The sequence below is a fragment of the Neofelis nebulosa genome, chromosome 4 (assembly GCF_028018385.1).
Source record: "Neofelis nebulosa isolate mNeoNeb1 chromosome 4, mNeoNeb1.pri, whole genome shotgun sequence".
NCBI lineage: Eukaryota > Metazoa > Chordata > Mammalia > Carnivora > Felidae > Neofelis > Neofelis nebulosa.
Window position 1 is genome coordinate 89,202,114 of NC_080785.1, and position 284,001 is coordinate 89,486,114.

The 284,001-nt window shown below is 38.3% G+C and overlaps 2 protein-coding genes across 7 annotated transcripts in view; both read right to left on the reverse strand.

Annotated features, from left to right (window-relative positions):
• The window catches only part of RELN (reelin), a 537,501-nt gene extending 499,369 nt beyond the window's left edge, over nucleotides 1-38,132 (reverse strand). For all 3 annotated transcript variants that reach the window (XM_058725343.1, XM_058725345.1, XM_058725342.1), the window contains exon 1: nucleotides 37,621-38,132. In XM_058725343.1, the coding sequence (XP_058581326.1) occupies nucleotides 37,621-37,846 (226 nt within the window). In that variant the 5' untranslated portion in view covers nucleotides 37,847-38,132. The remainder of the gene's footprint in view (nucleotides 1-37,620) is intronic.
• Nucleotides 38,133-76,328: 38,196 nt separating this feature from the next.
• ORC5 (origin recognition complex subunit 5) lies at nucleotides 76,329-243,534 on the reverse strand. 4 transcript variants are annotated; one of them, XR_009260548.1, is made up of 15 exons: nucleotides 243,353-243,534; nucleotides 239,828-239,920; nucleotides 238,509-238,709; nucleotides 229,258-229,332; nucleotides 225,760-225,871; nucleotides 220,359-220,489; nucleotides 212,718-212,766; nucleotides 212,539-212,629; nucleotides 203,647-203,699; nucleotides 202,177-202,289; nucleotides 201,010-201,057; nucleotides 194,168-194,278; nucleotides 170,204-170,316; nucleotides 94,271-94,405; nucleotides 76,329-76,483 (listed from the first exon to the last, which is right to left on the reverse strand). XR_009260548.1 is itself a non-coding variant. In XM_058725347.1 (14 exons), exons 1-14 carry the CDS (start codon nucleotides 243,422-243,424, stop codon nucleotides 161,096-161,098), a joined length of 1,308 nt encoding a protein of 435 aa, XP_058581330.1. In that variant the 5' UTR covers nucleotides 243,425-243,534; the 3' UTR covers nucleotides 160,353-161,095. The 4 variants fall into 4 exon arrangements, 3 of the variants coding, with proteins under 3 accessions (XP_058581330.1, XP_058581331.1, XP_058581329.1); XM_058725347.1 differs by lacking the exons at nucleotides 76,329-76,483; nucleotides 94,271-94,405 and adding an exon at nucleotides 160,353-161,141; XM_058725346.1 differs by lacking the exons at nucleotides 76,329-76,483; nucleotides 94,271-94,405 and adding an exon at nucleotides 168,289-168,397.
• Nucleotides 243,535-284,001: the final 40,467 nt, after the last annotated feature.

The window sequence follows — 284,001 nt, forward strand, 5'->3', positions numbered from 1 at the left end:
ACTGGTTGAGGGAAATACACACACAAAACACAGAATTTTATACAAAGAATATTAAATGTACCATCTAAATACCAAATGGGAATGTAATCTTAACTAGCAGCTATAGTGGATTTGTTTTGGTAAAAATAAATATTGAAAACCTGCAGGCCTTATTTAATTCAAATCTTACTTTCACCTCTTTCAGTTGTTAAGTTTGCCAAATATGCAATGGTGATAGGCACCTAATTAAACAAACACTTTGGAAGGGAATGATGTGAGTGTGTGTTTGTGTGTGTGTGATTACTTCTATTTTTCTTTATTAAGAAAAAAGAATATTGTTTATATATCCTTTCTGGCAACCCAGTGACCATCATTTCCCAACTGTATATGATCTGAATTAAGGTCTCAACTGGTACAGAACAAAATATCCATGAAATACTAGAATTCCCAAATACTCTTGAGAACAAGGTCTGACATGGAATATAAAAATGAGTAATTAGATATAAAATTAACATATCACAAACAGACTTTATAATTAGATTATCAAAGTGCTTAAATCTAGGTAAGCAAGAATCAATTTTTGTGGTGTTCTGGTAAAATAAAACAGAAATAATGAGTTATAAATCTGGATATAAGCTAAATCTTCAGTATTTCAAAAGCACACAGACAGAAGTAAATTTTTCCATGTACATGTTATGCTGATTTTTTTAAGGATAGTAATTTCAAGAGCCTCAGAAAACAATTAGCAAGACTGAGAATAATTTTTTTAAAGCTTTTTTAGCTGAAGAAAAAGCCAAGGGCTATCCTTTATAAAAGAGATTTCTGCTAATAGCAGACCAGTCTGCTCATCAAACACAGAAAAGGATACCAGCCAGCAGCTGTGGCCTGGCGTTCAGCCTTTAAAGGTATCCAGTACTTATATTTTTCAATTAATTCAATATTAATCAGGTTTCAGTCCTATCTTTCCATAGCCATGAGACCTTGAGTAATCCAAAAAATTTTTCTAGACATAAGTTTAATAATCTGTATAACATTAAGTAGATCCAAAAGCAAACAAAATGTTTTCCAGTCCCAAATCTCTTATGACCCTACAGTGTTCTTATGAGGTGTTTTCAAATATTACCACAAACAGTTATCGAATTCCTTTCTCTAGAAATTAAAAGTGAGTAAAAATAATAAAATGTCTGCTAGGACTTATGGTTATTTTCACCATCAACAGTAGAATGGATACACCTGGGTAATTCCTTGTGATTCTACACCATCCAAATTAATACGACTCAGTTATATTCAGTGTGCATTTTTAACCTAAGGACCCAAAACTTTCTCCAATTCTAGGAAATTCCCTGTCATTATCCCCTTGAATATTGCACCTGCCTTATTTGCTGCATTGTCTCCTTCTCAAACCCCTATCAGATAGGATAGTGTTGTTGCTACATTCTTGCTTAGGTTTCTGACTATGCTCAGTACAAATTCACACCTCTGCCTATGTGTACAGCAGGCTTTAGCTACTATTTCTCTCAAGTAATCTTTTTTTCACCCAAGAACCAGGACAAGAAGCTTACTTTCACGTCACATGTCAACTCTGATGGGCAGAGATTTTCAGACACTCATGTAGGAACAAGAAAACTCCATCCTAGCTTTGGACTTTATGCTGTGAGCTCAGATCTGTCTCTCTTTTGTGTTTAGAGATCTGATTCCTTGATTCAGACTTAAAAATCTCAGTTACTAGGGCATAGATTAGGGCCAGATAGCTCTGTGGGTCACTGTAGCTTCTATTCTTTCTAACCACTATGTCTTTGGGTCTTTTTCTTGTTGCTGAAGATTTCCCCTAGTTTGCTTTTGAGCTCAACTATATACTTTAGAATTTTTTTTTCTGTCACATTTTATCCGGCATTTAATACATCTGGAATGGCATTAGGGTTTTTCCAAGTTACTTCACCCTCTACCTATTGCTCTATCTACATTCCATATATACAATAAAATGCTACCATCCCTTAGGCACATCTGATGGATCCTCAGGCACATTAGAAAATTCAGTTGCAATGTCACTGCAGTTTATGCTGTTAGTCACCAGAGTCACCCATTTATCTAGAAGAGCAACTACCTGAAATGAACAGATTCCCTGAAAGACCTAAGACCATGGTAAAACTGATTTTAATATCAGAACTAAGTGTTCAATAGGGAAGACAAGTAACAATATTGCTGAATCAATCTACTACAAAGAAAAGAAAAGGCCAGGATAAAGCCAAACAGAATTTAAGAAACATGACAAACAAATGTGAGTTTTAATCAGCACAACGTAAAAAGTATCCCCTTACAGAACGATTTCTGGGTATAACAAAAAATAATCTTATGAGAAAATCTCTGCTTTGGGCTAGTTTTGAAAACTTTTTAATTAGGAATCATACTGATATTCCTTAATCTTTGGATAGAAGCTTGGTTAACGAGAGAAAGATATAAAAGTGTGTTAGACTAAAACCATGTTTATATCTTCTCCCAAAAGGGATTATTAGCAATGATTTAAGAAGGCTTAGAAGTATTAAACTTGAACCTAAACTTGCAAACGAGGTAGACACTAAGGATAAAGCCGTAGATGGCATGTGCTCTTGTCCTGGGCCAGAGTAAAGAAGAATAAAATCACTGGAGTGTTAACAGAGAACTGTCCTGGCAACTTTACAACTTGTTCTTAGAAATGACAGTCAAAGAGGAACATGAAAAGAAAAACAGGGAGGAGGGGGATGAATGGGATGTTTCTGGTGTCTTGGGATTCTCTTAGAGAGAAGATTAATACTTCAAATTGGAACAGGAAGTATAAACACAGGTAACAGGATACTAAGAAATTTGCCATAAAGCAGGAAAGAAAACTGGCAGTGTGCAGAAAAGGATAAATGACTCATGTTGCAGAGGTATAATTGGAGGGGCACTGGGTTGTTTGCCTTGGCTTCATCGAGCCATTCTCATTGGAAATATCTCTGGAATTCAGTTCCCCTGTGTAAAAAAAAAAAAGTGCTATGCTGAAATCTGTCTCAAGTGAAAAAATATTTTTTCAAACTTTTCTCAGCACTCCAGAAGAGAATTAATATATGAAGAAAAACAAAGTATTCTTTTTATATTTAGTTTGCCGAACAAAAATAAGAGGAGTTACTATAATTAGCTCAGGGATTGAAACCAGAACAATGAGTCTGCTGGTTTTTAACTATAATAAAAAGGTACCTAATCCTAGGAGGGTTGATTCCACCATAACAGTAGTTCTTTACATGTGTGTAACATGTCATAAAACACTACCACGTCTAATCTAAACCTTGGATTAATCTTGTAATATAGAGAAACTGGAACTTGCCTGATCTCTTTTGTCTGTTTGTGAATCAAGGCCCAGAAAAGTTAAATTACTTACCCTGGTTGCACGTGTACACACACACAAACACACACACACACACACACACACACACCCCACGTGCTCACCAGCAGGGCCTTCCTGTGATGCCTGCTCATCTCACCTTTATCTCAGGCCCTCTGCATCCCCTACAGCCCCTCCCACCCCCAAATGCATTTGTAGGAGTTTATAAGTGTTTAAATATTTCCAGATGCGGCTTTTAAGATGTCACAGTTGCTCCTGGATTGTTGGCCAAGTAATGCTCACATATTTGCATGACAGAGAGGAAATACATTAAAGCTGCAGAAAATCCTCATAAAGGCAAATATATACATTAAAGTTGATTTGAAAAAGCATTAGTAATCGTCTGGAGGATAATAACATATAGCCAGTTGTCCCCTGAGCACAGGAAAACACTAGAACAGCACATACTGGTAAACTGCCAGCAAAGACTTGGACCATTCCAGACTCCCCTAGGCAGACCCCACCTCTCCTAATCTGGCTCTCCTGACCTGTATGCCCTACAAATTACAATGTGTGTCATGGGATAAACGAGTTCTGAGGCCCCTGAGCACTAATTCCTAAATTTACCAGCCCTGCTGGCATGACCCAGGGCAAGGAATTTAAACTATTTGTGCCTCAGGTCTTCATCTACGCAATGGACAACATAGTATCTACCTCACCATGTTTGTATAAGGATTAACTAAATGAAGACAATGTGTCTGAAGCACCAAGCAGTGCCTACATGGATTAAGCACCAATGATTATTCCCCTCCCCAAAAAGTCAGTCACTTTTCACTGGCAATTTAGGGAGTGCACTTGTCCTCCTCTGTCATGAACAGGACCCCGTGCCAGTCACTGCTCCTGAAACTTTAAAAATTTAGCTTCCATTAATTCAAGGAAAGATAGTAAGATTCACGGGCCGAGATTCCTGAAATAAGAGTTAAAGTCTGATTTGTGACTACTTTCTTGCAAATTTAAAGAAAATGCACATGTACAGCAGAATGCTTCTGTCCAACGTGAATGAAACAGCCTGACAGGTAGTTTTCGACCATTCACTGTTTTCTCAGCCACCCAACCATCTTCTCCCAGCAGCAAAGAGTAGGAAAATCTTCACTATTGTGAAGGTCTCAAACATGTTTCTGATTATAGTGACTATGTGTTTCTGATTATAGTGACTATGACTATAGTGTGTGTGTGTGTGTGTGTGTGTGTGTGTGTGTGTGAGAGAGAGAGAGAGAGAGAGAGAGAGAGAGAGAGAGAGAGAGAAAGAGGGCACAAAAAAGTTGAACTGATAAAAAGGGATTATTATCAGAATGTGTGTCTGTGTGCATGAGCATGTGTGTGTACTTTTGATTTGATCTTATGTTTGGACAAAGTAAAGACCAGTGTCAGAAACAGTATCTGTGGTAGCCATACACAAATGACTCATTATACAATAGCTCTCAGAAATAGTATTACTGAAGGGTGCCTTGGGTGGCTCAGTCGGTTGAGCATCTGACTTCAGCACAGGTCATGATCTCGCAGTTTGTGGGTTCGAGCCCCACATCGGGCTCTGTGCTAACAGCTTAGAGCCTGGAGCCTGCTTCAGATTCTGTGTCTCCCTCTCTCTCTGCACTTCCCCCACTCATACTCTGTGTCTCTCTCTCAAAAATAAACATAAACTCCAAAAAGAAACTCCATGAACTTCTAACCATACTCCCTCCTTATGATACCGTTTACATACAGATATCCATATTTATATTCCCAGCCCAGACCTCTTCCCCAAATTCCAGACTTTTACATCCAACTATCTACTAGAAATCTCTACACGTGTCCAACAGTTCCCCTGAAATTTTAACATTAAACTGAGCTCCTTTACTCTGCCCAAACCTCCTCTTCCTGCAGTCTTCCCCATCTCAATAAATGACAACTTCATTCCCCAAGTCGTTCAAAACAGAACTCTTAAAATCATCCTGACTTCTCCCTGCCCCCCACCCCACATTATCTTCAAAACATTAAAATCTGATACCACCCTGGTCCAATTCGTCATCATTTGCCAACCATATTGTTACAACGGCCTCCCATCTCCTCTTTGGTTCCGTTCCTCCTCTCCTACAGTTCATTTTCAATTCAGCAATCCAGAATGATTCCTTTTTTTTAAACGTTTATTTATTTTGAGAGAGAGAAAGCACGGGAGTGGGGGAGGGGCAGAAGGAGAGGAAGAAAGAATCCCAAGCAGGCTCCGCGAGGTCAGCATAGACCCCCCAATGTGGGGCTCCATCCCACAACCATGAGATCATGACCTGAGCTGAAATCAAGAGTTGGAGCCTTAACCGACTAAGCCACCTAGGTGCCCCCCAGAATGATCCTTTTTAAAGGAATAAATTCAGTGGAGTTGCTCCTTTGCTCAAAACCCTGCAAAAGGTTCCCTTTTCACTCAAGTCCTTACAAAGGCCCTTGAAACTCTGTCTTTCCTCCATTTTCCTTACCTCCCTCTGCTGTCCCACATAGACACACTCTTCACACCTATGTGACTCAAATACCGAGGTAGGCTCCTATGCACTTACTTTTGTTTGTGCCTGGAAAGTTCTTCCTCCAGATAAGCTACAGAGCTCACTCCTTCATCTCCTTCAAGTCTTTACTCAAAAGTCATCTTCTCAGGGTGAAGCCTTCTTCCTCACGCCCCACCTTCCAACATGCCCTATCATTCTTCCCTGCCTTTTTCTCTCCTTAGCTTTATTTTTCCCATCTAACATTCTATACTTTTAATTTACTTATTATTTTCTGACTCCCCCATCTTGGCTATAACCTCCATTAGGGTAGAAAGTTCCTGACATATTTGATGAGTGAATGATTAAATCAATGAATAAAATAGCAGAATCTCTGCCAAATAAAACTGGTTCCCAAAGCAGAATTAGAGTGATGAAATGTTTAGAAAAAAATAAAGCTTATACTAAATGTGCCTACATATATTTTTTTTCTCAATTTTTTAAAAATGTTTTATTTACCTGAGAGAGAGACAGACAGAGTGTGAGTGGGGGAGGGACAGAGAGAGAGGGAGATTCAGAATCCGAAGCAGGTTCCAGCTCTGAGCTGTCAGCGCAGAGCCCGAGGCAGGGCTTGAACCGACTAACCGTGAGATCATGACCTGAGCCAAAGCCAGACACTCAACCGACTGAGCCACCCAGGTGCCCCTACATATCTTTATTTCTATCTGTGCATGCCTGCATAGGTACATGTATATATTTGCTGTAAAGAGTACTGTGAGTAAGCAAAGTTAACACTCTGCTCTGGTCCCCCAAATCCTTCTTTATATATAGAAAAAAAGTGTTGTAAACTCTTTCCCAAAGAATTAGAAATGGCAGAGTCAATGTAACTAATAAAAAACACTGCTTTAAGGTGCTTTATTTGTATACAAGCTAATTTTACACTTTAGAAATCACTAACAAGCTTGTCTGAACTCTTATGGATAGCTGGTGTTTTGGAGGTGAAGTGTGCACAAGAGGGATATGTAAATTGTTAGGGCAGATGAGTTTCTTTAAACACAAATGTGGACTACGTGTTTGATCAGCAAAGTGCTAATGAACAGGGGAATTTAAAATGTTGTTTGTGCAAGAAACACAAGAATAGAAAACATGTCTGTTATGGACCCCTGTGTTCCTGGCTAAGGTAAATGGATGACGATTTTGAGAGAAGGCAGAATTAAGATGATACTCTACAACTGTCCCAGGTCCTGATGGAGAATTAATCCATTTTTTTTCAAACTGTATGATTTGAGTACACTTCAGATTTTAAGAAATCCAAAAATCATCTTCAAAATTTATAGCTGGCAATAGCTATCTGAGAAATATTTTTATCTATTCTTTGCTTTACCCATGGAGCAACTAAACTGGGGCTTAGAAATCACAAACTAATGAATTTAGGTCCCTGCCCACCCTGTTTGCAATCATTTATATTCCTATGGCAGCTCATAAACAATGAAATGGGCAAGACCAAAAAAAGAAATAGATGCTAAATGACTGAGTAATGCCCTCACCAGGAGCTAGGTAATTCCCTCATGCATAATGGAAAATGGTGTAGTAGTATAAGCTCAAGAGCAAGGCAAATATAAGCATTATGTACTGCTGAACTGAGTTGTTTTTTGTGGTTTGGGGTGGGGGGTGTTTTGGTTTTGGTTTTTGGGTTTTTTGTTTTTTTGGTTTTTTTTTTTGCATTGTTTTTTCTGTGAGACAAATACATCAAATATAATTCTGGAGTGTGAGTCCCAAGCTCTAGAATCATTTCCCTGGACCTGAATTCTGCTCAGCCATTTATTAACTCTATGACCTTAGAAAGTCACTTAATTCTCTTCATGCCTCAGTCTCTCCATGTGTAAGATGTGCATAAATATCACTTCAAAGAGCTGATGTGAAAATTAAATGAGAAAATGTATATTAAATTCTTAGCAAAGTATCTCTAAGAAGCATGAAGTAAATATAAGCTACTTTTTAGTAATGGTAGTATTTAAATTCTCAGTCCCCCAAACACCATTGGAAGATGTCTGTCCCTCTCCTCACCACCACAGAATAAAAGTTAGTTATTTTAAAACATTTAGGTGGGGAGACTTTCCCAAAGTTGTCTTTCTTCTTTCTGAAAAACTATCTTCCTTCTTTTATTTTAAAATTTTTTTTATTTTAAAATTTATTTAAAATAAATAAAGTGTATTTATTTATTTTGAGAGGGAGAGCACTAGCTTGAGTATGGGGGAGCGTAGAGAGAAGGAGAAAGAATCCCAAGCAGGCTCCATGCTGTCAGCCCAGAGCCTGATGTGGGGCTTGAACTCACGAACCATGAGATCATGACCTGAGACAAAACCAAGAGTTGGACGTTACCCAAATGAGTCACCTAGGCACTCCCTCCTTCTTTTCTTTTTCATTTCTGAATTATTTTATTTAATCCCTAATACATTCAACTACCTACAGTTGGTTATGGAAAGCAACATCCTTTAACAAACAAACATCTGCAATCAAACATACTTCCCACTTCCCTTACTGTACCTTCACCCTCCTCCCTGCTCACTGCCATCCTTCACCTGAACTCAACTACACACTGGCTCCTTCCACTCCTCATATCAGTCTCATCCTCTGAAGCCCCTCCCACATACTACTCTTAACACACACACACACACACACACACACACACACACACACACACACACACATACCCCTTTACAACTCGCCACTCTTCCCTTTCTCTTGTCACATTGCCTTTCCCATCCCCCCCCCCCCCCACCACCTTCCCTGTCTTGGTTCCTTATGCTCCTTTTTCTTTTCTTTCTCTTTCTTTCTTTTCTTTCCTTCTTTAAATTCAAGTTAGTTAACATACAGGGTAGTACTGGTTTCAGGAGCAGAACCCAGTGATTCATCACTTACATGTAACACCTGGTGCTCATCGCAACAAGTGCCCTTCTTAATGCCCAACACCCATTTAGCCCACCCCCGCCTCCCCTCCCCTCCAGCAACCCTCAATTTGTTCTCTGTATTTAAAAGTCTCTTATGCTTTGTCTCCTCTTTTTTTTTTTATTTTTTTTAATGTTTATTTATTTTTGAGAGAGAGACACATACAGTGTGGGCAAGAGAGGCACAGAGAGAGGGAGACAGAGAATCTGAAGCAGGCTCCAGGCTCTGAACTGTCAGCACAGAGCCCAATGCAGGGCTCGAACTCACAAACTGTGAGATCATGACCTTAGCTGAAGTCAGATGCTTAATCAATTGGATTGAGCCACCCAGGCGCCCCATCTCCTCTCTGTTTTTATCTTATTTTTCCTTCACCCTATGTTCATCTATTGTGTTTCTTTTCTTAAATTCCACATAGGTGAAATAATATGCTATTTGTCTTTCTCTGCCTGACTTATTTCACTTAGCATAATACCCTCTAGTTCCATCCACGTTGTTGCAAATGACAAGATTTCATTCTTTCTCATTGCTGCGTAGTGCTCCTTATTCTCCTTTCTTGCCCTTCCATCACCAGCAAGTGTGATGTGCCTCTACTGACACAAAGTCACAGACCTGAGGTACCTCACCAACAGGAGATGTCAGCTCTAAGAACACAGATGCTCATAAACACAAAGGAGAACAGAGGGCACTTCCCGAAAGACATTTCAAAGTAGATTTCTTTAGGTATTCTATTTGGAAATCATTATAAGTGTGTGTGTGTCTGTGTGTGTGTGTGTGTGCATATGTGTATGTATGTATATGTGAATATAATATATATATATATTTAATATATTAGGTAGGTATACTAGTGAATTCATGAGTTTGTCATTACCAAAACAGAGCAGGACAACTAAAAATTATTCAGAAAGCCACAGAATACCTTTTGAAATGATAACCTAACTAGAAAGGATAAAGTATAAAAATAACCTTGTGGGCACAACCTCACTTCAGCACATTGCTATCCTCAGGCAGGTCACATGGACTGTGGTGGGAGTAGCAGTGGGTTGGGGATAAAAGGAGTTCTTGTATCTTCATTGTTTCATTTCTTTTAAGAATCTGAGCAAATGTGGCAAATATTACATCTGTTACACATATCTGGGTGACAGTGCACAGGTATTAAATCATTCTTTTTATTTTCTCTCTGTGTGAAATATTTCACAATAAATACAAAGGAAAGAAAAGGGAACCTTGTCAAGTGTGTGTTGATCTCTCTCTCCTTTCAGATGAGGAAATGGAAGTACAGACCAGTTAAGAGACTTGCCATTCATTCAAAGTTGCACTAATACGGTAAGTTGTAGATACAGGACTCACACTCTTCATCTATTAATAACTAAAAAAGATCTGGATACTAAGACCTGAGTCCTGGATACTGTGATAGAAACAAATGAGAATGGAGTACACCTTTACCTCTGTGATCAGCAGCAATCTAAAAAGTATAAACAATTAATCTCCCAAATAGTGGGATGAAGAGGACTAGACAATATGAGTTACGTCCAATTTGGGGATCAAGCTATGTCTCTCTTCTAGATCAGAGCTTGCAGGCAGAGGCTCTTAGGAGGCCCTCCTACACCTAGCACCAACCACCACCACGTGATGTCACCTAAAGCAATAATATCTCATCTACCCAGATGACTTAAGGAGAAATCTACATAATAGTCACTCCTAAGTCTACTAAATAATTTTAATCAGTGACACCTAAAGTGGGGTCTGTGTATAGGTTTAGAAACTTTCAATTTGCTCTTTTTATAATCCAAAATTTAATAGTAAAAAGTAGGGTTGCCTGGGTCGCTCAGGCAGTTAAGCGCCAACTTTAGTTCAGGTCATGATCTCACGATTTGTGGGCTTGATTCCCACGTCGGTCTCTGTGCTGACAGCTCAGAGCCTGGAGCCTGCTTCAGATTCTGTGTCTCCCTTTTTCTCTGCCCCTCCCCTGCTCACACTCTGTCTTTCTCAAAATAAACATTAAAAAAGAAAATAAACATTAAGAAAAAATTTTTAAATAAAACCATGGACAAAGACATTTATCTTCTGCCATTACTGTTTTACAGTCTCCAAGACATTCTCAAATACTTTAATTCATTTAGTCCTATGTAGAATAGGACAATGGGAAGAATAATGCTGAGCAAGACCACTCTGAGAGGGGACACAGCCAAGGACTTGAAGCCAGAGACCTGGGCACGCACGCCAGCTCCACCAGCTACATATACGTCGTGAGACTTTAGAGAAGTTACCCACTCTGTACTGCAGTTCTGTCATCTCTAAAAGAAGGATAATACTGCTACCTCACAGATTCATTGCAAGGAACAAATAATTTGTATGAAGCCACAATAAAAACTCCAAAGTGTTATAAAAAAAAGTAAAGTATTATTATATATATAGAAATGTTATTAAAAATACATTTTCATGCAAATGCACTGTACTTTTGAAAACTAATGGCCAGAGAACCCTTATTTCTTTTATGGACTTCAGGGCCAAAATTTTCAAATTGTCTTATGACATCTGTTTTTCAATCAAAATTATAGGAACTTTTTAAATGGTGCTTATAGGGGGTACCTGGGTGGCTCAGTCAGTTAAGTGTCCAACTTTTGGTTTTTGGCTCAGGACACAATCCTGCAGTTTCGTGAGTTTGAGTCCCACATCAGGCTCTGCACTGACAGTGAGGTCCCTGGTTGGGATTCTCCTTCTCCCTCTCTCTCTGCCCCTTCCCCACTTGCGCTGTCTCTGTCTCTAAATAAATAAATAAATAAATAAATAAATAAGTAAGTAAATAAATAAGTAAACTTAAAAGAAAAGAAAATGGTGCTTATAGATATATTCACAGGCTACTGAACACAAAGTGCATTAATGTAAAAAATTAATACATCCAAAGAAACACTGAAAAGAACCCAGAATTTAAAATCAATGAATTGCCCTGATCCACGTGAATAAAATTGTTGCCCTGAGCACTTTCATCTATACTTGGTAGAAAATACATTATAGCCTTTTTTAATGACAAAGTAAATAAATAAAACTGAATATTATAGTGTTATGCTCATAAAATCATGCCTTTGTAGAAACAATATAATGAAACCATCATTTTTATGTAATTTAAGGGCTCTGTCCCATATTTTGATTCTTGGTCTCTTGGTATCTTAGAGGCCAGAGCTCCATTCTAAATAATCCATTTGGGCATAGAAAACTAATCTTGACATTAATGGCAACAATAACACATTTTATTCACATATTTCTCTACTCACCTGGCTGGATCAATCCAATTCCCAGACCTTTTTTCTTTCTTGCCAGTACAGCAGAGGCCTTTGTTTCACACAAAGCTATAGAGCCTAGAGTACTTTTGTGAACAATATTCAATTATATAAAATATATATATATATATATAAATATATATATATATAAAATAAAATCTATTTTATATGAAAAACTAAAATTTTAAATTATTTAAGCAATTATTTAATTTCATGAACTAACCTAAGAACTTATTTGATCTAAATCAATTATTTTTTGCTCTTTTTCTATTCCCAACATTGGAATTAATCCTGTGTCTATGTTTAACCACATCAAAATCACAGACTTAGAATTTATTAAGAAAAAGTAAATCATTTATCTTGCTCATAGCATATGACAATAAGGCCATAAAATTTTTTAAACATCCATTGTGATTCTTTTTATAATGTATAGATGAATGCCTTAGATTAGAGATAAACATACCAGAAGTCAGGCTATAGAACTTCCTTTATTTTCCTAACATAGGTATTGAATAAATAACAAGCTGCCCATTTTGGAAAATCTGGTTGTCCTAGAGTAACTCACACAGTACTCTAGGTTGTCCTAAAGTAACACACACACAAAAATAATATGCAAAATGAATCTGCAACCTAAGAATTTGCACATTTCTCCTTCCAAATGCCACTCCTTCCACCATTTCTTCATCAACTCAGATGTTGGGGTAACTGCTGATTTGATCTTCTGTTTTGTCTCTACATCCAATTAATCAAGCTTCCTTATCCTTCCTTTGTAATTCCCTGTAACCTTTCCTGACCCCCTCACTGCCAACACCCTGGTAATAACTAACGTATATTAAGTGCTTACTATATGCCAGATAATGGGCTAGGCCCTTTACACGCACTTACTAAAAGATGAGTGCTGTTGTTTTGCAGACGAAGATACTGAAGCTTCATAGTGGGAGATAGAGTATTCTAACACACCCAGACCAACAACTAAGCTCATGCTCTCATTCACTCTTCTAGATGCCTCCCCTGTTATTACTGCTAGTCGCCTAGCATCTGGTCTCCCTTCCTCAGGCTGCCACCACTCAAGTCACTTTACACAGCCCCACGAGAAACTAAAACCCTTGCCATGGATGTGAAGGGCCTCTGTTACCCTCTGCCTCACCAATAACCAGCTGTTTGCACTTCCCTGGGCAACCCCAAAGCTGCACACCCACCAGCTGCCCTCAGATGAAACAGGCCTTTTTTTTCACTCAAGGTCCAGGAGACTCCCAGAAAACCAAACAGTTTTTCAACGTACATCTACCCAGGTAATAAACTTTCAGTGGCTACTGGCTGCCCACAGGCAAAAGGAGTGCCTCAGTCTGATGTGTACGGCTCAAGTTTCAAGCCAAACTTGCCAAAATCAGCCCTACATCTTGCCTTTCTTTTACGTAACTCCTCACCTCCAGCAGCACTGCTTATTGTTCACTAAACCTTTCCTACAGGAATAGTCAGCAGCACTATTTTGCTTGTGTCCCTCCTCAGGACTAAAGTACGATTCACCCCTCCTTCCCTTCCACCAGAATTCTAAGCTTCAAGGTCTATTCTGAACCATGTCTGATTACTCTGAATCAGAAGGGCTTCTCTTATGTCTAAAGTTTGATAGCTCATGTGGCTGGTGCCACTTTCTGGTCATAGCATTTACTGTTTCATATTGGCACTTGCCATTTGGTTTTTTTTTTTTCAACGTTTTTTTTTTTTTTTTTTTTTTTTTTATTTTTGGGACAGAGAGAGACAGAGCATGAATGGGGGAGGGGCAGAGAGAGAGGGAGACACAGAATCGGAAACAGGCTCCAGGCTCCGAGCCATCAGCCCAGAGCCTGATGCGGGGCTCGAACTCACGGACCGTGAGATCGTGACCTGGCTGAAGTCGGACGCCCAACCGACTGCGCCACCCAGGCGCCCCATTGCCATTTGGTTTTATCTTCAAGTATACATATATTGAAGTAGTTTACAAATTCCAAACTCCTGACAAACACTTTTATTTCATTGGCCAAACAGAATACTTTTTACAAAGCAGGCTGCCGACAAATGGTTATTGATTTTATTCTTATCTTCCCTCAAATAAGAAAAAAAGGGATGTTAAATATCACTTTATGATGCTTTCTACATAATCTTCCAGCAAATACGTCATTATACACGGCTGAAGGCCAGGGGAACATCCTAACACTCTACTTACTGTAAATTCAGAATGAAAAAAGTACAGAAGTACATTGGATTACAGATTGGTGCCTGGAACAGTAAGTGCTCTTTTATCAACTCGTTTGACATCCTGGTCTGCAGGCACCAGAGGTCACTACTGAGGACTGGCTGGTGCCCCACGAGAAACAACTGAGGAGGAACAAAGGAACCTGCCGTGTGACAGCAGTGACTGGCTAGCCATACTCTCAGATGTCCTAGTTGAAAACTAGTGTGGCCAAAGTCACCAAAAACCTTTTCCCTGCATACTTCATCCTATTCCCCCATGATCAGATGGGATTATTACCCCCAAGACAAGGTGGATAAAGTGTCTGCAGCCATAGTGTTTTCATTCCCAATGTGGTCAATTCCAAACTGCAGATTCTAATAAGGCAGAAAACAAGGAAAAGTTGGGGAATTGTTTTAAAAATTAAATATTTAGGGGCACCTGGGTGGCTCAGTCGGTTGGGCATCCGACTTCAGCTCAGGTCATGATCTCACAGTCCATGAGTTCAAGCTCCATGTCGGACTCTGTGCTGACAGCTCAGAGCCTGGAGCCTGCTTCAGATTCTGTCTCCTTCTCTCTCTGCCCCTCCCCTGCTAGCACTTTCTCTCTCTCTCTCTCTCTCTCAAAAAAATAATAATAATAAACATTTATATATAAAAATTAGATATATAATGAAGAGAAGAAAGAGGGAAAAAAGGAAATTAAAACGTGAAATAAATTTACAAAGGTAAGTAAAGGTAAAGAAGATGAAATTAAATCAGATCCAACAAGGCAAAGGATATTATTGCTTCCTTGTTCAAATTTAATCATCTAGTAATTCTTTTCACTAAACTATCTCTGTAATTCATTTGCAAATAGAGATAAGAGGCACTAGACTACTAAGAGCCGGTTAGAAAAGATGGGGGGAAAAACAGATGGAAATGATCAACCAAAAATGCTAAATGATGTTGAATTTTTACATTCTGCCTAAAAACAAAATAAAACAGCCTGCACCCTGCTGCCGCCAAGTGTGGACGGTGGGACCTGCTCCCCAACGGTGGGGCAAAGAATTAAGTGCAAAATCTCATAACACTTAAAAGAATTTGATATGAATTGTCATGGTTTTATTAAAATATAAAAAGCCAGCCATACCAAATTCAATTGAAATTTCAGAAAAATGGGAAAGAAGATAACTGATTTAGTTTGACATTTTGTAGGTTTCAATATCTCTTCTGTACCTCCATTACCCCAACTGTAAAATGGGAATACCAGTACCTACTCCATGAAGTTCTCATAAGAATAAATAAGTTAATTCCACAAAGAGTTCATAGTAATACACATAGTCATGAGAGCTCAGTTAATGCTGGCATTTTTGCTGTTTTACCTGTTGTGAGTATTCCTACCATCCTGGATTTTCCACCCGTAAAATGGAAGCATTTGCACTCACAAAAGAGAAGCCTATAAGAATAATAAGCTAGGTGGTATCTCAGTGTAGTTTTGATTTATTTCCTGATGAGGAATGGCGTTGGGCATCTTTTCATGTGTCTGTTGGCCATCTGGATGTCTTCTTTAGAAAAGTGTCTATTCATGTCTTCTGCTCATTTCTTCACTGGCTTATTTGTTTTTCAGGTGTGGAGTTTGGTGAGTTCTTTATAGATTTTGGATACTAGCCTTTTATCCAATATGCCATTTGCAAATATCTTTTCCCATTCCATTGGTTGCCTTTTAGTTTTGTTGATTGTCACGCCAGTCAGAGTGGCTAAAATGAACAAATCAGGAGACTATAGATGCTGGAGAGGATGCGGAGAAATAGGTACCCTCTTGCACTGTTGGCAGGAATGCAAACTGGTGCAGCCGCTCTGGAAAACAGTGTGGCGGTTCCTCAAAAAATTAAAAATAGACCTACCCTATGATCCAGCAATAGCACTGCTAGGAATTTACCCAAGATATACAGAAGTGCTGATGCACAGGGGCACTTGTACCCCAATGTTTACAGCAGCACTCTCAACAATAACCAAATTGTGGAAAGAGCCTAAATGTCCATCAACTGACAAATGGATAAAGAAGATGTGGTTTATATATACAATGGAATACTACTTGGCAATGAGAAAGAATGAAATCTGGCCATTTGTAGCAACTGGCCATTTGATGGAACTGGAGGGTGTTATGCTAAGTGAAATAAGTCAGGCAAAGACAGAGAAATAAGTCAGAGAAAGACACATACCATATGTTTTCACTCATATGTGGATCCTGAGAAACTTAACAGAAGACCATGGGGGAGGGGGTGCGGGGAAAAAAGTTACAGAGAGGGAGGGAGGCAAATCATAAGAGACTCTTAAATACTGAGACCAAACTGAGGGTTGATGGGGGGTGGGGGAGATGGGAAAGTGCGTGATGGTCACTGAGGCCAAAGATGATGATCATCTGTTGGGATGAGCACTGAGTGTTGTATGGAAACCAATGTGACAATAAATTACATTTAATATAAAAATAAATAAATAAGTAAACATTAAAAAAAAAGAAGCAGCAGCTAGGGCTTTGAACCCCCACCCCTGTTCAAGTATTCTAAAATTTCAGTGTACTATTTTTGCCATACTGACCTATTGGAAATAAATTTATTCAGCAAGATGTAAAATTAAGTCGTTTTGACCCCTTTCTGGTTTGTATACAATGTGCCTTCTTCCTCCATTCTGCCCTATTCATTTCAAATGCCTTAAATGGGGCGGCTGAGTGGCTCAGTGGGTTAAGCATCTGACTTCACCTCAGGTCATGATCTCAGAGCTCAAAACTGCTCAGCTCAAGTGCCAGACCCATGCTGGGCTCTGTGCTGACAGCTCAGAGCCTGGAGCCTGCTTCAGATTCTATGTCTCCCTCTCTCTCTGTCCCTCCCCTGCTCATGCTCTGTCTCTCTCTCTCCCAAAATTTAAATCAATCAATTAAATGCCTTAAAAATGCTTCCTAAAAATAGGAGAAAAATCAAACCCCCCCCAAATATTTGTAAAAATATTCAGATTTCAATAAGATGCTTATATATAAAATATGCAAAAATCAGTATCATTCTTATGTACTAAAAATGGCCAATTAGAAGATGTAATTTAAAAGATCACTCACACTAGAGAATACTTAAGAATCAGTGGGAGAAAAATGTTCTATTCAATAAATGGTATTGGGAAAACTGGTAGAACATACAGGAAAAAATCAGATCAGTACCATTCTTCTTAGACATGAATGAATTCCAAATGAATTTGAGAGTTAAATGCAAAAACTAAACATTTTTCAAGCTCTAGGAGAAATGATGTAAGATTTTTTTTTAATTTTTTTTTTCATTTTATTTGAGAGAGAGAGAGAGAGAGAGCATGCATGAGCAGGGGGGGAGGAGCAGAGAGAGAAGGAGAGGGAGAATCCCAAGCAGGCTCCAAGCTGAGTGTGAAGCCCAATGTGGGGCTTGATCCCATGATCCTGGGACCTGAGCCAAAATGAAGAGTCAGACATTCAACCAACTACGCCACCCAGGTGCCCCTATATAAGGATGTTTTTATAATCGAAGGGTTAATGAAAATTTTTATATGCATAATACTGAAGGCAGAAACCATATAGCAATAGCAGCTGACATTAACCAGCTTGCTATATACCAAACATACACTGTCTTATTTATTTGTCATATCATTTTAATGTCAGTTTTCCTTTTACACAGAAAAAAAGGGGCCTTAGAGAGATTAAGTAACTGTCACAGCAGTGTTTACAGTCAATCCTTATTCACAACTCCTCATGTGTTAATTCACCTACTTGCCAAAATGTATCTGTAACCCTCAAACCCAAATCAAGACTCAAGGTACCTTCACAGTCATTCATGGACATGTACAAAATGACAATTTTGATTCACCCAACACACACATTCCCAGCTGAGGTCAACACTCTGCCTTCCTATTTCAGCTCTTATATTTTAAACAAGTATCCTTTTCAAGATCTATTTGCTGCCCCATTTTTCACATTTTTCTGCTTTTTGCTGGTGATTTCACAGTTTAAAATGGCCCCAAACCACAGTACTGAAGTACTACCTAGTGTTCCTAAGTGTAAGAATGCTATGATGTGCATTTTGAAGACAATACATTCATGCCTAAGTTATAGTGCTGTAGGCCATGAGCTTAATGTTAATGAATCAACAATATATATTAAATAAGTATCTTTAAATAAAAACACACAAAAACAAGGTTGTGTATGAATCAGTTGGTGAAAATGTGACCAGAGGCTCATAGAAATCTAACTCTATATTTCCTCTAGGAACAAAGGTTTGGTGTTTGATCAGTGTTTGCAAAGACTTTGTAGAATATCACAAATAACTAGAATCAGCTGTTAAAAAAAATTACAGTGCCAGGATTAAAATCCAGGCACGTCTGATCCCAGAGACCACACTACCAAACACTGTGTCATCCTCATTCTGTACAAAGGAAAACTGATAGGTTTGACTACATAAGTCGAAAGATAAAGGACAAACTGGGTAAAAAAATATGGGTAAAATATATTACAAAGGATTTACTGACTTTAATAAAGATTTCTTCAAATCAAATGAAGAAGAGGAACTCTAAAATAGATAAAACTGAGCAAAGGATAGGACAGATAATTCATACACATACCCACACACATACACACACAAATTAGTAATGAGATATAAGAAAAGTATTTGATCTCCCTAGTAATCAAAGAAATAAAAATAATTATAAAATGCTGTTTTTCAAACCTATCTATACATTTGGCAAAGATTAAAAAGAATTATATCACCCAGCATTAGTATGAATGTGCACAGAGGCTGATGATGTAATATTTTTTATGAAAATCTGGTGGTATGTATCAATATGTTAATGCTATTAATAAATTCTGAACCTGAAATTTCAGCTCTGGTTATTTACACTGTGAAAGTATTTAGGCATCAGTGAATGGGTAATGAACATAAATGAAAAAAATTCTTGCGATGTTGTATATATAGTATCCCAAATCTGAATAGTAGGGGAAGTAAGTATATTTATATGTATCGATACAATGAAATAGTGTGCAGCCACTAAACAAAGATGAAGTTCTGCATTTACTGGTGTGGAAAGATACCGAACACATATACTGTGGCGGATATAGTTTGATCCTATTTGTGTGTGCTTGTATACATATGGATAAAAACAGCCTGCTTATCAGAGATCAGATTTAGAGATTAGTTGAAGGGCTCAGTTCTGAGCACAATATTAAAGAAGATTTCATTGGGGCTCATAACTCAACTTTAAAATTTTTCCCACTGAGTATTTCTTGCAATTATAGGACAAAGATGTACAGTGCTGTCCCACCGAGAAGCAGTGATGAAGCTGAAAGGCGGGTGAGGCCTGGGCAGGGGCTGTGTCACAAGTACTGGCATCAGTCACCTGACTATCTGTTTCAAATAGAGGGTGCGGTCATCTGTTCAGAATTCCTGAAGTTTGATATCACTAGATTTGGGAAAAGAGGCCATGATGAGATACAGCATCACTGTCAGAGACTTACAAGAAACGAGAAGATGAGAGTTGAGAACAAACAGGGGTGGTTTGAGGCTAAACAGGAAAGAACGAGAAACCTGCACAGTTTGCATTTCTTTTATGTTCACTTTCTGGCTTTTCTTTGATAAAGAGGTAGATGCTTCACACACTGCTAATGTCTGTAAGCATAAGATAACATACATATGCTACAAGATTAGACAGAAATGCTTGGAGATTGGCACCCGAGAAAAGGTACCATCAGCAAGAGAGTACATTCATGATATCAGCAGTTTCTCTGATCCCCTGGTATTTCACATTTGAGAATATCAGAATCCCAAAAAGAATTCTGTGCAGGACAGTGAAATAGGCTCTGCCGAAAGAAGCAAAGGTCCCCCGAAGGCTTTAGTAAAGGCACCAGGCATTTGCACTTAAACACTGTAATCGGCAGCAGTAATTCAATCCATATGGCACACAGGATAGGTTTCTCAACAGCATTTCTGACAGAAGCTAAGACAAAACAGGTAATGGCAGAAAGTTATTGTAGTAACAGAGAATGCCTCTGTGGATCAAGGGGAGTCATTTGTTCCACATGAAAAGAAACATAAACAAATGAGATGAACACACTTAATAATGCATGCAACTTATTATAATCCACTACTTAAAATATAATAAAATAGGGAAAATTATGTCAATATTTACCTTGTCTCTAAGTAGGAAAAGACTCCTTAAACACAAAAGTAGTATGAGAAAACAAAATTAAAATGTATCTATTTTATTAATTTATTAATATAATCTGCATACAAAAATTCATGAAACAAATAAAAATAAAACCACAACTTGGGGGAAATCATTTTGCAAAAATTTGAAATATGTGCAAGATACTCATCATAGTGTTTATATCACTGAAAACAAAATGACTATGACAAAAATGTCAAACCTACAAATTTATAAATTTTGCTACAAGCATACAACAGAGTATTATGCAGCTATTAAAATTATGTTTTGGAAAAATGCCAATATAATGATCACATAATGTTAAGAGAATAAGAGAAAAAAAATTATAAATCCTATTATTATAAATATAGATTTACTCACAGGAAAAAAAAATCTGAAAGTATATCACAATAATAGTAATACTACTGTCTGTGCCAGACATTGTGTTGCTCTGTATTTTTTTTTAATGTTTAATTATTTTGAGAGAGAGAGAGAGCTGGGGAGGCACAGAGGAAGAGAGAGGGAATCCCAAACAGATTCTGCGCTGTCAGCCTGACATGGGGCTCAATCTCACAAACCATAAGAGCATGACCTGAGCCGAAATCAAGAGCCGGACACTCAACCTACTGAGCCACCCAGGTGCCCCTGTGTTGCTCTTTAAATGTACTATGTCACCGAAGTTTCGTAACAAACCCATGAGACAGGTTCCATCATCACTGCTATTTTTCAAAAGAGAAAACAGACACAGAGAGGTGAGGTCATATGCTCAGGGCCATATAGTTTGAAAATGCAAAGTCCATCAAAGAACCCAGCCAGTCTCCTGAGCTTATATGCTATCTATCACCGCAACTCCCTAAGATGTAAGTCTCCTCTGATTTTAAAGGCTCATAAATTAAGGTATCCAAATATGTGAGAAATAGAGTGGGAATTTTTTTTTTAATCTTTCCCATAATACTTGAGCAATTCTCACTGTCAAACCTGAGAACATTCACTTGATATCTACAAGCTGGAACCTCTGATCCGCTCAACTTACAGGATATCAATAAGTGAAAATGAATGAAGATCCAGAATTCTTAGCTGCTGTTCCCTTCATATATTCATCATTGCCCAAATAGATTTCTCTTAAAAGAGTAAATCTTTTGAGAAGTTTGAGGGTTTTTGTATGTTTTTTCTATAAGGCTATTGCATATCTTTTGAGTATGGATCCAAGCTATTTTGGTCTCTGTTCTTCCCATTATTTATTCTCATTCAAATGAAAATTTAAATACAAACTAGCTACCCATTCATCAAAATTGCTTCAAATTTATTTATGGTTCAGCAAAGAAGAGCTTCTGGGAATAAGAGCTTAAAGTCTATTATAGTTTCTATTAATAATTGTAGTCACTAATTGCTATGAGAACTTTTTTGGATATGCTAACATATAGTTAAAGCAAAGCCAGTCCAACAGACTCCTATAAATAGCATTGTGTGGTCTCACAAAAGTCATGAGAATTTTGTAAGTTTGGAGGGTGGGAAAGTAGAGACACGGTTTTCAGATTTTTTAAATGCTGTTATCATGGACTCAAAAGGCCAAAATTTAGAAACTGTACTCACAAATTCTTTATAACTAATCCTCCCGATTGCCTTAATTATTTTAGAATTACCACTTTTCTAAGGCAGTTTTAACTATAACTGAGATTAGACAGGGTTCCCAAGTGCTATTTTTGCTCACTGATTCATTAAATCAAAATGTTTAAAGTGCCCGCTATGTGCCAGGCACCATTCTAGGCACTGGAAATAAAGCAGCAAACTAAGCCAGCAAAAATCCCTGTCTTGCTGGAGCTTAAAGGCAATATGCTGATGGTACACAGAAAGCAAACAAGGTAAAAAACAAAATGTTAAATGATTATCGCAGCTATGAAGAAAAACGAAGGAGTTCAGGGGATATGGAGTACCAGGGAGAGGAGGGGCCACAGTGGTAAAAAGCGTGGTGGGGAAGTCCTTACTGAGAAGGGAACATTTGAACAGGGACCTGAATCAGGAAGGGAGGAAGCATGGAGGTAGCTGGGGAACAGCATGCTAGACAGGGGAACAGCAAGTACAAAGGTTCTGAGAGGAGACTGAGTCCATATGTGTTTGAAGAACAGAAAAGAGGCTTTAATGGTTTCAGTGGAAAAGAAAGATACGAAGCCAGAGAAGTAACAGAGGAGCCAGGTGCTCTAGGGCCTTACAGGCCAGGCCAGGGACTTTCTTTCTCTTGGAGAGGCATAAGGAGCAACAAAACAGATGGATAGAATTATGATAGGATTTATCATTCAAATGTAGGTATCTTTGCTGGTGAAAATGCTAAGCTGATGGGACACTGGGACAACACAGGCAGACCACAGCTGTTCAGGCAACCTGGTGGAATGAACCAGTTGCCGTGGTTATGGAGCAGAGGACCGACATGATCTTGGTTTGAGCTGGATCACTCTGGCTGCTGTTTTAAGATGAGCATGAGGATTAGGAGCTGCCGTAACCCAGGTGAGAGGTGATGGCCATGGCAGCTTCTGGGTGTGTTCTAATGTAAAGCCAGCAGGACCCAGGGATGGATCAGAGGTGGGATGTAGAGAAAGAAGGTTTGGGGACTGAATGACTGTAAGACCTCAGCTGGCAATAATGAAGTTGAGGAGACTCAAGGAGGAGCTATCCTGTGGGTGGCAGCATGAGGAGCACATGAAGTTGGAGATGCCAACAGACATCCAAGTGGAGATGGTGAATGGGGAGTAAGACACAGTTCAAAGAGTCGTGTGGGAGTCACCAGCATGTAGATGGCCCTTAAAGCATCAGAATGGATGGCATCCTTAGGGAGACAGGGCAGATGAAAAAGAGAAAACGGTAAAGGACAGAGCCCTGAAGCCTAGTAAAACAGAGTCTCAGGGAGGAGAGGAAGACACAACAAAGGATGAAAAGGGGCAGCCAGGGAGGTAAGGAGAAACTAGGAGAGGGTGAAATCCCCGTGGCCAAATGACAAAAGTGTGTCAAGGAGAAGGGGTGATCAACTGTGATAAATGATGCTTTGGTCCTAGCAAGCTGAGAACTGAGAGATGCATTTTGACATGTTCCCAGTAAATACAGGGATGGTGTGTCTATACTGATGCATGAAAGGAGAGGTATGCACTCATTAATTTACCTCTAATACTCCTTTGCAGGCCACTGAATTTAAGACCCCGAGGGGTATGAAGTGAAGAGGGGAATACACATCCAAGAGAAGCCAGGCTTCTCGTACAAAAGTAGGTAGTCTGTACCATACTGTGTAGCTTCTGGAAGAGAACTAGACATGTCCACAAAGCTACAAAAGCATGATAAGTCACTTTTAGACTAGATCTGCCCCTCCTCCCCCCTCCAAAAAAATCACTACACTCTTCACATCTGATGAAAGAGATGAACTTCTTCAGATGAAGGAGAAGAACACTGCTTCTCCACATGGCCTGTGTTATAAACATCACATTCACTAACCCAGAGGTCATTTCACATCTTTTATTCTTAAATGTATACACTGAATACTGTGGCAGCTATCTGTTATTTTGCCTGTCCTATTGCCCTCTCCCTCTTCTTTGGGGTAATAGCACCTCAATTTTCCTCTGGAAATTTATCCCTCCCACCCAACAGCCATCCAAGTGTGATGGCCAGACCCCAGGGAAGCCAATGAGACTTGTGGTCCCAGAACTAGAATTCAGTGATACAAGAAACGAGAGGAGCTGAAGAGGATTCATCCTAATTGTGGGAGCAAAAGAGCCTCGAAATCAGAAAAAAAAAAAAAAAAAGAAAAAAGCCAGAAAATCATGGTCCCTTTACCACCTTCCTTTAGCAACTGACCACTTGACATACTATCATCATGTCTAACATCTGGATTTTCCTTCCGTTATGCAACTTAACCCACCTTCCATTAATAAATTCCTTTAGCCCAGGTCAGCCAGAGCCAGTTTCTACATCTGGCAACCAGAATACGCTGGTATACCCACCACTTTCCAAATTCTGTGGTAGCCAATAAAACTCATAAATTTTCAAGTCAGGTCCATTTTCCAACATAAGTAAAAATGAAGGTCTTTCTTTTTTATTTGCATCCAAGTTAGTTAACATATAGTGTAATAATGATTTCAGGAATAGAATTTAGTGATTCATCACTTACATGTAACACCAGTGCTCATCCCAACAAGTGTCCTCCTTAATGTGCATCATCTGTTTAGATTTCCCCCACCCAATACCCACCAGCAACCCTCAATTTGTTCTCTGAATTCAAGAGTCTCTCATGGTTTGTTTCCCTCTGTTTTTATTTGATTGTTTCCCTTCCCCTATGTTTATGTTTTGTTTCTTAAATTCCACATATGATTGAAATCATATATTTGTCTTTCTCTATTTCACTTAGCATAATAGACTCTAGTTCCATCCGCATTGTTGCAAATGGCAAGATTTCATTCTTTTTGATCACCAAGTAATATTCCATTGTATATACATACCACATCTTCTTTTTTTTTTTTAATTTTTTTTTTTCAACGTTTTTTATTTATTTTTGGATAGAGAGAGACAGAGCATGAACGGGGGAGGAGCAGAGAGAGAGGGAGACACAGAATCGGAAACAGGCTCCAGGCTCCGAGCCATCAGCCCAGAGCCCGACGCGGGGCTCGAACTCACGGACCGCGAGATCGTGACCTGGCTGAAGTCGGACGCCTAACCGACTGCGCCACCCAGGCGCCCCATCCCCCCCACATCTTCTTTATCCATTCATCAGTTGATGGACATTTGGGCTCATAAAAATGAAGGTTTAGAGGCCATTATTATATTGGCATAATATTCTAATAACCATTCTGATATTCTGATTGTAAATGTTTCTTTCACTGACGTTTCTAAGGAGCTCCATTCTTTTTATTCATTGGAAACAGTTGTCTTTAATCAAAGTAGTGGATTTTTTTAATGGCTGTTTCATCAGGACAGCAACCAAGCATGTGCCTCATTCAAGATTTCCTATTCTTTTTCTATTCTGCGGGGCTTCCATGGCTTTCGTTATTTTGTAGAAATGCTTGGGAACAACTGGTATAGAAGGGACAGGACAAACTTGTTTAGACAAGTCGTCATTCAGCCATTCAGGTCACATTAGTGAGTATTATTTTAATAATTGTGAAGAGCTTGATCTCTAGAGCATTTACATTTTACTTCAGCGAATATAGATAGGTGTCCCTTGGGTACTCATTAGTGATACCAATTTTGAATTTTCATTGACTGTAGTTTTCTGTATGTTTAAAATATTTCACAATTTATTTGGAATTGAAGTGTCTGCCTCACAGTTTCTGTTAAAAAGCTGACATAAACCATTTGTTTGAGAGAAATATTCTCAAAGGCTTAATACCCACATCAGGGCAGATCACCAGGGGAAGCAGTCTTATGGCTTCCTACCCTACACTTTAGGCTCACAGATTCCCCCGTTAGACCTACAACTTGACACAGCTCACCAGGGAAGACTAATGGGAGAAACGGTCTGGTCTGTCCTACCTGAGAAAAGGAAATGTTTATATGTGGACCTTCTCATTTCTGATAATATTTTTATAAAGGCTACCGTCCTTTTGTTCAAGTCCGATGAGGCAAATGTTTCTCTCTTAGTGAAAGCATGGGCCTCCCTTCAGGCCCTCTGAGAATCTCAATGGGCTCCCTCTGATTTAGTTTCCATGAGGCGTCAGTGGATCTCAGTTTAGATCTGAGGGCAAACTTCGGGATAAACTATGATGATGGTAACAAATGAAGACATATTTGTATTACTAATGTAAGTACGAAGCAAGGGCAGCTTCTAGGCATTAGACACTGATGGTCTTGCAATCCCTCATGTGTCACACTCGCCTGGTTGCCACAAAGCCTAAGGCTGACCTCTGCCCTCTGTGAAAGAAGGTGAATTATTTGAGGGCAAGCGCAGAGATGACCCTTGGCGGTTGCCCTTTTTTTCTTGTTCGAACAGCACAACAGAAAGTGGTTTTTACAGACTGGATCACGAATAAAAAACAATCCTCCAAAGCCAAGTGCAAAATAAACATTATGCCATTGGTGTCATTATCACCATGTATGCAGACCTGTGACTAGTGAGCAGGTTAGACACTGAAAGGAGCTCTGGGTTGTCACAAGGACTCAATATGTGCCACATCACTCAATTTTCCAGGCGGTCCCTGTAGACTAATAACACATAAAGGAATTTCCTGAAGAAAGAAATATATTACAAATACATGAACTTCAATCAAAATTTTTTGAAATGGCTCTCTTCCCAAGAACTCTCCTCTTGTATTCCAGTTCTACTTAGGTTTTATTAGTGAGTCAGAGAATGAACTTCCTATTTACTTAAAAAACTTAATAAAAATTACACTCATCAAAATGTTAAAAATAAATTTGAACAAAATTCACAAATCATATTTATATATTTTTGTCATCATACTTTGAAGGCATGTTAACTCTTTCATGTCAACAGTATACTAAGTGATTATCTTTCTGCTTTATCTGGAAGATAATGTCTTAGACAATGAATATTTAGGACTTAAATTCTGACCTTGTTTGGCATAGATATCATCTTTCTGCTTCAGGTTTTCAGTCTTTTTTAAAGTTTATTTATTTATTTTTGAGAGACAGAGAGAGAGAAAGTGCAAGCAGGGGAGGGGCAGAAAGACAGAGGGAAAGAGAATCCCAAACAGGCTCCACACTGTCAGCAGAGAGCTTGACTCGAGGCTTGATCTCACAAACCATGAGATCATGACCTGAGCCAAAATCAAGAGCCAACCTGAGCTTAACTGACTGAGCCACCCAGTTGCCCATCAATCTTTATTTTAAATAACAAAATTGGCTTTTACTTTTCTTCGTTTTTTCTTTCTTAAAATGTCTCTTATTATTTCATATTATCATCCCTTTCCTAAAATAAGTATCATTTCTATAAATAAATGCATACCGGTTAGAAGCATGGATTCTGGAATAAGACTTTGCCTAATAGCTTTCAAATCCTGAGCAAAACACTTACCTCTCTGTGACTCAGTTTCTATGTCCAGAAAAAGAGGATAACCATACCTAACTCATAAAGTTGAAGTGAAAATTACATATTACATGCCTAGCATACACTAAGTGCTACTTTAGGGTTTGCTATTAGTATTGTTGCTATTAATTTATTTCTAAGCCCTTGAGAGTTACCTTTTCTTATTTTTTGATAGTATCAGTGCTTGGAATGGAAATGTGAACCTACTTTTTCTAAAAGAGACCCATTAATTTCTGTATATTCTTCCATCACAAACACTGGACATATAATATTTTTTTGCAGTATGAGAATGCAGGAAGTGTTTACCTGAGAAAAGGAAATATGAAAAGAACTGGAACTATGATCATAGGATATTTCAACATTCATAACAAAGGTGGCCTAAACAAAAAGATTACATGTTCCCGAAGGTAAGACTGAGATGCCTGTTTCCTCTGTCAATATGTAGCAAGCAAGAGAAATGACAATGTTGGATTTGGTCCTAGAGGCTGAGCCAGACATAACAAACAAGGTTAAGGCTGGGGCAGAGCTCACATTCACGACCATGTCACACATCTAAGTATATGAAACATCAACAGGATTTACATATGGTGATGCTGCATTTTAGACAGAAAGGATCATCAGGAAACAAAGTTTGGTGAAGGAAACTAGCATAAACTGTCAGTTATAAGAAACTTCAGAAATTGGAGGTCAGGGACAGATGACTTTCTCAAAGCATTACTAAAAAGTCAACATGAAATGCACTATTTTTGCTACTTGCCAAAGTAGCACACCTTAAGGGATATTTTTTAAATGTATTATCAGAAGTGTCTTAGGAAACACCCTACTTCCATCACAGTGGCCAAAAACAATTCTACAGGAGGATGAGAGCAATTCAGAGCTTGATATAAGAATTGTGACTGACCTTAAAGAGATTGTAAGCTGGGTCATCTGGGCATTCAGAAGAAATAATTAGGACTACATTCACCTGCACATAACAGGAAAGTGATTAAGTTTTCTTAAGGTACAAGAAATTTAGAAGAGGTATTCCAGGGCTGGGACAGCTGCTCAAAGGTACAAATAAAGACCAAGGCTCCCTCTAAACTCCCATCCTCAAGGTCACAAGATGGCTGTACCACACCCTGGCTAGAAGAAATGGGTAAGAGTAGAGCAAAAAGCAACTATTTGCTGAATCTTTTAAAAAATCATCTTTATCAATTTTATCAATAATCTTTCTAAAGATACCACCCAGTAGACGTCCACTTCATCTCTCTAAACTTTACAGCAAGGGAGCCTTGAAGGTATTTTTAACTGGACACATAGTTGTTCTCAACAAAATCAGTTAGTAAGAAAGGGAGTTTCAGTAATGAATAGGTAGACAACAGGCAGTGTATGTAACACAATGATACATTATGCAATCTAGGGGCAGGACAATCTTCCTTCAATACTGTCTAGGGAAGAAGATGTCAACCTGCCCAGCTGACATGAGTTGGTTTAGAGAAGCTTTCCTAGAGGCTGGAATCTGCCATTGTGATCATCTAACTCTAAGCTCCCCAACAACCTGCTAATAGTCATTTGCCAACCATAAAAACCTTGTTCCTGTGGACAGACAGAATGCACTGGACAGGCAAAGCCTTTATCCTGACAAGTATATTTTGTATTATAAATGAACTGACCTTCCACTTTACCACCTAACCACTTGTGGATCTCAGTTTCCTCAATCAGTCCCTGAGGACCTGGTGAACTCTGGATTCACTATCAAAACCAATCTCTCTCAGTTCTAGTTTGGCTGAAATAGTTTTGTATTTCAAAACAGGGGGTTGTAGACATATATATCATAGGATTTGACAAAATATATTAAACTGATGTCAATATTTACTTATCTTGGCATCTTTCCCAGACTACACTTAAATATACAAAATTTGGTTGTTATGATCCTCAAGTAAGGAAAATAATCAACTTAGGAACAGGAAGGTTTGAATTAGGAATTGGATAAATTAATAAAAGTTTTGGGTGGACTAGAACCACACTAATTAACCTTTAATTCTATGCAAGTCATATATTTATTCTGGCTGGGAAGCACTTTCTGATCATACATATTTGGTGATGAGTTGATTTTTTTTTTTTTTTTACTTTTGTGACTCTCCTTAATAACTCAATTTAAAACTTCTCTTGAAATGTACCACATATTGACACAGCACAAAATGAACATGCATGGGTAAATGGCTATCTATATATACAATGCTTCAAATACTCTTATCTAATGTTGGGTGATTATACCAGATGATAATAGCTACTATATGATAAGCACCTACTGTGTGGCAGGTTCTTTATATGCATAACCTTATTTGATGACAGCAACCCTGAAAATGAATGTTATTATTTCATACATCAGAATGAGGAAACTGAGGCTTGGGGATGATAGAGAATTGCCGAAGGCACATGACAAATAAGTGGCAGAGAAAGGATATACACCCGGCTCTCTCTGCTGCCAAAGCTTGAACTCTTTCTCATACATACATGACTGTGCTCCCTGGAGTGCTGTTTTTAGTGTGAATAACACTGAACTGAGCCAAGAAATCTTTGAAGTTTTGAGCTGAAATAGACAATAGCACAAAACAATAAGATAGATCTTGTTCAAGAAAGATTATGGTACTTACCCCAGAGCAACATATCTCCCTTCTTAATTCCCAGTCTAGTGTTTGCCTTAAACCAAGGCCCCCATCCCCTTTTTGACCTGTTTTTTGAGAGCCAGAAACCAGTTAAGATGGCATCATTATTTCATATCCACACAACTGCAGTTAAGAGCCTTGGCAAAGAGACCAGCAAGTAAATGAGATGACTGGAGGTGACCGAGGTGATGATAAAGTCCTTCATCAGTTTACTAGAAGAAATTCTATGCACTCAAGCATTCAGACGTCTCCAAATTGAGCTACCTTTTAGATTCAAGCTAATTCAGTATGCCATTTTCTAATTTCTATAACTACCCCTTGTGTGTACATATATGTTTCTGTGCACAAACTTTCGAATCTGCAGTTTGACCAAGTAAGTCACGGTGAAGAAAGCAGCCAACTCAGAATTAAACAGCTACAGGCCTGGGGGTGCCTGGGTGGCTCAGTCAGTTAAGCATCCAGCTCTTAATCTCAGCCTGGGTCTTGACCTCAAGGTTTTGAGTTCAAGCTCTGCGCTGGGTTCAAAGCTGGCTGGGAAGACTACTTTAAAATAATTTTAAAATAATAAAATGAGGGGCGCCTCGGTGGCTCGGTCGGTTGGGCGTCCAACTTCGGCTCAGGTCATGATCTCACGGTCCGTGAGTTCGAGCCCCGCGTCGGGCTCTGGGCTGACAGCTCAGAGCCTGGAGCCTGTTTCGGATTCTGTGTCTCCCTCTCTCTCTGACCCTCCCCAGTTCATGCTCTGTCTCTCTCTGTCTCAAAAATAAATAAATGTTAAAAAATTTTTAAAAAAATGTTTTTTAAAATAGTAATAAAATGAAAACAATAAAAAATAAATAGCTACAGGTTTGAAAGTTCTTCTGAGAGATCTTACAGTGTAGGAGGAAGGGTCCACTTTTCTTTTAGGAATAATTAACCCGTAACTTTTTAAAAGGGCAAGTGCATTTCACAGAAAAAATAACATTAAATTTTTAAAAGAATAATATAAAAAGCCTACTCGTCCACTTCTATGCTTGCAAATATCCAATGAGAAAAATAATGGATATAAATGTACTGATGTTTTTCATGTTACAGTCAAAGGAGAGAAAAAATAGAGATGGTGACAAAAAATCTGAAGGGGAGAAGGAAAAAGAGAAAAAATAGAAAGAACAGAAGAGAAATGTAACACAGAAAAAGGGAAAGAAGAGGGGAGAGAAGGCAAGTACCTGTGATGTGGTAGAAGGAAGAATGAGAGGAAAGACAATGAGAAACTATAGGAGGAGGAACAAAGGGACCAAGGAAGAGAGCAGGTGAGATATAGATGGAAGGAGAGTGGACAGAGCAGGAAGGGCAGAGAAAGTGGATTCTGAGATGTACACTCATCACTGATTGGTTAACTATGATCACACCTCCATGTCACTTAGTATGTGGGCACCAGCATACATCAGTGGCAAACAATCTCGGGTTTTATAGTTGCAAAGAATCCTTTAATCAATAACGTTTAATTTATTCTGTTTTCCAAATAAAGTTTTCTTTTTCTCAGGAAAGATAATTTAGTGTCAAAAGATAACCATGGTTTTCAGTGTTTACTCTGAAACATTAGAGTTCCTATAAGTCTCTTCATGGCATTCAAAACTATCTAATTACCTTCGCTTTGGTTTTTTGAGTGATTAGAGCTGCCTTAAGCCACAAAGCAACACCTGTACATTTGTACTGATCCTTCGGCACACACCCACATTTCGTTGCTATATTGGTTCCTACACGGGGTTGAATAAAGAAGGAAAAAAACATGCATAGTTTTAGCAAAGCATACACTTTAGAAATAATTGGTTAACCCATAGGTACAGCATTCAACCCTTTAGAAGCTCTGCCTTCAGTGAGATGGGGCATAGCAGGTACCATGGCGAAAATTACTCTCTGAGCTACACAATTAAAACCAAAGAGAGATCACCTCAGGAATTACCTGACAGCCAAGAACATATATACTTTTAAATATACCATTCCTGTGTTTGGACAGTCATTATGAAATCTTCATATTTGAGATTTCAACGCCAATTTCTGAAAATGTGTTTTTAATACTTTTTTTGCTTAAACTTGATAAGAATGATATTACACAGTTTGGTTATTTAATAAATGATTCTAAAGTTGATGAGGTGGGTTAATCATCCAAATGTTTCCTGAAACCAAAATATTTAGATAAATGAATTTCTCTTTTTATATGTGCTGTGTCTTTACTCAGACGAAGCCTAAGCCATTTCTCTTTGTTCATAGTGAACCTGCCATTCTAACAAAATGCATTCCACCTTCCTTCTCTTCCTGACAGAGGGTAGGGCCATCCATTTTTGCTATTTCTATATTACATAAAGAACTTAAAATTTCTTTAAGAACTTTATATTTTGTGTGAAAATACGTACAATTTTTTTAAATGCCAATGTTCAAAAAGTACTGATTACTCAATGTATATATGCTTTTCAAATGTAAAGCCTATTTGAAATACTAAGGGTTCAATGCATCAGCAACTATTTGTGAACATTAAAGCCATAGTAAGTGCCATTTGAAATAATCAGAAGAACAATTCTGATTATTGCAACACATTCTAAATAAATTGATCATATAAGGTTCCCAGGTTGTTCTATAAAGTTGATCAATTCCAGAGAGGGAAAAAATAAATCAAAAATGGCTCTTAAATGTATCCTTTTGAATGAAACTAATTCATGAAAAAATTTGAAAGTCAATAGTATGGAATTTAAAGTCTTGCTACAATCACATATCATCTACTTTTTAAAGGTGAAAAGAAAAAATTATGGGAATAAGACAGTTCTATAAAAAACATATGATTATAATGATACAACTTTATTTTATTCTTTAGTGTTTTTAATGAAAATAAAATAATAGTTTAAAGAAGCACAAAAATTGGAGGGAAGTACTCTAAATAATTTCTGGTAATGAAGAAAGAATATCTGCCTAAATGAGATGTTTTCAATTATGAGCCTATAACTTGATTTAAGTCTTGATTTTTTAACCTCTCATGGGGGAACACACTAAAGCAAGATTTATGTGATTTATGAAACAATCTGAACCACCTCACTAAAAAATGTTTGAAATGAATTGTACAGAGTGAGATGAAATATATAACAAGTAAAGCAAAATGCTTTAAAATGGTCAATTTTCACAGTCACATACAAATAGGACACAGCTGCAGTTCACTTTTAAATTGCACTTAACAAATGATCCTAAGTTTAAGTATGCTGATTCTGAAATCTGAGACAAGTAAAGGACAAATAACCACAAACCTGATCGACAACACAGTTACCTTACCAATATCACATTACTTTAATTCAAATGATAAAATCATTCCCTTGAAAGGAATTTAATCTGGAGTGTATTACCAAAAACTACGTCTGACATATATCATTCCTATATCTGAAAGGTCATTATACTGCAATGCCATTGAACAGTGATTTTTAAATAGCAACCAGTTGATTCCAGAACACATATATTTATAATAGTAATACTGGCTATTGTAATGACAAAGTGGTCTTTCTCCAATTATATCTTTTCTTAGGTAAATGCTCAGTTTTAGCAGGAAATGACTTTCCCAATCACCCCACAATATGATTAAATAAATAATGGAATGGAAATGTAGCATGAAAGAACCACCAACAGTGATACTGGATTTACAAAATACAATAAAATCCCCCTTCTAAAGCATTATACCACACTGTTAATTCAGTTCTGCTTAAGACAATTTTTTTCCCCTCAATCAATAATTTAGAACATTTTTTCACTGTTGAGGGAAGATTTGCCCCACCTTACGCATCCTTAAAGAACAGGGATTCTAGTCTATTTCAGGATTCAGATAAAATGTCTTACTCAAGCTCAGGCACCTTCCACAGACTCATTTACTTATGTTTGGCTTTCATAGTTGCTTTTTCTAATATCTCACATCTCTTCTCTGAGGGTAACTGAGTAAGCCAATCTTATGAGTAGGTAGGTTCTTATTTACACGACTTCAATGATTTCTAAAAGTCTTTCTATCCCAAAATATAGTAACTGCCTGGTTAGTGATGCTAAAATTCTTCAAAACAAAATAAAACAAAAAAGGAAAACATCTTTCTACCATTATAATTAAGACTGTGGGAGGATTCAATATTGATGAGTCATCCTTACTACAAATCAGTTGGGGGAGGAGTTATAAACAAAAAAGGATAGGTAGATACCTGAGGGTGAGAAGGAAGAGGGATTATTATAGTAGGAAAGGGAAGGTGCAGACATCAACTCAACCTTTGCATGTTTCACAATACTGCCCTGGTCCACAGGAGGGGAGCAGGGAATCGCCAGGTGTGGCTGGGAAAGAGAAATGGCTTCTGACTAGACCATCTAGGTTTCCATTTCCTAGCTTCCCATTATTCACAACTTTCTACAAAAAAAAAAAAAAAATCAGGTTTGATCCTGGAAACTGTGTTGTAGAAACTGACCATACTTTGGGACTTACGCAAAAACAGCAAACTCTAGGGGAAATAAAGTTTCTGATCCTGAGACCTTTCTAATTCAACATGATGGATGTGAGACCTCTTTTTGCTGAGCTTCTGGAGTGTGGTATACTCATGCAAGGACACCATAGTTCATTGTGACTAACGATGCCATCTCAAGAGAGTCGTAGACAACAGAATTTAAAAGATACAAGAAGATGAAAACAGAAGTACCAAGTGACACCCTTTAATAAAGAGATGAAAACTAGTAGAAATAACCAAGCACTCTTTACAGAGTTGTCAAAACTGCAAATACATGGATAAACTATTTAATGTTGGAAATAGATGACAACTGTTAGACATGCCAGTTTCAAATTCTTTAGCATTATATTTTTGTTTTTCAAAAGATTTTCAAAAAATCTTTAAAGAACGATGACACATACACAGACTCGTAATTTTGAACCACTTTTACACTAGACTGACATTTGCCTTTCCACTTCACATTCTGAGCTCTGTCACACAGCACAAGTCTCAGAGGGCAGCTGACATCATAGTCTGATCTACAGTAATGTTCTGTGTTAGGTGCCCTTGTACATATGACTTCTATCGCAATGCATTCTTTTAGGTAAAAAGTGACAACCATCATCTGTATGCAAACACCATTCCTCCAAATGAAGAGTCCAATGTAAATCATACAGAAGGCTGATTTTTCCAGACATAATTGCTACCTTTAAAGACTGAGAAATCTCAAGCTAAGGTTTTACAGATTTCTGAGCTTTAAAAAATGTTGGCTGAATGACCTTCTATTTTGGTCTCCTATAAAATGAGCCAACTGGAAATGTACAATAGGTTAAGTTTTCCTATGATCAGTTCAGTTCTTAAAGACACCATATAATTAACTTTAACATTTTTTTTAAGTCCACAAGAAAAAGAGACACATGTAAGCCTCATTTCATTTTTAAACCATTCTTCTACCTGTAGAACATTTTACAGGGAAAAACTCTTACTGAAGGCCTGTAAGTACAACCTACAAGCTTCAAAATCTAAATATTTGATAAAACAGGTAACAAGAATTTAAAATATGACATGAACAATTCTCAAAGTTTATAATAATTTGATATTCTTGAAGTTACTCAAGAATAAAATTTCTCTATCTTTACTGACGGTGCGGAAAAGAGGTAGAAATTGAGGCTTCCCCCACGATGTCCAACTTGAAGAATTACACTTTATTCTTACTCTATCTTTTCAGACTTAGGGATGTGATTATGGTCAGTCTTTGGCTGACTTATATTTGCCAGCTATCTAGCAAAAGCAAATGCTATGTCATATTTTAATATTTTTAAGTTTTCTACGATGGCACCTTACAAAGGATGAAGAAAACGGAAAAATAACCAAAACAAAACAGTAACAAGGCTTTGTTATCACATGGCCTTCCATTGCAACCTGGCAATTATACCTTTTAGCCCAGCTCTGGCTCACTTACCTACCACTCTCACTTAGAACTAATAACAGACAAGCCCCTTTGCTAAGGGTCACACCAAGTGACAGGCTCAATCAATCAGTCTGCAGGTTAGGTCTGGGTTGCCATCATACTGGCTGGTCTTTCCACTTAAGATTCTCACCACCTCAGAAAAAAACACCAGAACGTTATTGGGAAGAGAATGAGCTAAACACTTTATTAAAGAAGGGACTAGTTACAGAAAATTAATTTTACAAAGTCTAAAATTCCAACGAATTAGACTCCTGGCTTTACAGACAAGGCTGCCACCATGCCACAAGAAAGTTGTAAAAAGCACTATTTTAAATCTCCAGAAAGCATTTATTTACGCAAAACATTTTAAAGCAGATATGAAGGTGTTTTTAAAAAAAGAGAAAACTTAAGGACTCTCATCATTCTTACACGCATGTTTATCTGAAATGCCAGCTGCTGGGTGGATTATCTCCCGCTATGTCAATAACTGTTAGCCTACAAGACATGGAAACTATAATATGAGATTACTAGGCAATAGTTTCTATTTGATTGAGTATAAGTATTTTTGCCTTGAAATTCTAATCAAATAAATGCCTGTCGTGGCTTAGAAGTTCCATGGAAGTGAAATGCTCAGAAGTGCCAGAGGAAATAACAGAAAATGGACAGTGTCTTTTTTCCCCACATACACGACTAACTAGCTTAAAACAGTCAAAATACATGCACCATACAAAATTATATTTCTTGTAGCTAAATTTTACTTCCTCAGGAATGTTTAATTTTGATGAAGGACTCCATAATAATGATCCTCTTTTAAAAGGTATCTTTAAATTATAAGGGGCTTCCACAGCCCTTACCTGGAAATTAAAGCTGTGCAGATAAAAGACAAAGTCATCAATACACAACACAGAGACCACTTGAAAAAAAAGCAGCACGTTAAAAAGTAAAAGGAAATTTTTTTTTAAAAACCCATCTTACGGACATTTTAAAGGACACCTTATGAAGAATAAAGAGCTGGAAGAAAGCCGCTCCATTTCAGGAGGGCTGTCTGACACTGGATGAAATGAGGGACCCCTGGCTGGCGAGCAGCGGGAACTTTGCAGCGGGCAGGCGACGGCGCGGGGCAGCCGGGGACCGGGGCGCGTCAATCTGTCACCAGCCCGTCCGCCAAGCCCCGCGCCAGCCCCAACGCCACCCTTCAGGGGGAACCGGGAGCAGGACAAAGGTCTGGAATCCAAGCACGGGGTTAGGGAAACAAGACGCGCGCATCCACTAAACGTGCCGGCTGCAAGGACAAGGAGTGAGGGGGAACGACGCCAGCCCCCAATTCTCAGGCGTTTCCCACAAGAACCGGCTCATTACGAGCAGATGCGTGAAGGGAGTGTGTGGTGTGTGGCGAATAAATCCCAACTCACTGCTCGATCCTCACTAACTTTGTTCTCTGGGTCCCTTCACAGAGCTCTAGGTTGAGGGAAGGGTTCTCTTGGCTCTCGTTTAAATGGCCCCTTGGAAGAAGGAAAGAGATAAAAAGCTGCGCTCGCGGGCGCACCGGGCCAGGCGGCGAGCGCGGAGCCGCTGTGGTACCTACCATGGTATTCTTGTCCCGGTACGTAGTAGGTGGGGTTGCCCGCAATGTGCAGAGAAATGAGCACCTCGCCCTGCTCCCCATCCCCTTCCAGCTCCCCGTGGTGGGTGCACAGGAAAAAGAAGGGCGAAAAGCGGGGGTAATAGCCCACCGCCGCACGCGCCCTCAGCGTCGCCCCCAGCAACAGCGCCAGGAGGAAAGTCCGCGGGGCCCAGCAACTGCGCTCCATGCCGCCGCCGCCGCCGCCGCGCGCCGCGAGCGCCGCTCGCTCATTCAGTTTGGGAGGCGCCGGGACGGAGGAACCACGCGCAGGGAAGGCGAGAAGGCGGCGGACGGGAGCAGAGAGGACTCGAGAGCGGAGCTCCGCCGGGAAGTTCGGCGGGAGACCACGGCTCGCAAAGTTTCTTTGGGCCGGCGGAGAGCGGGCCCCGGGCTGCGGGCGCCGAGAGCGCGTCGGCCGCCGCCTCCGTGCGCTGCCGCCGCCGCCTCTGCGCGACGCCCCTCGGCCAGGCCTGGGAAAGCGCCCGCCCCCCTCCACACCTTCTTAAAGCCCCGGGCGCCGAGTCCCCCCCGCCGCCGCCACACGTGTCCCGGCCGCTCCCCCGCCCCCGCGCGCCGCGCCGCGCGCGCCCGCCCGGCCCCCGCCCTCTCGGCCTCGCTCGCCGGCACCTCGCGCGGTGCCGGGCGTACGCCTGCCGGGGCCCCCGCGCCTCAGCCCGGTTCCCACCCGGAAGGGCGGCGGGGGGGCGCGGGCCGGAGGAGGGGGTTGGCTAGGGGGGGTGCTGTCGGGGGCCTCGGGGCCCGCCAGTCTGCGGTAAGGGACGGAGAAACCTCGGAGAGAGAGAACCTCCCGCCAGCTGTCTGGAGGAGCACAAGAAGACGACCATCCCCTTTGGCCCTCAGATTTCCCTCTTTTTCCTGAGAGGAGGCGCGGGGTAAAGAGAGAGGTGGTGGGGCCGGCGCTAGCGCCGGCTTCTTTGTCTGAGCCGCCTGCGCCCCGCGCCCCTCGGGGCTCGCCCGCCTCGGAGCCCGGGCGGCCTGCACTTGTTCTGGGGATCCGCCCGCGGCCCCGAACCGAGAGGGGCCCCTGCGCTCCCTTCCCAGGCAGGCCTCGCGTCCCTCCCGCTGTCCCCCGCCCGGCTCCTCGTCGCAGCGACTGAGCCTCATCTGTAGCCGGATTTTAAATGAGATTAAGGGAAAGTGGAATTGGCAGCCTCGAGTGGTGCCTGGAAATGGTGATTTGTGCTACTCGGGTGTGGGGAATTGTGTGGCAGGAAGGGCTGGCGGAGCTGAGCCCCGGCAGGCGCTCTTCGCTGGACTGTTCAGTTATTCATTGCTGCTGGGTTCTTCAGGCGGAGAAGGTTGTAATTTTTTAAATCAGTGTTTATTTCCTTTAAATGTCAGCTAAGACCAATGTCCCTGAAATAGGGGAAGGGGAAAACGTTCTGGGGAGATGCTGGCAGTGGTGATTGAAGCGGGTGGTAATGAGCTGCTGCACATGAGACTGTGGGGAAGTGAAATAAAAAGCACGGTTTTTAACCGAGGACGGCTGGCAGGAGCCCTGCGGCATCCAGAGATGGGGGAGCTGGGTTGCCAGGTTTTAATGCCTCTCCCCACCCACCCTTGGCTTACCACCAAGCCCAGATAAACCCGCACGTACAGAAATGAGTAGATTATAAAATTGGAAAGAATGGTGTCTTTGCCTATTGGGAAGGGGGCGGCGTGAAAGGCAGGGTCCAAAGGGGAGACTTCAATAGTCCTTTGGTTGCAAAAGGAGGAGATTGTTTTTCTTCCTTGTATCCAAACCGAGTTCAGACTGGCAGAAAAAAGCCCACTTCTGGCTACCTTCTCGTTTTCCTTCTTTTGATCCCCGAGGGCCTGACTGCTCTATATATTTGATGTAATCATCCTTAGCACTGCAGCTCTGTGCTGGGTGGAGACTATATGGGCTGTAGGTAAATTACTGCATTTAATACTCACACCACCCCCAGAGGCAAAAAATTATCTCCATTTCACAAGGGAAAAAACAGTCAGAAATGTTAATTTGACCAATATCAGTAACAAAAGCTGGATGTGGGACAACCTGGCTGCTGGCTCTAAAGGCTCTCACCCAGAGCTGTCCTGCAACCATCTACAACCTTAGCTAGAAGGAAGACTACCACCACCACCTGATCACAGCAGGCAATGTTGCCCTAAATAGAATTACAAGAAATTCACCCCACAGCCGGCATGACTGTTACCATGTTTTCCTGTCCAGTTAGGTGAATATAACCTACCACAAAATGAATCACTTCTAGAACGAATCCAAAACTATTGCACATTTTTAGCTAACTTTAAACATGTTTACCATGTGCCCAAGTGCTGTCCTAAATACTTCAAAGACTAAACTCTTAATCCTCATAACAACTTTATGTGTAAAGCACTATTGATAGCCTCATTTTACATACTATGAAAATGGAGCACAGAGAGGTCAAGTAGCTTGTCCAAGGTCACACAGCTGATAAGTGAGAGAGCTATGACTTGAACAGTCTGATTCTAGAGTCCCACCACTTAACCACAGTAAACCACTTCTAAGGAATGCATGTTGGTGTTGTTAGAGGGATGAGAAAAAGAACTATTCTTTACTAATGTCAGATTACCTCATTTAATCCTTACATTAGCGTGTGAAGTAGGTACAATTATTCTCACTTTTTAGAAAAGAAAGTTGAGATTCATAGAAGGTTAGTGATTTTTCAGGGGCACTCAGAAAAGGAGCCTGGGATGAAATCTGGCCATGCTTGTTCCCAAGGCCGCCGCTTTAAATAAATTGTCTTTAGTAAAAGCACTGATAATTGGTCTGGGACATAACCGGCACTTCATTCCCAGAAGGTCACCAATTCCCAGAGGTCCCCCTTTTTCTATTCTATAGGAAGTACTCTCTTGTGCATCTTTTACCATAACTTTCTTAACATTCAATTTATATAACTAAGTTTATTTTCCAATCTTTCCCTTTGTTTGTGCTTTCTTAACTTTTTACAACATTACCTTGCTATGTGCATTTTGGTGACTTTCATACTCTTAACTACTCAGGCTCAAATCTCTGACTTCAGGCCCATGGTTGTTCATTAACAGGCATAGAGACTGTTTAAATAATGAGTGGTGTTGAGTTGCTTAAGAGAAAGGTAGATGCTGGTACACCCCACTTAGCAGTCCTTTGCACAAGCATGAGTACTTGTGCCCTTAAAGTAATAGAGGTCCAAGTTCACACATCTCTGATATTTTCATGGTCAAACCCAGTTCAACTAGCTATTATTAATACATTTTAATAATCTTATAAATAAATCAGGAAAATGCACAGGGCCTATATAGAATCACCATGAACATTAGGAATTAGCATCTTTGGGGACACCTGGGTGGCTCAGTCAGTTGAGTGTCAGACTCTTGATTTTGGCTCAGGTCATGATCCCAGGGTAGTGGGATGGAGCCCTGCATCAGGCTCTGTGCAGAGCATGAGCCTGCTTAAGATTCTCTCTCTCACTCTGCCCCTCTTGCCCCCTCATGCATTCTCACTTTCTCTAAAATATATATATATATATATTTTTTCTAAATATATATAAAAAATATATATTTTCTAAAATATATATATATTTTATATATTTATATATATATTTTTTATATATACATATATATAAAATATATATATATAGGGGCGCCTGGGTGGCGCAGTCGGTTGGGCGTCCGACTTCAGCCAGGTCACGATCTCGCGGTCCGTGAGTTCGAGCCCCGCGTCAGGCTCTGGGCTGATGGCTCGGAGCCTGGAGCCTGTTTCCGATTCTGTGTCTCCCTCTCTCTGCCCCTCCCCCGTTCATGCTCTGTCTCTCTCTGTCCCAAAAATAAATAAAAAACGTTGAGAAAAAAAAAAAAATTAAAAAATATATATATATAATTAAAAAGAAATTAGCATCTTCCTAGTTGAGCAGTTTAAGTCTCACAATCTATTGGAGGAAAAGTAGATTACAATTCGAAACTTCCAGTTTCCAAGATCCTGTGCTAAGTCTTAGATCTTATTTCTATTTACTGAGTCATAATAAACATCTTCAAGAATATTTGGTCCACAAAATCTACAACCCTTCAATTTTCTTGAAATGCTTTTCAAGAAAAATTGGCTTACATCAAAAAAATCTGCAAAAAATAAGTGTCAGGGGTGAAAATGAGTAAATTTGTGGATAAGGGACTTTAAAATGGGGTAAGATTCCTTTTTAATTAAAACTGCTCTGAAGTGGCAATTACTCTACCAAAAAAATTACACTTAAGCATTCTTAGCCTATAAATCCTTTCTTGCTAATAAGTAGAAATTATTGCCCAGTACTGAATTTGAATAATCAGAACACAATGGGAAATACATAGATTCTATATTTATGTACATATAATAAATCAGATCCACAACTTTCAAATCATTGGGAGAAGATGAATCCAGATAAAATACAAAACAGACATTGAATTACATTTAAAAGTTGCAAGAGTTCACTCACTGTCTGCCTTTCACTGATCTTTTGAGTCCAAGTAGCAAACATTTTGATATGTATGAGAATGTAAATCTCTACTCTTATTTACTATGTAAAAATCAAGCAGACAATATACAAAATTATACAAATATATATATATATATATATATATATATATATATATATATACACATATACATATATATAGATAGAGAGAGAGAGGGAGGGGGAGAAGGAAAAGGAGGGGGAAAGGGAGGGAGAAAGAGAACAAACAGGAATCAGCCAACTGTTTAGGCTCCAAATTAGTAATAAAGGACCAAATAAAAGGAAACCCTTCCCTACATAGAAGTAAACTTATAAAAACCTATTACTTGTAAGACATGATAAATCTGAAGAAGTTGAAACTCTTAAGCCAAAAAAAAAAAAAGGGTTAGCTGAGTCTTTAGGGAATGAAACTTTGGTTTATGAGTTCGAGACCCACATTGGGCCCTCTGCTCTCAGCACAGAGCCAGCTTTGGATCCTCTATCTCCCTCTGTCTCTGCCCCACACCTGCTCACACACACACACACACACACACACACTCTCTCTCTCTCTCTCTCTCTCTCTCTCTCTCTCTCAAAAATAAGTAAATATTTTTTTAAGTGCTGAGAGAAGGAGAAAAAAAATATTTGGGGCCAAAACACCTACGTGTAAGAAGTAGCCTATTAGGAAGCAAAGTGGTAAATAGAACTACCCTATGATCCAGAAATTGCACTACTAGGAATTTATCCAAAGGATACAAAAATGCTTATTTGAAGGAGCATATGCACCCCATGTTTGCAGCAGTGCTATCAACAATAGCCAAATTATGGAAAAGAGCCCAAATGTCCAATGACCTATGAATGGATACACACACACACACACACACACACACAATGGAATACGACTTGGCAATCAAAAAGAATGAAATCTTGCCATTTGCAACAATGTGGATGGAACTGGAGGGTATTATGCTAAGAGAAATAAGTCAATCAGAGAAAGACAGATATCACATGATTTCATTCATATGTGGAATTTAAGAAACCAAACAGATGAACATAAGGGAAGGGAAGCAAAAATGAGAGAAAAACAGAGAAAGAGGCAAACCATAAGAGACTCTTGAATACAGAGAACAAACTGAGGGTTGCTGGAGGGGAGGGGGGTGGGGCATATGGGCTAAATGGGTGATGGGCATTAAGGAGGGCACTTGTTGGGATGAGCCCAGGGTGTTATATGGAAGTGAGGAATCACTGGATTCTACTCCTGAAGCCAAGACTACACTGTATGTTAACTAATTTGAATTTAAACAAACAAACAAACAAACAAAAGTGGTAGATTGAAGGCCTGAAAGAATGTCAGTGCTGGTGGAGTAAAGAACATCAAGGGAGACTGGCCCTGATGAGCTGTGAGCACAGCAGTGGACAGACCGGGCAGGGCCTTGTCAGCTACAGCAAAGACTGTGGTCTCCTTCCTGAATGTAATGGTGAGGCATGGGAGGGATTATAAGCAGGGACCTATACTGAGGTCATGGTCATAGATTTGGAGGGTCATGTTGGTTACAGTAGATTGGAGAGCAGGAAGGTAGATGCAGGAAGAGGATTCAGATGTGGTACAAGTAGTTCAGGTGAAAGATGATGGTCTGGGAGGAGAAGGCAGAAGTGGGGTGGAACTGAGAATATTTAAAAGACCCACAGCCCTGGGTGATAAACTGAATCACTGGACCCAGAGCTAAGGGAAGAGAGAAGGTGATGCCCAGTTTTCAGGCTTTTGAAGCTTGGTGACTGTTGTGGTTCGATAAACTATTTTTAAAATACCTTTTATTGGGATGCCTGGGTGGCTCAGTCGGTCGGGCGTCTGACTTCGGCTCAGGCCATGATCTCCCAGCTTGTGAGTTCGAGCCCCACAGTTCGAGCTGTGCTGACAGCTCAGAGCCTGGAGCCTGCTTCTGGTTCTGTCTCCCTATCTCTCTGCTCCTCCCCTGTTCACACTCTGTCTCACCCTCTCTCTCAAAACATAAATAAACATTAAAAAAAATTTTTTAATAAATAAAATAAAATACCTTCTATTAAATAAACTTTTTAATGAAGTATAAATATGCATAAAACAGTGAAAAAATCATGCTCAATGCATTTTCACAAACAGAAGACCCCTCTGTGAGCAGCATTCAGAGAACATTAGGCAGAAGTGCCTGTGACCCCTGGGAACCATCACTCTTCCCCAAGACATGGAAGAGATTTTAAACAGGAACATAATGTGTCTTCAAGATGGTTAATTTTGCCTGCTTTTAAAGTTCATGTAAACATAGCTCTGCAACATACGTGATTTTATATCTGGCTTCTTTGGCCCAACATCATGTTTGTAAGAATCATCCATGTCGTTGCATGTAGCAATAGTTTGTTCATTCTTACTACTATATAGTATATCCTTGGGATCACAATTTATTTATCTATTAGTGTTAATGGAAACTTTGGCTATTTTCATTTTGGGACAACTGCGAAAATGTGGTTAAAATTACTCTTGTGCATGTGTTTTGATGAACATACACATACATTCAGTGAGGAGAGGGAGCACTGGATCACGGAGGAACCTCTTTTAATACATTGCCAAACTAGTGAGATATAAACACAAGTCTATAGGTGTACAAAATGAAGTCAAAGCAGGAATAGAAAGTTAAGCCACTAAGTGCCCAACCCACCGAGGACGCTGACATCTCCCATTTCAACAGACCTTAAACTTCCATTTTGATGGCTCTTTGGGATGTTGAAATAAGAGATAAAGCTTAAGCTCTGCCCAAGGTGGGAAAGATGATAGGATAGTACTACTCGAAGTGGAGTTTGCAGATGGGTCCACAAATTACCTGTTGCCAATCCATGTTGAGATACGTACAGAAATTAAGAGTATTTAGAAACTTTTATAGTAAATTTATAGTGCAATAACATCTAAGCAGCATTCCATTTTTCTAGTAACTAATTTTTATCGTATTTTATAAAAAATATCTGTGATGTATCAGAGATAGTTTCTAAAGCACTGTGAAAGGAAACTCATGCATAAAGCTATGACTGATCCTCAAATAGCTAGACCCTCAACAGAAAGGTGAACTAGAAAAAAATTATTTTCTCATTTGTTTCAATCTTAGCCTAGAGTAATGACGGCAGGGGAATTCTCTCACCAAAATTTGGAACCATAGTCTGGCTCTCAAGAATATGTGGTCCAAATTCATACTTCCGTTTGATTTGAAAAACTTCAAGCCAACAAGTGGTCCTGCATTAAAAGTGCTCCCAGGCACCTAGAAGAAACAAATTCAAATAAATGTTCTCCTGAAGGAAAAAATAAACCTCCTTTAAGTCAGTCTTCAAAGAATTACAACAGATAAAGGCACATTTAACATATGTTTATAATCATAAGTCACTAATACTGTGAGAAAGCAGAACCTAGTGAGTCAACAGAAACAGTAGATAACCAGAATCAGACTCATAGAGACTTCAGATATTGGAATTATCAGCTATAGAATACAAGATGTATATATTTAATAAATGTAGAAAAATAAAATGTTTCAAAAATATAGCTAAGGATAAGGGACCATCAAGATTGACCAGGCATTGTCAAAGTGAAAAACCTGATACCTAAATTTAAAACCCCAAGGACAGACACATATGCTTCTGACTATATGGAATATTAGACATTCTGGGAGGCCCTTTTCCTGTAAAACAGCCAGATCCAGCATAAAACATAATTTTCTTGTGTTATTGGACTTATAGGAAATAAAAGAAATCACTAAGAGACCATGAAATTTAAAAAAAGGAACTAACCCTGAGGGGAAACAGGAACCATATGCAGTGAGCACAAATGAATATGGGTTCCTGATTATATGAAACTCAATATACAGCAGTTGGCACCACAGATCAAAAGAGGGAAAAAAAATGGACTTTTCAATAAATGTGCTGAGACCATTGGTTATCTGTGTGAAAATAATAACATTGAAACTCCACTCCTCACCTAGGGCCACAGCCACAAGTATAGGACCTTTCACTTGTATAAGCCTCTTCCAAGGCCCTGTGGGGGAACTAGAAATGGGTTCACCTGGTCACATGTTTTTGTAAAGTTTGAAAAGATACTGTGACCAGATGGTTACGATCTCCATTCCTTTTTATTCTGACTACCTCTCCATATTTCTCGTGTAGATTGTCATTGCAGTGGCTGTGAGCATTTTGGGGGATTTGGCTAAAGGGAAGTCAATTTGGAGACGCAATGCAGTTAAGTTTAGTTGGGTATTTTCATGTAATCTGCAGTCACTCTGTGTTCACTTAAGTTATTGCTAGCTGCTGTCCCAGCAAAGAATGACTTCTAGAAATACTTTTTACTATCTACCATGTGGACCTAATTGGAGTCATGACATGTAGGTACAGTTTAGAAGTTATATTATAGACTGTCCTACGGCCCCTGGCACAAGAAATATGTGAATAGTGGAAGGGTAACATGGTGTGAAATGTGTAAGTTAGTATCTGGAAAATTCTTTCGAATCACAAGATGTTTCAAAATGTCAGAAATGCATGAGTTAATGCAGTATTTACAATTAGAACTATTTCTTTGATAGGAACACTTGAAATGTAATTTAACTTAACCAAAATACCTATATTTGAAGGGCACAAATCTATGGTACCACTACAATAAACAAATACATCTATAGTGAAGTCTCGTGTCTCATGATTCCCCATCTATCAAATCACATATTTAGTGTGTCTGATGTAGCTTGTTCTGGCAGTCTGGTGGTTCCAAACAAAAAGCACACACAATTGTCACTGGTACAGCGAAGCGACCTGAAGGAACAAGTGTTCCAGTGACAAATCTCTTAAACATATTCTTCAGTAGAACTAGGTATGTAGTATTAGTATGAGTGAATGTGGTGATACACTTGTTTGCTTTTGGTGTGCCTTAAATTCAGATTAATTTTATGTTTTATGTATTCATAATCGTTGACTATACCAAAATTCAATTATGATGAGAAGAAAGTATTTTAAGGAATGTCGAAAACATAAAACTAAATAAAGAAAATGGGTTAAGTTTTGAAATGTCAAAAACTATGGAACCCAACATAGCAATGGGAACTCCAAATTCTGACATCAGTGTCATGAAGACAAAAGAATTGAGATTGCCAAGAAAATACAGGTGATAAAAATGACAACAAAAGAGATGAGGAAAACTGGGAGAATCTGTACCCGCCTGAACAGGAAATGAAGATGAGAAGGAAGATGAATATATTAATTACAAAAATACAATTTGTATGAATACGTGAAGGTCTGAGGCAGCTTCAATTTGATAAATTTGGTAGTTCTATTTTTAATTTTTTTAGGACACTCTACACTGTTTTCCATAGTTGCTGCACCAGCTTACACTCTCGTCAATAGTGTGTAAGTGTTCCTTTTTGTCCACATCCTCGCCAACACTTGATATTTCTTGTCTTTTTGATAACAGCCATTCTGACAGGTGTGAAGTGGTATCTCATTGTGGTTTTGATTTGCATCCCCCTGATGATCAGTGATAGTTGAGCCTCTTTTCATGTACCTGTTGACCTCCTGTTGGTCCTGTTTGGGAAAATGTCTGTTCAGATCCTTGGTCCATTTTTAAATAGATTTTTTTTTTTTTTTTTTGCTATTGAGTTGTAGGATATATTTTGGATATTCACTCTTTATCAGATAAATGATTTGCAACAATTTCTCCCATTTGGTAGGTTGGCCTTTTCATTTTGTTGAAGTTTTTACACATTTTGAAAATTAAGCCCTATTACACACTACAGACAAATTAATTACTAAAATGAAGTGTTAAATGTGGAAAGCCAAACTTCAAACGCTTTGGAAGAAAATACCATGCTGGATTTGTTTCATTTGCCCCTCACCAGATCTATTGCCCACTTTTTGTCCACTGTGAACTAGCTCAAGATGCTGACCTATGCAGATGGTGTCCACAAGGTGCCTGTGACCTCTGTTTCTGGGTAAGTTTGGCTAATAGACTGGGAAGCAGATCAAAGGCAAGAGAAAATGAGGTAAGAGTCTTTACAAGGCTGGGATTAAGGTGAGGTTAGTGAGGCATTATTCTTTGAAATTTGCCTCTCTACATTCTCTCTGGTCTTGCCTTCTAGAACTCAGTTCAGATATAAACTATATTTTCTCACTCACTTTTCAGTACCTCTCTGTTATATTTTCTGTTCATTTGTCTCTCTGTGCTGCTTTTGAGAGAATTTTTTTAAAGTTTTTTTTAATGTTTATTTATTTTTCAGAGACAGAGTATGAGTGGGGGAGGGGCAGAGAGAGATGAAGACACAGAATCTGAAGCCCACTCCAGGCTCTGAGCTGTCAGCACAGAGCATGCAGCTGGGCTCAAACTCGTGAAACCCAAGATCACGACCTGAGCCAAAGTTGGACTCTTAATCCACTGAGCCACCCAGGCGCCCCTGAGAGAATTTCAAATGCACCTTCCAGATGTGTCTTCCAACACATTGATTACGTCTTTCCACTTGTGTGTTTAAGCTGCCAATGTCATGCCCATTGGGTTTTCTTTTTGTGTCCGTAATGTAAAATTTGATGTACATTGAAGGAAAGTCTGAAATACAAGAAACAATACTTTATCACATACTTTGAATTTTGCTAAAAAGGTAGATCTTAAGGGGTCCAACTGGCTAAGTGTCTGAATCTTGATTTTGGTTCAGGTCATGATCTCAGGGTTTATGGGACCGGGCCCCTAGTAGGGCTCTGCTCTGATAGTGTGGAGCCTGCTTGGGCTTCTCTCTCTCCGCCTCTCTGTGCCCCTCCCCTGCTTGTGTGTGTGCTTTCTCTCTCTCTCTCTCTCTCTCTCTCTCTCTCTCTCTCTCTCTCTCTCAAAATAAATAAATAAACTTTTTTTTATTTTTTTTATTTATTTATTTATTTTTAAACAAATTTATTTTTTTTTAAATTTTTTTTTCAACGTTTTTTATTTATTTTTGGGACAGAGAGAGACAGAGCATGAACAGGGGAGGGGCAGAGAGAGAGGGAGACACAGAATCAGAAACAGGCTCCAGGCTCCGAGCTATCAGCCCAGAGCCTGATGCAGGGCTTGAACTCACGGACCGCGAGATCGCGACCTGGCTGAAGTCGGACGCTTAACCGACTGCGCCACCCAGGCACCCCAATAAACTTTTTTTTTAAAGGTGGATCTTATAGTAAGTGTTCTTATCACAAGAAAATAATAATAAACAGAGCATATCAAAAAAATAAATAGTGAGAGCATGAGGAAACTTGTAGAGATACTAAACGTTTATGGCATTGATTGTGGTGATGATTTCATGGGTATATACTCATCTCCAAACTCCTCAAGCTGTGCATGTTAAATATGTACAGGTTTTTGTATGTCACTCATACTTTAATAAGGTGGGTTTTTTTTAATTGTGAGCAGAATGGTAATACAAATGAACAATAATAATAAGTTAAGTTATGAAATTCATATGTATAATTTGAGACTGTAGAGTGTTCAGGAGGAACATACTAACTACATCATGTTCAAAACATGCGGGTGTGTGGGGCTCACGGTGCAGAAGAGTGACGGCAGAGGTGGAAAATGAAATCAGCCTGTGCAACACTTGCCACACCCACACAAGACAATAGGAGAATGGAACATCATGGACCAGTCTTAATCACTCACGCACAAATCACAAAGACCCATACATTCCAACCAAACTACTAGTAAATAAAAATTAAGCAAAATATACAAAAGATAATACAGGATGATAAAGTTGGGTTCACTCTATGACCGAAAGAATAATTTGACATTAGAAAAGTTCTTCGCTATATGAACAGTTAAAGAAGAAAAATTAAAGAGTCTTTTCAAAAGCTCTAAGCATTTCAACATCTATTTATGATGAACAAAATGAAAATTAAAAGGAACTATGTTAATCTGATGAAGGGCAGTTGCCAAAAATTCTACAAAACATTATCATTTTGGTGAAACATTAAAAGCACTCCATTTAAGATCAAGAATGAGACAGATGCCTTCCACTACCATTTTTAACACAGTATTAAAGGTCTTAGTCAGTGAAAAAAGACCAGGAAAAAAGTAAATGAATATATAAGGATTGGAAATGATCAAACTGAATTCTTGGTTGGCAGTTAATTTCTTTCAGCATATTGAAGATATTAACATTGTCCCTTGGCTTTCATTGTTACCACTGAGAAAACTACTGTGACCTTAACTGCTACTTATTTAAAAGTAATCTATTTTTTATTCTTTCTCTTTTAAGACTTTTGCTTTGTCTTTGGTGTTCTTGAATTTAACTATGATACTTCTTCTGCACAAAAATCTGACTTTTGTAATTTACCTATTCATTCTAATAGTTTGTATATTCCACAAATGATTTGACAACCTCCATGGAAACCAGGGAAAAATATACAATGATATTACTCAGGGAAACACAACAACACATGAACAAAATAAGTTCTGTAGGAAAAAGTTAAAGTGAAATGTGAAGTTATATATGGATAAAATTATAAAATAATTTTCCCAAGTAACAATCTCTAGGAAGTTGTAGAACCATAATTCAAACCTAGATAGAAAGTCTCTTAGCATCGAACCAGTACACTATCTTGCCTTGGGCCACAGAGGGGGAAACACCAGTGTTTGAAACCAGATGAAAATGTTGCAATGAAAATTAAAACAAGATACCATTTCATACTTACTAGATTGCTGAAGTTAAAAGTCTGACAATAGCAAGTCTTGGTGAGGCTATAAATTACAAGAACTCTTACATATTGCTGCTGGAATATAAATTGTTGCAACCATCTGGAAAGCAATATTTCAATATCTAGCAAGGTTGAAGCAATATAGCAATTTTGCCTCTAGCTATACACCATAGAGACATGCCCAGTGGGTACAGAAGGAGATAAGGACAAGAATGCTCATAGCGATATTGCTATTAACAGCAAATACAAAAATGAAAACCACCTTTAACAGAAAAATAAGTAAATGATCTGGTCATACAATGGAGCAAAGTTTCTCACTGTTTAAACAGCTTCATTGAGGTTTAATTTCAATACCATAAATGTCACCCATTTTATCATTTTATTATTTATTAATGATTTTTAGTAAATCCATAGAGTTGTGTAACATCATCACCATCAATTTTAGAACATTTCCATTACCCTAAGAAAGATCCCTCATGCCCATTGCAGTTAATCCCATTAGCCCCAGCCCCAAGCTACCACTAATTTACTATGCGTCTATATTTATACTTGTCTTTTATATAAACAACATTTTAAAATTTAGTCTTATGTATCTGGACTCTTCCATTTAGTATAAGGGTTTTGAAATTCACCCATGTTGTAGCATGTATCAATAGTGAGTTCTTTTTAATTGCTAAAGTATTATTGTAATGTATGGATAGACCCATTCACTTTCGTGGCTATTATTAATAATGCTGCTGTGAACATTCTCATATAAGTCTGTATGGATGTGCATTTTCATTTCTTTTAGGTAGATGCCTAGGTGTGGAAATGCTTGAGAGCAAAGGTCCTCACCTTGTTTGTGCCAAGGACTTCTTTAGCAGTCTGATGAGACCTCTGCGACTCTTCTCAAGGATAATGTTTAAAAATTTGTTTAATGTCTTTAAATAAAATATATAGGATTACAAAGAAAAAATGTATTGAAATATGGTTATTATCAGCATACTATAAATGTTATAATGTATGTATTTTCATTAACTCATTAAATAGATAAGGTAGCAAGATAAGCTGCTAATAATGTCAAAATAACTAATGAGCTTAGTCTGTACTTTAAGATCTGTCTCTGGATTAACCATAATGTGATATGGAAATATCTATGATTTCTATTGGTGTTAAGTCACATATTACTATATTCAGTTGCATCCTTTATAATTAAAGGAAATGCTTAATTTCAGTTAAAGTTTGTATAAGTTCTGTTTCATAGATTTCCCCCACCCCCGGCTGTGTTCTCAATCTATTAAGAACTTGAAATATATTATAACTATAGTGAAAATGAATGAAGGAAAGCTACTCATTTCAACGTGAATGAATTTCACAAACATAAGGTTTAACAAAAAAACAAGTTGTAGGAGAAAACATACACTATTATAGCACTAATAGAAAGCTTACTTACCTCCTAAATAATGCCATTTGTTGTTTAGGCATTCATACATACATGGTAAAGTATGAAGCAATGCATGAGAATGATAGACAACAAATTTGGAATGGTAATTACCTCTAGGAGGTGGGAAGAGGAATTTGTCCAAGAAGAGGGTAAAGGAACTTCAACTTTATTTGTAGTAATACATTTCTTAGACTAACAGGTACACAGGTATTGTTTATATCATTCTATACGTTATATTATATATTTATATTTTATGTTTCTAATGTATTTCCATTATGTATGAAATATTTCATAATACATTTTTAACCCTTTTGAAATGAATAGACCGTTTTGAAAACACATCATTAAAGAAACAGTATAGCTTCTACTTAAATAACAGCTATAATATTTTAATATTATATGCCCAAAATATGACTAAAATACTTAAAATGCTTATACTCAAAATTGTGAAAGTAATGGGAAGTGAAAATATAATGTCTTTTCTCACCTACCATTACCAGCTGAGAATCCATCCAATTTTTGAAAGTAGCTTGGAAATTTTAGAGATGTTTAATATTCATTCTCTTCATATTTTCTTCTATTGTTTGAACTTTCTGGACTTTCCCCAGACATCTTTTCCAGATAACTTTTAAATTTCATTTCACTCTTATTTGTAGATTGGGGGTGATAGCACCTTTTGGTTGTAGGCAATGGAGACCCCAAGTCAAATTAGTTTAATCCAAAAAACCTATTTATTGTTTAAGGAAGTTCTAGCTTCATGCACAGCTTAAATAACACTGCCAGAACTCCACGCACTCTCTCTCCATCTCCCAGTTCTGTTTTTTCCTGCAGTGGTATCACTCTCAGGCAGGCCTCTCACCATGGTAGCCCTTGGCAAGTCTGGGCGTACTTTATCATTACAGGACTGAGTCCCATTGCATTGGCTTAGAGTTGTGTGCCAATCCCTGAACAGTCACTGTGATGGAAATGCTGATCGGCTCAGTCAAGGGCATGTTTTTTAGAACCTACAGTGACTGAGTGTAGGCCCACCAAAACCACACGGACTATGAGGGAGCAAGGAGTAAGTTCCTGGAAGAAAATGTACCAAAAGAAGGGAAAGTACAAGCTACATGGAACAAACAACAAATGTCCACAACATCACCTGAGGATTGAAATGTCCTCCCATTGTCCAACATTGGGGCTTCATTCTGGTGTCATGTAGTTTTCTAGTAACTGCAGGATATCTGACAAGCCTGAATGGATTCTTCTGCTTAATGAGGAGTGCTGATCAGGGCTGTTTTTCAGAATTAGTATTCATGGTAAGAGAAATTTTAACTTGATCAAGGAAAGTCTGGACCATTATAAAATAGAGGCAAGGACTCCCATGTTCCATAAAATTTAATAATATTAATAGTGTTTCCTATTTGGATCTTCAGTTTGCTACTTCTGTGACAAAGTCCTATATGAATACCATATAATTCTGTAAATCTTTCCAGTAAGGTTAAATAAAAAAGAAGGATTTGTTTAATACTGTTGGATTCAATGCTGTGTACTGATGTAATGGGAAAATTATTCAGGAACATTTCATTCTTGAGAAAATACTGCCCACGTTATCAATGCCTCAACATACCTGGGCTTATAAAAAACCATAATCCATACTTCCTGAGCACATGAGCTTGTTGGCAACTTTTTACCACAAAAAAAAAATTATCTTGGAATTCAAGAGCTACTAACAGTTCTCAAAAAGTTTTCTGTAACAGACAAGGATACAATTGCAGATAATATTTATCCACTTTCTTCACACAATATTCAAGTTAATTTCCTGAAGGATTCTCTATTTATGAACATCCTTCCTATTGAAATAGGTAGCCAGAATTTTGCTCATAATAGACCAAACTGAGGGAGATTAATAAATAGTGATTCATTAAATATTATTTACCCACTGTATCCCAAACATTCATGCTAAGCCCTGAGGATGTAAGAGTGAAGAGAGGAGTTTATAGTTTAATGGAGGAAACATACAGACAAGTAATTATAATAATGAATGATCAATACTTTCATGAAATGAATAATATGCATTGTGATATGTAGAAGGAAGGTGAGCAAGAAAAAGAATTAAATGGGATGGCAGAGGTGCTGGGAAGGCTTTAATGGGGAATAAATGTCTTGGAGGAGGCTTAGGCTAAGTATTAAGGACAAATAAGAACCATCCCTGTACGAAAAGGGTGGAGCGGGAAATGGAAAGGGCAACTCAAGCAGAGTCAAGAAATGGGCAAATATAGCGGGCTTGGCTAACCAAAAATAGGCAACAGTAAAGGAGGTATGTAACTGAGGAGGTAGGCACTTCTTGGTAAGCCTTGAGAAGAGTACCTACTAAAATATCTGCTGAGTACCCACTGAGATTTTATTCATGTAATTGTAATTAATTTTGTCCTCAAAGCATTTTAGTAGGTTAGCATTCTAGGGGATGGTTTGGGGAGAAGTAGTCATCCACATTTTAGCGTCAATTATTTAAAAAAGTTTCCTGCTCCCACATTTGGTCTAGATCAGGGATCAACAATTTTTTTTTTTGTAAAGTACCAGATGGTACATTTTTTTTTCACTTTTTCGAAACAGACAGTTTCTGCTGCAACTAGTCTTCTCCACAGTTGTATCAAGAAAGCAGCCATAGGCAACACATGAGCAAATGGATGCAGCTGTGTCCCAGCAGAACTTGATTCACACAAACAGGCACTTCTTCAAGGTTCCAACTAAGTAAAAGAGCTGTGAATTAAGCCAAAGGCTTTGGATCCCCCAAACAGTGACCCTTCCTAGCCATACTAACCCCCCAAAAACCTTAAACTTTTAATATTTGCCTGGACAGACAGCCCTTCCCTCTCATTTTTCTCTTAAACTGCCACCTGCCAGAGGCTGTGTAAGACCTTGGTGTATTTGGAAAATGGTGCTGAAGAAAGAAGGGAAACCCTGCTCAACTCTCCCTAATTCATCCCCTGCCCCGGGGAGGCAGGAACCACAAATCCTGTGCAAATAAGTGGCTTCTTGCATCCCAGAGCAAGCCTCCCTTTCAAGTTTTCAGACCTCTTTTCCTTTTTATCAGCCTGGCCTGTGCATGGCACTTAAGTGCACATGGAAGTGATTTTGACTCTGTGCAAGTTACAGGGAACACTGCATTCTGATTCTGAATTGATTTCCCTCCCCTCACAGCCTCCCCCAAATATAATAAATCAGAGTTAGGGTTTAAGCCTAAACATAAAGCCTATTTAACATGCTACATAGATGAAATATAGCACTATTCCACTACTGAAAGTTCTGTCATGTTTAGTAAAAGTGTGGGTCATGGACCATGAAACCCACTCTGAAAGGCATAAAAATATTTAAGAACTAGGAATTCCAAGCTTAGGGAGAAAAAGAATGAAACTGGCTACCTTTAATAATTTATTTCTCTCATTCTTTATCCTCTTTTGCATTTGAGAAAATCCTTAAGGCTCAGAGGGGACTTGGTTCATGCCAAACAATTTATGTCTATGAATTCCTTTTTTGTGTACTTCACATGTCACAGACACACAATAATGCCATCATTACTTGCCAATTGCATGAACTTTGATCTCAAATGGGTCATGGGTCAGCTTCAAACAAAGCACTAAATGTGAAATGATAAGCCACTTCCATGCCTATGATATTACGAGATTTTATTTTGCACATAGTGGGCACAATGGCATATTTCTGTCTTTAGTTTTCAGTTAATGACTATAATGTGGATAATCCTGGAAGTCAGGGACAGGTCTAACAATTTCGTTGAAGACAGAAACTTCTCAGCATTACACAATCCAATATAATATATCTTATTTCCTAATAGTCTAATGGACATTTCACTGTTCATGGGTATTAGAAAATTGTCAAAGAAAGGCCGTTGACAAAATTTGCCTTATAATTGAAAATTTAACATTTTAAGAGTTAGGAAACTGGTCACTGGGTTTTTTAAAGTTTTTATTTAAATATCATTTAGCTAACATGCAGTGTAATATTGGTTCAGGCATACAGTATAGTGATTCACCATTTCCATACATCACCACGTGCTCATCATGGCAAGTGCAGTCCTTAACCCCCATCACCTATTTAACCCATTCCCCCCTGTCATGTCACCTCTGGCAACCATCAGTTTGTTCTCTATAGTTAAGAGTCTGTTTCTTGGTTTGCCTCCCTCTCTTTCATTCTAAAATTGGTCACTCTCAAGACCTGGTTTCACAAAGTTGTTACTGAAGCTGCAGGTGTTAATGCAAAAAGTAGTAATCATTTTAAAGCTTTAACTTAGCCAAATTCTCTATCATTTATATAATCCATACAGGAAGTGCTAAATATCACACATTTTACATTAAAATTTTACATTAAAATGTGAAGCAGATGTTTATAACAAGACCAATGCTATAGCTTCAATATTGTAATATGAATTTATGTAATAAATGTAATAAATACATAATATGTAATAAATTATGTAATAAATACATAATAAATTTATGTAATAAATTTATGTAATATGAGTATATGTAAATGAATTTTGGACCAGTGACTTTTAGTGCTCAGGTCCAACTAGTTATGTCAAGTAATCGAGTGTTACAAATGGTGACTATAGAATTAAAGTTTCAGATTGTAAGTAACTAACCAAACGCCCAATCCTTTTGCTAGCCCTATATGGTCCTGATTACTCCAGAAGGTTTGTGACTTTTGTCTTATAAGAACCCACAAACCTAAGAATCCAATAATATGGTTCTGACTCAATTTAATAAGTCTACTAACTATAAGATAATATGGTCATTTTTAAGAAATCATGATTATTTTTAAAATATTATTTTATTACTTTATGAAATATATATATGAGAGTTTGGCCAAACTGAAGCCTTTAAAATCATCCATCATCATAATTATTTTTCACTAGCATGCTACACATGAGAGGCCAATGTGGGCAACCACATCTTCATAGTGATAAGTTTCATAACTCTTAAAGTTAGATTTCCCAGTTATTAGATTTTGTTAATCGCTTTCCTCTTAATAAGTTCTTTTTAATAAGACTCACAAAATTATTTATGACATTGTTCCTCCTTGATGGTAAAACTCCTACTTTAGTTCTCCAAACTACTGCCTGCAAGATGGGCTTGCACCTTTTAAAATTCTTACAATTATTCTGAAGTGTTTGAAATATTGATGATCCCCCAAATCTTCCATTTTATACCTGTTTCTACTTAATTTAAGGTACCCCCAACATAAACCACTATCGGCTTCCCTTTTCAGTAAAGGTAGAATTCACGTGAAAGGTATTAAGCAATTTATGTTTTCTCTGTTCAGCAGGATTAATTTTTAGGGCATCATAGGTTGAGAAAGCTGGCAAAAAAAAGACTACATTTTTATGATTTTATAATGCATAGCTCTCAGATATTGCACTGAAATACTTTCAGAGTTAAAATATCCATATGTTTGAGGCCGGCCATCAAATGCATCATACATAGTATGAGGATTGAGTATAAGGATTTTCTTACATTTTTTTAATGTTTTTTGAGAGAGAGAGAGAGAGAGAGAGAGAGAGAGAGTATGAGTGGGGGAGGGGCAGAGAGAGAAAGGGAGACACAGAATCTGAAGCAGGCTCCAGGCTCTGAGTTGTCCACACAGAGCCCAACACAGGGCTTGAATTCATGAACCGTGAGATCATGACCTGAGCCAAAGTTGGACGCTCAACTGACTGAGCCACCCAGGCACCCTGAGTATAAGGATTTTCCAACTCTACTTTCATGAAAATAAAGTCTAGCATTCTGCTTCATTTTGGAGAGGCCTCTCCAGTGGGTAAGCCACGGTTCTTCTAAGAGTCATATAAAGTGCTCAAGAGAAGGTTTTCTCCAAAAATGGGCAGTTCAGAGGCTCCACATGAGGTAGGTCAGAAATGCTTTCCAGGCAGAAGGCCCAGGGACCAGGCACCCCACAGGGAGGACAACACACTCCTCTGTGTAAGGGACTCATGCTCTCTGACCTCAGTGGAAAAGCTGATCCACACACAGGGGGACAGAGGCCAATGAGTTATTGAGAGCAAGCAGCTTTGCTTGCTGATACTAAAGCCTAACTTTGTATGTCAACAAGCAGCACTTTCTGGGCCCTCGGGAAAGGGTTTCTACCACAGTCCTTCTTGCTGCCTCTGTTAATCATTGAGCTCTCTTTTTCTGAATTTAAGAATGAGTCATGGCTTTAACTCTAGGGCAGGCTGATAAAGGTCCGCCATCAATAGCTTGCCCTAGGATTTCCAGGTCAAAGGAAAAGTTAAAAAGGGGAAAATGACAACTGCCAACTTAAGAGAGGCCTGTGACAAGTGTTAGTGTTGAAAAATAATGTTGACCTCAAAATGACCTTCAGTACAACAGTGTTCCCTGCTTATGGATAACCGAGCCTAGACTAAGCTATAGCATCTAAAAGTAGGGTACAGCTTCTTTTATCCACCATATTTTGAGCTTTGCTAATATTTAGTGTAAATGGCTAACCTTGATTGGGACATCTGTTGTCCTGATATCTATATAAAGCAACTGGTTCACTGAGCTTTAAAGTGAACATGTGTGACTGGTTCTCCAAGGGAGAAAATCATATGTAAATATACAAAGATTTTGAAAGCCCTGGTTTGGTGACTGCATCACCCAATACGTACCATTGATGAAACTGGATATGATTGTGTTGTCTTGCAGGTATTTATTTTACAACAGTCATTTTAGGCAACCAATTGCCAGTGTTCTTTAAGAGCTTGAAGCCAAAATGACATGGAGATTTTTATCCCCCTTGGCCAAATTAGATATAAACAAGGAAATCTGAACTTAAGGAAGAAGAAAATCACATTTCAAAGATTCGATAATCAGAATAATTTTCCTAATTATCCTGCCAGATGAAATTTTACAACCTCAAATGAGAGGAGAATATGTCAAATTAGGTCAATGTGTGGTTTTATGGTCAAATATTTTGGTCAAATATATTGTTTGACCTAATTAGTAAATTTAAAAAATGTATACAAGATGAAGTCTAGGAACTGAGGTCACATCTTCCCATATGCCAGGCAGACCCTACCTGCTGCCCCAAATTGCAATGAGCTGTCCATTGCTGCTGAAATTTATTTATTTTGTAAATTGCTTCTTACTGAATGATAAACTCTTAAACAGGGGTCAGAGAAATAAACACAATCAGTGTTCGGTAGATGACTCAGCTGTCTAGTAGTCTAAGTTTGGTATTTTTCAAGCCACAGATTTCACATTTTCATAATGTTATATAATTGAGAAAATACTTGCATGCACAAGGAATCGTATTGTATCCTCAGAATAAACCCATGAGGTCGGTATCATCCCTCTATTTTATAGATGCAGAGGGCGAGGCTCGGTGACTTTAAGACTATTCAGTGGATATTCATACAATCCAACAATTATTGGTTGAGTGCCTACAGTGTTCCAGGCACAGCTAGTAAAGAAACTTGGGCCAAAATCTACTAAGTACACCTATTGTCAGAAACATGGTTGCAGTATTTTCCTCAACAGGGAGAAGGAGGGCAGGTTCCAGTCTATTTGAGCTGCCACATGAGTTGAAATCTCTTTGCCGTCCCAGCATTGTGGCAAGCTACCTCTGACAATCTGATGGTTAGAACATGATGGCTTTGTCCAGCCTCTGAAATACTAATTATACTAATGAAATACTATGGTGAGGTGGAGCTGTGAGCCAGATGTCCCCTTCCCACCTCAGGGCCTTTCTCTGGACTTTCTCTCTTCTGCCTGTGTCTCACTTTTTTCTACTTCAACTAACTCTTATTTGAAAAGCAATCTTTAAAAAAGTGAGGTAAGGAAAAGAGAAAAAAAAAAAAAGCCCGATTAAGAAAAAGAGAGAAAAAAAAAAAAAAAAGGAAAGCAAATTATACATGGATTTTTTTTTTAAAAGAGATTTAGGGGCTCCCGGGTGGTTCAGTCAGTTGAGTTTCCGACTTTGGCTCAGGTCATGATCTCACAGTTCATGGGTTCGAACCATGTGTTGGGCTCTTTGCTAACAACTCAGAGCCTGGATCCTGCTTCAGATTCTGTCTCCCTCTCTCTCTGCCTTTCCCTGCCTGGCACTCTGTCTCTGTCTCCCTCAAAAATAAATAAACATTAAAAAAAGAGAGATTTAACCACAGATATGGAAGAGACTATGGAACCTGTGGGGAAAAAAATCTCTGCAACTCAAGGCAATAAAATTGAAAATCTAATTTTACTGATGGAGTAATTTTTCAGCAATAAATAAATTACTAAAATTAGCCTAAGAAAAGAATGAAAAAATATATAGACCAATAATCATGAAAGATAACTAAAGATGTACCTTTAAAAATCTACAGACACAGGTGGCTTTACAGGTATAGTCTTTTTTTCTAACATGAAATTCATTGTCAAACTGGTTTCCATACAACACCCAGTGCTCATCCCAACAGGTGCCCTCCTCAATGCCCATCACCCACTTAGTCTTAAAAAACTGACAATTCACGTCATTTAACATCCTCTAGCTCATAGAAACATGTATAAATCTCTATTTTATCCAGATAGCCAACACCTTATTAACAAAACCCAGTAGATAGTACAGGGAAGAAACTTATAAATCAATTTTGTTTATGAACATAGATGCAAAATTCTAAGTAAAATATTATCAACCTAATGCAGCAGTAAATAAAAAGAGAAACTATTTGAATTTATTCTAGATATGCAAGGATACTTCAGTATAAACCATCTTTCAAGATCATTCATTATACCAACAAATTGAGTATGAAAATGAACATTGCTATAATTGTAACGATAGTATACTAAAATAAGATTTATCAAAATTTACCATACATTCCTAATTTTAAAATCCTCCAAATAAAATAGAAGTGAAAGAAAAATATGATAGAGACTGCCACAATCCAAGAGCCAACATCAAATTAAGCAGTAAAACTAGAACCATTTCTATTAAAATCAGGAACAATGCAGAATACCCACATCAACATTATTCAACATCGTTTCAGAGCTAATACAGTGAACAAGAAAAAATTTCATATAAATATTGGAAAATAGAAGACAAAATTATTCTTTTTCTATAGGATGTGATGATAGAAACTAAAAAAAAAACTAGTTTATAAATTAATAGTATAAAAAACTAGCATACTGTACACCAGCTGCCCTTCAACATGTTTTATATTTATTAACTCATTTAATCCTTATCCCATCCTATGAATTAAGTACTATTATCTTCCCTATATTTAATATGATGAATCTGTAGCCCCAGATCACACAACCAATAAATAATAAACCTACAATCTGAACTCAGAGTATCTAGCTCCAGAAACTGGGCACTATACTAAATTGCTTCTTGCATTACTGACTAGGAAAATATATTTTCAACATACATCATCAACAATTATACAACCAATGTATAATGAATTCTAAAAAGTAATAATAATAATAATAATAGATAAGCAACTCAATAGATAGAAATATTGCCAAAGGATATGAATAGTTAATTCACAAAACAATAAATTTAACTGGACAATAATCATAAAAAAAGCTCAACCTACCAAATACAGGTAAAAGCTGAAGGCAAATTACAAAGAATGATAAAAATCAAGTGCAGTCAAGGATGTTGGAAAACAGTCACACTCAGATGTTGCTGGTGGGACTTTGAAGACGAATTGCCATAATTTTGAAATCTGGCCATATCACTGAAAATGTAATATACACATATACTTCTATCCACAAGTTTCACTTTTGGGAATCTATCTTATCAAAATAAAAACATGAGAATGTAAGACTACTGCATAAGGATATTTAGTACAACATTGCTGTAGTTGCAATTAATTATGATATAATTAAGCAATATATGTAGTTGTTAGAAAGAAAAAAGTAAGATTTTCTATCTGTTAGTCTTTAGGGATGTCCACATATTGTTAGGTGAGAAAACAATTGCCAAATACTGTATAGAGTATCCTCTCATTCTTAAAAATCAGACATTATAAGATATCTGTATTGAGATAGGCTGTTAATATCAATTTCCCCTGGGAGTAAAATAAAGGAGGCAGCTATAAGGGTAAAGACTATTGTCTTTTAAATAAGTGAATTGTCCCATTTAAAAAAAATTTTAAGCTGAAATTTAATCAGCAGGGGTGCCTGGATGGCTCAGATGGCGGAGCCTATGACTCTCGATCTTGGTGTCATGAGTTAGAGCCCCACACTGGTAGTAGAAATCACTTTAAAACAAAAACAGAAAACAAAAAACAAAAAAACTAAATACTGTACCTGAAAATGCAGAGAAAAATTCTGGAAGATACCCAAGAGTGGAGTGGAATTTGAATATGGTAACAGAAGAAACTTTTTCTCTTTATGCCCTTTTGTACAGTTTGAATCTGTTTTTGAGCAAGAAACATGTAATTATTTTTAAAAATCTGATAAACTAATTCCAATGATTGGAAGTAGCTTAATGTTACTCTCCAAGGAATATTTAAATTTTAATAGGTAATTCAGAACTTTTTATCTGGGAAGAAGAAGTCTATTTCAAATAGAGTATCAGGGCCAATAAGAGAGAGACTCCCCACATCATGCCATATGGACCCTTTGACATGGTCTACCTACTCACAATCCTTTAAGAATCTTTCCTGTCTCACATGTAGAACTTCAGTTCTTGAATTTAAAAGCTTTGAACTGTCAGGATTTCAAGGAAGCTTGGAGGGGCATAGTTAGCCTTGGGGTAATAATAATGTATGAAATGTGGAGGGAAGAGGTTGGTAAATACAGCATACACATCTATTAACACCATTAATACCACCCCACCACATGTCATTTTGGTATCAGGCTGATTCACACGTAAGAAAGAACTGGAAACCTCTGCGTGTCAAAATTATTTTTTGTTTATATGTCTCAAGGAAACCTGAGGTTGGTGATTTTATTTCACAAGGACACTGGGAAAAGCCATTTGTAGCTATCTAACTTTATGCTATCAGCAGAAGGTAAACATTGATCACACAAAGAACAGATGGTGATACTGAGAAAGTAAGTATTCTGCTATTATTCCTGGGTAAATCCAGTGGGCAGAGATTACAATAATCAATAAAAAAGAAGTCAATTACTTACAGAAAAGATGATGCAATATCTGAATTGGTTGGATATGGGGAAGCACAAAAAAACACTTAAAAGTCATTATTTGGAAGTCCTCAAGTTCAATTTTTCTCTTTTTATTGTCTTAATAAATCACACATCAAATAAATACTGTTGAAGGGGAAAAAATAAATGAACTGATGATGAATGTCAGGTTGAGTAGGAAATTTTAATTGTAGAATAATGGATATAGATCGATATAGATGACACTTTTTAAAGTAAATTTATCACTTCCTTTCTTCCATCTCAGCTCCTAACACAAAGTGATAATTGCTTTAAAAGCAACATAGTTCTAGATACACTGATAGGTACTTTTTTCCCAAGGACTATAAGTAGCAAATTTCAACACCTGATGAATCATGTTATTTCTCATCTCACTTAACAAATTCTAATAGGCAGCTAAAAGTCTCTTATAGGGTATTCATTTATCTCAGTACAAAATGTTTGAGGTTGAAATCCGGCCCAGAAAATGGAGCAGAAAGATGAGGAAAAGGAAATTATATAACTGTCATCATAAGTGATACTCTATTCTGCTGGACCTGAACCATACCATTTCATCATCAATGCCTATATTTCCTTCGCAGGCAAAAAATAAAGAAATAATTAAAAATTTAGAAATCTAAATAAAATATAGACAAACCCTAAGTCTCCTGAATGAACTCATTGTGAGAGTTAAAAGAAATGGAAAAAATATAGCCCATAAGGGTTTTTTTTTTTTTACTGAAATGGAGTAAACACTTGCAACATTCACAAAACGGACAGAAGATAATTGTGGTCAGTTATATTATACTCCTACTCCTGAGAAAAGATCTCACAGTCCAGGAAATGAGTTCTGAGATCCTTCCTGAATGTGATAATATGTCCCAGTGAGCCTTATTGTCTATTAAATGTCCTACTCTCACACAGTCCAAGAGTAGATGTACATTTTTATTGATTTTCATGTACCACACCTTCTGTTCCAAAACAGACTTTTAAAATAGCTTAAAAGGACATATAAAGTGCAACAAGACCTCATAAGTTAAAAGTATGAGCAAAGATGGGGCGCCTGGGTGATTCAGTTGGTTAAGCATCCGACTTCAGCCTAGGTCATGATCTCGCCATTCTGAGTTTAAGCCTCGCATCGGGCTCTGTGCTGACAGCTCAGAGCCTGGAGCCTGTTTGAGATTCTGTGTCTCCCTCTCTCTCTGCCCCTCCCCACTCATACTCCTTCTCTCTCAGAAATAGACATTAAAAAAAAAAAAAGTACAAGAAAAGAAAAAAGGAAAACATGGCTGCGAGCATAATGGAGCCAAAAATAAGGCCAAAGAAGACATATTACAATAAGCTCACTCTGGCCACAGATTTGGTGCGAAGCTCTCCAGCAGTGGCTGAGAAGAGGAAGACATCAAACTGGAGTCTATCCTCACAAAGGGGGGAAAAAAATCCTAATGCAGCTGCAGCATTGGCTTAGTTTATCTGTATACAGTAACAGTAAAAATATAGCAAGGGTAGATCTAACTCATAGAATGCTTACTATAATTTCAGGTAATCCTCTGAATACATTACATCTATCAAATCATTTAATCCTCCCCAAATCTAACGAAGTAGATAATACTATTACTCCTTTTTTATACATCCGGAAACCAAGGAACAAAGAGGTTATGTATCTTGGCTGGGATCCTGCGCCTAGGAAGGGATAAAGTGAGACACCACTAAATGTGTACTTAGATAAACAAGGTATCAACTTTCTGTGCTAATGGCTTTTATATACTCACCTATAGGACACAACTTTGACTAAGTATAAACAAAGCTACGAAAATAAGCCAGGTAATGTCAGTTTTATATAATAAAGTCTCCTGTTTGGAACTAAATTCTGCTTGCAACATTACCATGGAATTGAGTGTAATGATGAAAGTTCATTTAAGTGTGGACTGCTACAACCTGAGGACTCAATTTTCCCTCCATTTTTCTCTAATTAGACTCCTGAGAAACTTCGTTCATAGGGCCTGTTGTGACACCGTTTGGCCTTCCTTTGGTGAGAAGACATTCTCAACCTATCAAGCACACCACTGTTGTTGTTTTTTCTCACGAGTTGACAGCAATTCAACAAATACCACTTGGCATCAACTCTTTTGGAGGCACAAACAGGAACTCGGGCAGTGAAACTGTGGAGCAGTGTTCAATTATAAGAGAAAAAAGGATCCAAAATATGCTTATATTCATTTGTTTTTCTAAAATGTTGTTTAAATGAAAACACAAAATTTAAGCATTCTTGAGAATAATTCTCAAGTCCTTTCTCTTGGGAAACACTTGTTTTGGAGAAACATACTTGATAATAGTCTTAATTTAAAAAATTAATTGCTTCAAGTATTACTAATCTTCATCCTAGAAGGCACTTATTTCTCATGGGAGGGGGAGCAATATAAAAAGCACAGTGTGAGGGGCGCCTGGGTGGCGCAGTCGGTTAAGCGTCCGACTTCAGCCAGGTCACGATCTCGCGGTCTGTGAGTTTGAGCCCCGCGTCAGGCTCTGGGCTGATGGCTCGGAGCCTGGAGCCTGTTTCCGATTCTGTGTCTCCCTCTCTCTCTGCCCCTTCCCCGTTCATGCTCTGTCTCTCTCTGTCCCAAAAATAAATAAAAAACGTTGAAAAAAAAATTAAAAAAAAAAAAAGCACAGTGTGGAATTAAATCAATAATGGTTTGGGCACTTCTACCAAAAAAGACAAGGATCTTGAAAACATAGTGATGACGTCACACCAGCGGGCAACTCAGTAAAAATAACTGTGATGATCTGGTTTGATCTGGGGGCATATTTTTAAGTAGAGGGAGGTCAAGCTTTAGGGAAAGACATTTGTGGCAATGAGCTTAGAGATGTCAAATACCTGGATGCAGCAATCATGTGTTGTTGGTTGAATATGGATCCATGGACTTCTTTTACATCAAGAAGCTCTTGTACAGAAAGTAAAAGAGCCCAGTAAGAAACTGAACCTAAAAGGACACATTCCATTTCTATTCACAGATGGACTGAGAACATTCTTTAGAAGTATACCATCTAAGAATGTATATTTAGAAAATGTCCTTAAGCTTAGAAACCCAGCAAAACTTTAAGGATGCATTATTATTTCACTTGTTTCCATTTCCGTACTCTGAACAGTTAGTTAGCTTTCAAACTGACTTAAACAATAAAATATGCTATGTCATATAATAAAAGTCCAGTGGAGGCAGGGCTTCAGAGTTAGCTGATTTAGCAGCTCAAAGAAGTCCAGTCCCCATGTTTAGTCATTTCACTCCATCTCACTGCTTTGCCTTCCACAGTGTGCACTGCTTCCTACAACAGGTTTTTCCAGTTATCAAAGCATGGTTGTCAGTAGTAATAAGGGTATAGAATTCATTTATATCACCAGAGAGCAAATAAGGGGTTTCCCCCAATTACGCAATAAGATTCCTTCCTTACAGATTCCTGACCTTACAGCCCAATGTAGGTCCCATTACCAAGAGAATGCATGAGCTGATTGCTTAAGTCAGGTTTCATAACCAACCTAGGTAAGAGACATGAGATCACCAAATCATGGTGAAAGCAATCAGCCTTCAACTGGTTAAAGCTTATCCAGAAGTTGGTGGTGGGGTCACCTTTCCCTAAGTCAAATGGGCTGCATTTTGTGGACGCCTGTATAAAACCAAGGTTCTACTGTGAAGAGGTAAGTGGGGATAGGATGCTGGATAGGCAATTAACAGATCCTCTAGCAACAAAACCTTCTCCTGAAAATGTCCGGGGAAAACATTTTGTATTATGCCTTGGTGTACCTTGGATGGGCTATAGGGGGCAGTAGTGGCTCAGTACTCAGTGAATTTCTGCCATGTAGTGAAGGGCACTACTCTGCAGAGATATTTTTCTTTAAGGGTCAAATATCATTTGCTGTTACTAAATCATACTAGAAATAACTGATATTTTCATGAATGAAAATCACAGCTGCTTAGAGTCGAAGGCATTGACATATTGACTGGTTCGTTTTATCAGTATCTCATTATAGGGCCTTTCTATACTTTTGACTAAACATGCAGCATGATTTGAGTTAGCAAGAATGGTTTATGCATTTGATTAACATATTTCCCCTACCAACCATTTACCTACTATGTGCTATAGAATGGGTGAACAAGCAAAAGATACTTCTATGTATTTATTCTATACAAAGCAGCATGGTTAACAATAAACTCAAATGTTACAAAGGTTCGTGAAACAAGCTAATAAACATGCCAAGTTCTGATTTAATCAGGAAGACCTCTTAGATGAGTTAGACTCTGAGCTGGAGGTAACTGAAAAGGAAGATAGAGAGGGAAGATATTTCAGATAAACAGGCTCCAGTGGACAAAGAAAGAAGTCTTAAGTAGGTGGTAACAATCGGGAAAGACAGTAGTGAATAGGAGGACAGAAGAAAGGACCATGGGACTAGTTCACTGTTAACTCAGGTTGGATTCTGAATTACTGGGTAATGAGAAACCTTTCCAAGGAGATAGGAAGGAAACTACCATTTGCTGGTTGTCTCAAATGTGTTAGATGCTTAATATATTTATTTTATTCAATCTTCTCAAGAACCTAGCAAAGTGAGTTTTATCATTATCATCCTCTTTTTATGGATGAGAAAACTGAGAATCAAATAAATTCAGTAAATTGCCCAAGATCACAGCTAGTGATTGGCAGAATTTTAAACCAAATATGTTTACACCAAAGCCTGAGCTTTCCCCCATGGTCTAATATCTCCTGTTGGAGGAGAGAATGATATAACAAGAATCTTAGCATTCAGAATTGATTGCAGGCTGTTGGAAGAAGACCTGAGAGAGGGTATTCCAATAATCTAAAAGAAAGGGGGTGGTGACTAGTGGACAGAGCCTGCATGAAATGTTTGATTATGGAGATCTAGAAGAGATAATGCACAGGTTACTCCCACGAGTCAAATATGTGAGGCAAAGGATTCTAAGGTAACTCCAGGCACTGTTCTTGGCTCATTGGTCAAAGGATTCTGCTCCAACCAAAATATAAAAGACAAAATGTCAGGAGTTGATTGTCACTGCCATCAAGAATAGTGACTGGGCTGGGGTGCCTGGGTGGCTAGTCAGTTAAGCATCTGACTTCGGCTCAGGTCATGATCTCACAGCTTGTGGGTTCAAGTCCCATAATGGGCTCTGTGCTGACAGCTCAGAGCCTGGAGCCTGCTTCAGATTCTGTGTCTCTCTCTCTCTCTGCCCGTCCCCGGCTTGCACTCAATCTCTCAAAAATAAGTAAACATTAAAAAAAATTAAAAAAAAAAAAAGAATAGTGACTGAGCCAAGTAACATTTGGAAGATATTTTTGTATCTTCTGGGTAATATTCCACAGAGATTCCTCTCACTTGGAACAGAAATAATTTTCAAATTTTCTTAAAATGTACTTAGTACCCAATCCAGTCAGAATTTGTTTTAATATTTATTTATTTTTGAGAGAGAGAGACAGAGTGCAAGCAGGGGAGGGGCAGAAAGAGAGGGAGACACAGAATCTGAAGCAGGCTCCAGGCTCTGAGCTGTCAGCACAGAGCCCAATGTGGGCTCGAGCTCACAAACTGAGATCATGACCTGAGCTGAAGTCAGACGCTTAACCAACTGAGCCACCCAGGTGCCCCAGAATTTGTTTTAATTTGGAAAAGGATTGAGTTAAATTTCCCTTTTTCTTTTATAGATTAATGATTTAAAAACGATATTTTAAAATGTAAATTATCTTAGTCTAAAATTTAGGTCTAAACAAACTGAGTATTGCTTAAGGTTAATTGACAAAGAAAACAAGGTAAAGAGTGAATATTCACATTAGAATATAATTCATGGTAGTACTCCATGAAATAGCAAGTTCTCCCTGCCAATTTTAAATACATATTCAGCTCATAGTCTAAAGTCCTATCTTCTTTTGATTGCATATGTTACAAGTGAGGTTGGTTCACAGACCTGTTTTCCTCAATAGGAAATGTCAGGGCAGAGATCACCTTTTAAGAAAACTTCTTTAGTGATTTAGTTTAAGAGGTACATGGTAAATGCTTGTTGACTGATAGCATGTTTGTTAAATGCAAATTGAACATTTTATATTAGTGCTGTTGGAAAGGAAAGAGCTAGTTTCTCGGCTTCTTTGCTGTGTGACTTCAAACAAGCTCTTTAACATTCTGAACATTATCAGTCATGCCTACTGAATAGCATTCTGTGCAAACACGGCAATGTAAGCAAAAAAAAACCAAAACATAAAATTTATTTTATTAAATAAATTAAGTTACAACTGTGCAAATATTTTAGACAGCATGCTGTTGTGCACCTTAGCCATGTCAACAAGGCAAACCTTAATAATTTACTCTGAGGATTTGACAGCAAGTAAGAGACCTTCTCCCCTAACGTATTCCATACTCCAACTGTCTTATAAATTCAGACTGGCAACCCTCAAAAGATTCCTTGTTTCTACTGAAATGAAGTTTAATAATAATAAAAAATGAAAAAAAAGACCCGAGAAACTAATACATGCTTCTAGAATATCAGAGTTGTTTTTTTCCCACTTTTCCTTATCTGTTGACATTCCCTTGAGCAAAGAAGCTGACTATTTCTTTAGATTCTTGCAATATGTCTACTCTGTACATTTCAAGTCAATGATCACATAACTCCCAAATGACTTGAGTAAGTTTTGGACTAAAAACAAATGTCAGTGCTAAGAGTATGAGAAATAAAAAAGGACTCCACTGGGGGAAGACTGGAGGACACAAAGAAAGAGAATGATGGGGATAGCTAAAAACTATGGTTTTTGTCTCTGCTTGGAGGATAGGAGAGTAGGAAGAAACAGGAAAAATCAGAAAGGCCATAACTCTAGAGCATCCAGCAACAGACCCTGTAATGAATTCTAAAAATGTGCTCCCCTCAGACACAGATGCTTCTTCAAACCTCCATTCCTTTCAGGTGTGGTGCTAAAAAGATGTATTTTTTAGACATTGTCTATGAGAGCTACTATGGTGCACAGGAACAAAGAATAGATATAGAATTAACTCAAAGGTCAACATTGTTTGCATATAGGTCTAGGCCATACAACAAAATCACTACCTGTAACCTTACCCTGAATCCTTACCGATTGACACAGCAAAAAAGAAAAAAGGGAGGAGGAAGAACTTAAAACCTTTGGCTGTCATAGTCATGCTTGAAATTGACAGCTTTTCCACCATTTACAAATGAAACAGGTGACGAGTCATTAAAACAAGCAAATTTAATCCAAGTGATATTTTTAATACATAGTTTTAATAAAAATCTAGAGACTTTATTGACTATTAGAATGGTTCTCTGAAGACTTATTATTGGACATTAAAGGCTTTACTAAAGGGGATCCCTCCCTTCTCCATCCCCACCTCAAGGGTATTTATTCTGCCTCCCAGTTATCTGGGTAAGGAAAATAACAGTATAGTTTTTCAGAGCTCACGATCTGTAGTCACACTATTGTAGGATTGAATCTGATGCAACTGCTTACTAGCTGGGTGGTTTCAGGGAGTGACCCCACTTCTCCATGCTTCAGTTTCCTCGTGTGTAAGTAGACAGAACAACAGTACCTGACTTACAGAATTATCAGGAGTGTCGCTGAGCTTGTTACCTGAGACGTAGATTCCAATAAATGCAGAGTAGTAAATCGAGGGACTGATAGCTTAGGAAAATAGGCTCACCTTGAAAATAGGCACCGGCATGTGGGGCACAAAGACGTATGGTGAGCCCCCACCAGGAGTTACTAGATGGTGTAGGTCTGTTATTGGATGGGAACATGGGAAGGGACAGCCCCATCATGTCCCAAGAAGGGCAGTGAGGACGCAGTCTGCCCAGAACTGCACTTCCTTGCATGGATATTTGTGTAAGCAATAGATTGTTTTAAAGTTTCACTTCCAACTTTTAAATCTCTTGAAGGACTGCTTGCAAGTGAGCTTTACGAACTCAGGGCCAGCCCTTGCCTTCAGGGGTTTGAGGGAATGGAGCGTTGGGCTTTGGGGTTTAGTAGAACATTAAAGGGATTGTACATCTCTTTCCTTATGCAGCCCCCAGGCTGAGAGGATCATCTCTCATTTTAAAAAGCTTTCATTTTTCACGGCCCCTTGGTACCTCAGATTCATTTTATATCTGAATTTTATAGCTATTATTATTTTTTTTGGTAGCCTACATTTATCTTTTCTATGCTTTCCTTTTGTGCTCTCTTTTGGGGTATTGTTTTTTTGGGGGAATGCACTTCAGGTTAGAACCCAGCTAATATGCACTAATGACAAGAATGTCCACTGTGAGTTTTTGAAATTGATGGATAATAAATCAGCAGACTACTACTTTTTTATTTAAAGTCTTTTAAAAGACTACTTTAACAACTATTTTTTAAAAGTCAAGGATACAGCTTTGCAACATGTACTTTAGTAATTTATTTTAACACATGTAATTTAAGAAATGGCAACAATGTGGGATGTTTTAAAAGCCTTTTATCAGAGCCTCTCTGAATAAGTTTTTATTGTAGTGAGCCCACAGGTCCAACTTACCATGTTGAAGATGGAGGTTCCAAGAAAGTAACAGAATTACCCAAGATCACTTAATAAATTGTAGCCAATCCAAACATGGAGTCCAGGATCCTTGACCAATGCAGGTTCCTTTATGTGCATCAGAATGACTGAAAAGCTCTTCAGACATGGAGTTTTTCCCTTCCCACACTGCAAGAATCCACTTCAGGAATATGGGAAAGAGCCCAGGAATATTCATTTTTATACCTTTTTTTTTAAACGTTTATTTATTTTTGAGACAGAGAGAGACACAGCATGAGCAGGGGAGGGGCAGAGAGAGAGGGAGACACAGAATCGGAAGCAGGCTCCAGGCTCTGAGCCATCAGCCCAGAGCCCGCCGCGGGGCTCGAACTCACAGACCGCGAGATCGTGACCTGAGCCAAAGTCGGCCGCTTAACCGACTGAGCCACCCAGGCGCCCCTATACTTATTTTTAATAATACTATTAATACTATTTTTAATAATCCTGAGGCTGGTGGTCCATGGACAATACTTCAAACACCATACATTTTTTTTTATTAAAAATTTTTTTTAATGTTTACTTATTTTTGAGAGAGAGAGGGAGACACTGTATCCGAAGCAGGCTCCAGGCTCTGAGCTGTCAGCACAGAGCCCAATGCAGGGCTGAAACTCACAAACCACGACATCATGACCTGTGCCAAAGTTGGATGCTTAAGCGACTGAGCCACCCAGGCGTCCTTTGAAAACTATACTTTAAATCCAGTTCAGAACTCTGAGACAGTGAGTCTCAAGCATTTTTGAAAATGTTTAAAATATTTAAAATCCCCAGAAACTTTTGTTTTTGTAGGTCATATCTATTATACGTATTGTATTAGAAGTGTGAATGAAGATGTTTTTAAAATATTTATTTATAAATTCATTTAAAAATAATAAATATATTACCTGTTAACATACTGGTTTTGAAAAATAACAATATTTTCTAAACAAAAGGAATTTGGTGGGAAGAGTGGCATAGTTTTACATTTTTGCAAATGTCTTTAATGATGGGCTTCATAGAAGACAGCTGTATTCTTATATCTGCTTCTGCATTCACTGTTGCAAATGTTGCTTTGGGTTGAAGTATATGAATAAAATTGGGCCCAATACAGATACTTAGTTGGAAAAAGAGGGACTATTTTAATAACCTTTTTATATACTTAGGAATATTCTTTGATACTACAGCAAACACTACACTACAGTGTGGAATCTGAAACCATATTAATGAATGTTTTATATTCTGTCACATTAAAATCTATTGGTCTCGCTTGTATTTTGACTATTCTTTTTACCCATTCCTGATTTAACATCATGTGTTAGTCATTTAGAAAATATTGTTTCACTGAGTTACACAGATCTTCCAAATTCTGACATATTTCACTATGCAATATTGTTAAAAAGTCATAATTGTTAATATCACCACAAATATTGTTAGAAAAATCATTAATTTTTGAGACATTGTTAAGCTCATGGTGGCAGATATGATCATTTGGAAGTCCTAATTTTCACCTGAAAGCTCAAATTTACCACTGGAAACAAATATCTAAACTTAGAACAGGGATGCCTGGGTGACTCAGTTAAGCATCTGACTCTTGTTTTGGGCTCAGGTCATGATCTCATGGTTTGTGAGACTGAGCCCCATGTCAGGCTCTATGCTGATAGCGTGGAGCCTGCTTGGGATTCTCTCTCTCTTTCTCTCTCTCAAAAATAAATAAATAACCATTCAAAAAAAGTTAGAACCAAGGCTTGCTTGGTTCATTTTTGCAAAGTCTAAAAAGCCATATTTTATATGTCAGTTGTTCCTCAAATTAAAATAGTGATCCATGAAAAAAAAAAAAAAAAGTGACCAGTTCAGCTCAGAAGTCAAACAACTGCACTATTGCTTTACTTTAGATTCTGGTCTTCCATGAGCACTTCCCATTTTGTCACAGAGATTTAAAAAACATGATTTCATAAAATGAATAATTTATTTTTACTTATTCATTTTTTTTTAGAGAGAGAGCACACATGAACAGGGAGCAGGGCAGAGGGAGAGAGGGAGAATCGTAAGCAGGCTCCACACTTAGCACAGAGCCCAACACAGGGCTCAGTCCCATGCCTCTCAGATCATGGCCTGATCTGAAATCAAAAGTCAGAAGTTCAACTGACTAAGCCACCCAGGCACCCCACAAAATTAATAATTTTGATTGTTTTATCACGGACATTCTTAATTGAAACTACAGCTTGTTTAACTGTAAGAGCAAAACAGTGAAGAATGACTAGTACAATTTGGTACGATTGCCTTGTTTTGGGTTAAGGTGTCAGCAGCTTGTTTTTGCACTCTCAAGGCAAATGTCAACACTGCCCCAAAAGGCAATAATGTCTTAGTGTTTTTATGAAACTAGTTTTGACCTTGCAGACCTTGTGAAAAAGTCTCCAGGACTCCAAGGGCCTATGGACCACACTTTGAGAAACACTGCTCTAAAAAAAACTGCTTTGCCATTATTCTAATGTAATCCAGCCTGGGAAATAAAAACACAAATTCAGCAGGTTGTACTCATTTTTACAGGCTCATCTTCCCCCAAAGAGGTAACACATGAATACAATTAATTACCCCATGGTTCCCATTAAGTTAACTAAAACCACCATGTGTTTTTGTAGGACTGGCAAGTTGGGAATTATGGGAGAAAAATGCATCACCATTTATAGAATGGATGATAACCCAAGTATCAAATGATTGTTACAATGTATGGAGGGTCCACACACTACTGTTTTACTCTTGGCTCAATACTAAGGGAGGGATGGGGCGCCTGGGTGGCTCAGTTGGTAAAGCTTCAGACTTCAGCTCAGGTCATGATCTCAAGGTTTGTGAGTTCGAGCCCCGGGCCAGGATCTGTGCTAACAGCTCAGAGCCTGGAGCCTGCTTTGGATTCTGTGTCTTCCTCGCTCTCTGCCCTTCCCCCACTCATGCCATGTCTCTCTCTCTCTCTCTCTCTCTCTCTCTCTCTCTCAAAAATAAATCAACATTGAAAAAAATATTTAAAAATACTAAGTGAGGGATTAAAAAGAGTTTGGTTGGGGGGGGGCGAGTTTAGGTCACGGTAGCTCTTGAGGCTATTCCCTCACAAAGGAAAATATATTCCTTGGCTAGGCATCAGTGTGTACCATAAGCAATACAGAGCAAAGCCTTCACCTATGGGCATAAGTATTCTGAATGTTGGGGGTTGAGAGAACTGCTATTGAAAAGATAATAATGTGAAGGGGGAGATATAAATCAATTTCTCTTTGCCCCTTAGGCCTTCATCTGCCAGTGACTGGATGTTACCTTGTATGGCTTTCTCCCTTAAGGCACAAGGACAGAAAGGTACTTCAAACTCAGAGTAAAATTTGAATAGGCTAGACATCTGCCTTCTAGCTGTTCGAGACAGCCCCAACTCCTAAGAGTTGTTGAGTCCCTTCCATCTGACACAACTTCTCATAAATGGGAAACTTATTTTTTTTTAAGATTTTAATTTTAAGTAATCTCTACACTCAACATGGGGCTCAAACTTACAACTCTGAGATCAAGAGTTGCGTGTTCTACTGACTGAGCCAGCTGGGTGCCCCATAACCGGGAAACTTTAATATGTATTTTAGAAATTAAGAGATGTTTAATGACTTTGCAATGAGTTTTCAGATATTGCCTTCAGTCCATGGGTCACTGGTTAGGAGAAAAGGTAAGAGCCCTGGACGCTGGTGTTTTCTCACTTTCTCATTAACTTGTTGTATGTCCTTGAACAGGCCGGGCCCCAAGTCTTCCATCTCATAGATATAATTAGGGGGAATAGACTCTTGAATGCACAAAATCCTAGAGTTGTTAAGTCTTTGGACAATATTATCTACTTCAATCCCCTTTTTGTAAGAGCAAACATAGCCATTGCTAATTTACCACTTACTACAGCCAACTGATACCTAAGTGTTTTGCACATATTAACTCATGAAAGAGATGGTTATTGATATTACAGTCAGTTATGCTACAATGTGATATATGCGTTCCTAAAAATCACCACTCTAGGCAAAATCATGCAATAAAACACGGGTCTTATGGCAAAGTGGGTTAGGGTACAATAGGCAAAAAACTTTTCAGTGTCACATTTTTAAAAAGATAAAAACCCAATGAAAGTGGTATCACAGGGGCACCTCAGTGCCTCAGTCGGTTAAGCGTCCTCACCTCAATTGGTTAAGCGTCCAACTTCGGCTCAGGTCATGATCTCACAGTTCGTGGGTTCGAGCCCCACCTCAGGCTCTGTGCTGCCAGCTCAGAGCTTGGAGCCTGCTTCAGATTCTGTGTCCCCTCTCTCTCTGCCCCTCCCCTGCTCCTGTTCTGTCTCTGTCTCTCTCTCTCTCTCTCTCTCTCAAAAAGAAAATAAACATTAAAAGTGGTATCACAGTTTTATAGATGTGAGATCGCTAAGAGCTACGTAATCACTACAATAAATATGGCACTTTACCTTGAAAAAGACGTGAAGCTTGCTTGTGGGGGTGGGTGCCTGCACTCCAGCCACTGCCCACCTGCTCCCAGCTCGCCACCCTGCCTGCAGATAACAAAAGAAATACAAGAAGAGCATCAGAGAAAAGATAAAGAGAGAAACATGACAGAGAATAGGAAAAATACAAAATAGGCTGAGAAGGAAGAGGGAAAATGAATGAGAGGGAAGGGTGTCCGACTGGATGGACAACAGTGGTGCCTGCGCATCTGTGGAGTGTGAGGAAGGGGTATCAGCAATCCAAGCAGCAGCTGCACCAATGCAGCTCCCTGTCCTGGCCAGCTGTGAGCGTTTGTGTGTTCTGCTGGGGCTCCGCTCAGTTGGATGCATTTTCCTGCACACATCCAGCATTTCCTGCTACCAGGCAGGGCACTGTGGTCAACTTCTTTGAATAAATTCATGTTTTCTTGGTTTTTTTTTAATGTTTATTTATTTTTGAGACACACACACACACACACACGCACAGCACACTCACACAAGCATGCACAAGTCGGGGAGGGGCAGAGAGAGAGGGAGACAGAGGATCTGAAGAAGGTTCTGTGCTGAGATTATGACCTGAGCCAAAATTGGATGCTTAACCAACTGAGCCACCCAGGTGCCCAAATTCATGTTTTCTTGACAGGCATGACAGCAGAATTGACTGTATCTCCAGCTTATGGATGAGTAACGAAAAGAGCAGAAAGACAAATTATGGAAGATTAAACAGTTAAAAAGAGGCAAAACCAGCACTTGCACATGGATTATTAGCACCAAAGGCTACGCTCTCACCCACTGTGCCAGTGTCCTCCCTAAACTCAGCAGGGAAGTAACTGAACCTATAGCCTATGCATTTCAGTCCCCCAATCTAGAGATCTCAAAGCAGGAAAGGAAGCAAACACTGAAAGAAGGTGGCAGCCGACACATGGTTCAGAGTGAGAGAGGGAGAGCAACCAAGTGATCATAACTTTGGCCATTGTTCATTCACCATATGGCAAGTATGTTTATTCCCAATATTCTCCTCCAAGACCAGAGCTGAGTTCTCCATGCCTCACAGTCCCAAAAGCATTTTCTAAGACATTCTTATTCTCCTTTAGTTCACAACTAAAAAGTTTGTGTGGGGCCCCCTTAAAATTTTGGAAGAACATAGGAAGGACAAGCATTTTCTTTATCAGTACAGAGTATTTTCTCAGCATGGCTGAGGGAGAGGGTAGGCACTACTCAATGCGCCAGGGCAGTGATATACTGAGAAGGGGCGAGGAGAGCCCAGATTTGTAACGTTTGCCAATTTTGTGGAGTAAATACTCCCATCATGGCCAATTTCAAGCTACAAAGATTTACAACCAACTTTCAAAAGTCCTGAATATTTAGCATTCAGTTCTTCCAAGCCAGTAAGAGCAGTCTCTGGCACAAGCCCGTAAGCTCCCTGGCTCCCAGTGTTAATGGGAACTAGGAGCCAGGATGGACGCCAAAACAATCAATAAGCAAACAGCCACAGTTATAGCCAAGCCATAAAAACAAAAGGATGAATCCCAACTCCACAACTTACAGATTAGTACACTGAGGCCCAGAGAGGTTATTGAATTTCTCATGACTGCACAGTATGAAGATTAGGTCTCTGGTGTTTGCACTCCTATATCATTTAATAGTCTAAAGCAGTAGTTCTCAAATGTTCACCTGCGTTAGGGTCACCTGGAGGACTGTTAAACCACAGGTCACTATTCCCTACTTCCAGAGTTTCAGATTCAGGAGATCTGGGTTGGAGTTCCAGAAGATTCCCACTCCCTATGTGCACACCCTGCAAAATCATCAACCAACCTTTCAATTGGGTGAGACTAAGTATGTGATGGGATTTTGCTCCCATGATTAAGCTATGTTACAAGGCAAAAGTGAAGGGGTTTGCAGATGTAATTGAAGGTCCTAATCAGTTGACTTTAAATGAATGAAAAGTGATATTATTTTGTGTGGGCTTTTTCTTATCCGTGAGCTCATGAAAAGAGAGAGAAATGGAAAGGATGAAAATGCCTTCCTTCAGGGAGAACTGGGAAGGTTTCCTGGAGGAGGGATTTGGTTTGAGCCTCCAAAGTAAGCAGTCTCTCAACCAGGGGCTCACGGGGCAGAGAGAGTATATTGAATGAAGGCCAGGAAGTATGAAGGTAGAGAGGAATTTGGAATAAAAAGCAGGCAACAACAATAGGTATATGCAAGTTGTATTTTGACATCCTAAGTTTGAAGCTTCCTGTAGTGCTTGCTTATGGAAAAAGGTCCCTGAAGGTTGGGAGGGAGGTGAGGGACACAGAGAGGAAGATCAGAGACAGCTATGCAGAAGCCATATTTGAAACAGTGAACACTGGAGACATTACCAGATAAGAGAAGAAAAGGGCCAAAGAAGAATCACATTTAAAAGCCCAAACAGTGGGGTGCCTGGCTGGCTCAGTCGGTGGAGCTTGCGACTCCTGATCTTGAGGCTGTAAGTTTGAGTCCCATGTTGTGTGCAAAGATTCCTTACAAATAAAATATTAAATTAAAAAAAAAAGCTCAAGCATTGTTTTCTTAGATGTAGACTAAAAACAATCAATGAATCACTACACAGTTAATGTAAGTTCCATACTGAGACCTGAGACCTAAAATCTGGGATATTTCTGACCTATGGTGGGCTTTACTCACTTCTAAATATTCAGTGCATTAAAAATTAAACCAGAAGTTTTTAAAAATTTTTATTATATAGAGAAAATGCATGAGAGAGGGAGAGGGGCAGAGGGACAGAGAGAGAATTTCAAGCAGGCTCCACACTTAGCATGGAGCCTGACACAGGGCTCTATCCCCAAGCCTGGGATCATGACCTGAGCTGAAATCAAGAGTTGGATGTTCAGCTGACTGAGCCACCCAAGTGCCCCTAAACTAGAGTGTTTTGAAGGTTATGTTATAACAGTGGTCCCTGGACAAGGAAATTGAGTATCACCTGGAAAAAGAAATATAAGGTCTTAGCCCCACTCCAGACTTAAAGTTTGCCAGCAATCTGTTTTAATAAGCCCCCCCAGGAGATTCTGTACCACCCTAAAGTTTGAGGAGAAACACTGAATTTGAAAAAGAATGACCATAACAGATAGGCAGAGACTCGGTACTGGTTGCAAAGAGTAAAAGAAGGGTTGTCTGATCTAAGGAATGTTGGCTATCAGGTTATCAGAAAAAATCAATTTAAATATGAGATAAACACAGAATCATATTGATAAAATATTCTCAAAGCAGACATTACTTTCCTGAAAATATATTGGTTATTTGATCATCTATCATCAAAGCCAATGTTTATGTAAACATTAGGAAGTGATAACAATTAAAAAAGACCAAGGAGGTGATTGGAAACCATGAGTTGATCATTGCTCTGTAGAATTCTAGAACTAGACAACCCCAGATTTATCATAAGAAGATGGGAGAGTAGACATAAGTCACACCTCATGGATCATATTTCCTCACCTCATCCTCCAGCACATCAAACTCAAATATAAAGCCCAAGAAATTCTGAAACCAATTTGCCACACATACATCTAGGATAGGACACCTTTAAATGGGTTGTCAGAACTGCATTGTCTCCTTTGTGAGTACTTGGGTTAAATCATTTACTTACAGAACCTCTTTGAAAGTTTGCTATAGAGAAATGTAAAACCTCATCATCTTTCTTGTATGTTGCTATGGCTGATTATTATTATCAACATTTCATGTCAGACAATGCTTTTGGCTGCAAATGAGAGAAAACCCCACCCAGAACAACATATGCAGTGAGGAATGTAAGTAGGAGCTCGGAGGTAGGGCAGGGGCAGCTCCAAGTCCAGCACCTCAGGTTTCCAGCTCCCCCTGCCCTCCTTTCTGTATTGGCTTCATCCACAGGCTGGCAGCAAGATGGCTCCAGCTGTTCCCATTACCACAGCCAAGCATGACAATGTCCAAAGGAAGAAGAGGGACCAGTTCTTTCTTGTAGCTCTTTTTTAGCACCAAGAAAATCTTTCCCAGAAACCCCCCAGCAGACCTCCGCTCTTGTCTTATTGTCTAGAATTGGGTGACATGCCAGTCTTTCACTAACATGGTTCCCACTAGATGGCTTCAGCAAATCTCTAGGGATTTATTCAATTCAGAAGAGGAGACCATGCCAGATTCGGGGACCCCTAGCTTTCTATGTTTCCTCGGGATGTTTACCAAGTGGAGTTGACATTTAGGCACTTTAATAAAATTATTGAATATTTTTTTCCTTTTTCTACCGGTAAAGATACAATCAGGCACAGTAAGGGTAAGTGTACAATAATGACTAGCTGAAATAACCCTTGGGGTGGAATAGATATTGGAAAGATAATCACTAGTATCACTAGTGATACAACCTTCACAAGCATTTACTATGGATACTTCTATTGTGCTAGAAACTATGTAAACCCTCTACAGGTATTATATCATTGGAAAATAAATCCAGAAGATATGTAATTTTATTACTTTCATGTTACATGTGAGAAAACTTAGGCTGAGGTCGGTGAATCACTTCAAATTACACACCCAGGAAATGCTGAGCCAAGACATAAGCCTATAGGCCACTCTGCTATATGGAGAATGCACTTATAATTACTTTGTAAATTTGAATGTACTGTTAAAATACCAGGACAATTATCAAGATAAGCATGGCATAAACTTCAGCAAAAGAGGAATGGGAAGATAGGAGAGGAGGTACCAAGAAAGCATGTTTCTTGTTGCTTTAAATGCATCCAACCTTTTAAGCTCTAAAAATTGTATCCTAAAACATGGAAAGAAGCTGTGTAAATGGCTTTCACAATGTCATAAAGGTAAAAAGCACCAGAAAACTGAGGAAAAGCAAGTGCCTGAATTTTCAAGGAGCAAAAAAGAGTAGATTGTGAACCGCATAATAACAGTTAATATTTAGAGTGCTTCCTCTACACCTGGAAGTGTTCCAACGATTTTGTGATGTAGAATTATTATTCTCTGCATGGTATAGATGAAATACTGAACTCATGGGGCTTCTGAAAGGATTAAGTGGTTAGATAAGTAAAGTGTTTGGAATAATTCCTGGCACATAGTAAAACCCTCCATAAATATAGGCTGTTACTGTTATGGAGAAACCAAAGTTCTCTGTTTTGTGCCTGCAGTGTGCCATCTTTATTTAACTTATTCAATTTATATTTATTTGATTTATAGCCGTCACCTGCTTTTCTAATTATTTTCCTTTAGCAATACTTGGTAGCAATAGTGTGTATCAAAGGAGAGTACAATGTTAGTAGATTGCAGGTGAAAAAACAGGCAAACAGATTAAGCAATTGCTGTGAGATTCTGTGATTTGGTTAGTTGAAGCAGGGTTAGCACCACTAACAGTAGGACATGAGAGCTCTTAATGCTTCTCGCTCTGACTCCCTGGAATTAAGTACACCTGAATCCAGCCGCTTCAGCAGTCTGAGGCCAAGGAGCCGAACTCCTCAGCTGAGCTTAAATTGCTGATCTGTTATTTACTAAACTATTCTTTTTTCCTTCCCTTTGTGTCTCTGGCCTTTGTCTGCAAGTAGTCATAAAAGTTTCATATAATGACAGGTAAGGGACTAAGAAAAGATGCAGGCATATGAAATCTGACACTCGAAAGATGTATTTGTCCTGCAATATGCTTCAAACAAAGCATTTTGCTGGGCATTAAAACAATAACACTGAAAGAACCCCGGCCCCTGCCAATGCTGAATTATTTTAGCACAAGAGCCATTTTGCCTCACCTCATAAAAATAGGTGTGTTTGGTTCTTAGACACATTTGAATCTTTGGAGTGTCTGAATAGTTCAAAAGTGAAAAATGTTGCAAATTCTCAGGTGTGAGGACACTGGTTTTCTTTGTTTGCTTGGACAGTAATTTAGACCTTTTTAATTGTGGGTCTTATTAGCACACATTTCCCACTAGGTGGCTGCAATAAATCTCTAGAGATTTATTCTATTAGGAAGAGTGGACTGTAAAAAAATAAAAAAGGAAGAGAGGACCATGCCAAATTCATGGGCCCCTAGCTTTTGTAGGTTTTCCTGAGATGTTTACCAAGTAGAGTTAGCATTTAGTCATTTTCATAAAATTATTGAATATTTTTCCTTTTTTTTTTTTAATCAGTTAAGGTATTATGGGGGGTGGCTGAGTGGCTCAGTCGGTTAAATGTCTGACTTTGGCTCAGGTCATGATCTTGCAGTTCATGAGTTCAAGCCCCGCATCAGGCTCTGTGCCGACAGCTCAGAGCCTGGAGCCTGCTTCGGATTCTGTGTTTCCCTCTCCCTCTGCCCCTCCCCTGCTCATGCTCTGTCTCTCTCTCTCTCTCTCTCTCTCTCTCTCTCAAAAAAAAAATTTAATAAAAAAAGATATTAATTGTGAATTCAATTGCTTTATTTTCCCCTAATCTGAAATCACTCTTGTCCTCCTAAATGTATTTCTCTACTAATGTAATCAAAGATCACCTCATAAAGCAAACTGTACAGCTGATCCTCCAACATGTGAAAATTGTAGGCAACAATGATCTGGATAATATAAAATCAAATGGGGAAATTTTAACTTTTATTAATTTATATTATTGAAACCAAGAAGCTAGGCCCTTTATCAGGGGAGAGAATGTTGGTTGGTCCCACTTATGGCTCTCTTCACCTTCCCCACCCCCAGACCAAAAGAACCAAAGAGCTTGCTGGGAGGGATTGTAAGGGTGACCTACCCACTCCCATAGCTTATCAAAAACAGGCACAAAATCCCATCAAATATTATCTATTGTTATACCAAAGTTAAGTAATAATAGTATTCCAATCCACTTAGGGCCCTCAGGGAGGCAAAGATTTTCAACTAACTTCCTTCATTAATTTGGGTTGTCTCTGATTTCCACTTTTAGATATAAGGCCTTACTCCTAAACTCTCAGGTAGCCTCCATGACCTCACTTATGAGAGAGTATCTCCCTTGTGCCCTCTCCCTGTATCTTCTCTTGTCTCCTTCAGAAGTATGTCAGGCTCCATAACCATTTTTCACCTGCCATAACCCACCACCAAGAGGCAGACCTTGTCTTGTGTCCTGCTTCTGCTGATGGTTGTAGTCAATAGGTACCATCCAGTTCCTCTAACACATTGCAGGAGAAGGGGGAGCTTCAAATCCCATGAATGGATAGAAAGAAGAGGCTATCAAAGAGACAAGGTCTAAGAGTGGAAACATCTAGCAATCATTCAGACACTTCATAATGCAAAGGTTTATTGCCTTAGAACATCCAGTCTGACACATCAGTGTCTGTCTCCTGTCCCTTAGTTATGTTAGAAACAGCTCCTTTCTATTCCCTCCTATTCCCTCTCCAAGCATTGAAAAGGACCGGGTTCCATGAGTTGACAGATGGGAGGATGGAGATTGGGAAGAGATAATCCTTCCCAGAATATTATATCACCTTGGGAATCCCTACCTTCACATGCATCACTGACTACAAAATAAGTTGCTTTATTACAGCATTAAATATATGTTATATCATATTTCTACATATACAAAAGCAAATGGGACAGAATAGAAGTGTTTGTGTGGCAGTACACACAGATTTCCTTCTTGCCCCCACCTACTAAAAATATCCTGAAACTTCCAGGTGATACCCTGTCTTCTTCAGCCTTGTGAAGTGGATGAGTTCTTTCTCACTATAAGAAATGCTAAGTTTAGGGGCACCTGGGTGGTTCAGTCAGTTAAGCATCTGACTCTTCATTTTGGCTCAGGTCACGATCTCACATTTTGTGGGTTAGAGCCCCTCATTGGGCTCCTCACTGACAGCGTGGAGCCTGCTTAGGAGTCTCTCTCTCTCTCTCTCTCTCTCTCTCTCTCTCAAAATAAATAAAGAAACTTAAAAAAAACAAAGGCTAAATTTATTTACACAATGAAGGACTTAGAGAGAAGTGAAATAGTAAGAGAAACTCAGAACAAACATTTTTTGCAAAGTTTAAAGAAAAAGGTGGCAGTGCAGATAAAGAGATAGGGCCTTGGATAGAGAACTATATATGTGAATTCCTTTCAGTTTTCTTTGTAAGAGGCAATCATAAGGAATAGAATTCCATACCAACTACTTTTGGCTATTAAGTGTGCCTTCATTCATATTTTTAAAAAACAGCTTTGCCGAAATGTCAGTCATGAGTCATGCATTTTGCCATTTTAAAGCATACAATTCAATGGTTCTTAGGATATTGACAGAGTTCTGCAACATCACCATTATTTAATTTCAGAATATTTTCATTACCCAAAAGGAAACACCATACTCACAGTAACTCCCCATTACCCCCTTCCCCAGCCCTTGCAACCATAATATACTATTTCTATGTATTTGTCTATTCAGTCATATTATGTAATGGCATATTATAACATTTGGCTTTTTGTGACAATCTAGTAACATAATAATCTCCTTGAGCATAAGAATTTCAAGGATCGTCCGTGTTGTAGCATAGATCAGTACTCCATTCCTTTATACGACTAAATCATATTTCATTGTGTGGATATACCACACTTTGTTTATCATCCATTAATGGGCATTTGCTTCTACTCTGGGGCTATTCCAAATACTGCTGGTGTGAACATTCATGTACAGAACATATGGTTTCAATTCTCTTTGGTATATACCTAGGAGTAGAAATGCTAGGTCATATTTTAACTCTATGTTTAACATTTTGAGAAACTTCCAAACTGCTGCAAAATGAAGGGGCGTTTTGATGTGCATTTCCCTAATGTCTACTAATAGTGAGCATCATTTCATGTGGTTGTTGGCCATTTGTGTATTTTCTTAAGATAAATGTCTATTAATATCCTTTGCCCATAATTAAATGGGTTATTTGTCTTTATATATTCTGGATACAAGTCCCTTTTCAGACACATGATTTGCAAACACTTTTCCCCATTCTGTAGTTTGTGGAAAGCTTCCAGTTTTTCACCATTAAGTATGACATTAGATGTGTGGTTTTTGTGGATGCCCTTTATCAGGAGAGAAAATTCCCTTCTGTTCTTAGTTTGTGTGTACATGCCTGCGTGTGTGCATGTGTGTATATATGTGTCCATCATGAAAGTGTATTGGAATTTGTCAAATGTTTTTTTTGCATCTGTTAAGATGATCATGGGGGTTTTTTGGTCCTTCGTTTTATAATATGGCATATTATATTAATTATGTTAATTGATTTTTGTATATTGAACCAGTTTGCATTCCCACGATAAATACCACTTGGTCATGTTTATATTATTTTTATGTGGATTCAGTTTGGTAGTATTTTGTTAAGGATTTTTTACATATATATTCATAAAAGATATTGGTGTATAGTTTTCTTGTGATTCTTGTCTGGTTTGGCCATCAAGATACTAGGGCCTCAAAGAACAAGTTACGGAGTATGCCCCATCTTTAATTATTTGAATTTTGTGAAGGACTGGTGTTAACTCTTCTTTAAACATTTAGTAAGACTGACCACTGAAGCCATCTGGCCTGGGATTTTCCAGGCAGGAAACTTTAAAATTACTAATTCAATCTTTACTTGTTATATGTTTCTTCAGATTCTCTATTCCTTCTTGAGTCAATTTCAATAGTTTCTGTCTTTCTAGGAATTTGTCCATTTCATTTATGTTATCTAATTTGTTGGCATGTCTTCTATATGCCATGCACAGTTTCAGGTTCTAGAGATAAGGGGTGAGCAAGACACAATTCTTTGCCCTTATGGAGCATACATTCCCTCATCAGAGAAGTGGACAAAAAGTAAAAAAATAAGTTATATAATACATAATGCCAAAAAGAGTTTTGATTATTGAGTACATTTCAATATATTATAGCTATCTATACCTGTTAGATATTATATTCCAATTGTATTAAGTTAATAAATGAGTATAACATGATGGTAGGATGTCTATCAGTTTAAACACATTCTCATAATGTATTTCCTTTCATACATCAAACTCATACAATGAATAAATTTGCATATGTATTTTACTTTTTAAATTAAAGTATGCCCACAAAGATACTAACTGATCAATTAAGACAATTCATTGAGATGAGGGACTAGTCAAGTCAAAACAGCTATCTTAAATGGCTAGCTGTTGTGGTGGCACTTAATCCCATTATACGGTTTATATGAAGTAGTTTATCAGTGGTCCCACTTCAGTTTAGTCAAAATGAAATGGATATAGCCTGACTGAACAGAAGGCTGTCAACTTGATAGACTGTACATACTGTGCAGCTCTGGGCAAGCCATTTGCATTATGTCATAATGGTCTATGAGTCAGAGCTCACCTCAGCACCTTGGACAGCACCTGGCTAAGTTCTCATGTTAGCACAAGAAAAAATATTAACTTTTAATTACTAAATTATTTATTAACACAATCTCATTATCCACAATAACACTTTAAGGTAGATAATGTCATTTTCCTGTATTTACAGATGAAGAAACTAAAGCTCTGAGACATAGTCACAGAGCTAATAGGTGGCTGAGGTGGAATTGGAACCCAGAAAATTTTATCTCAAGACGATATGTAAGGGCTTTTTACATATATAATCTGTTACTTATTAGGGAGGCAGGAAAATATAGATTATATATGTAAAAAGCCCTTACTTTGGCAGTTAAATGTGGCTAACCTCACTTCCTCAAGTTACACTAATTAAGAAATTTGCAAATGTAATTTATTTTACAAATTCAGTTTGTGTCCACCAAGCTATGAATTGGTCAATTAAGACAACTCATGAGGAAGGGAAAGTCAGAATAAGTCAAAACAGCTATCTTCTTTCTAAGCCACTTCTGTCTAAACATCTTTATTTTTGTGCCCATCCTCAGAAGCAGCATTTTCATAGACCTGCTGAGAAGACACATTATGCTAGAGCCATTGGTGGATCCAGAATAACCCTGAAGGTAATGGTCAAAGCTGAAACACATCAGCAATTCCTACTCCCACAGATAATCCATGTGAATGTAATGGCACCCCAACTGTCCTCAACTACTACCACAGTATGACATCATCAGCTTTTCTCCACTAAAACATATAATTAAAAGATTCAAAATACTGTATTTAATTATCTACAACATGTGTAAAATGGAGTAAAAGTCACTCAATCCATGTACTTCTGAATTACATATACCTATTTAAGTGGTTCACTGTGTTTCTGGTCCCTCTGAGTTTCTTAAGAAACAAAGATGGGGGTGGCTAGACTGTTTCTAGAACAATTAAGAATGGTCTTGCTGAAGGCTTGTTCATCTATTGTTGGTCATTACTTATAACAAACTCAAAGTCTTATAACAACACAGAAGACATTCTTTCCTTAAAATATTAGAAAGCAATACTCAGTACAAATCCACCTTCACATACTACTAGTAAACAAATAAATACAACCTCAAACATGAGGACTGAATGAAGTGGAATAATCTGCTGTCAGGCCACTTCTTGGTGTTCTTACACTGAGAGGCTCACTTCTATCTTAAAGCAAAACAAACACTATGTTTTGGTCAAGTGTATTGTGCTTGCACTGCCTGTGTAATTCACAATTAACATAATAAGGGCACTCGGTTCTCTGGCTGCACTATGACAAATACATCTGATGAGCTTGTGGGAGAATGTTTGCAAGCACCATCAGTCATTGTCTGGAGATTTATGATCCACATATAAGATCAACAGTCTGGTGCACACTGATTATTTTACTGCTGAGCTGCACCATCTGTCTCCACCCAGGAATCTTAAAGATTTCTTAGATAATGTTGCAGGATCATCTTTTAAGAGGCATTGTCAATGGCCCTCCAACCCCTTTTGACTAAAGCAAAATTGATATGGGTGTGCTGACCAATGAGTCTCAGAAATTAAAGGACTTAACTACAAATAAATATCCTATCCATAAAAATAAGCTTTTCCTAACAGGTTTAGCAAAGGGAAAAAGAAAGTGCACTCCACAGTATCTGAAGACTAAATTAGACATCTGAAGACTAAATTAGACATACCAATATCTACTCTGGTTATAGATTTAAGGATATAACATGTAAATTTTGATGCAGTAAGTCTGCCTTGCTAAAATAAACCATTACTGATTTAAAAGATGGCATGAGAGCCGTGCTTAGCTACAGTGACAGGGACCATGCTTACCAAATACTCATGTGCTCTTTCTATGGTAGCAACTTTAAAAATTATTTGGCATAACATTCTTAGGGTATGTTTTTCTAAAGATTGGCCGACATCTTAATTATGTATTTTCCCATTCCTCTTGTAGTCAGGTTAGGACCATATGATTAAGTTGACCAATGGACTCTGACTGTATCCCTTCCAGACTGAGGCATGTAGGAGCTGGTATGCCTTCATCACTCCCTTTCCCAGAGGAGTCACCCTTGGAGAGCATACACAGATGTCATAGAATATGGAGGCCAGCCTGGCCAACACTGGGCTGTGATGAGAGCGAGAAATAAACTTTTATTGTGTTAACCCCCTGAGATTCAAAGTTATCTGTTTCAATTAATTGCTCTGAATAATACAGCCACAAATGTCAGGTGGCATTGAGATTTTTCACCACTAAGAACAAATCTTATTTTCACTACCAAACGGAATAAATCAGGAAAGAAGTTTTTGTCTTATCGAAGAAGTTAAAGTTTTATAGCTATTCTATGTATTGCCTTTTAAAACTACACTGATCACAAGGGTCTTTGGGTACTTTGTTTCTAAAGATCGGTTTTTACCTTAAATATGTTGAGAGATATGCAAAATAGATCTCTGTCCAGTTATTGTTATTTCAGTCTTATTAGGTTGGAAGAATAATACCTAATTCAAGTACCCTGAGCTACCTCCAAACCATGGTAAGCTACCTACTTTGCAAGAGCTTTAATGTCAAATACTTCCTTGATCCATACTTTGTGGCTGGGCATATCATATTAATTGCCTGGACTCAAATGCAATAAGGATCGGGTGGCCAGGAGAGAAGGGCACAGGAACCTAAGCTTTTAACAAGCTGCCACCAGGAGCTATCTCCCCATAAAGAACAAATTTTATGGAGAAATCTCACTGTTATTTCAGAAGGCATCTGTTACATTATCTTAGCCACAATAGGTGAAACACAATGAAGCAATTGTTTGCAAGAAGGCCTTGGCCATAAGCTATGTTTGGTGACCCAGAAATGATTACCGTATTGTCAGGGTTGTAAAAGACTATGGTATATAGAAAAATACTGCCTATAACTCATCACAGGAAATCATCTTCCCTGGGATGTAACTAAGGAGTTTTGATCAGGAATATATGTCAACTTCCTATATCTACTCTAGATGGAGAAATCTCCACTTTCAAAGATGTCTCAAAATGTTTTCCCATTATCCACTGAGTTTTTGTGTGTCTTCTTTTTTCCATAATGGCAGCTTTACTGATGCATTAGGGTATACAAAAAGCGATCCTGCCTCAGTATGGAGGATACAACAATGAATGGGGAATCAGCAATTTTACCAAGCTCAAGGGGAACTACATGGAACTAAGCATTTCCCCCTCCATAGGTTTCTGTCCTTGTAGATATCCATTGCATAATACTCCTGGACTCTCTCACTTCTTCTTCTTCCCCCAGTAAAGGATGAATTTCTTATATGCTGAGTAACTTTAGGAGCAGAAACTATGACGCTGTAACTTAGTCCCTCCTTCCCCTTTTTTCTCTTTGGGATTTGTCTGGTTGTAGAGAAGATGTGCCAAAAGGTAAACTTAGTGGTAAAGTTTCTGTCCCTGCAGGAGGAGGTTACAGTTTTCTTGTGCTACCTGTGACAGGTAGATAAATTGCTCAAATTCTGAGATTCGGCATTAGGAAATTCTCTCTTGTCACACACCTAAGTTATATCCTTCAATGCAACATTAATCAGCAATAAACCTATACTTGTATCTTCTTTTGCCTGACTCCTTTATCCTCTGGTTCAGAACTTGTATGGGGGAAGAGGTGTGCCACCCCAGGCCAGAAATGCAAATCCCAAACTGGAGGAATATGTGCAGAAGGCAGTTTGAAAAGTCCCAAACAGGCCCTAAACAATTTTGATTCTTGGTATTAGTCAACTGAACCCAACTCAAGCTGGGGACGGGGAGGGGAGAGGGATAGAGTTTCACATGAAGATACAGTACCATTTCATTGAACTCAGGGCAAAAAAAGCTGTTGGACCTCAGGCAGGAACTGGAACCAGGAAATGAGAGCCCATATGGGATCTTTCCACCTCTTGTCTTGACATCCCTGTGTACTTGTTCCATTCTTCTTTCTCTGCTTCTCTAGACCACACAGGGGTGTGTGTGTGTGTGTGTGTGAGAGAGAGAGAGAGAGAGAGAGAGAGAGAGAGAGAGAGAGAGACAGAGACAGAGAGACGATGTCCACAATGATCCAATCAATTGTAACCATGAGAAGAAAAATCACACAGAATATTGTGTCTATTGTATCAATAAATCAATAATGTAGCTTATCAAATAAAGTGTTAGGAATGGAAAACAGCTGTATGAGGTTTAAGGAAGATCGTGTAAAGCAGGTGGATGGGAGATAGACACTGCAATTTAGGTATTATAGCACTGGTAGTCTGTGCTGAGGGCACCAGTGAGATGTGTGGTCCTTTAGGTGTTATAAGCCCATCAGTATAGTTTCATTAATTATAAACTAACATTATTATTAATTATAGTTTTATGCAGTTATCTTTTAAAACAGTAGGAGAGAAGAATTATAAGACAGGCAATTTCTGGGGTGTCTGGATGACTTAATCAGTTCAGCGTCTGACTCTTGATTTTGACTCAGGTCATGACCTCATGGTTCATGGGTTCGAGCCCTGCATTAGGCTCTGTGCTGAAAGCTCGGAATCCTGCTTAGGATTCTCTCTCTCTGCCTCTCCTCTACTTGTTTCCCCCTTGCAAAATAAATAAATAAACTTTTTAAAAATGCAATTTCAACCCAAAAATTCATGTGTCTTTAGCTCTGACAAATTTTCTTCTATTATTTCTTAACAATATCTTCTTGTTTCCCTTATTTTCTTTTCATGAAGTCCATAGTAGTGAGATTTGCTGTCTTTTTGCAGATTTGCTCTGCTATGTAAATTCTTCCGTTATCTCATCAACAATATTTTCACTTTCCCAGAGCTCCTTCTCGTTCTCTGTTCCTTTGTTCTTAATTTATGGGTATGCTATATTTTATTAATTTATTAATTTAAATAGTAATACATGCTCCTGGGACAAAACTCCATAGTTTAAAAAAGTGTACAGTGACAACTAAGCTCTCTCTCATCTGGTTCCCAGCCCTAGAGATGACCTAGTTATTAATTTCTTATGAATCCCTCAGAGATATTTCATGAACTTTAAAAATATACATACACTACAAAATACATTATTGAATCTCTCTGAAAATGTAAGTTCAGTTTTGCTTTTCTTTTTTTATTCTCTTCTCTTTCCTAAATTATCTCATATTTATGGGGGATCAGATATTCTCTTTATCTTAGACCCCGATTTCATGATTACGGTTTTCTTCACATGACTTGTTGTCCAGTCACATATAAACATGGATCAGATTACTCTTTCTGTGTAGCAAATATGGATTTTCTCCTCTTGCAAATGTTAGTATATTGTCTTGATCATTCTCACCCTGAGGTGAAAATCTTCCTGGGAGCTATGTTTATGTATGGCAATGGTGATAGAGAGCGGGTGGCAGGAGCCAATACAAAGGGCTCATTTTAAAATAAGTGGTTGAGAGGTAGCCTGGGTGGCTCAGTTAAGCATCTGGCTCTTGATTTTGGCTCAGGTCATGATATCCCAGTTTATGGGGATTGAGCCCCATGTCAGGAATCCCTGCTTGGGATTCTCTCTCTCTCCTCTCTCTCTGCCCCTCCTCCACTCATACTCTCTTTCTCTCAAAATAAATAAACAAACATTTAAAAAACAAAATAAATACATTTTAAAAAATAAAATAAAATAAGTAGTTGAGAGCTGATCTATGTGCTGGTCAGATGAATGAACAGAGGGGCCAGGATCTGCCCAGCAGTCTTCTGTCAGGCAGTTCTTTCTATGTGTTTCTAACTCTCTAGAACACAGAGTTCTAACTAATGTCTGTTTTCCATCTTCCTCCTCCCTCCCACATTCCACCCCTGCCAACTCCTAGCCCAGAGTCTCTCTGGGTTTTGCTTGGCCGTCCAGCTCTCTCCATAGGATTGTCTTTCTTTGCATTTACACACAGCTTCCACCAACTTGTAGTGGTCATTAGTATCATCACCAGATGAAATCTCCCACCTGCTGGTGGTTCCCTCCAGTACATGGTGCTTGGAAAAAGTTCTGGGCACTAGGACATAACGCAGCGTAAGCACTCCAGACTCGCCTGTTATGAAATGTGTTTAGTAACGTAAAAGGATAGCCCACAGTGGGGGGTGGGTGTTTCTCTACAGAAGGTATTTTTTAATGTGAAGAGATTGTCAGTCTGTTCTTGTGGATTTGGAGACACATTTGGGGCGGGGGGGAGCCCCAGAACAGAGGCAGGAGAGGAAAGCTATTTTTATTCATCTGTTCCTATTTTTCCCCCCATGCCCCATCTGGAAGACTGGTATTTTCCTGAGAGACATCTGGCAGTCCTGTCTGTTCTTGGGTTCCTCAGTAGTTTAAACGACACAGAAAAGGCACTGTTGTTATTATTTCTTCCCTGTAAGTACAGCATCCTGAGGGGTGCCTGGGGGGCTCAGTCAGTTAAGTGTCCCACTTCAGCTCAGGTCATGACCTCATGGTCCATGAGTTGTAGCCTTACATCAGGCTGTGTGCTGACAGCTCAGAGCCTGGAGCCTGCTTCGGATTCTGTGTCTCCCCCTCTGTCCCTCCCCTCCTTGCACTCTCTCTCTCTCAAAAATAAAAATAAACATTAAAAAACTTAAAAAAAATACAGCATCATGCACTGTTTGCAGCTCTCTGGATATTATCATGGCTCCATCTCCCTGGGAAAAGCTCTCATTTCCTAGTTTGAGGTACATTGTTCTCTTTTCCTGACAGAAGGGCCTTCACTCATCTAGGCTTCTAGCAACACTATAAAATTAGAAGGAAAGAAACTTCAGAAGTTGCAAAACAGATGATTAACAGCAATGCTGTGGCCTTATTAAGTTAAGGATGTCACGCTGTTTTGCCCATTCACACATGCTTATTGATTTAATGTTTTGTAAATTTAGCTCTCTTGAGTCTCAGCTGATGTGTGGGTGCATATACCAACCAGACTGATATCTGCGCCATAAGTGAGAAATAACCTGATAATTTATGAGCGGTGAAAGCCAAAGTCGGACAGGTTTTCCCTCAGGAAAGGAAAAAACACGTGCGGCACACGGTAGACAACTCTCTTCTTCGGCTCTTTCGTTTTAAGAAAGAATGCACTTGCTGGTGTGGTGGTCGGAAGGGAATTATGCGATTTGATCTGTCCACATTCTCTCCTATCAAGTGTCTCTGAGAGGAATGTGTCTGAGCAGCTTTTTCTCTACATCTGTAGGGAGGCTGGGCCTTTGTTAATGAGGACATCCCGGGAGTTCAGTGGCCACATTTGTTTGGTGACAAAGGGGCAAAGGAAGTGGTTTTCTTGGAGAGAAGGGTATATATCAGTTTGGGGAGGAGAGGTTAGGGGAGAGTTGCTTGAAGGTCCTCTTGGAAAAACACTCCCCCATAAACATATACACAGGCATGCACATGTGTTTGCACATATATTTCATGCGTATATACTTGATAATGGGAAGGATGGGGAATAGTGAAGCCAAAATAGGAGGAGCCAGCCAGTCGGGTTCCTTCTCTGGCAACCTTGCTCTCCTTTCATTTGGAGAGGTCCGTGGCAGCCCAAGCGTACCTGAGGTGGAACACTGATCTAAAGTACAAAAGTTTGTGTCAAAAGTTTCTTACCTTCACAGCAGAATACACTCCTCAGGGACCATGGGCTTCAATGCAAGACATAAGCTGGTTTGACTTAGTTCTGTCACTGGCCATCATGCAGGAAAGAGAGGACTGGAAGTCAGGAAGTTGTTTCAAAGGTTGAAGCTAAAAAGGGAGGGAAGCACAGCAGGGCAGCCATCACTGGTCGGTGGTAATTCTGGAAACAGTCAGTCATGTTGTTCATTTTTTGATGAAAGCCCAGTACTGCCCCTTGGTTCATAATTCTTAGTTCAAGGTGACAGTGCTTCCACCACCAAAATTCTCCTGTTTTCTGGGGGGTCTCCATGCATCATATTTAGTTTCAGTCGTTCCAAGATGGTCACAACTCAAATCTCTTTAAGATAAGCTCTCTTCTAGGTAGGTGCGTGGGTGGCTCAGTCAGTTAAACATCTGACTTCGGCTCAGGTAATGATCTCCCAACTGGTGAGTTCAAGCTCCACATCGGGCTCTGGGCTGACAGCCTGCTTCAGATTCTGTGTCTCCCTCTCTCTCTGCCCTTCTCCTGCTTGTGCTCTCTCTCTCTCTCTCAAAAATAAACATTAAAAAAACCAGTTAAAAAAAAGATAAGCTCTCTTCTACCTGCAGTCCTTATGAGGTTGCTGTGTGACAATCCCTTAAGATTAGGAAGCCCCACTGTTTAACAGAGTCTGTGAAGCACATCTTAAGATCTTTAGAAGAACTGTTGTCTATTTGAAAGAGTCTATGAGGGACGCCTGGGTGGCAGTTAAGCATCCGACTTCGGCTCAGGTCATGATCTCACGGTTCATGAGTTCGAGTCCCACATCGGGCTCTCTGCTGTCAGCACAGAGCTGGCTTCAGATCCTCTGTCCCCCTCTTTCTGCCCCTCCCCAGCTTGTTCTCTCTCTTTTTCAAAATAAATAAATAAACTTAAAAAAAAAAGAAAGAATCTATGAGGTGGCATCTTAGATTATTCTGAAGTTTCAAAAAAGGATCTTACAAGTCCATGCTAGACTTGATCTTTGCCTAGAAGTCATTTCTTAATTTGAGAATAGTTTGCCATCTTAAGAGACTGAGAAAAAAACATACTTTTATTTTCAAATCTAAAGAGTCCTGGCTCCTTCACATTTCTTCAAATTTTCCTTGAAACTGAATAGTTGCTATATTCATTTTTTATTTCTGTATAACAAATTATCACAAACTTAGTAGCTTAAAGCAACATGAATTTATTATCTCACTTTCGGTGGATCAGGAATTCAGCATTTTTTAAAATGTTTTTATTTATTTTTGAGAGAGGGAGAGACAGAACATGAGCGGGGGAGGGGCAGAGAGAGAGACACACACACAGAATCCAAAGCAGGCTCCAGGCTCTGAGCTGTCAGCATAGAGCCCAACATGGGGCTCAAACTCACGAACTGTGAGATCATGACCTGAGCCAAAACCAAGAGTCGGAAGCCCAACCCATTGAGCCACCCAGGCGCCTCAGGAATCCAGCATATTTTAACTGAGTGCCCTGCTCCTGGTCTCACAAGGCTGAAGTCAAGGTGTCAGCCAGCTATTCTCATCTGGAGCCTCAACTGGAAAAAAGCCTGCTTCCAAGCTCCCTCCATTGATGGCAGAATTGATTTCCTCGGGTCGTGTAACCGAAGCCCCATTTCTTGCTTCTCTTAGAGGACACCCTCAGGTCCTTGCCATGTGGCCCTTCCATGGCCCCTCACATTTCAAGTCTCTTCACAAAAAGGACCAGTCTCTTTTAAGGGCTCCTTTGATTAGGTCAAGCCCACCTACTTGGGGACTTTAATTACATCTGTGACATTCCTTCTGCCATATCATTCCTTCCACTCTCCCATCCTAACCATGGGTGCAGCACCAGGGGTAGAGATCCTGGGGGCCATTTGAGAATTCTGGGGGCCACAGATCCTTTTTTGGTTTATTTTTCTTCTCCTGTTTTATTATAGGCAGCTAAAAAACCCTAAGCAGAACCATCAGTGCTCTTCATGGAAACCTCTTTGGCTAGATCATCAAGTTTATTACTATATCATATTTGCTATTTTTCACATTCTGCTACTATGTACCAAGGGCACTGTTTTTCTAGCTTCCAGTAATATTTTCCTGTCTTTAGGCCCTTACTGACAAATTCCTTGAGGCCTTTTAGACTTCTACTAACACTCTTCTCGAGGTCCTTTAGGTTTTCACTAACATTCTCCTTGTGACCCTTCCAGCTTCCACCAACCATGTGGTGCCAAAGCCAATGACATGTTTTGAGTTTTTCTTGTGGCAGCAGTACCCAAATCAGTCACAAATACCAAAATCCACATCAGCTATCCACAGTGATATGGCAACTTACTCTAAAACTTAGTGACTTAAAGAGCAACGATCATTTTTTAGCTCGTGAACCCACCAGGAGAATTCCAGACATAGTTTGTGTTTACTGACCCAACTGACACATAAGATGAGATGAGGTTGCTCTGTTAGCTTAAAATTCTCTGGTCTAGGACTTCTACTTATTTTGCCATTGAAAATTAGTTGTTTGGACAGACTCTGTACTGAGAACTAAAAAAGCAGCAACACACACACACACACACACACACACACACACACACGCCCCAAGACAGTTAAGATGTGGTGTAGGGAAGGGACCCTGGGGTGGCTCAGTCAGTTAAGCATCTGACTTCGGCTCAGGTCATGATCTCACGATCTGTGAGTTCGAGCCCTGTATTGGGCTCTGTGCAGACAGCTTGGAGCCTGGAGTCTGCTTCTGATTCTGTGTCTCCCTCTCTCTGCCCCTCCCCTGCTCATGCTCTGTCTCTTTCTCTCTCAAAAAAAAAAAAATTTTTTTTAATTAAAAAAAAAATGTGGTGTAGGGAAAATCTTAGGTAGAGGAAGGAAACCCAAAGTGGTGAGTCTGGCATTCGGTGCCAGTATCCTTTCAAGGGAGATGGCATTGTTACAAGCAGTAAATGAGAAGCTGAGCAGAACTTTTAACAGACACAGGTCTATGGGGCAAAAACTGAAGTTCAAGGCTTGTCAAAGAAAAGGAATCTATTTCTAAAGAGACCCCCCAGAGGGTTATATACAAGGACTAAGAGTAAACCAGAAATCGATCAGCCCTCCCAGATACCGACATCCAACTTCAAATCATTGTAATTTCTGATTGTAAGGTGATCTGGAGGCCCTAGCTCAAGGTCCACTTCCAGAAGTAGAAGATAATTCTCTTTGAAGGAAAATAACATTATGCAGAGCTTCAATTTCCTCTCCATTTTTAAAAATATATAGTGTCTGGTACCAAATCAAAAACATTTTAGTAGTTTAGAAGATGGGACTTAATTGAAAGCCCAGATAATAAAACATATGAGAGATGTTTATTATTTTGTCTGATGGAGTTACCAGCCATGAACTTTAAAATCATAGGTTCAAAGAACTGAAAAAACAAAATAGAGAATTTCAGCAGAGAAATAATAAAGAAGTATGACATAGGGACTCTTGCTGGTAAATCCTAGTATTAGTAATAACTGATACTAAGAACTCAGTGATTAACACACTTGACCTAACTGTCATATGTAGAACAGCACACCCAACAGGTGTAGAATCATTTATCAAAACTGAACACATGCTAGTTCATCAGCTTCTCTAATAAATTTTATAAGATTAAAATTAGAGAGTATATTCCTTGACCATAGTGAAAATAAGTCAGATATCAATAACACTACCACACAAAAGACTAGAAAATTTCCATATGTTTGGAACTTAAAATACTTCTTAATAACTCATGTGACCCAGAAGTTGTAATGGAAATCAGAAAATACTTGAACTGAATAATAATAATGAAAATTGGACATAAGAAGTTTATGTAATAAAACCAAAAGAGTGCTTGGAGGTAAGTGTAAGTAGATGTCATTATATATATTAGAAAACTGGGGTGCCTGGATGGCTCACTTGGTTGAGTATCTGACTCTTGATTTTAGCTTAGGTCATGATCTCAGGGTTGTGGGGTCAAGCCCCACATTGGGGAGATTCTCTCTCTCTCTCTCTCTCTCTCTCTCTCTCTCTCTCTCTCTTTCCCTCTTCCCCCCACTCACATTCTCTTTCTCTCTCTCAAAAAATAAGAAAAAGAAAAAAAGAAAAGAAAAGTAAGGCAAAAGGGCTTCAAATCAATGATTTAAGTATCCATCTCAAGAAGTTGTAAAAATAAAAACAAATGAAACCAAAGTAAGTACAAGCAGGAAAATTATAACTAGAATAGCAGAAATTATTTAAAAAGAAAAACATAAAAGAAAGAAGATTAACAAAGCCACAGAAAAGTATTCTTTGGAAAGACTGTGAAAACTGATACTTGACATGACTGATCAATGAGAAAAAGAGGGAAGGCATGAACAGCCAATAATACAGATGAAAAAGAAATATCACCACTGGCCTTTCTGATAATGAAAAAGATAATATGAGGATATTAGGATTATGATGAGACAATAGAAAGTTTAGGTAAAATGGAAAAATTCCCAGAACACACTTACTACCACTGACACCAAAAGGTAGAAATTGACCCATGGGTTCTAAATTTTATATGGAAATAGAATAATAGCTGAGATAATCTCGAAGAAAAAGAACAGAGTTGGAGGAGCCAGATGAGTGAACATCAAGGTTTGCTCTAAAGCTACTATAACTGAAACTGTAGGATTGGCGCAGGGATAGACTAACGGAGACATGGAATGGAACAGAATCCAGCAAAAGACCCACCTGGTTTATGTGGAAGGTGGTACAGCAGAGAAGAGGGGAGAAGAGAGTCTGGCCACAAATGATTCTGGGTCCACTGGAGATCCACAAAAGAAAAAACTAAAAAGATTCAGCTGCTGTTAGACTATTCCCATGGTCATGGGAGGAGAAATTCTAGAAGAAAAAAAAAACAGGAGAAAATCTTTATAAAGTGAGGTTGGTAAAGATTTCTTAAATGGAACACATAAAGCACTAACCATTAAGGAAAAGATGAATATATTGGAATAAATTAAGTGTAGGAACTCCAGTTCCTAAAGGAAAAGACACCAATAAGAGAGTGAAAGGCAAACCACAGAGTTTTTAGATACTTGAAATTTTGAAAACATATAACAAAAGCCTTGTCACCAGACCATGTAAAAATAATTTCTGCAAATCCATGAGAAAAATATATAAATCCTATAGAAATATATTCAAATGGCCAATCAACATCTGAAAACATGCTCAATATTATTATGAATCAGGGAAATATGCAAACTAAAACCACAATGTCATACTACTACTTCCCAACCAAAATGGCCAAAATGTAAAATATTGGCAATATCAAGTATTGGTGGGAATATGTAACAACTAGAACTTTCATACACTGGTGGTGGGAGTGAAATTGGTGCGACCATTCTGGAAAAATGTATGTTACATGTATGTTACATCTATCTCATGACCCAGCTAGTCCTCTCTTAGATTTATATTGAAGACAAATACCTATGTATATGAGCCAAAACACATAGCACCATTATTTGTAATAGCTAAAAATAAAAAATGATAAAAACCAAAGTTCCACTAACTGCCAAATGATAGACAATCATGTAATAAAAGAGCATAAGGTGCTCAGTCAGTTGAGCATCCAACTCTTGGTTTCCTCCAGGTCATCACCCCAGAATTATGGAATGGAGCTCCACCTTGGGCTCTGTGCTGAGCGTGGGGCCTGCTTGAGCTTGTCTGTCTCTCTCCCTCCACCCCCATCTCTGTAAAAAAAAAAAAAAAAAAAAAAAGCATATAGCAACCACAAGCAGATGCTACTGCCACACAGCATGGATCAACCTCACAAACAAAATGTCAAGCGTAATAGGTCAACTCCCCCAGCCCCGGCAATATATGTAGTATGTGATTCCATTGACATAAAGTTCAAAAAAAGGCAGAAATCATCTTGAGTGGTTATCTCTGGGGAGGACTGAGTTAGGAGAGATTGGACGGTGGGTCCCTCCCCAGGCTCAGAGACATGGGAAACCCTTTGCTAATCTCTAGAGTCTTCTCTCTGCAACTTCCTCCTCCTCTTTGATACTCTGTTCCACAAATTCTAGCCACCTTAGCCTCCCATAACCCCACAGCAAGACCCTCAGACTCTGTTTGGGTTCCCTCTTGCTGAGTTCAGGTCTGGAAAGAGCCTCCAGGCAAGATCCTAGAGCAGTTGAAGGGCTCACCTCATTTGTTTGCTTTCTTCCATGAATCACAGCCTTGCACAGTCTGTTATCCAATGTCTAAAAGCCATACTTTCATACTCTTTCCCTAGTTTTCTAACTAGGCAGTACTAACATATTAAAAATGCAAGTATTTGTATCCTACTCCTGAATATTGATTCACTAAGTCCAGAGTGAGACCCAGGGATCTGCCTTTTGAAAAATATGTGAAAGTGATTCTATATATCAGTTCCCCAGTTGTCTATAATAAAAAGGAGGCCACTGTCATTAATTGACAGGCCTATGGTTCCCTATTTGAAATACTGGTGGTCACATTTACATTGAAACACACACATACACATACAGTGTGCATATGCAGTTAGCATATAATCACTTCAATTAGTATGTATTTATGTGCAAGTTATTTTAACTATACTGGACATTGTGAATCTACAAATTTGAATTGTAAACTGAAAATACACTCATCATTTTAAAGTACAAAGTCAAGCTGGCTTAATGTGCATGCCTAATTTTTATTTTATTTATTTATTTATTTATTTATTTATTTATTTCATTTATTTATTGTTTATATATTTTTGAGAAAGAGAGAGCATGATCAGGGAAGGGGCAGAGAGAGAGGGAGACACAAAATCCGAAGCAGGTTCCAAGCTGTCAGCACAGCGCCAGACGCGGGGCTGGAACCCACAAACCACGAGATCATCACCTGAGCCACCCAGGTGCCCCTGGTTGAGCCTGACTTTGGCTCAGGTCATGATTACACAGTACCTGGGTTTGAGCCCCACATCGGGCTTGCGGAGCCTGTGTGGGATTCTCTCTCTCTCCCTCTCTTTCTGCCTTTCCCTCACTTGTGCGCGCGCACTCTCTGTGTCAGAATAAATGAGTAAACTTCAAAAAATCATGTTGGATAGTCCTATGCAAATGACACCTCTGTTCAAGGATTTTTAAGACTTATTCATCTTAAAAGGAAATTGCTTGGGCGCCTGGGTGGCTCAGTCGGCTGGGCGTCCCACTTCAGCTCAGGTCATGATCTCGCAGCCAGTGAGTTCGAGCCCCGAGTCGGGCTCTGGTCTGACAGCTCAGAGCCTGGAGCCTGTTTCGGATTCTGTGTCTCCCTCTCTCTCTGACCCACCCCGTTCATGCTCTGTCTCTCTCTGTCTCAAAAATAAATAAACGTTAAAAAAAAATTTAAAGGAAATTGCTGAGCCCACTCACATCCAGATTCTGTAATCTATAGTAGTTTTTAGACTATGCAAATGCACATACTATAATTTGTATACATGTTAATTTTTAAATAATATAATAGCATGAATAGCTAATATTTACTGAGCACTTACGTGCCAGGTACTGAACTAAATTCTTTATAATTATTATATCTTTTGAAACTCAAAACCACTATAAAATGTAGGTCTTGTCATTATCTCCTTTTATAGAGACTGTTATCTGGTCCAATGTTAGGCAATGAGAAGGTGTTTGTGACTCCATACTTGTGCTTATAATTATGCTGCCAGATCCATGTAGAATCAGAAAAGTTCCCTCAAGTGTTTTGAAATAAGATGAAACAGCCAAAGAATTTTGGCCAAACTCTCTTTTCTCAGACTAATAAGATTTTAAAATAAACCTCTTTTATGGAAAGAAGTAGGGTAAAAAAAAAATTGCAAATGGCAAATTTCTAATGATAACCACTTTCCCTCTAGTAAGCAGTGACCCCTCAAGTCAATATTTACTATTATTGATTGCAATCTAAACATACAGTAAGATCAACTGAAAAAGGAAGTTTTGCCATATCAAAGGACTTTGATGCAGATAAAGAAGAAAATGATTAATCCTGAAGGAATCAGAACTTTGATCCCATGTTTACCATCAGGGGAATGGCAGCAGACATTTTACCAAATAAGAGTCATTAAAACAAATCAGTGACTTCGGGAATCGCTTGGATCAATCCGTAGTTTTCTCCACGTTTGTAGAAGTCCATCTGTCTCTGTGCAGACTGGATGAGTTCTGTTCAGACATCTCACAATATCATACATTCTCTGCTCACTAACATCACAAAGGCTGAACTCAAGATAGTTCGGCCATCAGGTTAGGAATTGTCACATCTCCAAAATAAATGTCTTACTAATTTTCAGTAAAAACATTAAGGCAGTTTGTGTATGTGTGCTTAAGAGACTACCATAAAAGGAAACAGAAGGGGATGTTTTTCCATTGCTTCTGTTTTTGTTTTTGTTTTTTTTTTTTTACATATACTACCTTCCTCTCCTTTGCCCTTCCACACCCAGAAACACTTGCTTGTTTTATAAATCTCAGTTTAAAGAAACTCAGGTTAATGAACTCCACATGAATAGAAATGACGTCCAGGTTTCCATAGTGAACATTTAAGGTTGTTCATCTTCTCCACCTCTTACAGCAATTGCAAAGTGAGAGTTACACCAGCCTGGAGGCCTAATGAGCACCTGTTTCATTTGCTTGGGACATAACTTGAGCTGCTGCAAAAATTGCTTTTGCAGAAAAGCTGAGAAATGATAAACAAGCTCCTCTTCCCAGAGGCATAGTAGCTTATCCGTAACTGTCACTTCCTAAACAGTCGATCCAATTCTCATCTTTGGGTGTCTCCGAGGAAAGCAGTTACCTGCCTTGGAAATAGGTTAGGAAAACATACACCTCTGGCTCAGACTGCCTGGATTTGGATCCCAAGACAACCACCTGCTAACTGTGTGATCTGGGCAAGTCACTCAACCGTCATGTCCCTCACTTCCTTATCTGGAAGGTGAGAATAATAATAGTACCTATCTCACAGGGTTTTGCAAGGATGAGTAGGCATTTTTTTTATTTTATAAAATTCAGCTTTATTTGACTGCTCCCATGGTCCCCACAGGGATAAACTCTCCCAAGTACGTATCCATCTTATTTGAAATAAGACAGACAATATCTGATAGAGTTCAGAAATCTCTAAATCAATCACATGTGCAATATATCCTAGCTAATTTCATCAAGCCTTAAGATCTTTTACAAATCCCTCCTACATACAGAATCTACCCTGACTAGCCTTGACCAAAGGGGCACTATGCCTATTCCTTCAAATTCCCAAGTTACTGTAACTGCTGCCTGGCTTACTCCTATGGTTTATCACATATTGTCTTTTGTTCTCAATCATACTTCTTTTTATTTATGAATCATCTTCCTAACAAGACTGTGAGCTATCAAAGGTGAGGGCTTTGTTTAATAGTTCTTTGATTCCTCCCTTACACTTAGCATCATTCTCCTCCTCCTCCTCCTCATCATCATCATCATACCATCATATCTCTTCAACTAAGGCAAGCCCCCAAAAGGGCTGACAGCTAAAGACAATTTGCTGGCACCACTCCCAACAGCTGGGGTAATAAGCCCTGCATTCCATAATGCAGAGGTGGCTTAATCCTGAATTTCACCACAAGGGCCTCTCTACCTTGGTGCTCCCCCAAAGTCGCTTGGTATAATGCTCGCTAACTCATCTGGAGAAACATGATACATTGGAACATCCACTTTAATAGTCAAGACAGTGGTAGGTGTAATATCTACAGAAGATAGAGCCAGACCTCCCCACACTCGGGCAGAGATTTCCTAGCTGCCTCTTTGTGATGCAGTTTCGTGCAGATTTTCCTAGGGGGATAGATTGGATGACCTCTGAAGGCTGGCCTTGTCTATTATCAGCCTGTGAGTCAATGGCAGTTGAGAGGCTTCCCTGGGCAAACAATTGTTGCCCTTGTGAATCAGAACACCAATGCTAAGAAAACATAGGTATCTGTTTGAACAACCACATTTAATTACAGATCCAAGGAATTCCACTAAGGATTCCTGTCTCCAAACCGAACCCAAGAGAAGCTGAAGAGCTCAGCTGGCTCCAAAACTTCAAAACAAAACAAAACAAAAACAATGAGAAACTCTTTGAGAAGTAGAAGGTGGTGTGGTCTGAGGTGGGCAGATGATGATGCCTGTTCTAAAGATCCAAGTGGGGATAGGCTGGCAGAGAATTTCTTAGTTTAAATCTTTTCTCTCCCAGCATTGCCCTGAGCAGATCACTGCCTTTTCTACTAAAGCACAGGGCCAGTAAGAGAATATCTTGGAAGCTCTGAAGCTGTAGAGGGATAGCTTAAGCTGTAGACAGCATAAGCGCAGATGAGTTGGCTACCACCTGAGCAACCTAACCTGTTCCTCTTCAAACCACCACACCGTTTGAGCAATTGCAATATCCCTAGATAAAGGCAGTGCCTGGGAAGAGTGGCTGAACTCCCGGGGTAGAAAGAATAATGCAGTGGTGGCTTAATCCTGAATTTCAACACAAGGGCCTCTCTACCATGGGGTGCTCCCCCAAAGTCTCTTGGTATAATGCTCACTATCTAATTCATTTGGAGAAACACTAGCCAGGGACAGATAAGCCTTTGCTCCTCTCTCCAGGTAAATAACCCTAGGTGAATATGCTAGTCAGGGTCCCAGCACGAAATGGTGGCATGCTCACACTGATCATTTGAGTAATAAGACTATTTAGAGTTTTGCAGGCAGAATATCAGAGTACTCAAGTGCTAGGAACAGGCCTGGGAAGGGGAGAGGAAGTAGGAGGTATGGGATTCATAGGGAAAAAGTCATTTGGCAAGGTCTGTCCTGACAGGAATTCTGATCATCAGTCAAGGACACAGACAACACCATAGGGAGAGAAGTGAGAGAATACATATTACGGGTGGCACATTCTTCCCTCCCAACATTCTCCTGCTGGGCCTCCCCAGTGGCTGAACTCAATGGGAAACCAGAGGACATGGGAGCTTGTTGATGTCGTTTTCACACGTCAGCCTCTGGGACACTGAGCAGAGTGGGGAAGGCAGAAAGTGGGTCTAGAAGGGCAAACAGAAGACCTGCAAAATACCGACTTAGCTGATAACTCCAAGGGACAAATAATGAGATACCTTGTAAACACAAACGCTATAAAATGGAAGGACATAATGAAAAACTTGTACTCAAAAAAATAGAATCAATGTATCAAAAATGTTTTAAATAAATGAGTAAATAATATTCAGTGATATAAGGAAGAATATTGGAAACAGGAAGTAGAGAAAAGCAATTATGAAAAATAGGCAACAGAACATATTGTGATGGAGAATAATACAACACACGGGTTTAATAGCAGAATGATTATAGTCAAAGAGGAAATTAGTGGCATGGAAGATCAGGTCAAGGAACTCATCCAGAAGGTATTAGGATGGGATAAATAGATGAGGAGATAGGGGCGCCTGGGTAGTTCAGTCAATTAAGCGTCAGACTTTGGCTCAGGTCATGATCTCGCAGTTTGTGAGATCAAGCCCCATGTCAGACTCTGTGCTGACAGCTCAGAGCCTGGAGCCTGCTTCGGATTCTGTGTCTCCCTCTCTCTCTGCCCCTTCCCTGCTCACACTCTGTCTCTCTCTCTTGCAAAAATGAGTAAACATTTAAAAAAATGAGGAGATGAAAGAGAAGTTAAAAGACATGAGAGACAGGACAGTTTCCATCTGGTGGGAGTCCCAGATGCAGATAGGGGCTAAATGAAAACCAAGAAATAATGTCAAGAGTCTCACAGAATTAAAAAAACATCGAAGACTCCAGAATGACAGGATTTTTAATGCTGAATTAAGGCTCAGAAGAAAAAAGCCTATTCTAAACACAGTTTAGTGAAATTTTAAAACATGGGAGAAAAAGAAACAACAAAACCAGATTTCTCAACAGCCAAACTGTATGGAAGATAGATAAACAATCTCTTTAAAGTACAAAAAGAAAACAAGTTTTAGTCTTGAATTTTATAATCAATTAATCTATCATTTAAATGTAATAATGGGGTGCTCCTGGGTGGTTCACTTGGTTAAATGGCTGACTTTGGCTGAAGTCATGATTTCTCAGTTCGTGGATTTGAGTCCGCGCTGGGCTTTGTGCTGATGGCGCAGAGCCTGCTTCAGATTCTCTGTCTCCTTCTCTCTCTGCCTCTTTCCTGCTCATGATCTCCCCACCCCCTCTCTCTCTCCCATAAATAAATAAACATTTTTTAAAAAGCTTTAAAAAAATAAAAATCAATGTAATAATGGAATAATCATACTCTCAGGTATACATGTATGTCTCAGAAAGTTTACTACACCAACACTCTGAAAGACGTCTTGGAATCTGTACTCCAGCAAGAAGAGAAATTAATATAGGAGGAAGCAACAAGATAAGAAAGAAAGGATGAATAAAGAATAAAATAAGATTTACTTTTGTTAAGCCTTAGCCAAAACAAACAACAAAAAGTATATCCATAATAATCCAGAACTAAAATTTTAGCTGATACCCATAGGATCGGGAAGGAGGTTGTGTGTGTGTTGGGGGAGGAGAGAAGGAGGAACCAATCATTTCTGACAATCTTTAGATGCTGATGTAGGGGCTGCCTGGGTGGTTCAGTTAGTTAAGTGTCCGACTTTGGCTCAGGTCATGATCTCACAGTCATTGAGTTTGAGCCCCACATTGGGCTCTGTGCTGACAGCTCTGAGCCTGGACCCTGCTTTGGATTCTGTTTCTCCCTCTCGCTCTGCCCTTCCCTGCTCACGCTTTGTCTCTCTCTCTCAAAATAAATAAATACATATAAAAAAAATTTTTTTAAGATACTGATGGAGAAAAAACAAGCATAAACAAGATTTAATAAATTGAGATCCTAGCAACAGATAGATTCATGAATATATAAGAACTTAATACATGAGAGAGGTAATATCACAACTAGTGGGGAAAAAATAAATCATTTGGTAGATGGGGTTGGAAAAACAGCTTCACTATATGGAGAAAAAATAAGATTGGCCCTCTATACGATACTAGTGAGCACTAGTGAGCACCAAACCTAGTTGTAATATATATACAACTCCTCCCCACAAAAATAACAGTGGCTAAATAAGGTATAAGCTTATTTCTCTCTCCTGTAAGAGAAGTCCAGAGGGAGGAGGCAGGGCTGATATAGGAATTCTGTGATACCATCAAAGTCTTTCTGGCTTTCTGCTCTGCCATCCTCAGCATACGGTATCCATCCTCAAGATCCCTTCATGGCTCAATACGGTTGCTGATACTCCAGCATCATTTCAGGAGTCTAGGCTGGTGACAGAAAGATTCAAAGGAAGAAAAAGAGGAACTTGTCTCCTCCATCTTAAAGAGTCTTCCCAGGACTATCTCACATACTCTTGGTTAATTCTAATTGCTGAGAACTAAGTCATATGGCCTCACTTAAATGTAAAGAAGTCTGGAAAATGTAGTTTTTATTATGGGTAGCAATATGCCCATCTAAAATCTGAGGCTATATGCCTAAAGAACAAGAGGAGAATGAGTATTGAGAAATAACTATTCAATATTGACTGCAAAAAAAGTAAGCTCCAAGTTGGTTAAAGATATAAATATGAGCGATATAGTCAATTAAATCATATAATAAGATGATGAAATAGAGAAGGATATCTTTGTGATACTGGGGCAGTGGGAAGAAGGTGAATTTCAGAAACTAAACATCAAAAAAACAAACCATAAGAGGAAAATGGGTGGATTATGCTACAGCAAAAGTAAAGATACCTCCTTAATGAGGGCACTATCAGTCAAGTTTCCCATGGAGGAGGTGACAGACTGAAAGAAGATCTTTGCAAGAAACTAACAAGGATTAATGGCTAGAATATACAAAGAACTTTTCAAATTATCAAAAAAAATAAGACAATAAGCAAAGTATGTATATAGACATTCACGGGTGGGAAAACCTGAATGGCTATTGAATACATGGGAAGATCCTCAACTTTAGTAGTGGTCAAAATATGCTAAAAATAACAATGACATAATTTTTTGCACATTAAAATGGGAAATATTAAAAGTGGCATTAAGTGCTGCTGATGATGTTGGGAAAGAGGAATCCTCATCCACAGCTGGTCCAATGATTCTGGAAAGCAATCTGGAGGTAGCTATTGATACTTAACATGTGTGCACTCTGCTATATAATCCAAATAATTTCTTTCATAGGCCTACAAGGAGCTATATACAAGCATGTTCTTTGCATCATTGTTTGTGATAGCAAAAGGTTTGGGGAAATTAGGGGGTCCATCTTTTGGGAATGGATAAGTAAAATATGGCATATTCCATATAATGGAACTATCTGTCATAGATCACAAACTAGATTGCATATAATAACATAGAGAGATCTCAGAAACAGCATGTTGAGAGAGAAAGAAGAAATAATGAGATACACAGTATGTTATGGACTGAATTCTGTCCTGCTTGAATTCATATGCTGAAGTCCCAATTTCTAGTTCCTCAGAATATAACTTTATTTGGAGATAACTAAGGTCTTTAAGAGGTGATTAAGTTAAAACAAGGCCATTAGGATGGGACACTAATCCAGTTCAACCGGGGTCCTTTTAAGAAGAGATTAGGATATTCAAAGAGACACAGGCATATACCTGCACAGAGGAAAGGCCATGTGAAGACTACAGCAAGAAGTCAGCCATCTGCAAGCCAAGGAGAGAGGCCTCAAGAAAAAACAAACCTGTTGATACCTTGATCTTTTTTTTTTTAGTTTGTTTTAATGTTTTATTTATTTTTGACAGAGAGAGAGAGACAGAGCATGAGTGGGGGAGGGGCAGAGAGAGAGGGAGACACAGAATCTGAAGCAGGCTCCAGGCTCTGAACTGTCAGCACAGAGCCCATTGTGGGGCTCGAACTCACAGACTGCGAGATCATGACCTGAGCTGAAGTCGGACGCTCAACCGACTGAGCCCCAATACCTTGATCTTTTACTCCACACTGTGACAAAATACATTTGTGTTGTTTAAGCCACCCAGACCATGGTGTTTTATTATGGCAGTCCTAGGCAGACCAATTACAGAACACATTGCCTTTAAAAACACATGCAGCAAAGCTAAACACACACACACACACACACACACACACACACACACACTCACATGCACACACACACACATAGTAAGGGTGTTTAAAGGGAAGAGAAAGGAATGAAGTAGAAAAACGATCAAATAAAAGAAAACAAAGATGGCCTTGCACAGACTGATGATGCTGTAGTGCAAGGATTAAAGAGTATAATCAACTCAGTTTGAGTGAGTTACAATGAGGCACAAAGGAGGTGGCATGTCAGGTTGTCAATCAACTTCATTTATAATACAGGTAACCAGAGCTACAGCCTCAGCCAGAAGGAGTCCTCTATAGGTGGTAGAGAGGAGATGCTCCTGGGTCAGGGACAAGGTAATCACTGGAAGGAGACTCTGGGAGCACTGATTGCTTCATTCACAAACATGGAGGGACATTGGTAAATGTCAGTGAGCCAGGGGTCAGTCTCCAAGACTGCTAAGAACTGTATTTTAAGGTTAAGGACTTTGGCTGATGAGAGACAAGGAAGGGGGAAAAAAAGCAGCTTGACCAGAGCAATTAGACCTGGACACCAGGATTGTAGGCATCTTCCCCATGCTTTGTTCAGTCCTCCTATCCCAAAACACCATGCCACCCACTCTCTCAGTCCTCACCAACTTTATCCCAAGTATTGGGTATCCCAAAAACCTGCAAGGGGAGGTATTTGAATGACAATACAGGCTGGCAGTAACCAGAACTCAGAAATAACACAGAGAGGCTAAATCAACACCCTGTTGTGTGGTGAAAAAATGAACTGGAATGAAATGTCTAGCCACAGTAAATTTGAAGTCTTAAACTTAGGTCTAATCACTAAAAAAGGTAGAATATCTGAGCTCAAAAGAACATTCCATATTAGCTGCTTTATAAATCTGTTCAATCATCTATTCACTCAACAAGTATTTCCTGAACCTATACAATGTTCTGGTTACAGTGTCAGGTTCTGGTGACTAACTGATGAATCAAAACAGATTGGTCTCTTCCCTTCCCCAAGTTTCAGTCTAGAAGCAGAGATAGTAAGACTCCTTCCTGTCTTTGAGCCTTCACAAATACTGTTTCTTTGGCCTACAAGAAACTTCAAATGCAAGTATCCTTCTGAAACTTTAGGTTGTAGCTGAAACGCTAGAGGCTTGGTCTAACAACTCTTTCAAAAGTGGCCCCTGTCCCTGTACCCTGTAGGTATTCTCCTATCATAGCACCCTCTTCATATCCTTCATAGGACACTTATCACTTCTATTTGTACTTGTATGTTTATTGACTTATTTTTTTTTCAATACCTAAAGTTTATAGATGGTAAACTGAGGTCCAGGACATACAGCAAGTTATTATCAGAATCAGGATTAAAACCCAAGCTATCTAAGTACACAGAAACCTTAAGAAGCTATGTAACTCCATTGAATCTCAGTTTTCCCATATATAAAATATGGTTCAAAATCTATCCTACCATGGAAAACAGTTAAGAAAAAGATATAAAAAGCATCCAGATTGGAAAGGAAAGAGTAAAACTATCTCTCTCTCTTGGATTATACATATGACACGATCTTGTATTTAGAAAATCCTAAGGAATCCATACACATAAAATAAACTGTTAGAGCTAGTAAATGAGCTCAGAAAGGTTGAAGGATACAAGATCAATATACAAAAATCAGTTGTATTACTGTACACCAAAAATCAACAATCTGAAAAAGTACATTAAGAAAATACGTCCACTGTGATAGAATTAGAATAAAATACTCAGGAATAAATTTAACCAAGAAGGGGCAAGACATGTACACTAGAAGCTACAAAATATTGTTGACATAAATTGAAGAAGATCTAAGTAAAGAGAAAGGCATCCCATGTCCCTGCAATGTAACACTTAATATTGTTAAGATGGCAATTCTCCTACAGATTCAATGCAATCCTTATTAAAGTCTTAGCTGTCTTCCAAAACAATTGGGAAAAAGAAGAGAAAAGTTAGAAGATGCATACTTCCCATTTTAAACATTACTACAGAACTATAGTAATGAAGACTGTGGTACTGGCATAAGTATAGACATATAGGTCAATGGAATAGAATTGATAATCTAGAAATAAATCCATACATTTACAGGTTTTGACAAGGGTGCCAAGACAGTTCAATGTAGGAAAGAATAGTTTTCCTACTGTGCTAGACAACTGGGTATTTAACAGTGCTGAGACAAACAGTGCTGAGACAACAGTGCTGAGACAACTGGGTATTTAACAAACAGTGCTGAGATAACTGGGTATTCACATATAAAGAATGAAGTTCGACCCCCTACCTCATACCATATACAAAAATGAACTCAAAATTTTACCTAAATGTAAAAGTTGAAACTACAAAACTCTTAAAAAAAAAAAACAGAGGGGTAAATCTGTGTGACCTCGGACTACACAATTGTTTCTTAGATACAGCACTAAACAAACAAACAAACAAACAAACAAACAAACAAACAAAAAGGAATGCCCTCAAAATTAAAAAGTTATACTTCAAAGGGCACTATCATGGAAAGGAAAAAACAGCCCACAGAATGGGAGAAAATATATGCAAATCATATATTTAATAAAGGCCTAGTATTCAGAGTATATAAAAAAATAACTCAACAATAAAAAGACAACCCAATTTAAAAAATGAGCCCAAGATTTAAATAGATAGTCCTCCAAAGAGTATACACAAATGGCCAATAAGCACATGAAAAGATGGTCAACATCATTACCATGAGATACTACTTTACACATTTTAGAATGGCTATAATAAAAAAAGATGGACAATCAAAAGTGTTGAAGATGTGGAGAAACTGGAACCCCATATATTGCTGGTGAGAATGTAAAAAATGATTCAGTGCTTTGGGAAACGGTTTGGCAGTTCTTCAAAATATTAAACATAGAATTCTCATACGTCCCAATAATTAAGTTCCTAGGTATAGAATGAAGAGGGTTGAAAACGTATGTCCACACAAAAATTTGTACATGAATGTTCATAACAACATTATTTATAATAGCCTAAAAGTGGAATCAACCCTAATGTCCATCAGCTGACAAATGGATTAAAAAAAAATGTGGTATATCCATTCAATGGATAGACTACTAAAAGGAATAAAGTACTGATCCATGCTACAACATGGATGAACCTTAAAAACATTATGCTGAGTGAAAGAAGCCTGACACAAAAGGCTATACATTGTATGGTAATTTATAAGAATTTATATGAATGTCCAGAATAGCACATTCAGAGAGACAGAAAAGGGATTAGTGATTGGTAGGGGCTAGGGAGAGAGGAGAATGAGGAGCAACTGCTCATGGGTGAGGGGATTTTTTTGGGAGGTGAGAAAAATGTTCTGGAATTGGACAGCAGTGATGGCTACACAACTCTGTGAATATACTAAAAACCACCAAATTGTACACTTTAAGAGGGTGAATTGATGATATATGAATTATAATGACAACAAAATTTGAAAAATCTTTCTTGGTATAGTGCATATCAACTTCTCACTCTCCTTGACTCTGGTGGGCTTAAAGTTGCCTCTCTCCACCTCCCATCCCCTGATCCCATCAAAATGGAACTATCTAATAAGATCATCATATTTTATGAAACACTATTTCCTGGCTTCCATCTACTGGTCCCTATAAACCTCCAGGAATCAGGATCCTTCTCCATGATTTGAAACTTGGGAAGAGGTAAAGAAGCAGTCAACTCTTCATCAGTGTTGGAGGCTGTTAGAGGTAAGCCTAATTTGAAATTGGAAGCTGTTACATCCCACGGGAAAAAAGCCAGTCTGCAATGAGAAGTATATTAAGTTTATCCCAGAGAGGGGCAGGAATAAAAAACAAGAACATGTCCGGGGGCATTCAGGGCCTGATTCCAGAGGTCCTGAACATGAGATACATCTGGGATCTTCCCACAGTTCAGGGTGTCCAATCTCCTTGGGTTCCATAAATCAATAAATTGTCTCTCTTACTAAACTAGTTCTATCACTGGCTACCACACCAATATACTTTAATGCTGCAAAGCTTGTTGTGAATGACAAGTGAATGTAAGATATGAAAAAGAAAATAGTATTAAAAGCTAACAGTTATGAAAAGCTTACTCTGTGTCAGACACTATTATAAGCACTTAACTGTTGAACACACTCATCAAACACAACAATCTTAGGAGGTAGATCTTACTCATATTCCCATTTTAGAGATGAAAAAACCAAGGTGCAGAAAGGCTAAGAAATTTATCCAAGGTCACATAGGTAGTAATTACCAATGTCAGTATTCTTAATCACTGCACTATGTTGCCTTACACAGAGTAAAACACTGTATGTATGTAAAGCATTACTATTATTTGGAAGAAATTAGCCTGGGAAGTTTCCATATTATTGTGATTTAATAACCATTCAGAGATGTGGTTTTCTTTTAAATATTTTTTTTAATTTTTATTTTATTTTATTTTTGAGACAGAGAGAGACAGAGCATGAACAGGGGAGGGGCAGAGAGAGAGGGAGACACAGAATCGGAAGCAGGCTCCAGGCTCCGAGCCATTAGCCCAGAGCCCGATGCGGGGCTCGAACTCACAGACCACGAGATCGTGACCTGAGCCGAAGTCCGACGCTCAACCGACTGAGCCACCCAGGCGCCCCTGGTTTTCTTTTAAAAAGCAGTATCTTTCAGACACAGAAACTTCCAGGAACCATTCGTGATATTTGGTACTTCCAACTGATGACTTCAATTCTCTTGCTTTAAATCTTATATTACCTGGATCCAGATTAACTTCTATAGTGGTCCAAGCTATTTTGAACGATTGACAGCAGTATTTCAGCTTTACAGCTGGATACAGTGTCTGTCTCTGTTATGCTCCCCCCAAAAAAGAAACGTCCATATGCTGATGTTTTTATTATCAGGAGAGTCTATAAATGATCTACACAGAGTTCACGCAAGAGCTGTAGAGTTGGATAGGATATGATCACATCATCTAAAATACATGCAGGGTCTGCTATTGCAGCTGTAAATCAAAAAGACAACACTTGCGCAGCCAGGTTCTCCTTGCAAGAGCATCTCTAAATTCATGTTAAAATTATAAGCTGCTTTCTCGAGGTGATTAGAAACTCAGATTCTGGTGAATTCCAATGCTTACCCAACTTATCCCCAGCCCAGGTTGGAAAGTTGTATGTTAAGCTTTTTCTCTCCTTCCCTTCAGCCTTCCCTGCCGAAGAAGGTGTCAACTTTTTGTTAAAGCAAGCAGTCAAGGGAGAGAGGCTCTTTCCTCCAGGCTATTCAGTCCCCTGTGTCTGATATCCTACAGAGTGCTAATTATTGGGAGAAACCTGTTAGATGAAGTTTGTGCATTGGGCAGCTTTGTACAAGGAACAGGAAATGAAATTACCACTTCATTTCAGATAAACATCAAGTTGTCACCAAGCAGGCAACAATAAATGCCAACTTCAGATATGAACTGGTGGCCTCTTGGGAGCATGCTGGCTTTAGATGTAAGTTAAGAAGTGTGCTGAGATCGGTGAAGAAACTAAGCTGGCCAGAAAATGCTTTCTCCTCTTGCAGGATAATATCAGAAATTCCATGGTTTGAGTTTCACTCCTTACTTTAAGACTTTGCTAGGTTGAGTTGCAATTAATGTAAGGAAAGGAGACATTTTAAATCTCATCAGTTGTTTGTATCCTATTTGCATGAGTTTCAGATCCTGTCGAGTGGAAAGAAAGAATAAGAACACACCCCAAGAAGGAGAGATGAGGGACAGGAGCTTAGAAAGGACCCAATGTTGCCCAAGTCCTGCCTTGCAGAGTCAACTCTGACTGCTCAGTGTCTCACGGGGTCACTTAGTCACTGAACCAAGAGGAAATCTGAGAGGCCTGGCCACCCCACAGGAGAAACTGGACAGAATTCTTTCAGAAAGAGGAAATCACAGCAGGCCTCTAGTCAAGAGAGGGGGGAGGGAGGCCACAGTGACACTGCATTGTCATAAGCCCTCACATTTGATCAACCATAGTGGACTACCTGCTTTCAGCAAAGCTCCAACTTCAAGGTGGTGAAGGAAGAATGAAATGCAGTAGAAATGGAAGAACGAGTTGCCCCTGTCCTTTGAAAATCCAGTGACAACAATTGTATAGGCACACAAAGCAAGTAACAGCAATTCATTTTTTTAATGTTTATTTATTTTTGAGAGACAGAGAGACAGACAGACAGACAGAGAGACAGACAGACAGAGTGTGAGCAGGGGAGGGGCAGAGAGAGGGAGACACAGAATCCCTCAGACAGAATCCAAAGCAGACTCCAGGCTCCGAGCTGTCAGCAGGGAGCCCCATGTGGGGCTCAAAATCACAAATCATGAGATCATGACCTGAGCCAAAGTCAGACGCTTAACCAACTGAGCCACCCAGGCACCCCCAAGCAACAGCAATTCAAAGCAACATGTCTGTTCACACAAGTTACTAACACAATGGCACAGTAAGTTCTATCCTCACTAGTTCCTGACTCAGTTGGCTGGTCGATCCTACTTACAAGATGTCTAATATTCACTTATGTGCTGTTCCTCTCAAGCATTTCATATGAGTTTCCAGCTGAATCTAATGTTTCTGTTTTCACTCTCTGAAGACTGCCCTGATGAATTTTTTCCCAGCAGCTTGAAAAATAAAGTTAGCCATCAAAGTAATTAGTGCCAACTATTTATCATCTAACCCTAAGTGGCCCTGAAATATTTCTAAGAAGAATTTGAATAGAAAAGTAAAGCATGTCTTAAGTTTATAAAATACAAGAATGAGGGTAGAAAATTGACTTATCAGAAAATAATGGTTTTTTGCATTTGTTACAATTCATTGGTGATGGACACGCCAATCTTTCAAAATGCAGACTTTTAAAACAGAAACCATTAAAATCTGTGTAGCATTTTACAGACTAGCTCTTGATAATCTCACAACCAAGCCATAAAGGAGACAGGACTCATACTGACGATGTGACTGACAGTTGATGAAATTTGGGGGAGCTTATGTTTTTTCTCTTTTTCTTCAACTTTATTTTATAAAAGTTTTTGAATAAAGTCCAAAGAAGAGTACAGGGCAAACCACCTAGATTGTACCATTGTTAATGTTTTGCTAACTTTGCTTTATTTCTACATGCATAAAAATATTTCTCTTTTGCTGAGCCATTTGAAAATAAGTTGTAGAGGCGCCTGGGTGGCTCAGTCGGTTAAGCGTCTGACTTTGGCTCAGGCCATGATCTCATGGTTTGTGGGTATGAGCCCCCTGTAGGGGCTCTATGCTGACACCTCAGAGCTGGGAGCCTGCTTCGGATTCTGTGTCTCCCTCTCTCTCTGTCCCTCCCTCGCTCCCACTCTGTCTCTCTCTTCTCTCTCTCTGTCTCTCAAAAATAAGTAAACATTAAAATGTGTGTATATATATATATGAAAATAAGTTGCAAACATCACAAACTTTATCCCTAAATATTTCAGAATTCATTGGTTAAAAATAATGACATTTTTCTTTTACAGCCATAATATCATTCTCACCCTGAGAAAATTAGAAATCATTCCCCAACATTGTCTAATATTTAGACTGTGTCTAAATTTCCACAATTGTCCCCTTAAAGGTCTTTTTTTGCTTTTGTTTTTTACTGATTATAATTCACATTCCATAAAATTCATCATTGTTCATAGAAAACAATTTAGTGATATTAGTATATATCGTCATGAGGATCTAATTCCAGAATATTTTTGCCCCCTCAAGGAAACCCCTTATTCATTAGCAGTCACTCTCCATTCTCTCCTACCCCCAACCCCTGCCACGTACTAATTTACCTTCTGTCTCTGTGGATGTGCCTATTCTGGACATTCCATGTAAATAGAATCATACAACAGGTGGCCTTTATAGCTGGCTTCTTTCAAGGTTGATTCATGTGGTAGAATGTATCAGCACTCCATTTCTTTTCATAGCTGAATGATATGCCATTGTATGGATATACTGTTTGTTTAGCTATGGAATGGACATTTGGGTTGATTCTGGTTTCTGCCTTTCATGAATAATGTTGCTATGAACATAAATTTACAAATTTTTCTGTGGATATATATTTTCACCTCCCTTGAGTCTAGACCTAGGACTATAATTACTGGGACATATGGTAACTCTTGTTTATATTCTGAGGAACTTCCAAACTGTTTTCTAAAGCAGCCGAACCATTTTACATTCCTACCAGAGATATGTGAGCGTTCCAGTTTCTCCACATCTTCACCAATATTTATGATTGTCCATCCTTTTGATCATAACCATCCTAACACATGTAAGGTGGTAACTCACTGTGGCTCTGATGTGCATTTACCTAATGACGATGATGCTGAAAATCTTTTCCTGTGCGTATTGACCATTTATATATCTTCTTTGGAGAACTGTCTCTTCAAATTCTTTGCTTGTTCTAAAATTAGGCTATTTTCTTTTATTGTTAAGTTGTGAGCAGTCTTTATATATTCTGGACTTCAAACCCTCATCAGATTCGTGATCTGCAAATATTTTCTCCTATTTTGTGAGCTACAGTTTCACTTTCTTTATTCTATCTTCTGAAGCACAAAATTTTCAATTTTGATGACGTTCAATAAACTAATTTTTCTTTTGTTATATGTCCTTAAGAAATGACTGCCTAATTCAAGGTCACAAACATTTGCCTCTATGCTTTCTTTTAAGGGCGTCATAGTTTTTGCTCATGTGTTTAGGTCTAGGATAAATTTTGGAACAATTTTTGTATACAGTGTGGAGTACAGGTCAGACTTCATTTTTTTGCACGTGGATATCCAGTTGTCCCAGCAGTATTGTTGAAAAGACTGTTCTTTCCCCAGTGAATTCTCTTGGCACCCTTGTCAAAAAGCAATTGACCATTAATGTGTGAGTTTGTTTCTCCACTCTCACTTCTATTCATTGATCTCTGTGTCTAAACATATGCTAATTTTATGCTAGTCTTCATTATTGTAGCTTTGCAGTAAGTTCTAAAATTGTTAAGATTGTGTCCTGTGTCCTCCAACTTTGCTCTTCTTTTTTAAGATTGTTTTGGCTCTTCTGGATCCCCTGCATTTCCAAATGAATTTTAATATCAGCTTGTCAATTGCTAGGGTTGTTGATAGAGACTGTGTTTCCTATGTTTAGAACTTACAAAGAGTGACTTTTAGGTGATAGCCAATAAGCTTTTCCTAAGCAAAGAGGTTTTTCAAGGACAATCACTGTTAACTATTTTAATTGTTTCAGAGACTAAATGTGGGGTATTTATTCTCATTTTTAAATAATTTCATTCATTTTGAAGAAAAATACATTAAATATATGCAAAATTGAATTTCAAAGGGTGTTCATGAATAAAGATGTGTGCAGCCAAGTGATCTACAGCACCCTTACCAAGAACTAGTGCTCTTTAATCAGCAACTTTTTTATTTAAAAAAAAAAAAAGATAATTTTGCATGGGATTTCTTTTTCCTTTTGAAGAAATCTGATTGCCAATTATTAAAGAGAGTACTACATAGCTCCAACAGCTAAGTGAGAAATAGACTGAAAGATGAGTTTTCAGCGAATGAAAATTCAAAGTGCAACAACCTCACTTCAATCTGTTGGTGTAAGCTCTTAAAATGCGACTTTATAGGAGCCTGATTGCCTGGGATTTCAGTTAGCAATACCGCCAAAGAAAAAGATTTAAAAATGCTTCCTTATGAGTTTGGTGCCAAATCCTTGCAACTGAATCCCCCTGCCTCTTTCTCCTCCTCAATGCCTCTTCATCACTTACTCCCATCTCATACTCACTGACTGCTTCCTTTTACTTTTTTTTCTTCAGGGAATTTCAAGTACAGATTTTTTAAAGTATCTTAAAATAAACATAAAATACATGATTACTTAAGTAATCGATTTTCTTACACTGAAGTCACTATGAACTCATTCTACATCAAAATCCCTGGGTTATGTCCTGAGAAAGTGGCAAGAGTTGCAGGCGTGTACAGATCAATTTGGGTGCATATGTGCATGAATACTGAGATACGATGCTCTCCACCCTCTACTCACTGTACAACAAGACACACTTAGGGGTACAATTTCCTAATAATAAAAAATTGTTTGGTATTTCTAAGACAAATTCATCTTCAACAGGACTCAAGCTTGCTTAGACAAATTGTTTCTCTACAATAGAAGAAATAATATTCAAATATATATATACACATATATACGTATATATGTATATATGTATATATATGTGTATATATATTTCATCAATGTGAATTGTGCCAACTGCAGAATCTCTTATAAAATAGCTACTTCATGGATTATATGAGACAAAGTTTAACCTCAATGTAGCAGCTTTCAATTACTTAGTTTGTTTCTGAGTCACCTACTTAACTCCAGTGTCAGAATCTATGTTCAGAGGAGGAAACTCATTTTATTATGACTACATAGGAAATGGCCGTAGTGAAGTAAATCTAGTAAGAAAACTCAAGTGAGTGGCATATTCCAAAACAAATACAAGTGATATTTTTCTTATCTAGTATTTTAAATTCTCTGATCCACCAGCCTCCCATGTATTATCCTAAATCACCACAAGTTGAACATATGTGGATTTAACGTGTTTGGACTTCAAAAGGGAACGTATGTTAAGTCAAATAACCAATCACACACAGATACATTCACCCTTACTCGCTTTACTGAAAGGTTTAACTGACCAGTTAGGTACAGTTTCTGAGAACATCCTGGTTTAGTCTAGCTTGAAACAACTCAAGCCTGGGCTTTCCTCGCTATAAAATCCTGGTGGAAAATTATTATAATAAAGTACACTTTCTAAAGAATTGGGATTTTCATGCTTCCAAACTTTTAAACTCTATGATAGTAGATTTGAAGCTTTATTTTTTACTCTGACCCACATAAAATACATATTTTATATTGCAAGTGTGTATGTGTGTGTGTGAAATGACAGTTTTTAATGAAAAGGCACTGACCCTTACTACATGCTATGCATTCTGAGACTTTCTATTCTATTTCTTTAATTTTGTAAAAATGCTGAGTAATCCACCCAACTGATTTCACAACTGAATGATGGTTCCCAACTTGCGATTTGATAAACACTGTTCAGAGAAAGACAGTCCTATCACACCAGAGTAATCCAAGAATCGGACTTCAGTTGGTGGCCTGATAACCCCAGCTTTGACTCGGCTGCTATCCCACTGTGAGTGACAGAGAAGGCTTATATTCTTTCCTGTTGTCTTTCTTCCATAACAGTCTCACATGCCATGTACTGCAGGTAAATACAAACATGCAAAGACATAACACTGAGCAATCCTGTAGCGTCAGACCCAGGCTTTCAAAAAAATCCCTCATCTCCAACATAACAATCTGTAAAATTGGTGATTATGTAATCAGCAATCAAGAGAAGGGCAAATACTGAAGGAGACATAGACCCACAAGAGCAAAATACATATGGTGTTAACATTCTCCAATCTGTCTCTCTCTAGACTCATTTCTTACCCTCTGTCCTCTGTAATGTCAAATTTTTGCTCCGTGGGTAGAATATGGTTGCCTTCTTTGCCCTAATGTCTGCTTTTTTCCCAGAAAGTTGCTTTTCTCTTAGACTCATGGCAACCTTCCATGCAGTCTCTCCCCATCCTTCCCTAGCGCTCACTGAATAATGGAAGCTCTTTTATTCAATTCAGGGCACTAGCTCTCACTTGACTCCTCACCCGCTAATCAATCACTCATTGCCCAAGGATTCCCAGTAAACTCTGGCTCCCCTTCCTCCCTGGCCAGAACATCTTTCTAGCTTTCATCCAACAAAGGCACATGATTACATAGCCAACCAAGATAAGAATAACATGAAACAAAAGACGGATTTAATTTTTTTTTATTTCATTACAGACAACATCATAGTCTATTGGGTACATATTAGTCACTGTATCTACCCAGTATAAGATAAAGGCTTTATTTTAGTTGCCCGGGGATTAGGTGAAATTAATTGAGCCACGGGGAATTTTCTGCCCCGGCTCTGGCTGTGGGAAAATTCCCTTTGGTGATCTCAGTCTTTCTGTTTAACTGCACACCGTACCTTGCTGGTGAGGCTACCTCACTCCCAGTCTTCACCTCATCACTTGCGGTTTTCGTTAATTACTTTTCCTTTTCCTACAATGACTCTTTCCTTTCCTGTTACTCACATGGCCAAACTAACCGCGAAGTACACTCATAACCCAGAATGGAGCAGAACTAGACCATCAGCTTGTGTTCAAAAATGTTGTCTCAGCATCAGCCATATCATCTTTCTGGATGTCATATTTTATTATGTCAATACATCTAAAAAAGATGGACTGTGTAACATTTCATATCAGGTGACAAAACTCAACAGAGAAGTCACCCACTTCACCTGTTTCACTTTATTATTTTTTCCCTGATTTTAATTAAAAGATGGCTGCATATAATTTCTCCTAATATGATATAAAAATATAGAAATAAGGGACGTCTGGGTGGCTCAGTTGGTTGTGCGTCCCACTCTTGGTTTCAGCTCAGGTCATCATCTCACCGTTCATGAGTTCCAGCCCCACATCAAGCTCTGTGCTGACAGTGCAGAGCCTGCTTCAGATTTCTGTCTCCCTCTCTCTCTCTTTCTGCCCCTCCCCGGCTTTCTCTCTCTCTCTCTCTCTCTCTCTCTCTCAAAAAATAAATACATAAACAAAAAAAAATTAAAAACACATAGAAATAAAAGAGAAAATCAACTGCCATTCCACAAGCTAGAAATAATGACTGACAATTTACATATCCACAGAGCCATTTTTCTCATGTACGTGTCACACACACCCATACCCACACACACACTTGAACACAGTCAGAAAACCTCAAAAACAGCTGCTGCTTTTGGGTGGTTGGACTAGAGAAAAATTTTTTCTACTTCTTAATATCTTTCTCTGCTTTCTACTACTTTAAAATTTTTTTTAAATGTTTTTGTTTATTTTTGAGACAGAGAGAGACAGAGCATGAACGGGGGAGGGTCAGAGAGAGGGAGACAGAGAATCTGAAACAGGCTCCAGGCTCTGAGCTCAGAGCCCGACGTGGGGCTCGAACTCACAGACTGTGAGATCATGACCTGAGCCAAAGTCGGACGCTTAACCGACTGAACCACCCAGGCGCCCCTCCACTACTTTTTAAATGTCCATCCATGGTTGAAATTACAGTAAAAGAAAGCCAGAAACAAACAAGGGTGGGGAGAGGTCAGGTGTGGGGTGGGGGTGGCCGTGGGCAGAGTTGTGCTGGCCTGGGGGCAGGGAAAGAACTGAGGGTGGGGATGGGGAAGGGGCTGTGGAGGAATGAAGTCCCAATAGTCATTCCTAATTCCCAGCTCCTGCTGTGGTTCACTTAGAACTTTGACACTCAGGCACCATCACAGTCCCTTTCACATACGTTTGTATTTTCCAGGACTTAGTTTAGGACTTTCTGATAAAAAGAACATTACCTAGAGCTTTTGCCGATGTCAAGAAGTGAGGAATAATTTATTCATATTTCCTTAACTTCTGTTATTTGGGTCATTATGAAAAATCCCACTCATAGGTAGGATGCAGTTGGCAGGAAAGATGTGATTAGTATCTGCACTCCCTCCATCAGGCTCACGGAGGAGGAAATGCACACATCTCTGCAGGGCTAGGACTCACTCCCCACAGGCCACTATTTCAATCCAACTCTGTTAAATTACACCCCTTCACCGAATCCAGGAAACTCCCCTCTTTCCCTAATGAAGCATTTATCACCCTTTCACACTGAATCTACGGCCTGTTCCCTCTCCTGCAACTTCATATCTCAGTCCCATCCATCTCTTCCCTTTGTTTTACTTTAGGAGGAAGTCTTGTTATATATTGCTTGTATAATGCTTTAATCATGGATTATGGGTTGCTTTACAGCTCCCTGAATACCTTGGCAAGGTCTCCATATAAATAAAATTATTATTATTAAAATCAATTAATCAGAGGCACAATTCACTTTTCAGTGTCTGACATCCTGGAAGCCTACTGATGCAGAGAAGTCTTTTTGTTCGCCTCCAATGTAACAACATTTTGGGGAATCAATAATATAAAACGTGGTAATGTAGAGGTCCTTAATTAGATTGTAATTTGTACGTACGTATGGATGCATTTCTTTTTCTTGACCTGTTAAGGATCAATGATCAATCAGCAGTGCAATAAGATAGGCTACTGAGTAATTGTGTTTAGGAGGTGCTGGTGAGGCATGTCCTAATTTGCAAGCTATTTCAATTCATACTCAACAAAAGAAAGCTCGTTGTATGATTTGAATCTCTCATCCACATCAATTTCTTTTGATAGGGCCTCTCTGGAGTAGCTAATTATTTGATTTTTCTTTTAGTAAACTTTGTATCGAAGCACACATGACAGACATACAGAAAAGTGCGCAAATCATAAGTGTACAATAATTTTCTCAAAGGAAACACAAGACAGGTACCACCCAGATCAAGCTATAGAACATCATCATTCTTTAGAAGCCCCTTATACCACATTCTACTGTCCTCCAATTAGTTTCGTCCATTTTGAAACTTTCTATACATGCAATAATACAGGGTGTATTCTGTGTCTGCCCAATGATCTGGCTTTTATGGGATTTTGGTTTTCCATTTATTATTTATTAAGTAACAGCCATGAGGCAGGAATCCTATTAAGGGCAAGGGCTTAAAGACGTATTAGAAACAATCCCTGCCCTTGACAGTCTTTCAGATTGTGGGCGGGAGGGGCACACACCTGAGCAGGTGGTGGCAGGTGCCTGTTAGCTGTTCCGTGAAGGAAGGCAGTGGGGCTTCAAGTAAATAGGGTTCAGTCCCACCGGGGTTCAGTAGATAGGTTAAAAAGACTCTCCAGGCATCTGTCTTCATACCTGTTATACATTCTCTAAGGTCTTGAAGAAAGAGTAGGAAGGCAGAATAGCATTGTTTGGACAAATGCTGGAGGGGCTTCCTGGGTTTCTGCTGGGGTCCTTTCCATTCGGCTTATTCCATCCTCACTTCTTGTTTAGTTTTTCTACCCCTACCTCCCTCTATTCTCCCTTTCTCTAAACTCTCCCCTCTTCCTTGGGTCATCCCCCTTCAGAATCTGCAGGCTCTCCCCCTCCATCGTCCCCCAGGGGACACCTGTTCTGGATCCTTCCCTCCTGACTGACCCTTGCTTCCAGGGTGAGAGGAGAAAAAGGACTAAAGTCTGTGCTCTCTGTCCCCATGTTCTGTCCACACACCATCCTGTGTGAGCTTCCTTAAGCTTAGTGGGCTTGCAGCACTCCTGGTGGCTGTGACTGAGCAGGTGGAAAGGATCGATAAAGAGAAGGTTCGGTGTGGGTGCAGGATAGACACAAGGGATGAGCAGAACCATTTCAATCAATTCTTTATGGTTTCCCACTCAAGCACTATGGTCAATCGAATTGAGTTTGGCTGACTTAATATTTATTGTGCTCCTTGTACCACCGCCAAGCACTATTCAATTTCGGGCATTGAGGTGGAGTGGATAGAGCTCTGTTTGGTTTTGGCTCCAGCAAATATATTCTTCTCTCCAAAAACCCAAAAGGTGGTTTGTGGTGATTGCTCGTCCACTGAGAGGATGTTGCCCCTGTGTCTCCTGCCAGAGTGATGCTCCCTGTTCAGTGTCAAAAGGAGACCATTTAAAACACCAGCAAGGGACCTGGACCTCCTGCTTCATCATTATGCCAAGAATTCCCAGCCTGTATTTTCTTTTTCATCTGATTCCAACAGGGTTGGGTTTTGTATTTTACCCACTGGCTGCTTAAATTGGAGACTTGGCTGAAAATGAACTGGCTGAAGTTCAATCCAGGCAAGATGAATGCCCTGGGTTGGAAAACTATAGAAATTGGAAGACATAGTCCTGGTCTGTCTTACATGGGGTTTTCCACAGGGGAAAGTTGCTGTTCCAGAGGACAGAATGTGACTGTCATTTGGCAAGTGTTAGGTTATGTTAAGAGGCAGAGTACTGAGATGGTGAACATCAAAGGACTTCGGATGAAACCATCTGAGTTTAAATCCTGGCTGCATCAATGAGTTGGGTGACTGTAGGCAAGTTGCTTACACCAAAGCCTGTTCTCCAGTGTGTCACTTGGGATGGTAACACAGGCCTTGTAGGCTGGAGACAAGCCTGGGACAGGCCTGGGACAGCTCCTCAGGGAAGTTATGTCTATATCTCTTCTGAATGGAATTCTGTTTTTAATTTTTTACATTTTTTATTTTTAAAAATCAAGTTATAATTGACTTACATTATATTAGTTTCAGGTGTACAACATAATGATTTGATACATGTGTATGTTGCAAAATGATCACCATGCTTCTAGTTAACATGCATCACCACACAGTTACAGAACTTTTTTTCTTGTGAGGAGAACTTTTAAGATCTACTCTTAGTAACTTTCAAATATGCAATACAGTAGGATTAACTATAGTTGCTAGGCTATACATACCACCATCTGTTCTCTGTATCAATAAGATTTTGGATTTTTTAGATTCAACATGTAAGTGAGATCATATGGTATTTGTCTTTCTCTGTTGGACTTATTTCACTTAGCATAATGTCCTCAAGGTCCATCTGTGTTGTTGGAAATAGCAAGATTCCATTCTTTTTCATGGCTAAATAATACTCCATTGTGTATATGTGTGTGTGTTATGTATAAATATATACATATATATCACATTTTCTTTATCCATTCCTCCATTAATAGCCACTTAAGTTGTTTCCATATCTTGGCTCTTGCAAATAATGCTACAATGAACACAGGGGTGAATATATCTTTTCGAGTTAGTGTTTTTGTTGTTTTTGGATAAATACCCAGAAGTGGGATTGTTAGATCCTATGGTGGCTTTAATTTTTGGAGGAACCTCCATACTGTTCTTCATAATGGCTTCATCAGTTTACATTCCCACCACCAGTACACAAGGGTTCTCTTTTCTCCACATCCTCGCCAACATTTTTAATCTCTTGTCTTTTTGAGAACAGTCATTCTAACAGGTGTGAGGTGATATTTAATTATGGTTTTAATTTGCATTTCCCTGGTAATTAGTGATATTGAGACTCTTTTCATGTACCTGTTGGCCATCTGTATGTCTTCTTTGGAAAAATGTCTATTCAGGTCCTCTGCCTATTTTATTCAGACTGTTTTTTTGCTATTGAGTTGTATAAGTTCTATATTTTTTTTGGATATTAATTCCTTATCAGATATATAATTTGCAAATATTTTCTCCCATTCAGTAGGTTGCCTTTTCATCTTGTTGATTGTTTCCTTTGCTGTCCAGAAGCTTTTTAGTTTGATGTAGTCCCACTTTTTTTACTTTTGCCTTTGGTGTCAAATCCAAAAAATCATCACCAAGACCAATGTCAGGGAACTTACCACCTATGTTTTCTTCTAGGATTTCTATGGTTTCAGCGCTTACATTCAAGACTTATTTCATCTTGAGTTACTTTTTTGCATATGGTGTAAGACAGTGGCCCAGTTTCATTCTTTTGTATGTGGCTGTCCAATTTTCCCAGCACCATTTATCGAGGAGACTGTACTTTCCTCATTGTATAGTATTGTTTTAAAACCCCAGGATGCTCTGGTGCTAAAAACAGAAGCTTGCTGATGTCAGGGCCCTCTCGATAAAAGGCAGATTTTTGAAGGGGTCATATTTCAAGTCCAATTGGAGTTTACATTTCAGAAGGGGTATGGTTGAAACTGAAAAAAATGTAGCTTCTGGCTGCATGTCTGATGAAAAGATCTTTTGTAAAGTCAAAGGCCTACTTGCCCCATCACCTCTACAATAGACAGTATGGGTGTGAGAACCTTCTGTGCTCATTGAGCCATCACCAAGATCCAGACTCTAACTGACAGAGGGGTGCTTCTATAAAAGAACATCCTTTTGTTTCTTCAAACTGAGAATTCCAATAAAAATCAGAAATCATAACTAATATGGCTCTAAGTTATAATGGAAGAAAAAAAAAACAAGTGAGATCAAACAATTGATTTCTCTTTTCGCTTGGATGCCACTTCCTCATAGGTCAGGAAATCCTCTTAGCTCTACCACAAAAATATAACTAGAATCTACCTACCTCTCATCACATCTCCCACTACCACCATAGACCGAACCATCATCATCTCTCACTTAGACTAGCCTCTAAACTGGTCTCCCATCCTATTCTATTCCAAACACGGCAGCTTGAGTGATTGCCCCTGCACTCAAGGCCCTCTACGCCATGGTTTTCTATTTCACTCAGCAAAAGCCAAAGTACTCCCAGTGGCCCTAAGAAGTCTGGGTTCCCATTACCTCTCTGACATCATCTCTTATCCCTTTCCCTTGACCTCTCTCCTCTACCACACTGGGCTTCTTCCTCTTCCCTGACCCATCCTCCCAGCTACCCTAACCCTGGCTTTTTGCACTAGCCCTTCCCTCAGCCTGGACCATTCTTCCTCCTAAAGCCACAGGACTAATCCCTCATGATATTCAAACTTCTATTCAAATGCCACCTTCTCATTGAGGCTTACCCTTACCACAGTATTTTAAATCATCATCATTACACACAGAGAGACACACACACCCCTGCTCTGGTGCTCTGGTACACCCCACTTTTGCCTTTCTTTCATTGATTTACTGCTCTACATTTGGGTAATTCACTTGCTTCTTATGTTCATTGTTCACTCTTCATCTCCTTCCACTAGAATGTAAACTCCATTTTTTTGCTATTTTGTTCACTAGTGTATTCTAAGCATCTGGAACATTTAACAATACATATTTGTCAAATGAAATACTCACATAACAAAGGTAGTTAGACACCTTATCAAGAACCTGACCTCCCACGTGCTACCTCAAACTCTCCAGGAAGCATTTAATACACAAACTGAGAACGACCTGTACATCTAACAAAAACAATATAAAAACAGGGAGGAGGACAAAACAGAAGAGACTCATAAATACAGAGAGCAAACAGAGGGTTACTGGAGGGGTTGTGGGAGGGGGGATGGGCTAAATGGGTAAGGGGCATTAAGGAATCTACTCCTGAAATCATTGTTTCACTATATGCTAACTAATTTGGATGTAAATCTTAAAAACTAAACAAATAAAAGTTAAAAAAAACTTAAAAAAAATAGTCACATAAGAATAATAATTGAGGGGCGCCTGAGTGGCTCAGTCAGTTGAGCATCTGACTTCAGCTCAGGTTATGATCTTGTGGCTCGTGTCAGGCTCTGAGCTGACAGCTCAGAGCCCAGAGCCTGCTTCGAATTCTGTGTCTCCCTCTCTGTCTGCCCCTCCCCCACTCACGCTCTGTATCCCTCTCAAAAATAAATAAACATTAAATTTTTTTTTAAATTGAGTAAATAATAAAATATACTATTATTGGGTTCAATGGAAACATAATTACTTTGTAAAACTGCTATACAAATTCTGAGCACTTAATTCCTACACTTACGTCATGGTGGATGTGCAATGACAGTTGGGAGAGAAACGCTTTGAGGAGCGCCAGTCTAGACTCCACTTCAGTGTTCACTCCTCTCTCACCCTATAGGCTCTCAGCCTGCCCTTGTGCCTTTAGGTTAATGAGGGGTGGCCTATGTGTTCTGCTAACTTTGTCCACAATTTCTTTCTGGAAAAAGCTTCCAGAGGCTTTCTGTGGAATTCTTGCCAATTCTAGTTTAACAGAAGCCCAGTGAGTTGACCTTTGGAATGTGGGGATAAAGACTTATCTTTCCAAAGTCTTTTGTTCTTCTGCTGGGGAACAGCAAGACCACTGGTTTTTAATTTTATTTTATATTCCATTATACTTGCTGTTACTAAAAACATATTTCTTAAAATGAAGCTTGCATAATACAGTTTGTATGCCTGATATCTGGGAACATCTAAAATACATCTAAAGTTTTATCCATATGCATGGATGTAGTGGCCAACATATTTCTCTTATTTTGCAGCAATTAAGAGTCTATTGCCTGGATACGGTAATAATCAGGATGGTATCCATAAAAGGATGTGGCCATTTTTTTAAATGTTTATTCATTTTTGAGAAAGAGAGAGAGAGAGAGCAAACAGGGGAGGGGCAGAGAGAGGGAGACACAGAATCCCTAGCAGGTTCCAGGCTCTGAGCTCTCAGCACAGAGCCCAAGGCAGGGCTTGAACTCATTCATGACCTGAGCCGAAGTCAGATGCTTAATGGATTGAGCCACCTAGGCATCCCTGATGTGACCATTTTTTAATCACCAACTATGTTTTGGGGGTCCAGGAAGTAGAAATATAATTTAGAAAAATAAAGACGGTAGTACACTCATACTTCTCTAGGCATTTATAAAATATGATGCAAGCAACAGAGTTCACATTCAGTGTGCTGCAATTTCTCCTCTTAATAATACCCCGATTGAGCTTTTGTAAAGTTATCAGGCATTGGTTTTCACTTTATGTACAGGATTTCTCCATGGAGATGTGTCCATAGCATGAAGGCATCCAATATAGAAAATGGCATGCAATGCCTTTATTCCTGCAGTTTAAAGAATGCTGTGACAACCAGCTGGCACAAGCTATGGTGAAGAGGGAGCCTCTGTAGGGAACTGTGGGTTGAAAGCAGTAAGGAAACTGTCAAACTGCTCCTGGGGTTCAACATATCAAAACCTGAAGCTCTCTTTGCAGCATCACTGGAGATAAATCCCAAGGAGAGTAAGCAACTCCAAAAATTGGGTAGTTTAGTCTAACAAAGAAGAGAAGTTGATAATGATAAAAGTCCTAATTTTTAATGCATTTCAGATTTCTAGAAAATGGTTTTCCCACCTTTGAGAAAATAATCCTCATACCTATCCAAGCTAGATAAGTTCTTGGTGCCCTGAGTTCTTTGAGGAATTTAAGTTTCTTTCCTTCCTTCAGGGGTGATTCACGGAGCCTCAACTTGGTGTCAGGTTCAGTGGTGAATGAGATGAAATCAGGAGACAGTGGGGACAGACAGTAAGCAAACCATGAGACACAGGATGGGTGGGTGAAGGTGAAGCGGGGTGTCACTACAGATGGGGGTGTCAGGGAAGGTTGCTGTGACGTCTGAGCTGACACCTAAGTGAAGGGAGTGATGGAGACCCATGGAAAGAATGTTCCAGGCCAGGTGGAGAGAGAGGGCAAAGATCTGAAGCAAGAGCCTCTTTGCTGGCCTGGAGAGAGTATAAGAGGAGGGTGGTGGGAGCAGAGGGAAGAGGGAGAAAGTGGGTAGAGGTGAGTGAGTGAGTGTTGGCAGGGGGCCCATCCCTGAGGATTCTCCATTCTATCAAACCAAAGTCCCTTGTACATACAAATGTTTTTGTTTTGTTTTTGTTTTTGAGGGAGAGACAGAGAGACAGAGCACGAGCAGGGGAGGGGACAGAGAGAGAGGGAGACACAAAATCCAAAGCAGGCCAAGGGGAGGAGTGGGCCATGCCCTTAAGAAATGGTACCGCGTGTGTGTGTGTGGAACCAAAATGGCGGAACAGCATGGAAGTTTTGTGTGTCTCAAGTCCATGAAATACAGCCAGGCCAACACTAAACCATCCCGCACACCTAGAAAACTGATTGGAGGATTAACACAACAATCTGCACAACCTGAACCACAGAATTCAGCAGGTACTCAGAGCAGAGAGGTAAACTTGGGGAGAGAGAAGCCAGGGGCAGGCAGGGAGCCGCTTTTGCAGGCAGAGAGAAGACAGAGACAGGGAGAGAATATGGGAAAAGCACCTCTCCCCAAAAGCAGCTGAAGAGAAAGTGGAAAATTGGAAATAGCCACAAGGACTAAACTAAAAAGGGAGAAAGGAGAAAGGAGAGGGTTTAAATTCCATTAAGACTGTAAACAAGGGGAGTACAGAGTCTGAAACTCCACAGCTTGATACCTGGCAGTGCTCTGGCGGGAAGGCCAAATCCCCAGGAGCAGAGTGGGGTCTGGGAGGTCCTTGGGCCACAAAGGGAGAAGCAGTTCCACTGCTGGAAGGACATTTGGTAGAGAATGTTGAGGCCATTTGGTCCCAGCAGACCCCAGAGAACTGCCACATTGGCTGGTGCTGGAAAAAGGCTGTTAAGGGTGAAACCTGGTGCCAGATGTGTGTTGTGATTTTCCATAATCCCTGAAACGCTGCTGCTACACTATTTCGAAAACCTTTTCTGGTGCAGGCTGGCACCTGGCTGCAGTCTCAGAGCACAGCAGCAGCAGGGTCCAGCAAGCATTCCTGGGTGCAGCTGGCACCCAGCCATTGCTTGGTGAGACCCTTTGCAGAGGGGTGGAATGGGTCAAAGCCACAGTTCCCCAGAAGAAAGGGGCCGGGAAAAAAGCCACATGTGAGACAAAACTCGGGAGAAAGGTACTACTACCTGGTGCTTGGTCACGGACAGTGTAAAAGCTGGGAGTGACGAAAGATGAAGACAACAGGTGTGCGATTGCTGATCGGGGAGAACAGAGTTCCAATACTAGAGACTGGGTAGCTGGGTGACACCATTTTCACCACTCCCACACATGCGCATACACCTACGAGCGCCACAACAATCCACCCCAGTACGCTACCAGCGCCACCTAGTGGAGAACGGAGACCTTACACTAAGCCCCGCCCAAATGGGCCAACCTTGCTCTTCAAGAACAGAAGTCTCACCACCTGTTTAGTTTAAGGACTATAAAGTGCTTCATAGTTTGACTTCTAGGGGAAAACAAAGTAATTTCAGTCGTATTTCAATGTTAAACTCTATTCAATTTTCTTTCTTTTTTTCTCTTTTTCACTTCTTTCTTCTTGAATACAGAAAGAGAAAAAATTCATTTTTATTTTCAATTTTTATTAAAAATATTTTTCTTTAAATTTTTTACTACTTTTTTTACTTTTATGTAAATTTTTTTCAAATTCTATTTTACTTCCATCATTTTATTTTATTCTACTTCAGTGTATTCACTTTTTCAAATTTTCAAATGATTTCCTTTTTTTCTTTTTCTTTTTTCTCTTTTTCATTTCTTTTTCTTGAATGCAAAAAGAGAAAAAATTCATTTTTATTTTCAATTTTTATTAAAAATATTTTTCTTTAAATTTTTTACTACTTTTTTTACTTTTGTGTAAATTTTTTCAAATTCTATTTTACTTCCATCATTTTAATTTAGTCTACTACAGTGTATTAACTTTTTCAAATTTTCAAACGATTTCCTTTTTTTCTTTTTCTGTCTATTATTTCTCTTTTTCATTTCTTTTCTTTTTCTTGAGTACAGGAAGAGAAAAAATTCATTTATATTTTTAATTTTTATTAAAAATATTTTTCTTCAATTATTTTCTAGTATATTCTTTACTTTTGTGTTAATTTTTTCAAATTCTGTTTTATTTCCATTATTTCACTTTAGTCTACTTCAGTGTATTCATTTTTTCACATTTTTTAACTATTGCCTTTTTTTCTTTTTCTTTTTTCTTTCCCCCTTTATTTCTCTAATCTATCAAGCAAATTTCAACACTCAGACCAAAACACACATAGGATCTAGCATCATTTATTCAATTTTGTCTGTGTGTTTTTAATTTTTAATTTTAATACTTTTTTAATTTTAATTTTTCTACTTCAGTAATTTCTTTTCTCCCTTCAAAATGACAAAACAAAGGAATTCACCACAAAAGAAAGAGCAGGAAGAAACGACAGCCAGGGATTTAACCAACACAGATACAAGCAAGATGTCTGAACCAGAATTTAGAATCATGATAGTAAGAATACTTGCTGGACTCGAAAATACATTAGAATCCCTTTCTGCGGAGATAAAAGAAGTAAAAACTAGTCAGGATGAAATAAAAAATGTTATAACTAAGCTGCAATCATGGATGGATGCCACAGCAGCAAGGATGGATAAGGCAGAACAGAAAATCAGTGACATAAAGGACAAACTTATGGAGAATAATGAAGCAGAAAAAAAGAGGGAGATTAAGGCAAAAGAGCATGATTTAAGAATTAGAGAAATCAGTGACTCATTAAAAAGGAACAACATCAGACTCATAGGGGTCCCAGAAGAGGAAGAGAAAGAAATAGGGGTAGTAGGGTTATGTGAGCAAATCATAGCAGAAAACTTTCCTAACCTGGGGAAAGACACAGATATCAAAATCCAGGAAGCACAGTGGACCCCCATTAGATTCAACAAAAACCAACCAACAAGGCCTATCATAGTCAAATTCACAAAATACTCAGGCAAGGAAAGAATCATGAAAGCAGCAAGGGAAAAAAAAGTCCCTAACCTACAAGGGAAGACAGATCATATTTGCAGCGGACCTAGACACAGAAACTTGGCAGGCCAGAAAAGAGTGGCAGTATATATTCAATGTGCTGAATCAGAAAAATATGCAGCCAAGAATTCTTTATCCAGAAAGCTGTCATTCAAAATAGAAGGAGAGATAAAAAGTTTCCCAGACAAACAAAAATTAAAGGAGTTTGTGACCACTAAACCAGCCTTGCAAGAAATTTTAAGGGGGACTCTCTGAGGGGAGAAAAGATGAAAATATAAATAAATAAATAAATTAATTAATTAATTAATACCAAAAGCAACAAAGATTAGAAAGGACCAGAGAACACCACCAGAAACTCCAAGTCTACAAGCATCATAATGACAATAAATTCATATCTTTCAGTACTCACTCTAAATGTCAATGGACTCAATGCTCCAATCAAAAGACACTGGATAACAGAATGGATAAGAAAACAAGATCCATCTATATGCTGATTACAAGAGACCCACTTTAGATGTAAAGACACCTTCAGATTGAAAGTAAGGGGATGGAGAACCATCTATCATTCTAATTGTCAACAAAAGAATGTCAGAGTAGACACACTTATATGAGACAATCTAGACTTTAAAATACTGTATCAAGAGATGAAGAAGGGCATTATATCATAATCAAGGGGTCTATCCACCAAGAAGACATAAACATTTATGTGCCAAGTGTGGAAGCACCCAAATATATAAATCAATTAATCACAAAGATAAAGAAACTCATTGATAGTAATACCATGATAGTAGGAGACTTCAACACCCCACTCACAGCAATGGACAGATCATCTAATCAAAAAATCAACAAGGAAACAATGGCTATGAATGACACACTGGACCAGATGGACTTAACAGATAGATATATTCAGAACATTTCATCCTAAAGCAGCAGAATACACATTCCTCTCCAGTATACATGGAACGTTCTCCAGAATAGACCAAATACTGAGACAAAAATCATCCCTCAGCAAGTACAAAAAGATCGAGATCATACCATGCATATTTTCAGACCACAATGCTATGAAACTCAAAATCAACCACAAGAAAAAATTTAGAAAGGTAACCAATACTTGGAGACTGAAAAACATCCTACTAAAGAATGAATGGGCTAACCAAGAAGTTACAGAGGAAATTAAAAAGTATATGGAAGCCAATGAAAATGATAACACCACAACCCAAAACTTCTGGGATGCAGCAAAGGTGGTCATAAGGGGAAAGTATATAGCAATCCAGGCATTCCTTAAAAAGAAAGATCTCAGGTACACAACCTAACCTTACACCTTAAAGAGCTGGAAAAAGAACAGCAAATAAAACCCAAAACCAGCAGAAGATTAGAGCAGAAATTAATGCTATCAAAACGAAAAATAAAAACAAAACAGTAGAACAGATCAATGAAACCAGAAGCTGGTTCTTTGAAAGAATTAACAAAATTGATAAACCATTAGCCTGTTTGATCAAAAAGAAAAAGGAAAGGACCCAAATATATAAAATCAAGAATGAAAGAGGAGAGATCACAACCAACACAACTGAAATAAAAACAATAATAAGAGAATATTATGAGCAATTATATGCCAATAAAATGGGCAATCTGGAAGAAATGGACAAATTTCTAGAAACATATACACTACCAAAACTGAAACAGGAATAAATAGAAAATTTGAACAGACCCATAACCAGTAAGGAAATTGAACTAGTATCAAAAATCTCCCAAAAAACAAGAGTCCAGGGCCAGATGGCTTCCCAGGGGAATTCTACCAAACATTTAAGGAAGAGTGAACACCTCTTCTCTTGAAGCTGTTCCAAAAGATGGAAACAGAAAGAAAACTTCCAAACTTTTTCTATGAAGCCAGCATTACCTTGATTCCAAAACCAGAGACCCCACTAAAAAGGAGAACTACAGACCAATTTCCCTGATGAACATGGATGCAAAAATCCTCAACAAGATATTAGCCAACCGGATCCAACAATACATTAAAAGAATTATTCACCACGACCAAGTGGGATTTATACCTGGGATGCAGGGTTGGTTCAATATCCACAAAACAATTAATGTGATTCATCACATCAGAAAAAGAAAGGACAAGAACCATATGATCCTCTCAATAGATGCAGAGAAAGCATTTGACAAAATACAGCATCCTTTCTTGATTAAAACCCTCAAGAAAGTAGGGATAGAAGGATCATACCTTGAGATCATAAAAGCCATATATGAACAACCCAATGCCAATATCATCCTCAATGGGGAAACTGAGAGCTTTCCCCCTAAGATCAGGAACATGACAGGGATGTCCACTCTCGCCACTGTTATTCAACATAGTATTGGAAGTCTTAGCCTCTGCAGACAACTCAAAGAAACAAAAGGCATCCAAATCATCCAGGAGGAGATCAAACTTTCACTCTTGGCATATGACATGATACTCTATATGGAAAACCCAAAAGATTCCACCAAAAACTGCTAGAACTGATTCATGAATTCAGCAAAGTTGCAGGATATAAAAAATCAATGCACAGAAATCAGTTTCATTCCTATACACCAACAATGAAGCGACAGAAAGAGAAATCAAGGAATCGATCCCATTGACAGTTGCACAAAAAAACATAAAATACCTAGGAATAAATCTAACCAAAGAGATGAAAATCTATACAGTGAAAACTATAGAAAGCTTATGAAAGAAATTGAAGAAGACACAAAAAAATGGAAAAAGATTCCATGCTCCTGGATAGGAAGAACAAATATTGTTAAAATGTCGATACTACCCAAAGAAATCTACATATTCAATGCAATCCCTATCAAAATAATACCAGCATTCTTCACAAAGCTAGGACACATAATCCTAAAATTTTATGGAACCAGAAAAGATCCCAAATAGCCAAAGCAATCTTGAAAAAGAAAACCAAAGCAGGAGGCATCACAATCCCAGACTTCAAGCTATACTACAAAGCTGTAGCCATCAAGATGGTATGGTACTGGCACAAAAACAGACACTCAGATCAATGGAACAGAATAGAGAAGCCAGAAATGGACCCACAAACATATGGCCAACTAATCTTTGACAAAGCAGGAAAGAATATCCAATGGAATAAAGACAGTCTCTTCAGCAAGTGGTGCTGGGAAAACTGAACAGCAACAGGCAGAAAAATGAACGTGGACCACTATCTTAAACCAGACACAAAAATAAACTCAATATGGATGAAAGACCTAAATGTAAGACAGGAAGCCATCAAAATGCTCGAGGAGAAAACAGGCAAGAACCCCTTTGATCTTGGCCACAGCAACTTCTTACTCAACACGTCTCCAGACTCAAGGGAAACAAAAGCAAAAATGAACTACCGGGACCTCATGAAAATAAAGGCTTCTGCACAGCGAAGGAAACAATCAGCAAAACTAAAAGGCAACCGACAGAATGGGATAAGATATTTGCAAACGACATATCAGATAAAGGGTTCGTATCCAAAATGTATAAAGAAGTTATCAAATTTATCAAAGAACTTATCAAAGAACAAATAATCCAGTGAAGAAATGGGGAAAAGACATGAATAGACACTTCTCCAAAGAAGACATCCAGATGGCCAACTGACACATGAAAAAATGCTCAACTTCACTCATCATCAGGGAAATACAAATCAAAACCACAATGAGATACCACCTTACACCTGTCAGAATGGCTAACATCAACAACTCAGGCAACAACAGATGTTGGCGAGGATGTGGAGAAAGAGGAATTCTTTTACATTGTTGGTGGGAATACAAGCTGGTGCAGCCACTCGGGAAAACAGCATGGAGGTTCCTCAAAAACTAAAAATAGAAATACCCTATGGCCCAGCAATTGCACTATTAGGTATTTATCCAAAGAATACAGGTGTGCTGTTTCGAAGGGACACATGCACACCCATGTTTATAGCTGCACTATCAACAATAGCCAAAGTATGGAAAGAGCTCAAATGTCCCCCGATGGATGAATGGATAAAGAAGATGTGGTATATATATACAATGGAGTATTACTTGGCAGTCAAAAACAATGAAATCTTGCCATTTGCAACTACCTGAATGGAACTGGAGGGTATTGTGCTAAGTGAAATGAGTCAGTCAGAGAAAGACAAAAATCATATGACTTCACTCATATAAGGACTTTAAGAGACAAAACCGATGAACATGAGGGAAGGGAAACAAAAATAATATAAATACAGGGAGGGGGACAAAACAGAAGAGATTCATAAATATGGAGAACAAAATGAAGGTTACTGGAAGGGTTGTGAGAGGGGGAATGGGCTAAATGGGTAAGGGGCACTAAGAAATCTACTCCTGAAATCATTGTTGCAGTATATGCTAACTAATATGGATGTAAATTTTTTTTAAATAAATGAAATTAAAATAAAAGCAAAAAATAAAAAATAAAAGAAATGATATCGTAGGGTTACCTGGATGGCTCACTTGGTTAAGCACTGAACTTCAGCTCAGGTCATGATCTCACAGTTTGTGAGTTCGAGCCCCATGTCAGCCTCTGTGCTGACAGCTCAGAGCCTGGAGTCTGCTTCAAATTCTGTGTCCCCCTCTCTGCCCATCCCCCTCTTGTGCTCTGTCTCTCTCTCTCTCTCAAAAAAAAAAACAAAAAAAAAACGAATATTGTGGGAGGCTGGACCCTGGTGCCAGGCTGAGACCGGGTCGAGCAACGGCTCACTGTTGACTCAGCCAACACGGTGGTTCCCCCTCCCATTCCCCCACTTGCAAAGGCATACAAAAGCCTTGTCAAGGCTGAAAAAGCTAATTCCTGAAGCCTGTGGTCTGTGGGTGTTGGCAGTAATGTTACCCCCCCCCTTTTTCTACCCTGGGTCAAAGAGAAACAAACATGGGAACTGTGTTTTGCTAGCAATCTATCAACAAGGTCTTGTTGTGACCCGTTTAGAAAGTTCACAAGGTACACAGAACTAGATGTTTTGGTTGGCAGCGATCATGGGAAACCTGTTTATTCTTAGAATGACCTGATCCATAAGAGTCTTGATATAAAAGATTGTGTACAGCAACAATAAAGCCGTCACTTGGGCCATCAGCCCAGGGGACCCTCCTGTTCCCAAACTGGTCTCTCTTCTTTTCTTTCTTACATTCCCCTACCCTCAGGACCCTGTTCTCGGTGTTTGTTGCGCCGGTCGCAACAGAATATGACATTAAAAAAAAAAAACAAAAAAAACCAAACACATGCTACCATATCTTCAAAGCAGCAGTAAAAGCATCTCACAACAGTTACTTATGAACCAAGAATGGTGTCATCCCTGTTAGGTGAGGCTCCCCTGTCAACCAGACCTCTCCCCCAGTCTCTTCGAAGAAGAAAGCATTCCTTGCTTCCAGGCTTGGCTTCCACGTCCTCCCCTTAAAATCTTACCCATTCTTCAGTGCCCAGGCCACATGCTGCTGCCTCCCCCGTGTGCTGTCCCTACACACCGAACGGTCTCTAGTTTGTCCAGCTGGATGAATCGCCTCCCCACTCCTCTGCCCTGTGCACCTCTATCCCCACACTTAACCCAGCCAGGTGGAAGGGGGCCTCCCCTGAGCATCTGAGTAAGTGTTGAACCCTCCCTTCTCCCAAACCCCTCAGCACTTTTGTCGGTCAGGACATGACATGGTGTGTGCATCCTGGTCCTGTCCCCCTTGGTACATGGACCTCTGAGCAGGCAAGGCTGGGGTCTCCCTCCTTGTGTATCCCCTGCTCAGCACCAAGCCCAGGTGGGTATGTGATGAACATCTGTGCATAGGAATCTAGCTCCTTTTCTCCCTTAACGAAGGTGAGAGTCCTTGCGTGAGAGGCATAATAACCCTCCAAAGATGTCCACATCCTGTTTACCAAAACCTGTGCATATGCTGCCTTACATGGCCGACGCGCCTTTGCAGATATCGTTACGAAACTTGAGATAGGGAGACTGTCCTGGATTATCTGGGTGAGCCCAACATGATCACAAAGGTTCTCATGAGGGAGAGGCAGGCAGGAGAGGGAGAAGGAGATGACCGAAGAGGAGGTCAGAGTCAGAGAGGGATTTGAAGATGCCATGCCACCAGCTCTGAAGACGAAGGAAGGTGGCAAAGTAAGGAATGAACGCAGGTGGCTTCTAGAACCTGTAAAAGGCAAGGAAACAGATTCTCTCCAAGACTTTCCAGGAGGATCTCACCCTGGCCAACACATAAACTGGAGCCCAGTGAGACCCATTTTGGACTTTTTACCTCCAGAACTGTAAGAGGATAGACCTGTGCTGTTTTAAGCTCCTACATTTGTGATGATTTGTTAGAGCCGCAATGGGAAACTCATACATTCTGTCTGCTCTTCAGCTGTCAGGGGCCTCTCCCTCCAGGGCAGGTGAGCACCTGGGCAGCCTTAAGGAATACTCCTTTGACTAGTATCCAAAATCTATAAAGAGCTCACCAAACTCCACACCCGAAAAACAAATAATCCAGTGAAGAAATGGGCAGAAAACATGAATAGACACTTCTCTAAAGAAGACATCCGGATGGCCAACAGGCACATGAAAAGATGCTCAATGTCGCTCCTCATCAGGGAAATACAAATCAAAACCACACTCAGATATCACCTCATGTCAGTCAGAGTGGCCAAAATGAACAAACCAGGAGACTATAGACGCTGGAGAGGATGTAGAGAAACGGGAACCCTCTTGCACTGTTGGTGGGAATGCAAACTGGTGCAGCCACTCTGGAAAACAGTGTGGACATCCCTCAAAAAATTAAAAATAGACCTACCCTATGACCCAGCAATAGCACTGCTAGGAATTTACCCAAGGGATACAGGAGTACTGATGCATAGGGGCACTTGTACCCCAATGTTTATAGCAGCACTCTCAACAATAGCCAAATTATGGAAAGAGCCTAAATTTCCATCAACTGATGAATGGATAAAGAAATTGTGGTTTATATACACAATGGAGTACTACGTGGCAATGAGGAAGAACGAAATATGGCCCTTTGTAGCAACGTGGATGGAACTGGAGAGTGTGATGCTAAGTGAAATAAGCCATACACAGAAAGACAGATACCATATGTTTTCACTCTTATGTGGATCCTGAAAAACTTAACAGAATCCCATGGGGGGGGGGGGGAAGGGAAAAAAAATGTTAGAGTGGGAGAGAGCCAAAGCATAAGAGACTTAAAAACTGAGAACAAACTGAGGGCTGATGGGGGGTGGGAGGGAGGAGAGGGTTGGTGATGGGTATTGAAGAGGGCATCTTTTGGGATGAGCACTGGGCGTTGTATGGAAACCAATTTGACAATAAATTTCATATATTTTTTTTAAAAAAAGGAATACTCCTTTGAAATCCCTTAATGCCCTTTCAGCAACAAGGTGTGTCTGCTAACATAACCTTCCAGGTCCTTTCAAATGTCTCCACAGCTTCGGAAGCCACGTCCCACCCTACCACCACTGAGGTCAGGGTTGGCCCAAAGGGAGGAAGACATTGTTTAAGGAAAGTCTACACTTGAGGAGGAAAGTTTGTATTTAATACAGTGACAAACCCAGAATTATTTCCCTATTGCGTGGGCAGAGGCAGTGGTGCTAGGAGCAGGCAGCTTCCCACAGAGGGGCTGGGACCCCCCTCCCCCCCTTGGCACTGCCTGCCGGCTCTCACAGACTTCATGTGGGGTCAACAAGTCCCAGGCCATCCCCGGTCAGTTCACCAGTATTGCCCATCCAGCAGCCCTCCTTCCTGCTGCCGTGTGAGCCTCGTCTTAGTCTGAGTCTGTCTCATTTGCTGCTGCTTCTCCAGACCCAGCACGGTGCCTGACCCACATGCTCTGTACCCCTGTGTGGAGTGAGGGAAGCCACCACCAGGCGTGTTGCCTAGGAGGAAAGAGCCATCAGAAGCAGCATTCATGGGTGTCTCAGGAAGGCACATCAATGGGGTCCTTTGTCTGGGATGTACCCTTCAAGTCACCGTCATCTGCCCTTCACCGCTTTTCAATCTTTATCATTTAACAGAGTTTATACTTCTTCTGGGTGACATTCTCACTGGCATCCATGACCCAAATTTCTCTGGTGTCTACCTTGGTCTTCCTTTCTTTTCACCGTTCCTCTCTGCAGGATTTCATCCATGGTCAGAACTTCAGCTGCCCTCCATAAACTGATGAAAAATCTACCCCAAATCTATTCTAGCTCAGAATTTCTCCAGAGACACTCAGATTCTTAAAAAAGCCTGATTGTTGTAGGGACAAGCCTAACAATAGACAGAATAATCTTGAACAATACAAAGTAATAGATGACAAGGCCCTGGGGCGCCTGGGTGGCTCAGTCGGTTAGGGGTCCCACTTCGGCTCAGGTCATGATTTCGCGATCTGTGAGTTCGAGCCCCGCCTTGGGCTCTGTGCTGACAGCTCAGAGCCTGGAGCCTGCTTCGGATTCTATGTCTCCCTCTCTCTCTGCTCCTTCCCCGCTCATGCTCTGTCTCTCTGTGTCTCAAAAATACATAAAAACATTAACAAAAATAAAAATTAAAAATAGATGACAAGGCCCTAAATCATTTGTTAGAGTCAAATGGTTTTCTGGCCTTGTCACCCAACAAAGAGTCACACATCACCTTGATTTGTCAAACCAGTCCTCACTTGATACTGGTTGCTTTAATTCTGTATCTCATTTAGGCTTCTGTGGATATGAACACCAACTGTGAGCAACCATCCTCACTTCAAAATTCCTTCATCAGAGGCGCCTGGGTGTCTCAGTCAGTTAAGCATCTGACTCTTGGTTTTGGCTCAGGTCATGATCTCATGTCGGGCTCCACATTATCAGTGCAGGGGGATTCTCTCTCTCTCTCTGTCTCTCTCTCTGCCCCACCCTCCCCCCACTCTCTCAAAATAAACAAGTAAACTTAAAAAAAAATCCTCCATCTCGTGGTATATATATGCAATGGAGTATTGCTTGGCAATCAAAAAGAATGAAATCTTGCCATTTGCAACTACGTGAATGGAACTGGAGGGTATAATGCTAAGAGAAATTAGTCAGAGAAAGAAAAATATGTGACTTCACTCATATGAGGACTATAAGATACAAAACAGATGAATAAAATGGAAGGGAAGCAAAAATAATATAAAAACAGGGAGGGGGACAAAACATAAGAGACTTTTAAATATAGAGAACAGAGGGTTGCTGGAGGGGTTGTGGGATGGGGATGGCTAAACAGGTAAGGGGCATTAAGGAATCTACTCCTGAAATCATTGTTGCACTATATGCTAACTAACTTGGATGTAAATTAAAATAAATAAATTAAAAATAAAATAAAAAATAAATAAAAATAAATCCTTCATCAAACAATGAGCCAGAAATGTAGTCTCCTCTTCACCTGCTATGAGAACAGGTAGAGGAAAATTCTAAAGGAATAGAATCACCTGGACTAATTACATGTCCTCCATACCAAGCCCTACCTCTGTCCCAAGCATAACATTTTGGACCAGTACTGTGCCACTGTAAGATGGTAAGGATAATTATCATTCCTCATCATCCAGCATGCATTTTGGCATTTTAGTTTCTTTGGACTTCTTGCACTCAGCAGTAAATATTCAGTAGACTTGATTATAAAGATATTGTCTATAAGCAACATCCTGAATTTATCAAAAACATGGCTGGATGATCCCTAAAGTAAGTGACTGTGTCAGATTAAGAAACCCTCTGTGATGGGGGCACCTGTCTTCTTTTTTTTTTAATGCTCATTTGGGCTATTACCTGCTAATATCAATTATTTTCCACCTATATATATTTTTCTCTCCTGTCCATTGATAATTTAATTTCACTGCTGCTGACACTGATTTGCAACCAGAGTAATTATCAAATGCCACAAACGCTCCATTTACCCCATAGAGCACATTTACAAACAGGAGCCCTAACCTAAGCCCCAGCCTCCAGTGAGCAATCCTCACCTGTCAGGATGCTGCTATTGAATTGTCCTTTTACGAGCTTAATATTTTAATCAATGCACTGTTAGATGTATCAGTTTATAAAAACCAGTATGCGCAAGGCTTTTTTTCAGATGACTATTTTGATAAAGACATACAATGATTCTTCTCGTTCAATAAGTTTGTGAATTTACAGATACCAGGCTAGAATGTTCAGGACATAATTTTCAAACCCTTGCTGTGTTCTTAATAAGTCCATCATGTTGTCTCAGCGTCACAAATCATAGATTTTTAAAGTAGCACATCATGCTCAATGCATTTTCTTCCTCTCCCTGTCAGCATTTAAAACAGATTCCCATGACAACTGAGCCCCACTGACTGCTCATGACTTGCAAGAAGACTGAAAACCCAGCTGAGATCGATTGCAGGGGGAGACACTCCAGCAGCAGCCCCTCACCATGACCCAAGAGCATTTCCAGTGGGAAGGAGACATGTGTGGCTTGAGCCAGTCAGCAACCCCCACCTCTTCTCCATGTAAGAACTTCTGGATTGTACTTCCACTCTGAATTACTCAACGGCAAAGCTTCTAATGAGGAACGAACCAGGTCCTTGCCACAAACATGTTTGAGCCCAACGCAGGGCTCAAACTCACAAACCATGAGATCATGACCTGAGCCAAAGTCGGACGCTCAACTGACTGAGCCACCCAGACTCACCATTGTTTTAACATGTATTTTTCTACTGCTTAATAATGTTACGTATCTTTCATGTGTTTTCTACCCTCTTTATATATTTTTTTGACAAGATGTCTATTGAAATCTTTTGTCAAATTTTTAATGGATTGTTTATTTTATTGAGTTGTGTGAGTTCTTTACATATTCTGGATAACCAGCTTTGTGTGTTTTGCCAATACGATCAGCTAGTCTGCTGCTTGTCTTTTTAATTTCTTAACAGAAAATAGAAGACATAAGACATGTGTTCAAAGAACACATTTCTTCTTTGAAGAAGCAAAATTTTAATTTTGATGAAGAATGGCTTATTATTTTTCCTTGTATGTTTTGTGAATTTTGTATCCTAATAACTCTTTGCCTAACCCAAGACTGCAAAGACTTATTCATATGTTTCCTTGGGGGAAAAGTTTAGGTTTTAAATTTAGATTTACAATACATTTTAAGTTAATTTTTACATACTATTCAAGCTATGTGTCAAGGTTCTTTTGTGTGTGTGTATCGATGTCGAATTGTGCCCATATCATTAATTGAAAAGACTATCCTTTCTTCACTGAATTATCTTGGCTCCTCTGTCAAACCTCAGTTAGTATCTATTTACTACCTATTACCTACCTAAAGTCAATCTATAATATACTTATAGTATACACAATGTGTATTTCTGGAGTTTCAATTATGTTTCATTGACCTATGTATACATACTTTCAGTAATATTCCACTATCATTCATTCATTCATACATTTTAAAGGTTTTATTTTTAAGTAATCTCTCCACTCAACATGGGCCTGGTACTCACAACCCCAAGATCAAGAGTTGTACACTCCACCAACTGAGCCAGCCAGGTGCCCCAACCATACCCCACTATCTTTTAAATCGCTATAGATTTAGGGGCGCCTGGGTGGCTCAGTTGGTTAAATGTCCTACTCTTGATTTCAGCTCAGGTCATGATGTCATGGTTCATGAGTTCAAAGCTTCACATCAGGCTCTGTGCTGACAGTGCAGAGCCTATTCAGGAATCTCTGTCTCCCTTTCTCTGCCCTTCCTCTGCTCGCTCGCTCTCTCTCTCTCTCTCTCTCAAGATAAATAAATGACCTTGAAAAAATAAATAAAAATAAAAATAAAACACTGTAGCTTTATATTTAGTTTTGATATCTGTTCATGTAGAGTCTCCAATTTTTTCTCCTTTTTGAAAAATTGTTGGGATACCTGGGTGGCTCAGTTGGTTGAGCGTCCGACTTTGGCTCAGGTCATGATCTCACAATTTGTGGGTCTGAGCCCCATGTTGGGATCTGTGCTGACAACTCAGAGCCTGGAGCCATCTTCAGATTCTATGTCTCCCTGTCTTTCTACTCCTCCGCCACTTGCACTCTGTCTCCCTCTCTCTCAAAAAATAAACATTAAAATAATTTTTTAAAATAAAAATTCTTCCTTTGTATTTCCATATAAATTTTACAATCAGCTTTGTCAATTTTTACAACAACAAAAAATTCCTGCTGGGATTTTGAATGTTATTGGATTGAATTTATATATTAATCTGGGGAGAAGTGACATCTTACCAAAGTTGTCTTTCAGTTTATGAACACAGTATACAGTTGGCCCTTGAACAGCACAGGTTTGAACTGTTTGCACTTATATGTTGATTTTTTTTTCAATAAATATAGCACAGTTCTGTAAATGTATTGTCTCTTCCTTATGATTTTATTAATGACATTTTCCCTAGCTTATTTATTGTAAGAATATAGCATATAATTTTTCAACACACAAATTATTATTTTATTCAACTGTTTATGTTATTGGTAAGGCTTTGAGTCAACAGTAAGCTATTTAGTAGTTAAGTTTTTAGGAGTCAAAAGTTATACATGAATTTTTGACTCTTAAATTCACTTATGAGTTCTAGAAGATTTTTTGTAGATGCTTTGGGATTTCCTGCATAAAAGATCTCTGCAAATACTGACAGTTTTATTTCTTCTTTTTTAATCTGCATGATTTTTATTTCCTTTTCCTCTGTTATTGCATGGGCTAGAACATACAGTGTATTTATTTATTTATCAGGCTTATATTTATAAATACAGTGTATTTATTTATCAGGCTTATATTTAATAGAAATGATGATAGATTATTTTATAGCAGTAGTGAAGGTAGACATCTTTGCCTTATTTGTGATGTTACAGAGAAAGCATTAGATCTTTAAACATTAAGTATGATATTAGCTGCAGGTTTTTCACAAGTCCCCTTTACAAGTAGAGAAATTTGTCTTTAATTTCTCATTTACATGGAGAGTTTTTTTAATCATTAATGGAAGTTGGATTTTGTCAAATAATTTTGTGCAACTATGAAAATAATCATGTCATTTTCTTGAATCTACTAACATGATGAATTATATTGATTGATTTTTGAGAGTTATATCAGTTTTGTATTCCTTGGAAAACTCCACTTGGTCATGATGTATAATTATTTTTATATATTTACTGGTTTTGATTCATGAATATTTTGCTAAGAATTTTTGTGTTTCTCAATAAGGGATATTAGTCTGGAAAATTCTTGTTATGTCTTTGGCTTTAGTATCAGTTATGCTGGCCTTCTAAAATGAGTTGAAAAGTATTCTTATTATGTCTTCTATTTTCTGAAAGAATTTGCACAGAATAGAAATTGTGTACTATTTCTCCCTTAAATAATCATTACAGTTATTAGTGAAGGACCTGGCTATTCATGTTATCTATTTCTTCTTTTTTTTTTTTTTTTTTCTATATTTTTTGTTTTTATTTTTTTAATATGAAATTTATCGTCAAATTGGTTTCCATACAACACATTTTTAAAAAGATATAGATTTAATTATCTTTTTGCGTTCTTTGAATACTTCTGGATTAAGTGTCTCAATTTTTTAAGCTGCCATTTATCTAAAGAATTCAGTATAAACTAGTAGACAAGTCTGATGGCAGAGCAATAAGTTAATAGGAGATGTTGTTAAGTTACTTCAAAAGACCTTTGAAATTCCTTTTTTTTTGTGTGTGTGTGTGTTTATTTTTTTTTTTATTTATTTATTTATTTATTTTTTAATATATGAAATTTACTGTCAAATTGGTTTCCATACAACACCCAGTGCTCATCCCAAAAGGTGCCCTCCTCAATACCCATCACCCACCCTGCCCTCCCTCCCACCCCCCATCAACCCTCAGTTTGTTCTCAGTTTTTAACAGTCTCTTATGCTTTGGCTCTCTCCCACTCTAACCTCTTTTTTTTTTTTTTTTCCCCTTCCCCTCCCCCATGGGTTTCTGTTACGTTTCTCAGGATCCTATTTCTTCTTAAGTTGTGGTTGTCTATGTTTTATAAGGAATTGGTCCATTTCACTTAAATAATCAAATTTATGGCCAAAGAATTGTTTATAATATTCTCTTTTATCCTTTTAATGTTTGTGGAATCAGTGGTTATCTCTTCTCTTACAGTAATTTGTGTCTTCTCTTTTTTCTTGGTTAGCTTGACTCGAGGTTTATCAATTATGCTGATCTCCCCCGCCAATGGTAGACAAATTCTTTCTGTTTCTTTCCCCCAGCCACAGAGTGCCCCTAAAGATTACCAGATTTGATGCTTTCTGCCAGTGGCTTATGCCTTTTTTTTTCATACAGAGAAAGGAGAGCGACATATGACGGAGGCTTCATGCCTTTCCACAGCAGCTGCTTCTCCCCACCCCAGGCTTGCACAATGAAGGATTTCTTCAGTCTCTCGTCTCCCAATCTTTCTCGTGAACACTTGAGAAGAGACTGTGAATGCATGTAAATTGTCCTTGTGTCTACATCTCCCAGGAATTCTATATTCTCATACCAGTCCACATTCAGTCTTTAGTAATTTGTTAGAAGTTTTAGCTGAATTCTATATGACACCCAGCATCTGGCCCAGGTAAGTATATGCTTGTGTCCTGTTTTTCTTTGATTTCAAGTCACCTATCTTTCTTTAAATTTCAAGCTAGTTGGTTGCTCTATTTCAACTATTTGATGGGCTCAAGAGAAGTCATGATTTTGCAGACGTTTTCCTGTTGCAATGTTGGGAAAGCTTTCTGACTTTCTACATTCTAAACAGAAGCTAAAAGTCCCAATACACAGCTTTTGGTCTAACAGATTTTTTTAATACTCATCAGGGAGAAGCATCACATGCACTTCTCATTCACATATAAGGGGCAACTATATATATTCATAGTCTTACTCCAGAATTATGCCAATTCTCCTGCTTTCTGTTGCAATACAGCCAAAGGGCTCTGAACCATCTAGATATCACATAAAATGTTGATGTATTGATGATATAGTATTAATTGAGCCAACTGAGCAAGAACCTGCAAGGAATCTGGATGCCTTAGTATGACAACACATGTCCTCCATGTGGTGGCTGGGAAAGCCTCATGAAGACTCAGAAGGCTTCCACATCAGTGAAGTATCAGGGCTCTGGTGGTCTGAAATACGATGGACCATCCTTTCCAGAGTAAAGGTAAAGCTATCACACTTGCATCTCCTATTGCGAACAAAAGAAACACAATGCTTTACAGGCTTCTTCAGGTTCTGGTGGTAACATACACTATATGGAGGGTTGCTATTTTTGAATGGGGAGCAGAGCAAGAAAGAGGACTTTAGAGGATCTAGGCAAGCAGTACAAGCAACCCTGCCTACTGGGCCATACAACCCAGCATCCCATGATTACACAGATCTGTGTGGATGCTGTGTGGAGCCTCTGGATGAAAGAGAAGGGTGCTGGGTGGAGCCTCTGGCAAGCTCCAATAGCAGAGTGCCCTTCAGAGCTCAGGCAAACAACTCTTGGCATGCTACAGTGCCCTGGTAGAAGCTGAGCATCTCACCATGGGACATCATGTGTCACATGATCAAAATCACCCATTATGATGAAGTGTGTTTTCTCAGACCTACCAATTCACCTGCAGCTATCCATTTTAAAATTGAAGTGACACATTGGGGATCAATCTCAAATAGGTCCAGAGAACATCTGCAGGAATAGGTGGTCCAGATCCACTGTGGCACCAATGCCTCTTCCTCAGCTCATACCTATGGCTTCATGGGGTGTTTCCCCCACAATCAACTGATGGAGAAGGAAAAAGGCTGGCTTTGCTTCATGGATGGGTGAACTCTGTATGGAAGTGCCAAGTTGGAAATGGACTGTTGTTGCACTAGAGTCCCACTCAGTGGAACTGAAAGACACTAGTGAGTTAAAATCCTCCCAGTGGACAGTTTTGAGTGGTAGCACACTTCATGGGGAGAGAGAAGTAGCCCCAGGTAAGGTTACAGTCAGACTCAGGGGCAATGGTGAATGGCTTGGCTGGTGGGTCATAAACCCACAAGGAACAAGACTGAAAAATCAGGAACAAGGAAGTCCATGGAACAAGCAGGTAGAGGGACATACGAGAGTGGGCACAGACTGTGAGGATCTTCTGCATCCAGATACAGAGGATGCACTAAATCACAAGTGGAAAGAATGGTGTCAGAAGATACCAGCCAGCTTTTGTACTTAGCTATTCCAGTGCTGCACAATGGGTTCAGGAATATCAGAGATTCAGGCTATGCAAGGGCCTAACAAATATGGATAGGGGGAAAGGAAAGGAATCCTAGGAAGTTGAGTTTAAACTAGAAGGCGCTAAGTTAATCCTGAACTTGCCAGTTAGTTTCTACCACCAACAGAAGTGAAGTCTCAAAAGTAAAGCAGATAGGGAGGGAGGGAAAGAGAGAAAAAGAGTGAAAGGGAGGGAAGAAAGGAAGGAAGGCAGAAAGGCAGGATTTAAAGAAGGAAGAAAGGAAGGGTAAGCGTCTGATGCTCTTTGCTTGGGATTGTCACACCCAAGATGCGTGTGAATTCCTTGTCTGGAGGGAAGGGTTTGAATTTTCACTTCTAAACAACTTCTAACTTCAGCTAACTTTGTAGTTTCCACTTGGTATCCTTTAAAAGAAATTTACTCTAATGTCAATCCATTAGTAGGAAACTGCCTCTTTTGGATGATCTTCTCCAAAAAATGGCTGCTGCATGTAGCAGAGTATTACAGGAAATTTATGAGTTCCAAAAAATGGTCACATCTTGAATTGTAAAGCAATAACTTAAAATTTCTCTTTGGCTATATCACTCGCACAGTGGCCCAGCTTAAAGACTCCTTTTGTGGGGTGCCTGGGTGGCTCAGTTGGTTGAGCATCCGATTCTTGATTTCAACTCAGGTCATGATCCCAGGGTCATGGGATTGAGCCCTGCATGGGCTCCATGTGAGCATAGCACCTGCTTAAGATTTTGTCTCTCTCCCCACTTCTGCCCCACCCCCCTGCTCACATGCATGTGTGCATGCATACTTTCTCTCTCTCAAAAAAAAAAAAAAGATTCTTCTTGTGTGTGTTCTTGCCCTGATCCTCAAGAGCAAAAATAAATCCTTTTTTTTTTTAATTTTTTTTTCAACGTTTTTTAATTTATTTTTGGGACAGAGAGAGACAGAGCATGAACGGGGGAGGGGCAAAGAGAGAGGGAGACACAGAATCGGAAACAGGCTCCAGGCTCCGAGCTATCAGCCCAGAGCCTGACGCGGGGCTCGAACTCACGGACCGCGAGATCGTGACCTGGCTGAAGTCGGACGCTTAACCGACTGTGCCACCCAGGCGCCCCAATAAATCCTTTTTTTATGCAGAAGAGTTGAGTCATGTTCCTGCTGCCTTACTTCCTCCAAGGAACTATCAGGGTCTCATCCTCTACCCTTTCTGCTTCTTCTTTCCCATCTTCTGCTCCGAGTTGCTCACCAACATATTTTCTTCCCTAAGGGGCATTCCAGTGTCAGCTTTTCAGTGAATACATATTTTTTTCACCCAAATAGACCCAAATACATAAGCATTAGAGATGATGTATGTGAATTATCTATTACAGTGTCAGGCACATAAATGTTCAGTTGGTAGTTATTACCACAAAGTTTTAACAGTGAAAAGTAAAGAGGAAAAAAATCAATTTCTATCTCAAAGGGCACTATGTGTCTAGTAATCCCTGTAACTTTTGTCTTCATCTTCTTTATTCAGGTAGCTCTTAGTTATTGTGTGATGATGATGGAACCATATTTATAGCCTTATGACTGTCTTGCCAATGAGCGCCATTGGTCATAATTGCAAGTAAGAGGAAGCCAAGGCAAACCAATCCAACAGCCTGAGCCACAACACCAAGCATGTCCTCTTCTGAGTGGGATTCAGTGATAGATTTATCAAGATTACAATAAAAAAGTATATAACAAAAGATGGATGGATATTTCCAGAAAAAAAAACAGGTACTAATAACCAAGTATTCCACACTTAGATCCATTTAAAAGCAACTTTATATATAATGGAGAAATTCTGCATACAATCTTATTTCTATAATGGAGAGAAAGCAAATGTGTAGTAATAGGAACAGCTTTTCAACAATGGGCTTTTGGAATTTAATTAGCATATTTAATCTGTGAACTCAGTATTTTAGAGGCCATTTTGCCCAGGCTGGCATGGCATATATTGTTATAATTAAATCTATGACCCACTCATGCCTTGTTTTCTGTCAGTTTTCTTTTTAATTTTGCAATGACCGTTTGAAATTTTACAAAATTTCAGTATTTAAATAAAATAAATTGTAATTGAATCATGAATCCTATCTTCCCATAGAAAAGATTGACCAAAATTTCAGTTTTCTTTTTAATTTTGCAAAGACCGTTTGAAATTTTACAAAATTTCAGTATTTAAATAAAATAAATTGTAATTGAATCATGAATCCTATCTTCCCATAGAAAAGATTGACCAAAATTTCCTTACAGTTTACTAGCAACTCCCCAAGGAGTGGAGTTACCTTCTTGAGGGGTCTGAATGCTCCTGCACAGGAGCTCAGGTGAGTGAATAGGAAGTTTTCTAACCCAGAAGAGGCAACCATACTTCCTTTACATGCACGTTTCCCTTATATGCTTTCATTTGGATACTGACAACCCCTATGGTTTCTATCTCTGGCCTGAACTCCACACTTGTCTACCTAAGTGCCTCCATGACCTCTCCTCTTAAGATACCTAACAGAAATTTCCAATTTACCACACCTGAGCCCTTGATCTTTTCTCCCTTCCACTTTTCCAGACGTTCAGGTCAAAAACCCTGGAGTCATCTTTGACTCTTTTATAATCGATACCTAATTAATTAGCAAGTCCTGTATATATCCTGAATCTGACAACTTCTCACCACCTCCACTATTAATATTCTTATGTGAGCCACCGTTATCATCTCTCACTTGGATCATTTTGACAGCCTTCTAACTGTTCTTTCTGCTTCCATCCTCCTCTCCTCTATGGTCTATTAACAATGTATTATCCAGTGATCCTTTTCAAAATCTAAGCCAGATCATGGGACTCCCTGCTCAAAACTCTTCCACCTCAAAACTTACTTCCACAGAGTAAGAACCAGGTCCTTCAGTGCCCTGCAAGGCCACACATGACGTGGCCATCTCCTCTCTGATCCTACCTCCCACCACAGTTACCTTTGCTCCCTGTGCTCTAAGGACTTTGGCCTCCTTTGCAGCCGAGGTTCCTGTGCTTTGGAAGGGGGGGGGGGATACTTAGTAGGAGCAAGAGAACACCAACAGTCTGCTACACCAATTCAGATTTTGAGATGACATAAGATATATTCCAGCTGCACTCCATAATATTATTATTTTCAGATTATTATGTTCTGTGTAGGGATTTAAAGCATCTTTGCATATTCTTTGCTACCCTTTGTATCAAGAGAGGAGGGCCTAATTCCCTTTCCCTTATTTTTTTTAAATTTTTTTCCATTTTATTTTATTTTTTTATTTTATTTCTTTTTTAAAATTTGCATCCAAATTAGTTAGCATATAGTGCAACAGCGATTTCAGGAGTAGATTCCTTAGTGCCCATTACCCATTTAGCCCATCCCCCCTCCCACAACCCCTCCAGTAACCGTCAGTTTGTTCTCCATATTTATGAATCTCTTCTGTTTTGTCCCCCTCCCTGTTTTTATATTATTTTTGTTTCCCTTCCCTCATGTTCATCTGTTTTTTCTCTTCAAGTCTTCACATGAGTGAAGTCATAGGATATTTGTCTTTCTCTGACTGACTCATTTCACTTAGCATAATACCCTCCAGTTCCAACCACGTAGTTGCAAATGGCAAGATATCATTCTTTTTGATTGCCAAGTAATACTCCACTGTATATATATACCACATCTTCTTTATCCATTCATCCATCATGGGACATTTGGGCTCTTTCCATACTTTGGCTATTGTTGATAGTGCTGCTATAAACATGGGGGTGCATGCGTCCCTTCGAAACAGCACATCTGTATCCCGTGGATAAATGCCTAGTAGTGCAATTGCTGGGCCTTAGGGTAGTTCTATTTTTAGTTCCCTTCCCTTTAAATATAAGCAGGCCTTAATCACAATGCTGCAAAAGCGATGCCATCAGGAAGTGGAGACAGTGCACAGAGGGACCTCGTGTGGGTGTTCCAGGTGAAAGCCACCAGCCAGCATCATCTCCAGACATCAGTGAGCCAGCCTTCAGGTGATTGCGACTCCGCTCAAGTTGCCCCAGGAGACACAGTGTGGAGCCGAGCCCTGCCCAAACCGCAGATCCATGAGCAAAACAAATGACTGATGTTTTTAGGCCATGAAGTCTGGGGTGGTTTGTTATCCAGCCATAGGTTAACTGGAACATCCCATTTCTGTGCCATTTGTGGTTCATATTTCTACAAGTTGGTATCTATTTCGCTGCCCTCCTCCTCCCATCCTTCAATTCCTTTTGTCTTCCTTCTCTTTAGAGTTTCTTTTGTTCTTTCTCCCATTTTAATATCATGATAAGCATTTTTATTTTTTTTATTACTTTTTTTTTAACGTTTATTTTTGAGATAGAGAGAGACAGAGCATGAACGGGGGAGGGGCAGAGAGAGAGGGAGACACAGAATCTGAAGCAGGCTCCGGGCTCTGAGCCATCAGCCCAGAGCCCGACGCGGGGCTCGAACTCACGGACCACGAGATCGTGACCTGAGCTGAAGTCGGACGCTTAACCGTCTGAGCCACCCAGGCGCCCCTGATAAACATTTTTAAATAAGGAGGTCTATAAAAAGAGACATACTGGCCACACACATTTAAGAATTGGTTTTTGATGCAATGTCTTTGAGATACCACTTTTCATGATGTTGATGCAGTTTCAATTTCAACTACTCTGTGTGTATTAAATATATATAATGTTGTCATTCTAAACATTTTTGGAGAAGCTCCAATCTTAACTCCTACCAACCATATTTCACAGGCTGTTGTATGCACCACTGGTCTCCACCTGACCTGTCCTTTCTTTCCTAGGGTAAAAGACACATTGAGGGATTTTCTTTAAATTATAAGACTATAGCAACCAGAAGTAAAAATGCCACACATTTACTTACAGAGACCATCTCTGAACGTTGCTACCTGGCGATTTTTACTTCTTCATGACTGCCTCCAATTTCTGCAGTAAACTTGTGTTACTTTTATAATAAAGACTGATTCTTTAATAATATAAAGTAGCATTATGAAAAACATGTTCTAGAGCATTTTCTCTCTGGGGTGGAGGTCTTTTCACATCCTCTCCTTCTTAATTTCTTTCTTGTTTACCCCATACCTTTGATCATGAAAGGAATTATGGCAACCAGCCCATGCTGCATGGAGCTGTGGACAGTACTGTCTTCCATTCAACGGTTTCAAAGTTTTATTTGTAACTAAGCTGGGGGCTTCTTTCATGTCCCTCCTATTCTAGTGGTATCATAAAATTTCTTTTTTATTGATACGTTTCACTTCTCCCATATAACTTTTCATTAATGGGGCGCCTGGGTGGCTCAGTTGGTTGAGCGTCCGACTTCAGCCCAGGTCAAGATCTCGCGGTCCGTGAGTTCGAGCCCCGCGTCGGGCTCTGTGCTGACAGCTCAGTGCCCGGAGCCTGTTTCAGATTCTGTGTCTCCCTCTCTCTCTGACCCTCCCCTGTTCATGCTCTGTCTCAAAAATAAACATTAAAAAAAACATTTAAAAAAATATCACAATAAAAACAAACGCAATTACTCATATCTACTTATTCCTTTCTCTGTAGGTCACTTCAGCTTATTGTTTTTACATTCAGAGGTATTTGTAGCAGCTGCCTGTTTTACCTCTTGAGACACGTGGCTCTTTCTCATGTCTTTTCATCCACTCGATGACTGGCTTCAGTTGGTCAATGTTGTTCAACTAACAAAAGACTGAGGTAGAAAGTAGCAGGGGTTTCTCTTTCAGCTTCCTTCCTCCTAGATGTCTATAGGGTTGGTACATCTCAGTTCCTCCGAGGCTCTCTTCATTTCCAGCTGGATGAGTCCCAGGCGCTAGGATGGCTGAACGCTCCAACCCAGAGGAAGTGAACCTAAAAGGGCTCTGAAATTCCAGGGCACACCTGAGCCACAGCAGTGCCCCTATTACTATGAAAGTCGGCCAAAATTGATGAAATCATGTGTTCTGAACTAACGTTCTCCACAGAAATAAGACTCTAAGTGTGTCTGATTTTTCCTTTTGGGACCAGATACTAAATGGAACTTAGCCCATTTCTCTCTCACTGCTGCTTCATATACTGGAAGGAATGTGGTGTATATTAACAGTGCAGAATTCTCATTTGAAAAATAAAATTAACTGCAGCTCTGTGGCAAATTGAAGAGCAATAGTTATGGCCACCTTCTACATATTTTCTTTTAACTCATTTCCAGATGGTTTCTTCCTCGCCATGTCAGGGACACGACTTTAAGAACTAAGACCTCTAACTCACTGTATAGCCCTATTCTGACAAAGTCTACATTTATTTATTTATTTATTTTTTTTTTTTTAAACGTTTTTTATTTATTTTTTGGGGACAGAGAGAGACAGAGCATGAACGGGGGAGGCGCAGAGAGAGAGGGAGACACAGAATCGGAAACAGGCTCCAGGCTCCGAGCCATCAGCCCAGAGCCTGACGCGGGGCTCGAACTCACGGACCGCGAGATCGTGACCTGGCTGAAGTCGGACGCTTAACCGACTGCGCCACCCAGGCGCCCCCAAAGTCTACATTTATACTTGGCTGTAACTCAGATCCCTAACTTTGATACAACCACCTACGTCACACTTCCACCTAAGCACTCCAGTGGCAACATGTTCAAAATTGAACTCATGATCTTCCTCATCCCACAGATCTAGTCCTTCTCCCAAGATTTCCTCTCTCATGGAATGGCCCTACCGATGCTGAGAGCACCTGTTGTCCAGGCCAGACATCTGACTCCTTTGACCACTGTGGTAGCTTGTGCACCCAACACAGTGCCTGGCACACAGCCGGTACTTGATATTTTTTGGATGAATATTGAATATTCGTATGGGAAATGTCATTAGACTCTCAGCCTCTTCAAAGACCAGTGAAACAGTTTGTGGTTCATCCAAAACCCAGGCAAACCTTCACTATCTCTAAAATCCAGACTCTGCTCATGCCAAAGCTACCACTATTTACTCAAACAGTTGAATGCCTTCTAAAATTCCCATCATTATTGTGCATCAACATGCAGTTAAATGAATGAATTGATTATAATTTTCTCTGCTCTACCAAATTTCTACTTCTCATACTGTGCTTCATGAATGTGTCACTGCTGGAAAATGAACACTAACTGTGTATTCAGGCCATTTAATAGCAAATTTGAGTGAAATGTTGGTATCTTGATAGGAAAGATTTCTTTGAGCTCTACTAAGCATTTTTGAAAGCAAACTGTGTCAGCAGACTGAAATTACATACAAAATTATCAAAACGATTTACATATGATAGTCCCACTTTGTAGCAGATGAAGCTTTCAAAATGTAGGGGAGGAAGCCGAATAACATCAACCTCTGGGCTAATTACTTCCAAGTCTCTGTTCATGGCTGAAGGCATAAAATGCAACCAATTATGATACACAACAGTGTGAGTGTTCAGCTAACACTAGAGGACACCATGACAGCCCTAACTGCACACCTGGGGGCAGCTGCTGCATTTCAACTATTTTAGAGACTTCGTACTTGATGAGATAAGGGATGCACTATTCCTGGACTTGATGCATTACCTTTCTTTGCACAGTATACGCAGGAGTGCACGCCTTGGAGAGACTAAAGAGGTTGCTTCTTACACTGGAGGTTTCCAAGCTCCAGACCTTAATTACACTAAACGGTTGTCAGTTAACTAAATCCATTGGAGGTACACCACTAATTGCTCAACCATCACACCTTGAAGGAAAAGTGTATGTCACTTGCTCTCTGATTCGATCACTGAGCTCATGCTTTCCACTATTCAACAAAATCTGAAAAATAAGTAATGAAATCTGTGTGTGAACTAGAGCCCAGCTGATAAATCCTTCAATTAAAAAAATAAAAATTCAAGATATTGTGTCCATTTGAATAATTCCAAAATTTCCAACAAGAGTTATTTTCCTTAGGTATGGTTAGGGAAGAGTACCTCTTTCCTTTTTAGTTGGACTGTTTCTACATTCCTCCATTTACTTCTTTTCTAGGCCACAAATATTTTATGATTGCAATAGCCAACATTTACTGAGCACTTACTATGCCAGGTACCTTACTTAGATAAGTTTCCCAACCTCAGCACTACTGACATCACGAGCCAGGTAATTCTGTGTGGGACATGCATGTAAGATGTTTAGCAGCACTCCATCCCTCTTGCCTCCATGCATCCCAGAGTATAACAACTAAAAATATTTCCAGAAATTACTAAATATTCCATGGTGGGGAAAAACTGTTCTCAGTTGAGAATTACTGGCTTAGCTGTATCAACTTATTTAATCCTCCAAACTCTCCCAGGAGGTAAATTCTGCCTTCCACTGTACAGGTAAGAAAACAGAGGCACAGGCAAATTCAACAACTTGCCTAAGGTCACACAGCTTGTAGAAACACAGCTGGTATTTGATCCAAAGTGGTCAGACTCCAGAGCCCCAACTCTTAACTGCTATCCTAGAGCCAACCCCCTTCTAACCTTAGGGCTTAATGAGAATAAGCTTGTTGGATCAGAATCCCTTCCAGAGCTATTGAAAAGCAATTTGCTTCTGCAATGAAGACTGGTTCATGGACTGAAACCTAACTTGAAAGCAAGAGGGAAGAGGGCCTAAGATCTCCACCTAACAAGGTATACCTGGGTCACAGCCATTCAAAGAAAACACTTTTCAAATGTATGGTCATCCATGTATTAAAACTCTAAAAACCTACAGCGTGGTAACTTTCTCCTTCTACCACCTAATCATTTTTAGATCTAGGCAGAATAAATGCTGAGCATAATTTAAATACCTCCTCTTTCTACAAATAATGCAACAGAACATTATTTTACATAACAAAGTGATTTCCTGATAAATTTCAACAGTATATTTTGTATGTTTTATCATATTTGGCGTTAGAAATTAAGATGTTTATAGTGTATATTAAAATTAGGGTTGAAAAAAGTTGTATTTTTTGTGATGAGAACTTTTACGATTTACTCTCTTAGCAAGTTTCAAATATGCAACACAAGGTTATTGACTGAAGTTGCCATACTGTACATTTTATCTCCATGACTTATTTAACAACTGGAAGTTTGTACTTCTTGACTCCCTTCACCCATTTCACAACCCCCCGCCCCCACCAATGCCCTTCCCATCTGGCCACCAGTCTGCTCTCTGTATCTAGGAGTTCGGTTCCATTTTAGTGTTTTCATTTCACATATAAAAAAATCATAGAGTATTTGTCTTGCTCTAACTTTTTTCACTTAGCATAACACCCTCAAGGTCCATCTGCATAGCTGCAATAACAAGATTTCATCCTTTTTATGACAAAGTAGTATTCCATCACATGTATGTACCACATCTTCTTTATCCATTCATCCATCGATAGACACTTAGGTTGTTCCATATACTGGCTATTTTAAACAATGCTGCAGTGAACATTGGGGTGCATAGATCTTTTCAAATTAGTTTTCATTTTCTTCAGATTAATACTCAGAAGTAGAATTGCTGGATCATATGCTGGTTCTATTTTTAATTTGTTGAGGAAACTCCACATTGTTTTCCACAGTGGCTGCACCGATTCCCATTCTCAAAGCACCTCCTTTCTTCATGGAAGTATCTGGCCCACCAGCCAGCCTAATTCTCATCATTAGACTCCTTCCTGTAATTGGAGATTCCTATCATCCAATTACACAATTCATTTGCAGATGACCCTTGTTAAAATGCTAATATCCATATTAAGCTCTGTTAGCCTTCATTTAAATAAATTAATCAAATTAGTTAGTGAGTCATTTAGCAAGCCATTAGAAACTGAATTATAAACAGAGAAGGTCTTATGGTCCAGTCAGGAGGAGGGAAACTCTGGTTACAAGGTCTTCTTCAGGGAAGCCTCCTGTGGGGCTGGTAGCACTGTGTGGGGCAGGTACAGGACAGGCAAGGTGCTGCGGGACAGGTGGCCAGCACTGAGGAGGAGGCAGAGTCACTTACATTCCTCTAAGCGTATTCTGCCTCCTTTCCGTCCTTCACAGCAGTTCCCTATTTGATAATTTCTTCACCCTCTGACATTCCAGAATTCTTCCCTCGAAATGCAGATTGGGCCCAGCCTATCCAAGAAGACTGTATTGCAGGCCTGCCACTTTACAGTAAACTATGAGGGGCCGAAAACTCCCACCACTGCTCCTCCTTGAATCAGCTACCCAAGCTGATTTCTACTTCAATGATACATGGATTTCTTTGTGCAGGAAACCTAAGCCTGAAGTTGCAATGCACATGGCTCTCCCCTGGTCCTGGTTTCTCCAAACATCTTCCGGAACACAAAATTTCACCACCTTCTGTGGGACATCTCAGGTAAGGTGGATGTTATCCTTTGGGAGGCAAACAGGAAGTCCATTCCTTCTCTCCCTCTTATTACCTCCAAACAATGCAAGAACAGAACTGCTTGCTTTCTTTGATCCAGAAAGTGGCAGGCAGTAACCACATGAAGAGGTTTCCTATCTGGCAGTGACTATTTTGAGAATTTTTCTTCAAAAAAAGGAAGGAAAGAATAAAATGCCCTTGTAATGTAAACTGGACTCTGTAATCAAGCACTTTAAATCTGCTCAGAACAATTTTCAAGTATTCAACTGCTAACAGAAAGCTTCTTCAAAATATGAACCGACAATAAAATCAGACCCAAGGTTCATAACTGATATAACAGGAAAAACTTTTATTGTGGAACTCTTAAAGTCCAGTTATTTAAGAAAGAAAACATGGATTAAAAAGCTAGGTTGGGTGGTTAATTGCAAGAGTGACCAGAAAAACCCCACACGAGCAGACTGCAGTTATCAAGCAGGCTTGGGGATGGAAAATTGGCCTATATCTGATCAAACTACCTTGGGCCTTTTAAGAAAATCAGGGTGAAGGCTAAGCATATACAAGCTTGGATTTAAAAAAAAAAACCTTCTATTTATTATATTTTGCAACTATGATCTTTTAAAACGGTGGCCTTAGGAAAATCTGCTTTGGCAAGCAACTGCAGAGGCTCCTGTGGAGAGGAAGTGAAAAGACTGGGCTTATATACAAGGGCTGCTGGCACGTTCAAAGCGCAGGGGATAGTTCACAAAGCAAAATGTAGTCCTAAGTAAATGGGTTTCAGGCAATTTCAGTGTTAAGATAACATCATTAAGAGTAGAACAGATTGTGCTCAAACCCTGCTGTTTATAATTAACACGTTGCTTCCAAATACTCCAGGGTCCCTGGTAAATAGTCTTCTGCTCACATCCACCCAGACCAATCAGAGTATTTTCATCAGATTCCATGCTGGGCCAGCACCTGTCTGGACAAATCCAATAGAGCCAAAGAACTCCTCTCCCTGGCCAGCTAAGTAGTTGGATGAACACAGCTTGGCTTAGTCATTGTCACAGTGTCCATATGGCTTTGAAGCTTGTTTTCACAAGAAATCATACAAGTATTTTATTATGTCAAAGTTCACCGTCCTATAAACAAAAATAGATAATATATGTTAGTATCCTCACCCCCTAGACTGCTCAGCTTTGTTATGTACGATTCTGGGAAGCACATGCAAAATTATTCACAACTAACGCTAACCAATCCTATAGTGCTATGAAAAGCACCCCGATAGGAATGGTATTCATTTTATAAAACGTCACTAGGAACGAGGTTTCTTTAAAAACTTTCCTTTCTGCACCCCCCCCCCCACCACCCTGACCCATGCATAAAGTTTGCTTTTCTGGAAAAAAAAAAAAAAAAGGAAACAAAGTTAGAACTACCCAACATTCTTTATTTCAATTATCCTAGAGAAAGTTTAGATTTCATTTGAAAGCTATCTTCTTTTTGTCTAAAAACCAGAATAAAGTAATTAGAGATGCAAAAGTATTTAAATCTTCTCTGCTTCTGAACACTGTTTATCTTCCAAAACACCTGTTTTATCATTACATAATGCATAGCTGATCTGTCCTCATTTGTAGTTTTCATTCTTTTCAGTCTTTCAACACTGGGTGACCTGCGTGCGTATTGTAACTAAATCTGTATGATCCAAGAATATGGTACAACAAACAGACGATGTGAATGTATATTTTTGTACTCTGATGGCAGGCAGAATAAAATAGCAGAGGGACAGAGACATATAATTATTTTCCTTTCTCCAAACTCATTCTTCACCATAAATATTCAGACTTGGAGGTTTATTATTTGAATAAATGGTCAAAATAATTAGATATAATGATCTAAGCAATAAGTATAAAATTAAAGCTTTAAAGTATTCAATTCTGCAAAAATAATCATCCATGTGAGAACAGCCTTTTAAAGATTCAGTAATTACATGCTCTTTTTTATTAAACCATCATCAATTAATGTTTTTGTCTATCATTTTGTAATACACTTTCTAAAAAAGTTTCTAAGCAAATGACTGACATATCAAATGTTGTTTGAAATTTGGAATGGGGAACTGCGAATGCTGCTTATGAAAACACATTTAAAAATAGCTCAAATGAGACGCTATGGCTATTGTGGCACCTAACGTAGGACCAAAGAATACCTTAATTGTTTCATTACAATAGTTCTTCTGAAGAATACTAAACCTTTCCAAATGGTATAAAAACAATGCCAGGACAATCCTGTTATCATTAACAGTAATTAAACAACTAAAAGTAGTTACTAAAATTAAAAAAAAAAATCTCAGGCATAAAGACACAAATTGTATGGATATTATATCATACTCTATATTATGTTTTTCTTCTGCTCAATTCCAGGACTTCCCAAATTTACTGGCAACAGCGTAACGCTAACCTTTTTTTTCCCCCCAAATGACAAAAAGTACAAACTTCCAGTTGGACAAAACTGTCAAAAAATATATATATAAATCATGCTGGTCGAAAATCAGATCCTTTTTAGAGGATCTTAGAAGGAAACAGATATAAAAGGCTATTTCAAACCATAGGCAAAAAGGGAAGGGGAATTGTTCATTTCTCCAGGCATTTATCCCCACAGTAACTTTGAGTCTTAATGTTACAAACCTAAAGTGACAAGGTAAAGTGGATTTAATCTTAAGTTTTATTGTTTTGGGCTTTTGGGTTTTTTGACATTGAGTGGGAAATGAAATTTAGAAGAAGCCAAGATTAAAACATTTAAAATTTAAAACTACAGGATTAGAGGGTATTATGTGATAAAATATGGGACTGTCATACAAAACAACCAATATGAAGACATACCTACAAACACTAAGAGGGAAAAGGAGGACAGAATTGCAACTCAGCACTGACCGCTCAGGACAAGCATCTGTATAATGGACTAGGACCAGAAGAAAATGCAAACAAATGAAATACGGTGATTCATTAGTGGCAGGACTCCTTTATTTTACTCAATCTAGTTGTATAACTTTAGCATAATTTGTGGAAAAGTTTTCTTTGCTAGAACGAATGGACTGACTTAAAAACACTACACTACCTGACTGTATCCATTTATAAAAGCTTCACTACAGCCCATTTCTTTGCTTTGTCACTGGGAAGTACTCAAGCAAACTGAATGACACCCTTAAGATTTTTGGACTTTTTCAAGGCAGTAAATTACTCAGGAATTGAATATATAAGATCATTCCTTTAAGACACATTTACTGAGCCTGGTGGCTCAGTCAGTTAATTCACTTGATTTCGATTTGACTCTTGATTTCGACTCAGGTCATGATCTCACAGTTGATGAGATCGTGTCCCACATAGGGCTCTGCACTGACAGTGCGAGCCTGCTTGGGATTCTCTGTCTCCTCTCTCCCTGCTCCTCCCTTGCTCATGCTCTCTCAAAATAAATATTTAAAAAAATGTTTAGTCTTAGAAGGAAAAAGAAACACTTAACGCCCAAGATGTATAAATGTCTTTCTCCATCATCTCTCCATCCTCCAATGTAAACAGGTGACTTGGTTACTGACCCCACATACCTTATTCTAGTGGCAGAATTTGAAAGAATAACTACAAGGACATCAAAACTTATGTCACACGTTCCAAATATTACAGGACTTGGAGGCACAATTTGCTGTAAACAATGCTTTAACTTACAAAGAGTGTTATGTACTTTATACATACTTTCTCTGGCTTTTCATGGCTTCAGATGCCATGAAATTTATATAAATCAAATTCATATAAATATGATTTTAAGATTTTGGATAGTTTTTGTACAGGTACAAGAGATACTTGCTCTTTTTTATTTTTTAAGTGTTTTTTTTATTTATTTTTTGAGAGAGAGAGAGAGAGAGAGTAAACAGGGAGGGGCAAAGAGAGGATGACAGGCTGACAGCAGTGAGCCCGACGTGGGGCTCAAACTCACCAACTGTGAGATCATGACCTGAACTGAAGTCAGACGTTCAACCAACTGAGCCACCCAGGCACCCCAGAAATGAATTATTTTCTAAAGTAAGCATACAGAAAAAAACAGGATAAACATAAATAATATGTTTATGACAATATGTTAGTGACAATTTGCCTAGGGGTAATCAATTCCTTTTTTTCCAAGTTTTTATTTAAATTCCAGTTAGTTAACATAGAGTATAATATTAGTTTCCGGTGATTCAACTCTTATACAACACTCAGTGCTCAACACAAGTGCCCTCCTTAATCCCCATCGCTATTTCTCCCATCTCTTCCGCCTTCTCCCCTTTGGTACCCATCAGTTTGTTTTCTATGGTTAAGAGCCTGTTTCTTAGTTGTCCTCTTTTTTTCCTAGGAGTATTAATTCTTAAATCAGAATTCAGAATATTCTAATACAAGTTAGTTACATGGCATATGTCTAAAGATTTAATTTTCCCTTTATCCTTTTATTTCACTTTGTTGATTCTTTTACTACCCTGAAATATGTTTTTTTCTCATGGGATGCTATTTTATTTCCTTTTACTTTTGTGGGCAGTTTGATTTTTTAGTTTGGTTCTTCTGATAACTTGCAACCAGAGAACTTTAAGTTTCAATCTTGTTATCTTGTATTGTCTTCCCAAGGACTATGTAAGAAAGAAACTTAAAACTACCATTCACATTAAGAACATCCTAAGGACAATAATTAATAAGCTTCTCATCAGCTGTCTTTGCCCATATACTACCTCCATATTTTGTACTTCTTTAAAGCCTCCAACTGCTTCTCTGTCCAAACTTTCTCACTGTTCCTTGGTCAATAAAGTTCTCTATGTCTTCTGTCTCTCCCATGTATGTTTTTTCTCTTCTGGGTTTAAATGTGGCTCCCCCTGAAGGACCTTGCCTCTTCTTCAGTTCTTTCCAATGTCCTCTTCGATGGGGTTGGTGTCCTGGTACCAAAAGCTCTGCTCCTCTGAGACTCAGATCATTCCACTCACCACCTTGTATCGCCCTGCCACTATCTCTTAGTCACTGAAAACTATAGCACCCAGTTCAGTCCTCCTCTCCATCCCAAGATCTGTATCAGCCTTAGTGACTTCACTGCACACCTGTCTTACTTACCTTCAATGGCATTTTCTTTTTAAAAAAAATTTTTTTTTAGTATCTGTTTATTTTTGACAGAGACAGAACGCGATCTGGGGAGGGGCAGAGAGAGAGGGAGACACAGAATCCAAAGCAAGGTCCAGGCTCTGAGTGGTCAGCACAGAGTTCAATGCAGGGTTCGAACTCAGGAACTGTGAGATCATGACCTGAGCCGAAGTTGGACACTGAACCAACTGAGCCACCCAGGCACCCCAATGACATTCTTTTCTACTCTTATGATCACACTCAGAAATATTCCACCTCTAAAAACATAAATTCAGGCATTCTATCCTCCGGTCCCCAAGCTCTTTCTTTAAGCTATCTGGAACACCTTGAAACAGGTCACAAGCCCCTTCACTTTCTCCTGATCTACAAATACTTCATGAGTCTTACATTCTAGGCACTGAACTACTGGCCCTCTACTGGCTTCACTTCCTTCCTTCCCTTCCTAGCTCAGACTCCATGGTTATTTTACTTTAAGTACTCACTTGCTAGCATCCACCAAATTCACCTGGCAAAACCCCAATCCTCTGTGATTTCAATAATGTCCCTTTGCTGTCCCAGTACCAGGGACATATGGAATGCTACTGGAGAGGATCACAAGTTTCACAGACTGGTACCACTGTAAATTCAAGGTCAGGAACCTTAAATAGGCCCTCAATACTCCCAGCAAGTTGCTTTTCCTGGCAGCGCTTTCTTCCATTCCCCACAGCAGTTATTTCAAATACCCATGTTCCTCTCAGACTGCTATTACTTCTGTCCTTGGTCTCAAATTTGCCTCCTTCTTTACAGGCAAAAAAGACGACACAAGAATACCCTCAACTTCTTGCCACCAAATTCCAAACTCAGCTCCATCTGAATCCACTTTTTCTTCATGTTATAACACAAGAAGAGTTCCCTCATCCAGCTCATCCAGAGCTATTTCTTTCAACTCATTTCTAAATGCCATGTTGATAAACCATTTCAAGGACTTGAGGCTTTAATCTCTGTCTCTCGTATCACTGATTCTCCTCTATCACCCCTTTCCCATAAGCATTTAAGTATATTCAAATATTTAAATAATAATACCCCTCTCACAACTTCACAACCCCTTTAGTAGATAAAAATCCTAACAAAAAAACAAAAAACAAACAAAAATAAACTGGAATACAGGCTAATGAGGATAGGTTATATCTGTTATACTTGTTGCTAATCCCCCAAAGCCTAGCACAGTGATTATAATGAGCAACATAATAAATGTTAAATGAACAAATGAATTAAAAGCATTCTATTTGCTGCATCAATTTTCTTCTAAATACTATAATCTCTGACTTCTAACCCACTGTAGTCCTGTAAGTGTTCCCAATAAAGTTACAAATGACTGTTTTATCATTAAAGCAGATGTTTGATTTCCTGGCAGCAATTGCCAGTTTTGACCATTACTCTCTTCCTTTAGGTTTCCCTACTTTTCTTGTGTATATAACTCCATATATAATGGCTTTATTCACTTAAGCCTGTATCAAGAGTACTTTTATGTTTTTACCAAACTTCAAAAGTATGATTTTTAATAACTGCACAGTACTTTTCAAAAATAAGAACATACAATAAATTAGCGATCCATTCTCTTGTTTTGAACATTTAGGTTGTGCCCTCTGATCTAATAATTCATTCTCTACCACAGGTGTCGGCAACAGACACACCTACCTCTTCTTTGGTAACTATCCTTGCCATCTCTTATCTCCACCATACCTCAGTTTGGAATGAAACGGTCTCTTTAGCCCCCTTCTTGTTGCTTCCCCCAAACACAAGCCCACAATGGTTCCTTTTCATCAGAAGTTTTACTGCTAATCATTATAGGAAAATATGTACTATTTATATATTTTGCACATACTAACTTTAAAGCATCGTGTTTAAGTGTGAGGTAAGGGAGCGATTGACATACAGTCTCTGCTTTGAGCTTTGTGGACTTATATGGTAGAAAGATAAAATCTAATTATTGAATTAATTACTTAATTAAAACTATGATAAGTAACAGAAGAAAAGAATGAGACCAGTTTACCTGTATAGTGTGGGGGGGGCGGGGAGGGATGATGGTGGTTTAAGAACACTTTTCATTTAAAATGACATCAAAGGTTAAGCTCCAGTTAGCTAGATAAAGGAGTGGAGGAGTTGGAAAGTGCTGCGTTTGCAAAGATGGGAAGCAGAATGGTGAATATGAAGAATTAAAAAAAAGCCAGCTGGGTTAAAGTGCAAATACCAAGAGCAGTGTTTGTACTAGATGTGGCCTGGGCAACAAAGTGATGTGGCAGGGGCCAGATCACTTGGGGTCTTGTAGGCTACTTTAAAGATTCCTGTTTTTTTTTTATCCTAAGAGTCATGGGAAATTATTGAAGACTTTTTTTTTTTTTAAGTATAACTGATGTACAATGTTATATTAGTTTCAGGAGTACGAGACATATTGATTCAACAATTCTATACGTGACTCAGTGCTCACACAAGTGAGGTCACCATCCATCACCAAACATTACTGCCATCTTATTGACTATATTTCCTGTTATTTTTCATCTCCATGAATTATTTACTTTGTAACTAGAAGCTTTTACTTCTTCATCCCCTTCCCACTTCCCCTCTGGCCACCACCTATTTGTTGTCTGTATTTAAGAGTTTGTTTTTTAGGGATGCCTGGGTGGCTCAGTTGGTTAAGCGTCTGACTTGGGCTCAGGTCTTGATCTCGCAGTTTGTAGGTTCAAGCCCCACATCGGGTTCTGTACTGATAGCCTGGAGCCTGGAGCCTGCTTTGGATTCTCCCTCTCCCTCTCTCTCTGCCCTTCCCCCATTTGCAATCTGTCTCTCTCTCTCTCTCAAAAATAAACATTAAAAAAATTTGTTTAAAGTGTTTCTTTTTTAGATTCCACACATAAGTAAAATTATATGGTATTTGTCTTTCTCTGCCTAACTTATTTCACTTAGCATTATACTCTCTAGATCCATCCATGTTATTGCAAATGGCAAGAACTCGTCTTTTTTTATGACTGAGTAATATCACATTGCATATATGTACCACCCCTTTATCCATTCATCTATTGATGGACACTTGGGCTGCCTCCATACCCTGGCTATTGAAAATAATGCTGCAATAAGCATAGTGGTGCATATATCTTTTCTAATTAGATTTTTTCATAAGGAATTAATATCCAAAATATATAAAGAACTTACATTCAACACCAAAAAAATATCCAATCCAATTAAAAAGTAGGCAGAGGATTAAAAGATGGATTTTTCTAGAAAGATGAAAAGAGATTTAAAAATGAGCAGAGGATCTGAACACTTTTCCAAAGAAAACATGTAGATGGCCAACAGACACGTGAAAAGATGCTCAACTAATCATCAGAGAAACGCAAATCAAAACCACAATGAGGTATCACCTCACACTGGTCAGAACGGCTAGTATCAAAAATACAAGAAGTAACAAGTGTTGACAAGGATTTGGAGAAAAGGGAATCCTCAAACATTGTTGGTAGGAAGGTAAATTGGTGCGGCCACTATGGAAAACAGTACAGGGGTTCCTCAAAAAATTAAAAATAGAAATACTATATGATCCACTAATTGCACTATGCAGTATTTACCCAAAGAAAACAAAAACACTAATTCAAAAAGATACATTGAAGACTTTTAAGTAGGAGGATGACATATTTTTATAAGATCATTCTGGCTATAGTGTGGACAACAAATTCTAAGGGGATAAGAGTAGACAGAAGACCAATTAGGAGGCTACTAGAGAAAAGATGATAGTGGCTTGGACTAGAGAGGTAACAAATAGTATATGTGAATGAATCTGAGATATATAGGAGGGACTTGGTAATCAATAGGACTAATGCTTGGATGCTGGGAGTGTGGGAGAGAGAAAAGTCAAGAATGACTCCCAGGTCTCAGGCCAGCACCATGTGGCAGACTACAGTGCTAACCACTGAAATAGGGAATCCTGGAGGAAAGTGGAACATTCCTTTTTGTTGGTAGGCAGAAGTAGAGGTTAGAATTCCTGAGTTCAGTTTTGGAAATATATTGATAGAGCTGAGAAACATCCAATAAAGGTCAAGAATATCAGAAAAAAAGGTCTGGCCTTTAAAAACTGGGGAGTTATTAATATAGAGATGGTTAAGTCACGGGTATAGCCAAAATTGCTTAAGGAAGAAGTAAAATATGAAAAGAGAAAAGAGCCTAGCCTCAAGGACCAGCTAGATTTAAAGGTCAGGTGGAAAGGATAAACTGGCAAAAATGCCTTAGAAAACACAACCAAAGAATAAAGAGGAAAACCAGAAGACTGGAATCATGGGCTCTAAGAAAACAGAGTTTTAAAAAAGAGAGTGGTCCACAGCATTAGATGCCACTGAGAAGCTCTCGTTTTGACAGACATACTTTCTTCCCTAGAACTTCTAAAATTCTAGAAGTACTCATAACTAGTTTCATCCATTTGTACATGAAAGGCTGTGAAATACTTGAGACGGTTACCAAATCTTTCCTAAGGCTTTTCTCTCATCCCTTAGGGATGAGACATGGTGTCTCACTCCACCACTCTCCTCCTGCCCTCTCCCCGCAACACCGGCACCTCCCACTTGTCAAAGCCCCTCTTAAAACGCCAAGCACAGGACAGCACAACAGATTTGTTCTGCCTATGGCAATGCACAGGAGACCTATTACCTCCCTTGAATGAGACACCAGCTAAAACGCTCAGGACTTAAGCCAGGTCTCTCCCATCCTGTTTTAGTACATTTGAGGTTTTTTTGGAGTCAATTGTCCATTAAATCCTACATTGCTGCTATGGGACCATTATTCCAGTCTGGTAAGGTCTCTCAGAATCTTCCTTTTTGCCATCTAATATATTAGCTAATTTTCCCAATTTTGTGTCATTTGTAAATTTGATAAGAGGGTTCATCGTACAGTGAAACTTTTTCATTCTTGGCACTTAAATGATCTTCTCTTGCTTAAATGACTAATGACATTACATTAGGAAGAACATTAATTTTTATATTTAGTGTATCATTTACATAATTCAAGACATTTTACATTAATGATGATTCTATGCTTACCTAGCAATAGCTCTGATGAAATCTAGAGATACAGTGCATTTGTATTTTGGTCCATCAAGCTGATCGTCGTGACCAACCAGGGTTAATAGCTGAAGGGTCACTAGAGAGGTAATCTAAAAATAAGAAAACATTTTTATGAGATGTTTTAATGGGATTACATGATGACCTCATTTCTAAAACATTTTACAGCTCCTGTGGTAAAGATATATAACTGAATTCATAAGAAAATCTGCAAAGAATATAACTTTGAACTTGTATACAGATATTTGTACATATACTTAAAGTCCTGGTTAAGCTAACAATAAGCCTTAAGGATTCCATTAGAGACAGCTTAGTTTCATTAATGACTCACACAATTGCTAACCTTTAAAATATACTAATAAAGCACATTCTTCCTCTACTCAGAATTTTATGGGGTTTCTATCTTAATATCTCAGAATACCAAATCTGTACTGCCTTGAGAATTGAGCAGTTACAATATGGAGGTGGGCCTTTTTTAGAGTGCAGTAGCTGGTTAAATGAGAGATAAATACATCCTTCAGGCCTAGGCTTAGTCTTACTTTAAAACTGATCACCAATTGGGTAGTCAGAAAAATACCAGAAGGATTAGTGCTGGTGGAAACAAAAATGCATTCTGACAGGTCAAATCAAAATATAAGACAATGTCACATTTGTAAGGCCAACAAAAGTATTAAGTATGGGGGCGCCTGGGTGGCGCAGTCGGTTAAGCGTCCGACTTCAGCCAGGTCACGATCTCGCGGTCCGTGAGTTCGAGCCCCGCGTCAGGCTCTGGGCTGATGGCTCGGAGCCTGGAGCCTGTTTCCGATTCTGTGTCTCCCTCTCTCTCTCTCTGCCCCTCCCCCGTTCATGCTCTGTCTCTCTCTGTCCCAAAAATAAATAAAAAACGTTGAAAAAAAAATTAAAAAAAAAAAAAAGTATTAACTATGATAAAATCCAAGAAAGAAAGCTGATTCAAGAGGTGAAATTCTTTGAGCAGCCCATTCTCTTCTCCCTATTTCTTCTCCTCATCTCCTGGACAATAGGAGAAGAGATCAGCAATGGCAACAAGAAAAGATTTGGAGACTTGCTTCATGGCAACTGAAGGGATAAGAGTTTTTTAAAACCTGTAATACCTAGTGACAAGTCTTAGGAATTAAAAATACTTAATTTGAGACTAAAACTTTACAGATGCTTGGTAAACATTCCATGAGTGATTAAAAACAGTAATAGCAGTAATGATTTGCTTGGTACCAAGTATTCTATACACAGTATCTCATTTATTCCTCATAACCTTAGAAGGTGGACACTGTTACACTCACTTAGTGATGAGCCTTAGAGGTGGTAAGTAACTTGCCCCAGATCCTAGAGCTGGTGGGCAGCTTAGCAAGAATTCAAATCTAGAGTCCCTGCTCATCCTACTACACCATACAGACTGGAGTCTCCTCCCATTACAATTTTTAGGAGAAAAGTGTTAGGAAGTGTTCAGTCAGCTGTCATTGCTTTATTAGCAAATTAAAAAATGAACAGATGGTAGATACCACAGTATTTTATATACAGAAAATTCTATATTTAGCAAATACGAAAAATTTTTGCTAATTAGAAAAACACTTTGTGTTAATATATCCAAATATGAAGCTCTGCACTCAAAAAGTTAAGACTTTAATTTCGAATTCAATATCACAAATTAGGTTAAGTCTTGAAATCTTTTTATCAATGTTCTCTGTGTTGAAAGAGTTCTATATTCTGCAGCTGTTATACACTGTTTTACAAGTCTATTAGATCAAGCTTATTTACATGGCTGAAATCTTACATACTCCATTTTTTACCTATTTCATCTATCAAAATTTACAAAAGGAATTAAAATTCTCCCATTTTGAGGAGTTTGTCCTTTTTGTAGTTGTTAGTTTTTGCTCTATGTTTTTGAACCTGTTACTAAATGCATACACTTAAAAATCACTGTTTTGTTGGCAAATTAAACCTTTTCATTATTATCTAATGGTCGCTTTCTTCAGTAACGTCTTTGACCTACAGTGTATTTTTTTCTAATATTAATATACCTATATCAACATTCTTTTAGGTGATAATGTTTTCCTTTTATACCATCTTCCTTTCAAATTTGTTATTTTCTTTTTCTTTAAAGTTTATTTATTTTGAGAGACAGAACGTGAGCAGAGGAGGGGCAGAGAGAAAGGGAGAGAAGGAGAATCCTTCTGACAGTGTGGAGCCGGATGCAGGGCTCAAACTCACAAACCATGAGATCATGACCTAAGCTGAAATCAAAAACTGTATACTTAACCAATTGAGCCACCCAGGCACCCTGCAAAATTTTAATTTTCTTAGTTTTAGATAGTTCTCATGTAAACAACATGTAGTGCAATTTTTTTTTATAGCCAGTCTGACAGTCTTTACCTTGCTCATTTGCCTTTATTGTAATGATGTTCTAAAATTTTTCTTTCTACCACTGTATGTCAACCTTTCTTTTTTCTTTTCAAAAATTTTTTTAACTTTTTAAATGTTTTATTTATTTTTAAGAGAGCGAGCACAAGCGGGGGAGGGAGAGATGGGGACAGGAGATCCAAAGCAGGGTCTGTGCTGAGAACAGCAAGCGCAGTGCGGGGCTTGAATTCACAAACCGTGAGATCATGACCTGAGCCAAAGTCACGCCTAACCGACAGAGCGTCTACCCTTCTATTTGTTCTTCTGTGTCTTTCTTGTCTTTTATTGCACTAAATTATAATACTCTTCCGTTCTATTGTTTGTTCTACTATCTTGAAAGTAGTTATATACTCCAATTCTAATTTGTTTTGATTTCTTCTTTAGCTCCAAAGCTATTTTAGAATTCTTTTTTTTTTTTTTAATGCTTACTTTATTTTATTGAGAGAAAGAGAGTGAGAGAGGGGGAGTTGGAGAGAAGAATCCCAAGCAGGCTCGGCACTGTCAGCATTTGTGAGATCATGACCTGAGCCCAAACCAAGAGTCATACGCTTAACCAAATGAGCCACACAGGCACCCCAGAATTCTTCTTTAATTTCCAGCTCATGAAGTTTTTCCAGTATTTTTAAATTTGGGGGTTTTTTTGGGGGGGGGTGGTTTCTGGAAATCACAGGATATGGTCTGTATACTAAGCAATCCCTTGACATTTGTTGAGACAACTGGGTTCTCCAGGAGGAAAGAAGAGTGCACAGGGACCTGAATGTCACTGTGACAAAGAATGGAACTGACCACAGTTGTCACCCTGCCTGTCCAGGCTGCCAGGCCTCTTCTCTCTTTGTCCTCAAAATGTCTCCAGTCGATGGCAAGTGAGCACAAAACATACCCACAAAATGTACTGACTTCACGCCAGGCAAACAAGATGGAATGAGATAAAAGTCTTCTCTCATGCATAAGTACCTACATGATATAGCCTCCATTTTGCCTCCTTGCCTGCAAAACCTAAAATATTTACAATGTGGCTCTTTACTGAAAACGTCTGCCAACCCCTGCATCAGAAAACTGTTAGGTTCAGATGATTGATTTAACCAATGTGGAAATAGAGATGCTCACTGACTTGCCCAAAGTGATAATGACTGGATGGTACCAGAAACTCAAATGGCTAGGATTTAGGTTTCCTAACTACAACTCCAAAACCTCTGAAAAGCATGTAAGTGCTTTCTGCCTTGAATCAGTTTTACTTTTCCTTATATCTTCACTGGATGAGGTAACAGTCTAATACAACTCATTAGACGTTAGCTCTCTTAGCTGTGATCACAGTTCAGTTATGATTTTCTTAGTAATATTTTATATGCATATGAATAAAGTTAATGAAAGGTAAAAAAACAAATCATGTCACTCAACATTTTTACAAAAGATAAGAGTTTCCACTTACCTAGTTTAGGAATTAAGTTCATTGAAACAAAAATGATTAAGTTGGTTGTTAAAAATGCGTGAAATAGTGATGTGCCTATCAAATGAGGTCATGTGTAAAGCACTTAGCACAGGGCCTGGGACACAGTATTCGGTAATATGAGGTATTATTTATATTGTTACTACCTATCAGCATTATTTTTCAACTTCAAATTAAATGAGTTTATTTTCTGACAGCCCATTCATTTAGTTAAAACACACTATTATTTAAAAACACTGAATTTCCTACAGCTTACTGAAAAATATACCATGCTTAACTTGTTTAGAAAACATAAAATTTAAAATTACCTGCAGATTAAAAACATAACCAATTAAAAATTATATGGCCAGATGTAGAGGAAAATTAAGGAATGTGAGAACAGTTCTGAAGAAATTACCCAAAATGCAGACTAAAGAGATACAAAGAGGGAAAATATGAAAGAGGTTAAAAAATAGAGAAGACAAAGGCCATACCCCTAATCAAAGATCTAGAAGGAAAACAGAGTTGGACAAAATGGGGCACAAATAATATCTGAAGAGATAATGGATGGAAATTCATTTGAGGAGATGAAAAAACACTAAAGCACAGAATTAAAGAGTTAAATAAATCCAAAGAAGGAGAAATCAAAACAAATCCATACCTAGATACATCATCGTGAAAGTGTAGCACACAGAAGATAAGAGGAGTTCTTAAAAGTAACTAGAAAAGAAGGGGTGCCTGGGTGGCTCAGTAAGTTGAGCATCTGACTCTTGATTTTGGCTCAGGTCGTGATCTCACAGTTTATGAGACTGAGCCCCTCAGGCTTGGGATTCTCTCTCTCTGCCTCTCTCTTGCTTTCTTTCTCTCTCTCAAAAGAAATAAAATAAACTTAAAAAAAATAGCTAGAGAAGAAAACACAGTATCTTCCAACAAGTGGCAGTTGGACCTACAGATTTCTTAAGAACGATGAAAACCATACAACAGTGAAAAGGTATCTTCAATACATGGTGGAAAATAACTCAGAACTGTACACCCAGAAAAAAATCTTTTAATATTGAAGATGAATTAAACACAGTTCCAACCAGAACCAAACGTTTACTACCAAAAGATCCCTACTTAAGGAAATTCCTAAAACATACCTCCAGGTGAAGGGAAGTGATCCCATCAAAAGGTCTGAAATGCAAGAGGGAATGAAGAATAAAGAGAATAGAAAATATGATGGTAAATCTAAATGAATTTGCCTGCAGAAATGATAATAATGCATTATGGAGAGAAAAATAAGATCAGGGCTTCTGGGTGGCTCAGTCAGTTGAGTGTCCACTTCTTGATTTTGGCTCAGGTCATGAACTTGCAGTTCATGGGATCAGGACCTGAGCTGGGCTCTGTGCTGACAGTGTGGAACCTGTGTGGGATTCTCTCCCTCCCTCTCTCTCTGCCCCTTCCCTGCTCATGCTCTCTCTCAAAACATATAAACATGAGAAGTAATTAATTAATTAATAAAAATAAGAGTAAAGTACACAATACCAGTAATATGTAAATTGGGAGTATCGAAAATGAAGTTAAAATGTTCTAAGGTCCCGTGGTATCTGAGAAAAGTAAAAGTACTTACTAAATTTTGACTTCAATAAGTATGAATGTTATAATTTTTAGAATAACACCTAAGAGAATAAAAACAAGAGTATGTACTTCTACATTAGTAAAGAGGAAAAACTGAATTATAAAAATAATCCAAAAGAAAATAAGAAACAAAAATAGGTAGGTGAAATAGAAAGTATAAAATCATAGATATAAACAAAATTACATTAGTAATCATAAGTAAGCTAACTGCTGCAAATAAAAAACAAAGACTGACTGAAAAAAAATAAATCCAACTATCTACTGTTTGGGAGAGATACCTCTAAAACAGAAGAATATGGAAAAGTGAAAAGTCAAAGGACAGAATGAGATACATCAAACACTAAAAAGAAACACAAAGGTATATCAACACAAATAAAACCTGATTTTAAAAGCAGTTTAAAGAAAGGTTCACTTAATAATGAGAACATGCAGGCCCTGCGTGCTCGTATCTCTTATGAGATGAGTTACTTGAGATCTTTACTATGAAGGGATGGGGTAAGTATTACTGAACACCAAGGCAAACTTGTTATCCTTCCTATTTTGGAAGCAGGTAGGAATCATGATGAGAAAGGGCCTGAAATTTTATGGATATATAGAAGAGTTAACATAGTTTCTTGTAGCAAAATATATTCATTAACTTCAATCTTTTCTATTTTTCTGTAAGGGATTCATTTGCTAAAGTAGGTTAGTAATAGCCATTTGAAACTCACACATTAATCTTCCTTATTATTAAACACAGGTTTTTTTAGTATTTTTAAAATAGAAAAAAACATTAATTACCTTTTTCTTCCAGTGGCATCTCCTTATATTTCTTATAACTTCTACTTTCATATGATTCAAATACCCTCATATACTTAATCCTTGAACTCAAATTGTATGCTAAATTACTCTTACGCATTTTTTCAAAAGAAACACAAAAATCTGTCTTTGATCTATTTAAGTTAGAATTTCAAGAATATTTTCGGATAGCCTACGCTTTTATTACTTTTATCACATTAGTTACAACTAATTTCCAAAGGCAGTAAATTGAACCAGAGAGCCCCTGAAAATCATTACCAGAATTCCATGGATAATCATGTAAATTGTGCAAAGGAAACAGTATCACTTTAAGATGTATCAGTCAAAAGGTATTTCCAAACTGTTAATAAGATGACTGCTCAACTTTGGGAGGAGGGGAAGGTAGGATTCAGGAAAAACTAATACACAAAAAAATCCAAAACCAAAATAAAGCAATTAAATTAGGATGTGATTTTTTTAAATTAAAAATTACTAATTTCAGAGATTTTTTAATTCTGTAACCTTATCATATGAACAAAAAGAACAGACACACAAAGTTTAAGAGAACATTACATAAAGCAGTGTACAAATGTACCAACAATTTAAAAGTACTCTGCCAGTTTATTAAAATATTACTAGAGTAAAACTGACAAAAATCATGTACAAAGATTAACTTGTGGGGTGAACATTTTGAATCTTAAACATATGAACTTATACCTAAATGAAAACTTGTAGGAAAAAGCACATGAAACTTTGGAAAATTATTTCTATACATAAAGTTCAAGAATATCCACCTTCCTCTCCACTAGCCAATTCTTAAAAATTATCTAATATTTGTTTCTAATTGTATATTCACAAAACTCTTGAGGACTTGCTCTAGGTACTGTGCATTCAAAGATAAACAGGACCACAGAAAAAACTGATTTACTTCCCTGCACAAGTTTAAATGTTCGTGACAACATAGTGAAATCGTACCTCCAGGTTGGCATTAATACCTGTGGTTTGATATGGCTGGTGGGAATATGGCAGAAGTCTAGACAGTGAAGGCACTCGGGACCAGATGCATTACAGTGTCTCAGTTTTGTGTGTATGCACGTGCATGCATAAGGTAGAGATGGGACCAGAGTCTTTCCTATCTGCTGCAGCAACCAATCCTGTTGTTAGAATCATTTCCATTGTTAACGCCCCAAATGCAGGAAGTGATTCTGGGTAAGGCTCTGTTTCTAGCAAAGAATAAACTGAAATATACTGCGGTGAATAAAATTAATGTCTTAGAAGAATTTAATCTTTATTGGAGACAAACTTTCTAAATAATAATGGTAAAATATATTTGAAGATACTGAAAAAAAACTTAGCACTAATTTACAGTAGGCTTCTCATGCAACTCAACTTTGCAATTACCTTTGAATATATATATATATATTAAAGTTTATTTATTTTGAGAGAGAGAGTGAGTTAGCACAAGCAGGGGAGGGGCAGAGAAGGGGAGAATCCCAAGCAGGTCCATGCTGTCAGTGCAGAGACTAACAAGGGGTTTGAACCCATGAACCAAGAGATCATGACCTGAGTCGAAACCAAGAGTCAGATGCTTAACTGACTGAGCCATACAGGTGCCCCTACCATTGAATATACTTTATAAACAAATACTAACAAAGAGCCTAGAAAGTAGGGCTGGAAAGAAAAGATAAAAAAATAAAAATACAAGAGAACTTCTGGTCCAGACAAGATGGCATCGATTCATATTTACTATCTTTCCCTGGACAACTATCCACCCTGGAAACAATAAGAAGCAAGCAAAGGAGGATTCTGAAAGGTGCAAAGGGGAACGCAGACTGCTTATGGGCCCAGGACTAGAGGAACAATATAAAAGCAGGGAGTCCTATGACTCCCCACCCAAAAGCACAAAGTAACCCAGGCCTAGCACCCCGTAATTCCCAATCCAGAACAGAAAGGTACCCAGGCAGGTCTATTCTTCCCTGACTGGAACAGGAATCCTACCACCACAAAACTGGCAATTATGAGTTCTATGTGTCAAAAAACTATTCTTCATGAATAAAGTGGAAATAAAGAGCTTCTCATATGAGGGAAAACTAAAGAATCTGTCACTAGCAGACCTGCCTTTAAATAATGGTTAAAGTAAGTTCTTTAAACAAAAAAAGGAAACGATAAAAGAAGGAACCTTGGGCATCAAGAAATAAGACAAAACAATGGAAAGAGCAGAAATACGATAAATCAAATAGACCATCTCCTTGTGAGTGTTCTATATCATCTCTGATTAAAAATTATTCCACCAACCTGATACTCAAGACAGTAATATTTTAAAAGGGAGAAAGAAAAGGGGTCTAACTGGAAGTAAGTTTACCATGCTTCACTGGAAGTGGTAAAACACTGATATCACTTATAAAACTAAACATGCAATTATTAGATTATCAGCAATTGCACCACTGGGCATTTATCCCAGAGAATTCCATGTTCATACAAAAACCTGTACGTGAATGTTCACAGTAGCTTTATTTGTAATAGCCAAAACCAAAACTATATAAAACAAAACAAAGAATGGAAAAGAGCCCACATGTCCCTCAATGAGTGAATGGTTAAAGTGTGGTACATCCCTATCATGGACTACCTCTCAGCATGAAGAAAAAAATGAACTATGATACATGCAAAAACTTGGATGAATCTCAAAAGAGTTAATTATGCTGAGTGAAAAAAGCCAATCTCAAAACAGTATACTATATAATTCTGTTTCTAAAAATTCTTGAATTCATAGAACTTTAGAGATGGAGATTAGTGGTTGCCAGGGATTGGTAGAGGGGGGAGGAAGGAGGTAGGTGTGGTTATAAAATAGGGGTCTTTGGAGTGATGTCACTGGTCTGTATCTTGACTGTGGTGGTGGATATACAAACCTACACATGGGATAAAATTTCACGTAAGCAAGTATGCACAGATATACACAAAAATAAATATTTGTAAAAGTGGGACATTTGAATAAGATCAGTGGATTGTATCAATGTCAACCTCCTGGTTGTGGTACTATAATTCTGTAAGATGTTACCTTGGGGGGAAACTGAATAAAGGGCACACAGGAGAAGAGATTCCATTTTATTTCTCACAATTACATGCAAATCTACAATAACCCAATTACCTCCAAAAAAATACATATAGAAGATTCAATAAAATAAATACACAAGAAAAAAATTATGACTATGTATGGTGAAAAGTGTTAACTAGACTTACTGTAGTGATTTCACAATATATGCAAATCTCAATTCATTGTGTTCCACACCTGAGATTAAGATAATGTTGTAGTCAATTATACCTCAATAAAAACACATATACATACATAAATACACTGATAAAATACACAATATATAGAGAGCTTTGAGAAAGACTTTATAAATTGCCTGAATAAATCTGTTCTCAAAATGTTTAAGTACCTACGAAGCTAGGTATCTACTTAGAGAAATAAAAACAGTTTTTGACTCACATTTACAGGGATTTAAACCAACTTGATAAAATATTGCTTAAAATGGGCAAGTAACAGATGTTAATTATTTCAACATTGATATGGTGCTGTGGTGAGTCTGTGTTGATTTTAAAAAGCATATAGATTACAGATTTTCTTATTGAAAGCTAGATGATTAGTTACGACTTGTGGTTCAGCAACAAAGGATTTAAAGCTGCTGGTTTCATGCTCTGGGCCCATAAAGTCCTCACAAAGTTGCTATAAACCTGTGGCTTGTACAACTTATTTCTCTAGAACATAAAATTATAACAGCAAAACTATTATTATGCAAATCCCAGGTTGGGATTTACATTTTCCCAAATTTTACTTTTTATTTCTATATCTTAAAACTGTGAAGGTTTTTCAGTTATGTGGGGGCTATAAAAACCAAATGTTTCAAACTTATTAAAAACTAAAATGTTTCAATATAAAAATGACTATAAAATAAAATTCTGAGCTAATCCATCAGTACTGAAAACTTTGGAGATCAATGCCTCATTTTACGGATGAGAAAACAGACATCATAAAAGGATGAATGACATTATCAGTCCCTGGTCAGTCACCCCAAACAAATATGTTGAAGCACTTTAGCAGATGTTTCGAAATTATTTACTCTAAAAGTCCCAGTGAAAAAGAATACAACACCTATACCATGCTGGAGATTTACAAAAAAACATTTCAGAGTTCCAAAAATAAATTTTAAATTAAGCATCTTTAACATATTAAGAATTTTAACATATTAAGTCTTAAGAATCTTTAACATATTAAAAATGTTTAGCCAAAATAATGCCTCACTTTGGGTGCTGATGAATATTACAAGGTGGTCTGCTAAGAGTATTAACTACTGTACTAAAGACCCCAGTCAATACTTTTATCTTTTCTTCTAGAGTCCTTCCAAATTCCTGAGAATGACACATATGTAACCTGGCATTCCTTTCTTCCTTCAGGATCTAGCAGGGAATATGGACAAAACTTGAGGGTAGGTGGGGGAGAGCCATGGGACTGGTTAATATTAGATACCATGGGTAATTAGTGATATGGGGACTGGAACCTACTACTGAGTCCCAGCTCTACAGATCAGATACAGCATTGATAGATTATAAATACAGACACTGTGGTAGGCACTTTAATTTCTTCAGTCCTCACAACAATCCCACCATGAGTTAGGTACTATACATAAACCTCTTTTTCCAGATGAGGAAACAACTTCAAAGAGGTAAATGTTCAAGGTCACTGAGCTAACAGTTATAAGAGCACCACTGAATTTGAATACCATCTGAATCTAAAGCCCAGATTTCTTACACTACCCCCAAAAGGGAGCTACAGTACCCAGGGAAGAGGTCACTTTGTTGGGATAGACTCAAGAAAGCTTTATGGAAGAGAGGAGTAAAATGATAACTCTAGAAGCATTACACCCTGGAAGGAGGTCCTGTGAATATGCCAGAAGTTAGAAACCCAGCAGGAAAACCACTACAGACAAAACAAAGACCTTAATGAAACTGTAGCAGAAAGGATAAAGAAATATGTCCACATAGGCAAATGTCTTGCCCTAGGGATACAGGTAACAGCCTTGAGAATTACTATTCAACAAACATGTGAACAAATGATCAGATGTGAGGGGTGTGATTCACCAAAGTAAAATATTAAGTGGACTTTATTAACCTAATGAAATGTTAACTTTCCATAAATCAGACTGCACATTATATTAGATATAAAATCGTTGCTTTTAAGGTTTAATTTTAATTTTTATTTATTTTTTAATTTGTTTCGGGAGACAGAGTGGGGGAGGGGCAGAGAGAGAGAAAGGGAGACACAGAATCTGAAACAGGCTCCAGGCTTTGAGCCATCAGCACAGAGCCCAACGCGGGGCTGGAACCCATGAAGCGCGGGATCAGGGCCTGGGCCAAAGTCGGACGCTCAATGAACTAAGCCACCCAGGAGCCCCTTAAGGTTTAATTTTTAAAAGATAATTTAAGGTGGGGAAATTGCATGATTTCTTAAAATCTAAAATTAGGTAATGTTAAAAACGGTATCCCAATGCAAAATTTCTTATACATTTGTGGATTAAAGATCATTTACAGAAAAATTTATGACACTAAATCATACAAAACATGTAACAGTTGAAAAAATTAAGTTAGGATAAACATTAAACTTTTAAAAAGCAAAAGTAATGGAAAGGTGTTTCCTGAAACATTGAAATCATTCTCAAGAAGTGTCATTTTAATTATTTAAGTTTAAATTTTTGTATGGAAATCATTTACCCCCACTTTTTGGTTTCTATTACCTATTAAAGCATATTCTTTTGCCAATAATTTCCAGATTTTAGGAGACTATGTACTGTCTTCCACAGCTGCTTGTCTATTGTGTCAAGCTCAAATCTAGATGAATGAAATTCAAATGAACATGAAAGTAGCCTAGGGAGTCGGTTTTTCCAAGTCAGAATTTGGATTTTGTGCCAGGAATACAGAATAAAGTTAAAAAAAAAAAAAAAAAAAGGTGGAGGGGACTATAAGTCAGGATCTAGCTGAAGATACGGACATAACTTGAGAAAAGGGGAAAAAAGAGCTTTGGGAACTAGTTAATATTAGTGTTAAGTTTTAGTCATATGTTGCCACCGATGTTTTTCCTCAAAATAAAATTTCTGGTTTTTAGCCCTTGGTTTAAAAATGAACAAAGGGCATCTGGGTGGCTCAGTCAGTTAAGCATACGACTTCGGCTCAGGTCACGATCTCGCAGTTTGTGAGTTCAAGCCCCACATCGGGCTCTGTGCTGACAGCTCAGAGCCTGGAGCCTCCTTCAGATTCTGTCTCTCTCTCTCTCTTTGCTCTTCCCCTGCTCATGCTCTCTCTCTCTCAAAATAAACATTTAAAAAAAATTTTTTTAATGAACAAAACCCCTAAAATTCTGAAGCATCTTACGATCAAAAGAGAATGTTATTTCCCTAGCTTTCATGCATTAGCAACATACTAACCACAAAGAATTTTATTTTACTTTAGCTTAAAATAATCAATCTGCCTAATTCAAGTGCCAAAGTATGTATTTTTCTCCTGTGAATAGCACCTATGTCATGACAGAGGCATTCACAAAGAAAAATTAAAAGTGAACACCTCCTTACACTTGGATATTTTTTAATTAACATCTTAAATGGGGTCGTGCAATATTTACTTAATTAATCTTTGCTCTGTATACTATTATGTTCTTTGTTCTCATCCATGTAGGGGATGAGCTGATTATTTATGTCTTAACAAGAGGAGTTCATGTACCACAGTGAGGTTTTTTTTTCCTTAATCTGAGAGGCAGTCACTAACAAGCTTCAGCTGGAAGTGCTTGATGTTAAAACAGTGTGAACCTGCTCCTGGGCTAATAAACTATGTTCTTTCTGCCAACGAAAGGAAATCAATTTACAACTGTAATTAATTTTTAACATGCTCATTATTTTTATACTTTCATAGGTTGATATCTATGTCAATTGATTTGTGAAATACCCTGTCCTGTTTGTCCTGGAGGAGCTTTATAACTTGAAACATATTAAATTATTTAAATAAAAGAACATATGATATGTTAATGCATGAGGTTCACACAACCCAACAAGCACATTTGATCTGATTTCAGGTGACGTGATAGTTCATGAGCATGTGGCATACATCAAGAGAGTTCAACTGACAGTTCTCCACACATGAGGTGGAGATGATGAGCGCGGCAATAGAAGCGATAGGTAAATGCTGTCAAAGCTGTTCAACTTAAAATCATCATCTCTGGAAATTCATCTTTGGAATTTTTAGTTAAAAAAAAAAGGTGGGGAGTGGACTATTAGTCTCCAATTATGCTCAGATAAACAAAAACTGGCATGTACGTTTTTACATAGAGGAACTAAAGATAATGCCTATAATCCCTAGAACTTAATCAGCACACAAATGACTGCAAATCTTTAGTCTCTAAGAAGACCATAACTGCAAGCTTAAGAGAATGGGAAACCATTCATTCAATGAGTGAATCTCACATTCAAGGCACTATGTGAGAGACACAAAAATGAAGACAAGGTCTTTGCAACCTCAAAGAGTTCATGATATCAGAGAAGATAAACACATAATAAAATGGTAATAACACAATTATGAGAGGGATGCGAGTGGTTAAGTACAAACACAACTATCTGATTATAGAGAAGAGAATGAATAATAGGGAGGGAGGCAAAATGTGGATTAATTGAGAAATGGCATTTGGGGGGTGTGGATCACAAAGCATAAAAGAGAGCTCAACAGTGGTAGGGGAAAAGCACATATAACAATATAAAGGAAAAACTGGTTGTGCTTTCAGAGAGGAAACAGCTTACTGTGAATGGTGTAGGAAGTGGCAGAAAATGGGGCCAGTTTGTGAAGAATCTTACAGGAAATGCTATGGAATGGAGAAATGATTTTACAGATAATGTAACTCATTTAAAACAGTACAAGCAGAGGGGCACCTGGGTGGCTCAGTCAGTTAAGCGTGTGACTTCAGCTCAGGTCATGATCTCACGGCTCATGAGTTTGAGCCCAGCATTGGGCTCTGTGCTGACAGCTCGGAGCCTGGAGCCTGGAGCCTGGAGCCTGCTTTGGATTCTGTGTCTCCCTCTCCCTCTCTCTTTCTCTGCCCTCTCCCACTTGTGCTCTGTCTCTCCCAAAATAAATAAATAAAAACATTAAAAAAAAATTTTTTTTTAATGTAAGCAGAAAAACAAGATCAAATTTACTTAAGATTTATGCTGACGACTGTATGGAAGATAAATTCAAAAGTACTTGGTGACAGGGAGACCAGTTAGGACAATGGTGCAATAGTCTAGGAGACAAAGAAAATATAGATTTAAGGTCATGGCAATGGGGAAAGAAAGGAATATATCCAAGAACCATCTGTATTTAGGAGGAAAAATAGATTGGACTTGGTGACCAAGTAAATGGAGACAAAATCATTCAGAGATGATTTCTCCATTGAACTAAAAAATACCTATATTATCTTTGTGTTTCTAGCACCTAACATTGTGCATACCACAAAGTATGTGCTTTGTTAAAGGCTGAATAAATAAATAATTAGTTCTGAAATCTAGGTAACACTGAAAAAACAGAAAGAGGTTTAGGGAATAATTTTTGTTTTGGATACATTCAGTGTGTGATGACCACAGCACATTGAGGTATGACTGTTCAGTTGGCAATTAGGGTCCAGAGCTAGGATAAGGGCTAGAAATACAGAACTGAAAAGATGTCAGCAGACACACAGCATTTGAAGTTAAGGGAGGAGACAAGACAGTTCAGGGTAAGTTTATTTCCCTTTCTGATTCCTAACTATCAATAGGGCATGACTACTCTCAATTCTAAGAATTCAACTCTATCACATTCAGAGAGTCCAAGTTGAGGGAACAATTAGGTTCTATGGATGACTTAGCACTGAGAACCCCAATTTCTCACCTAGGGGAAAGGATAAGGACTTTTCTGCAGCATCAGCTACTGAAATATGTCTTTGTATGGGCAGGTGAGGCCAACGTCCTCCCAAAGACTCTAATTAGTTGTGAGCTGACAAGGAATCAAGACAATTTCTCATTGGAAAACCCCTTAAGCATCAACGCTTCTTCTAATCATCTTTTTGTAAAAGTATTTTAATATGTAGCACACATTTCCATGATGTAGATTTTTCCAAATCATTTAACTCCTAACCTATTCTTATTGAAACTCCTTTCCTCATTAAGACAAACTAGTCATAAAGCTCTAATTAAGGTATACATTTGCCTATAATAGTCACTATATTAACAATACAGGTTCTCTTAAATAGGCATACGAAGGCACATTTCCATACATTCCTTTGTGTTTTCAGCAAAAAATTCTGCCAAGCCAAATAAAATTTATTGGTGTTGAATGCATTTGCCCCCAAAATGTGAACAAAGGGTATACATTTGGTATACTTATTAGAGGCACTACTAAGCTTTGAGAAAGGTAGTTATAAAATATTGCCTACAAAAATAAGGTACCAATATATTATTTTACTCAAAAGGTGAAAGCATAATTTATGCATTTTTTTTTTATCCCTTAGGCAGTATTTTACATGTCACCCTTAAGCAATGGTTCCATTTTTCTAGAGTTCAATAAAAATGCCTACTGCTGGGCTGATATATTCACAAAGGCAAAGGAGCTACACTGAAGAAATTTAATACCAGAGTTAGGGAAGACATGAGAAGAGTAGTGTAGGGGTAAACACTGTTCTTTTACAGATGACAAGAAATTCAACCTGGGCAATAGAGTAAAATATACTGTGCCCTTTTTTTTTTTTTAATCTTTGGTAATGATTATATTAGTATTCTTTACCACAAAAGTAACTTGACTCTTTTGAAATATGAAACATCCCTAAATAGTTTTTTAAAAATCTGCAGAAATAAGCACCTACTACAGAGAGGCCTGATGGCAGAATAGTAATACATCCACATTAGGGGTAGTAGTGGATTCGAGAATCTAATTTACTGCACCAGTGGAGACTAAGCATCATGGCAGTCAGGCTCTTCAAGGCTAGAGAAGGGCCTGCCTCCGTCAAACAGCACCCCTGCTGACTTATATTCATCAGTGAAGCAGACATTAAGTAAGCCTCCTAACCGTGTTTGCAATGAAATGTCCCACAATCTCAGTTGTGGTTTAAAAAAACATAATAAGATTATTAGAAAATGTTAGCATTCAAGATATTTTCTGCAATTTATATAATTTACGTTAATAGCATCAAGTATTTAAGTTGGATATAACAGAGACACTGGAATGTGATTACAAGCCAAATGAAGCACAAACAAATCACCAAAAAATAGCTTTTCATATCTTCTAATACTCTACTATGCAGAGAATCTATTTTCAGGAAAACTGTTTTCTTCGCTACCTTTAATATATAGAAATAGAAAATAATCACACTTAAACTCGCTTCATAATATATTATAGCTAGATTTTAGGACATTACTCTTTATGTTTATGAGGTTCAAATTCTTATCTAATCAGTATATCTATGGGATAGTATTTCATCAACTATGATTTCTGATGCTAGGAGACTAGCTAGTATTTAATAAATGTTATTACTTTTCCTGTAAAAATATGTATCAAACAACTATAATATTATAAAATATGCAAACTAATTTTTTTAAGGTAAAGAAGTTTTCTAATTATAAGTAAAATCTATAAAATCAGTTTATTTGGTTAAAGTAGTTTTCGTTAAAAGTTTACAAAAATAGTTTGAAATATTGTATATAAAAGAGAGATGTAATAGTATAATCTACAATCACCAAGCATTTGATATATACCCATTTGACTTTTTAAGAGCCACCTAGTTTATAATAAGCCGAATATAATACACTGCTTATTTGTCCATAACAAGTTTCAAGTCTTAATTGGGATTGTTTGATACCAATAAACACAACTAATTGAGTCTAATTTACTTACAACTAAATTTAATTTGATATTAGCAAAATTTAATTATGACCAGGTATAAAACAATCATGTTCCACAACACTAAGTTCAAGGCATGTCAAAAGGAAAGATTCAACAAACACGTTTGTTAATTTTTTTTTTTAATGTTTAGTTTTGAAAGAGAGAGAGAGAGGGAATGAACAAGCAGGGGAGGAGTAGAAAGAAAGGGAGACAGAGAATCTAAAGCAGGCTCCAGGTTCAACTGTCAGCACAGAGCCGGAAGCTGGGCTTGAACTCACAAGCAGTGAGATCATGACCTGAGCCAAAGTCAGACACTGAACCAACTGAGCCACCCAGACGCCCCTAAAATTTTTATTTTTAAATGTTTTTGAAATAAATAATATTAACAAAATCCCTTCTATACTTTAAAAAAGCAGGAAATTATACAAATTTACTGTACATCTACCTATATTTGAAGAAAAATGCCAAAAATCTGGCTTTGGTTGAATAAAGGTTAGCAGTCCTAACAAGTACAGCAAAAACATCTTCCAGCTATGATAAATTAGAGGTGAAGCCTCTGCTTCAGAAAACTCGCACAGGTAAAATAACTAAATTATCATTCTGCATTCTGACTGATAATTATCTGGAAATTATCAAAATTATTAGTTTAAATATATCCCGTAGAGCTTATAAACCACAACTAAATGAGTAGAAAGCATGAAGTTATCTAAATGCTACTGCAATTAATGCAATCTTTGTGGGGAAAGATCAAGTTGATTCATGACCAAAAAATTAAACTGATGTAGAAATATAGTCCAAATATATTCCAGTATGTATAAGGCATCATGACATGAGTTCAAAAAGCAGAGAAAGTAGAAATGGAAATGTGTATTTTTTTAAAAAATATACCTGTATGTTATACTTTGCTCAAGATTTTTCTTTTTTATACTCTTAAAAATGATAATAAATTTATAAGGACATTAAAAAAAATTTTCTTTATTTATTTTTGAGACAGAGAGAGACAGAGCATGAGTAGGGGAGGGGCAGAGAGAGAGGGAGACATAGAATCTGAAGCAGGCTCCAGGCTCTGAGCTGTCAGCACAGAGCCCGACGCGGGGATTGAACTCACAGGCTGTGAGATCCTGACCTGAGCCAAAGTCAGGCGCCCAACCGACTGAGCCATCCAGGTGCCCCAATTTATAAGGACATTTTAATTTAATTTTTTCCTTATCAAATTATGCACACCTAAATAGGAAGCCATTCAGAAATTACATATTAATTACCAAAAAAAACAATTTGTCAGTAGGGCACATAGAACTATTATTTTTTAATTTTTATTTTTTTTTAACGTTTATTCATTTTTGAGAGACAGAGCATGAGTAGGGGAAGGACAAAGAGAAAGGGAGACATAGAATCAGGAGCAGGCTCCAGGCTCTGAGTTGTCAGCACAAAGCCTAATGCAGGGCTCGAACCCACGAACCAGGAGATCATGACCTGAGTAGAAGTCAGACACTTAACCAACTGAGCCACCCAGGTGCCCCTAGAACTATTTTTTAAAGGAACAATGTATGTTCCTTTTCATATCTTTCGGCTATTTCTTGACATTAATTTAGAGTGCACTGTTTCTTATAATATAGCAATATAATAATTATATTATTTTAAAACTCCTGAATTGTGGAATTACAGTGAACTATCTTTAAAAATAATTTTTCAAAATGCTAACTGATCAAATAAGATCAATGATAATATGTAATATATGTATAATTGAATGTCCTTAAATTTTTAAATATAACTTTCCTTTATAAAAGTCACTTTAAAAACCTATACCAATAATTTCAGAAATACACTCTTCAGCAAATTTATCCTCTGGGAAAAGAGAAGGCAATATGGCTTAATATTTTAAAATAAGTGATACACATGGCCACAATCTTAAAGAACTGTATTCCCACTATCTTCACCTAACTACAAGACTATGGAGGAGGTGGGCAAGGATGAGTAAGAGAAGACACAGAAATATCAAAAGTTTGAACAAGACGGTGCAAAAAATTTCCAAATTACCATTCTTCATCAAAGAAAAAGAAGATGAAGAAGCATAACTGGTTTTCATATGCTTCTGAAAAAAAGACAATTCAGTAGTATCTATTCTAAAGATAAGTGGTCTTCAATAACATATCTAATCAAATTAAAATTTGAAAGTAATACCTATAACCTTGACCACTTCCTGTATATAAATGGCATAGTTTATCCATTCTAGCCACACTGACAAAGAATGAAAACATCAGAATTAATGCTTTGCCATTCACAAAGCTCAGATACATATATAAGAGATATATTTGTTTTAGGTCAGTGAAAATTTTTTAAATGATCCACGTCCCTGACTACAAGATTATATTAAATTGCATAAGCCTAAACTTATTTGAAAGTCTCAGAAAAATTTAAAAACCATGTTTCGATTTGATCAATCTGAGCATTAATCTATTGTAAAATGTTGAATGTGGTAATATTATTTTACCTAGTTATGAGACTAAAAGATTAATGAATAGAATTTTGTCTAAAATTTGATAAAGAACATATTCAGAAGAATAACAATTACAGTACTACTATTACTAATCCCATTATGAATTTGATTATCATTCTTAACTGGAATTTTAACAACTTTAAAGATTCCTTAACCTACTATTTTTATAGCTTTTTTACAGATTAGATTTAACTGGACTTGAAATCTTGCAATGGAAATAAAATTTCACGTCAAGAAATCATGAACATATATGCCACATTTGATCAATTTTTTTTAACAGGAGTAGAATCAAGCCTCTCCTTTTTTTTAATTAATTTGTATTTATTTTTTTTACAGAGAGACAGAGAGAACAAGCATGGGAGGGGCAGAGAGAGGGAAACAAAGAATCCAAGGCAGGATCTGTGCTGACAGCACAGAGCCTGATGTGGGGCTCAAACCCACCAACTGTGAGATCATGACCTGAGCCGAACTTAGACCAACTGAGCCACCCGGGTGCCCCTTGATCAATTTATCATATGTAAAAAGTTATTAAATAATTATGTAACATGTAACAGCACATTACTATAAAATAAATCCTTAAAGGATACAGAATAAGGGAGTAGAAAAATAATACATTATCATCTCATATAGACACATTACAGCCAAAAGAAAATAACTTTCTTCTAAGTGGAAAATACTTATGCAACACAATTCTTTACCAATCTTTACATTTTCATGAACGTGTACACATATGTGCACACACACACATATTTCATTATCCATCTTCAGGCAATTGTATTTTTGTTCAAATAAACCAGTTTTTGAAATTAACAGATTTCTCTAAACATGAAAGACTATATAAAGGAGTCAAAGCGGTTTTCCTAGTGCATCTTAAAGCTAGAATGCAGCAATATTGCCATCTAGTGTCCATATCAAGTAAGCAATGCCAATACAAATGTCCTATTTTTTTCATTTAGAAAATTAAACGTGCATAGGTAAACTGTGATTCCTATGGGCAAGAGCATAGTTGATGAATGAAAAGGAGGAAATACAAAAGGATCTGGGAATCCATGGGAAGGAAAAACATAAGCATGTAGGAGAAATACCCTTTTTCTGAATGTGATTTCAGCCACATTTTGTTCTTAAACAGGGTTTGTATGTTACTTGACTTTCTTGGCTACTTCACTGACCAAGCAAATAGGGTTAGTTATATCTATCCATCTGTGTTCCCTCACCCTTTGTATCCCAAATGGGAATCACTGAGATCAAGTCCTAAATGAGCTGTCATCCAATGAACACAAATTCATTTAAAACCATGTTTTAAACATACAAAATTGCCAGTTTGATTACTGCTAGTGAGAAAAAATAAAGAACAAGAATTTGTTTACGTGTTTAAGGTTGAAGATAAATTAACTTCCTTAAAAACAGAAAGATACATCTAGGCCTTAATTACATTAGACACTGTTGAAAGCATAAAAACTGGTGACACTGTTTATCTACGATCAAAGCCTCAGAGTAGTAAATCTCTCCATCAGCAACCTCCTGGTGCTTTGGACTGTCTATCCCTATAAACCTAGACATACTTCTGGGGACAAGCTGCATCTAAATCTGGATGCTGCCAGTGACTTGCTGTGTGATCTTGGGCAGATATTTTAGGCATTCTGAGCTTCAGTTCCTTCTCCTTTATAACAATTAACTTAGCATGCGCAAGACTGCTCTACCAACGTAAGGTACGATACATAAGGCAGCAACAGCAAGGCACGATGTGTGGTGGTGGCAGAACTAGACTACTGGCTCCCAACTCCAGTGACTACTACCACTGCTACTATGCAGCACCATCCACTTTCAATGAAACCGATGCCACAGTTCACGAACGTGTCTAGCTTTTTCTTAGTCCCACACCTTTGCTCCTATCACCCCCCCGCCTTAAATCTCTAGTCTAACTGGATGCTACTCACTGGAAGTAAGATGTCCGCTTTCTCTCTTACTTTTTCTTTTATCTATTTTCTCATTTTTGTACAATAAACACGTATCACTTATGTAAACTAGAAATCCTTACAGATAAAACAACCCTACTCGTTGCACACAGCCCAGCTCCATTTTGTGCCTTTTCTGTGAAGTGATCTTTCTCTCATCCTGCCCTATCCAAAAGTGATCTCTCTCTGCTCTAAAATTCTCAGTAGCACCATCTAGCATCCATTTAACAGTCTTAAAGCATTATTGTTATGTACATGCTTTTTCCCTCCTAGAATAAATTACAAGTTCTCTGAAAGGGGAAAAAACCCCACTTATTATCTTTCTTTCCATTCCCCAACAAGGTAATTTTGGGGCATCTGTGAAGTACAATCACATGTGATGCAAATGCCTTCCTTTTCTGTTTAGAACTGTCTGCCTCACTTCTCTAGGCTTTGGTTCTCAAAGATCTATTCATTGTGTCATATTGAGAATATCATTTAACCTCTCTAAGGCTCAATTCCTTATAAAAAGTTCATAATACCTGTTTTCTGTTTCACAGTTATTGCAAGAGCAGAAACAAAACAAAAATGTCATGTAGTGTATGTAGAAAGCTATTAACAAAATGCAAAGTCTGATTAAAAAGTAATTTCAGGGGTGCCTGGGTGGCTCAGTCGGTTAGGTGTCCGACTTCGGCTCAGGTCATGATCTCATGTTTCGTGAGTTCGAGCCCCACATCAGGCTCTGTGCTGACAGCTCAGAGCCTTGGGCCTGCTTCAAATTCTGTGTCTCCCTCTGTCTCCCTCTCCACTGCTTGTGCTCTGTCTCTCTCAAGAATAAATAAACATTAAAAAAAAGTTTAAACAGTAATTTCAGGCAAAGTTTTTAAAAAATATATATGAAAAAAAATCCCTGTAATACAGATTAAAACTGAATTAGATTTTTAAAATTAACAGCATTAAGGCTACCAATCTAGCTAAGCTATTATTTACATAGCCTAATAACCAACTAGAATACCTTTCTTCAAGGACACAATAAATGTAGATAAGAATTTTCTATAAATTCTGACATACAAAAATTATCTAACTTCAGGGTGCAGAATGTCGAGAACATATCTGTTTTTGGTTCTCAAAGTCTTCTTTAAATGAAAACTTAAAAGTTACCACCATCCGTAACATAAATGTTATTATGTTACATATTTTTCAACCTAAATATACATAAAACAAAATGCTCATTGCAAAATCTGAGGTGAGTGCTTTTCATTAATATTAGTCACATCATTCATTTATCTTCTAGTCATTCATACCATGTGGTAAGAATTGTTTTTATGTGCCAATTAAGAAATCTATTGTGACCATATTTTTAATAGGTTTTTCTTAAAATGTCAACTGAAATAAAAACCTTAATGACTGTTTTGTTTAAAAAAAAAAGTCATATTTCATATTTTTATGCTACTGCTGCCATCTAGTGAAAATTCTGAGAACTTAACCATTCTGGGAAGTTATTTTTTTTAAATCATACTGTGGGAGCACGTGGGTGGCTCAGCTCAGGTCACAATCTCATGGTTCATGAGATCGAGCCCCCACACCATGATCTGTGCTGAAACACCGAGCCTCCTGGGATTCTCTCTCTCCTCTCTCTGCCCACTCCTACTCATGCTCACACTCGTTCTCTCTCAAAATAAGCAATTTTTTTTAAATCATTCTGTCAATTTATAAGATATATATATGAGGAATAAGGATATCATAGATTACTTTCTTACAAATAAGTTTTTAAACATTTTGTCTTCATTAGATTATATTTCTACATTATAATTCTTCAATTTAATCATGAAGCCACTTATTTATTTAATCAGCAAGATAATTATAATCATTTAATTTAAAAATTCCTTTACTGAGGGGAGTCTGGGTGGCTCAGTCAGTTAAGCATTCAATTCTTGATTTCGGCTCAGGTTATGGTCTCCCGGTTCGTGAGTTCGAGCCCCACATCAGGGCTGTTAGCACAGAGCCTGCTTGAGATTCTCTTTTCCCAAACTCTCTGCCCCTCCCCCACTTGCTATTTACTAAAAAATAAACACTAAAAAAATTCCTTTATTGAAAAAAGAAAACATCCAAAAATATCAAGTTGTTTTTGTCATCAAGTTATACCTATAAATAGAAGCATATTCAGGGATATCCTCAAAGATGCTGTATTTGGAATTTTCAAGTACTTACCAAGAACAAAGTTCATTCCACAGTTAAAACGGTAACATATCCTGACTAAAAATCTAAATGCTTGGAACTATACCAACTATACTACCAGAAGAATTCCATAAAAATAAATATGACAGATAATAACCTATCAGTAAGCTTACCTGGGAAAAGATGTTTGCTGTTGGAGCAACCCTGCTATCCACGATACTATACAATATTGCTAATAACCTGTCAAGTGGAAATGGTTTTGGACCGAGAAGATGATTACTTGTCTGTAACAACAAAAGAACACGGATTTTATTTTTACAGCAGTACACTTTCTGTACTACAAATTCCTTGTAACAAAACATGTATATTGTTCCCCAAAGACCCTAACAATTCTAACTTCCAGTCTCTACCTTAAAACCTTAGCTGATACGATCATGAATTTTTTTTGAACATTTCCTTCAAGTTTTTCTGACTTAACATAAACAGATATTAAAACAACTGACAATTCATTCATCTTAGTCCTGAACATCCTGAATATCACACCTATTTTGCTGCTGTAATTAGATGTTCAGTGAGTTAGCCAAGTCATTTGTCAAAACAGTGCATATCCAAAACCAGGGTCTAGGTCCTAACTCCTAGATAGAACTTACTCCTTACTGCTCACTATTCACTCTTCTGTGTTCCATCACCAGGAAAATACATTTGTTCCACATTAGTAATTCTAAAAAGATCAGTTATAGTAAATACTAGCTTAGAAAACTTATAAAATATTTTGTAATTTGTGAATACGCTGTCAGCCTGAAACACAAAATTTAAAAACTGAAAAATTATAAAACGTTCATACTTGTGTACAAAGTCACATGATACAATTACTTGTTATTAGAAAACTGAAGTGCTCAGGGCACCTGGGTGGCTCAGTTGGTTGAGAGTCTGACTTTGGCTCAAGGTCATGATCTCCTGGTTCACAAGTTCAAGCTCCACATAGGGTTCTGTGCTAAAAGCTCAGAGCCTGGAACCTACTTCGGATTCTGTGTCTCCCTCTCTCTCTGCCGCTCCCCCGCTCATTCTCTCTCTCTCTCTCTCTCTCTCTCTCTCTCTCTCTCTCTCTCTCCCCCAAATAAACATGAAAAAAAAAAGAAAACCGAAGTACTCAAGGTCCACTCGGTAAGATAATTTTAGTAGCACTGTTAGAATTTAAGTACTCTATATTAAGCAATGGCAAATAAATGGAAATCTTCACTTACATGCAAGAGAATAACTATTTCTTTAAAGAAGAAAAAAGAAGAATGTCTAAAGAAAAATGCCTACACAGAATTACAAAACGTTTACCTCAGCTATTTATATCTAAAAAATAGTTCAGAAATCATTTTCCAGGTCTTAAACTTTATATCCTTTCTCATCAAACACTTCAAACCCTTAGAAAAAATACAGAGGCTGATATAACAAATAACAATGTACCCAGTACCCAATTTTATCAAACCCTGACATTATGCAGTATGTGCAAAGAAATAAAACATCAGATCACATTATAGATAAATTGAAGCTCCCTTACACCCCTCTCACATCTCATTTTCTCCCTAGAAGGAGCCACTATCCAGAATTTGTTTTTACCACTTTCATTACAGGTTTTATACCAGTACTACATATGTATTCATAAATAATAATATATAGCATTATCTGCAACATCTAATCTCATATAAATGATACTATTTTGGACTATCACTCTGCCATGTTGCTTTTTTCCTTCAACATGTTTTTGAGATTTATCCATATTGATACATGCATCTCTAATCCCATAAAAAAATTGTTGTAATGTTTATTTATTTTTGAGAAAGAGAGAGAGAGCACGAGCAGTCAAGGGGCCAAGAGAGAGGGAGACACAGAATATGAAGCAGGCTCTAGGCTCTGAGCTATTAGCAGAGCCCAACGCAGGGCTCGAACTCACGAACTGGGAGATCATGACCTGAGCCAAAGTCAGACGCTCAACCAACTGAGCCACCCAGGCGCCCTACTTTAATCCCATTTACAAACTGCCCTACAGAATGCCATCAGTATCTACTTCTAAAAATTCATCACTATCATTCATCACAAATGATACTGTGATGGGACAATCCTGTACATTTCCCCTTGTGTACATGTGTGAGTTTCTCTAAATGGGATTGCTAAGTTAAAGGAGAGGGCACAGACAATGCTGTGTGCTCACCCACACTTTGTTCTTGGGCACATGGGAAGACTACATTTCTCAGTATCTCCTGCAGTTGGATGAATACATGTGACTGTGATGTAACCTACTTCCAAATCTGGCCTTTCAAACCTTTAATCTTCTTTTAATCCTTTAATCTTCTTACCCTTCAGTGGCAACTTTGGAAATCACCATGTTTCACTTGGCATCACTATAAAACAGGGCCACCCAACTCATACTCAGTTGTGTCATGAACAACATATAAACCTTTGTTATGTGAAGTCAACTGAGGGTTTGGAGATTTGTTTTTGTACAACAGCATACCCTGGGCTATCCTGACAAATATAAAGTACATTCACGTATTAACTTTAATTATCGCCAACCTACAGAATATGCAGGCTCATATTCTTCTACATTACCAGCAACATTTGAAAGCATCACTTTTTTTTTTTTTTTAGTTTTGCCAATCCGAGAACATGAAACATCAGCTATGGTTTACAGTCTCATCTTTCTCACTAGTGAATGAGACTGATAATCATGTCAGGTTTGTTAGACATTCAAGTTCCTTTTTGTATCATTTACCCACTTATCAATTGGATTTTTGCCTTTTTCTTACGGGTTTGTATAGTAAGTCTTTAAAAAAATCTAGATACTAATCATTTGTCAGTTGTATGACAATGGTTAACATGGTAGGCTTTGGAGTCAGAAAGTCCTGGAAGCGCATGCTAGTTCTACCACTTAACTACATAACTTTGTGCCAGTTATTGAATTAATTTTTCTTTAATAGTTACTCAGTTTCCTCACCTAGAAAATGAAGACAATCACAGTAACCACATGCAACAAGTCACTCTGAGAACTAAAATAAGATCAAACACAGAGCTTCACAGTATTTGGCTTATAAATGCTCAACAGCTTTTAATATAATCATCATGATATAGATATACTTGTTTCTGTGTTCTTTTTCTTTTCTAGATAACTGCCCTGAAAACAGGAAATGTTTTATTCACCTTTTTATCCCTAGCACTTGGGATCGTTAAATAAATGAACAGATAAATGGACAATGAATAAATAAATGAAATGATGTTCAAGGAAAGAAAGAAAAAAATTAAGGTAAATGCTGAGATATCTAAATGGAATTGGTGTCCCTGTCCTCATTAACACTTAGAAATGACTTGAGGTTAGTTCCTAAATTCCAGAAGTGTTAGAATCACGTGGGAGGCAATTCGGCCTAAGAATTGCATTATGAAAACCTACTTCTCTGATTTTCACTTTTTAAATTTTCTGATTAGAAAACACATATCCAATTTAAAATTAAAGTGTTCTAGTGGCATGCAAGCCATATAATTTATCTTCCTCACTGAACTGGTTTTGTGTGCTATAAATGCAAGGTGGCTTCATATCTAGAGGGGAAGACGAAGTCTGAGAAATGCCTATAAATTCACTATAGAGCTCAAGAAGGAAGGCCTGTAAGAACAGAAAAATCAAACAAGGAAATCAAATCAATTTTTGAGGCGTTAAATGGCATCAAATTTGGTGTCAAGTTACATAAAGAAAAGTAGAGACAGAAAGTTAGGGTTATGGATATCTATACCAGAAAAATTAAAACTAGAAACAATTCAAAGAAGAGGAATGGGACTATGGATGAGGAGAGCGGAAAAACCGTTGCTTTTCTATGTAAACCAACTGGCAAGTAATCTGATATCACGTGTATGCATTAGTTGAATTAAAAACTAAAATCTTAAAAAACCAGTGTCAACTGAGTATACACAGAAAGAATTACACAATTGAAGATCTGTAATATTTTCAAAACAACTGTTACAATAATTATTCACGTGGTTTGCTTTTTAAGGTTTGATGCCCTGATTAGATTGAGAGCTTCAGGAGGGCACAGACAATGGCTGTTCTGCTCTCCGCAATATCCATAGCATCCAGCAGAGTGCTCGGCATAAAATAAGCATTCAATCAAGATTTCAGGAGGAGAGGGAACAAAAATATAAACTAAAAACTGTACAGTTTCAGTTAAGCTCAGATTTTTAAAACGACATGAACCAAAGACAAAAGAGGCTATTATAAAATTCAAGTCAGTAAGAAGAACTAGAGTTCAGGGGTGCCTAAGGGGCTCAGTCAGTTGAGCATCTGATTCTTGATTTCGGCTTAGGTCATGATCTCATGGTTCGTGGGTTCAGGCCCTGTGTTGGGCTCTGTGCTGATGGTATGGAGCCTGCTTGGGATTCTCTCTCTCTCCCCCCCCTCTCTGCCCCTCCCCCACTCGTGCTCACTTGCTCACTCTCTCTCAGAAGAAATAAATGGAGGAGGAGGAGGAGGAGGAGGAGGAGGAGGAGGAGGAGGAGGAAGAGAAAGAGGAAAACAACAACAACTACTACTACTGCTAGAACTAGAGTTCCTTTATAGCTAGAGACATTTTCAGGAGGTCTCTGCTCACACAGTTCCCTCCGTCAAGACTGTCCTTCTCACGGACTTGCACAAATCCACTCATTCCACAGAGGCGGTCTCAGTGCTAGCTCTTCACAGTCCTCACTGATGACCAGCACGCATACATCTTCCACCTCAAAATTTTTAAATGGTTTTCTAAGTCTAAAGAATAGGCCTAAAATTCTCAGTCTTGTATTCATTCTTCAATTTTCTTCATTTGTAAACACCCAGCAAATAACCACCAAGTCCCGAGATACAGAAATGAAGAGATAAGATTCCTTCCCTTAAGCTTAAGGAACTGGTGACTGACAAAATTCCTCCATAATCTGGCCTCAAATGACTTGTCTGAAATTCACTGGACACTTCAGCCAATTACATTTCATTATTTCTTTTATACCCTACATTTTTTACCTCTGCTTCTTCGCTCCAATCATTTCCTCAAGTGGCATGGCCTCCTCTCCCATCTTTGCACATCCAATCCTCACCATTCTTGAGCACCCATTCATGTGTAAGGCCTACCACAAATCCTTCCCTGACCACCCCAGCTGTAAGTACTCTCTCCTATCAATCCTTTATGACCTAAAGTAACCACACACATAAGAAAGAGGGTACAAAATCAACAATATGCCTATAGTGGAAAACCCAATCAGAGATGTCTCAGTGAAGAGGCAATACCAGAAGAATTTTTCCGTGCCAAGCAAATGTATTCTGTAAGGAAATTTCCCTGTCAAACTCTGACTCTGTGTGAAGACAGGAAAAAAGTCTTCTCTGAGATTTCAACTAGAAAGTAGGGCTTAATGCTGATGGGGGGAGTGGGAGTATAATTCACAGTATCTCTGCAGTCTGAAATCCCACCCACAAGGCTAAGAACTGAATTTCAAATGATCACAGGTTACTGGTGCTCTTAAATGCCTGCACAGAAGTAAATGTAACACCTTTCTAAAGAGCATACTTCAGGCTTCAAAAATTCCAAATGACCAAGTTTGGTCAACAATTAAAAATAATAAAATATTCAGGAACAAGGCATTTTGTCAGCAAAAATAGAAAATGGAAAATTAGTAGACCGATAAGGTCTTCTAATACTGGAATATAAGGAGAACATAAAACATATTTATGTTAAAGAAAAATACGACTAGGAAAAATATAAAAGTCATCAGACTTGAAATAAACCAATGAAACATCTAAGAATTATAAATAAAATTACTGGAGTCACAAAGATGATGTAAACAAAATAGACAAAGCCAAAGAGAGAGTCAGAACACAGAACTGAAGAGATCACCCAGAACACAGCACACAGAGACCAAAGGTAATGAAGAATGAGAACGACTGAAGAAACAAAGAGGACACAGTGGGAAGGTCTAACCTACATCTAATCAGTGCCTCAGGAAGACATGTTAGAGAGAAAGACAACAAGGCACTATTTGAAGAGTTAATTCATCGGAACTGAATAAAGGTATCATTATTCAAATTCAGGAAAGAAAACAAATCCCAAGTAAAAACTTCAATCCCAGATTGACCACAGTGAAACAGAAAAAAAAACAAAAGCAAAAAACCAAAAAACACTACAGTTAAAGAAGAGACTTATAAGCAGCCAGAGAAAAACACAGATATCAACAAAGGAATAACAGACTAACAGTGTATTTTTCAGCAGCAACAATAAAGCCAGAAGACAGCAAAATGATGTCCTCAAAGTCCTGAGAAAACACTATCAATTTAGGAGGTTGAGGAAAACTGCTTGTGAGAATGGGAGTGAGAAACAAAACTCACAGCTTCTGTGGTACAAAGTTTACAGGTCGAACTTCATCTTTTGCCAAGAAAAGCAGCAGTGGTTTAAATGTACAGAGAGTGGAACAAGTGATCTGAGCAGGCCCAATGCTCCTTCCGCCAACTTCAATCTGGTCCCATACCCCTCCCTTCAAGGTGCTCAGAGCCTCTAATTCCTAAACTGTTCCAGACTCCTTGGTCAAATCTGCTTGCTTTGGGCTTAGGTGGCAGCCTTGTCTGGAGGCTTAGTCACCTGTGCGTGTACCTGTAACACAGTTCCAAACTGTGCAGGTCTCACATTTACTCTTTATCTGTTCATTCACCTTCTGTATTTCTTTAATGTTGTTCTTGTGGGTGTGTCAAAGGGGAAAAGAGGAAAACCAACTGTGTTTAGTTAAAAATTCCAGGATAATCTTCTCATCTATGGATTCTCTAAAAGAACTTGTCAACACACTTTTGTCTCTAGTATCAGCTCACTGGAATATGCCTTTGTCACTATGTTCAATATAACAAAATATGGAACCTTATCAATAAATAACTTCTTACATCCAAATGACTACTAAAAGCACACATTCACTTCCTATCGTATCCTGAATTCATGAGTTCTTTCTAACAGAGATGTTAAAATGTAAATACCTTTTCATGTTTCTTTAGGAAGTTGGTTTTCTTGATTTTCCCATGATGCTGCAATTAAGGAAAATAACTGTTAAGATAGAAAAAAAGGTAATACTCCATAAAAACAGAAAACGTAATGGAAAACATGGTACTAATTTTGTTATCTTAGACTTTCTTATTTATTACCACCTAAAATAACATATTTTAGGCTGCTCTGACTTAGGTTTAGATTGTATATGAGATTACTTATGCATGTAAAGAAATAAGGTGTTAAAATAAAATAGTGATACTTCCTAAAACTACTTAATATTTTGACTTAGTACAGCATTATTTGTTTCTATTAAAAAAAAAAAAAAAAAACTTCCAAAGATAAATGGGTTTTTATTCATCCCTTAAGGCAGGCTACTAATTCGCATAAGAAACACTGATTGAGAACATTTAGGCAGGCACTTGGGATTTAGTAGTGGGAAAAAAAGATGTGTTCTTTGCTTTCATGAAACTAAAAACTAGTAGGGAGATAAACAAAACAACAAATAAAAACTTATTACAAACACATTGAATAATAAATCAAATTGCATACATGTTTTCAAAAAGAAAATTCCAAAATGGAATTTCTCCAACTAATGTACATGCAGAAGGGGCTTCTGAATGTTCTGTATATCAATGTACAGAGTAGATGGCACCCTTAAAACTATTCCCATCTCTCATACTTTAAACAAAACCTTATTTATATATATATTTTTTAAACCTAGAGTTATTACCTAAGGTATACGTGAACTCTTCTGTGAAACTACCTATTTTTCCCATTCAGATTATGACCTTAATTTAAAGCCTTTAAACAATATGTCCTAAATATATATTTAGCAATCTCTTTTTTTTTCTCTCTTTCTTTTAGAGAGAGAGAAAGAGAGCACGAGCGGGGGAGAGAGGCAAAGGGAGAGGAGGGAGAGAGAGAATCTCAAGTAGGCTCCACACTTAACCCAGTGTCCAATGTGGGGCTCGATCCCATGACCCTGGGATCATGACCTAAGCCAGAATCAAGACGTGGATGCTCAACTGACTATGCCACCAAGGCGCCCCACGTATTTAGCAATCTCTTATTCTAATCTCTACCCCTGAGAAATTTACAGGTGTTGAGAAATTTCAAAACATTCCCAAAATCTTCAGAAACAAAGAAATAATTATTACCTTAAGGAAAAACCTCTTGTCAGTTCTTGCTGGATTGTACGAAGCGAGGTATGCAGCAATGAGAATAAACTTGGAGTAATATGGAAGTTCCACATGAGTATATGCTGAGAGACCTACACAACGAAAAACTTTGATGAAGGCATTGAAGAGGCTACCATTAAGTTTCTCTTATGTTTTCTCACTTACCTTTTGACTTCCATATATGGTATTCTCTTATAAAAATGACCTACTCCCTGTGTCAATATAATGATGATGGCAGCAGTGGTAGTGAATATCACTATTAGTCATATGCTTGCTCATTTCATTATTTTTGCTTAGCTCCTCCTATTCTGAACTCTAAATCCTATCCATGCAGCCCTTCAAAGCCACATTTTCCATTAAGCCTTTCCTGAAGCTCTCTTATCACACCAAAAGTAGAAAATCAGTCCCTACTATGAATTCCTACTTTGAGTATTTAACTCATGGCCCATGTAACTTTATACCTTGTATTAATAGTTAATTATACATAAATTATATCTCTTTCCAAGCTATACTCTTTGCTGAAGGAACTATATCTGTTTTTGTGGTATCCTTAAAGTATCCTGTACAAAGGAAAAAAAACTAAATGAACTGATAAATAAAACAAAGGAGCCAGTCAAATGGCATTCATTTGTACAGAAAAGGAAGGAATCTGCTGTTTACTGAATACCTAGTATGTGTCAGACACTGTGCTAGGTGCCTTACTTAGGTGTCTCTGAATCTTTGCAGTTACTTAAAGCTAGACATTCTTTGGATGAGGACACTGAGGTGGACTCAAGGTCGTAGAGTCAGGGAATAGTGCAGACCAATTACTACAGGTTTTCTAATGCCAGCATCTATTTCTTTCCATCGGAACACACAACTGGAAATCACTTGTATGGCATCTAGAGCATTTAGAAACCAGAACAGATAAAACAGAATTGCAACACCACTTAATTTTACACCGCTTCTCCAACCTTTAGCCAGTGATCTATTTTTTTTAATAAGAATTATTTTTGATACTCGCTTAATTTTTTTTAAGTAAAAGTTGTTCTATGGAGATAAATCCAAATTGATAGTTTCTTTACAGAAAAGAAAAGCAGAAAGCTTTTTAAACAGAACTGCATCCTCCAAACTGGGTCAACATAAGATTCATGAAGTACATATATACTGAGATAAGACTGTGTCATACAACTGAACAAAAGCATTTAAAGAAACTAAACTGCTTGATTTTTGCAGGATGTAATCCAACATTTAGAAAAAAGAAACTGGTATTTGAATTATTTCCTCTCATTAATTGGAGCTTCAATTAAGAAAAAATCATTCATTAAAATATCACTGTAGTTTGTAAAGTCTTTTCTGTCACACTGTTTACTGACTGATGCTAAATTTAGTATTAACATCAGTATCTTAGTTACTAGTAATCAATTAAAGAAATGTCTCTGGTAACTGTCTCAACACTTCCTTGGATACCTTTCAGTTGTGCTGGATCTGTGTCATCTTTCTGTAGCTTTTCCCACTGTGAACTGAAAGAAGACAGAAGAGCAATAATGGTTTGAAAATATATGAAATCAATATACTGGACTTAAGACAGTCCTAGAAAAAACTAAAACTTTGATTTAGAAAATAATCAATTTCCTTACAAATAACATATATATGCGATATATACCTGTCTCAACAAAATCATTGAGTGTGTATTAGAATATAACTTTACATAACAACACCCAGATGTTAGTTTTTGTTTTTTTGTTTTTTTTGGATTAAGATGCTTGTTTATTGAATTTAGCAACTGAGAAGATTATTTCTTTACAGATCACAGGCCCATCCACAAACTACCACACACAATTACTCTGGAGAGACCTCTGATACACGATTAGCCATGGACATAGTAAAACCACATGACTCTCTGAGGATCTTACCAACTTCTCGTGGTGGCCCTTACCACAACATGATGTGAAATGGTTTGCTGTGCTATTCTAAAATGGTTTGACAACAGCATCTCTATTGACAATAAGAGTGCAGTATAGCATGGTCTTCAATACCTCCTACATTACCAATTCAGACATTATAAGCTGAGTTCACAGAAAACAAGGAGCTGCTTTTCTAGGATCTTTATTATTTTATATTTAAAATCATATACCATTTATAGTTCTGTTTATCCCAGATCAATGTATATAGCCTTATCATCTATGCCTGAGTATAGACAAAAACCCATAAAAACAATCCCCAAATAAATAGAGCTGTTGACAAGTAAATTATGGAAATAGTGAGCAATGAACATTCTGGAACATCTTTAGTGTGGCAGTTTACAACCATACATGTTATTTATTTTGCTTTTCAGTGTCAGACTGAAAATAGTTCATTCCTGGTGATGGTACTCATGACAACAAGCAGGGTTTGAAAAAATTTCTGCTGAGTTCTGAAAGATGGAAATCATAATGGAAGCATTAAAAATGGAAAGAGAGAAAGGAGGAAAGCAAGTTCTATTGCTACTCAAAGCTTTGTTACACATTTGTGACATATAAAGATAATTTTAAAATATATTTCTGGTAGATGAGTATTGGAACCCTGTTCAGAAAAGGACTTAAATAATTTTCATTATCTCTTAGCTCACAAACTTTTTGATTCCTAGATGATGTACGTTTACTCTAAGCTTCCGTGAGGCATAGCTAAAGATGATGACATAGACAAAGAAGTGACACTTCTTAACATGATAATTATTTGACAGCCTACTTGTACTAGACATGTGCTCAATATTTTATATTCATATTTCATTCCATATTTGAAATAACAGAAAACCAATGTGAGGAAGAAACCAAAGTTCAAGAGTTTACTTGACTTGGGTAGGACTGGACAAGTAAACACTTTTCAGAAATGAGAGCACCAGATCCTTATCCTTAGACTCCAGAACCCTGACTCTAACTAAATTTTATGATTTTTAGAGAAAATCATTTTATTAAATTATCAGCAGCTAGCAATTTCCACACAGATGCCCAGTATTGTCCCATGTAACAATGGGGAAAAAGTCATGGCTTTAAAAATTAGTAACTGATAAAATTCTATTCAGCAGGTGTCTGGTTAGTGCTTGGAGGTTCTGATGTATCTCTTCACTCCATTATAGACTACCTCAGAGAGCAGAGAGGATAAGCATTAAAATTTTTGAATAATGAAAATGGCTATTGGGATGGAGGAGAGATCTTTGTGAAGATTCTCCATTAGTTTTACAAACATTGTCTTTTGGTTACATAAATCAAGCCCACAGTTAAGTTCACTTAAGTTCAATGGACAAAGCGCAGCTGAAATAAGATCTATTTTGGTCAGGCAAAGGTAAGTGCTTCCGTGTTGTTGATGACATGCAGATTATTCAACACCCCTCCCTTAGGAATTTGTACTAATCACTGTATTGACACAGACCAAAATAACTCATGTAAGGATGGAGATTAAAAGTGTCCCCAACCTACTTCCTTTTCATTTGAGAATCAACATTGTTTGAATATGTCTGATGCAATGCAATAGTCCCAAATAAAACTAGATAGCAGGAAGAAAAACGAGGGTCATGCGAGGAACCTTAACACAAGGAAAATGTAGATTAGTGACCCAAGAATAATACAATGACTTAGGAAATCAGAAGTACAGGGTCTAACCATAAGGTATAATTGATGTTCTACTCTACCCAAAACAGATAGTCTAGAGGAATTGTAGGAAATGGAACAAATAGTAACAGCTGTACACTGGGGGCAAGGCAAGTGGTACTCCAGTATGGAAGGGGCATGGCACAGTGTGAAGGGGCTCTTTGAGTATGGGTTGCCATCAAAACCCGAAGCAGTCAGTAGAGACCTACATTAATGGCTCAGAAGGCTTAGCATAATACTGTGACAGCAGGTATTGGGAACACTAGTCTCTGGCCACTAGTCGCTCTGGCAGCAGCAAGATAGAAAAGGGCAAAGTAGACTGGGTGCAGTCATCACTGCAGCACATGGTAGCATTATGGGGGACTCAGCATTCTTGGCAGAAACTGCATGGTTCTTAAGCCACACAGGAGTGTATTTGAGTACTGGCTTCATCGGTAAGGTAAAATAACAAAAGGAAATCAAAGGCATCCAAATTGGCAAAGATGAAGTCAAGCTTTCGCTTTTTGCAGATGACATGATATTATACATGGAAAATCCGATAGACTCCACCAAAAGTCTGCTAGAACTGATACATGAATTCAGCAAAGTTGCAGGATACAAAATCAATGTACAGAAATCAGTTGCATTCTTATACACTAACAATGAAGCAACAGAAAGACAAATAAAGAAACTGATCCCATTCACAATTGCACCAAGAAGCATAAAATACCTAGGAATAAATCTAACCAAAGATGTAAAAGATCTGTATGCTGAAAACTATAGAAAGCTTATGCAGGTAATTGAAGAAGATATAAAGAAATGGAAAGACATTCCCTGCTCATGGATTGGAAGAATAAATATTGTCAAAATGTCAATACTACCCAAAGCTATCTACACATTCAATGCAATCCCAATCAAAATTGCACCAGCATTCTTCTCGAAACTAGAACAAGCAATCCTAAAATTCATATGGAACCACAAAAGGCCCCGAATAGCCAAAGTAATTTTGAAGAAGAAGACCAAAGCAGGAGGCATCACAATCCCAGACTTTAGCCTCTACTACAAAGCTGTCATCATCAAGACAGCATGGTATTGGCATAAAAACAGACACATAGACCAATGGAATCAAATAGAAACCCCAGAACTAGACCCACAAACGTATGGCCAACTCATTTTTGACAAAGCAGGAAAGAACATCCAATGGAAAAAAGACAGTCTCTTTAACAAATGGTGCTGGGAGAACTGGACAGCAACATGCAGAAGGTTGAAACTAGACCACTTTCTCACACCATTCACAAAAATAAACTCAAAATGGATAAAGGACCTGAATGTGAGACAGGAAACCATCAAAACCTTAGAGGAGAAAGCAGGAAAAGACCTCTCTGACCTCAGCCGTAGCAATCTCTTACTCGGCACATCCCCAAAGGCAAGGGAATTAAAAGCAAAAGTGAATTACTGGGACCTTATGAAGATAAAAAGCTTCTGCACAGCAAAGGAAACAACCAACAAAACTAAAAGGCAACCAACGGAATGGGAAAAGATATTTGCAAATGACACATCGGACAAAGGGCTAGTATCCAAAATCTATAAAGAGCTCATCAAACTCCACACCCGAAAAACAAATAACCCAGTGAAGAAATGGGCAGAAAACATGAATAGACACTTCTCTAAAGAAGACATCCGGATGGCCAACAGGCACATGAAAAGATGTTCAACGTCGCTCCTCATCAGGGAAATACAAATCAAAACCACACTCAGATACCACCTCACGCCAGTCAGAGTGGCCAAAATGAAGAAATCAGGAGACTATAGATGCTGGAGAGGATGTGGAGAGACGGGAACCCTCTTGCACTGTTGGTGGGAATGCAAATTGGTGCAGCCGCTCTGGAAAGCAGTGTGGAGGTTCCTCAGAAAATTAAAAATAGACCTACCCTATGACCCAGCAATAGCACTGCTAGGAATTTATCCAAGGGATACAGGAGTACTGATGCATAGGGGCACTTGTACCCCAATGTTTATAGCAGCACTCTCAACAATAGCCAAACTATGGAAAGAGCCTAAATGTCCATCAACTGATGAATGGATAAAGAAATTGTGGTTTATATACACAATGGAATACTACGTGGCAATGAGAAAAAATGAAATATGGCGTTTTGTAGCAGCGTGGATGGAACTGGAGAGTGTGATGCTAAGTGAAATAAGCCATACAGAGAAAGACAGATACCATATGGTTTCACTCTTATGTGGATCCTGAGAAACGTAACAGAAACCCATGGGGGAGGGGAAGGGAAAAAAAAAAAAAAAAAAAAGAGGTTAGAGTGGGAGAGAGCCAAAGCATAAGAGACTGTTAGAAACTGAGAACAAACTGAGGGTTGATGGGGGGTGGGAGGGAGGGCAGGGTGGGTGATGGGTATTGAGGAGGGCACCTTTTGGGATGAGCACTGGGTGTTGTATGGAAACCAATTTGACAGTAAATTTCATATATTAAAAAAAAATAATAATAAATAAATAAATAATAAAATAAATAAATAAATAAATAAATAGACATTGAAATAAATAAATAAATAAATAAATAAAATGTTGATGAAGAATCTGTTAGAGGCAATCCTCTAATGATACTATTTTTAACTTGGTTATAAAAAAGAAATCTCTTTTTACTTACTTGTAAATTATGCTCAACCAAATCTTACTTATATAACAATGCAGTTTGTAGAGTTAAATCATAATCCTTTAAATATGGAATGCTCATGGGATCTCTACCACACGCCAATGAACAGAGTTGTTGTAGCTTCACATTTGCTTATTTTAAGTTAAAACTTAGATGTCTCTAGACCTCATCAGGTTGCAACAAAATTACGAGTCCTTTAATGTCCAAATTCTAAAGACTCCCAAATTCACACCTGCCCCAGATTATCATTAAGTGCAGTTTCTTCCACTCCATCACCCTCTTGCACATTATGTTCCAGCATGCCCAGGGATGCTCATCCATGTCCAACAAATTAGTCCTTGTTATTTTACCTTACCGACCCAGATGTTAGTTTTAATTTTTTTTTTATTTTTTAAAGTTTATTTATTTATTTGCGGGGGGAGGGGGAGGGCAGGAGCAGAGAGAGGGAGAGAGAATCCCAAGCAGGCTCCACGCTGTCAGCACAGAACTGAACGCAGGGTTCGAACTCACAAACTGTGAGATCGTGACCCGAGCTGAATCAAGAGTCAGATGCTTAACCAACTGAGCTACCCAGGTGCCCCAATACTCAGATGTTAATTTCTAATCTCTTTTCCTGATCATAATTTTAAAGCTATCAGAAAGCACCAAAAAATAAATAACATCACCTATCCTTCAGTAAAACTCCCCACGTTTCAGTTAGAATATTAGATGCAACTGTTATACACTATTTCTAACTCCATAACAATCTCTTAAAATAAGTACCATTACAGCAGAAAATTGAGGCCCACAGGTTAAGTTGCCCAAGTATACCCAGCCAGTCAGTAATGGAGCTAAGACCTGATTCCTTGTAGAACGCGTGCAAAGTTCATGCCATCTCCACTGCCCCCTCTGACCTTACTTGCAATTAAAACTATTAAACAGTCTCAAATATTGTTAAAAATATGAAGTGAGAATATGACAAATCAAATTCATTAGGAAACACATTATGGTGCAGTAAAAAGACTGCCCTGGGAGACAGAAGTTTTAGCTGTATGACCTTGAATAAATTATTATACTTCTCACCAAAATATAAGGCAGTTAGATGCAATGATCTGTAAGGACCCTCTCAAACTCTCTAACTCAGCTTTTAAAATGCTAATATAAAAATAAATGCCAGATCAGAACTGAATATCCCACATCTGCAAGCAGAGCTGAAAATTACGGAGATACAGGCATACTTCATTTTATCATGCTTCACTTTACTGTGTTTTGCAGATAGTGCGTTTTTTACAAGTTGAAAGCTTGTGGCAACTCTGCATCAAGCAAGTCTATCAGCACCAATTTTCTAACAGCAACCGCTCACTCCATGTCTCTGTGTCATATTTTGATAGTCCTCATACTATTTCAAATTTGTTCGTCACTATTTGTTATGATCTTTGATGCTACTGCTGTAACTGTTTGGGGGGTTCACAAACTGTGCCCATATAAGATGGGAAACTTAAACGCTCCACTGACTGGCCATTCCCTCATCTCTCCCTCTCCTTGGGCCTTCCTATTCCCTAAGACACAATAATACTGAAATTAGGCCAATTAATAACCCTACAATGGCCTCTGAGTGGTCAAGTGAAAGGAAAAGTCACATCTCTCACTTTAAATCAAAAGCCAGAAATTATTAAGCTCAGTGAGGAAGTCTTGTCAAAAGCCAAGGTAGGCTGAAAAAAGCCAGGCCTCTTGCACAAAACAGCCATGTTTTGAACACAAAGGAAAAGTTCTTAAAGGAAACTGAAACTGCTACTCCAGATAAGAAAGGAAAATAGCCTTATTGCTGTTATAGAGAACGTGTTAGCGGTCTGGGCAGAAGATCAAATCAGCCACAACACTCCCTTCAGCCAAAGCCTAATCCAGAGCAAGGCCCAACTCTCTTCAATTCTATGAAGGCTGAGAGAGGCGAGGAAGCTACAGAAGAAAAGTTTGAAGCTCTTGAAGTGGTTCAAGAGGTTTAAGGAAAGAAGCCGTCTCCATAACATAAAAGTGCAGGGTGAAGCAAAAGGTGCTGATGTAGAAGCTGGAGTAACTCTCCGGAAGATCTAGCTGAGATCATTAATGAAGGTGGCTACACTAAACAACAGATTTTCAGTGCAGGTGAAGCATTCCCCTGGAAGAAGATGCTATCTGGGACTTTCATAGCGAGAGAGCTGACTCTCTGGTTAGGGGCTAATGTAGCTGGCAATGCTCACTGACTATTCCAAAAATCCTAAGGCCCTTAAAAATTATGCTCAATCAACTCTGCCTGTGCTCTGTCAATGGAATAACAAAGCCTGGATAACAGCACATTTATTTACAGCATGGTTTACTGAGTATTTTAAGCCCACTGTTGAGATCTGCTCAGAAAAGATTGCTTTCAACATGTGACTGACTGCTCATTGACAAAATATCAACATGAACAGGAGTTTGGAAGAAGTTGATTCCAACCCTCATGGACGACTTTGAGGGGTTCAATACTTCAGTGGAAGAAATAACTGCAGACGGGGTGGAAATGGCACGAGAACTAGGATGTTAAGTGGAGCCTGAAGGCAGGGCTGCATGGTTGCAATCTCATGATGTAACTTTAACAGATGAGGAGTTGCTTCTGATACATGAGCAGAGAAAGTGGTTTCTTCAGATGGAATCTACTTCTGGTGAAGACACTAGGAAGATTTTTGAAATGACAACAAAGCATTTAGAATTTTACATAAACTTAGTTGATAAGGCAACAACAGGGTTTAAGAGGACTGGCTCCAATTCTGAAAGTTCTACTGTGGGTAAAATGATACCAAACAACAGTCAACAAAATGCAGCAAATTTCACAGCTGTCTTAAGAAACTGCCACACCAATCCCACAGCAACCACCAATCAGCAGCCATCAACCTCAAGACCCTCCCTCCACCAGCAAAAACTTTATTTGCTCTCCTTATTGATCTTGTGAAGAAAACCAGATTTATGTGGCCATCACTGTCCTATGGGAAACTCTAAGTCCTTCCAGTATTACATAAAAATCATTCCAACAAGCATCCAAATTTTTCTATCTTTAAAAGAGCACATCACAAGCTTTTCTATTCTGGGACTTGTGAAAATCCTCATCAAATGTCATTTTTTTAATGTTTTATTTGAGAGACACAGCATTAGCAGGGGAGGGGCAGAGAGAGAGGGAGACACAGAATCTGAAGAAGGCTCCAGGTCCCAAGCTGTCAGTGGAGAGCCCAATACAGGGCTCAAACTCCAAAGTCAGATGCTTATTAACTGAGCCACCAGGTACCCCTCAAATGACTTTTTACTGAAAAGAGGAATAACAGTATGTTTGTAATTTTTCTATTTATTCAGAAATGATTACATTTCTACCTGAATTACAGTTTAATCAGCTAATTAAATGAGCAAAGTTAGTAAAGAAAAGGAGTTACAGACCAAGATATTTTTGAGAGAAAAATGATAGCACTACTGACCAGAAAGTGAGAAAAGTACACAGTGCTGTTGATGTTTTTATACTACTATATTGCTTTGCAACTGAGGCTTAACCTATCACCTAATAAGGCACTTTATTATTCACAAATCATTTTCACACACATAATTTAAATCTTGTAAGGATTGTTAGAGGAGGAAACTGAGGCCTAGAGGGTTTTTAGGAGACTAAGACCACACAAAGGCAGAAAATGGCTGAGATGGAAATCAAAACCCTGTTCCGCCACCTGCACTAAATGTCACCACATCTCCTGTTTCATTACTATGAAAGCCTAATAATAAATATAGACATGTGATTTAATTTATACATTGCTTTAATAATCAAATTTTCATTATACTATTCAAATATCTAACACAAATAAAAAACAAAGCCGAAGTTGATTTTCTTGTAGCTTTCCAGACTTAAAAAAATTACTAATTGTGAGACATATGCCTTGTTTCAAATTGTGTAACATACTGGTTAAAAATTTTTTTCCCCAAAATAAGAAGAAATGATTCAAAAGTCATGAATTTTTTCCTAATTGTGAAGCAGGTAAAGGAAAACACTGTAGTAGACAAAATATCCGAACTAAAGATATAGAAATATTATATACACATTAAATAGAAAATTACCTTGATATTTCCCGGAGATAAACAGTCTGCATGGCTTTCTTCAAATGAGGTTCAATATTTCTCCAGAGTTTGCGAGTATCACGTTCATTTGCTACCCCAAATGGGAGAAAATTACAAAAATTCAGATCTTACACAAATTCTTTCAAAACAAGTATTAATAAGTAAAATTACATAGTTACCTTCTCCTTTAACCACAGGCTCACAATATTTAGGAAAATTAAGTACTGCCTGTAAATAAAGGGGAAAAAAGAAAAAAGGCACTTATCCACCACAAATAGGAATTACCTTCCAAGTATAATTTTTATTAGAATTTAGGCTATTTTACTTCAATATAAGCACTCAAGTAAAATGTTTTATAGCTTATTATAATAATAAAACAGCAAATATCAAAAATGATAGTAAAACAACATGTAAAATACTCCTTAATTGGCTAAACACTGCCTAATGTATTAACCTCAAGATATAAAGTAATATAGCAAAGCATAATTTGTAATTTTAGCACATTAATTATGCCACAAAGGACCCAATAAAATACCATGAGCCCAAAGAATTAACCTGTTATTTTCCAAGGTTTGAACATTCTGACACATCAAACATCATCTCGTTCAGTACAATTCAAAATTATGTGATTGGCAACACTACCTGAGACTATTATAAATTCAAATTCTTGGCACCATGCCAGGTATACTAGATCACAATCGCTAAGAATGACATCCAGGAATCCACGTTTTAACAATCACTCCAGGAATGCTATGTATTCCGAAGTTTGGAAAGCACTAATTAATCATTATTACTTAACAGTTTTCCATGAATCAACACTGGAATTCTACTGAGAGGTAGTTCAAGCAAACTGCTAAAAAAACATGCTGTTGCCATTTATTAATATTAATTTGATCACAAATATTTCATATTAAAATGATTCAGTAATGAAGCCTGGAGAAAGATATACATAAATGCATTAACTATACAACCTCAAATTCAGAAGATAATAGAGAGCTAAGAACTGATCCTTGAAACAGTTTTTCCTATTTTACTCCACAAAGTGCAAATGTTTAGTGCAGAAAAATCTTCCAAATTCTGTTAATATGAAGCCAATAGAGAGGCCAACTCACTTAACTTAGTTCCAGGTTTTCAGATCTAAACACTGCTTAATAACACTGATAGGTCATAATGTTAGTAGTAACTGGTAAACAATTTGGCTGCTTTTTTTTATTGGCCAAAACATTAAAATATAGACTTAATCATTTACAAATGGTGGTAAAAAGGTAATAAAGATAATTTTAGGAGACTATTTTCCAGTTTTACATTAGTAAGTCAGTACTTTCCCCATGTCATTCCATAAGAACTTATTGAATATATAAAACTATATGATTATAATGGTACAATTTAACTGTCCAAATACAATCTCTATATTTAAGTCTACAAATCCTAGTCCACACTAACATGGAGTTTCACAAACAAAATCATCTGTTCAAATACAAAATACTTTTTACAACTTTCACTATTAACATTCAAATGTGCTCTCCAATGTTATACCCATTTCTCCTATATTAATCCTCAAATATAAGTAATTACAGGTCTCAGTATTATTTAGATCAATATCTACCTTCACGTCCACTGGTATTTTAAACTGCCCTCCCAACCACCCAGAGAAACGGAAATAAAAAGGCTGCTAATAAAATCACAGAAATTATTCCAAAGCCCAAACAGAAATAATTTTTAGATGATTTTTTGATATAATAAATTTTTACTCCCACTGAACATTCCCATTTTTATCTCCCCATTATTCCTTAACTTTTAAGCATATATTTTACTCTTAACTGGTTGCATTAATGAAAAGGGTGGGGGATAATTTTATTAAGAAATGACAGTGTGCTCAGCAAATATTTATGCTCATAATTGTGACAGGAGAAACAAAATTATCAAGAGTTAGTTATGGCCACCTGTTATCTCACTTACTCCTGACAACTGCACATTTATAATATCCACTTGTCAACCCAGAAAGCAAAATATAATCTGCCTACAGGCACACACAGACTCCACTGCCTGAATTTATGATCATGGATTTGTGAGATGTTCTGGTAACTTACTTCTAAACCAATAAAGGCACAATGTTATCAAAGCCTGATTCAGGTGAAACCGAGAGACTATTTCCCTTATATTGCAGAAAAAAACTTGCATTACTTTAAGAGGCAAAATAATCTATTATGCATAATGACTAGGTTGCCATAAGACAGAGATAGGCAATTTAGAAAACTTCAAACTCTCCCTCAGTGAGATTTTCAGCAAAATTCCATTACTGCATTTGAAATTACTTGTTAGAAAATGATCTGATACATGTATATTGTAGTAAAAAAAATTCTAAGACAGCCCCTCAAGACTGCCAGCCCCTCATACACACACACACACACACACACACACACACACACACACACACACACACCTTCTTTCAGTTATTCAATCAAATGCTATCTTAGGTACTGCTGTGAAAGAATTTTGTAGATGCAATTAAAGTCCCAAAGACTGTACTATTTATGGGAGAGTTAAAATAAAGAGATAATCAGATGAGTCTGACCTAGTCACACAAGCTCTTCAAAAACGGAAAGTGGTCTCTAGCCAGTCACAGAAGTCAGAGATTGGGTGTCTAAGAGTCAACACACCCTTGCGAGCTGGTGGATGGAAAGGCATGTGGTAAAGAATACAGGTGCTCTCTAGGAAGTCTGAGACATTATCAGTGATGAAATAACATGAAATCCTGTAATACCTCATAGGATGTAATGTGAACGAAACATCATTTCTGTGATATTCCTGTCAGATGCATAACCTGAATCTGATCATAAGCAAACATTAGACAAATCCAAACTGAAGGTGATTCTACAAAACTGTTCTATAATCTTCAAAGGTCTCAAGGCCATGAAAGTCAAAGACTAAAGAACTGTTCCAGATGAATGTTCAAGAAATTTAACAATTTCTTGTTAATTAAATGCAATATATGATTCTGAACTGGATTCTTTTGCTCTGAAGCACATTATTGTGACAACTGTCAAATCCTCACTAGTGTCTAAGGATTGGGTTGTAGCAATGAGTCCATTTTCTCATTTTGATAGTTGTACTGTACTTACGTGGAAGAATGTCTTTCTAGGATATGCACACTAAAGTATTTGAGGTGATGGGCATCAGGTCACAAACTTAATCTCAGATGATTGGGAAAAAGGAGGAAAAGCTCTTTTTACTGTACTTGTAATTTTTCTGTAAATTAGAAATCGCTCTTAAATAAATTTTGAAACTATCCAATATTTTCATTATCTTGTAAATAGTCTAATAAAATAATGAGAGCAAGCTATTAACATGCCAGTGCCACTGAATATGGTTTTGATATAAAAATAATTCTCAATTATTCAAGGCCAAAAATAAAGGTACCCTATAAAGGTCCAACTGGGAAAATTAGCTAAATACCACTTCTTGCAGTCTAGAGACGATTACGGGACTACTCAAAATATTCCAGTTTCATTTAACATGGATGAATATCTCAAAATGTTGAGCAAATGTAGACAGATTAAAAAAGAATGCATACTGTATGTTTCCATTTAGATGAAGTTCCACAACAGGCAAAACTAACCTTTAATGTTAGAAGCAAAGATAGTGATTATCTCTGGGGAAGGAAGAAGAGGTGAGATTGGGAGGAAGCATGAAGTGGGCTCCTTGGATGTTGGTAGTTTTCTACTTTTTGACTTGGTTTTATTTACACATGTGTTTTCATTTTGTGATAATTCACTGAGATACATAGGTATGGTTTCTGTGCTTTTCTATACCTATGTTACACTTTCATCAAAAAGTTGAGAAAATACAAAAGAAAAACAAACCTAACTAGGTTAGTTCTCCTAATTAAAGACTCTGCCTCCCCCTTCAGTATTTTTAACCAAAGAATAGCTCTTCTCTATGTCGAAGACATCCTCATTCATAAATCAATCAGTATAAAAATATAAAAAAATGGTGAAGGGCACCCACTACCCCTGCCATTTGTCAAACCAAATCTTGCAATCAGTGGAATGATAGCTGTTCTGCCAGATCATCCCTCAAACTTCCTATTTCTTCAATATATGACTTTAACATACGACACAAACCTACAGCAGTTATAGCGGTCTCCATTCCCAAGCTATGATATATGTTCTTGGACATAGTTAAGATCACAGCATATTTTTAAGTCCATGAGTCTTTGGTCATCAGAGGAAGGAAGAGAACTAAGTTTAACTACTCCCCCTTCAGCTATCAGGCATTGTACATGTGCTTCCCACCCTTTTTTTTTTACCTCACAAAATTACTTTGAGGCAGGTATTGTACCTACTGAACAGAAGAAAAAACTCAAGGTCAAAAAGGTTAAGTAACTTGCCCAAGAACATACAGCTGGTAAATGACAAACTTGTGTCTCTTCATCTGTAAAATGAGGATTCATGATAATGCCTTACTTCACAGGGTTGCTGTTGAGAACTGAGTCAACATTGGAAAAAGGCTTAGAACAGTACCCAGCACACAATAACTACTCAATAAAATTGGCTATTATCTAAGAGGTAGTTGTAATATAGTGATTATGAGCATATACTCTGGAGCCAGACCCCATGATTCTTATTTGCAAAATTTTATAATCTAATTCATTTTAGATCTCAGGGATCATTTTTCCCTAGCATACACTCATATCGTAAATAAGCGAAAATAACTAATATATAGGAAAAACACATTCGTGTGTACTGTGTATGAGTCAACTGAGGGCAAAGGGGACAGATCTGCAACCATTTCAGAATTGTGACAATGTCTTCCTCATTAAAAAAAAAAAGTGTTTGAAAAATACATGAAAGAATTTGAGATTCGAGAGAGTCATGACTGAAGCAGAAGTTACGTTAGGCTGGTCAGCTGCATGTGAGACAGTGGAGTTATGTGCAAGGCAGAAGACTGCCTGTACTCAGAGCAGGGTCTCCACACCAGCTCCCTCCACTGGCCTGCTGCCCAGTACCCACCTCTTCCCACTCTCCAAATATCCATGGGACCCCTGCTCAAAACTAAGATCAAACCATCTATTCCCTAGGAATTGCTGGGCCCTGGCTACATGAAAACCAGCTGTGTTAAAATTTCACTAAAATAATTCACAAAAGGTAAATGATCCTCCCAGAAATTATTTGTATTTTATTTTTATAGTTTATTTACTTTGAGAGAGAGAATGAGTTGGGGAGGGACAGAGAGAGAGAGGGAGATAAAATCTCAAGCAGGCCCTGCACTGCCAGCATAGAGCCCAACACGGGGCTCGAACCCACAAACCTTGAGATTATGACTTGAGCTGAAATGAAGAATCAGATGGTCAACCAAAAGAGCCACCTGGGATCCCCCCTATTTGTATTTTAAAAGAAGAATATTTGTTCAAATGGCTTAGTGTTACCAATAATATCATTTAACATTTTTATAAGCACTTTGATAGAAAGTATTTCATTTCATACTCACAAAACTCATCTGAGGCATGTATTCTTGGTCTGTTCCCTCCCCCCCGCCCCCGCCAACTTTAGAAATGAGGAAACTGAAATACATAAAATTACATACATAACATACTGATAAGCAGCAGAGCTAAGGTATTTCAATATAACTTCTCTGCTCATTCCATCAAATATACTTCAGTTATCTGGCATCTCTTCTTAGCCACTGTCACTAGTCAACACCACAAGCCACAGGGCCAAACAACACAAAACAACAACAAAAACAGCATCAGAAACTTGGAATTGCACTCTAAAAGATTACTAAGCTCTACCTAAGCAATTAACTTTTCTGAGTCATCTCTAAGAATACTGATGTTTAGGAAGAAAAAAGTTTAAAATACAATAAACTTGATGTGTGACAGATTTGTTTTAAAGAGATCATGCAAGAAAATTTTAGAAAATGAACCATTCTGTGTTTGGCATTTATATATAAGTATAATAATACTTATAAGTATAATAATAAGTATAAAAATAACTTCCTCAATTGATCCTTTTAAAAATTCTAATTACTATTTTTAGGAATATCATTAAGGATTGTCAGAGAAGACAAACCTAAATGAATATTCTTGTGCTACCTCCAGACCTAGCCTCCAGAAAAATAATACTTAAAGAAATAATTTCTAAGGCAAATTCAAAAGCATATACATAGAAAAGATGCCTGAAAAGAATTTTTGCAGGTGATTTATTAAACTTTCAATAAATATGCCATTTACAAAGTTTGAAACAAATAGAGTATCCACTTGAAGGAAAATGTATCTTTATTATGCTATGTTCTACATAAGGAGGAAAATAAGAACACTGCTATTTTTTTCTCCAGTGCTTACAGATTATTTCTTGTATTTACTAGTATTACTAGTGGTAGTAAAAGCTTAAACCATACTTCAAGCTTACGAACATGATAGAAGAGTAACAACAACAACAAAAACAACTTTATAATCTCACCCCTAAATATTTCTTAGTGAAACCTAAGGACAATATAAAATACCATATTCAAATATATATATTTTCTTACATTTTATTTTTGCAGAAATAGTTCCTTAACTAATCCTTCTTCTTACACTTCATGATCTACTTTAAATGGCTGCTGGCACAGATTCGCACAGGATTCAAGGACATCTAGGTTGTGGTGACCACAGGTTACCAGGCAAGATGGCAGGCAGAGGAGTATTTCTTCCTAACTACATGTCATGCAAGGACCTTGTACTGACCCTCCCTCCTTTCTGTAAGCCCCTCTGTTGTCATTTCCTTTTGGGCACTAGGGATGCAAGACATTCAATTGCTGGAGAGATGTCAGTGATGAGCTTGAACCTAGAAAAGTTTGCCTTTTGTTTTTTCCCTACTCAGAAGACGCTTGAAATCTACATCTAAATCAGAAGCCTAAAATCTAAAACTCAGAAAAACATACTATATGTGAACACAATTTTACACAGTCACCTTCTTCTACATTGTCTTGAACACACATTCAAACATACACTTAATCCCTCTAAGTGATTCTTTTCAGAGCAAAGAGAAAAAGAAAATACGCTAAAACTTACAGAATCTGTTCCTTTCAAAGTAACTGTGTTTCAGCCTTAGATATAATACTACTTTCTCTAAATGTAGACAAAATCTTAGTATTAATGGAAGGTTTCTAAAAGAGAAACCGGATATTCTTGCCTCTTCCCCTTCCAGACACATCCAGACAATTAAAAAGTAGAAAAATCAAAGAAAAATTAAAGTACATATGATCACTTTCCAACTTGCCTGTAAAATATAAACAGTTTTTCTACTCTTTTAAGTGTCTTAAGTACTCTTATGTAAATATTAAAAGTAACCTTTTATATAAATATTACTAACTCAAGGTCAGTGCCTCATGAAAGACCTATAATTAAGGCTCCTATTCTCAAGCTGATCTAGATGCCAGACCACTATCACTACACACACAAAACCTAAAAGAAATGTGTTACAAAAAAAGTAAAAGATATTACATTTCTTATTCAGCTTTTACACCTCCTTTCTATTTCTCATTTTGATTTTAATGAAGTTCTACATTTTCTGTAATTAGAAAAAGAGAAGGAAGGAAACAAAAAATACTCCTAAGGAAGAATAAGAAGACATAACTAAAGATGAATGAAGGTTTTCTGATCACATTGCAGTTTGTACTAAGGCACAGGCTTCCACCTACTTATGTGAGCCTCAAAAGGCCAAATCCAAATTTCCAGAATAAATTTTCAGCTTCTAGCCTACCTCAAACCATTTCTGCATGGAAAAATTATTAAAAGATAGTCTTTTTTTTTTTTTTTAAGTAACATGTTCACTCACCAGATGTCTGAGCTCCTTCAAATCTCGGCAGACGGTATAGAAAACTCCAAGAAGAATATTAATGTAGGCAGCATAGAAATCAGCTGAATACTCTGGAGGATGATCATGCGACAAGATCTTTTGAAGGTTCCCTGTTCAAAAGACACAAATGAAAAAAAAAAAAACAAAAAAACAAAAAACAAAAAACAAAACAAAAAAAAAACGTTGAAAAAAAAAAAGACACAAATGAACTTAAGGATTAACCCAGAACTCCAGTTGTATCTTCTAGAATTTTATTACAAAGGTATAAAACAATAAATATACAGGCCGGGCAATTATTAAGGAGTAAGAAAACTTATGAGATTAGGAAAGTAACACAACTTTTCAAACTGAAGTAAAAGAATTAAGAATCTACTGTTCTTTAAAAATTACAAAATGTTGCTTAAAACAAATATTAAACAATGACATCCAAGAAAATCTCAAGAACCTTTGCGAGCAAAATCAATATCAAATGTGAAAAATAATACATATTATATTTTTCTGCCTATTAAGTAAATCAACTAGAAAAAAACAAGGGGTACTGCATAAATGACCACCAAACTGGAAAATGCTCTTCATTTTTTAAAAAATAAAAAGAATTCCTGTATTTTTATGAAAATTATCTTGTCATTCCTTTTATAAATCGTGTTTTCTTCCTAAAACTTTGGTATCTCTATTTTTCTTCTCTTATATCTTAAACGCTTTATACAATATCACACGTTTAGAGTCCTAAACTTTATTTTATCCTGCTGGAAATACCATATTGTAGAAGCACAATTAAAATTAAAGAGAAACAGGGGCGCTTGGGTGGCTCAGTCAGTTGAGCATCTGACTTTGGCTCAGGTCATGATCTCGTGGTTCATGAGTTCGAGCGCGGCGTCGGGCTCTGTGCTGACAGCTCGGAGCCTGGAGCCTGCTTCAGATTCTGTGTCTCCCTCTCTCTCTGCCCCTTCCCTGCTCATGCTCTGTCTCTATCTCTCAAAAATAAATAAACATTTAAAAAAAAATTTTTAATTAAAGAGAAACAACCACCCACTATTCAAAATTTCCCAGGTATAAGTACCTGGGAATCAATTAGTCATTCATTCCTATTGCAATTCTGACTCCCTGGTGCAATGGTCTCTTTAGACTCCTCAGTTAGGAGTTCTTTGTGACTAGTACTTTAAATCTAGTTCCACAGGTTCAGGATTTTTGCAATACTTACAAGTAAAGGGAAACGTAGATATAGCTATATTAAGGGGGTCCTTTTTAGATAAGGCTGACAAAAAAACAAAAACAAAAACAAGAAAAAAACACAGCAGCACATTTGAAAGCCCAGTTACATACTTGGAATATTACCCTGAAAGGATTCTGTACAGGCGAGTGTTACTACATGCATTTTTATATCACAACCACTGAAAAATACACAAAATCCAAAGCTTGACTTTGGAGTCTATGTATTTTTACATTCTAATAGGACTTTTTAAATTTAATGTTACTAAGCTTTTTAAAACTATGCATGGGAAAATAGTTGATGATACAAGGACAATCTCTAAAAGGTGCCTTAAGACTCGGAGCTAAAATTATCTGTATGTATAAGATGCCAAATAACTGGATAGATAGAAAAAAGGAGAAGAGAGGGAAAGAGAAAAGGGATGGATGGTAAGACAGATGAATATACACAGGCAAAACGATGGTCTACAGATGCATAGATGAGGAAATCTAGAAAACAGTTCTCCAGCTCAGACTGCATTCCTAAGCTCCTCCGGACCATCTCTATCCAGATCCTCCTTACCGGTGACCCTGAGTACCTCACATGAAAGTTGATTAGATGTTACCACTGGCCCAATCCTGACAAAAGTCTTAATAAGAATGAGAGATCTCACTGTGTTGCTATAAAAGCAGACCAGTTGCTTAGACTACAGGCAAAATTGCAGAGTACAAGTCTATGTTATGGAAGCTCTAATTGCCTGGGAGTATTCAAACTTATGGAAAAATCCCATCTCTAATGGAAAGCTGAAAACAGGGCACAAACAGGTAGTAAATAAAGGGAAGCAGAAACCACTTGATTGGTCTTCTGTTGTCTTAAAATTTCACTATCAAAGTATAATTTAACGCACAAAGAACAACCATGTCTAACTTGAAGAGGGACTTCAGCTTCTAGTCATGAAAAAGAGGCCAGAAATACTCTCCTGCAATAAAGAACTAAAAACTGGACAAAATATAGAAAAACACTATTTTCAGACATCAAACAATACGCAAAAAAGGCTGTGATACCTGAGAAAAAGGAAACAAATGAGCCATCACCAGGCCAGGCTTTCCAACAAGAGGTAACTGTAGAACTATAGTACAGAAAAGTTCCAAAAGGAGCCATTAATCCCAACGAATTGAGAAATCAAAGATCAGAGTAGAGGGACCTAAGGTAGCTAGAATTTGCTAAGTAGAGTACGAGAAAGAGTTATGGAGAGAAAGAGCTCCAGAAATCTCCACAGTGGCTCCCTTTCACTCCTGTCTGAATACAAATCTGTACATGTACAGAGTAAAACCCCATAGGCCAAGCAAAAACAACTTCCAGGGTAAAACAATTAGTGGAGAGGTGTCAGTCAATTATCAGAGCTCACAGAGAACTATAAATCATTCATACTGCCACCAGTCAGAATGAAGAAACTATGCTAAATACATGTGGTTTTCAGTAAAAATCCCAGAAGGGCTATGTCATAGAAGTAAAGCTAAAATTACCATTGGAATAAAGGTTACTCTAGAGCATCTCTTCAAAAAAGCTTAAAAATAACCTTAAAACAGTCAGATATATCTTCAAGAAACTTAAGTGCTTCCTAGAAAAGTACCCAACACACAACAACAAAAAACACAATATCTATTGTTCAATCAAAAATTACTATATACACAATTAATACCCAGAATAGGTAAAAATTAGTCAATAGAAACCTAAAATAAAAGAGGTTATGGAATCAGTGAACAAGGATGTAAAACAACTATTATAAACATGCTCATCATCTCAAAAATACAAAGGAAAACAAAAGCATGAGATCTGTAATGAAAAATTCCACTGGATGGGATTAACAGCAGATTAGACACTTGTAGAAAAAAAGTTAGTGAACTTAAAGACACAGAGAAAAAAAATCCCAGATAAAACACAAAGAAGATAGATTTAAAATTTAAATAAGTAAAAGGACTCGGTGAGACAATATCAAGGGGTCTAATACACATGTAATGCAGTCTCAGGAAAAGGCAAGGAAAGTGGGTGGGGGGAACAAAGATAAAATACTCGAAGAAATAAGGGCTGAAATTTTTCCAAAGGTGATGAAACTATACACTCATATATCCAAGAAGCTCAACACATCTCAAGCAGGATAAACAAAAGATTTTTTATCTCTTTCAAGTCCAAATAATAATTTAATATGAGGTTTATAATAAATGTATAAGTAAAACATAAGACAACAACTGCACAAAGGTTGTTAAGAATGGGAAACTATAAATCACTGAGATTTTCAGATTGTTTATTGGAGCATAACTTATCCTGAATGAATGATACAGTAACCAAACCAAACATCTAATGAAAGTGAATTATAATCCACCAGAGGGGGAAAAAAAATGCTCTACCAAAAGATGAGTAGTTTGTATGTGGCAGAGATCAGAAAACAAGAATTCCAAACTGGGCCCCTAATCATCACTGCTGAGAGGAGAGGGCATCTTGAACTTCAAACACCATTCTTACAGATGGCATGTGTATCAAGTTATGATTGGATGACATTAGTCACTAAGATTATTCCTTTGTTCCTGCTCCATGCTTACTCTAACTATAATTTGGCTTATCAATTAATGTTTCCTTTTTGAATGACTTTTTGTGTGATTATGGGGTTTTGCTTTTTAAAAAAGTCTTGGTATGTAGAAGGCTCTCAATTAAATAATCAGATTATACATGGCCCCATTATTATATACTTTTCAAAAACCTATTAGCCTATGCTCTCTGAAATTGGCACAATCACTTTAATTAAGTACGTCCTCAAATTCTCTTCATCAATGAGGCTTCATATCTTTACTTTCTAAAATTTTAAATAAAATTCTACAATTCATTATACCATACTTTAATACTTCACTAAGATGTAGAAAACCAGCTTTTTTAAAAATTACTTTTCTTAAATTCTAAATAATTTTTCAGTACAGGGTGCCTGGGTGGCTCAATCGGTTAAGCATCCGACTTCAGCTCAGGTCATGATCTTGCAGTCCATGAGTTTGAGCCCCACATCGGGCTCTGTGCTGACAGCTCAGCCTGGAGCCTACTTCAGATTCTGTGTCTCCCTCTCTGCCCCTACCCCACTCACTGTCTCTCTCAAAAAAATGAATAAATGTTAAAAAAAAATTTTTTTTAATCTGTAAGTAATTTTTCAGTACTTAAACCTAACATGGGTCATGAAAAAATTCAACTTTGAACAGTGATGACACAGGTACAAAGAATTTTTTTACTGAAATCCTTTGATTTATTCCTTTTCTTCCTACCCTTTTCTCCCTATTTTGCAATTTTCATGGAAGAGAAACTACTGAAAATAAGGGCTCCATTTATTTTGGGTTCCTTTTTTCTATCTCAGTTAATTAGCTAAGGCAAGGTGTTATTTGATTGCTGTTCTTGTGAAAACAGAAAAAAATGTGTTTATCTTAACAATGAATGTTTACAGCTGATTAGTTCAGAGGCTAGTGTTAATGAGGCCAAGGTCAAGAAATGCTATTTTTTCATAGCCTGCTAATCACTTTATGCTTCACATTTGTAAACTTTGAGTCAGAAGTATCCTGTTTGTATAGTGACAACACAATACTAATCTATAGAACTATTCAGCAATACAAAAAGCCACCGTGTTCTTCCAAAGACAAAAATAATCAAGATCTATGAAATTTAAGATTAAATACAAGCCACAAAGAAATAAACACAAGGCCTAGTAGTTGGTACTGTAAGAGAAACAGTAATGAAAAATGAGATTTACCAAGGCAAAAGATACACTCCACATAATACTTAACCCAAGTACATGGTAAATAAAGATTTCATACAATTTAAATGTGCTTTGCCAACCTAGTCTGATACTTACTTGCATGGAAGTTACAATCTCAATATATACATCTTACTATACTGACTAAAAAATGTGAAAATACACCATTAACACAAATATGTGAGAAATACTCATTCAAAACATTTCAACAACTATACAAGAATAACCCTTCACAGTTTCAAACTAAAACCTCTGTAAGTACAGTTACATTTTTGAGACTGGCAGCAAATCGGAACAGATTAAGACATCAAAGTATTCCCATTTGAATATGCTAGCTTAATCTTTCAAACAACAAAAAGTATTTTAGTGAATATCATTTGTCAAAACAAAGTTTTAAAATTTACCTATGCTATAATCAGGGAAATACAAGACAAATGGCTCAAAGCACCCAGTATTTGGACGAAACTTTTCCCAAACAATTTCACTGAGAAAGAGAACAGTCACATTTCTGTCAGTCTGTAAAAGAAAGAAAAATAAAAGTAACTTTGCATTTAAAAATCTTAATCAGAGCAGCAATTCCATTTGAATTTTTCTTTCAAATAAATCCAGCAAAGTTACAATATATGACAAATTATTTGCATATTAATAGGTGTTATTTCAAAAACCTAATCAAGGAGTTCATCCACTTGCAAATTTTCAAACATAATCACTTAGAATTTCCATAAAACTTTTAGGTTAATGGACATTTCGGTTACTCATGAACGCTAGGGACAGTCACACAAGGGTTTATTTCATAGAAATGAAGAAACACATTTCCTTAATAATTAAGATCTTTTTATGTGAATTTTCAAAGAAATCATTAGTTTCAATCAATAAATAAAAACAATGTACAACTTAATATCTCTCATTAAAATAGCTACAGCAACCCAGAGAGAAAATAAGAGTTGAAGAAAAACAGATATGCAATCCCATATAACCATAATATTAGGAAATTTTTAAGTATTTTTAAAGGTTATTTTCATAAAAAATTATTGAGCAAAACATGAATAGACATTAAGAACATTAAGTACACACATAAAACACTGATGTTAGGTAAACAGTAATCTTTTGAAGTGTATTTAGAATGTATTACCAGTATACAAAAACAAGCAATAAGAATACAAGCGCAACATGTATGCTGTCCTCCAGAGTGGCCACAAATGCCCTATGGATGCTAGTTAGAATTAATCTGCAGACAGACTTCTGCATTTCAGTACAAATTTTAATTTTTTTCCTTATTCTTTTTGACATTTTCCAAGGTGACAAAGCAGGCATGATAGCTGTTTTGTTCTGTAACTATTCTTAGGATCCAATCACATAAATTATACTATACTCTGATGGTGATTTACTATTTATTGATTCCTAACTTACATGTAATCTTACATTCCAATTTCCATTACTTAGAAAAACATTCTTTTGGCTAACAAAGAAAGCTGAGTTCAATAAATTCATAATTCTACAAAAATCTAGCATCTTTATGAAAAAGAGAAAAAGATTTCTACTTTCAAATGTTGTCTTATAAACTTTTTAATTTTTAAGAATCCTTGAATTTATTTCTATAGGGATAAAAAGGGATGCTCTAAATACAATCTTGAATACAAGGCATTAAGTTGTTGTGCTTTCAAAAATGATTATCAAATCAAATCAAATAATAAAAAATGATTATCTAAAAGCATCTGAGGGGCGCCTGGGTGGCTTGGTCGGTTGGGCATCCGACTTTAGCTCAGGTCATGATCTCACAGCTTGTGGGTTTGAGCCCCACGTTGGGCTCTGTGCTGACAGCTCAGAGCCTGGAGCCTGCTTCAGATGCTGTGTCTCCCTCTCTCTCTGCCCCTCCCCTGCTCGTGCTCTGTCTCTCTCTCTCAAAAATAAATAAACATTAAAAAAAATTTTTAAAATAAATAAGTAAAAATAAAAGCATTTGATAAAATCAGTTCAATTAATAGAAAGGCCTAAAAAATAGAAGATATTTATCCATCTGAAAGGATTTTAAGCTGGTAATGTTCTCAAATGTTAAAGTACCTTCATATCATAACTTAATTGTACTCATATATATTAATAGAAAACATGAAATGCCTTTACTATATTTCTCCTAAATTAAATACATTTTTTCAAATCAACCATGTTTCCAGAAATGTCAAAATAATACTTCTGTTTTATGGTAGAATTGAGATTACTTGAATCTTTTAATTTTCTTCAGTTTCCATAATTACAACTAAAAAAAGGCAGGGGGGTTGGGGGGGAAGGCCTAACTCCGATGAAGGGACGCACCATGACCATGACTGGGCATGAGGGGGAAACTGAGATAAGCTACGGTTTAAGAGCAAGAGGACAGCAAGAATATAGTTGGAAACCAGACAGGGAACCCCAGGACAACAGGGACAGTGGATGAGGTCATACAAATAATCCACAAGCAACACAACAAAACAATAAAAAGAAGTGAAGGAGGAGGCATCTACTCAAAGAAGATGAGTTACTGGTCTCAGTAGTAAAATGCCAAGAGTTAATCAAACTAGCAAAAGCTAGACTGTGGCAAGAAATTTCCAGGATAGGTTACCAAGAGCTACACTTAACTCTCCTCCTGTCCTCTAACATCTCACCCCTGCTATTACTATTACTAAAAGTGAATTTTAGGGGTGCCTAGGTGGCTCAGTTGGTTAAGCAACCAACTTCAGCTCAGGTCATGATCTCATGGTTTGTGAATTCAAGCCCCACATCAGGCTCTCTGTTGTCAGCACAGAGCCCGCTTGGAATCCTCTGCCTCCCTATTCTGTCTCTCCCCTGCTTACACTCTCTCTCTCTCTCTCAAATATAAACACTACAAAAAAATAAATAAAAATAAAAGTGAATTTTAGGAATCGACCTTAGGCACATAATGATTTCAATGGCACTTGGAAAGCCTCTCTGAACTTCTGACAGTTTCTCAAATTTCAGTAATGTGTTCAGTAAATGTTCAACTTTTCAAAGTCGGAAATGGTGTAAACATGGTCTCTCCAAATATTAACTTTCATTATAATGTTACTTAATACTTAAATACAGACATAAAACTGGTAGGTATAAACTATTTATGCTCAAAGCACTTACAGGATTATAAAACAAAAATAAATTTGTAAGTTAAATACAAAACTACAAAATCAATAAAATTTAAATTAACAGTGATTGAATATGATTAATAATAGTATTTTGATCAAACTAAATCTTACCCTCATAATTCTGGTACAAATGGGAAACAGCCACAGTTGAGTTTAGTATTCCTATACCAACTGATGTTGGTGAACAATGAATTCTCTCTCCAATTTTCTTTATTCAAACTACTGTAAAATCCTGGTTTTACCATATTATTATTATGTTTTGACCTGACACATATGCATATTAAGCCCATCCCTATTCTTTTCTTGTTAGCTCATAACAATTACAGTAGTATTAATACTATTCAGTACCAACACAATTATAAATTCAAATACAAAGCTGGTTCTGACACTGGCCAAGAGAGAGAACTCCGAATGACCCAAAACAGACCTACCTCTAGATTACTGATTCTCTAGATTACTGAAAAATTTAAAATTCTTACAGAAAGTTTAAAGTATAGGCTCCCACCATCTACTCCAGCAAACACCTAAAACCTTATAAAAGAGTAGGATTAGTCACTTCACAATTAGAAATGAAAAGCTAAAATAAAGAATAAATGTTACCAAGTCAAAAAGTGCTTTTACTTTGGAAAAATGTTCAACAACACTCACAGTAAAGAAACACAAGTTAAAATTAAGATTCATTTCTCACCTGTCAGATTGGCAAAAGGAAAATATTTGACAAGACAATCAATTGATTAGGTCATAGGGCGAAAAGACCCATGCATTACTTACCAATTCTTGTAACCTAAGAAACCCAGGCAAAAGATTTGCTTCCATATCTCTTAGATATTCTGCTTTGTCTAGAACCTTATAAAAAAAATGCAGTGTCAAAATCGATTTACAAAGCCCTCTATAAAACATTTATATAATATACTCCACAATTCACAATTTTCTATGTTAAGAAGAAAAATTATAACCTATGAATTAATTTTCAACTGGTATTTACATTTGTAGAAGACATTTCAAATTAGCAAATTAAAAAAGACTACTTACATCGTATTTTAACCCAAGTTTCTAAATAGAAAATGAATCACAGCCACATTAAAAGTTTCTTTTATAGGTATATTACCAATGCTCTAAGGATATCTCACTAGGTGTACAAGACATAGAACTAGAAGCATTTTTTATTCCATTTGATAAAAGTTAAATTTTTGTTCAGTTATGATAATACTATTGGGATTATATTATTTTAAAAGGTACTTATCTTCCAGAAACACACAGTACACATATTATATGTAGCTCTAGCACATATTCATGGGTGATATATGATATATAGAGATAGAATGTTTATATTCATTTATAGATAACATAATATGATGCAGGAAACAATGATGGGATAAAGACACAAGTGTGACCACATGTTAATAATAACTGAAGCTGGGTGATGGGTTCACTAGAATATATTACACTATTCTCTATATATGTTTGAAATTTTGATAAAACATGTTAAAAAAAAAAAAAAAAACTTACTTCAAGAAGTCATCCATTAGTCCATAAAAAAAGATCAAGGTCTTCAAAGCATTGTCTAAAATATTTAATCTATTTAATCTAACCTTTGTTTTTACTTTTTGTTATGTTTTACTTTTTGTTTTTTCTATCCACCTCCACTTTTCTCTTCTACCATCTTGCTGGATTATGTTAAAGCAAACCTCAGACATACTATTCCATCCATAAATATGTCATATGTAGATCTAAGAGGTGAAGGCTTTTTTTTAAAAAAACATAACCTCAGTATCATTATCATGCCTAAAAAATTAACAATATTCTGTAACGTCATGTAATAACCAGTATTCAAATTTCCCGATTTGTCCCACAAATGCCTCCTTAGAGTTCACTTATTTGATTCAGGATCCAAAAAGGTTCATATATTGAATATTCTCATATTTGGTTTGTCTTCTGGTCAATTTTAAATTATAACATTTCCCCTGACCCTTTCTTTTTTTGCTGTTATATATTCATTGAAGTAAACAGGTCATCTGTTGGGTAGAATTTTCCATATTCTGAATTGGCTGACTGCATCTCTATAGTGTCATTTAACATGTTCCTATATCCCCTGTATTTCCTGTACAATAGTCAACAAATCTAGGGGTCTGATAAGATTCAGGTTCAACTTTCGGGCAAGAATACTTCACAAATAGTGCTCTATATTTCTTATTGAATCACATCAGCAGGTACACAACACGTGACTATCTCTCTTGTGATGTTAAGATTGATTGAGTTTCAGGTATTGTCAGCCTGATCCATCCATTATAAAGTTCCCTAGCAGCCTTTCACCAAATGATTTCAATTGATGATCACTGCCTATATCTAGAACTTTGTTAGGGACTATAACACTCTAATTTTCTAGGATTCTTTCTTCATTTATTGGAGGACATTTTTCTAGAAAGAACTTCTCCTCATCTGTTAGTTCCTCAGAAATAAAGTTCACACAGGACATAAGGGATAAATGCTTGATTCTTTCCTTTAATCTACCAACTTTCAAAATAAGTTTGTGCCTCTGTGGTTGCTGTAACACATCATCACACAAATGTGGTGGCTTGAAACAGACTAAAAATTTATTCTCTCACAGTTCTGGAAGCCATGTCTGAAATCAGTTTCATGGGGCCAAAATCAAGGTGTCTGCAGGGCTACACTCCCTCCAACAGCTCTAAGGTAGAATACATTCTTTGCCCCCTCAGCTTCTGGTGGCTGCCAGTATTCTTTGGCTTGTGGCTGCATCACTACATAATCCAAGGCCAGCACCTTCCAGTTTCTCACTTATTCTGTTTGCCTCTGCTTCCATTACCTGGCCGCCTCTTTTATGTGTGGTTTAGTCAAACCTCTCTTTGCCTCTCTCCTACACAAACATTTGTGATTGCATTTTGGGCTCGCCCAGATAAACCTGGTAAATGTCCCCATCTCTAGATCCTTAAGTTAATCACATTTCCAAAGGCCTTTTTTCCAAGGGGCCATTTACAGGTTCCAGGGATTAGGACCTAATATCCTCAGCGGCCATTATTTAGCCTACTACAGTGCCCTAGTAAATGAAATTCTCATGGTAACCAATGAGCTGAGGTTTTGTGATTTTTATATACTTGTTTAGTGTCATTATGAATTCATGGATTTTAACACATCTATTGTGCTTCCATCTACTGAATTGACTGTTCTTTTTGATGGCCAAACCATACCATGTTTGGCCAGTGGAAGCCTCTTCAAACTAGTTTCTAGGTCCTTTTTGTCCCCCCAGCTTTGAAATATAACTGACATATAACACTGCATAAGTTTAAGGTACACAATGTGTTGATATGATACACTTAATACTGCAAAATGATTCCCATCATAAATTTGGCTGACACCTCCATCACCTCACATAATTATCATTTCTTTTTCATGGCAAGAACATTTAAGGTCCACTCTACTCTCTTAGCAACATTCAAGTATATATAACACAGTATAGCATTAACTATAATCACCATGTTGTACATTAGATTCCCTAGAACTTACTCACCTTATAACTAGAAGCATGTACTCTTTGACCAACATCTCTCCATTTCCCTTATCCCACAGTCCCTAGTAACCAACCATTTTACTTTGTTCCTGAGTTTGGCTTTTTAGATTCCACATAGAATTGTCTCTGCCAGACTTAGTTCACTTAGCATCATGCCCTCAAGGTCCACCCATGTTGTCACAAATGGCAGGATTTCCTTCTTTCTCATGGCTGAACGATATTCCATTGTATGTATGTATATGTATGTGTGTGTGTGTGTATATGTATGTATGCATATACATATACATATATATATATATATGCATGTATACACACATACACACAATCTTCTTTATTCATTCATCCACTGATGGACACTTAGGTTGTTTCTATGATTTGGCTATTGTGAATAAAACTGCAATCAACATAGGAGTGCAGATATCTCTTTGACACCCTGATTTCATCTCCTTCATATATACACTCAGAAGTTGGATTGTGGAATCATATGGCAGTTCTATTCTTAATGTTTTAAGTAACCTCCACACTTTTTTCCATAGTGGCTGTACCAATTAACCTTCCCCTAAGAACAGTGCACAAGGATTCCCTTTTCTCCACATCCTCACCAATACTTATCTCTTGTCTTTTGGATAATAGGCATCCAATAGGTGTGAGGTGATATCTCATGGTTTTGATTTGCACTTCCTTGATGATTAGTGATGTTGAGCACCTTTTCATGTACTTGTTGACCATCTGCATGCCTTCTTTGGAAAAATGTCTATTCAGGTCCTCTGCTCATTTTCTAACCAGATTTGTTTGTTTTTGCTATGGAGTGTACGAGTTCTTTATATATTTTGGATATTAATCCCTTGTTCAGTAGATGATTGCAAGCATTTTCTCCTATTCTGTAGAATGCCTTTTCATTTTAGTGATTATTTCTTTTGCTATGCATAAGCTTTTTTAGTTCAGTGTAGTCCTACTTCTCACTTTTGTTGCTTGCTCTCTTGGTATATTTTAAAAGCTGTTGCCAAGACCACTGCCAACGAACATTTCCTCTAGGTTTTTTGGGGTTTTTTTCCCCCTAGGAGTTTTATGGTTTCAGTTTTTACACTTAAGTCTCTAATTCATTTCAAGTTAACTTTTGTGAATGGTGTAAGACAGGGGTCTAACTTCACTCTTCTGCATGTGGCTACCCAATTTTCCCACTGCCATTTATTGAAGACACTAGCCTTTCCTCACTGAGCATTCTTGGCTCTCTTGCCAAATATTAGTTGACCGTATGTATATGGGAAGGTTTATTTCTGTGCTCTCAATTCTGTTCTGTTGGTCTGTTTTTATGCTAGTACCATACTGTTTTACTATAGCTTTATGGTATAGTTTGAAATTAAGAAGTATAATGCCTCAAGTTTTTTCTTCTTTCTCCGCACAGCTTTGGCTATTCCATCTTTTGTGATTCCACACAAATATTAAGATTGTTTTTTCTATCTCTGAGAAAAATGTCATTTGAATTTTGATAAGGATTGCACTGAATCTATAGATGGCTTTGGGTACTATCAACATTTTAACAATATTAATTCTTTCAATATGTGACCTTCTGTGTCTTTTTGAAATGACCCTAGTTATAATGATAGTTACCTAGCTTTCTATTATGGCAAAATGTTGTAGGTTTATCTCGTGCGTTTTCTTCTCAGAACTGAAATAAAGAAAGCTGGCGTCTTTTTTTAAAAAACATTTACACTTTATTAACAAATCCTACTAGAAATTATGATAATTTAAAATAGGAACAAAATTAAAATGCAAAGAATATAATATTATTTCCCTAAGTAGTCCAAATTGTTTTGTAACTGTTTTATTAACAGACAGCTTGAAACAATCTATGTGAGTAATCAACTTAAGATATTTCATTTCTAATTAGACAAAATAAAGCTAAAATTATTTACTGCTAAAAAGCTATAAATTAGTTTCTCTACTATGCAATTATGCAATTTCCCCATCAATCTCCATTTAAATAACTCTCTAATCCAGGACACAGATTAATACAAATAACTGGTCTGTTTTTATGCCCATTTTAATGCAAAACACAAAGCTGAAGCAGTAAATTAATAGTTCATTCTTCTAATTTAATTTAGTTAACCCACTATAATGATTTTATGATATTCTAATAAACGATCCTTCTTCAAAAGCAGTTAACAGATAACTAATATTCAGAGAGATAAAAAATTTTAATTCAGATCCAAACATTTATCTTAATAATTTACACAAAAGCATTCTAATAGACGCTTGATTTGCAAGTTGGTTTACTGACTAGAAAATATTCTCCCACCTTTCTTTATTATAAGTATTGAAATGTACCAATTCATATATTAGAAGGCTGAACAGTCTACAGATGTACTCCTAAAAATTTTCCACACTAGGGACGCCTGGGTGGCTCAGTGGGTTGAGCGTCCACTTTGGCTCAAGTCATGGTCTCAGAGCTTGTGAGTTCAAGCCCTGTGTCGGGATCTGTGCTGACAGCTCAGAGCCTGGAGCCTGCTTCGGATTCTGTGTCTCCCTCTCTCTTTGCCCCTAACCCACTCACATTCTGTCTCTGTCTCTCTCAAAAATAAATAAACATTAAAAAAAAAAGTTCCATGCTAAACACCTCGAAACTTTTTCACACTTCATGTTTAGTCAATTAACAAGTACTTACTGAATACCTACGTTTATCCACTGCATCTGAAAAAATGAGTGGGGCCCTACTTATTCATAAAGGCTGTTCCTAGAATTTTTTGTTGTTGTTGTTGTATTTAAGTAATCCCTACACCCAACATGGGACTCGAACTCAGAATCCTGAGATTAACAGTCTGCATGCTCTTCCAACTGAGCCAGCCAGCTGCCCCTGTTTCTGCAGTATTGATTTTTTCCTCCTACCTAACCTCCTACCTAAAGACATTCAGCTTTGCAACTCTCTTTGTTGTCATCCACATATACTGAGGTCATTCCCTTTCATTCTTTAAATATTACAGTTTCTTACTAACACTTCTCTAATATAACTCCTATACTTTTTGGATATTTCAAAACCCACATTAATGACCCCCTTCTGATATGGACTCTTAATTCCTTAAATTCCTCTCCACCAGTGATCTTGTCTCCTACGTTATCTTACTGAAAGACCAACTTATTTCTTAGAACACTGGTTTCTGAGGTATGTATGACCTGTGGCCCCCTGGGGGTGGGAAGGGTGGTCCCTGATACCCTTTCAAAAGGTCGGCAACGTCAAAACTATTTTCATAATAGTACTGAAATATTATTTGCCTTTTACACCATGTTGATATTTGCACTGATGGTGCAAGTAATGGTGGGTTAAACTAGAGTTGCTTTAGCATCAATCAACTTAATGGTGTGAAACTATGCTAGTAGTAGCTGTATTCTTCACTTATTCACTTGCATTTTAAAAGAAATTATATTTCCGCCTCTGAGAAGATGAAGTATATACTTTTTCCTATTTCTCCTGCTAAGTAAAACTAAGAATCTTGAATACTGTACATAAAACGAACAGGGTTATGAAAGGCAGAGAGAAGGCAGGCCAGCTAGGACGGAGGAACGACAACTCAGCTTAGAGAGTATATTGCCTGAGCTGTCTTTTTGCCGCACATAGCCCATATGTAGAGCTGAAGAAGCCAGCAACACAGAAAGGCTAATGAAAATATGCCAAAAAAGCCCCACCAAAACCCTGGTTTCCCTAGTCAAAGGACCAGGAAAGAGAGAGGCTAGCAAGACTTCCAGAACACTGCAACTTCCTCAAGTTTTCTTTATACATCACTGATTTCTTCTCTGTCCTCATTTGTTTTTCCTTATCTCCTCATCACATAACCAATGGGTTGCCCCAAGACTCAGGCACTTGACTCGCCTCTTTTCTACTCACTCACCCTCTTGGTGAGCTAATAGCCCCTCAGCTTTAAACACTACTACCTCTAAGGGCGTCTCAGTGATCTTAGTCAGTTAAGCATCCAACTCTTAATTTGGCTCAGGTCATGTTCTCATGGTTCATGGGTTTCAGCCCCATATTGGGCTATATGCTGAAACTGCAGAGCCTGCTTGGGATTTTCCCTCTCTCTCTCTCTCTCTCTCTCTGACCCTCCCCTGCTCTCTCTTTCTCTCAAAAAAATAAAAAAAAATTTTTTATTAAAAAAAAAAAGGACTACTACCTCTATTCTCATAACTCCAAAATTATAGTTCCAAAATGGACCTCTCTTGACCCAAGACTCCAGTGTCCAAGTGCCAACTGAACATCTGTACTTGATTTAACATGCCCAAAACCAAACTCCTGATCACTCCTTCCCTGCCAACAAGATCCCACTAAGATAATGACAACTCCAACCTTTCAAGTGCACAAAAACTTCTGAGTCATCCTTAACTTTGTTCTTTCTCTCCTCCTCTGTATTCAACCTATCAGAAAATTCTGTCAAAATATATCCAGACCACTTCTTACCACATCTACTGCTACCAGTCTGGTCTAACCCAACATGATGTTTGGCCTAGATTATCATAAATGCCTCAGAACCAGCTGTATTAGTTTCCTACGGCTGCCATAAGAAAGCACCACCAACAGGGTGACTTTAACAACAGAAATTTATTATCTCATGGTTCCAGAAGCTAGAAGTCCAAGATCAAGGTGCTGGCATGACCATGCTTCCTCCAAAGGTACTACTGGAGGAACTGTTCCTGATCTCTCTCCTGGTTTCTGGTAGTCCCTTGGCTTGCGGCAGCATAGCTCCTATCTTTATGTGGCATCCTCCCTATGTGCATGTCTTATCTCCAAATTTCCTCTTTTTATAAAGACACCAGTCATACTAAATTAGGGGCCCAAACTACTTAACTTCATCTTAATTAGAACTGCAATGACCCTATTTCCAAAAGGTCGCATTCTGAGGTACCAGGGGTGAGAACTTCACCATATGAATTTTTGGGGGAAAGAATTCAACCCATAATGCTGGTCTGCATGCTTCTATCCTTGTACTCTTCATTTGATCTCAACATTACCACTCTCCCCCTTACTTAAACTAGCCTAACCACAATGGCCTCCTCGATATTCTCTGAATACACAAAGCATGTTCCAGGCTTTGTACTCATACGTTCATCTCTTTGCCTGGAATACTCTTTTTTCATGTATCTTCATGGCTTACTCCTCACTTCCTTCAGGTTTCAGCTCAGTTATCATCATCTCAGTGAGATCTTCTCTGTCTTCTCTATTTAGAAAAATAACTACTCTCCCTCACCCAATTGGTTCTCCTTTACTCTATTAGCTTATTATATCTGACACACTACTATTAACCTGCTTTTCATGTATCTTCCTCAACTATACTATAAACTGCAAGAAGGCAAGGGACTCTAATTTGTTCTGTGTTCTATCGCCAGTACCTAAAACAGTGCCTGGCACATAGGAAGTGCTCAGTAATTATTTGCTGAATAAGTAAATGAGCGAAATGAAAATGCGGAAGGAACTATTTTATACATTTCAGGAGATGCGAGATGCAAGAATCTATAAGATTTGGTCCCTTCAGGGAGTTTACAACTTGGCGGTTTTGATAAGGCATTATATTAAAATTTAATTCCAATTCCAGAGGTAATCATTTTTTTAAAAAGGATTAAAGTATTATAAAAATCCACTAAAACAGTACACATTTTCAGTTGTCTGCTAATCATTTTCACATTGATATAACAACTATGATTCAAACTTAACCAACCAAAAATCAATTGATTCATCTTTCCCCACAAACCTACTCTGTACACAGTGGAAGAATTTGACCGTTGCTGTGTCTTCCATTTATTCCTTTCTGCATCTTCTGCCCCAAGTCTAGTCCAGGCCCAAATTTCCTCTAATTTAAACAGCTATAAAAGCCTAAAAATCATTCCTTTAGACTTGAGTCTGTCATCGCTCACCGCCTCCCATCTATTTAATATGACTTGCATGTTAAACATATTTGCTGCTCTAAAATCTCCACTACCTCCTCACTGACTAGTACATGAAATAGAGCACTTTAGTAGTTTTCAAGATACTCTATTTTCTGCCTCCCTTACCTTCCTAGCTTTTTTCTCCCTTCATACATTATTACCCACCAAAACCAGACTACTTTCATTCCCTGGCTTCCACTGCATTTGCATACCTTTCGTTACATAATTCCCAACATCCGCAATTCCCCTTCTTCAGTTTCTTCCTATAATCCTCTAATTATCCTTTCAGGTCTATCTCAAATGCTATCACCTCATGAAGCTGGACCACATATGCCTTCATCAGTACTCTGCGTCTCATGGTTATCACTTACCACACTCACACATGATCAGATGTAGTATATGTCACAACTCCTCCATTACACTGAAGTTCCCTTTGGATAAAAAATACATCTAAAACATTTCTGTATCCCAAAAGCCCCTTGCACAGTGTGCTATACATAATGAGACTCAAAACAAATATACAGAAATTGACCCAATAAACAAACCAGTTTTCAAATAGATGATATAATGAAATTAAATTACTTACGATATATACAGTCTGATCCTTGAGACTTTCAGCTTTGGTTACTTGTTTAAATAAGCGAACAAAATCATTAAATGTTTCACAGGTTATGTGGGTAGGACATCGATTCTCTGAAGAACTAAGATGATTCAATTTGTTTAAAATTTGTTCTAAGAGCAGCCTCAAGGTAAAGCATTCAACACAATTCACAAAGACATGTGGGAGCTGAAAACAACAACAAAATGTAAACAGAACAGAAAACACACATATCCAGTAACGGCTCTGCTGGATGTTCTCCACTTGTCCTTCTGATCTACGTCTCCCCGCCCGCCACCATTCCCCAACCTGCTCTGTGTCCCAGGAGGCTAGCCACTACAGACGATATCATTCACACTCTCATATTTTCTGGCTCCAGTTGGATTCAGCCAACGAGAAGAACCAGGGGCCTGAAGGAAGCGGTAATAGAAAAATGAATATTCCCTTACCTCACACCCTCTCAGTGGCCCACAGTTCCACCATGGCTACATTCTTCTACCAAAGGCCACAGCCTGGCAGCCCCTCATCTAAAGCTACAGCTCTTGCTGTGAGCTGGTAACAATACCCTCCTATGGTCCGTTCAGGTCCAGGGAAGGCTAAAGCTCTCCGTGCTTTACCACCCCTTATTGATTCCCTTAACATTTCTTCAGCCTTTGTACAATAGTATCTTCATTAAACTCACTTCAATTATTTGAGTTTGCCATTTGTTTCCTACGAGGATTCAGAGCAAACTTGTACTTCCCTCTAAAAAATTCTTACCAAAAAAACCCCAAGTATGTGTTAAAACTCTTAATAGGAATTTCACACTAATTTTAAGGTAATATTCTAATGATGAACAAACCTGGATCAAAAAGAATTTTAAGAGTTTGAAACCACAGTAATCCCCCTATAAGGATTAAGCTAGCTCTTCATTTAAAGATCAAAATGGAGGTAATTCGAGAAGTAACAAGGAAACAAAGACATGCTTACAAATATAGTCTGTTCTCAAAATGAAATCACAAAAGCAGTACTGATCATTCTGAGGAAGATAATTTTTGGCATCTGGCACAAATAATGGGACCTATAACTATTTTTAGTGACATTCCACAAATTTCAACCAAGAAGGAAGCTTTTCTTTCTCTTTCAGGGTAACAATGTAACTAAGGCTACTTTATACTTCTTATAAGGCCTCTTTTACCCTATTTCCTTGCAAACTAGAGTCCAAAATATCCCAAACAAAATTTAGTCTGAAATGCCCAGGTGGCTCAGTCAGTTGAGCACCCAACTCTTGATTTTGGCTCAGGTCATGATCCCAGGGTTATTCTTACCTCTAAAGTTTTCAACAAAGTTTGTGTTACATAGGTCTTTCCACTGGCAGTATGCCCATAAATAAAAATTGATGGAAAGCTGAAATGATGTCTCTAAGAGAGAAAAGACAAGTATCAGTCCATACATTAAAAAAACAGAAAATAAACAATTATCTACTCATGAGAAAGGTTTTCATGGTAAAGTAAAATATTCGATCCAAATTATTTCAACAATGACCATACACTGGATCTATGTTCACACTGTGAACTTACTTGAGTTCAATCCTAAGCACATTCTCTATTAAGCACTTTATTAAGATTAAAATTTCTGGGGTGCCTCAGTCGGTTAAGTGTCTGACTCTTGATTTCAGCTGTGTTCATGATATCATGGTCATGAGATCAAGCCCTGCATCAAGCTCCATGCTGGGCATGGAGCCTGCTTGGGAATCTCTCTCCCCCTCTGTTCCTCCCCTGCTCATGTTCTCTCTCAGGGAAAAAAAAAAAAAAAAAAAAAAAAAAAATTAGTATTTCTGAAAAACTATACTTGGCATATTTAGTATATACTATATATCTACATGCTATATATGCAGTATATATGTATTTATACTTTTTATTACTGTGCAGGTTCACATATAAGAACTCTTATATTTTCAAATTTACAGGAGATTTCAGAGGTATTTCCAGGATAACTTTACCATACTCCATTTTTATCTTAACTCTTTAAAGAATATACTCCCACAGTCTGCAACTTCACTGTACATTTTAAAGCTTCGAAGCTAAGTATATATGATCACAAAGTTAGAAGGAATTTCAAGAGTCTCCTGTTCTTAGGAAAATTTACAGGATACTTTTAAATTATACATACTACATTTAGCCTGGCCTAAATGTACACATTTCATCAAATAAAACAATGATGAAATCTACATAGCATATATTTCAAAATACATATTCCCAAGATCTTCCTGCAATTTGTTAAGAGTCAGGTGCCTAGTGAAAAGTAAAGATTGTCAAACGTCCTTCTATTGGTCTCATTAATACTACAAATATGTTTCATTCATTTATTAGACACCTACCAAATGCTGAAAACTATAATAATGCATTGAAGAGTACAAATACCTGTTAAAAGACAATCTGCTTTGGAAGACTTCATAGTCCAGTGGGACACAATCATTTTAAAAAATAATCACAAAAAAATTGGATGATGCAATTTCCACAAGAAAGTAGAGTCTCTATGATCATCATCATCACTGCATTAACAGTCACATTTATTACATACTAGCCACTAAGTCACACATTTCCTTTTGCAAGACAAATCAGGGACTCAGATTTACACAGGAAAAAACTTTTTTTTTTGTTTTTATTCTTTTTATTTTTTATTTTAATGTTTATTTATTTTTGAGAGAGAGAGAGGTAGAACATGAGCAGGGGAGGGCAGAGAGGGAGAGAGAGACACAATATCCGAAGCAGGCTCCAGGCTCTGAGCTGTTAACACAGAGCCCAATGCAGGGCATGAACTTACAGACCGTGAGATCATGACCTGAGCCGAAGTCAGAAGCTTAAGGGACTGAGTTACCCAAGCACCCCCTTTTTTTTTTTTAAACTTTTAAAAAAAGTTTTAGTATTTATTTTGAGAGAGAAAGAGAGAGAGAACAAGCAGGGAAGGGACAGAGAGAGAGAGAGAGAGAGAGAGAGAGAGAGAGAATCCCCCCAAGCAGGCTCCACACTGTCAGCACAGAGCCGGAGGCAGGGCTTGATCTCACGAACTGTGAGATCATGACCTGAGCCGAACTCAAGTCAGAAGCTTAACCGACTGAGCCACCCAGGCACCCTTCCCAGAAAAAACTTTCTAACTGCATATCTCCATGGTAAAAGCAGCCCCCAAATAGAATTAAGATGGATGTTTTAGTATACAAACCCTTTAAGTTTATACCTAACAATCTTGTGAATTAACTGGCTCAAAAATGCTATCCCAAGAATTAAATGCATGCTTGCTGAACATCTCTACTATCCAAATACCTATAAAGAGAAGGTCAAGACATCCTTCAGGAAAATTTTTCCAAACTACACTAAAACACTCCTTTTCTAGAATCCTACCACACTGGTCTGCAGCCACTATTTGAGGCTTAGTAATATTCCACCTTTAAACATCTTTCAATTGTTACCTAGAATTATACTGAACTCTTGCACTGTTACTTAACCTTTCATGGTCATGCTTAAATCTTCTTAACCAACTGTAATAGGCCAGGATCTGGCACAGTGCCTCATATAAAGAAGAGGCTCAGTAAATACTTATTTGCTGAGCAAATAAAAAAATCTGCTTAGAAATATGAACCAGGGTTTTTTAGTTTAGTTTTTTTTACAGTTTTTTGGATCTCGCACATGCACAGCACCTTGAAAAAAAGCCATTATTAATATTGTTAAATGTGATTTGTAGTAAGCGCAAAGGTCAAAACCCTTTCTGTGACCAACACCAAACCCATACCAGTCATCTCTGTTGGCCAATATTCTCTTTCTAGAGGACTGCTTCTAGTTGTGGTGATCTGGGCTTACCACTTCCAAGGAAGGAATGCATAAAGCATAACCAAGAAAGTATTTCAGTGACGATATGGATAACTCTAACTGAACGCATGATAACCAGAATACTAACTGAGGATGCAGTCATTGACCTCTTACTTCCCTAACTACTGTGCACCTTTAGAAGAACTTTTCCATACTTCGCAGACTCAGACTGTCACCCAACATTCTTAGTTGGATACAAGTACTTAAGAAAGCAAACCAGAAGATGGCTGAGAGGGAGGGATGAGTCTAAGCCTAAACTCTCATTTCCTCCCCTCGCAGATAAGACCCAAGTCTGATTAACTTAACTCCATGCCTAATTAATGAAGCTGAAGCAAAAGGCTCACCAAAAGCCACCAGAAAACAAATAGATGAAATTGTGAACTGGTGAACATTACCTCCTAAAGATGGCACTTACCCTCCTCTCACAAGCATCACCTGAACTGCTGGTCAAAAATTCTAGACAGAGATCTCAAGGCTTTGCAATTCTGGAAAAGCTACTAAAGTCTTAAACCTGAAGACTGCCTTGGCCCTCACGAGTCTTGCAAACCACCACCTATATCCAGGCTTCATTTACCTCAATGAAACGGGCCAACTTACATTCGGAAAAACAAACAAACAAACAAACAAAAAAAACTGCAAACACACCTGTTGTATAAAGTCTTGTTCAGCTGGGGTAAGATACTAAGCAACTTCCAGTAGCTACTTTGGGGTAACCATCTCAAAAGCGTGGCGTGTGTAAACGAACACGTCCTGGGCCAACGTCCTGTGTGTGGTGCTGCCTGTGCCGTTTTCTTGTAAAGGTACTAATAAGTTACTTTGGGTGTAGGAGTGGGGTAGACCTACAACAACCCCTGTTCTCAATGAAAAAATATGGAGTATTGCCCCACAATCCAAACACGAAACTAAAAAACAATTAGAACATGTCGCAAGGCCACGGAAACGTTTGCCTCCGGGATTTGGAAGAGAAAAGATAGTTTCACACAATACCTCTCCAAACAGGGACTGCAAGGTGGACACTTGGGACTCGCGACAAAGCACCGTGTTTTCCAAGTGAGGCATTCCAGCGAGTACCACAGGGCAGGGCAGCACCCAGCCAGCTCCTGGTCCAGCTCCAGCACCCAAGCCGCAGCCGCACCTCCGCCCACAGTCCCGACTCCCGCCGGAAACCAGACTTGCGAGGCTGTGGGCGGGGCCGGCGTGCCCGTGCGTCGACATGACGGCAGCGCGCACGCGAAACGTCACCCCGCCCTCATCTTCCAAGGTCCGAGCGGCGGGTCTTTCTTTTTCCTCTTCGCTGTGAGGTTTTGCTTGCGTACTGTTGGTGTTTGGGCATCTCGTTTGCAGGTGTTCGCCGTCCAAAGGCCAGGAGAGCACGTGGGGATGGATGAACCGAAAAACGCCTGGAAGGAGCTACGGACACTGCGGGTTCCTAAGGACCGCGACCCCGTAGCTTTGATTTTTTTGCCTGCAAAAACCTTGAGTCCCGGGAGCTCTCGTTCCTTAGGCGCCATCGAGGGAAAGAAGGCAGGCATGGAGCTGAGGCCCCTCTCCTTATAGGGGCATGAGGAAGGCGGACTGAGATAATCGCTAGTCTAAAGATGGCCTTTTTTCCCCTATGAGGGTGTCAAAATTAGAGGTCTCCAGTGCAAAGAAAGGGTGAAATGGGGTTGAACATACAACTTGGAATTACTAGTCTTCGTGCAAGCCTGAAACCATACCTGGCAATGCCTTTCCCTCCTGAAGGGAGGAAGTTCCAAGGTGTGTTGGTGAGGACGCCAGGAACAACAGTAATGCTACCTTTAGCATAAGGCTTTCACCTGTATTTATTCCAGGAACACCTACTGGAAACCAGATACAGGATGATTCTGGAAATGAAAGACAGAAGTAAACAAATGTGGAAGAAGAGAACTTAGGGTCCTAAAACCCCTAGGTTGGGGCCACTGACTCTTCTTAACAGAGAGAGACCTTGGAAAAGTTGAACCATTGATTTTGAACTTCAACTTTCTTTTCATAAAATGGGGATAATAATAGCTGGGGTATTGCTAGGAGTAAAAGATTATATACTTAGGGGTACCTGGGTGGCTTAGTTGGTTAAGCCTCTGACTCTTGGTTTAGGCTTAGGTCATGATGGGGAGGGGGGTGGTTCATGAGTTGGGGCTGGCATAGGGCTCTCTGCTGTCAAGGCGGAAACCGCTTCAGATTCTCTGCCCGCCCCTCCGCTGCTCCTACGCTCTCTCTCAAAAATACTAGTGTTTTTTTTTTTTTAAAGGTTATATACTTCGTGTCTGGTATATAGAATTAATTGTGGACATCATGGTCAGAATCTTGTGGTGGCAAAAAGGATCTTTAGTTATTCTCTAGTTTTTAACTAAATGATTTGTTTACCAAACAAATATAGATGCTTTAGTCCCAAAATATTGGCTGATAAAATGTGCTTTCAGGTTATTGTTTTTCAATCCCATTCTGAAGTCTAATATGCATTGTGATATACTGGCATCCCAGGCTAGTAAAATATATATTAATTGTTTAAAAAGTAATCAGGCAGAAAGAAAATCTCATATAATGGTTGTGGAATTTAGCCATGGCATCAGATAAACTAGAAGTAAGCCCTAATGTAGATGGAAAACCGCAATATTTTGTTAGAGCGATAATCTAATTTTGTGAAAAATGTCATCCTCCTTTTCTGATCGTCATTTTCCCTTTCACCAGATCTTCACCCTGTGCAAGCCCCTGTAGAACCTGCTCTCCTTCCTACCACTGCTTTGCTCACCTCATCTGCTTCTCTCCTTTGATGTTTATTTTTGAAAAAAAGAGAGAGAGAAAAAGGATGAGCATAGGAAGGGCAGGTCCAGAGAGGGAGACACAGAATCTGAAGCAGGCTGCAGGCTCTGAGCTGTCAGCACAGAGCCAGACATGGGGATTGAACTCATGAGCCATGAGGTCATGACCTGAGCCAAAGTCAGATGCTTAAACGACTGAGCCACCCAGGTACCCCTATCTGCTTTTCTTCTTGAAGCTTGCTTCCCTTCAGCCTTATGCACCCGTGCTTTCTCTGGGCATGCTCCAAGTTCTTGTGTCTAGACAATTTGCTCAACCTTATTCCTGTGGCTCACTTCTCAATTTGGGTCTCTGCTCACATGTTACCTTAAGGGGCTTTCATTAAATATGTATTTTACTTGTTTATTGTCCATCTCTCACTAAAATGTAAGGTCACTGAGGAACTGAACCTAAAAAAGTTCCTTGTACAGAGTAGAAACTCAACAAATAAGTATTAATTAATGACTTATTCCAAATGGCTAGCATGAGTTCTAGTACAGAGTCGATGTTTAGCCACATTTGCTTAATGAAATTAACTATTGAAAAATTCTTGTTAAAGTAAAACATCATAAAAAGCCCCAAATGTCTTAGTTCCAAAAATGCTTTCTGTGCCTTAAAATATGGCATCCCATCTTTACTCAGCAGTCTAGTATAATAGTTTTTGCTACTTTGAAGACTCAAAATATAAATGGTTGTCCAAAAAATAAGCATATAAATAAATAAAATTGGGTTAAAATCTAGGCAGTTTACTCTGAAATTAAGCTACTGTTAGGTCCTTTGGCCATTTACTGGTAAGGAAGTTTGAATGTGAAGGACCAGCATGGTCTTTAGAGATTGGATGATGTATGAGTGCTTGACTGGCTCAGTTGGAAGAGCGTGTGACTCTTGATCTCAGAGTTGTGAGTTTGAGCTCCATGTTGGGTATAGAGATAATTAAAAGAAAGAAATTAGGTATTATATCCTCAGTACCACATTACACTTTTGTAAAATCCCTCCAGGTGGGTAAGGACATTGCTTAGGGTATTATCTGAAAGTAAACCAAATATTGAATTTTTTTCCAAAATAAATATATTTTAGTAACATAAATACTGATTAATAATTATCTATGTTCACATTTATATTAGGAGAAAACATAATATGAAGGAGATTTTAAAGCAATGTCATACTAAGGCAGATTGCTGTATTTTATGTACCTTCTCTAACCTTAACTTATTATAAATCTCTCTAGTTCAGTCTAAGCATGATGTCCACCTCTTCTGCACCTTCCATTTACCAGCTGTGATAGGCAGAGTAATGGTCTCCCGAAGATAGCCTTGACCCAACTCCAGAACCTGTGAGTATGTTACATTGATTACATGGCAAAGGAGAATTAAGGTTGCAGGAGGAATGAAGGTTATCAGCTGACCTTGACATGGGGCAATTAGACTGCATTATGCAGATGGGCCCAATCTAATTACAAGAGTCAGAAGAAGAGGTAAGCAGAAGGAGAATGAGAGATGTGGCAATGGGAGAAACACTTGGACTGATGTTGCTGGCTTGGAAATGAGAGGGATGGGGGCATGAGTCAAAGAATGCAGCAGCCTTTAGAAACAGCAAAGGGTGGGGCGCCTGGGTGGCTCAGTCAGTTAAGCATCCAACTTTGGCTCAGGTCATGATCTCAGGGTTTGGGAGTTCAAGCCCCGCATAGGGCCCTCTGCTGTCCTCACAGAGATCTTCTGTCCCCCTCTCTCTCTGCCCTTCCCCTGCTCTCTCTCTCCCTCAAAAATAAAAACTAAAAATAACTTATAAAAAAAATAGAAACAGCAAAGGGAAAGAAAATGAATTCTTCCTGAGAGCCTCCAGAAAGGAATGCAGCCTTGCTGAAACCTTGATGTTAGCCCAGTGAGACCCATTTCAGACTTCTCACTTCCAGAACTATCAGAAAAGTAATTTGGGTGGTAATTTGTTACAGCAACAGTAGAAAACTAATGTACCACCTGTTACATTACATTAGAGTTCATTCTGGTCTTCTGCTGCATTAAAATTTATAAACACTCTACTCATTAGTACTCATCTTGGTTAGTCTTCATAGTAATCATGTTTGGAAATAATTCAGGGGTGTTAAAGTGGTTAGAAAGGAACCTTGTCTCTACTCACAGACTTTAAGAGTGAGGATAATGAGATACCCTGAAGTATTATAACTTTTTTAATGCATCAAAATTATGAAACAACTCTTAAAATGACATCAAACGTCAAATGCAAAAATGGTAGAAATTCAAGGAATAGTTAACAAATCTATCGCAGGAGATTCCAACTGAACCTCTGTAAACTACTGTTAGATTAAGAAGACAAAAATAATAAGGACATAGGAGGTTTGAAAAACATAATTAACAACCTTGATTTACCAGACATACGTAAAACTATGCAACAAAATAAAGAATTCACCTTTCTAAGCACACACAGCACATTTACTTAAGTTGACCGCCATGTTCCAGGGCATGGCAAATCTAAACAAATTTTAAAGCATTGGAATTATAAAGATCTCTGCGATTCAATAAAAATAGATGTTAATAATTAAAAGATAAAAAATATCCATAAGTTTGAGAATATAAAAACATACTTTTCACATAAAGAAATACCAGACTTAAAAATTTTTGCATATTGGGGCGCCTGGGTGGCGCAGTCGGTTAAGCGTCCGACTTCAGCCAGGTCACGATCTCGCGGCCCGTGAGTTCGAGCCCCGCGTCAGGCTCTGGCTGATGGCTCGGAGCCTGGAGCCTGTTTCCGATTCTGTGTCTCCCTCTCTCTCTGCCCCTCCCCCGTTCATGCTATGTCTCTCTCTGTCCCAAAAATAAATAAAAAACGTTGAAAAAAAAAAAAGAATTAAAAAAAAAATTTTTTTGCATACTGAGTGATTACAAAAATAATTCATAGCAAAACTTGAGGAATGCAGTGAAAGCAATACTAAGAGGGAAATGGAAACTTAAAAACTGGAAATTAATGCTAGCAGTCCATTTTAAGTAGTAAGACTTAAGAATAAACTCAAAAGGGGTTCCTGATGGCTCAGCTGGTTAAGCATCCAACTCTTGATTGGAGCTCAGGTCATGATTTCATGGTTCATGGGCTAGGTGTCAGGCTCTGTGCTGACAACATGGAGCCTGCTTGGGATTCTCTCTCTCCCTCTCTCTGCTCCTCCCCTGCTCATGCTCTCTCTCTCTCTCTCTCTCTCTCAAAACAAATAAATAAAATTTAAAAAAACAAAATAAAAAATAAAGAAAATTGGGGCACCTGGGTGGCTCATTCAGTTAAGCAGCTGACTTTGGCTTAGGTCATGATCTCACGGTTGGTGAGTTTAAGACCCACGTCAGGCTCTGTGCTGACAGCTCGGAGCCTGGAGCCTGCTTTGGATTCTGTGTCTCCTTGTTTCTCTGCCCATCTCCCACTTGTGCTCTGTCTCTGTCTCTAAAAAATAAATAAATGTAAAAAAAAATTTTTTTAAATAATGTTTTTTTTAAAAAAAGAAGAAACCCAAAAATGTAGAAGGGAAGAGAAATAAAGATAAAAATGAAAACTTATGATATACACAACAAATATCAGTTAGGAAGAAACAGTAAAGCCAAAAGTTTGGTTTTGAAAAAAAAGTAACAAAATAGTCCACAAAGACAAAAATTAATAATAGTGTGAGTAGAAAATTCTACATAAATATACAGCTAAAATTACAGAGAAAACTATAGAAGATACTACCGAAGGAGAATGCCGTTGGAAAACTTGATGCTACTAAATTTGAAACCTTATTCCGATGGTCCCACCCCCCGACACACACACACAATTCTTTTGCTGAAATCCTAATACCCTAATGTGATAGTACTAGAAAGTGGGGCCTTCTGGGGGTGATTAGGTCATGAGGGTGGACCTCTCCAGATGGGATTAGTGCTTTTATTAAAAGAGATCCCAAAGAAATCCTAACCTCTTCCACCCTGTGAGGATATAGTACAAAAAGGTCGAACCAGGAAGAGAGCTCCCACCTGATATGACCATGCTGGCTGGCACTTTGCTCTTGGATTTCCCAGCCTTTAAAAATAAATCTCTGTGGTTAATATGTCCCCCAGTCAGTGATATCTGATTATAGCAGTCTGAATTGACTAAGACTGCTGTTTTGGTTTTTGTTTTTTTCAATATTTTTATTCCACCCTCAAATCTTGGTCTTTCCTGTGGACTTACAATTCAGAGCTGGTCTCCCTCCACATTCTAGCCTCTCCTCCAGAGACAGAATGCTGCTTTTTTGTTACTTGCTGCTTGCCTGTCTGATCAGAGAGTAGGAGAAGTATTCTCTGTTGTCCTGTCCTGTTTCAGTCTTAGGCTGGCCCTGGAACTTAGGAGTGGGTTTTTCCACAGCAAACCTGTCCTTCTCTCTGCGGCTAAACTCTGCAATGTGTCTCTGGGGGATCTTATTTGGGAGGGCATTTGCTGCTCCACTCCTAGGAGCACAGGGTGTTTTCCATTTACTCTTCTCCCACCTGTGGTTTTACCTTTTCACATGTACTCTGCAGTTAACAGGGTTAGTTGCCTGTTAGGCTTAAGGCTTCTGTTTTCTACAGAAGGAGTCCAAGCAGGGCTTTGTTCATTTCCCAATTTCCAAAATTTCTCAGAGTTCATTTCCCAGAGGACAAGTGACCACTCCTTTTCCTCTATGCTTGTACCTCCAAGGGAAGCTTTCTCCAGCTCTGTCCTCCGTCTTTTTTTGCAAGCATCCAGTGGAGGGCCATGGAGATGAGCCTGTGAGTGTTAAGCTGTCTGTGTGTCTGTGGCTCTATCTTAGCCACAGTTGGCCTTCACCAAATCATTAAAACTTTTAGCTGAATATTTTTACCTGCTTGTATGGCACCTACCTTCTCCCCTACCCCCTGTTTTGCTACAGGTGAGTCAATGCTTACATCCATCTCTCGTTGGAGGAGCCCATGTTTCCTTAGATTTCAGGCTACTTGACTTTCCTGTGACTCAAATGGATTAAAGAAAAATTATTATTTAGTTTATCCAGCTTTTCTGGAGTAATACTCTTTCCAGATTTTTACAATCGAGATTATAGCGGAATTCAACTAGTTATTTTTTAAATCCAAGTTCCTGTATGTTCTCATTTCCCTTTTTACTTTTTCTGCCTTTGATTTGAACCTTCCATCTGAAAACATTTTCATCATTAGCTCAGGCTGTATTTTCTAGGAAACCAAACCTAAGACATCTGCCTATTTTAAGTCCAAGCTCCAGTGCTATGAAACTTGCCCAATTTTCTCAACAAAAACTTTCCAACCTCTCAAGTCTCATAGGACTTATTACTTTATACTTGTATAGCCTCTGAAACTTTCAACTTGTATTATGGATGTTTGTGCTTATGGTTTTGGGGGCACCAAATGGATTGAAATACCAATTCATTTATTCCTTCCTTCATTAATCTAGCATTTGAGTGGAGTGCCATGCTGGAGTGCTAGGGATGCAGTGTGACCAAGAGAGACATTGTCACACTTGTGAAATTTATAATCTAGTGGGAAAGACGATGAAGATGTAATTAGAAGCTTACATCCTACAAATGCCAAGTCTCAGTAAATAATATAATCCTTATAGAATGAGTGAGTGTTTGAATAAATGTGTGACTAATAATCTGCACAGTTTTTCCCTTTCTTCTTAAAAAAAAACCAAACAACTTTAATTTTTTTTTCTTTTAAGTAGGCTGCACACTCAGCACAGAGCCCAACACAGGACTTGAACTGAAAACTCTGAGATCAAAGACCTGGGTTGGGATCAAGAATTGAACACTTAACCAAGTAAGCCACCCAGGTGCCCCATCTCTTTTTTATATTACATTTAGCCTAAAATGTAAAGCTTCTTATGGTCCCAATCACATTATTTAAGAATTTCACTGAATATAGCCCCAGGAAATATTTTTCACGAAACTTCTTGTGATTAAAAAGTGATTAAAAAGTAGCTCTTCCTAAGTGTTGATTACTCATTACAAGACCACAGTTTTAAGTGTTTCTTACTCTGTAAGAGCTACTAATATATATTAGAAATCTCTTTTAATATTCCATTGAATTGGACAAATATTTTTATTAATTTTTTAATATTTTATTAATTTTTATTAATTCACCTCAACTCAAATTTATTTCAAAGGGGTAATGTTTAAAGTTATACCACAAAAGAAAGTAATAAAAATATATAATGAAATTATATTCAAAGTAATTTATGTAGTGACATATAAGAAAATCCAATATCAGAGTGAAATTAAATCAATATTAAGTAGAGAAAGCAATTCAGTTAACTTTTCCACTGCAATAGCCAGATCCATTATTTTTACATTACTTCTTTTTAAATTTTCAATGTTGCAATTCTAAGGACAGTTTATTGGACAGGCTAATTTAACACTTCTTAAATGACATTATATTCACTTTAACTAGTGAATATTCATGATACATTCTTATTCAAAAGATGAATAGGCTCTAGTGTTAAACAGATGAGTTAGAATCTTTGTTCCAACACTTACTAAATGTGACCTTAGGCATATTAGTTTTCTTATCCTTGTTTCCTCCTCCATAAAATGGGGACAAATAAAAAATCCTATCTCACAAGATTGACATCTCTATCTCCAGAAAGAGATGATTCCCATCCACGTTGAACTTCCTCAGCAGCCTGACTGCCCTACATTAGAATGCAGGCACCACAATGGAAAGCAAGAATTTTTCTGGTTTTGCTCAATACTGTATCTACGGATCCAGGGACAGTGACTAGCACCTTTAGGGTGCTCTGTTAATATGGGTCAAGTAAAAGGAGTCACTGGAATGTCTCAGTTAAGTGCCTGACTTCGGCTCAGGTCATGATCTCACAGTTTGTGAGTTGGAGCCCCACATCAGTCTCTGTGCTGACAGCTCGTAGGCTGGATGGAGCCTGCTTCAGATTGAGTCTCCTTCTCTCTCCGCCCCTCCCCTGCTCACACTCTGTTTCTCTCTCTCAAAAATAAACATTAAAAACATTTAAAAAACATATGGGTCAAGTAAATATATATGCTGTGTTTATTACAGTGCCCAGAACTTGACAACTACCCAATAAATATTATTGTGATTATAATTTTTTCATTGATTAATTAGCCTGATCAAAACCAAACTTCTTTTTTTTTTTTTTTTTGAGGATGGACATAGGATTGCTACATTTCCCCCCCCCCCCTCCAAACTTCTAATTCTTGCCCTGCTGCTCCCATAATCATTCTAACTCAGTATGTTGGCACTACATTTTTCCAGTTGCCTAGGCCAACCATTTGAAAATCATATTTATTTCCCTTTTTCTTAATACCTCATAAATCCATCATAAATCTTGGCTCTGTCTTCAAAATATTGTTGTGAAACTCCATGGGTCTCTCACATTTCTGCTTATCTTGTGAGCAAGACACTGCCTGTTCTTTTCTAAAGACTATCTCTTCTAAGAAGTATGTCTAACAAACAGCTTTGGAAAAGAAAGATTGTGTCTTTCTCTGGAGCAAAAGGACAGGCAAGCTTTCTGCCCAGTATAATAAAGATAATATCTCCCTCAGGAGCAAAGAGCAGGCATGTTTACTGCCCATTATAAAAGACTCAGGTTCCCCAAGCTCAGGGTTCCCTCCTATGTAACAAAACCCACTGCATGCATAGTTGTCTGGTCTTTGCTGTGTTGCCTTTTGGGAATTGGAGCTTGGGCAATTCACACAAAAATGCTGATACTGGGGCATAGAATTAAAAGTGCATGTCATAGAAGTCTTTCAAGAGAAAATGATATCTGATGTGAATACTGAAATATAAGTCAGAGTTAGCCAGGTGAATAAGAACAATGAATGAGAACAATGAATAAGAACAACGTAAAAGTTCAATGTGCAAATTAGGGGCACCTGGGTAGCTCGGTCAGTTAAGTGTCTGATTTCAGCTCAGGTCATGATCTTGTGGTCTGTGAGTTTGAGTCCTGTGTCAGGCTCTGTGCTCACAGCTCAGAGCCTGGAGCCTGCTTAGGATTCTGTGTTTCCTTCTCTCTCTGCCCCTCCCCTGCTCACACTCTGTCTCCCTCTTTGTCTCTCTCTCTCTCAAAAATAAATAAACATTAACAAAATTTTTTTTTAAAGTTCAATGTTCAAAAGGGATGAAAACATTAGAAAAGTTGCAGATGCTTCAGCCAGAGCCAGAGTGTTGGGTACAAGGTGGAGGGAAGGAAATGGAAGAAGACTAGGGGAGAAAGTAAAAAAAACTTTAGAGAAGTTAGATCATCCTGGGCACTAAAGGTCTTGTATGCCATAACAGGAGACTTAGACATGATCTTGAAAATTATGGGGAGCCACTGAAGGATTTTAAGCATGGGCATTTGCACCTTAGAAAGATGACAGTGGCAGCAGTATTGAGAACATTGAAACAGGCAGGAATGAGAAAACAGAGATCCCCATTTTTAAAAATTTGTTTAATGTTTATTTATTTTTGAGAGAGATAGAGAGAGAGAGTGTGAGCAGGGGAGGGGCAGAGAGAGATGGAGACAGAATCTGAAGCAGGCTCCAGGTTCTGAGCCGTCAGCATAGAGCCAGATGCAGGACTCGAACTCATGAACCATAAAACTTGGACACCTTTTAAATCTCTGATATAGTAAACTGGCTTAGAATTTTTAAGGAATTCAAACAAGAAATGGCAAAAACAGGGTCAAATTAGGGACTCAAATCTTGCAAAGATTATGACATTTTCAAGCCTCCCCCATGCATATTTCAAGTCAAAATGGTATTAAACCATAAAAATATTTGTAAGGAAATTCAGTTCTGAATCAAGTTGAATATAATCTTTTTTTTTTTGATACATCAAACATTAAATTCCTTCCAGTTTTTGTCTTGGTTTTTTGTTTGTTTGTTTTTGATTCCCGGGGTTTTACAGAAATCATTTAACAAATATCAGGGGAGACTGCCTCCTGCTTGTTATGGTATGAATTAATTACATGGTTTGAAAGACTCAGAACATTAAATAGCAAAAATCAGTCAAAGGGTTTTTTTAAGTGTTTTTTCATTTCTCTTTGACATTTTTATTACATAATCAGATATTATATAGATACTAGTTTCTCAGTTGTCTATTGGTGACATTTCTTTCTTGGAACTGTCCCATTCTAATAATGAATGCCTCACCTATCACAGGGATAGCTGATACAAAGATGTCTATTTACAGTTAAACATGGTGGACATGATCTTATCACTGCCTCCCCTGGGGGGGGAGGGTGGAATGCAAATTAAGTGCCTCTCTTTTTTTTTATATCTGAGATGATTGACAGTTAAAATGTGTAAGTACAATTTTTTCTTTCTTACACTCAGAGGTGGGCTTCCTCTATTGTCTATTAAAAATATTACAAAGTCACATGTATGTAAAAATTTTCGTGACCAAGCAAGATAAGATTCTGAAGAACATCTAATGCTTTCTTGTCTTCCTCTTTTATAACATATCAATTATTTCTTGGGAATAGGACAGGGCAGATATTAGTCTTCCAGTGCCCATTTATCAAGTTCATCTTTTTCTCAGATGAGTGTAGAATTCTTACATGACAAATAGCCAAGAGTTGTGGCCAGCAAGGTGGGAGTTTCTGAGGGTTTCCTGGGACCCCATATTTTGCTAGTGCCCTAATCATGCAATGAAGCCATTAGATAATCCAACATCAGGAAGAGGAGTGAAGATAAATAAACAGGTTTGAGAGCTATTCAGATGGTAGAATTGACAGACTTGTTTGGTTAAAGAGAGAGAGAAAACAAGAATGCCTGCTAGGATGTTGAATGGAGGTGGTGGCCATGACTAAGATTAAGAATACTGGGCAGAGCAATTTTAGGAGGAGAGGGAAGATGAGTTCTGTTTTGGGCAGGCAGACTTTGAGGATCCTGGAAGACAATCAAATAGTGATGCCCAATTGGCTAAATGGTTCTAGAGTTTGGGGAAACCATTGAAGCTAAACATTCAGATCTGAAATTTCCTAACATTTAAATGGTTGTTAAATTCATATGAAAAGTGAAATCACTCAAGGAGAGTGGACAGAATGAAAAGATAAAAGAAGAGGAATATGGAAATCTGAAAAAAGCCAACTTTCAGAAGTGACAAAATACGTAGATTAACAGATTGAGAAGACAGCCAGAGAGAGTGCAAGAAAATTAGGAGTGAGGAAAGAGGTGTCATGAAACTTAAGTTTCAAGAAAGGGAATGATCAGCAGTGTCAAATACTGTAGAGGACAAATGAAATATATATTGGGATCATATCAAATATGCTGTTCTATAGATTGTCTTTTTCCTCATAGGATATTGCAAATATTTTTTCACATCAGTAACTAAAGATCTGCATTATAATTTTAAATAGCTATAATGTAGTTGCTACATACAATTCAATTATATGGGTGCATTACATTTATTTAAGAAATAACCTCAAAATTATTTCTAATTTTTGCTTTTATAAAAATTCCTATGAATATCTTTGTATATAGTCTATGACATGGGTTCAAATATTTCCTTAGGTTGATATCCTAAAATTGGAATTACTGGGTCAAAATGTCCAGATTTTGAAAATTTTTGATATAATTTACCAAACTTGCTTCTACTACTTTGCTCCGTTTAGCTAAATCTGGACTTCTGTATTAAACCAGGGGGATGGAAAGAAAGCAGAGATGGTCAAAAGCCAGTAATGCCACCTGATTCTGGGTGAAAGGAAATGGACTTTCCTTTTGATTCTGGGCAAAAGGAAATAGATGCTTTCTAAGAGAAAAGCATCTATTAGCAGGGTCTCCATAGAATGAGATCTACCAATCCTACTGCTATTGCAGGATAAGTTGCTGGGCTGACCAAAGAGAAGGAGGCAGTCATACCCTCTACATTCTTTACAGTATGGGCAGAAACAGAGGAGCATTCTCTGAGCCTGAGGCTGCACCGTCTGGAGAGAGCATGCCAAATTAGGAAAATCCCTCAATTGAGAAGGATTGTCAAGCAGAGTGATGTGTTTCTGGCTCTGGGCCGAATTCTCTGGGTTTTGTAGGCAGTTGCAGCTGTAGGGTAGAGAAAGAGAAACCAGAGGACTGATAGAAAAACCCTGGCCAGATCCACAAAACTTCCCCAGGGGCTGGGTAAATGGGAAAGAGAAAAGCTACAGCAGTTTTTAGAGAAAGAAAACTTCTTGGAAGGTCAGGGAGGAGGGAAGAAAGCCATGAGGAAGATAATGGGCCAGGAGGCCCTGGGAATGGGGAAATTCGACTCCCTTTAGAGATCAGGGTCTTTGCCCTTGCTTTCCAAACCCACAGCCTCAAAGTCCCTGAAGGTGAGGGTGACCCACCCACGCTTCTCCCCACCCATCCAGGTCTGGTGTAGTCCTGAAAACGTGGCCTTTGGGGAACCAGAGGATTGCTGCTCTGGTTGGGTCTGTTGGAACTGGCGGAGGACAGTGCAGAGCTTGGACATCCATACCCTCCCACGTGGACCCTTGAGTTGTTGATGTTCACAGCAGGGAGAATCCCATTTACCAGGCTTAGTTTTGGGTCTTTTAGCTAAACCATGAAAGCTCATCTCCCTGCTGATAGCTTTTAGAATAGAAGACCAAGTCTAACTGGAATGCGGTCCGAAATAAGCGAGAGGGGGTCAGACATTAAGGGAGCAGTCTAGGCCTTCGGCCACTCTACTCTGGTAGAAGCCCTTGTCACAGGGGAAAGAGGACTCAGCATACCGCTGAAGGACGATTCAGTTACAGATGGGTTCCCGCTCCTCTGCAGCTACTCTTCTCTACCTCTAGATGTCACCCTTAGAGTCAAAATGACAAATCGTGGCTCCCTGAGAGCACATCGCTCAGAGAAAAGAACTCCGAATCTACCTTTTGCCTCAGGCTGGATGACAAACCCTAGTTGGTAGAACTTAGACACATCCGACCCCAAAACTGAAGGATTGTGGAGGTGGAAGTAGGGGCAAATCATTGCTTTCTCTTTTCCTATGTCAGATATGTGGGGAGACAGGGAGATTAGGGGCTTGAATTATGGCACAACAATTGAATTACCTGAAAAAGACGCCTACTCTCTATTGCCTGGGCAATGAACTAGTTTGGGCTGGTAGCTACTTCACCCCCTCCCAACATCTGTATTGTCTTCTTGGCCCCAAGATGTCCCAGGTGCTGGGCAGCTGGGTTCTCAGAAAGCTCCTTGTAAACAGCTGACATCTGAATCAGCATTTCCTGGAAACCAAGGAATCTGCAGTTGCCCCATTGGGAAATTAATTCTCATGCTTGCCTATTAAAAAGGGTGTAGGCAGGAGGCAGATGTCTCTTTGCTGCAATTTGGTTGTGTGGCCCACAGTGGCATAGATTTCTATGGGGTGGAGGAAGAATTAGGACACTCAGGTCCTTGCTTGCTGCCCTTGGCTTGTGAGTGTCCCCCAATAAGGCATATTCCTTACCATGCCATGTGATATTGCAGATTTCACCTTTATCCACCTCACCACACTGCAGAAAAGTGAAAACAAACATCATAAAAACAGCCCAAGAGAAAAGTCAGATACGTAGCAAGAAACCACCTATTGGAATCTACTGATTGTAGATTCCTACTCAGTAACAAAGACCAGAAGAGGAAGAACATATATAAAGAGCTGAGAGAAAGTATCTATCTCAAATTGGGTGCCCAGATAACCTCCTATCAAGAATGGCAGCCAAATAAATTAATCTATTGTGATAAATAGAAACTTAGAGAGTTTGTCTATAGTTAAGTTACATGTAAAAGTTGTACTTCAAAAAGACAGAAAATTATATCAAAAGGAAGGTCAGAAAATGCAAGAGTCAATATTAAAAGAAAGTGGTAAATGTAGATGAGTCTAAAACATCGCAAATAAATGATAATGATGATGATGAACGTGATAATGTCTAATTTGAGGTGTTGAAAAAGGACAGAACTAAAAACATGGGGTAAGAATGGCATGCAAGGTGGTAGGGAGTTGATTGGAGTCTAAATATTCCAAAGACCTTTTTCAGAGGTCTTTAAGACACTATCTTTAGACTTTGACATACATTTTCCTTTACATAGATAAATTGTATAAATCATGTCTTCTTTCAAAAGGGAAAAACAAAATGTACATCCGAAAACTTTGGAGTGTATAAACTAAAAATCTTCCCTGAATTCTGTCATTTATTCTCCCCAGATGGACTTTTTGTTTACTCACATGCACACGCATGTACACAAGTATAATGAATGTTTTAAACAAAAAGTTTACTCTTCAACCTGCTTTTTCACTTAGAAATAAGCATGGATAGTGTTGCAATTCAGTGTTACAATTCACATACACATATACCTCATTCTGTTTAATCGACGCATAATATTTTATTATTTGTAAGTACTACGATTTTTAAACATTTTTTTTGAACATTTACTGATTTTTGAGAGACCAAGTGTGAGCTGGGGAGGGGCAGAGAGAGAGGGACACACAGAATCCAGAGCAGGCTCCAGGCTCTGAGCCGTCAGCACAGAGCCCAATGCGGGGGCTCAAACTCACGAACCATAAAATCATGACCTGAACCAAAGTTGGATGCTTAGCTGACTGAACCACCCCGGCTGTAGGTCACATAGCCACCCACCTGTAGGTACTATAATTTTTCAAATTCCATTGATTTATAGTTTGGTGACTTTGTTGTTACCACTATTATTTCAGTGTCTCAATAGATATTCTTATACATATTTCTGACAATTTATGTGATTATTTCTATAGGGTAGATTCCTAGAAACAGATCAAAGGCTACATGTAACTTTAATTTTGACAAAATCAAATTACTCTCCAATCCACAGCCCAACAATGTATGAGAATGTCTGTTTCCCTGCATCTTCCTCAACACCGGAAATTATAAATTTTTGGTAGACAAAAATGAGTTTTAAAATTTATTGTTTTAGGGGCACCTGGGTGGCTGTTGTCTAAGCATCTGATTTCTGCTCAGGTAATGTTCTCATGGTTCTTGAGTTCGAGCCCTGCATCAGGCTCTGTGCTGACAGCTCAGAGACTGGAGCCTGCTTTGGATTCTGTGTCTCCCTCTCTCTCTGCCCCTCCCCCGCTTTTACTCTGTCTCTCTCTCTCTCTCTCTCTCTCTCTCTCAAAAATAAACATTAAAAAAACATTTAAAAAAAAAATTTTTTTTTTCAACGTTTATTTATTTTTGGGACAGAGAGAGACAGAGCATGAACGGGGGAGGGACAGAGAGAGAGGGAGACACAGAATCGGAAACAGGCTCCAGGCTCTGAGCCATCAGCCCAGAGCCTGACGTGGGGCTCGAACTCACGGACCGTGAGATCGTGACCTGGCTGAAGTCGGACGCTTAACCGACTGCGCCACCCAGGCGCCCCTAAAAAAACATTTTTTTAATTTATTGTTTTAAATTGTATTACCTTAAGTGATGAATCACAGGAATCTACCCCCAAAGCCAAGAGCACACTGTCACACTGTATGTTAGCCAATTTGACAATAAATTATATTTTAAAAATAAATAAATTGTATTACCTCGATTGTTAATAAATGTATCTTCTTGGGGTGCATGAATGGCTCAGTCAGTCAAGCATCCGACTCTTGATCTCAGCTTAAGTCTTCATCTCAGCGTCCTGAGTTTAAGCTCCATGTTGGGCTCCACGCTGGGCATGGAGCCTACTTAAGAAAATAAATAAATAAAGGTATCTTCTTTTATTGGCTGTTTACTTTTGTGAATTGGCTCTGCATTTCCTTGTTTTTATTGGCTTTTAGCCTTATTCAAGTTGATTTTTTAAGTTTTTATGGGGGGGTATAATAAATATAGCATAAACTACATATTTAAAGTGATTTAAATGTATAATTTGAGAAATTTTGACATAGTATGTACTTGTGAAAACATCAACACAACCAAGCAATATTTCCATCACCCCGAAAAGTTTCTTCATATTTCTTTATAATTCCATCCTCCTGCACTTGCACCCCACACGAGCCCCAGGCAACCATAGATCTGCTTTCTATCACTATCGATTAGTTTGCAATCTGTAGAATTTTATCCACGTGGGATCAGGCAGTATGTACTGTCTATTTTTGTCTGGCTTTTTTCATTTAGCATAATTATTCTGAGATTCACCCATGGTGGTGCTCATAAGAGCTCTTTGTGTATTCTAAACACGAGTCCTTTGTTACATATAATAAAAAGAAGTTCTTAGAGTTCTGTCCATATTTTATTGTAGATTGTTTTGCTTTATAATCTGATTCTTAGGTTTGAATTCACAATTAAAAGGCCTCCCCAATTCCACAATTACAAAAACACTTAAGAATCTCCTAGTACTTCTTTTTTGGAACTACATTAAATTTATAGATCAACTTGGGAGAGAATTGATAACTTTAATTGATATCTTATGATCCGGGAACATCTATTTCTCTATTTCCCCATATTTTCCCTTATGTCTTTTAGTAAGCCTTTATAAGAGCCTTTATAAGGGCTTTATAAGAGCTTTATAAGGCTTTATAAGAGCTTTATAGTTTTTAAATATAAGCTTGTTCATTCCTTCTGACCTTACTCGTAAGAATTACTATTTGAGATTAGTTATTGTGAATAATATTTTTCCTCATATTTCTCTTACCAATTTCTAATCAGATTAAAACATGTATTCTGGTTGTTGCTCTGGATCTTATAGGTTTAAGTATTTTCTGTCAATTCAATATAGTCCCCACTTTGCACAGTTCTGATATGCACAAATTGTAGTTACCATGATTTGGTTATATAACACCAGTCCCCCAACGACATGATTCAAATCTCAGTTACCAGGGTATATTGGCTATGAGTAACTGCATAAAGAACCCAGTCCACAAATCAGTGCTGAAATAACAGATGAGCATCACGATCAGTGACCAATCACATCACTTGTTTCAAAGTCTGTCCGTGACTGGTTACCATGGATTTGTTGTTCATTTCAAACACAGAATGCAAAGCAGGTACTTTTGCTGCCTCCTTGCCTCCTGGTGATAAACTCATATGACATTTTACAAAAATGAATGCTCAAAATAGGGAATTGGCCGCCAAAGATAAAAGTGCAGCAAAGAAATGAAAAGTGATAGCACTGGAAGAGAAATTTGAATCACTCCTGAATGGAATTATAGAAGTTATAGCTGACTGTGGGTATGTTGTCAGTACCACCATTCAAGAAACCCTAGACATACAGCCAGAGCAACTTTGTGAAGGTGAACTTATTGACATAAACAAGAATAGTAGTTATAATGAAAAGAATGAAAAAGAAGTGACACCAACAAAAATCTTTACCTTAAAGGAACACTCAGAAATATTTCACAACAATGGGGTGCCTGGGTGGTTCAGTTGGTTGAGCATCTGACTCTTGATTTCTCCTCAGGTCATGATCTCAAGCAGTGAGATCAAGCCCACCACCTAGCACTGGGCATGGAGCCTGCTTGAGATTCTCTCTCTCTCTCTCTCTCTCTCTCTCTCTCTCTCTCACCCCCCTCCTTCTCCCTCTGCCCCTCCCAGGCCTGCCTGTGCTTGTCTCTCTCTATATATATATCTATATCTATCTGTATGTTTATTTCACAACATTGAAAGCACAAAGAATGAAAGTCAAAAACATTTTGCACACCAGTAATAAACAGTATAAAAATGTAATTTAAAATTATCTGCCAAGACAACAATAGCAATAAAATAAGCTTTTAGCAGTAAATCTAGAAAAAAAAATCAAGACTCTTAAGAAACCATGAACTTTTCACTCTAAAAATATATACCTGTATGACAACTTTAAGCTATCTGGTCCCACCTGCACTCACGCCAGGGCAACATGGGAAAACTTTCAGGAAGATCCTGTGGAGAGGCAAGATGCTGAGAAGGCCTAATATGAAGCCGGATGTTCATCCAGTCAGGAAGCCCTCCATATGTATTGCTTCTCTTCCACAGTACTTCCCAGCCAGATACCTATGGCCCATGCAAGATGTGGTATGATATCTGGAGTCTACTGGTGGCTTCTCTCTAAGGAACATACTAAGACGTCTTGGGAAACCCTTTCTAGTGCCTAGGAAGCCCTTCCTAGATACTGATGCACAATTACTGAGGTTAGTGTGCATTGGTGGTATAGAGGTGAGCACAATTACTGAGGTTAATCCTTCACATTTTTTTGTTGTTGTTCTCAAAGATATAACTCTACCTGAGTGGTGTCAGTTGTGGAGTATTGCTGCACTTAAGGAAAATTGTTCAGGGCACTTGACACACGCCTCTGCTGCTGTTTGCAGTCAGCCCAGCAGCAAGGAGCACAGATCTACTCAGTTCTCAAAGCCTTCCCATTCCCACACTTAGTCCCTGCCCCCACATCCTAGCCCAAGCCAGAGGTCACAGATAGATCAAGAGCCTCAGGTATAACAAATGTAATTTAACTATTTGTTTGTTTTGTTTTATACGAAGTCACACTCAGGCTCTTGAATGCCCTACCTCTATTCTTGTCCTACCAGGTCATCCCAAAATGTTCTGAGAAAAGATTCTTCCTCATTAAGAAAAGAAAGTAAAATAGAAGGCTAAGAAAGAAATGTGAAGATGTGAAAAAGCATAACATAAAGAATAAAAAATATAAATCAAACTGTAGATATCAGGAGTGGGATGGCAATATATCTAAAAAAGCAGCCAAGAGATAAGAAAGGTGAGAGAGAGAGAGAGAAAGATATTGGAAAATTAATGGTGGCAAATATGAATCTACATACTCAGGGTGTGCAAAATCATTACCTCACATTATTTTTTTAAATCTGATTTAATAGGACCTTGGTCCCAGTTTCCATGACCAGACTGACAGAAAGTTTAATCTCAAACATGTTGGAAACTTCTGCCCTCACCCAATCCTATGAATTCCTCTAGGGAATTTACAAAATATTGTGGGCTGCACCTCCTATCCTCAGTCCCCCCTGATTACCACTAATATTCCCATTATTCCTTGCTAGACCTTTGTGGGGCTCTTTTAATTCTTTAGGCATGTGAAATTTTGTCAGTGCTAGTTACTGTCTAAGCTCAGGCTACTATAACAAAATAGTATAGGCCAGGTGGCTTTAAGAACAAGTTTCTTTTTCCTCACAGTTCTGGAGGCTGGAAAGACCAAGATCAGGCTTGGAAAATTTGGTTCCTGATAAGGACCCTCCTCCTTGCTTGCAGAGTCCTCACACTGCAGAGAGAGAGAGAGAGAGAAGGAGGGAGGAGGGAAGAGAGAGACAGAGAGAACTCTGGTTTCTCTTCTTCTAAGGACACTAATCTCAAAATAGGGCTTTACCCTCATGACCTCATCTAAACCTAATTTTATCCCAAAGTCTCTACTTCCAAATACCATCACATTGGGGGTTAGGGTTTCAACATACAGATTTGAAGTGGGGACACAAATGTTCAGTCCATAACAGTGACCATGCAGCCAATCTCCCAGTGAAGTCCTGCCACTGTTCCCAATGCAGCCTCAAGTCCTCACTCCTGTGGAAGCTGCTGACCGCCAACCCCATCCTGGTTCTAGAAAAATCCACTTTCTCTTCTGTCACTCCTCAAAATCATTGACTTCTATTTCTTCCTAATGTAATTCCCTCAAAGATTTCAGTTTTTTGAGAAACAAATGATAGAGAGGGAGGTTGCCTACCCAAAGGCAAAGGAACATAGAGGACCTGGCTACCTTTTAGAAATGGGGGATTGTGGAAAAAGCTGAGAAAAAAAAGACCCAAAATTAATATCCCAACAAATTATCCTTTCCCATTAAAGTTGAAGAAATCTTGGTACACTTTGGTGGCTCAGTTGGTTATGCATCCGACTCTTCATTTCAGTTCAAGTCATGATCTCATTGTTGTGAAATCGAGCCCTGTATTGAGCTCTGTCCTGAGCGTGGAGCCTGCTTAAGATTCTCTCCCTCTCTGGGGTGCCTGGGCGGTTCAGTCGGCCAAGCATCTGACTTCGGTTCAGGTCATGATCTCACAGCTCATGAGTTCGAGCCCCACGTCGGGCTCTGTGCTGACATCTCAGAGGCAGGAGCCTGCTTTGGATTCTGTGTCTCCCTCTCTCTCTGCTCCTCCCCCGCTTGTGCCCTGTCTCTCTCTGTCTCTCAAAAATACATAAACATTTACAAAAATTAAAAGAAAAAAGATTCCCTCCCTCTGCCCCCTGCCCAAAAAAAGTAAAGTCAAAGAAATCTTGTATAATCTCAGCCAGGCTCAGCACCTTGATTAGGCAGTAAGTGTGTTACACAAGAATAAGTGCTTGCACTTCTGAGACTCAAGAATAGAGCAGTTATGACTGACGATGTCTGATTGAAGATCTCTGATTCACAGTGTTAGCTCACAGTGCAACAGCCTCAGCAGGTGATTGGCCAATTCTGGGTAAATAACCACACACTGCAATTGGCACCCAATCCATTATTAGCTAGTGTCTATAAAACATGTCTGAAATCTAGAAAGCTCAGGAAAATAAAAGCCTTTTGGTAACCAGTTGGAAGCAATACCTGGCCTGGTCTGTCTTGAAACAGTTTATAGCCTTTAGTTGCCTTGTTTCATGTGAGTAGTCATGTATTTTGCTAAAGAGATATTACTGTGTTTGATAAAAGGATGCGGTCTCAAATTTGTTGGGGATACTAAGTAATATATGGCCCATGCACCATAGTTTCTTCATAAAATTGGAAAAAAGACCTGAATTCCAAAAGATTAAACCATAAGTGTTGCAGAAAAAATGATTATGGAACTTGTATACTTTGATCTTACTGACTTATGCCCACAACATTCCAAGATAGACTCTTCAAATCACTCATTTCCAACCACGGGGAAATACAACGCCAGAACAGATGTGCAGGGTAATCACTTTCAGGGTTGATGAACTTGAAGGTCTGGTCTCTCCTGAGGGCAGACAGAGAACAATGAATGAGGAGAGGTAGCACGTGGCCAGGGCTCCCTGGCTCTCTTTGTGGTGTGTAAGTCCACTGGCCAAAGAAGCAATACACCCAGGATAGTAGTAACTCCCTCCCTGCTGGCTGGACTTTATTCAAACATTAGGAATGAAAGAAGAGGCTGGGGCTATGTTTTATGGCTTTGAGATGGAGGTGAAAGGTAGGAGGAGAGGGGAATGGGTAGTCACTATTACAAAGCATGAAGCTTATTAGCAGAAAGAGATCTATTGGGGAACATAAATCCAGGTCCTGCAACCTTACCAAGAGGTTCTGCTGGGTAGAGACCACAAGCTTATTAGATCTCAGCTTTCTATGAAAAGATGTAAGTGGGCAGAAGAAAGCAGTAAAGTAAATGAAATGGCAGGCACTTCAATAGGAAATGGTTCGTTTCTTTACATGAGAAGACGAGAACTAATACACAAAGAGGAAAGTCTTTTAGAGGTAAAGATGCAGACAAGAACCCCAAAAAAATCAAAAGGAAAGGTACTAACACATGAATCACCTAGCAGCTATTTCACAGTGTGAAAAGACTGGGGATTATTTTCACAGTTTGAGGAAGCATTCATAATGTGAAGACTTCATGGTGTAAGAAACCGTAATAAATACGGGTGGGTTCAAATGCTTTGATGAATGAAAGAGGTGTAAATAAATAAACAAGTATCATTTAAAGTCATCTAGCACAACATATATGAAACATGCTTATCTTAGAGATATTTACTGTGTTTCCTATATCACATCATTACTGTGAGCTTTAAGAAACTCACCAAAGGAGGAGCCTGGTTGGCTCAGTTGGTTAAGCATCCAACTCTTGATCTCAGCTCAGGTCTTGATCTCAGTGTCGTGAGTTTAAGCCCCACATTGGGCTCCACACTGGGCACGAAGACTACTCAAAAAAAAATCTTTCATTGGCATCTGAGACTTGGCAATCGGGCTTTCCTGTAGGCAGCCTTGTTAACCACACATTCTAATGTTTGCTCCATAAAGAACATTCTCATGAAGAGGTTGAGAAGGGGGTGTAATACTCATAGTCTGATTTCCTCAGGAGGTTAAGTAAGATTTAAGCAAAGGTCCAATTCTCTTGTCTAGGTTGTGATGTGGCAGGGTGGTCTACCCCTCTGTGTCACTGGGGTCCACTGGCATAAGCCACAGAAAGGGCCATTGACCTATTTTCAGGAGGTGCTGGTCCTCATCTGACACTACCTCCAGCATTCGTGCTAATTATCTTTCAGCTTCTGTTTCTCACTTTTGGGGAGCTACCTCCTGAGATTACCTTTTGTTCACCCTTGGTTTGTGTTTTGCTTCCTGGCTTTTAGACCGTCATTCATGTTGCTTACTTGCCTGACTCTCATCCAGCATTATCTCTGACTAGATTCAGTATACACCATTCACTCAGGCTCTTCCTGAAAGATGCTGCATCACTTTTCCCTCTGATTAGCCTCCTTCTTCTATGTCACACTCTTAACAAGCTTCTCCTTGATTATTTACACATTCAGAGACTGGAGATGGCCTTATATGTCCTCTAAATTTGGCATAATACCTATCTATATTACTGGACACTCATTGAATATTTGTTGAACATCAATCAAACTAGTTTTCAAACTACTCACAATCAATTGTGGGCACGAAAACACTTTGGTGAGTCAGGAGTAGGTTTTTTGGTTTTTTTTTCTTAATGCAATAGAATGTGATAGCATGAAAAATATCAAAGTACATAACTAAACAGAGTATTGTTTTGTAACACTTGTGTTTCACAAAGGTTAGGTATTTTAGGATTAAGTTATTTTTCTTTTTTTTTTTTTTTTTTTTTTTTTAATTTTTTTTTTTCAACGTTTTTTATTTATTTTTGGGACAGAGAGAGACAGAGCATGAACGGGGGAGGGGCAGAGAGAGAGGGAGACACAGAATCGGAAACAGGCTCCAGGCTCCGAGCCATCAGCCCAGAGCCTGACGCGGGGCTCGAACTCACGGACTGCGAGATCGTGACCTGGCTGAAGTCGGACGCTTACCCGACTGCGCCACCCAGGCGCCCCAGGATTAAGTTATTTTTCATCACTGTAGGTCATAGTTAAAAAATGCAGAGTGGGTTAGATGAACCAGACATTTGCTATTTATGTTGCTCTAACATGTCTGGCCATGTTTCTGGCAACAGAACCACTCCCAGGCCTTGCTTCCAGGTCAGCGTTTACCCCACCCATCCAGCCTTGTCATTAGAGAACTCCATCCCCTAGTCATAGTGACTGGCTGAGGAAGAAGCAAGTGGCACAAGCTAGTCTAATCAGAGTTCTCTTTGAGGTTTTTTGTTTCCCTAGACCTATCAGAAACTCTTTCCCCTGGAGTTCTTAAATTGGTACACTATGATTTTAAGGCCACCCATGGATGTAGTGGAGAGATTTGGAGAGGGAGACATTGCCCCTGGTCTTAGTGTTACTCCTGGACTTTCCCATAACATGAGCCGGTGCATTTCCTTAGCTTAAATTGGATTTTTGCCTTTTGCAGCCAGAAGAATCCCAGCTAATTTTAGCCATGTGATAATACATTGACCTCAGCTAGTATGAAAGAGCAGGGATGGAGGAGTGGGGAAAGCTGGATTTAGGCCTGATAGTATCACACACTAGATGTATGACTCTTGGAGAGTCTCAAAAGATAGGTCTCAGTTCTCTCTTCCTCTGAAAAAATAGAAGTGAATTCAGGTGGTAACTCACAATCCTTACTGGTCATCACAGCTTTCCCTGTGAAGCTTTAAAAAAATACAGATGCCTGAGCTCCATGCCAGGTTTAGGCTTTCAGAATCAAAATCCATAGGAGTGTGGCAGAGGCAAGCATTTGTCACTTTAAAATGACTTCCCATGATTCTGATGAGCAGCCATCATGGGTAAGTCACATCATCTCTAAGGTATTTTCTACCCTAATACTCAGTGCCCTGTGATTCTTCAGAGATGACACAGTCTGATCAAATTTTCTGCAGTTGACGTAGTGACGAATGCAGACTCTGGATTCATGCTATTTTTGTTGACTAGCCTGAAATAAATGATGTCATGTGAATGGTAATAATGACTAATAGAGATGTGCTATCGCTATTCCTAATTAGCCTTACAGAGAAGTAACACCCACCAATCCATCAATCACATTTTCTTAGCACAGACACCCACGGTCTGCTATCATAATAAGCTCTCTCTCTCTCTCTCTTTTTTTCCCCCTGAGAAGTAGAGGCTTAAGGGGAGGAGTGTGGAAATAAAAAATATAATCATAATAAGTGCAAGTCAGATATTAAATTTGCTTTGTATCATTACAAATATTTCTAGGACTAGAAGTGTCACATTTCAGTTCTTTCCTGTGTCAGAGCACACATGTAAATTACAGTTGTTAGCCATGTAATAATACATGTGATTATTATCAGTGATCTTTCCTGAGTTGTTTCTTGCCTAAAAACTTCATTCTGTATAGAAAATACATATTTCTCTCATTAATTAAAAAAAACTTACAGAGATAAGTCTCATTACCCCTACATATTTGTGTCTGTTTTCCTCTTTAGTATGCTTCAAGATAATTCATTAGTCTGTTCATTGTTTTTCACAGGAACACTAACAGGATGAGCAGATTTGAAATTCTTTGTCTGGGAGACTGATGTCTTGGTAAATTTTCATTATGTTCCTCTCACTCCCAGTCTTTGGTGGAAAAGGTAGTGAGTTATGGGATGGCTGCAGAGATGTGCTCAAGGCACTCGAATACACAGGTTCAGTTCAGCGTTCTGGGGGCTCTAGGCTAGTGGCCACAGAGGGAAGAAATATGTGCACCCTCTTCTTGATGAAGACCTTCCAGAGGGAAGAGGAGGAGGCATGGAGACACCAAACAGGCAGATGGAGGAGGCAAGATAGGAGACAATTTTGCACCTAAGGAAATAACTATTTTTGAAATGTTAGAGTAGCCTGTCAGCCTTGACAATTTTTTTTTTAAGATTCAGAGGAAACCGGGGTGAGTAATTATAGGCAGTGACTGTCATTGTCAAGATAGTTCTGTAATTAGAGAAACACAAAATATGTCTCATTTAGAGGTACCTCAAATAGAGCCATGGGGACAGCCATCAGTTAGAAAAGGTTAATAAAGTCAGAACGGTCAGACGATGGTGCCAAAAGCTGAAGACTACAGCAGTGTCCATGACAGGGGCGGACGTTCCGTCATCCTTAAAGCACGGACTTTGCTTTATAGCAAATCTGGACAGAGCAGTCTGGAAGAAGAAATGGCTCCTGGAATCTGCAGTAAAATTGAAGGAAGGGCACAGAGGCAAAGCCTACTAAATGTCTGTGCATCAACCTGTCAGATTTTTTTCTCTTTTTTATTAAGTTTATTTTATTTATTTTGAGAGAGAGAGAGAATGAGAGCAAGCCCAGGAGGGTCAGAGAGAGAGCGGGGGAGAGAGAGAATCCCAAGCAGGTTTCACACTGCCAGTGCAGAGCTTGACCCAAAGCTCGAACTCATGAACCATGAGATCATGACTGACCTGAGCCAAAACCAAGTCAGACACTTAATTGACTGAGCCACCCAAGCGCTCCAACCAGTTCGATTTTTTTAAAATTCTATTTCCTTTCTTAAATTAATGGAATAAAAAAAAAAACCTTGGGAGGAGGAGCAAGATTCTTTTCTTAGACTCATGATACCATTCCAATACATTTCTGCTCATGTGCAAATCTAATGAAGTGGTTTAAGAGAGGTAGCTCACTGCCTAAGCAATCAGTGTTTTAATAAACACTAAGTCGAAATGTTAATTGTCTTACAATTTGGGGGAAAAAAACAAGGCACTTTTACCATGAAAACATGTAAGAAGAAAATATGTATGAATTAAGGTTGAGGAGAAATCATTTTCGCCATGTGTTTATAAACAAGAGAAGCTGCTAGGTGCAGCCACCTTTGGGCATCTGCTCCAGATTTATGGGTGCCCAAATAGACATCCTGAATTCTAATAAAGGCACGTGGTTAGAATAACTGATTGTACACATAATCTTCTTATGTGTGGTTTTTGTTTGGTTTTTTAAATTCAGAATGTCTCTCTTATTCTTACCACACCAGTAAAAGGAGCTTAAGAAAAAAATGTATCATTAGCTTTTCATGTAATCACGTGCCTAAAATGATTTTCAGAGTGTTCAAGGACGTTTGTTTCCTATAAGGCCAGGTGATAGAGTATTCCTTTCTCCTTCTCCCCTTATTTTCTCCTGTCTCTTTTCCTTTGCAATTTATATTTAGGATATGAAATCTCTCTAAGCAAAATGTGAGAACTATGTGAAAATTAGGCTAAAATGGAAAGCTTTATTTATTTTGTTTCAGAACACTTTATTCATCAGCCACAAATAGATGTGATCTTTAAATACTAACACCATATCTTAGTCTGGATGGAAGAATAATTGTAAAAGTCGAGTTTAAAAAGGAAATGCAAAGTATGAAGATTTGAAATGATTATACTAGAGTGAAGGTATTTGCCCACATATGGAACTTTTTTCCTTCTCATTTCACATTCTGTTTAACAGAGTCCAGTTTTCATCCCGCACTTGAGCCAGTCACATCATAACCAGTACTCAATTCTACACAGGAATAGTGTTACCTGTCAGTATGTTCGGAGGAAGGAATTGAACATTATTGATGGTAAAACAATAGTTAGGGTTATGGTTTTTAAGAACAAGCTTTTGGGGTGCCTGCCTGGCTCAGTGAGAAGAACATGTGACTCTTGATCTCAGGGTCATGAGTTCAAGCCCCACTCTGGGTGTAGAGATTACTAAAAAAAATAAATTAACTTTAAAAAATAAAGATAAATAAAAAGAAGCAGCTAGAGTTTGAACTGTTATGGACTAACAAGTTGATTAAAAAATTAACATTTCTGGCTCAAATACAAATATTACTCCTAAAGAACATGAATGAAATATGGAAATTGGAATTTTGTAATTCCAATCTTATGTCTGAGAGGCTTATGGAAAAAGTACCCCTGAGTAGTTCCATTTCTGTTGAATTGACATCCAGAAGCTGAGCATTATCTTTTTTTTTAAGTTTATTTATTTATTTTTAGTAATCTCTATACCCGTTGTATAGACCCCAAGATCAAGAGTCACATGCTCTTCTGAGTTTATGTCCCTGGGTATTATCTTTATAGATAGCTCAATATAATTGCAAGACTCATCCACCCACAAACATGTTGGAACTACTCTTTGATTCTTCAAATATTCATTAAGATATCAGGGTAGAGATTCTGAGAAAATGAAGATGAAAGAGACATGATTTCAAACAGAAAAGAAAGGAAAGGAAAGGAAAGGAAAGGAAAGGAAAGGAAAGGAAAGGAAAGGAAAGGACAAAGAAAAAGAAAAACAAAGAGACTTGATTTCTACCATCAAGAAGCCCTAAGTTTAGCCAAGAAGAAAGACATTTACAAATACATATGTGTTAGGTTCAGACATGGAAACAAGTCTAAATGCTTAGGAGAGTCTAACTCTGCCAGGGAAAGTCAAGAGAAAGTTTCAGAGAGTATTTGAGGTTTTAGTTGAATCATGAGGAATAATTAGAAGCCTCACAGGCCAACAAGAGAGTTCCAGAAGCACCTGTGCAAAAGTATGGAGTGATATATAAATGTTGGAGAGGAGCAATTTGTTTAGTTTGGCTGGAACAGAGATTGAAAACTTGAAGGTTAACTGAAGATAGGGAGACAAGAAAGATAGATAGAGGTCATATGGAGTTTGCATTTTATCCAAATGGTCAGTGATTCTTACCCTGAGGAAGTGAACACCTAACCAACCTAAAAAAAAGTTCCAGCATGATTCATGGATTTTCTTTCCCCATTTCCCATCCTCTACTAAAGTCTTCAGGTTAAGAACCCCTACTGAAGGTAGTGGGGAACACTCAAATATTTTAAGCCAGAGGATAATACAATAAAATTCTTGGTTTAGAAAAACTACTCTTACTAGGGTGCCTCGGGGCTCAGTCAGGTAAATGTCCAACTCAGTTTTGGCTCAGATCATGATCTCATGGTTCATGAGATCAATCCCTGCGTCAAGCTCTATGCCGACAGCATGGAGCCTTCTTGGGATTCTCTCTCTCTCCCTCTCTCTCTCTCTGCCCCTCCCGTGTTCTCTCTCTCTCCCTCTCTCTCTCTCTCTAAAAATAAATAAAATAGAAAAAAGAAAAACTACTCTTGCAGCAGTGTGCAGAGTGTTACTTGATCACCTCTCATGTGCCAGGTTTGAAGGACAGACTGGAGGCAAAGAGATCCATTAACATCTCTCTCAGCTCGGTTTCTATAAAATCTAGCTCCGACTCCCAGAGGTAATTAAAACACACTTAAGCAGAACATCAGGATGCAAGTGGTATGTGTGTATCTCTGGTTTTCAGCCTAGTTTCTCTCAACTGCCATACGAATTGACTTTCTTCTTGGCTCATGCCCTTTGAGTGGACTCTGGTTAAGATCTCTCATTTTGTAGGAAATCTCACAGAGTAGTAATTGATTATAAATCCCCTTTTATAAGGAAATTTATAAAGGCACAGCCTCAAGACCTCCCACATCAATGTGTGTTTCTCAGAGGCTGCTCAAACCAGATTTTCTCTAGTTCCATGAGCTGGCCCCAGACAGTAAGGAGGCCAATGTCACCTCTAGGTGAGAGGTGACACAAGACTAAACAGAGATAGGGGTTTGAGGAATACAGATTGTCACAAGAAGGATTAAAGGGCCTTCACCACCAGGGGCAACTGACTGGCTGAGTCAGCAGAGCATGTGACTCTTGATCTCAGGGTTGTGAGTTCAAGCCCCACATTGGATACAGAGCCTACTTAAAAAGGGGGGGGGCGCTCACCACAAGTTGGATGGATGCAGAGGATGAGAATGAGGGTGTGACATGGATGCCTTTCATGTTTCCAGCTCAGAGAATAGGATGCTTAACAAGAGGATATAAGGGGAAGTTGAGGGGTGCCTGGCTGGCTCAGTCAGTGGAGTATGTGACTCTTGATCTTGGGTTTGTGAGTTGAGTGTAGAAATTACTTAAAAATAAAATCTTAAAAAAAAAAGAGGAAGAAACAAAGACATATGAGGGTCCGGGTGGGGTCGGGCCTGCTGATTTTGAGCCTTCTTCAATTCATCCATGTTCCGTAGAGTATGTTCTGCTTGTCCGTTAAATGTTAATGAATCCTACGATTTGATTTTTGCTTAACTTGCCTTACCCTTGCACACACATTCTGTGCGATCCCATTCATTCTCATGGCTTCAACCACCACCTGCCTGAATGCTGTTCTCTGCTTCCAATCTCTCCCCTTTGTAATTGGATAATAGGAACTCAATGAATATTCATCAAGTAAATGAATGTATGGTTGACTGAACCCATCTTCCATAATGCCCCAACAGTTCTCTTTCTAAAATGTAAATATAAGTCTGGAGTTAAGAATCATGGTCACTCTGAAGCTGAGACCCATTAGTGCAGGATCAATTAATGAAGCCTTGACAATGGATGAGTTCACTCAGGGATTACATGTGATTAGAGAAGAAAAGATAATAGAGGACAGAACAATATTTAAGAGTTAAGCAGAGGAAAATGAATCAGAGAAAGTTACTGAGAAGAAGAAACTTAAAGGGAGGTGGAAGAAAAACCAGGGGATCCTTGTATCTTAGAAGTTAAATAAGAAAATGTTTTGGAGAGGAGGGCCATGAGTGAAATGGCCATGGTGGCAGAGATGGACGATATGAATGGGTACAGCAGCATGGGTTTTCACTTTCTAAGACTATTCTAGTTATTGCCACTGCCAAATATCCAACCTGCTATCAATAGAAACCAACGCTAAGCTCCCATTATGTTATTATCTCTTGAAGAGTCCACCTGCCACTTGGTGGCAAACTGACTACACTGGACCTCCTCCACTCAGGAAAAGCCAGCAATTCATGTTGACAGGAATGGACACATATTCAGGCATGGGTTTGCTTTTCCTTCCTGCGAGGTCTCAGCTGGCACTGCTACTCAAGGACTTAACGAATGTTTGATCCATAGATGTAGGATCCCACATAATATCATTTCAGATGAGGGGACTCACTTTGTAGATGAGGAGGAGTGGAATGTAGAAAAATATGGGATCCACTGTTCCTACCATCCTACATCACCCAGAAGCTAAGGGCCTGACAGAGCTTTGGAACATCCTGTTAAAGGCATAGCTGACATGGAATCTGGGAGATGATACTTTACAAGAATGGAAGGATGCAATATACTCTCTGAATCAAAGAACTTCATGAAGTGTTGTGCCTACAGTAGGAAGACTAGATGGGTCCAGGAACAAAGAGGTGAGAGCAAGAGGAGCTCTGCTTGCCATTACTCCCAAGTAACTTCCATTGCTTTCCATGTGAGGCATTGATGTTTCCTGTTCATGCAACTCTGACCTCTGCAGGTTTAGAAGTTCTAATTTCTAACGGGGAAATAGTTCCAACAGGGAATAAAGTAAAAATCCCATTGAATCATAAACTATGACTGCCATAGATCCTTGAGCCAAGGGACCATCAGATAAGAAGGAGAGTTGCCATCCTGGCAATGGCAATTGACCCTACGCATCAAGAAGAGGCAGTGCTACATAATAAGAACAGGGAGGAATATGTGTGACACTTAGATGACCCACTGGGGCATCACTTGGTATTTCCATGCCCACTTTTTATGGTAGATGGGAAAGTGCAGCAATGTCATCCTGAGAAAATCATGGTGACCAGGGTCTGACCTTGTGATGTGACATTGAGACCAGCAGGGGTACTAGCTCAGGGTGAAGAGAATCTAGAATGGACACTTGTTGGGGGGATGAGTATCAATTGTAGATTTGAGCCCTGCTGGAATGGCAGGGGCATAACTCACGCCACTACCCTTCTCTGCAAAGTTCCTCCAGGAAAAGCTGCTTCCAGAACATACATAAAGGGATGGATCTGAGTGGCACTGTGGTAGAGGCTGTGATGCACTGCTCAGATCCCTCTTCAATGAAGAATTGGTTGCCCTAGTTGCTGGGAGTGCTAGCTGCAGACAGCCTTCAGCTGTCAGCCCTTTCAGGGATTGCCTCAGCTGCAGAGAGTGGCTTTGCCCAAGGTCATGCCCCTTCCTAGGGCAGCCCACATATGATCATTGATTAGCGTGGAAATATAAAAGCCTGGCTATCCTGGCACAACTTGGGCTAACTTTGAAGGTCCATTCCAGCTTGAGTTCTTGCAGTCAGCCAAAGCTGTCACTGGGCTACGTTGCCGCTTACTTCTCCCTCCTTCCCATTCTTCTACCTTCCTCTACCTTCTATAGGTATTGATCTCAAGGATTCTGTTTGGCAAACATCTGCATGCTTCTGCTGGGATTCTGAATTTAGATTCTGCTCCCCAGGGAACCCAATCTGTGACACTTCCCTACTGACTAATCACATCATTAGTCCTGGATGAGGCTTCTCTTCACACCACTGTTCATAATTTCTTCAGACCTGGAATCATTCCTCCTTAGAATTGAAAGTCCTTGGTTTCAGCTGATAGTGTGTTTTGCTCATGGGGTCCTCTTCTGAGTGGAAGCCCACCTGGCCTGGCATCTTCTCTCAGCCAGTTTCAGTCATCCACATTTTCTCTGGCATGACTGCTATTAGGATGTGGAGCCTTGGGATACCCTACTATTTTGACTAAGGGCTACATCTCATTCAGAAGATCACCCAGAAAAGGAAATCCAATTTAACTAGTGTTTATTGAACAGCTACTGCAGCAGAAGTACCAAACTACCATCTGGGAGTTTACAGAGATGAATTAAGTCTTTTCCCAAAGAGCTTACAAAAATGTGCTGGACTAGCACTTTTCTCCTTTGAAGACTAACCCAGGAGCAGCAGAACATTTTGGGTTTTTACACACTACATGCTTCCTTTCCTTTGGAGTGCAGCTATTGCTGTGAGCTTCAAAAGCAACATTCAGAAACAGTGACTGAACTCATCGCAGCTTGCATGCCTTTCTGTCCTCCCTAACCACAGGATCAGACATCCAGCAGTTTCTTTCACAGAAGTGTTTCAAGCCTGAGTCCATTAACAGACTAAACACCACAGTTGATGGCCTCCTGCCTTATCTTCATTGCATGGTAGATGAGAACGATTATTTCATCCAGAGTGTTCATAGACAAGTACCAATCACTGAATCCTATCCCATATGCCAAGTAATTCTTATAGCTGAGTGGCCTTAAGAGTCTATTTCCATTGACCTATATTTAAGCACAGCAATTAAAGAGGTCAGGGCTCAGAATCCCGGCTTTAGACAAGCAAAGTCACATTCAGCATTGCACACTGTTGCACACATACTATTCTGAAAGGCTCCACAGGGAGGCTAGTTGCTATCCTGATAAACATCTTATTTTATTAGAATAATAGGTATAACTTCACCCAGGCAGGTAAGAAGGAGCTATAACATCAGTTTCCTTGTTTGTAAAATAAGCACAATAATGCCTCTCCATTCTGCCTCACAGTTTATTGTGCTAGTCAAATGAAAACATGAGTTCATTTCATAAAAACTGAAGCACTAAACCAATGAAATCAATCACATAGCCCATAGATATGTTTGGTTGTGACAGAACAATATTTTAATACTTGTAAATTTGGGTGCCTTCAAATGAATGACAGTCCCCAACAGATTTAATACCTGGTAGACTTTGTTTCTATAATTTATTATAAACTGCCTGGCCCTGAAGCCTTTTGAGCTTGTAATTCTGCTCATGCAAATCTAAGATCTTATTATTATCAATGATTTAAAAGAAACGATTACTATTATAATGGTGTGTGCATCCTTGACAATGTCTAATAAATTACAGATAAATCTCTTTCTCTTTTTTAATGGTTATTTATTTGGGGGGAGAGAGAGAGAGTGAGAAAGAGAGAGAGAGAGAGAGAATGTGAGCTGGGGACGGGGGTGGTACAGAAAGAGGGAGACAGAGACTCCCAAGCAGGCTCTGAGCTGTCAGCACAGAGCCCAATGTAGGGCTCCATCTCACAAACCGTGAGATGACCTGAGCTGAAATCAAGAGTCAGATGCTTAACCGACTGAGCCACCCAGGTGCCCCAATAAATCTCTTTCTATATCAACTATAAATGCATCCCATTTGACTGTGAACTCACTGAGGAGAAATACAATATCTTATTCATTATTATATCTCCAAAGTCTAAGATGGTGTCGGGGCTTTACAAATGCTCAATAAATACTTTTTGAAGGGACACTTGGTGGCTCAGTAGGTTAAGCGTCTGACTTCAGCTCAGGTCACAATCTCATGGATCGTGAGTTCAAGCCCTTCATCAGGCTAGCTGCTGTCAGCACAGCCCGCTTTGGATCCTCTCTCACCCTCTCTCTCTTTCTGCCCCTCTCCTGCAGGCATTCTCTCTCAAAAATACATAACAATTAAAAAAATACTTTTGGGGCCTAACTGAACCAGATGGTGAGGAAAGTGGGTCATTGTGATAGGGTATATGTTAAGGTGAAGCAAGATGTGGAAATGCAAAAAAGAAATTATGGAAGTATGAAAAATGTGGAAATATCTGTAGAGAAAAGAAAAATACTAAAACAACAAATATTGAGCACCAGGTGGACATGGGGACGCATTCAGGACAGTTTTGACTCCAGGGGATGAGGCTCGGGGAAGGAGAAATGGTAGGTCTCTGAAAGACAAAACAGTGAGAACCGTGTCTGTCCTATATTAGGAAAGCAACACTTCTGAATGCTGCGGATTGGCAGGCAATATCTGGGCTTGTTGGACAGACACGGCTGGGGCTGGCTGGAGGTGGTCTGCTGCATATGTGCAGATGCCCGATTTAGGATTATGACATCAGCTGCCTCTGGTGCTTAAATAAGATGCCTGTCTAAAGATTATGGTGCTCAGCTCACGTCTTCTGTATGCAAAGTGCCCGAATCAAGAGTACGTCACCCAGTCCTGTATGTACAGATGGCCAGGTCATGGTTTATTAGCCTTCTATCTTTCTCCTTTCTCTAATTTCACACCTGCAGATCCCCCAAAGCCTTTGCTCTCCCTCAGTAGTAAGCCACAGCCTGGACTAGAGAGTAAACCTCAAGCATTCCACACCACAGCCTGGACTATTGGTCTAGACATCTTTTGGCTTCCAGATTCCAACTTCTTTCTGCCTCCACTCTTATTACATTGGGTTTGTCTCTCTGCCTTACATGGCTCCCACTTATTTTTCAAATCGAAGTAAAAGTCCAGCTCCAAGGACTCATCCTTATCTTCCCACGGAAACCTCTTGCTATGTTCATTCATGCCAAGGCATGTCCTTTGCCCCAGCAGGTCATTCCTCTTGCCCTCATGGTCTCCCTCTCCCAAGTCTGGGCCTAGTCTAGTCCCCATTTACAGTGGTCTCCCCTCATTTCTTCACCAGCCATTTGTAACTTTAATTTTAATTTTGAAATATGGGCATATGTGTGTTTTTTGGTTGTGCTAGCATAGGAATGCATCGACTCGTAAAGTCACGGTCCTAAACATGGCTTAAATCTCTCTGGGTAGATGGCCTTGTCACTTTGGGAAGGGCACGCACCCTATGGTGTATGTGAAATAAGAGGATTCCCATATATACCACCACATTGACCATCCACAGGAGGGCAGATACAGCAAAATTGCCTTCACCTGAAGCAGGGGGTCAGCAAAGTAGGGCCTGTTGGTCAAATCCAGCCTACCACCTGTTTTTGTAAATGAGGCTTTACTGAGCACAGCCACACTCCTGCATTTACATATTGTTTATGCTTGCTTTCATGCTCCAATGGCTGAGTTGAGTAGTTGCGATAGAGACCATATGGCCCACAAAACCGAAAATTGAAATTCAGTATCTAGCCGTCTGCAGAATGTTTGCCAACACCTGACCTAAACTTTTCTTATTTTGGCCTGTCTGGTCTCCTCCTTTAGACTGCGGTCTGCTTAAGCACATGCCATATTCCCCTTGTTGTGACTTGTCATATACTCCATACAATGGAAAAGTAGAATTTCTGATTGAATGACAGGCATTCATCCAAGGAACATTTTTAAGTGGACCAGATGAGCAGGAAAATTTAGAAGTGATTTATATTTCATGTGGTGGCAAGGCTATTTCCATGCCTTTTCTTCTCAATACATTGAATTTTTAAAGTTTTACTCCACAGGGGCACCATAATAAAAACATCTCAAATTTTGTTGAAGAGGTTTCCAGAAGACACAGCCTCTTTGAGGAAAGAGATCCTCTGGTTCACTGCTGTGGCTTCGTACTACTGCAGTGCTCGGCACAGAGGAGATGCTCTATAGATATTAGTTGAATGATAAATTAATGAGCCTCCTCATCTGGTTGCAAATTATTTTATTTAAAATATGGTGTTTGAAGGGAGCCTGGGTGGCTTAGTTGGTTGAGGGTCCAACTCTTGATTTTGGCTCAGGTCATGATCCCAGGGTGGTGGGATCGAGCCCTGAATAGAGCTCTGGGCAAGCATGGAGCCTGTTTAAGATTCTCTCCCTCCCTCTCCCTCTTCCCCTCCCCCACTTGTGTGTATGCACATGCACTCTCTTTCTCAAAAAAAATGTTTTAAAACATGTAAACTTAAATTTCACAATGTTCATAACTCCACGGTTAATTAAGTAACACTCAGGCATATGTTTGTTTGGAAAATGCCAACATGTTTGCAGGGAAATCTAAAAAACAAGTACTGTTATATGGAGCCCATTAGGCCAATTCTATATATTGTGAAGAACCCCTTTCCACCCCAAAGCAAATAATAGCATTATGCTCAAAATGAACATAGGCAGCCTCCCTTTAAAACACAGGTTGCGTGCTCGCTTTGGCAGCACATATGCTAAAACACAGGTTGCATTTCAGAATTCCGTTTATAAGCCAAGACTTTGACATGCATTTCTGCACAGAAACAATCTTATAGGGAATGGCTAGGTTCTAGTCCAAAAACACCACTGTGGCAAGGAGAGCTCTGTTTAGAGGAAAACAAATTTGGGTTCATTCAATCCTGGCTATGTCATTAATCAGCTGACTTGGGCAAATTATTCTTCCTTGCCAAGTATCTGGGATTTGTTTTTGTTTTGAGGTTTTATTTTGTTTTTAATCTGCAAAGTGATGGGCAGTAACACAAGATTTGTTGGGAGAATTAAGTGTGATCAGATACATGAGTTGACTTTCATAATTCGTGGCACATATTAGATATTCTTAAAATGTAGCTTCCCCTTTCCTAGGAAGTGGTGAAGTTTACATTTGAAGCCTCTCCTTCCTTTCTGCACCTCTAGCACCTTCACTCTGTGGAAATCGGTGATCTACATCTTTTTCCAAATCTACATCTTTTTCCAAATCCATTCTCATTTCTGAGAATATTCTGAGCCTCAGAATAACTAAAAATCTTGTTCCTCTCATTCATCTGATCTTGCCCAGGTGTTTTCTAATGCCCAGGCAGTGTGATTGAATTAGCTTACACTACAGTGTTAATGGCTCACCAAACATTGTTGATATTTTCAAAAAGAACTACAAAATCACCCAAATGCATCGCTAGCACTCCAACTGAAATGCAGGCAGAGGAAGTGCCATCCCATTTCCCCTCTTGAAAAGATCTCCCCTCTCTTCACCCTGGGAGTAAGGTGGTCCTGTCTGGGAGGCCCTTGCTGGAGTTGGTATTTCTAAGACTGGGTTTCTGTGGATGAAGAAGCCTGGAAATGCCCTGAAGTTGTACGTGAGTTAACAGGTGTGTTTTTCTGGGGAGAAGGCCTTCAGCTTTCATCAGATTCTAAAATTGGTACCCCAAGACTCCAGAGTGGTTAAGAATCTCTGCTCTAAGCTGTACCTGATTTCACAGCTTCTTTCTCTTCCATACCTTTTTTTTCTTAACGTTTATTTATTTTTTGATAGAAAAAGCATGAGAGGGGAAGGGGCAGAGAAAGAGGGTGACAAAGATTCCAAAGCATTCTTTGCTGTGCTGATAGCAGAGCCCAATGTGTGTGGCTCAAACTCACAAACTGTGAGATCATGACCTTAGCCGAAGTTAGACACTTAACCAATTGAGCCACGCAGGCGCCCTTCATCTGAACTCCTAAATACTAGAGCTACCCATAGGTACTCTGAACACTTAAGTTCTGATTGTCTTCCTACAGGCACCTGAGTACTCTAGTAGCTGAGAGGATGGGGAAGGCAGACAGGGTATGAATAGCACTGGCTGTTTTCTCTATAGGGATTTTTTAAAACATAATTTTTCCTTATTAAAATGAATTCTCACTGAAGGCAATTTAGAAATTAAAGAAAAATAGAAAGAGGGACTTATGTTCTAAGCATGATGCCAAGTTAGTGGCTGCATGATTGTTGTTCCTTAGTCTCTTCACTTTTTGAATTATTTTTTTTAATTTTTAAAAATGTTTTTATTTATTTTTGAGAGAGAGAGAGAGAGAAAGACAAAGCACAAGAGGGAGTAGAGGGGCAGAGAGAGAGGGAAACTACAGAATCCAAAGCAGGGTCCAAGCTTTGAGCTGTCAACACAGAGCCTGATGTAGGGCTCGAACTCATGAGCCATGAGATAATGACCTGAACTGAAGGTGGACACTTAACCGACTGAGCCACCCAGGTGCCCTTGAATTATTTTTTAACTTTTATTTAATTTCTTTCCAAAACTCATAAAACCTTTATTTATTGAACTCATAAAAACAGCAGATTAGTAAAACATGGAGTAATGGAGATTTGATATCATAATCAGAATTAAAGTGTATTTTTTCCAGGTTTATTGAGGTATAATTGAAAAATGAAAATTGTGTATATTTAAGGTGTACAACATTATTTTGTATACGTGTGCCTCATGAAGTGATTACCACAATCAAGTTAATTACCACATCTGTCACCTTACATAGTACCTACATTGTATGGTGATTGTTTTCAGATTAAATATAGTTTCTGGCATATGGTTGGCACTCAATAAATGTTAGCTATTCTTCTATTCTTATGCCTCAGTTTCTCGGTCTATAAAATTGGAATAATGGTAACTACATTCCAGCTATTGTGGGGTTGTGGGGGTTAGAGATATACCTGAAAAATGCCTGACATATAGGTATTATTATTGTGGTTATTAGGATCATTATAATAGGTTATTATAACTCTTCATAAATATAACTTTAATAGCAGTGTAATACCCCATTGAGTGAAGACACTTACATATTTCCCCATAGTGGGCAAGTAGGTTTAGAAACACCCTTTTGTCCTTTTTTGGGGGGTTGGGGGAACAGCTATATATAGTTTGGTATTTAGGTGTATATTTTTAGTGTGTTATCCCAGAAGTGAAAAGTACTGGTCAAAGAACTCCACTTTTTAAAGTATTTTACAACAGATTTTTATGTGAAAGTATATTCATATTTTAATAATTTTATATGTATCACCAAGTTAGTTTTTAAAACTGTTAGACCAATTTGCCACTGCCTACAATGTGTAAAAGGTCCTACTTCACAGTATCTCATCAGCGGGGAATACTGCCATTAAAAGTGATTTCTGAGAGTGCCTCAGTCAGTTAAGCATCCAAATCTTGATTTCAGCTCAAGTCGTGATCTCCCAGTCATGAGATCTAGCCCCGCGTCAGGCTCTGTGCTGACAGATCCTGCTCTCTCTCCCTCTCAGAAAGGAAGGGAGGGAGGGAGGATGGATGGAAGGAAAGAAGGAAGAGATTTCTGTTAATTTGATAGGAAGAAATGATATCTTGTGGTTATTTTAATTTATAACTGCCACTTACTATTATTGGTAACAGAGAATTTTTTCCTATGTTTTTGTTGATCACCTATAGTTATTCTTTTGTAAATTGCTCTTTTGTAAAATGTTTTCCTTATCAGCTTCTACATGAATTTCCATTTTTGGGGGGATTCATCATTTTGAAAAATTAACCAAATAAAATAACAATATAATCACACCTCATAGATACAAAACTGCATTGGCTAACAATTGGTACTCAGTCATAGTTTTGTTTACCATATTTACATTATAAGAATTAAACCTCTTTTTGGTTTGGTTAATATTTTGCCCCTACTTCTTACTTGCCTTTTAAGTCTAGTGGAGTAGATTTTTTCCTGGTCATAATAATCTTTTTTCATGTAATCAAATAGTCGATTTATTGTCATCCATTTTTTAATTTACTATTCCTCCTCCTCTTTCCAGGAATATCCCATTCCAAGTTCTTTAAGACTTTTTTAGTGGTTTGAACTTTGTATATGTAACTCTACATCTACTTTCAAATTATTTTGATGGATAGCTAAAAATTAAGACTCTAAATTGTGGTTTAAATTCTTAACCAACAGTCTCAACACCATTTATTAAATAATTCTTTCTTTTCCCAATTGGATGGATCATTTTTAAATGGGTGCTTAAAAATCAGGGAACCCCTGGTAGAGTTTAAAATACGAAGCGTTCTGAAAATAAATTTTTATTTGCAGAGATCTCAAATGCCTGCAGTGTTAGGCAGATAACACAAAATATGAAGTTCTAGGTTACTATAAGGGTCTGTAGCAAAGCGTACTGCCTGCACTTCAAAACTCTGGATTGTCACTTTCCCTTTCAGATAAAAAATATAACCTCCCTATCTCACTTTCGACATTTAAGCTTCTTTTATACTGGAAGGTAAAAGAACCTATATAACGGTGAACTGAAATTAGGTGTTTTCTTGGACTCTCGGTCATAAACATGTCCAGAATTCTGCCTCTGACAAAGGTCACAAAAATGTTCTACCTGACAACTTAAACTAACTGAAGAGTCTTCAGTTAGAATTCAGGCCTCTGGGACATGCTGCCTCTCCTCTCAGTCCCCACCATCCAACCAAATTTCAAAAGTCTGTGCTCAGAGAGCCTAGAAGACTGGGAGCATGAAGTTGTTCATCTTCATATGGCCAAACCTGAGCCATATTTCTCACGGACCCATGTCACCTGGTAAGCTGTGCCCAATCACAAAG

What these genes read in the sequence shown, in the direction of transcription:
- ORC5 (XM_058725346.1), bottom strand. Translation starts at nt 243,424, where the DNA reads ATGCCTCACTTGGAAAACACGGTGCTTTGTCGCGAGTCCCAAGTGTCC. An exon ending in TTCTTAGGTTACAAGAATTG is followed by an intron (nt 225,872 to 229,257) that starts GTAAGTAATGCA and finishes TTTCTTTTACAG; the next exon opens with ACTGACAGAAATGTGACTGT. An exon ending in TGAAGGAGCTCAGACATCTG is followed by an intron (nt 212,767 to 220,358) that starts GTGAGTGAACAT and finishes CTTTATTTACAG; the next exon opens with GCAGTACTTAATTTTCCTAA.